Source organism: Vidua macroura, chromosome Z, assembly GCF_024509145.1.
Source record: "Vidua macroura isolate BioBank_ID:100142 chromosome Z, ASM2450914v1, whole genome shotgun sequence".
NCBI lineage: Eukaryota > Metazoa > Chordata > Aves > Passeriformes > Viduidae > Vidua > Vidua macroura.
In genome coordinates this window covers 12548558-12836915 of record NC_071611.1, presented here as the reverse complement: position 1 = coordinate 12836915, position 288358 = coordinate 12548558, and the positions used below count along the sequence as shown (strand labels likewise).

Here is a 288358-nt window from a genome sequence, read left to right as displayed (position 1 = left end):
AGGAGCATGCTCCATGCATGAAGTGCCTGGGGTAAAGCCTAGGATGGTGTCTGCTGATGGTTATGTTAGTGCTCTGCTACTTGGTTGCTTAGTGTGAATGGCAGTCAAGTGTGTCTTACATATTTTTTTTCAACATCTAGAAAATTTCACATGTATGAGTCTTTATTAAAGAGTGTTTATCTTTGGTTTCCCTTGCAGAGAACACCTAGGTAAATAAATGCACACAGACACACACAAATGTGTAGGTGTACATCCCCTTCAAACAATAGCAAAGACAACAGTCTATGCAAAGTTAAAGCACAGAAGTCAATATGTGCCTCAGTGAAGTGCACCTAGGCTTGTTCCCTTGAAAACACATACTTGAGTAGCCACAAGCAGCTGTTGAAAAACAAGTATCTCCAATAAATCAAATTATCTTCAAGCATGTTGTACTTTTATTCAAATAGATAACCTTTTCAAGGTTCTTCAGCCTCACTAGAAACTTGTCCTTGTGTTCAACTGCACAGGACACATTCCCTTCACTTCTACTGGGAGATGACTGAGATTTTAAGTGCCTGCTTGTAGGTTGTGCAAAAGAAATTGCCTGAGGTCTAAGGACTTAATATTAAGCAGTAGTTTCAAGATGAATGCTGGAAACTGGAGAAATCCCTCTTTGGTATTTATGTGGTTTAAAGACTAAGTGAACTGCATATTTCTGTTTAGTAAATCTGTGGTCAACTTGATCACTTTAATATGGCAGCTAAGGTGGTTGGAGAGGAAGTGGTGTATTGAAAAACCATCAGCCTGAATATGTATCACACCACAGAAAGTCCCCACAGACCACTTCCAAAGTCCCCACAGGCCACTTTTTCTGGCCATGGAGGTATTTTTTGGGGATTTTGTTTCTTTTTTTTTTTTTTCATAACAAGTCTAGCTTAAATGATAAATAATAAGTGATAATAACAGCCAGCTGGTTCCCATAGAAAAGAAAGTGACTGACAGAGCAGCTGCCATCCTGCTTTTCTCACTGCCCTTGTCAGAGCTTCAAAGTGCCTCTTTTATGTGGTATATTAACAGCACTGTTATGACTACAAAGCCCCAAATCCTCACAAGGAACTCTGCTGAGCAGAGATTTGAATGTGCTTTTTCAATGGAGTCATCAGCCAGTTTTCATCAGAGCCATAGAGAGTGCTCCCCTGTCAGAAATTCATTATGTGACCTGTGAGGCATGCTTTTCTGCTTCTGATATGCACTTCCCGAAGTCTTAGCTGGTCACAGCTGAGAGTGTTTTCAGACCTCCCTGCACAGCATTCCTGCATGAGGCATTGTGAGAAACCTCTGAGCAATTCAGAAAATCTGGTCCAAGTTTGCAGAAAAATTCTTCTGGAAGCTGAAGAAAACAGTACTGTGGCTTTGGTTTTTCTCGCCCCGGCCTCGGGTGGCTCGGAAGCCGGGCTAGCACTACCCTTTGGAGAGACCGGGGCTGCAGTGTGTGCAGAGCTCTAAGGCTGAACCTCTGCGTGGGTTTGCCAGTTTAGTAGCCGAGCGCTGAGAGGAGACAAAGGGATGAGGAAGGCACACCTTGTCCTGCGTGGCTGGAGAATGGTTATTTCCTGTGTGGCCGCTGCAGTGGCTGGAGTGGTATTTCCAAGCGCACATGGAAACGGGAAAGGGCCCCAGAATGAAGGAGGCACGGGGTTAAATAGGGGGCGGGCAGATAGGGGCGGGAGCCCCCATCACCCAATGGGGACAGGCAACAGGGGAGTGATGTGGACCACAGCAGCCTACAGGAACATAACAGGGGTGGGTACAGGATTCCGGGACAAATAGGAATACAAGGATGGGGTGACTGTCACAGAACTTTCAGGAATGAACAGGGGGTGGCTACAAGACTGACATGGGAGAGCTCCAGTGATAAGTGACTCGGAGCGAACCATTGTGAGGAGAAAATGGGGGTACATAGAACCAACTAACCAACATTTATTAAAACCCTAACTGAATCAACCCGGCATGCAACAGAGTACTGGTTGATGTTGCTTTTACTGACATTGCATTTGGGGATTGCTTTCTTGATAAAATGCTATCAACTTGAATGTTCAGGATTTTGGGCACAGTTTCCACTAGTTTTCCTGGAAATTCCATGCTGAAAATCCATGCATTGCAAAAAATACAGGGATTCCTAATGATTTTGTTCAGGCTGTTCCTGCATGACTGACATCAACAGAATCTTTACCACTAGCTGGGATGAGGTTCTAAAGTAAAAACTTCCATTTTCTAAGTATAAACTGTATGTTTATGTGAATTCATACCATGTTATTATAGATGTTGTTTATTTGGGTTTTCTTTCTGACTTCTCCAAGAAGTTTTCTGACTTCTCCAAGAAAATCATCATTACACTTTTGATCACAGCATCCTTTCAGGATGCTGGATTCTATGAAGGAAAGAGACCTAGGAAAAGTACAGAAGACATGCAATCCCTAAAGCTGTTTCTGCTAGCACTGAGAGTTGGTGCAAGAGGCAAGTAAGCAGTTGCAGACTATGCAAAATTTCCTTATAGATGCGCAAGGAGTGGGAGTGTGGCTTCATTTCTGAATTCACTCTGTAAATGTAACTCACAAGTGGAACTGAAGATCCGAAAGGGCTGCATTGTGGAGGATTAGGATTTCCCCTGAGACTTCCACTGAGAGGATTGCCAAGAGCCTTCCCTACTTAACAATAATAACTTACTTATACTTACCTCCTCAGAGTGTTGTGAGGCTTAATTAGTTAATGTTTGTAAAGTGCTTTGCAGATGCAAAGAGTAATATACATACTAAGTATTATTAACTGGCAGAAGACCTACATGTGTGAAGTCCCTACAGCCTATTAAGACTAAATTATTCAGCAAGTTCCCTAAAAGTATGAAACGAGGGACAAAGGGTTCTCTCTCAAAAACACTAGAAGCCCACTTCCATAGCTTTCCTATGTTCCACACCCCAGGACCATGGAATAAATATTGCCTTTGTTCCCTTGTCACTACGCCCCAAGACATGTCAGGAGGACAAGGTCCATGAGAGCCCTGGACCAAAGTGACCTGAACAGAGAGTTGCCTCTGCCCCACTGGGTTAAAGAAAAATTTTTCATTTGTGATATGGTTGCAGTTTGAATTGTAGACAAACACCTTTTGTGACTGTCTTCTCCTAAGTGAGATGCATGGGACATCTGCTTCCAAGAGGGCCTGGAGCCTGATTTTCCCAGGAAGCCCAGAGTTTGCTACCCCAGACAACTGCAATTGCCAAAATGGAGCAAAGAACTGCAATCTGAATCACATGATAATTGCTGTGCTTTAATACTAATACATAGGTGGAATACTATGCACATGACTGACAAGCTGAAAATCTTCACTCAACAAAGAAAACCAAATAAAGCAACAAAAATGTCCCAGATATGGTTCTTCAGACACAATAGAGATAAGATATCATGTGATATATCACTGTTTAGCTGTTTAATTTCCGGCACAGTGAGAATTGCTTACACAATTCTTGGCTACAATTATGTTTGTTTTTTTTTTTTTTTACTCCTGCATTATCCTGTCTTTCTTTATTCCACATGCATACAAACTTTCCTGTTGAATTTTCAAGCTGACTATGTTCTGTAGCATCTCATAATACCTCTACACTAAAACAGAAGTATATTTTCTGGCATCAGAAAAGTACAGTGATATAAAGACAGTTGAGACTATTTTTCCCATCTTGGAGTCATCACAAACAAAGTGTGTGTCATTGTGTTGCAGTTCAGCTCAGTCCTAAAGTTATAATCAGAGGTACTGAAACTTTCCTGATTGTCACTTGTGCCATAGACATTCTAGTTGGCTTCAGACTCTCTCCTTCCTCTCATCCCTTGGGAAGAGGATATACTATTTCAGTTTGTCTCAGCCAAGGGAGAAAAGGATATCCATATGTTGGCAGTCATTATCCTGTCTATCTCTAAGCATGGAAAACACCAACACAAACCTCGCCTGCTGTGGCAAGTCCTCCAACACTGAAGGTAGAAAAGTGCATGCAGCCTGTTGATGAAAAACACTGCTGAGTATTGGGCACCTAACTCAGCCAATGTGCCCACAAACTATATAGAAATAAAATAAAGGCAAGACTTTGGAGGTTCCTCCAAAACTATGTTTACTAATTAAATGTTTCTAGTATCACACACATAGAAGAAATGTACTTAACTTGTACTCCTGAAGACTTAATGTCAAAAATCTGCTTGGATTGTTTGAATAGCTGACCAATGACTGAAGAAATGATGCAATAATCATTTCTTATTATTATTATATTATTGTATTATGATGCAATAATACACTGGAACCAAAATCTGAAGGAATTTCAGCCACAAGTGTATTACAAAGTAGATACACAACGACTCAAGATTTTATTTGCCATGGCTGACAAAAAAAAAGTGAGCAACAGATTCCAAGAGCATAGTATTTTTCTCCTGTCAACAAAGACTAGGAGAGAGATGTCCCGATCTTACCACAGGATCTGCATTAGCAATACAGTCAGAGGTACTTACTAGAGACACAGAAAACAGCACGTGTAAGGTATTTATTAGGTGGATTTTCTTCCTCAAACAGCTGTACACACTTCTGTCAAAAACCTATTGTTTGAAAACCACAAGTTGAAAAGCCGCCACATTTCCCTTCAAGCACAAAGTTGTTTTTTTTGTGGTTTTCTCCATTCCATCTCACCACACATCAACAGATGAAGGTTCATCTTGTAACCAAAATAAATACAACCAACATAAACATATTTTCCATGATACACTAAGATCATCTGTTATTACCAGGCCTTGTGGTAACAAACCCTTTTATGATGCATTTATTCAAGGTTTATCTTTCCCAAACTGTGGGGAATACTTAATTTGTTTTCTAAGCTGTACTTTGTGTAACTAAATAATTAATCACATTGATATTCTATCAATACATCTTTCTTTAATGGTTAAACATATGTTAATAATTCAAATATCTATGGGTGACCTCTTTGCACTCCTGTGATTTTCAAAAACCCCAGTGCTCTTTGAAGGCACTCTATCATTATCATGTGCGGCACAAGTTAAAAGCCTTTTGCTCTTTCTTTTCTACTCTTTTTTTTTTTTTTTTTTTCCTCTTTCACTAGTCAGTATCTTGCCAGGAGGGGTCCTTTGGACCATCAACAACTTGGGGTTGGTTTTGGAGCAGGAAAGTTCAAGCATTTTGAATTGCGATTCAGGTACAATACTTGAACACAGAGTAACTATACTGAGTGGGCAGAAGGGTGTTACACAGCACAGTCCTTTTTCTACTAATCTGACAAAGATTTTAAATTGTAATTAAATTCATCAACAGAGTCTGAAAACCTCTGGATGTTTTCGTAATTCACAGGTTATGTAATTATAAGTTATTAGAGTCTAGCAGTCTAATGCTGTCAAATTCCAAAAGAACCTAAAATATAAATACAAAATATATTATATGTGTATAAATTTAGAGTATATAAATATATGCTCTAAAATATAGCCTTTCTTAAAAAACTTTAGCATGCGCTGCCTACCTACAGTGACAGCAGTGATGTTTCCAGGCAAACTAGAAATGTATTTAAGGGAGCTCAGAAACAGCAAATACAGAAGTCTTCTCTTATGTCCTGAAGGGCATTTATGGGCAAACATTTCCCTATATTCCCTATATGGGAAAAAGGTGTCTTAGTATCAAGTTTTCTACATTTTAAGGTGAAGAATAGAGCTAACTTCCCAAAAGTTACAGTGGAATCTTACAGCAGAGACCATAAACAGCAACAGATAGTCTCTTCATTCCTGTCTACTGTTTTAACACGAAAACACAGTTCCTTGTTAAAGCTAAGCAGATATACAATAAGAATTTCTTATCACCCAGTGAATCTTCATGTGTATTTTGCAGTGGTTTTCTCTCAAAAGGTCTGTAAAAATTTTTGTTGATTTAGTGTACTGATTTTGGACCAGATCAGCTGTGAGGGAGCAGAGCCTGGAGCTGTCTGGGTGTGGCTATGATGCTAATGATATTCCGTAGCATTTGACATTATTGCTAGGAGCTGGGGAAAGGGACTCTTTCACATCAGAGAACAAAGGGTGTTCATTTTCCAGTAGAGCAAGACTGACAGATGGAGTGGTAACACTGGTCCTGACCAGAGGGATCAATTTGGGTGGTGTGGCTGCTGTTGGCTTGAGCTCTCCACCATTCTTTTTTTGCCTTTATTATTAATATTGTTGCTGTAACTGTTTGTTTTCTTATCTTATTGCAATTTCCTGTAAATCGTTCTTGTCTTAGGTTGTGGTTTTTGCTTTTGTGTCTACAATTCTCCTCTCTGGCCATCTGCAGGTGGAAGTGGGGGAAGAGGAAGCCAGTGAGCAGTAAAGTGGTTTTGGAGTCTCAGCTTGGCAGGAGAAGGCACCAAATTGGGGAATAGTATTACTAAACCATGACACTCAGTGCATCTGATTCACACATTTTGGAAAATAAAGCAGTTTTCTTAGGCAAACAAAGTTTGGAGACTAATTATGGGAATTATGGGAGACCTTTCTTGGCCAGGAAAACTGTGAAGTGTTCCTACCTTTTTCTCTCTTGCAAACCTGTGTGTAAAACAAAAAGAGAGACTGGCTCAGAATGGACTCAGCATGTGGAGTGGATACTGGAATGGACTTAGTTCTCTTGTGTATGAGGAATTACAGTAAATAAATAAATACTTACAGAGGTGAGTGGGAAGTATATTTTTAAATAACGCCACTCATGATGTCAAAATCAGTCCTGCTAGACATACCATAAGAACATGGGGTTTTTTCCCCTCTGGAATCACCTCTTCTTAGAAGTATGAGGAGTGGAATAAACTACAAAGTAACATAAGAACCTTTTGTTAATTTCTTTTGTCAATTTCTTTTGTCTTCAGCTCTTTCTGGAAAAAGAAAAATGCAACTGTTTGTAAAGAGGTTTTACCAATTTACCCCATCTAGGCTACTATGTAGCATCTATGTATTGGTACATATTGTTGTACCTTCAATTTCATGACAACACTGAGAAATATAGGTAGTTCTTCCAAGTCCAAATTAAAACATTTATGTTTAAGAAAGCTATAAAACCGACATTTTACCCTTGTACTACAGGTACCTGGTCTTAAAACCAAGTACTTTCCCCCAGAATGGCTGGGCCTTAAGCCATGCTTGAACACCAAGAGTCCTGTTGCAGGTCACCCCGCAGGGGAAAAAAAAAAAACAAACTTCAGAGGCATTCCCTCTGAAGAGGTTCTGGCAAGTAGCACAATGGTTACCTGTCAGAACTTCCCCATGTAAGCCAAGAAAAGGCTTTGAAATAGCACCTCAGTATCAGGATAAGATTTGCTTGACCAAAGCAGACTCATCACAACAGCAATTCAGGACAAACAAATGCACACACACAAACACACACAAAGCCCATGTGCTTTCCTGACATTTCCTCAAAGTGGGACACACCTGCAAGTCTGTTAAATCATGACCCTGTGTTCAGGTATCAGTCAGCCCATCACTTCTTTGCAACAGAAATCATCCCAGGGATTACAGATCTTAGCTCCTCTAAGACAACTGAAGTCTGTGTCAGAGACAGAGGGAAGCCTTTTCTGAGAGCATACTGTGGGCAAGCATTTCAACAGCACACACTGTGCCATATGGTCAGATGACTTGTGGAAATCCTCCTGGTTTTCAGTCCCAAGGGAAAGTCTTATATCTCTGAATCCACACATGCTGGAATAATGTATTCCAAAACAAAGAATAATTCAAAGTTCAGTTTTGAATGTTTATTGTTTTATCTGTGCCTGCTTTTAGTATTTATACCTATCTCCATGGCAAAACAAAACCATTTTCCTTTTTTAAGGTAATTTTTTACATTGTGGGAAATGTTATACAAGGAAACAAAGCCATATGTAACATCCTTGGAGGTCAATGCAGAAACAAAACCAGACCCTTTGCATGCAGAAGTCTGGCCCAAAGGCACAAGCCATCCCAAAATGTTGTTGAAAAGATTTATGTCTATGAGGACGGCAGGGGTCTTTCTTGAGGAGTAGGGGATAGTGCTCACAAACCTTCAATGAACTTTCACATAGCAATGACCAAGAATAATAACTCTTCAGCAGCAATTTAAGTTGTTTATGGCTTTGTAAAGCCCCTCAGAATAGCTGGCCACAGATTTGGAATTATATCCCCATGGACAGAACAAATGCTACTCTTTTTGTTGCACATTACAGTCAACCCATTGATACTTAAATACCATTTAATTACCATTTAATACAGGCATCAAATAATATTTGTAATTTACCATAATCTTCAGGTATACAAATACATACCTAGATGACTATAACCAACAGCTGTCAACTTGCAACTAATTTAAAACCTTACCTCACAAAGTCACTAGGAGCTATATTTCCTAGCTAGTCAAGATCATAATCCTTTACATATCTACTACATCATTAAAATAAGCATATTTTTCTCCTTTGTGTTTACTCTTTCTCATTCTCCTCTCTGGATTAATTCTCCTCATCTCCTCCTAGATTAATTATCTACATATTTATGAACATGGTTTTATTCCTCTACTTCTATGGAGACACTGCTGTCGCTCTGACTTGCCGATGAACCATCTGAGGCACTGAAACATGAATTAACCAGCTGAAAACCACATAATGTAGTGAAAGAGCCAAAATTTTAACTAAGCATTTCCAGACCTGATGCCCTTAGTTCTTTAGACATCCCAAGCTCTTTGTGCAGGAAGAACCTGTCTGGATGAATCAACAGAGCTAAAATAAGAACAATCTGATCCTTAATTTCATATCGACATGGAGTTTTGTTTGTTTGTTTGTTTTGGGTTTCTGGGTTGTTGTGGGTTTTTTTTATTTTCTTTGTGATCCCTGACTTGCCCAGGATCAAAAGTACTATCATACCATGACAACCACATGAAAACACTTTTCTTCCCAGCCCTAAGCCAGGGTTTGTGGTAGCATCCTTTCTCCAGAGGTTGAGGTGGCTTTCTACCTTGGCTCAGAATGTTTTGGGTCCTAACAGTGTCCCTTCTCCTCCTATTGTGGCTGCAGAGCATCTCTGGTGCCTGTTCCCAGACCTGGTTGTCCCTGCACTGTCTGGCCAATGATGGTGGCTTTCCTGCCTCTCTATCCAATTTGTAGAGCACATACAAAATATCCTCTCATGGCTTGGCAACCTTTGTAGATGAATGGGAATTTTGCAAAAGAGGAAGACATGGTTGAGAAGCTCCATTCCTTGAAGTGCTGAGGAAACTCTCACTGCTTATCAAACAGCCTATAGTGATGGGTTTTGCTATAGAAAACATCAATTAGCTCTGCTTTGTCCTCTGACAATATAATAAATATTTGATACTCATAAGCTGCCTAATGACAGGCAAGTTTCTAAGGAGGAGACATGATCAAATCAGCTGTGCACACACCTCACATCTTTGCAGTGCCATGGAGTCAGGGCCAATCACCTGGTCCTGTTTGAGAAATGAATTTGGCAGCTTTGGTGTAGCTTATGGGCAACCAGCAGTTGAACTGAAAAAAATCAGTGCTGGGGTTGGCACCAATCTGAAACTTCTGTGTGATATATCCATCCCACATGCAAAAGGTCAGCCTTCCCCATTAGATTCCAGAACCTCAGAAGATTCTGGATGTTTTTCCATTTTCAATTTTCTATGCACACAACTGAAGCAAGAACTGTGATGTCTCTACTCCGTGATGAAAAAAAATTACATCATGTCGAAAAATTTCCTCTCCTGGCAACTAATAAAGAGTGAAGCCAATAGGGAGGATTTTTTAATTAACTTTGACAGTGGCTAATATTTTCCACTGAAGCAGTTTCCTAGTGATAATGGGATCACACATTTTGTATTTTGGGGTACAGTGCTGGTATTTTCTGAGGCTACTGATGTTCTGATTTTTGTGATGTAGACAAAATGTTTAAGAAAAAGATTGTGTTGAATCAACATATGGAAGTAAACCTTGTGTTTCAAATTGTTATTTCAGCATGTCAGTATGATAAAATATAAGAATGCCATTACTTCAAAGAACGACTTTTTGGTGCAATTTTCACATAGGCTTTTCAAAAACCATATATTCTGAAACTTCCTGCTCTATAAAAGAGGAGAGAAAATGGCTAAAGAAATACATTTGGACATGTTTGTATTAAAGTAACTTCTGAAATAGTACAGTCTTTGTAGAAGAAAATCCCTCCTCCAAAGAACTACAAAGCATTATATTTCATAACAAATAATAATCATCAGGGATTTCAATTCTTGCCCTGCCCATGTTCCAGGAATTTTTTTCTTCACAATGCATAGAAAAAGTAATTTGTTCCATGAAGACTCACTTTCCTGGTCAACATTCAAGTAATCTGAGTGACTTATCAAAGAAAAATCTGCTTGTTTTAGAGCTATGCATGATATAATTGGGATTGTAGTGTTGCTTTACAAGCCTGCTTTGTGCTTTACTGCTTTGCTCTGTCTGAAATATATTCATCTGAAGCACAGTTCAAAGTTAAACAGTTCTTCCAATAAATATATTTGCAAAATGTGTGGGGTGTTTGGGGGTTTTTTTGGGTTTGTTTTGTTTTGTTTTGTTTTTGTCTTTGTTTTTGTTTTTGAAATGCAAAGATGGTGGTCCTCTTAATATTTAAGAATTTGATTTGCAGACATCAGACCCTCCTACCAAAGCTGACTTCTATTAATAGTACAAAATCCATTATGCTGCCTGTTCATCTTGCGCAAGAAAATGGAATCCACTCCAGATATTGTAAGACATTTTGTGATGCTCACAAGTCTTGGCCCTCCAGAATTCTCTTCCTTGGCAGGATTACTCCAGCACTACAAAACAGAGAGACCTCCAGTAAACCATGGCCCATCACAGGGTTGGGTGGGAAAGTGGAAATTTATTGCTACTGAGGATGTTGTTCACCTTGAAAAGCTAGAGGTCTAATAGGAGAGCTTCTTAAGCACGTCTTACTTACCAGACCAGCAGTATGAATTCCAGATTACCTTTTTATTAAATTCAGATAAAAGGAATCAAGGTAGCACTGCAACAATTTTCAAAGTAGATCTAGCACAAACTTGGTCCTGTTTGGAAAGGCTCTGAAATGTTTCTGGAAATCCATCAATGACTGCTAACAAAGGTAAAGGAGTTCTTAAGGCACTGAATGCTGCCTTTTATCTTGAGTCTACCATTTTGCACTACAGCACAGATGAGAATAAAGCAAAAGCCCTGGAACAGAGAAAGCTACTTTTCTTTTGAAAACAATGTCCATCTTGCCATGACAGTTGTGCTTTTTCTTTCTGTCACTTTGTTTTGTTGCTTTTACTGTAAACCTGGGACTTGCTGAGAAACAATTCCCATGGTTTGCTTGAAGCTCAGGATTCCAACCATAACAAAAGTTATGGTCCTACCTACTAGGGGACAGTGTTTGGTTTTCTGGACAATAGAATGTAACATATCTGTCTCGCTTTTCATATCAAGAGATATTAACTGGTATACTTGCACATGGTATATCTATTTCCCATAGTAAGGTCTGATCCCTGCTCATTGTACAGAGACCTTTCTGAATAACAGCTAAGGAGTGTGTACATTTCTACCAGTAGTTTGTATATTTTCATTTATGCTGCCTTGTGCTCAGAAGGCCTTTGAGTATGAAATCCACAGCGAAAAGTCAGCATGCGAGCAAAGAAGAGTTTGGCCTGTTTATGCTTCCCATCAAAATCCTGGAAAGGGCACTTCTGTACAGCCCTCCTTTTCCCACCCAGTGAATCTTAGGCTTGCTGAGGCTTTTCTGCTATTGCACTTGTCATACAGTAATTGCTGAATACCACAGATTGAGTTTTTTGGGCTGTTTTGGAGAAAGGAACAGGTGAGAATGAGTAATACCTGGCTGGAAGTCCTTGCAAAGGAATGCTGAACCCTTCATTTGTCCTTGCTGAAATGCATATGCAGTTCATGCCAACTGAGGCCTACATAAACCATTTAAATAATGGAGATAGACTGACTTCCACCCACTGAAGATCCCAGCCTGTATCCTGTTAGTACATTTTGGCATGGCCATAGCCTCACTACATTTTTTGTGCAGATGGAGGCACTTCGTAGAAAATCTCTGAAGGATCAATTGAAAGACTGAGTTACATAAAGGATTATTCTAATTTGTATCATGCAATGATCTGACCCAAAGACGTTAACAGGAAATTCTTGTGTCATCTGTGTGAAGTTCTTGTAGAAAAATTATTCTGTCATTAGAGTCATGAGCCTTCTTCCTTTTTTTTTTCTTTTCAGTAAGTTCTCTGGAAAATTCATGTTTTGAGTGGCCAGACTTCTCAGCAGATTCAGATGGGACTTGCAGAGGACTTCCAGCTGAAAAAAAATAACACAATAGTTTGTGAATATTTAAGGTACCTCTTTGAGGGAAAAAAAAAAAAAAAAAAAAAAGATAGATGCATTCTCAAATGCATTTTTAGGCACACAAAAGCATAAAGGAACTGTTCCACTTTCATCTGCCAGGACAAAGTTCCCAGTGAAGCCCAGGTTTGAACCCTTCTCTCATCTGTGCTCTTTTGCTTCCAGCACAGCTCTGCTCACCCTTGACTGATTATTTTTCCTTTGTCATGGATAAAATCTTTCAACCAAGGAGGAACAAAACATACCAAGGATTTGTACAAAAACCCCTATACACCCTGGAAGCTGGACACTGCACATCACACTACCCTTCTAACTGAGATGTATTATTAATTCTGATGAGTATTGCTAGAGCAATACCACAACTTAAATACTTCCATGAACTCTCAAACAATAGCGTCATTTCATTAGCTCACTGAACCAGTGGAACTGAAAGAGAGCTCATGCAACTTCCTTCTTCATCTTCTGCCCACATGCCTGTTAATGCCATGATCCTGAAGAATTATCTGAGCCAAAATCATGTTGGACAGAAAGTGCACTCTGACAATTTTCTAGCATTTCAGAGATGGATACTCAACAATCAGAACATCTACGCCTTTGCTGTCCTAACCTTTAGAAAGTTTTGTCTCTGACTTTGTTCTTGTTATGGAGTGGGGTTCTTTTCTCTTTCCTGTAAACTTTCATCTTTCTAGGGACTATTATCTTTCACTTTGTATGGGACTAACAATTTTCAGTACAGCCTCTCCAGGATTCATAACTATAACATGGTAGTGTGTTGACACTGGCTAGATGCCAGGTACCCACCAAAGCCACTCTCTTACACCCCTCCAAAGCTGGACTGGGGATAAATAAAAAAACTAAGGTTTCATGGGTTGAGGTAAGGACTGGGAGAGATCATGCATCAAATGCGATCAGGGGCAAAACAGGCACAACTTAGAGATTCAAAGTGAATTTATTATTGACAAAATCAGTGCAAGACAATGAGAAGTAAAATAAGCTCTTAAAAACACCTTCCACCTCCCCCCCCGCCCCCTCCTTCCCAGCTGTATCTCCTACCCCAGCAGTGCAGGGAGACAGGGAATGGGGGTTATGACCAGTTCATCACCCAAGTCTTTTCCTGCTGCTCAGGGAGAGTCATTCTCCTGTGGTACCAAGCGGTCCCTCCCATGGGAGAAAATTCTCCATTAATTTCTTCAACATGAGTCCATCTCATGAGCAACAGCTCTCAGTGAACTGCTGCAATGAGTCTCTCCCACAGAAAATGGTCCTCACAAAACTGCTGCAGCATGGGTCACTCTTCCAGAGGGTGCAGTCCTCCAAGCATGGGAGCAAGGCGCCTCTCTCAACAGGTCTTTCACAGGCTCACAACCTTCTCTAGGCACCCACCTGCTCCAGTATGTGGGTGGATCTCTGCATACCCACAGACCTCCATGGGCTGCAGGGGCACAGCTGCCTCACCATGGGCTGCACCATGGGCTGCAGGGAAACTCAGCTCTGGCACCTGGCGCACCTCCTGTCCTTCCTTCTCCACTGACCATGGTGTCTGCAGAGTTGCTCCTCTCACATGTTCTTACCCTGCTCTTCTTTGGCCACAATTACATCTGCACAATAACTTTTTTTTCTTTCTTCTTAAATCTGTTATCACAGAGGCATTACCACCGTTTCTAATTGGTCCAGCCTTGGTCACAAAACATCTGTCTTTGGAGTTAACAGGGATTGGCTCTGCTCCATTGGAGATGGAGGAAGCTTCCAGCAGCTTCTCACAGTAGCCCTGTAGTCCCCCTGCTACCAAACCAGGCCATGCATACCCAGTTCAAACATTTTGATGGATAAGACACCGTCTTTGGAAATTTCATTTTGATATGTAGGTTACACACATACAGGATAGTTCTAGCCACATGGCTTTAGGCAATTGTGAAGAGAAAGTCTTGTTACAATATGCAGAAGTCCTGTTATGAAATATATAATACCATTTCACTTTTGTGGAAAAATTAATTTAGAAAAATCTAAATTTAATATTCAAGTATACAACACCTGTATCCCATTCCATTCTAAGCACTGCTGAAAGAGCTGGCCTGTTGTATCCTGAGATGAAAATCGTATGTCCTACTTTGGGAAACCAGATTCTATGGTCAAGCTCAAACAAAATGTTTGCACTCTTGTTTAGGACAAAAACCAGTATCCTGTAATCTCTCTGATCACTGCAGGTTTGGGACATTATTGTTCAACACCTCAATTAAAAAAACACAAGGCCCTTCTCATCATATTCAGACATATTAATATCTCTGAAAATTCTTTAGGTTTTAAAAAGTCCAGGAAAAAGTAATTTCAATTTTGAAAGCTAAAATAATTTTAGTCCTTATCTGAAAATTTCTAAAATGTTCTTCAGGAAAATACTTAACTAAACCTATTTTTCCAGAGGAAGATTCACAATGATGGGCTACATTCTTATTTTATTCTCTGTCATGGCATACTATTGTTAAATTTAGAGGAAACCCACTCTGAATGACTCCTGAAAGAGAGATTCATATATTTTAGGTAGACTTTCTATACACAAGCTTCACTGAAACACTATCTTTCTCTCCATAAAGATTTGATTTCATGATACCAAATGCTAAAGACTGTCTCACTAGGCAATCTTACACTTTGAGCTCATTTCTTAAAAAGTGTTTTGATTTCCTAGTAATGTAGCAGGCACCAGAAAATTATATGCACTGTATTTTTCCTGTGTTTATTATTTTCTCTTCCTACTGGAGCCTTCTTTTTGCCTCATTACATTTTTCCCATTGCAAGTTTTGGTCAGAGTCCAGGGGATTGCGGTCAGGTTCTGCAGGGATTTTTTTTCCTGGTTCTTTCTCTCCATGCATATTTCATGTGCCCATTACTTTAGGTGCCATAAACACAAATTAAAACCAGCATCATTTCTGTCAGAAAGGGCCATATTTCTCTACTCATTCATTATTTATATTGGTTCCTTAAGTGGTGTTCTTGCTTGTTTGTCTCTAATAGAGGATACAAATTATTTCACAGCCTTTGTTCGTTACCAAGACTAGGCTGATCAGGAGCTCCACTGAACTTTAAAAGCAATGAGGCTCATCTCTGCTGATAGATAAATCCATGAACAATACTTGCTGCTGAACAACCTGCCCCAGGCAGCCACAGAAACCACATTAGCCTCACCTTTCACTGTATGTCATGGTAGAGATGATTCCTGCGCTTTGGGCCCATTTGAGCATTGAGTATTTAACCTCTGCACTTAGAATGGTCTGTGAACTTACATGGTGTATAACCAACCTCCAAATTTGAGTAAATAAAGAGGTCTCCTGTGTCACTGTGTCTGGTCTGGTGAACTTCACCTTCTTCTCAGGGATAAGTTCATTTAAAAATCCATTTGATTTCCTTCTCCTGCTGCTTTGATAAGGATATATCCAGATTCTCTGCAATTTTTACAAAGCTTCCTATTTCATTCTGTGTGGTCAGATTTGGCTCACCTTTTCTTTTTTTAATTCCAGCGATATTACTCTCTGACTGTGTAGTTCTTTCCACCACAGTGCATTACCAACCAATGTACCTTGAGGAAACACCTGCAGAGTCTCAGATATTTCATTCTGTTATGCAAAAATGGGTCTGTAAAGCTGAAGCAGAGACCACTCCACTAATCTTGACTACTGGTCATCTAAGGCTTGCAAAAATCATGACACTAAAGTGTCTTGCATTTTCCTGGGTAAATGGAGGGAGTTTGCTTCCTACAAACTGCTTTTCACATTTTCGATCTGTTCCACACAAAGAGGAAAACCACACATTCCCTTTAAAATAACAGAAATTAGCTTCTCTGAATGTCATGTGAATGAAGACTGAAGCACTGAGAACATCTAATCCTATGAAATTCATAATAAAATTGTGAGACTTGACCACACCACATTAATTCTATGTTATTTGATCAGAGTGGTCAGTAGGTCTGTGTCATCATGTGCTGCAAGATCATCAGTGAGCCCACCCTAAAGAGGTTCTAGAGGACTCCCATCTGTTACCAGCAGAGTCAGTCAGGACCACTACATAAATTCCCATTACATAGGCACAGGGCATTGGAAGGACATTTTATTTCTCCCTCAACACCTGTGGTGCTATGGTCTTGTTGAAGGAGAGGCAATAGCTCAGGTCAGTACAATTCTCATAATTTTGTGAATCCCAGAAGGACCAGAGCTTCATTTGAGAGCAATCTCTGGTTTCTTTTGCTGTCACTGACAGCTAACCTTGCAATTAACCTGACTTTGAGCACCAATTCTGCTGTCCTCTTGGAGAGCTGAAGGACAGTAAATAAATGTGTTGGCAATGGGTGTTTGCTGTAGGCTAGTCTGTTTCCTTACTTCCAACATGTCCCAGCTACGAGTCGGGAAGGTACAGCATTTCCCTTACATCCTGCTTGGGAAGAAGGAAGGAGAAAGGAAGGGAAAGAAGAAAAAAGGAAGGAGTAAGAAAGGGGAGGAAGGACAGCAAAAAATAGGGCCAGTCCCAGGCAAAGTGAAATACCAAGTATGGCCCTAAGATCTACTTACTGCTTTCTTTCTGCCATCTGTCCTTATTCTTAAGGGACTCTTGATAACAGAGATAACTGTTCCAACAATATTTACAAGCATTTTCACCCATTTCCAGAAATTTCTTTCCTCCCTTTTTCTTTAGGGAGTCCTTTAGACAGCAACGAAAGCTCTAAAGCAGGAAAGCTCTATCAGAGTAAAGGAATAGTATTTAAAATTAATTAAGAAAACAATACTAAGCAGGTTATGAGCCCTGGGCTGTGCAGAGACATCGCCCTCTCTCCGTGTCTTCTGCAGGCAGCAGCACAGCACGGGCAGCAGGGCTGCTGACAGGGCAGGAGAGCACTGCCACCAAGTGCAAACCCAGGTCCTCCACATCCTCGTGCCAGGAAAATTGTTTTTAAAAGCCCCTGTTCACACCCTCTCTTCAGTCCCTTGCCTTAATAAAACTGTCACAAGTCCCACAGCTGGTCATATTGGGATTTTGATTTTGCAGGCTGTAATTAGTCCATCATTTCATCATTTTTACTCTGTGAACTATTATCTCAGCCTGTTCTTTCACACCTTCTTTTTAATCATCAGTTTTTTTAAGTAACTCTGTATTGACAAAAACTGTTAACATCATTGACCTTTTAAAGAGCTGGTTATATTAACTGTGTGATGGCAGGGCAGGGAGCAATCTGCGAAGTGCAGAAATAAGAAATCTCCCAGCTGCACTGAGAAGAGATGGTATAACTTGGCTTCAAGAATTAGAAGACAAGAGAGAAAACAGCTTCAAGACTTAGAAAACAAAATTAGGTCCTGACTATGTGGGGATGCTGAGGAAAGTAAGCTGAGCTAATTTAAGGTGTAGATTTAAATTGGATCAGGCAAACCACATTATATTGCAAAGAGAATTAAAAGAAACAGAATTAAGGCCTATTTTATTTTTTTTAAAGTCACCTGAGTGAGGTAATGCAATTTTACCTATACTTTTAAAATAATATTTTATTAATTTTCCTGCAAGTCCTGTCCAGGCACAGACTAGCCCCAGATCACAGTGCAAGTGTAAACAGAAGTGGCTGGAAAATTGTGATATTCCATCCTGTCATGGTCTCTGGCACTGGTTTTCTGAAATTAATTTTGTTCTGCTCGGTGTCAGAGAAAGCAGCCTGGCTCCTGTTTCCATTGTCTGAATGCTAGGCAGATATGCAATGACTCTGTCTCTGGTTCAGCCACCTGCAGAATGGGGAGGCTACTTTTCTTTAGAAAGGGTAAATGATGAAGAAAACATTTATGACTCTTGTCTATTTGGCACTAAAAATATAAGAATAAACAGAAAAAAACCCATACTCAATTGTCTAAGTAAGGACAGACAGGTCAGTTCTTTTGGTTTCCTTTCCTCATTATACAATTAATAACAATATAAACGTTTGTGATTAGCATTGAAATATTTATACTATCAATGAAATTGAGCAGAACTCCCTATAAATATAGACAATGGAAAATTTGAGCTTCAAAACTTGTTTTCAGAATCAGGCAATATTTAGGAACTTCAGCTTGATTCTGCTCAATCAGTCTTCAAAACCAGCTTGTGCCTTGTTCTGTCCTCTGGATGCCAGCAAAATTGTTCACAATTGCCATGAACAATATACTTAGCAAGGCTAATAAGCAGTTCCTTCCTGGCTCAGTTTCACATCACAGTTAAAGGTTAAGGAAATAAAATAAAGGAAATGTTAAAGGCTGTTACTAAATATTGCATTTTTTTCCCAGCTTCATAACAGTAGAGTGGACTCTACTAGTGATACCCTATCATCTCTTCCTTGATGATTGGCTTTATTAAGTCATACTACTACTTACTTTTAATAACTATATTCTCACTAGCATTCTTCATCAATTACATATCATACATCAATGAAAATAAAAGTTCTGAAAAAACTTTCTCTTCTTCTTCCTTCTATTTTTGTGCCCAACCTCGGGAAAAATTAAATGCAGGCTGGAAAAATCACTGAGAACACTGAGAGCCAGCTGACAAATCCCTTGCTCATTGAAAAACAAGTGGCCTGGACAAGTAACACACCAAAATGGGCAAGGCAGGAAGATTCTCATAGTCTTGCTCTGACATGGCCACATGTGACTCTGCCATGCTCAATCTTTGCTGAGCATCTGTGCCTCACTCAAAGCCTGTAAACCATGGCACCAGCCTGTTGTGGAGACCCTGCCAGCATTAATCATAACCAAGTTCTGTCTGGTGTGCTTCATGGGAAGAACCAAGGTCAGGCAGGGTCAGTGCTGAGGAGGCTGAGGAGGCACAGTGGAGAAAGTTGGTTTGGGTCTTTATAATGCCCTTTCCCAGAGAGAGATTGCAAAGGTAAAATATTACTATATATACATAACATATATATATATATATATATATATATATATATATATGTATATATATAAATGTTATTTTCAGAGCAAAACACGAGCACCTAAGGCACATGCTTTCAGGTCAAGTCATCCAAAGGTCTTTCAAATTCAGCCAGGATCTTCTAGCTGCAAATAAAAACAGGAAGAGATGGACAGTGACTACTGACCTTAAACCACTTTCAGAATAAACCTTGGCTGAATTTTGACACTAAACATTTTTGTGCTGTGAAGTGAAGGAACACAGCCAGGCTGACAAACTGAAGACATGGTATTCTCAAGCAGGTGGCGAAATACAACAACACAATGGGAAAGTAGGGGTAAAGGATCCCTCCCAAATCTGAGGTCAAAGGCTGGGCAGTCCTTCCAGGACAATACTTCCAGACATCAGCTTTTGGGAAGGAAAATACAGCTGAAGAACATTGTGCAGCCACAGGGAAATACCAAGCACTAGTTTTAGTACAAAATTAATGAAGTCAGGGAAAATATCCTGATTAAATCTATTTTTTAACATATTCTGAGGCTGAAAAATAATGCACTAGTAAAGCGAAGATACAGAGAAAGCCAGGTCATACAGGACATTTAGATTAGGCGGGATAAGCCCTTGCAAATGTGCAGTAGGGATTAATTGCACTATGGCAGAGATGGAATAGATGACTTACTGTAACAGTTCTGGAGGTAGCTAACAGCCAGAATAAGTCATCTTTAAAATGCAGCAAGGAAGCTTAGTGTCGCAAAGATTCACAGCAGAAATGGCACAGCTCTTCTGCATGATAATAAGGAAAAGCATAAAGGGGTGAATTAAGGACAGAGGGTTGGGTTTGCATTTTAATTTCATTACTTTTGTCAGCTTATATTGTAAGTTAAACATTCTTAAGAGGTATGGCAATTTTGTTGACTGCAAAATTTGTATCTGTTTTGCTTTTCCTTTTCTCCTAAGTAGGAGGGGGAAATATTTTATGACAGATTATTAAATCCTAAGTGGCTGATTCAGCTTGGCAATAAGCCCTTTTACAGGGATGAATGCTGGAAATAAGTCTGTTTAGTGTGCGCACTACATGGTTATATCACAATTTTTTTTCAGGTAATCACCTTCTAAACAAAACCTCAGCCTTTATATAAGAATGACTTCTTTACCCTAGAGACTCAAAAAGCTCTAAGGGAAATGTATATTTAGACATCTCCAAAAAGTGACTTATTTACCCTATTCAATACACTAAATCTGGAGATTAGATGATTCACCTGACAGACATCAGGGTCTCCCCAGGAACTGTTTCGTTCTGATAAGCAAATATGCATCTCATGCCTGCTTATCAGGGAAAAATAACTGTATTTGCACAATATCTTGTAATTACTCTAAAGAGGTGTTTAAACTTCACTAGCATTTTCAAACCCCTACACAAAAAGCAAACAAACACAAAGACAGTCAATATTGTCCCTATACAGTGTATGCTGGGGCTTTGATTAAGGGCTGGTGAGCATTTACATCTCTGAGACATCTGCTGTCTTCAGACAGGCAGTTATTTTGTCTTCAGACTGGAGCAGGCAGTGGAGAGTCTACAAAGAAAATGTGCTCCTTAGAAATGTAATTGAGTCCTCTCTCACTTAGGGTATTCTGACTGAGAGCACATGGCTGCTACTCATGTAAAGGAAAGCAACATTTCTACAAAAACCACAGTTGTTTATATAGGAAGAATGCTATTCCAGGCTGTCTTTTCAAGGTGGCTTGAAAAAATGATGTGAAGTGCAATAACTAAAAAGAAGGGAAAAATCAATGTCTTTGTTTATCATGGGAAGCTAGATTCATCCTACAGCAAAAGCTTATATTTTTCCCAGATGGTTATGTTACCCCAAAGGCAAACTCAGCATTGATTATTTTTTACAGGCCTCTAGAATTTAGGGAAAGGAAAGGGAAAGGGAAAGGGAAAGGGAAAGGGAAAGGGAAAGGGAAAGGGATAATATAAGAATTCAGACAAACGACCTAGATTCTCTTTGTTTCTCTTCTTGTGCAAAGGGACAGCATCAAGAACAGTTTCCCAGCTGATGACTGTTCATACCATTTAAATTATTAAGATCTACTCTAGCCAGCAGCAACGTGACAGCCAGTGGTTTGAGCATCTCCATAAAAAAGGTCAGGAGTTCCAGAGAATCTGAGTGGATTAATGTAGAGCCTAGTTTCAGAGATATATGAGATACTTCGGTGAGTAGCAACAGGGTGGCAATTTGCATAAGAGACTGATGATAACATTGATACTGTCACTTTCTGGAAATGGCAAACCATTTTTAGAATTCTAAGTGAAAACTATTCAATTTTTATTGAGCACATTATGAGATATTCAGTGTAGAGGCTGGAAACTCTAAAAGCTGCAGGAGAATCAGAGGAGTACAAAGAGACAGAATCAAATAAAAAAAACAAAGATGCAAAGGCTAAGTTGCTATCAAATTTTCAACTCAACAAGGCTTCTCCTTTGGGACTGCAGAAGAGAGAATTTCACACGTTGGGTCAACAGAGGCACTGGTATGGGAAAAGCCAGATTTTCAAACTGTTGAAATACAATGAAAAGAGGATAAAATACAATAGGCGCAAGCTTTTCTCTTTAAGAGGGACTCTGGATTACTCTGCTCACACAGGCTTAAATGTCCTTCCACTCCAGTGCACCTTCTCTCTTCCTTTTCTTCCTCTGCTTCAATCTCAGTGAAGACCATCAACTTGTGACAATGTGGATGTCCTCTTTCAAACTTCTCAGTGCTGAGGGTTCCACTTTTGCCACATAGTTATAATGGATGTCCAAACACAAAATGTGGAGAAGAAAAGTCCCTACATTGAATTATGTTTTTCAGTCATCCAATCATGGTATTTTGCTCTTATAAAACATAATGCTTTCATTCAAAGACCTCTGAGCTTCTAATTGATTTTTTTAGATTATTTAATTAAGTCGCAAAATGTTCCTGTGATCTAGGAAAGTATTGAAATGAGTGAGTAAACTAGTATAGATGAATAGTCATTAGTCAAGATGACTAACAGATGAGAAATGTACAAATAAAGGGTAATTGCAGTAAAAGAAAATTAGCTAGAAACAGGTTAGAAGAGTGATTTTTAGAGAATAGTTCTGAACACCTACACTCTTTCATATCCAGCAGAAGTTGTGATAGTTCAGAAGTGTCTAAAAACCAGACTAGGTCTGATTTACCTTGGTACACTGACACAGACACAAGAGACACTTTCGAAACAAAAGTGTGTATGTGGCATAGGAACACAGTGCTGAATGTACCTCTTGAACAACAGGCTGAACTGACTCCTCACTCACCTACATGGACAACCTCAGAAAATGGGTTTAGCCTAGGAGCCCCTACAGACTATACATTACTCACCACCCATCTCCAATGTTAGTTGTCATTTTAGATAACATTGGCCCAGAAGTCTGTTCTGAGTGGATCTTACTGTTGCTTGCCTCCAAAGGTTGATATGCAATCCCCTTCCTGCATAGATATCTTTCCCATAACTTCATGACCAATACAACCATAGTTCTTTTTAGTCATCCCATGTTCAGTTTCCCTGCACTCTATGGCACACCAGCACCTTCTCCAGAAGTAACAGGAGAGAGGAGCAGAGAGAGACAGTTAATTTCCCCTGTCATTTATCATTTATCATTTATTTCCCCTGTTGAGTAGTGAGGGTACCAAAGGGCTGATGGATGCGGAGTAATGCTTAGGTAAGATTGACAACTATTTCCTCCTGCTTCATACACATAACCAGCACCCACCTGTTTTCCTCCCACCCAGAGATATTTTTGAAAGCTTCTTCTAGCAAATTTCTGCACCAAAATTAAACCCATATAGCAGTCAGCCTTATTGCCGTGTTCCCACGTCAGCTGTGTGTCATGACAACAGATGATAGAAATGCTGCTATTCAGGCTTCAGGGTACGTGTTTCTTTTTTTTTTTTCCCTTTTCTTTTTCTTCTTCTTTTTTTTTTTTTTTTTTTTTTTTTTTTTTTAATTTTAATAGCTTTAAAAAGAGCTCTGAACAAAAGTTCTTGCTCCATGATGCAGCGCTGAGCTAAAGCACACAGGGCAGGTATACCTGCCCACATGCCAAAAGGCAAAAATAAGTAGAGTGGGTGAGGTTTCCTGTGGCGCTGTGGGGGCTGAGGGAAAAACACTTTGAGGAGAAAAGAAGATGACAAGATAAGGGAAAATGGAGAGGCAGAAATAGAAGTGCATCCCTTCCCTGCACCCCTCCCCTGTGGGCCTTCAGCACTGGGGCAGCTCCATGCACCACACATGGATGTCCCTGTACTGCCCCATGTCCTAAAACTAGTCAAACCTCCCTGCTTTGGGGTGCTTCTTGGCAGACTCCAGCCTAATCCACCAGAAAGGGCCCTGTTTGTCTCACCCTGGTCTGCAGTGAAGGAAGGGAGTTTTCAATTTCCAGGCAGGAAGCTCTTGCTCTGCAAACATCATCTGAATTATTCCATGGGAGTAAAGCACTAACAAATAAAAGCCTCCTCACACAAAACAGTGTTATTCCCATAAGACATAATTTCTCCTAGGTCAGACACACAGATACTCCTTTCTACCCAAGAACTAAAAATTTGTATATATGGCCTTGGTTTTGGTCGTGCGTTTTTTGTTTGGTTTTGGTTTGATCTTGGTTTTTTTTAATGTACAGCTAGATCCTAAAGGAAGAAAAAGAAATGAACCTAATAAAATCATGGTCCCAGTTACTTTAGGATCAGGCTATGCAAGGGCAGTCAGAAGCTTGGAGTCACAGAGGAGGGCTCTCCAGCTGGAACTGCTGCTGTTCACAGCTCGTACTTCAGTAATCGTCACATTTGTTTCTGTTTCACAGCATCATAAAAGACAGCAAGCAACTCCTGAGCCAAGCAAGAATTTAAATACATCTTTGAGGCCTTTCCCATTTAGAAAATCGCTTGTGTCTGTGTTTGATAGTAAGGGCTGCTCCTGAATATAAATGCTTCCCTGAATCAGGGCTACACAAGTATCAGAAGCTTAGATCAAGGAACTGATCTGTCCAAATCAGACATTAGAGGCATGATGAAATGCTGCAGATCTTCCCTTTAATGAAACTTAGTTTATGAAAACCCTTTAATAAAGCTGCAGTGAGTATATTTACATTCCCAAAAGAGAAGAGGTCTCTCTCAAAATGAAAAAAATTACCACAATTAATAATATCCTGATATTCTTCATAATGGCAGTAGATTGCAAGTTTTTGTTGAGCTGTTCATCATTTTGAATTTCCATGCATCTCTTTATTCCACAATCACATCTACACCCGCTGGGGCACTTTAGGAACTAAAATTGATTGCTGCATATTAAAAATAGCAAATGAATCTCATTATTTCTTTTGTACCTCCCCAGTTTATTCAGCATACAAAAAACAAAATCAATAGCATCCTGCCTGAGGAATAGGGTTATTTTTGTATTTTTTTTAATACTGCTGCAGATTTTTGGCTTTACTCTAGAAACTGTGATGCATTGCACCAATATATTTTCACTCTATGAGCTTTTGGATCATCTGCATTTTGCTGTGCTAATCCCGGATGTTTAATATCAAGGAAAATAGTATTTATATCCCATTCATCTCTTTCTCCAGCATCTCCTGTGTATCTGCATGTTCATTTTCCATTGCCAACAGTCTGAATACTCAGAAATATTCAGAAATTTGCTTCTCAGTGGTGCAGATCCAAGTAAACATTTACACCTAAGCTTATGTATAATTTAAGATAAATTTGGGTTTGAGGAGCTGAGGCGCATCCTTGAGCTGAGAGACATAATAGAATAAAGGAGGGAGGGGGTGTTCCTGTGGGCTCTGACTTTTGGGGAGAGCTGGGTCTTGTAGATCTGGGTAGAATTCTGGAACTGGTCTGCTTCTTGTTTTAGAAAAGAAATGTGATATTTCCTTTCTGTCCATCTTTCAGCACTTCCACAGTTGCCCACTGTTTTCAAATAGATGTAAGTGGAATAAAATTATTCAGGAAACAGTATCTTTAACACCTAAGAATGTGCGTAATCCAGGTGACCTTTATATGTGTAGATTTTTTTTTATATGTCTAGATTTTTTTTCCATCCACTTTGTATATTTTTTCAGATGAAAACAAAGTTTTCATGGTATTTCAACCATACTAAGTCCTTTTTAATATAATCTCCCTCCTGATTTATTAACAGGTGGACTTCCTACCAATAGTTGTCTTTCCCCAGCACACTAATAAAATGCTTTCTATTTGTTCTCATGTACCTGAGAGAGGCAATCCACTTTGCCCTAACTGTTCTCTTTTCTCTAAAATCATCAGCTGCATAATTACCCTATACACATGGATTCCTGTACTGCCCAAACCATTCACTGGTTCAGGGTATTTGATTTTATTATTCTTGATCCTGAAACACAAGACTCAAGACTTTCTATTTTATGACAAAATTCTTTCTATGACAAAAATTATTTTTTATATGTTTTACTATTCTCTTTAGTTTTAAAGCAGAACAGAAAACACAAAAAAATACACTTTTTCCTTCTTTCACCATTTCTTCTGGGACTTTTCCCTGAAATGTGAACAGACTTTTCCAGTAAAACAAAGCAGATGTTTTGCAACAGTTTTCACAACTGTAAGTCCCTGACAAGCTATATATTATAGATATGTCCTGTGCAGCAACCATCATATGAGTATCTTTACATATAACAAGTCATAAAAAAATTAATATTAATATATACTCCAGTAAACTAATCTTCCAGTTTGGGAAAAAATGAACTTCTCTTTGTATTTCCATATATATATTTCTCCCCTTGATAAACTGATTTCAAGGAAACCATATACATACTTACAGTGATGTGAATTTGTGATAGAATTTGCAAATATTTTAGTTTTATTTCTTTGACTTCTGCCTAATTTATACCTGACTCAGGTGTGACATGATGTGTCTAAACTCTGAGTAAATGCTTACAAATTTGGAAAAAATTTGAGGTCTGATATGAACTTATATTAAATTTGAGTGCACTTCAGACGCACTAACTGATTGCATCTCAAGCAATGTACCCAAAGAGGAGTCATCCTTGAAAGACATCTTGATATTTTTTTTTCTTCAGAAAGTACAATCATTATCAGTTTGCTTCTGTTTCCTTTTTCCTTTCACTGAGGCAATGTTTGTTCTCTCTAAAAAATTGAACCAAACAATGCTATTATGTGAGTCATCAGAAAAGAGCAGCAGCAGTCCTACTTGGTTGTTGATGGTGATCAGTTTGAATTGCTTGCTGCCCCCCTGCCAGTCTCTTGGAAACTTTGGCATTTGGAAGATACCTTGGATTTACTTGTTTGGGTAACTTGGTGCCTTGCTGCTCATAAGACCATAAGCAAAACCAGTTTTACTTGAGAACTGTGTTTGCGTTCCCAAAGCATTGCAAGTCTAGTGCTGCAGACCTTCCTTAGCTGACTGCAAAACATCAAAAACTAGTAACGAAAAGTGGAGATGGCTGCCTTATACAGGATACATCCCTAGCTAGTCCAGAATACACTTAATTTTGCTAGATGTCAAGAGATGTCATGCTGCCACATAAAAATGTTTCCTATTGTCCTTAAATTGATCATTCAATCCACTTGCCATCAAAGAGTAAAAGTAGCCTTTCTGCTTTCATCTCACTATGAAAGGAAAAAAAGAGCAGATATACATGGCAGTAATTATTACATCCCATGCCTTTTTTTTTTTTTAGGAAGAACAGCATACAATCAGAGCAGCAGTAGGCAAAGAGAACAAGAAAAGAAAATTCACTCTCTTTGAGATTTTACTATGCAGAAAATCTCTTCTTGTTTCTCTGTAACACTTCTAATACTGCCATCTGAGTTAGAACCTCACATCCTTGTGCAGTTGGACATCTGACAATAGTTGGAGTAAAAAGATTTTGAGGCACACATCATCAACATGTACATAAAAAATTACAAGGCCTAAACAATTCCAAACAATGCAAGAAAATTACTGAAATTAAAAAGGATTGAAAAATATGTTCTCCTGCTTGAATCAAATGTCAATGCGAAAGAAATTCAGCAGATCTCTGCAGGTTATACTACAGAAAAACTATTATTCACGGATGTGTTCTTCAGATTCTACTAGTCAGCAATAAAGATTTGTTTGCTCTGTATTACAACAGAGAGAAGGGGGAATCACAATACTGAAGCACCACTTTCAGGTTCCCAAACGGAAATTAAACACAGCAGTAGAGGCAAATTAACAATATTTAACGCACCTAACAAGTCGTAACAGAGCAATTGGCTGAGCCTGTTGCCCGGCCGGGCGCAGCTGGCACCGCCGCTGCGGGCAGGGGCTGGCCCGGAGCGCGACCCGCGGCAGCGAGCGGTGGCAGCCCGGCACGCCGCGCGGCCGCGCCCCGCCACAGGCGGCAGCGGAGCGCCCTCTAACGGCCAGCGACGGCGCAGCGGGGGCTGCGGCGGGGCTGCGGCATGGGCTGAGGGCCCTGCGGGCGGTGCTGCTGAGGGACACTCCCCTGCTGCTGAGCGACACTCCCCTGTTGCCGAGGGACACTCCCCTGCTGCTGAGGGACACTCCCCTGCTGCTGAGGGACACTCCCCTGCTGCTGAGCGACACTCCCCTGCTGCTGAGGGACACTCCCCTGCTGCTGAGCGACACTCCCCTGCTGCTGAGCGACACTCCCCTGCTGCTGACGGACACTCCCCTGTTGCCGAGGGACACTCCCCTGCTGCTGACGGACACTCCCCTGTTGCCGAGGGACACTCCCCTGCTGCTGACGGACACTCCCCTGTTGCCGAGGGACACTCCCCTGTTGCCGAGGGACACTCCCCTGCTGCTGAGGGACACTCCCCTGTTCCTCTTTGCCCCCGCCCCGCCGGCAGGAGACCCCTCGAGGTGTATTCCTTTCCCAGGCTTCTCTGAGCCGTGCTTGTGTTTGTTCTCTCTACAGGGAGGGAGGGTGGGAAAGTGCCACTGAACGGGAAGATTTTGCAGCATGCTGTGGTCTCCCAGGGATTTTTGGCAGGTTCTCATTTCCTCGGGGAGCCAAGAACATTTTGTCTCTGCATCTCACATTCTTCTCTCTTGCCTTCAATGCCGTGCAGTCTCGAGGGGCAGCGCTGCCTGGAGACATCTCAGAGGGGCTGGCGGCTTCTACGGAGCTCGGGTCACAACCCACAGCGAGTGTAAGGACAAAAGTCCAGGGCACGAGTGTACAGACAGCAGGGATGGATGAGGGTGACTCCAGATGTTCAAGACCTTGGCTCAGGTCAGCCTCTAGGCCTTATGAAAGGAACTTAAGAGACATACCTGGCAATTCCTGCACAACAAGTGACAAAAGTTTCAGTGCAGAATTACCAAGCATAGGGTAGGGCCTGGCCAGACGTTTTAGCAAAAATTTGTAACTGTAGGTCAAAACAATACATTCTGGATCAATAAAGAGAAACTAAGTCACACTCACCCACTGGCATAGGCCAACACACCTCATCAATGCAGGCACCTAGGCACCAAAGGTTGCCCCAGTGCCCAGGGCTCAGGAATGCCTCACACTACTTGTCAGCTTCTTTCTGCCAGCAGACATGAGCCTTTCATCCATCCTAGTGATGCAGCATTGTCATTGCTGGAAGCCTGTTGTAGCACTTCTGTCGCATCAAGCTGTATTCTCAGTCACTAACACACATCTCCTGAAGACACTGCAGTCACCAAAACCATCCTCAATGGGTTCACCACACCAAGAGGAGAGACCGAGGAGGTGAGGTGTGAGACCAGATCTATATCTCACTGTATCAGCTGGATTCAGCATGGTTATCTGCAGCGGCCAGCAAGGGGGAAGGGGAAGAGAGATTGGTGCCATGCACACCCTCCCATATTCATCCACAACCCACAGCTCCCACTCTAGGAGTGGTCACACTCCAGCGGCCACCAACGGTCTAGGAAAAGCAACTTTCACCCCATTTTGTGGGTAAAAATGGAAGAGCCTGGAGAACAAAAGCTATTATTAATTCCCATCTGTTGAAAGGAGACTGCAGCTGTTTTGAGAGGTTTTCCTGCAAGCTTTGCAGATCTGCTCAGAATTTTAATGGTTGTTTACCAACCAAAAAGTATGCCATTGAAAGAGCAAGATGTTTCCAAGCAAACATGGTGTGAACATCATTTCAGCTTAGAAATAAATCTCTTCTTTCTTGCAAACATTTTTCTAGGTGAGCAAAGATGGTTTTGTATTTGATTCTTTCACTTTTCAGCTGTTCTTTTTTAAACTCATCCTTTGCCATCTAAGAAGCATACAGGCGAAGAGATACCTTGAAATATGCAATGCAATTTTACACACGGAGAAAACCTTGTTAACCCCAAACATTCAATGTGTTCACTGTAGGTAGCCCCACAAAACACTGATGTGCAGTTAGAGTAGTATGTGCTAGGAAAACTGGTCTCTGTCCAAAGAACCAAGCCTCGAAATAAAACACTGAACACAAAAGATGAAAAAAATAAAAAGGTTTTGTTATATTTTGGTAAGTGTAAAGACATGTGTCAGCCTTTTTACCTTACATTTTCTGCTGTGGTCATATTTTCAATGGGATTGTTATTGCTGAGAAATTAACATGTCTTTAGCCAAACTCTCTAATGTGTATTATTTATATCAGAAATTAAATCCCTGCAACTATGCCTGTGGTTTATGTCTGTGTATAACTAAAAGGCCTGCCTCTGTGATATTTATACATGCAGTTTCTCTGTGACATGTATCTTGTACATAGCAGAAAGAAGCACTACAAAAATGCCTCAGATAGATACAAAAAAACCCAAAGGTTTTTCACTACAGTGCATTAAAAATCCAAGCTCTTTTTATTTATTCCAGTAGTCTTTGAACTGCTTGACTTGGAGAAGGTATTTACAGCTGAAATGATAGTCCCTGAACACAGCCTAGCATTCCTAGTATCCCTGCTGTAATTGGGGGATGGGAAAGATCCACTATCACCCACCATTTAGCCAAATAAGTTATGACCATCCTGCATTTAAAAAAGACCATACCTGAGAAACTGGAAGGACAAGAGAGTTAAGTAACATAGCAAATGGTCACCAGGAAATGACCAGGAAATTAATATAACATAGAGGCAGTGCTAAGGAGAGAGTTGGACAGCCTGCTGCTATTCCATCAGGTCATGCAGCTGAAAGTATTAGAGAGAAAATGAAACTATTTATCTTTCACTAAGACAGAAGTGAAAAGCAATCTGGGCAGTGTGACCTTCTAATCTGAGTTAAGTCAACATATAAACAATAAAAATGGACTAATATTTCAAGGAATTTTGTTTTAATGACCGTGGGGGTTCAAGTTACTGTGGGTATTTTCCTGTAATATGATAGAATCCCACTAAATGGTCATTAGTTGACTTCTGGTAATGGAGACATGAAAGCTCTCTGTGTGTCCTGTGTTTCTGTTAGAGGGGTCCAAAGGCTACTGAGATGGGTTTCACCCATATTGTTTTGAATTTATTTTCTCTTAATAAATGGTAACCTACAGTTTTGTGTAACGGCAGTGTAAAAAGTGGATTTCTGCTTTGTGATAGCTAATTCATGACAACTAGCTTCTAAAACGGTATGTGAAAGTGAACAGCTGTGAACTGATAAATATTAGGAATTATTAAATACACTTTTTTAAATATAGCATTTGCCCATTCCTTACAAATATTTTTTCTGTTTTGAAGTTCAGTCTCCAGCATAACACAAACAATGACTGAAATAAGTGCTATAAAAAAACACAAACAGATGGGAAATCAGGGAAATGATAAACACAATAAAGTCAATGGCATGACCTAAATTCGCCAGAGATATCAACTGAGTAAGCCAAGGTTAAGAAATCACCTCTCACTGCCCAGTATTTTCCTTATTGAGAGTGTTGATGCCCCCTGCCTTGGTCTGAAAGACAGATGTCATTTAAGGAAAGCAGGAGCCTCCCTTGAAATGGAAAATATGACCCACTTTCCTCCAACTTATTATAGCTTTGAAATTAAGGGCCTTTCAGGCAAAGATATGGGAAAAGAAATACCAGTTATTTGCTAGTGTGTGTCTGTGTAACCAGGCAAGCAAACAACAACAATGCTAGCACAGCAAACGAGAGCAGAAATCTCAGTGAAGTTTCTTCCGCTCTTTGAGCACTTTTGGTGCAGTTCCGGCCGCAGCCGGCAGGGGGCGCTGCTGGCTCCCGGCGGGTCGGGCGGGTGCGGTGATTCCCCCGCGCCTGCAGGGGGCGCTGTGGCGCGGGGCCGGCCCGGCTCCCTCACGCGGTAATGGCGGACGCGCTGGCAAAAACGGGCCCCAGCAGGAACCTTGGAGTGTGGCGGCTGGATCATCAGGGCGGGCTCACCTGGGACAGCAAGCAAGAGGCAGCAGAAACTCTGTAGCTGTAGCTGGAACCGTGGGATGTCCCAGCAGGCAGGGGATGTGGAGCTATGGTGTGGCAAAACCCCGGAGCTGTGGCAGAGGAACTGCGAGGTTGGGCAGTGGCAGCCCGGCTCCCGAACACTGCCGGGAGAGGGCCCCTTGGAGGGGGAAGGGGCTCAAGGTCTCGGGGCTTTCCCTGGGGCACCCGAGCAGATGGTGAAAATTCTTTTTTTAGTGAGGTAGTGTATTAATAAGGTCCCAGTGTAATGGCAGCTCTCACAAGCAGAGCTCCAGTGACGGTAGAAGAAAACAGGAGACAGAACCCCGCAGTGGTGCTGTGTTCTCCCCACAGCAAATGCAGCCTGTCTCCCCCTCCAAAGCCGACAGGGAAGAGAGCTAGGAGCTGCGCCCAACCCCTTCCCCCAGCCCAAACCTCCAGGTATCTCTGCTGCTCCAAGAGAAACCCTCAGATAAGAGAAGTGCAGCCAGGTGCCCTTCTCCTCTGTGCTTGGCAGCTTCTTTTGTCTCTCCTAAGTACCAATCGTTATGGTTTCCTAGTGACAGATGGGACAAAATTCCATGACAGAAAGAAACAAAACAGAAAAATCCTAAACCCCAAAACCCTCCCATTTTTAAAGAAATGTTAAATAGGTTTTGAGGATATAATCTGGCCACCCCCAATCTTTTTTAATGCATGCTGGCATCCATGGATATGATCTCAACAAATCTAGGTGCTTTGATTTACTATGGCATAATATCAAGAAAACACATTACCTGAAAATAACCTGATTTAATATACCCTTGATTTTACCAGTGCACTGTCTGCATATATCTATAGGCAGACAGATAAATCACAGAATCATAGAGTTGTTTGTGTTGGAATGGACCTCCAGAGACCACCAAGTCCAACACTTCTACAGTTAGCAAGGGCATTTTCAACTAGATCAGGTTGGTCAAGGGTCTGACATTATGTATTACCAGGCATGGGGTATCTCCTAGCTCTCTGCACAACCTGTGACAGTGTTTTATCATCCTCATTGTAAAAACTTACTATATCTAATTGTGAAAAATGACCACTCACATTATAAGATTTTAAACGTTTATTAAACCTTAACAAAAAATACAACAAATGGACTAAATAAGGAAAAATAACAGCGCTGGGAGCCCCACCCTTGGCTGTCAGCCACATGGCACCTCTTCAAGATGGATGCTTTGCCGTTTATACCTATAGCCTCTCCTAGAGCTTTGTCATTCAGCTCCTTCCTTGCCATCCAGTGGTGGAGGTTGCTTTCTTACATTCTGATTGGGGGCAGGTGTTACCATAGTAACAAGCTGACCTTCCTAAATGCCTGGAGTACCAAGACCATCCTGTAATAACAATACTGGGGGGAAACACATTGCAGTAAGATAACTATAAATTTATAAAACTTCTCTTAACATACATATAATGTTCACCCCTTAATTGTGAGAGCTAACCGTCCCATTACTCATCTATAGCATAATGTAAATTGACCCTCTTTCCATTTAAAACTATCACCCCTTGTCCTATCACAACAGATTCTACTAAAAGTTTCATCTCCATATTACTTGTAGGCCTCTTTCAGTTATTGACAGATAAGATCTCTCTGGAGCTGTCTCTTCTCCTGGCTGAACAACCCGAGCTCTGTCAGTCTGTTTTCACAGCATAGGTGCTCCTGTCCTCAAACCTCTTAGTAGCTCTGCTATGGACATGTTTCAACAGGTTAATGTCTTTCTTGTGCTGAGGACCCCAGAACTGGAAAAGTACTCAAGTTGGGTCTCATCACAGTGGATCAGAAAGGCAGAATAACTCAACCTGCTGGCCACTCCTCTTTTGATGCAACCCAGGATACACTTGGATTTCTGGGCTGAAGGTGCACTTTATCAGGTCATGTCCAGCTTTTCACTCACCACCATGCCCATGTCTTTTTTTGTAGGGCTGCTCTCAAGGAGTTCTTCTCCCATTTTATGTCTGGTGTCACCCCAACCCAGGTGCAGCACTTTACACTTGGCCCTGATAAATCTCAAGAGAGTCTTGTGGGCTCACTTCTTGAGGTTGGCCAAGTCCCTCTGGATGGCATCCTCTCCCCAGGAATGTCAACTGCACCACTCTGCTTGATGTCATCTGCAAATTTGCTAAGAGTGCACTTGATCCTTTTGTCTGTCATTGATGAAGACATTAAACAACACTGTTCCCAATACAAACCCCTGAGGGACCCCACTTATCACTGATGTCCATCCATTGAGCCACTGACCTCTAGGTGCAACCATCCAACCAGTTCCTCATTCACTGAATAGGCTACCCATCAAATCCATATCTCCTCAATTTAGAGAGAAGGGTATTATGAAAACCATGTCAAAGGCCATACAGAAATCCAGATGGATGATATTCATGGCTTTTCCCTTGCCCACTGATGTAGTCATTCCATAATAGGTTTGTTCTCCACAAGGAAGTTTCCCTTTCAGTTGCCCACAGCCAGTGTTCTGCAGCCCAGTGCAGAACTGTTAGATTTCTAGTGCTGTGGGAATGGGCAGATAGCAAGTGAGCCACTTATCCATGCCATCCCACTGCACAAAGTCCGCTCTTTCTTACACACAACTTGCACAGAAAATGGTAGTTTTCTAAAAAGTGTGAACCACAGGAACAGTAGAAAGTGTCCTTATTTCAACATGTGAGAGTTCATTGTCAGACTGTTGCAATGCCCTGGGAAATACTTTCTCTCATACTATTTCTGCATCTGTCTTCTCTACCTCAGAAAGCTTAGCACTCACTGAATTCTTTCATGCTTATAATATCTCAGAGCCATGCCATCTAACCTGTGCATGCCACATAAAACACAGCTCACACACCTTGTCACTGCTCCCACTTGGGACAAAACAATGCACAGTGCTAGTCACATCTGTAGGGCTTGGATGCACAGCATGGGTCATGACATGGAGAACCAGGGAGTCCCAGTAAAAGCTCTAGGAGTTTCACATGGGGAGCAAAGATATGAGCTGAGGTGTAGGAGTCTAGCATCCTTTGGGTCTAAAGAGAAATTCTCATGTGAACTCAAGGGATTTTGCACTCAAGAAGGATTATGAGTCTTCACCACTACAGCCAATACAAATAAAGGAGGACTCTCTCCACAAAATGAGCTATGCTAAGGTGTTACCAGGGGTTGGCAGCAGGGAATTCAGGGGTGGTTTCCATGAGGAGAGCTCAGGGACTGTCCCATGCCCAACATGGATTGTTCCAGTCAATACTAAAATGGCACCCTCACTGTCTAGAGGTGAGCAGTCCATCAGTCCAGCTAGCAGAGCCTTTGGAAAAATATATATAAGAAAGGGTAAAAAGCATCTCATACTAGTTTTGAGAGAGGAGAGTGAGAAATATGTGACAGCAACAGCCCTGCAGGCACCAAGGTCAGTACAGAAAAAGAGGGAGGGAGTGATCCAGATGGTGGAGCAGGGTAAAGACCATGGAGAAGCAGATGTCAACTCATCACAGCAAATATTTACTCCTTGCCTCAACCACCAGAAAAATACTGTTGGTGTTTAGATACAGGAGGTGTAAAACACCTGTTTTCTTTGTTCAGGGAAGTCCTTGGACATCTTCCAACTGTTTTTTAGAAATATCTTGCAAAAGTGGCAGCTTGGAAAGATTCTAACTTGGCTAAACCTACAATGTCCTGTACTAGCCTCTAGACTTGTTATTATACAAAGAACCATCTAGAGTAATTTCCTACTTTTTCCTGTGTAATTTCTCACCCAGATTAACTTCCTACTTCTTTTGTCACAGCAGGAATCCAGGACCATATTACATTGAAAGAGTGTGGATTTTATGTTATACAGTGATCAAAGTCAAATGCTTATTTTTCTACTCATCTGCTCAATTTCAGTTGCACTGAAATTACTACAGCAGTTGTCTCAGTAAGAGTACAACTCTACCTAATCAGCATCAGGCAATGTGACACAATTAGTTCAGACACTAGCCCTCTGTTTCCAGTATATTCTGCAAGCCCACAGTGTATTCAGTGCACATGTTGCTGTAGGAATGCAGAAGTCCTACTAATGCCAAGAATATTTACCTCATCCTGTTCTTATTTGGACACTTATTCACACTCCCAGAGACTTGTGCAGATGCTCATGGGGTAGACGTGTTGTATCATTGACATATGAGTTGTGGCTTATTAGATTCTCCCAAAGGCCCTTATGGACCAGATTGGATTTCCCATGAAGTCTGCAGTTAGACAGCAGTGGGCTGTTAGCTGAGGGAAGGACGACACTGCATCAGGAGAGCAATATTCCCTAGCAGCAGCTTGCCACAAGGGGGGATTCATCCTAATTTACTTAATAGGACCAGAAATATTTGGGGTTGTTTGAACAAAACAAAATACTTCAAAGCCAATTGGGCTGACCTTTCATGAAATATTAACAAGTCATATCTGAGACAAATGGAAAACTTAATGATGCAATGTAATTTTTTGGAAACTACACTTCATATTGTAAAACAATTTTTAAAATCCTGATTAGCTTCTTTTGCCAAGAAGAATCTGTTCTGGTTTTGCTCTTGACTATATTTTAAATGCTATAAACATCAACTTTTACTTGGAAGATAACATCACATCAAAATTCTAATTAAAACAAACAAGAGCTGAGAGTGCTTAGCGTAGGCCTTTTTATTCTAGATTAGTCAAGTCATCAATTTAAAACAGGAACAAGCCACATAAATATGACAAAGTAGAAATGAAAAATTGTCTTTCAGATACACTGTGCCATTTATTCAAAACAGACCAAACGGAACACCTGGCTTCTTAATATAGAACAGTAGTTGGGTCAGCTCCATTAAGGGAAATTGATTTCAGCAGAGATGATCTTGGGAAAAAAAAGTAATTTCCAAAAGAAAGTCATATGGAATCACTTGTCATTCCCTGCTCTTCCTTTTCAAATCTTCTTCAGGAAAAAATTTTCAGGAGCATTCAAACATAGTTTTAAACATAGCTTCCTTGTGTCTGCTTCCAACAGAATTCTTCATGCTCTACTTCTGATTAAAGGATCTATTCCCGTCAGATTTATATAAACACCCCATTTTATGGTTTCCAGATTCAAGCTCTAATTCTTCAGCTACTGTTGGTCTCCTGGTTATTCTTTACCTCCTGACAAAGAAATTACCACTTCACATGAATCACTTATTTAATGTCCAAATTCAGCTAAAACAATTGCAGCGGGATGTGGTGGTTTGTTGTTTTATAATTGTTCTTTGTTAATCAGTTCATAATGGTTTGTCCCATGTACCCAGTCTGTTCCCCTAATGGTTTAGCCCTAAGTTGTTTACTCCAATATTTTCCTGCCAAGTGCCTGTCAATCCCCATGTCAGTTTCCCTAGTACCTCTCTTGCACTGCCCCTTCCTCCTTATAAATCCCTGTCAATCCCCACTGCTGCCTACCCCTGCCTGTCAAGGTGAACACACCTTGTTTGTTCCAGAATGTTGCCTGTCTGTTGCCCCTTCCCCAGTATCTCATTGGACTGTTAAGCCTGCTCCCTCCCCTGAACTGCCCTCATTGAACTATCCCAGTTGTGTTCTCCTCCCCTAATGCTTCCCCATTGAGTGAGAGTTGTGTCCACCCCTCATACCCTCCCCTCTTTAAAAAGAGGCTGCAACTCTCAGTTCCCCACTTACTTGTCCCTGAACTCTCCTCAGTAATAAACTGCCTTGGAATTCATACAAGTGGCCCCTCTCTGTTCTTTGCCTTGGACCCTTGTCTTGTTCAGCAGCTGTGTTACCCACGCCACAGCCTGCTGCAGGGAGCTGCAACTCCCTGTGAGCACTGCCACCCTAGAGGTCTCGGAAGAGATCTGGGGGCAGCCACTCTCGTAGGGCCCTTTGGCCACTGAGGAGTGTGCTAGCCAGGAGACCTCCTCACTGTGGCCACAGCCTGGGCACTACAGGAGAAGGAATGAAAAATTAAGATCTCAAAGTTATTCGATTTTATTATTAATTAGTTATTTGGTTTTAGTCATTGAGTCTGATTCTGTGAGACAGTTAAGAGCCTTTCCCTGTTCATTAATGTTCACACTACTGCTGAATTCAGTTTCAGTTTCTGTGGCTGATAAACAGTCCAGCATCTTGTGAGGTCAAATATTTTCTTGGTCACATAGGCAGAGATGAATTTGGGTAGGAAACCAAAACTGCAAGTTGAATGGTAAAACTTCTGCTTTGACACAAAACAAAATCTCCAGCTCAGGAAACCAGAATCAGACTGACCTCTGTCATGACATTTCAAGAAATCCAAGTTCAACATCTTAGAATTGCTTGGCCATTATTCTGTAAACACAAGAGAAATGAAATTGCTTTCTTCACGTTTTTTCTGCCTTGCCTTCTTCTCTGTCTTGCTTCTGTGTATCATATGCTTCTTAGGAAGGAAAATCTAATTTCTTTTCTCAGAAAGTTTCAGAGAATCACAGAATGGTTAAGGTTGGAAGGAACCACTTGAGGTCCAACCTTGATACTCAAACAGGACTATCTATGGTAGGTTTCCAGGTCCATTTCCAGAAAGCTTCTGAAGATCTCCAAGGAAGAAGATTCTACCACCTTTCTGGGAAACCTATGCCAGTGAGAAGTCAGAGTATATCCAAATTTTAGAAATGTTTTTTAAGCTTCTTAAGTAAGCTTATAGAAAATTTATATAGAAAATTTATACATTGCCTAGCACAAAGAGCCATCTCCTTGTCTGGTGGACAAGTGATGACTACCTAAAAAAAAGAACAAGAAGAGCACTAGGGTTGGCAGTCATGGCAGTGTTTGGGATCTAGAAACAAGTAATGTGAGTATAAGATTATGCATGTAATTGTATTGTCACACAGGAGGATTTATAGTGTTTATCTGCTTAACGGTATTTTAACCACTTCAATTGCTCTTCAACAGCTGGTCAGCAGTAGGATGGAAGGTTCAGTGCATGCCTAATGAAGAAGGGCTTGAGAATCACTATTGTAACACTGTGCAAGGAAACATATACGTTACTGATATGAGATGGTGCATGCTAAATTTTACTGGTGTCAAACATACTGATTGTGTGTTGTCTCAGACATATCCATTTTAGCTTCAAATTTGGCAGAAAATCAAGGTGGTTTTTGGCTAGGCAGAGGTCAGCAGGAGTATAACTAACTATTCTGTTGGAAGTCTGGCAGCTAGGGCTTTGCTCTGAGCATCAATGAAAAAGTCACTTTTTCTTTCTAAGATTGCTTCCTTCACACAGTTGCCTGTTTGGATTGCAGGTAACATGGGGCTAGGTTTGCATCACAGTCCAGGTGGTAGCTTTTAGTAATAGTTTTGGCTGCAGTCTTTTCTTTCTAATTCAAATAGGGGTTTTGCATTAAACTATTCTCAAAGAGCAAAGCTTTTCTAAAGACTGAGACTTTTGGTTTCATAGAATTACAGAATGGGTAAGGGAAGGGACCACAGTGAGTCATCTGGTCCGACCTCCCTACTCAAGCTGGGGTTGTATGAGGTGTGGCACAAAATTGTGTCCACACAATTCTTGAATTTCTCCAGTGAAGGAGACTCCCCAAGCTCTCTGGACAATCTATTCCAGTACTCCATCACTCACACAATAAAGTTCTTCCTTGTATTCAGGTGTAACTTCCTGTGTATCAGTTTCTGCCTATTGCCTCATTCCTATTGCTCAGCACCAAAAGGAGAGCCTGTCTCCATCCTCTTGACACCCTCCCTTCAGATACTTCCAGATATTGATGAGGTCCTCTCTCAGCCATCTCTGCTCAAGGCTGAACAGGCCCAGCTCCCTCAGCCTTTCCTTACAGGAGAGTTGTTCCAGTTCCTCAATCATCTTTGTTCACAGGACTCTCTCCGGGAGCTTCATCTCTCTCTTGTCCTGAGGAGCCCAGAACTGGACACAGCACTCCCACTCACCTGGGCTGAGTAGAGGGGCAGGATCACCTCCCTCAACCTGCTGGCAATGCTCTTCCAAATGCACCCCAAAACACCACTGGCTTTTTTGGTCACCAGGACACACTTCTGGCTCATGGACAGCTTGCTGTCCACTAAGACCCAACGGTCCTTCTCCACAGAGCTGCTTTCTAACAGATCAGCCTCAGCCTGTGCTAGTGCCTGGGGTGATTCCTGCCCAGTTCAGGAGCCTGCATTTGCCTTTACCATATTTCAGAAGGTTCCTCACTGCCCATCTCTCCACCCCATCGAGGCCCTTCTGAAGGGCTGCACAGCACTCTGAGGTATTGGCCACTGCTCCAAGCTTTGTGTATCAGTGACCTGCTGAGGAAGCATTTGTCTCTTTGTCCAAATCACTGATGAACAAGTCAAACAATACAGAGCCCAGTACTCACCCTTGGGGGGCATCACTAGTGACAGGCCTCCAACCAGACTCTGTGTCATTCATTACAACCTTCTGGGATCTACTGTTCATCCTGTTCTCAATCCATTTCTTTGTTCAGTCATTTAACTCACACTTCCTGAGTTTGTCTATGAGAATGTTGTGAGAGATACCATCTAAAGCACTGCTGACATCAAGGTAAATAATATCCACTGCTCTCTTTCAACCATACTGATTGTTGTTTCATTATACAAGACAATCAGGTTGTTCTACCGTATTTTATCTTTAGTGAATCCATGCTAGCTACTCCTCATCCCCTTCTTGTGATCTTCTTGTGTTCTGTTTTGCCTCAGCAAAAACAATCAAAAGACAAATAAGCATCCTTCAATCTCTATTTTTTTTTTTTTGTGTAGTGGGAAGAAAACTTGATATAAAGATTGCATTCATTTAGGTAGTGTGGGGTTAACTTGCTGTGGACAGCCCCTCTCCAGCTGTCAATAATATCAAAGTAAGTATCTGAGTCTGTATCTTTTTCTCTCTGTATATACCACTGAACAGCTGCAAAGAACACAAGTGTCATGTTAAATGCCAATAATTGAATCACTTTATATACCCGTAGTGCCTAGAAGTAGTATGATTAGAAGCATTATTGCAGACAGTGAAAAACTTATGCTGTGCAGTGTTTTTTTGCCACTAACAAAACTCCTGAAAACTAGTGTTGAAAGAACATTTTTGTGTTGACTTTTTGGGGCCTTGATTTTTGGAGATTTTGGGTTGAGTTGCTGTTTTTTTGGGTTGGTTGGTTTTTGTTCATTTTTTTTTTTCTCTGTGTATTATCTTGATCCTAAGCTGCTGAATATGAAATAAATTCAGTAGATCACATAAAATTATACCCTATAAATACTTGGGAGTTAGGATATCTACTGCGGAAGCACATTGGTAAAAGTGAAGTTCTCAGTTCCAGAATTTTCTCCATGAATGATGCATTCTGAGCCAAAATGTGGCCTTCCGACACCATTTACTAAGAAACCCTGTAATTCTGTCCAAATTACTTCTAAGACAGCCATGCTTACCACACTGTATCAAATAAACATGCCTCAAATATACATTCTCTACTTAAGAAACTTTCACTTTTTGTTAAACCAGTATAAATCCACTGAAGAATTCAATCAGTGAAGCTACTTACTTACTAATATATCAGATTACCCATATGCTACCCCATGGCTGGTTTTAGCTGCATTGTTACAAAGGTAAAAGAAAAATTTTGGAAAATGAACCTGTCTCCTGCCACTATATGTTTTTATATACATTGCCTTTCAACTAAGTTGCCAATGTACATATGCAAAAAAACAAAACAAAACAAAACAAAACAAAACAAAAAAAACCCAAACAAACAAACAAACAAACAAACAAACAAAAAAAAAAACAAAAAAAAAACAAACAAAAAAAAAAACCCAGACTGTTTTAAGAAGGAAACTAGTCTACATTTTTATTTCAGAAAGATGTTGGCAACATACTGTATTGTGTTTTTATATTTCTGTAACCATTCTGTAATGGTTTGCCCCTTCACCCCCCATTTTCTCCCAATGGTTCCACCCCGAGCTTTTCCACCTTTCCCTCAACGCCAATCTCCCTGAAAATGCTCAGTCATTCCCCTGTCCCCTCTCTGGTACCCTGTCCATCACTCAGCTCCCCATCTCACTCTTCCAGAATCTTCCACCGTGGGCGTTGAGTGAGTGGACAAGGGCCAGGGGTCCCTCCCTTAAACATCCCCCATTGGTTTGTGTGTCTGTCTGTCCTTCTGCCTTCCACTCCCCTGAATCCCCCCATTGGTTAATGGGTGTCCCTTCCCCCTTGTTACCGCTCCAGTACTTATGTTGTTCTGAAAGGCTTGAAGGCACTTTCGGATGTCAGATACTATGGCGCTCAGGGCTCCTCGGAGCACGGATTAAACCTGAGACTTTTTCCCCGGCCTTGAGTCGATTCCCTTATTGCCTCCTCGGATGTCACCTCTCCTCCATACAAGGCAGACAGCGAAGCGCTCTGTCTTAGCCACTCCCCAACTCTCCTTGAGAAACAGGGGAGTGTCCCCCACAGCTGACTGTGCTTCTGCCGGGCAGGCAAAGCCAGGGGGCTTCAGGGTGGGCATGGTGGCACTCAGCAGAGTTCTCTGGAAATATTTAACTGTTGCCCATCTTTTTTCAGCATAAGCACCAAAAAGAAAGGTACCTTTTAATATTTTGTTTTGGCTTATTTGTTCTTTATTTGGAAAATGTCCTGACACAAAATGCATAATCATCAAAAGAGCTGATGGCAGGTATCAATCCAGATAGGTTTAAATTAAGGAGGCATAATTTGGATTGACATTTTGCAGGATGAGTGCATAGACAGGGAAAAACCACAAAGATACAGTTTTCAGAGTGTTCAGGCAATCTGTTTGTATTAGTACTAATGTGATAACTTTCTCTGTACTTCTCTAACCAGAGAAACATTTCCTATTAAATATGCTGTATCTAGCACAAGAAATACCTTCTTTAAAGTTAGATTTACTAAGTCTAAATCTACTGTACTGCTCAAACACACAGTTTTCCATACAAATTTAGGGTGTGGGGGGGTGAGGGTGGTTTCAGCCTTTTAAATCAGTGCTGAGGAAGGAGATCATCACTGGTTTAACCTATGAGAGCACCTTAGTATGCAGCAAAGCAATGCTGAATCTTAACCCAAACTGGGGGCTATATTCTATTTTAGATACAGGCATAGGTCTCCATGTGACTTTGGGAGTTCTGCTTGCATCCAAGGGCAGGTTTTGACCTTTAGACAATTTTTTGTTTCATTTTAAGTCCATATCATATAATCTGTTTTTCTGTGGTTTGAAGGGAGAGAAAATATTACATCACTTTTATGCTAAAATGAGACATTTCCTTTGTATATCATAGGTAGAGAGTGAACTCTCTGTCATTAAGTAATCAGTAATTAATAAGTAATTGAATAACCAATTGAAGATTCAAACCTTCCTGTAAACTTACAAACACATTCTTACCCTTATTCAGGTAATTGTAATATGTGACCTTGTCCTTATGTTTTGGTAAAGGTCAGGGGCAAAGTTAAAATAGCAGCAAGAGGCTTTGTGGAACCACTGGCAGAAGTTTTAGCTTTGTGTATATTTAATAAGGAGACTAATCAGCCTTCCAGACAAGAACAAAGCATATGGACTTCTGCTGGAAAGTTGGCAAATTGTGATTGAAAACATTGCTATGGTCGGAACTACTAAAATGATGGCTTTCAAATGTTCCTTTTTGCTAAATCCGAGCAATCTTTCATTGAAACTATCAGTACTGCTTGTTATATTCATTAAGTCCTTCCTTAGAATCAGAAATTCAGCCTTTGGCCTTATGTGGCTTTGGTACTACCAGATGTTCACATAAAAACCTCAGGACTCATTTGCTCATTTTTGTTTGTTTAGGGCTCTTCCTCCTTCCTCTCATCTCACATTTCAGCACAGGGTAGCTATACTTTTTTCTCCTCAACCTTTCACAATTCAACCTCAGGCAAAACCCATGCACACAGCTTTACTTAAGGCTGGTAGAAGGACAAAGCTAGGAGTGAGTCATGCCAGAAACGTGTGGATGACTGGCGAGAGAGCTCTGAATAGGGTTATAGATCAAGCTTCCCTAGTGCTTTTTCACTGTAGATCTCATAGAAGTTCACAGATGTTAAAAGCAATTATTAATGCTGAAGAACTTGACACACATTAAATGTACATTAGATCTCTTTCCCAAGACCTCATAGTAAGCTTTACAAAGAGTTGAAGTCAGGCCATATGATTTCTAGTGCCAAGCATTTTTCTCCAGTATGTCATAGCCCTTCAAAACGTTCTTGATTATTGTTTTTGAGCAGGATAACTTTTGTGTATCAAGGACTGCGACATCCAAGTCTCCTGAAGTCAGGCTCTGAAATCCATGTAATGCTATACTTAAATAAATAGCAACACTTGTGAATACTCTAGAGCAGGCAAATGTTGCCACGGACATCAGTGGAACAGTCTTCCCACTCTCTCTGCCTGGATCTGTTATGTTGCCCTTAAGAACTACATGCAGCAAAGGTCTGTGACAGCACTCTATAAAAAGTGCTCTTTGTGTATAGTAAGAGAGACGGTGAGGATGAGATAGTACAGAGCCCGTTACAGGTGTTTTTCCTATTGGCAGCTCCTTCCACACCAGCAGTTTACCCAGGCATTGCACCCTGCAGATTGTCATTTTCATGGCCTTGTTACTCTGGAAAAAGGGAAAAAAAAAAAAAAAGAAAAAAAAAAAAAGTGTCTTTTCATGTTTTCTTTCTTAGTACCAGATCCAGGCTCTCCCCTGTGTTAAAGGAAAGGTTATAATAATAAGGTCTTGCAGTGTGTTTCATCTTCATTAAAAGATACAGGGGGATGTGTCAGCTGCAGGGCAGATATGGAAGATGCAAGCACAACATGAGGCAATTTTGTGTTTATAAAGCAGGTTTTTCTGAAGGGCTTGAAAGGGCTTGAAAGTCCTTGTTATATACAAGAAAGACAATTTATTGGTTAAAACAATTAACATAAAAAAGATTCATTTCCTGTACAGCTTTTCATACTTGTCTACAGCAGATATTGCTTTCTGTAGGAACATTTTCTGAAACAAAAGTGAGAACTCACTCCTTCCTGTTTTCAACAGCATTTGTAATATTTTGTCTGCTCTGTAAGCATCATTTTTTCATGTCAGGAAAAGAAAAAGAGGAAAAGACATCTTTTTGTCAGCCACTAAGGTATCAATCACTAGGATCTGTCCTCCAAAGTGAGAGTATCACATTTGTGTATATATCACCGATAAAAATCAGACTTATATCTAGCCACATGTTTTATCTAAAGGTCTGGACACAAAGAGGAAATATGGTTAACACTATTCTACTACTCCCGTAACTTTTACAAGTGAAAAATCTGAAATGCAAAGATACCCATTTCACTCTTGCAGAAGTCAGAGGAAGTGCCTCAATATGCTGGAAGTGTCATGTTCTTCCATTCTTATGAGACTTGACAAGATCTATTTTACACCTTTCTCAGATGTTTTGATTTAGTTTTTTGTGTTCATCTTTGAGGAAAAAGACAAAGAGAAGCAGGTGAGGTAAGTGGTAATGCCTAGATTAATTAGTTCTCCAAGCAAAAATATGTCTCAGTAGTAGAAACTTCAGTCAGAGAAGGAACAGGGGGAAATGGAAGTATTAACTCAGAAATTAGAGATCTAGTGGATCTTTAGCCAATGGAAAAAAAAATTAAAATATTGTAATATAAGAGTAACTGTTCTGTGCTACACAAGTGTTGTTTTAGCTTCAGAAGTGCTGAGCAGAGGGCTCTTGTTCCCCTTGGTCAGCTGAAGACACTCATGTTATTTAGAAAGAGTGTCAGGAAACAAGTAAATGTTATTGTGAGAGGAAACCTGTTTCAACATGATTGCAGTTTAGCACAGCTGCACCCCAAGAGAACAATAGCAAGATTTATTTCTTTTATAAGTCTCAATTTTACAAAGAATAAAACAGTCCTGTTAAAGAAAGTTGTGAGCACAAGAACTGTCTGGGAGGACGCAAACTCAAAAGAGAGAGAGGAAGAGAGAGCACAAAAGAGCAGGGATGCGCATGTACTGACAAAAGGGAAAATAAACGTATCTAACTGATTTATTTTGAGTACTTAAAGAATAATACTTTCTTCTAATTATTCTAATATTCTAAGTTAAAAAAAAAATATTAGTAAAAAGTAAGGCTTGTTTTACACATGATTTATAAGCACCACTACCTGCATGCTAGGCACAAAAACTAGGCACTCAGGCAGACAGCCTACCCATGTTTGGGCATCTCACAGTCCATCTGCAAAACCAGGTCCCCAGCAGGTGATTTTCTTGTCTTCCAATGGCCTTCCTGACACTTCTGCCTGACATCTTAGTTTTTTGTTTTGCTCTTGCCATGGTACAAGCAAATCTGGATTTATAAACAACACTTAGTTGCACTGGTTGCATGCACAAGACAGGTACATGTGCCTTGGCGCCTCATCTCTCCCCAGAAGCACAGACATATGCTCAGATCTGCAGTCGAGGATGTGGAATGGGGGATAAAGACAGCTGGGATGCATTTTGTGTCTTGCCAATCACTACCTGGGAAAGGATCAGCAATTCTCTTTGTCTCTTCTGCTTTTTGTGGAAAATCTTCTGCATAAAGGCTTTCCAATTAGATGGACTTTCTGTTACTGCAGGTGTCTTCCCAAAATGGGCCTCCTTCCTGTTTGTGACTGCTGGTGCTGCGGGGCTGATTGTGAAGGCCTGTTGTTCCCCACCACTGACCCAGCACTCAGACCCCTGCCACTCATCAGCATTCTGTCTTTGCAGCTAACCCGTAGAGATTCCCATGCCTGGGGAGGAGATCAGCCAGCAGGAAATCACATTCAATGCAGTGACCATGTGAAGTCTGCAAGAAATGTCCTACTCCCAGTTTGCTGTTTTGCAGTTGAGACAAGCAAGTCTGCTTCTCAGCTGAGAAAACAGAACAGCTATTCTTGTGATTATGAAAAATAAAAGTTGAGGAAACAGACATAATAAAAGAAAAAGCCCAGCCATCAGAAAAAACACTAAGCAGACAGCACATCCTACCAAGAGAGATCATCTCTGCATTTATTTTACTAATGAATAACTAAATCTGATATATGTATACTTAAATGTGGAACACTGCTCCCATTGGTCTGTTATTTTGTGAGAAATACATAAAAAGAACTGCTCAGATGCGTTTCCAAATACTGCATTACAAACCAAAATTCATTCCAGTTACTTTCATTTGGTGAATCTTTTTTTCAGAAGGGCATGGCCTTCAACGCTGACCCTGATCTATGTATTGCAGTGTTCTCTGATGGTGATTTTGGCATGTCAATTCAGAAACATCAGCAGTGAAAAATGGGAGAAGTTATACATTTTGCTTATAACAGAGTACTTAGTCAGGAAGTATTTTGTTTTCCAATTTGCTGTGGATAGAAATCCCTCTGACAAATCCTTCAGTTCTCCTGTGTTTCTGTATACAGAGAATCAGGTATTTTTAAATTGCTATGAGAAGCAAGATGTACTTTTTTTGTGTACAAAACCACGTTTTTTTTGTTTTTTTTAAATGCTGTCACCTCTCTCTCTCTGTTATTAGAGACAATATATTGTGATCTGAAGGACATAAATATCTATATGTTATTGTTTGGATGCAAAGTCAGAAGTATTATAACCCAGTGTTATTTTTTATATGAGGCATCTGAACAGAAATTGCTATTTCAGAAGGAAGGTAGAGCATGTGAAAACATGTGGTAGCCATACCACACCTCCTAAGACTTCCTCCTATTTCTCCTTCTATTCCTATGAGTATATTGAAAATAGAATGAAGGAAAAAGAGCAAAAAGAAAAAAAAGAGCATCACATTAAAAAAAAAACTGTACACAACTAAAATCAAGAAAGCTTCACACTGATTTCAACATATTCACCTTATGGCTTTTTAAGTTTAATAATTTTAGGAGAATTGTTTTTCTTTACAAGCCAAAAGATAAAATCACAGTTAAAAACTTCTGAACCAGTTTTATCTTCTTAAGCAAAGAAGTGAATAATCATGGATTTATTACAAAAAGTAATCTTACTGTTAAAGCAATTTTGAAAAGAGAATAATCTGACTTATTTTTACCTTATTTTCGTTGTCAACTTTCCCCTTTTAGATAGGCAGGTTGTATTCCACTTTATGTCATTATTCACAGACATCCAGCAATGTGTTGATGTCCATATTTCCAAATGCAGAAAAACATATCTCATAATTTAAATTTTTTATCTCTATTTGTCTGTCACTGATTTTCAGAGAGTGAAAGGAAGAGATTGTCATAGTGTTGGTTTTGTTTCTATTAAACATCTGTTCTCAGATGCTAGGTCCTCTGATGTTTTAATGTATGCAGTAATAAGGCACTTGTCCCAAAAAACAGGAAATTGTTAAAAATCTTCAGGAAAATTATATTTCTCAGAACTTGACACTAACAATACTATCATAAAATAATACAGAATAAACTTGTATCTGTCATCATTCAAAGGGATAGCAATTTAAATTAAATTATGACGGGGTCTGGCTCCAGAATTTCAATTGGAGCTATTTGTCAGTGCTAAGAATCCTGTAGCAAACACAGTATCCAGATTTTCTTGTTTGGAGCAGATATTTTCTATTCCTTTGCATATAGGGACACCAATAAATATGAAGAAATTTTTTAGACCAACTCTAATAGCAACACTTACATGAGCTAGGTGTGCATTACTAAACTTTGCTATTAAATGTTCACATCTGTTTTAAGAGGTCATTGCGAGGATCACACACTTACCCAGTGAAAGGGGTAGGCTCTGCTATCCCCATAAGGACATGCATCTTGTTTTTCTGGAACGTGACTGTCTCTCAGACTTTAAGTGAAAGAGAAGAGGGAGACTTTTCCTTCACTCTAGTCGAGCCACATTTAGCCAAGCAGAATTCCCCTTCCATGTAGCTCTTACGAAGCAATTATCAAGGAGATGCACTATCTCTTTCTCCCAAAGAACATGTCAGAGAGAATGTCAGGAAGGATACCTCCAGCCGCTTCTCAGTCAGAAAGATGACAGCTCTAGGTGGAAAAATCTGGGATATTTTCTACAAGGGAATGTGCGGCCACAGAGTGTTAAGGCACTGGCTAGCTGTCTACCTATGTGGCCAGAGGGCACCATGAGAAGGACCGCTCCTGGGTCTCTGCTGAGACTTTCAGGTGACGGTGTATGCAGCAGCTTGGGTGGCGCTTGCACGAGAGCACTGCTAGGATCCAAGGAATGAAGGAGAGGACACTTGTATGGGGTCCAAGGAACTTTTATTCCAGAGATGGGTCAGAAACAAGTGCCAAAGAAATGGGGGTCCGGCTAGGGTATATAAAGGGAGTGGGTGTGAGGGGTGGAAACACTGCACAACCAATGGGAAGATGCCAAGGGAGGAGTACAGAGCTTAGTACATCCAATGGGGATAACATGGGGGAGGGAAGAAGCCTCACAGACAAATCCTTTCCTGAACAAGGGGTGATTGACATAGAACATTCGCAAAGAAAATGGGTGGAACTGGGTTGATGGACAGGAGAGGGGGGTAGCACAATTAGATTGACATGAACATATAAGGGTAGAAGGGGTGGAACAGGGAGATTGACAACTTGACAACTTGAGGGACAGCCAAGTGCTGGGAAAACTAAGGAGTAAACAACTTGGGACAAACCATTGTGAGAGGAAGGAATGGGGGGTACCTTAACATCAAATAACTAACTTTTATAATAAAACAACTGTAAAGCTATAAAAACACACCACCAAAGGAATTACATTCTCTCTCCTGAGAATGTCAGTTCTTTAGCTACCAGGCATTCATAGCTTTTACTAAGTGAGAAACTTCTCACCACTTATTCTGTAGGATTTGCGAAACCAAAACGAAATTCAGACTTTAAACAACCAAAAGGGTCAAAAACTTCTTTAAAACAGCAAAAAATCAGACCAGAAAGCCAGAAGTTAATACAGAATTCTCTTACCAGCAGATGTCAGGCCTCTGCTATTTCCAGAGCACCCAGAGGAACATTTTTCCCCTCATCTCCAGTCTTTCCAATCTAGATATCTTTCTAGATATCTACATATCTTCCCATCTAGAAATCACCTCCAAAAAAACAAGGAAGGAGCAGAGAAGGAAATTTCTTACACCCTACACATAGCCAGAAACCTACTTTCCCTTTCCAGTAGTTCCCAGTTTGCCTCACTTCCCTTAGTTTTTAACTACCACCATAACTTTAAATATTTTGCTGATTTACAAATTTAGAATCTGACATTGCCCTATCTTCTCCTTCTGTGATTGCTGTTACCATGTCCAAGGGCAGGATTGCTGGTAGTAACAACCACAACTTTACTGCCAGCATCCAACCTTTTGGAGGGATCAATAAATATCAGGTAGGAAGGTCTACTTCAGTTCTCTGCATTCAGAGGGAAAAACAGACCTGGTACCATATGAGTCATCATCCTCCTACCTGCTGGAAGAAATAATCTGAGCGGTTGCCAGCTATAATTTTTTTTTCAACAGAAAAGTTGCCTGATATTATAATATTTGGTGTCCTTTCTATATTAAGCATGCATAATCAGCTATTTTATTAACTAGTTATTAAAAAGTTCAGTGATAGACACCCTTTACCCACAACACAGAGTATCAAAGACATTAGGAAAAAGACACTCAGCTTGCCATGGTGTGATTTTTGGAAGTGAGGCATGCAGAGGACAGGTATCCTACTTGGAGAGAAAGGTCAAGTACTATACTGAGAAAAGCTGTAGTGGGAAAAGGAGAAAGTGAAAGATAGATGATGATACAGAGGAAGGAGGGAAGGAGTGAAATCATGATCCTTCCTAGGCAGAAAATCCCACAGGGCCAAACCAATAGAAACTAGTATTTCCCGAGGAGTAATCTGATCTGTCTGTTCAGCTGGCTTTCTGTGGGAATCAACATGGTATAAAAACCATATCCCCTAAAATGCAGGTTTTCTGCTGATCCCACACAAGGAACACTATAGTCAGGAGAAACATAGTCTGATTTCATCTGGGGGAAACCTCTTAGGAGCTATTTCCAGTCAGCTCAGCTGTGTTGCTCCACACATCACAAGTGACTCAGAGTCATAATAGCTTGAACAAATAAACAGCTAACAGTTGAGAAGAGAAATCAAAGGCACAAGGCAGTAATGAAAGTCATGTTTCCAATTGCTTTTCATACAAATCATCAGAAGCTAAATCAGTCTATAAAAAAGGGATGAAACTTTGTTCTTCATATTGATTGGATTAACTTTTGTGTGATTTGCTAATTTAGCTTCTTTTGTTTTTCTTTGTCTTTTAAGTAGTTTTCTAGAAGCAGAAAGCAAAGAAAACATCTTGATTTTGCAAGATATTGTCATATGAAGGCAAATGAATTAGTGGTATTTTGCAGTAACTTTTTAATTATCTTTTCTTTTTAGGACCTTTCTCTTTAAATCAGCACTGATGCACTGCTTTCTTTCACAAAGGTTATGTTTCTCTCTGTGGGTGGTTTTGAGATTACAATGGCCTAAGAAACCCTTTCTTCAAGGAATCATTTGGGAAGAAACATGTAAGTATATTTTTTCCATGTACTATTTTCCATGTCTTGTTGAATTTGGGGTGCAAGAAACCAAAGAAAACCTCAATTTCGCCTAAAGCAGGTTGTCCGAGATTGAGAAGCAGGATGTTTTCTATTGCCATCTGTGTAGCATTGTCTTCTGAGCAGTTTTCCTTATCTCCTGTTAATGGGCCCATCAATGTCTTGCCACATGGCTCAGAGATAACTCCCTCCAGGAGACATTTCTGTTTAACAGGTGATCAAGGACCCACCCATGACTCAGAATGACATCAGCCCATTGTGAAATGCTCTGCCCAGGGGGGAGCAGCTAAGCATTCCCACCTGGATATATTCTGGGATTTTTGGACAGAAAGGCAGCCTTCCCACAGGTTCCAAGAGGACACAGCTGGGGTTTCCACTGGACGACTGCACCATTTCTACAGGACCACTGCTCCAACAGAAACCACATCTGCTGCTCCAGGAGGACTGCAACCACTCCAATTCGGACTGCTACCAACACACTGGCCAAAGGGGTGTCAGGTTGTATTCTGACTTTATCAGTGGTCTTCCTTTTGTATTATTCTATGTATTTTGTTTCTTTTCCCTTTTCCCAATAAATTGTATTTCTGACTTGGAGTATCTCAGTGGTTTTGCTTTCAAACAAGAACACAGGTCCAGCTTGTTCATCTGGCCTTCTAGGAACATCAAGTCATGGCAAATCGACAGGTTAAAAAGCAAGCACAGCTTCCTCACATTTCTTCTTCCAACAGATACACAGGGATTTTTACTCCAGTATCACTAGCAGGACTACAAAATCAGTCATGTACTCCAGTTACTGTCATATTTCTCCTAGAAAATTAGCCACACAATTAACATAGCAAATTAAATAGGAAGTTCTAATGCATAGCACTATAGAAATATAACTTGAAGTATTAGTTTGCAAATAACAACTCTTTCAAAAAGCCTAAAAATATATGGGTTGTATTAGGGAATTTGGGTCCAATTATGCCCCATTAATCAATACAAACTACAGGATATATGGATAAGGATGTAGGATTCACTTTGATGGACAGTTTTCAGTGAAAAGTGTTTTATTGTCAGTATTTCTATTCATGGCTGGAACAACTTAAATAATCTTTTTTTGACAGAAGAAAAGAGTCAAACATTTGGAAAACTGTGGTGCATCTCATCCAGGACAAAAGCAAAAGTAATTTTATCTGCCTTCTGGGGAAAAGCACCCACAGAATCTGCTAAAAAACTTCTCACTCACCTCTATGTAAATAAAGGGTAGAATAAGTGTTGCAGCCATAGGTTCACAAGAGATACATTACAGTTAAGCAGTCCAGAAGTGTACTGCCTGTTTTATGAAGGGTAGTTCATTGAGTATACTGTTGCAAACCTCATTAAAGCTCCAATTTCTGAAATAAATAGTTTTGCCTGGCAACAAGATCCTTAAAACACATTTTTTTTGAATGTCTGCTTTAGATTCAGATCCCTGGCTTTTCCCCTAGGGCATCTGAAACCAGGCTGCAACTTGTCTTCCATACACCTAGCCCATAAACAAGAGGGATCATGCACGGGTTTCTGTGGCAGACATAAGGACCCCATTCTCCTTCTGCCATGTGAAAATAACATCCACACAGCACTCAGTGCAATGGATGATAAACAGGAGGATACACTAAGTGCTTAAGAACATGCAACTTCCAGCAGAGATGGAGATGAGAACTAATTACCTTGTTTAATTCCCAGGCATAATCCTAGGGATTCATTTGTGGCTGTTTTAAGTGAGATATGCAGACAACTGTAACATAGTATCTATGATTTCTTCTCCAAGTTGCCCAGGAATAGGATGGAGTATTATATGAGGACTGCATTGCTGCTGAACCTCCAAGGACCACAACATAGAGAATTAAGTTTATTGAACTATTTTTGTTATAAACCTTTGCTTTCAGCTATACAGGGCATTATACAGTTTTTACCTTTCAGTAATAACTTTTCCAAGCTAGCCTTTTGGATTAGTACTACATACTTAGAAAGATTGTTGGAGGACATGAATACAAAAAATCCTCCTACATGCTTTAAAACAAGAGGGAAGTAGAAAACTATGCATTTGCCTCAATGCCATGCAACAGTCATAGATTCATTTTGCACAAGTTCTGACTGAGAAGGTTAAAAAAAAAACCAAAAAAAACCAAAAAAAAAAAAAAAAAAAAAAAACCAAAAAAAAAAAAAAAAAAAAAAAAAAAAAACAAAAAAAAAAAAACAAAAAAACCAACCAAAATAGTTTAAAAGAGCAAAAGTCAACATTTAGCAGGGAGGCAGTTAAATAAATTGCGCTATGTCTGGGTGTACATTAGTTTAGTTTTATGGAAAAAACAAACCCTCAAACTTTCCCTGGAGCCCCATATTTCAGGCATGGGATGTTTCTCTGCTTCTCCTATCAATTTTTGTGAGAGCAAGGCAGAGCAGCTCCCAAAACTTTCAGCTTCCCACACCATCCAAGATGACCCCAGGGGTACTTCACCTGCCTCCCCTCAGTCTCCTGGGGGACAGCTGACACAGCACCTTCCTGGAGGACTCTTGGACTTTGCTTTCCTTTCCCACAGACAGCCCTGTTATGGCAGTGCTGCCATGCAGCAAGTGCATCTCCCAGGACAGCCTCATTAGCAGCAACTCACCAGGAAAGTGGGGCCCCCTCATTCAAGTGGTGGCCTGCTTGCAACTCTCTTAGATCCAGGTGCCAGGGTATTGCTGTTTGTCTGGTGGATTTTGTTACTGCAGCCCTTCAAACTGGCTTTTGACTTGAGACCACCAATTTGCTTCCCAGAAGGAGATTATAAACAACCCAATATGTCATATCAACTTATATATAATTCCTGGAAAGAGCCAGCTGTCCAAACCAATGAACCAATGAACCAATGAAAAAGGGGTTTAGTCCATTAACAAATCCTTGAACTACCATACAACTTCTTCTGGTTTGCTGGAGCTTGTGAAAAGGTGACAGCTCACACAACAATATGAAATTATTGATTTGTAGTGAAGGATGTTGTAATGCTTCCCTGCACAGATACAGCTCAATTGCATAGGAAAAACTGTAGCTGTTTTACAGCATTGGCAAACAAAATTTTCCTTGGCCTAAAAAGGTACTCAGTATTACAATGGAGAAGACTGAGTAGAAAATCAACATGAATTAACTAGCAATTAAGTAAAATAATTAGTAAAATAAAAGCTGGACCAAATCTTCTTTTCAAACCACACCTGAATCAAAATTCTTCTTTTAGCTGATACAGACTTACGTGGCATCCCACAAGCTGCTACTTCTCATGTGCAGATCCAGCTGTTCAGAGATGATCAGAAATTTACTGTGTTTTTCCGCCCCAAAGTTATCAGTTGTTAAAACAACAACATTTTACAGAAATATTCAGTACTGACACCAGTTCTCATGAAGAAAAGAAAGGGAAAAAATTTCCATTAACCTGTTGAACAAGTCAAGGATGGGTCATTAAGTTTCCGCCTTACTTTAAAATTTTTTTTCCAGATTGTTGGAATTTCATTTTGATTACCACAATTTTTTTTTTTCCATGAGAGTTATTTTCAACATTTGCTGTTAAATTTGTAACATTTGCTGCCAATTAGAAAGTCTGTCACCAAATCCATTTTCTGCTGTTCAACGTATCCATCTTGTGAAGGAGTGAACTGGATTTCAGTCCATGGCTAGAAACACATAGATAAAGGAATATAAATATCCTAGAAACACTGTGTTAATGTGATAACATGATTACTTTTATGTTAGATGCAAACACCTGTGATTTTTTGCTTTATTTATAAAGTTCTGCAGAGATGTTTTTTATGACTGTATCTCATCAAATCAAATCTGTATGTTAGTCTAGGCCTGTGAGCCATCCCTGTGACTTAAAATACTGCTTCTGTGAATATGCTTGAAGCACAGAATAATAGGAGCCTGCAGTGAAACTTGATATCTATAAAAACTGTGAAGTCAAAAAAATGTACTGCTTGGCATATCTTAAGATACTTCTCAGCAACATTTTAAAACAGAGTACTTGCACAGAAGGATATTTTTTGTCCATCGATTTGGTAAAACAGACTAAATAATTTCTGAAGAACATGGTGAAGAAAGTCACACAGCTGCAGTTAAAGGGATGTTAGCTTCTCTTTGCAGTTATGACTTAATTTTCTTTCTGCTTTCTCTTGTATATACAGTTGTAAGTCTTAAAACTATTTGTATTTGCTTTTCTAAGTAAATACATGCTCCACTACTTGCTTCTATTTATTTAAAATAGGCAGTGATGAATGCATGATATTAACTAAAAAGAGAAAAATGGAGGGACAGAAAAGGTTATATGACAAGAGCTCATGGTTTTGTGCTGGTGAATGTGTCAGGTAGATTGATAGCCAGCTGCACCTGGGATCTCAAACTTCCAAATTTGTATTATTGGCCAGTTGCTCTTTTTATTATCTCTCCTCCCATCTGTGCATGTCCAAACTCACCTACACAAAAATAGAGGCTGCACACATTTTCCAAGTTTTTTTGGTTGCCAAGATCAACAGTCCTGAGTCAGAGCAAGGTTAACACTGGCATTTTAACACAACAATAACCAAGACTAATGATTCTTTGGTTTCGGGAACAGTGTCAGAATCATATCCATAGCAAAAGATCAACAAGCATTCTATTCTACTGCTGTTCATTCTATGGTTTTCATAAAAGCCCAACTGAAAAAAACTCATAACAGACATTGTCTGGCCTCAGGTAGACAAGCATATGCAATAGACACATCAAGAAACTGCTTTTAGGAAAATTTAAAGGCTGCAGACTCTTGACTTGCCTTTTGCGGCGGTTACTTGCTACTACCTCAAGCAGTGGAAAAGCGCCGGCTAGCACTGCCTATGAGGCCGAGTCCGCCACGTGAGCAGGCACTCCAGGGCTATGGCATCTGCCTCCCTGATAGTGCTAATCTCTGCGGCGTGGGTAATGCAGCTTTGGTAGCTTCACACTGAGAGGAAGCGAAGGGGCAAGAGAAGGACACTTTGCTTGCGAGACTGAGAACTTTTATTCCCCCATGCATGGTCAGAGTGAATCGCCCTCAGCGCAATACAAGACAAAATGCCGCCGGACAAAGACCTTGCGACAGATTAAGTAGGGGGTGGGCAGACAGGGGTGGAAACCTGCCTTGCCCTATAGGGACAAACGACAGGGGAGTGACATGGATTATAACAACCTATGATAACCTAACAGAGGTGGGTGCAGCATTCTGAGACAAATAGCAAGTGCTAAGGTAGGATGATTGATGCAGAACTTTCATGAAGAAGCAGGGAGTGGTTACAAGATTGACACCCCGACAAGGAGTGACAACCCCTGACTGACAGAACCATGTAAGGAGAAAACTGAGAGAAGTGAGAAGATTGACAGGTCTGAGTGACAGGAGCTCTCGTGGTAAACAACTTGGAGCAAACCACTGTGAGGGAAAATAGGGGTACAAGGAACCAACCTAACTAACAATAATAAAATCCCTGACTAAACCAACCCAACTTACAACAGCCTTTGTGAACATGGGGAGAGGAAACAGCTTCTGTTGGCCTCTAAAGAGGTGGTTAATCATTGCACATATGCAAGCCATAGCACTTTTTTCCCAAGCATTTGAGAGAATATTTGCCTTTCATTTGCTGTAAAATAAACAAAATAGTTCAAGGGATATATTTTGACTCACAAACTATAGTTATCATCACACAAATTTTAACCTGCCCCTCAGTCTTGCAGTTTTTTCAGCTGGATTTGCATAGCTAAGAAGAGTGAATCATTTGGTTTAGTTAATGAGCTGATAGGGAAACATCAAAAAGGGATAGTGATTTGCCTAAATGTCAGATGGTAATCAACACTGTAATTGCACAGCCAGTTTTAGTCACAATGGATCCTTTATTGATATGTACTGCAACTATGTACTTATATCCTGCAAGTGGTTGGGTGCAAAAGCCAGTCTCTGCTTCAAAACTACTTTATGAGTCTCTTTTCTGGCATCAGATGTAGTTTGTTCTAGAATCCCCTATGCCAAGGCCATATTCAAGTAGTTGATAAATGAGGGACAGAACCTTTCCATCCACTCACATTATACCACAGACAATTGCAATGTTGTCTGCAAATGTATAAGATTTTTCTCTTTTTCATTTTTTATTGTAATGCATTACAGCTGCAATGTCTCCACCTGCATCTGTGACTTTCCTATATTTAGGCACCAGTCAGTCAGAAGGAGAAACATTATTAAAGAGACTATTAAACACATGCAACCAGAATTATAAGAAAGTTAAGACAGAGAAGTTAATTAAAAGATACATGTCCTCAGTGTTTCAAGCTATAGATGTACTGTTTATGACCGTGTGTGAAATAGAGGAAATAAGATTCCACAGACAAAGAAAAGCTGTGGGAACCTTCATAATATTTTTCAAAATAAAAATACTTTCAGCAAGTCCTGAAAAAAAAAAAAAATCTTAGTGACTCTGGTGCAAAATGAAGCAATTCTCTGTTTGCAGTGCATTGCAAATAGCTGATGCTGTTTTCCTTGCTGTATGGAGTTGTTTCATTAATTGTTACTGAGGTGGTACAATGCCTGTTAATTCATATTAAAATAAGTTTTGCTCCCATGAGAAAGCTTAATGTATAGGCTTACAGGATATTGCTATGGCCCAGGGCATCTTCCTCTATGCAATATAATCATCTGCAAACCCCTGAATTTTCTTCATATTCTCTATTATCAAACATTTGAAATAGGGCTTATTTCTCAGTTAGTAGATCTGGCAGTTTACTACATTAACCAAAATCTTGCAGCAGTGTTCTTTCTGGTCAGTTAGAGACACTGAAATTCTTATCATCTGTCTTTGTTACTGGTCACAGTATTGTTCAAGCATTAGCTGTGCACAGGTTTCGCTGTGCTTTTCACCCCATTACAATGCCAGGTCCAGCAGATGCTGGGCACCGTTGTCCAGAATCAAGTACTGAAGGAACCTTCTATTTGAAAAAAAAAAAAAAAAAAAAAGCTGAAGTAATATTTAACACACAGGTTGTTAATAAATAAGTAATATAACACACAATAATATTTAACAACAGGTTAGCTGTTACATTTCCTTGTATTTCATCTGTAATGTAGTGTGACAGAATTTATCATTGCTTCTCTTCTGCAATTGCAATAAAACTTGCAGGTAAAAAATTGGAACAGATTGTATAAACTCAGATTATAAAACTTCAAAATTAAAGACTGCAGCAATGATTAAAAATAAAACCAATAATTAATAACAATTGCTTCTTTAAGTTTTTGTGCCATAATTCATAAATTTCAAAGAAAAACACACATCTCATGTCACAGGACAGAATGGATTATACAGCCTATTTTCCAGCCAAGTCTAGGCTGAATTGTTAACTCTCACAACATGCAATCACATAGTGATACTGTTTCTTACAAAGTTGTTACAATAGGAATAATTTGTAAGAACAGTTCCAAGCAAATATTTTTCATATGCTTAATCTAATTCCAAGATAAAACTGCTCCAACTGTGTAAACAATATTATCCCGGATAGATTAAAATTCAGGATCTTACCAAAGAGTTTGAAATTATATCTGTTTTCCTGCCACAACAGACCTTGAAGCAAGCAGTTGTGCAGTCCTTTAGTTCAGCTCATGGTTTTGAAACATAAGTACAAAACTGAAATACAATATTGTTCTTTTTTGAGAACAGCGATGTCTGCTAGACTACTACAGGAAAAAATTTAGAAGTCCAGACCTTGCCCCTTCTAGGGGAAGTTTCTTGTGGCAAATCAGAATCATCAGTGGGGTTATGCTCCCAAACCACAGCATCGTTCTTGACTTCCCTCAGATGAAAATGAGTTAATTTGTTTAATGAGAATCCTCCAATCTAGAGGAAACAAAAAAAGAAACTGCGCTAAACATCATGTGAACTTTAAATCTTACCCCTCTTTCCCCATGGTAGTAAGCCAAATGGGAACGGAACAAAGAGAGAACAAAGTTTTAAAACAGTTGTTCCAGGCCTAGAATATGCCTCAGTCTGCTTCTCTCTTCTCCCCATTCTTCTCTACAATAAGGTCTCAAGAGCTCAATACTTTTGTAAAGGTGTGCATGTGTCGGGGAATATTGTCTTCTCATATTATACAAGCAAAAAGGAAAGACCCACTGATACCCCCAGACAGGTGATTTTTGTGACAGAATGCTGAAGCAGATTGCATGAGAGTGAATATGAATTCTTTCTTAGCTTGAGGAGTGTGGTATGAACTTATGAGATCCCCAGAGTGAAGCTGTTCTCATGCATTGTGGGGTCTCCAGAAAGATCCTGTGCCTTGTGAACTCTTCTCCAGTTCCTCTGTGCAGCCCCAGAGCGATGGTGCCTGGCTTGCCCTTGCAGCTTTTGCCTGCCCACAGAGACTCACCCCATTCCGCTCTCCCATCCATTCCAGCTGGCCACCTGGGGCCAACCTGTGACCACCTCTGGCCTTGGCATGGGAACCTTGCCACCTCCAAAGTTCCTATCCTGTCCCAGCCCCTAGAACATGCTTTCCCAATACTTCTCTCTCTCCACACATCCAGTTTGCTGTGCATTGGACCAGTCTGTGGGCAGACAGTATTTGCTTGCTGTGCTGTGCCCCCACACATCACAGCCCACAGCTGCCGTGTCCTCTCTCAGGAGGAATGGCATGGTACAGAGTGTGTGTTCAAGGTCTGCAGAGGAGAGCAAGGCTGTGAAAAGAAACTCATAGTGTGACTGCCATCTTTCAAACACGGCAATCTCCTTTTTTTTTTTTTTTTCCTTCTTTTTTTTTTAATAAAAGGAGAACTAAATGAAATATTTTAAAGGCAGGAACTTGATAAAGTGAACACCTACCCTCTGAAACACAAGCTGATAATTTCACAAATTCCATTATTTCAATTCTCACCTTGTATATTGGGTTGTTGGTATTATAATTGCATGGTTTGGGTCAGAAAAGGCCTTAAAGATGATGTAGTTCCAAACCCCTTGCCATGGGGAGATCAGGTTGCTCAAAGCCTCATCCAGCCTAGCCTCAAACAATTCAAAGGATGGGGAGTCCTCAGCATCCTGTTCCAGTGCCTCACCACCCTCACAGTAAAGATCTTCTTCCTATCATCTATTCTAAATCTTTCTATCTTTTAGTTTAATCCCCATATTAAAATCCATTAGGTCTTGGAAGTCAGCATAAGTAAAGCAAGAACAGGTTTTTTTGGCTTTTTTTTTTTTTTAATACCGTGACGTTCACCACTGTATTTTTAATTAACAAGGTCAAAGTAATGGACGGCTTCTGTCCTGCCGTTCCTTTGTTTAGGTTGTGACCTGTTAATGTTGACCTCACAATAATAGTGTAACACATCACTAGCACACTGATTAAATCTTAACAGTAACCATGGGTTTTCACTGGCTTGTGTCTGTACCCCTTTCCACCTAAAAATACAAGAGGATTGTGGCCACCTATAATCTCAGACAGCAAACAGAATATTTAATAGGACAGAAAAACTGTAGCACAGGACTTTCACTGAGATAAAACTGCCACAACACTTCATTTAAGTGAAGATATTAAACAATACTGAAAACAGCAACATCTGCATGCACTGAGTAAATATGGTCAATTAATGAAGGGAAACAAAACAAGCTTCTTTTGCTGCAGGTTTTTAAACAATCTGTTTCTGCTAGGGGTAATTATGTTGTGGCTAGGTTAAATGGCTCCTCATATCTCTCCTAGATCTGTCAACACTTGCTAATGGTAGAGTTACAAACTCTTTCCCTGGTTGAACAGCACAGGTCCTATACCTTTTCCAGGTGTGACAAAAGAAATATATTGACCTGGAAATTGTGTCAGTATAAAGAAATACAGCGGTGCGTCACTTTTCCCGCCCTGACCGGCTCCCAAGAACGCGGCTTGGCGCCTTGGCTCCTCGTCAGGGTCAATGCTGCCGCTACTTCCGGGCGCTTCTGCGGCTGCGCTCCGGGATGGGATAGCTGCATGTTGTCGTCGTCGCGAGGGAAGGAAACAAAGAGGCAAGGAATTGTCCAAACCCGTCCACATCACAGCTGGGCGCTTTATTGCAGGAGCCACGGTAGAGAAGCCGCGGCCACTCCCAGCCTTGCTTGGACGAATCTGGCCCCAAGGCTGGGGTGCCGCAGAGGGATATAGGGGTGGGACAGGGGAGGACGGGAGCTCTCCGCCCAATGAACACAGACGCCGTGGCTGTGATGCTGCCACAACGGCCAATGGGGACACGACGGGGGTGGACACGGGGGTTCAGGGCCAGTGGGACCACGAGAATGAGGTGACGAGCACCGAACTGCCGGGGACTGGACGGGGGAGTGGGCACAGGAGTGGCAGGGGAGAAAACCCAATGGCCAGCAGCCTGGGGCTGACTTCCGTAGGGGGGAAAACACGGGGGATGCATGAGGATACATGGAACTGGTAAGCTAACAAATACCAGAACCCCAAATCTGAACCTAAAACCCAGGATGCAACAAAGAAACACACTGGATATTTTTGCTATACCTCTGGTATCACCTGATTTATGGGTCAATTGCTAGCTATTCAATACAACAGAGTAAATTAAAACAAACCAGAGAAAGGAGGTTAAGTATTATTTATTGATTCCTGCCGGCATTTCATGGTCAGTACTTGTTGAAAGACACCTCCTTCACCACTCCATTAGACCAAGACTTGCTTCATCATTAGACACCCTTTCAAAAGGAGAGTCGCCAGGGAAACACAATATAAATATGACCTTTAGTTGCCAGTCAGTGCTACTTGAAAAATGTCTTGTCCACAAAAATGGCTTTCTCCTCCATCACTTCCACAGCACTGCGTGCAAACTTTTGCTGTTTATTTTGTTATAACGTATTTACTGGCAGCCAGGTGTATGGTGAAAATAATGAAATTTCAGATGCATAAACAAGAACTCTGTATAAAAATAAGACACAGATTCTCCTCAGAATGCTCTTGCAGCTTTGAAACATGCTACACTCCACAGATTGCCATGTGGGCTGTTTTTTCACGGTTTTATAATTCCTAAGGGGATTATTTTAATAACTGGCATCATCTGGGTATGTGAATATTTTACATTTATAATACTATCAGGCAACGCATTCTTTCTGTACTACCAGTCATCATAGCTTTTATTATAGCAATCAATATTTTGTATCCGTAAATGATGTAATATAAATGCCCATCCCATCTTACAAACCTCAATCTGGAAAGCGCATTGACCTACATTATGAAAGAAGCTTTCAAGGATGTCACTAAAAAGAAGAAAACAGAACAAGCTAGGGTTCATGCTGTACTTGAAGTGGTAAGTGGTCTTTTGCAGGAAACAGTATTGTACTGCTTCTTCTCCCTGCATACCAGGAAATTTCTTTATTCCAATCAAGACAATACCAAAATTTAATTAGCTGAAAAATTCTCTGAGTAACTGAATTTTGGAAACAGAGTTTTAGTGATCACAGAAATCATACTGAATTCGTTTTACCTGAACTGTGTAATGTCCCCATCTCCCTCTTGTTTTTATGCATTAAAAATAAGTACATATAAGCTTCTGAAATCCCTTTTCCATATCCTTACTTTGCCATATCATAACATCTTCTTTTCCTCCTTTGGAATAATTTAAATCCTTAGCACTTAGAAACATATCAAACCTTTCAGCTGGGAATGAGAAAATGTCTTTTCAAATTTCCTGAGACTTAATCAGTCTCCAGCAGACAAATTTGGCTTAAATGTCTCTTCCTGCAAACCCCAGAGCTCCATCAACATGTAAGGCTTCCCACACATGAAGCTGGGATCTCAGACACATTCTTCCCACCCTCAAATTGGAAAAAAAATTCTAAAATTTTGTTAGTGGACTCCAATTATGTTATTCCACTTGTATGAGCACCTACTAAGGGTGAACATAAATTCTTGGGATGTGAATCACTAAATTTAACAGGGGTGATTCTGTTGTAGTTGGATCCCGGTTTCAAATACCTGAAAGGAGGTTGTAGCCAGGTGGGGGTCAATGTATTTTCATAAGTAACAAGTGACAGGACAAAAAGAAATTACCTCAAGTTGCACCAGGGGAGTTTTTAGACAGGATACTAGGAAAGATTCTTTTTCACTGAGAGGATTATCAAGTATCGGAACTATCTGCCCAGGAAGGTGCTTGAATCACTATCCTTGGAGCAATTTAAGAAAGTGTTCAGATATGGTGATTAGGGACATGGTCTAGTGGTGGACTTGGCACTGTTAGGTTAATGGCTGGACTCAAAGATCTTAGATGTCTTTTACCAGTGAAACAATTCTATGATTCTGTGTTTTTACTCACTGGTTATCATGGACAAAAGGCAGTTGGGATGTTGTGATCTGCTATTCAAAGTCCAAGTCACTCCAAGAAGGCTCTGGTGGGCATTGGTTTTCATGCAATGTTCAGCCTGACAGAGAGACACCTCCCACCCACTGGCACACATTGGCACCAATGACTCAGACAGTGACTCCTGTCCAGCTGCTCCCTGGTCTTCCCTAAGATTTCTATGCTGGTGTTTTCTTTCTTGAATCCTTGATTGGTGAATGATCCCATCTCAACATCCCTGCTCACACCTCCAGCATTACCTTTCATATCACTGTGGCGATGTTCCCACAGCTGTGCCAACAGCCAGGCCCCACGTCAGCAAGCAGTGTCCCATAAGGCCTCCTGCTATGGTGGGAAGCTCATCCAAAGATTGTGGAAAGGGAGTTTCACAGGTGGCCAAGTTATTACTCAGGACCCATTTGCCTTTGCTGTTCACATCCACAAACCAAAATTATCTTATTACATTTTCTTTCATTGACAGGGGACTTCGCCCCATAGCCACCTTGCCCTGGTGGACAAGTCATGGAGGAGCAGGGATCTTCTTAAGCACTAGTCGATGTGACCCCTAACAATCAGTAGTTGTAATTTATCTTTCTGTCCCTCTCACTCTACCATAGAGCGCAGCTGAGAGGCAAAAGAAAATGTGTCCACCAATCTCTAGAATTTGTGAGGCAGACACAGTGAGGTGAACTATGTCAAGATGAAGACCTCTTCTTCTGCTGTGCCTGACAGCATTTCCTCCTCAACACAGGAAGCTGCGTGAGAAGGAATGACTTGGCTTCCTTATAGAATTAGCTGACCAGGAGGCCCCCTGTATGAGTACATCAGATTTGATCCATCTCCCTGTTAGATTGTGGGGTCAGGTGCTTAGCATGAAGGGATTTTTAGAGTTAATATCAAAAGTGAGGTCAGACTCAAAAGAAGAGGATGATGTCACTGGCTCATCACTTAAGTTAAAGGATTGACTTGACTAGGCTGGATGCTTTAGAAGAGGAAAATAACCTAGAGTAGACATGGATTAAATTGAACGGTCGTAAAAATGTGTACAAGCACAATGTACTTTTAAATTGGACTTATGTCTTTTGTGATTACACAAAAGCCAGAACAGGAGGATGACTGTTGCAGAGAATCTGAAAATTTTGCAACAATCTTCACAGGACAAAAACCCAAAGCATTTATTATTTTGGAATACTGTCTGACCCAGTTTAAGACTCCATTTGGCAGTATAAAGCACTAAATTGTGTGGGATGATGATCAACGCTAAGTATTAAGACAACCTGTTGGCTGAAGGTTTGTGCAGCACATCTCAGTTTGTCTTCATAAAATGTACAGCCGAACCATTTTAATCTGAGGGGTCAGCTGGACTATTAAAGTTTATGTAAATACAGTACCATTAAGCAAATACTATACAAAATATTAAAGATCATTTGTCTTCCTTACTCTGTGTTTCATGTCTTGTTTGTAATGAAATTTTTTCATGTCCATTTTCTTCTGGGAACAAAATGAGCATGAATGCAATGCTATCAGCTAAGAGCATTTTATGCTATCACAGTAACTTATTATCTTTATGTGTCTGGAGGGACAGTGTAAAGAAAAGTCCTATTTCAGGTCATTTAAAGTGAATATTCCCTCTCTATGCTAACAGCAGCATTTCATGTATGGAAGCACTATTGTGGAGTTTTGTTAGTCAGATTCTTTTATTAGTTAGCATTCACCCTGTGAAAATCGACAGTAATTATGCAATAATGAGGTGCTGCTAGTATATATTCTCCCAATCTACCATGAAAAAAGCTGCATGAGAAATAACCCCATGCCAGAAAGAAGGGCACACTCTAAGCACAAACATCTGGAGGTAAGAATGTTACAAAGACAAGAGGCAGAATCTGGTTGACATTTCATAACGATATAATTTGGATCAGCAAATCCTACAGTGCGTCATTTCTTTTGATGATAAAACCATATTCTGTACCAATGACTCTTAACAAACTGTTTCAAAAGCTGTACAAGAGCTCTTATAAAAGCTGTACAGAGTGTACTAACACTACTGTATTTAGGTGGGGGTTTTTTGTTTCTTTGTTTTTTGTGGTTTTTTGTTTGCTTGTTTGTTTTAAAAAAGGCAAAAAGAAATAGAGCATCTAACTTTCTCTAGTAACAAGAAATAAGCAGGTGTCTTTCATAGTTATGAAGTATTGTTTAGGGACTAGAAGAGTTCTTTATATGATACTGTTAAAAACAGCCAAGACAATGTATTCTTTACTAGGTGTCACAGCTGTTTGGCATTTTGTACTTAAAGCCCACCTTTAAAAGCAACTTAGACTACTTCAGCAAACAAGAAGTGAGCTCACATCTCAAATGTCTGGCATCCTGATGACCTTAGAACACTGATAAAAGAAAAATATCCTAAGACTAATTTGACACTGTGACTATTGCAGGTCCTTAAAATTATTTAGACAACAAAGTTTGTGAAGCTGTTCAACTTAAAGAAACATGACAGTATAGTTAAATAAACTGCAACTGTATTTACAAAAGTTACATTGATGATTTCTAGTAATCACTTGCTCTTTTGAGACAGCTGCACAAAACTAGATTATCTCATTTTATCTTGAGCTTTCCCTCAAAAAATTGCTGAAATCTTAAAATTGCTGCTACAAAAACATATATAGTAAAAATAACTCAACTGCAGTCTGAGTTGAATTGTAAAGGGATGACTTACTGAGAAATAATCTTGTGCCTTTCCTAGATCAGATTAATATCCTATTAACTCTGTGGGAGGGAAAGAGTCTCACCAGAAGCCTCTTCTGTGAGCTCTGCAAAGATCTTCATTGTGGTTCATCCAGTCTTCATAAGTATTACTAACACTGGTGAATCTCAAAAATTTTCAGATAGTTATAATTCAGTCAATTAATATGCAAATGCTACTCTAAGCCTGTAGCACACTGAGTTTAATTTCATAGAAAACAAAATATGTTTTTTTAAATGCTAAGCACAGTGCTGTCCTTACAGGTAAGAACATTGCTGCAAATGCTAGGATGAGGAATCCTTAATTATAACTAACCAAAAATAGGGAAGCAAAAGATTGTAATTAATCCTTTATTATGCATTTTTATTTGTAAGTATTGGTATTTGGGGCATGCACACTAACACTGCAACAATTATATCTATAGCATTACAACAGAAATTATCTGAAACCTTGTATTTTTGCATTTTGTGAACAGTGTTTACCGCATCTGCAGTCTTATTTGAGATTCAAACCAAACTCCCTGATAAGTCAGGCTGATAAAGATATCCACCTTGCAAAATGGCCAGGCAAGATTTTGGCACAAATTCCTTTAAGTTACATTACACAAGGGGATGTCACCAGTGAAGACACAGAAATATCAAAATATGTGATGCAACTTGAATTATTTCTGGAAAGGGAATAGAGTAATTCATCGTTCAGCAATTACTTAGAAGCAAGACATTAAGTAATACATACGTAATTATTTTTTATAGTCTTATTTGTTATTACTGGAGGAAGATCTAGGGATCTTCTTTGCCTATATAGAACCAGTCATGCTTATAGCAAACACCATCATTTAAAACCAAAGCCACACTGAAATGCCAATACATAGAATAGATAGTCAGTTGTCTGGGACAGACCATGCTCAATGACTGATTTGTGACAGTCCAAGATGCTGCCATTCTTTGCTATCATTCTGCCCATTTCTTCAGGGCAAGTGCTACAATAACAGAGTGGAATGTGTGCTCAAGTGTTAGCTGTTCCTTTTTCAGCTAAACACCAGACTTCTCACCAAAACACATTAATGGGGGCACCAGCATCTGTCTGTCAACACCACTGCAACAATGGCAACAGGTACTGGAGAGACATAAACAGTATGGAGCAGTTCTCACTGCAGCAGTTCTTCCCATGAACTGGCATCCCTATGAGCACAAATGAAGACTTTACATTTCAAAAGGCAAGAAAATGTTTGAGGTAACAACCTTTGCATTTTCAACGTGTAAGATAGGGACAAAGTTTCACCTCTTGCATTAGAATTACACTGGCAGAAGCTCAGACCAACAGCTGCCAGAGTGACATCTAACACCTAAGTGACATATAATGCATAACTGCATTACAATCTAATGTATAAACATGTTATCCTGAGACATTATATAGCTGATATCTCTATTTTTGCACAGATTAAAAGCTGTAGGAGTCATGAGAAGAACAAATATATATATGTACTCAGGAGAAAAAGACAATTTTGTATTACTAAGCCACAATTCTTTCTAAATGGATGAAGTATATTTCTAGTCTTGCCAGTAGTATAAAAATAGTGTTCCAAAATTAATACAAATTCAAATGAAACCTAAGAAGACATGCACAATACAGTTAACAAACATGTGGCATCCTGCATTCTTTGAAATTTAAGTGAAATTGTTTATGAATAATTTTATTTATGAATATTACTCCCACTGAAGTAGGAGCCCTTAGGGATAAAAATCTATTTATGCATAAGTATAGTATAAGACTGACAGGGCAATATGGGCATTCTGAACTGCTGTCATTGGGCAGAAAAATAATTCAAATTCTGTGGCAAGGTTAATTCTTCCATTTAATACATTCCCAAATTCCTCTACTTTCAATTCAGAGGGCTCCTCTTCAACAGAGCAATAAATAAATTCTCTTATTTACAGTATGTAGTTCACAGAACACAAGGAAAGATAACTTCCACTACAGAGAAAAAATAAAGGACCAAGACTCTAAATGTTTCCAACTTTTCCATGTTTTCCATCCCTACCTCTCTCCGCATGTTTATTAATATAAATTCAAGCCTTTAAATAAAAATACAGTTGCATATAATATGGGATCAAAACCCCTTCCCCAGTTTCAGAATCAGGATAGTATGGACAGGCTGAATGCAATGCTGAAACAATGCTGAATTTGAAAGAACAGATCCTGGTGCAAATCCAACTCCTGGCTGAAAAACACTGATACAATTAATTCTCATAAATTTTATTCTTTTTTAATCCTTCTGAAGACACTCTTCCCCTCTGAAATACAGTTTTATTTGGAACAACAAACATATAGAAAATCCTCATTAGTTCAAAACCTGGTATAACTTAGAAATGTTATTCTTCATGTTCTTAAAGCCCTTGCACAGGCAGAAGAAAATTAATGCCACAACTGGGTCACATCAAGTAAAAATAATTTTTGAAAAGTATTTTTCATTGCAAAACATGTCAATTCTGTAAACCACAGACTACAACTCTCTTAATTTCTCTATTAGATCTTATTTTAAGCAGAGGCAAGAGGCAATAAGAATTAGAAGACGATAGGAGAAGATGAAGAAGTGTAAATCCCATACCTGACACCTTGATTTTAAACATGAAGAATACAGAACCACAGAATAATTATTCAGCCTGGAAGAGACCTCAGAAAGTTACAGTCCAATCTCCTTATCAGAGCAGAGTTAGCACTAGGTTGCAATCAGGCAAAAAAGGTTTAAACCGAGATGCACTATCCCCCTTAAAGCAGTTGAATTGGGTATATAGTTAACGTGCCTCTGGTAAAGTGAACATTTTTTAACTACATGCATATTCAAGATGAAAAACAGAGCAGTTTGTGTAGCTGAATATACATAGAGTGTACATACCTGACTTCTTTCTGGAGACAAGTACATTAAACAAGAAAACTTCTTCAAATTAAATCATGCCTATCTTATGGGTGAGTTTTGTATTTATACAAGAGTCTACTTCTTCTAAGCACAGGCTGCATTGGTCACTGTGCAAAATTCCTGAACTCTGAACAGACATTAGTAAGAATTTTCACTTAATACTGTGGCAAAGAATTTTCACTTAATACGTAATCATAAGAAGCAAGAAACAAGTGCAAAAATTAATACATCATGTTCTCATTTTTAATTTAGTAATTATTGAATTGTTTCAGAGCAGGCACTACATTGCTTTAAACACAATCAAGTATCATTGAAATAATGTCGAAAAATAACCTCTTCACCTCAGTATACACACGCGCATATACACAGACATACACAAATTAATTTAGAAAATCTGTACATACATATTTTTCAGGATGCAACTCAAAGAACTGTACCACAAAAAATTATTTTCTGTACTCTGACACACTAAAAATTATAATCCATTTCTCTGAAGTTAGGGTTTAAGGACACAAAATGCCATGCAGTAGTATTTAGTAGAAAATGAACTGGTAAATAAATTTATCTATATAGGGCTTCAAGAATACACAGAACTCCTTAAATAAAACAAATGTAAATTTATCAGAAATATTTACTGTCCTTGAGCTGTGCAGACCCCAGTTATATGTGTTAACTGAAGCTTATCCCCTTTGTAGAAAACAGCAAGGAAGTATGTGATTGGAAATGCAGGATACTTTATTTTCTGTTACTGGCAGCAAAGCTGGTTCAAGAAAGGAGTATTGTTGTTGAATCTGGGTCTCAAAGTCCATCATCTTGATTAGTTGCCTCATAATCACCCACATTATCAGCTAATTCAACGTCTTCATCATTACTCTCTGCACTGTAATCAACTTCTTCAAGGAAGCGAGGCTCATCTTCATCCAAAACATATGTAGTGGGGCTATAACAAACAAGAAGCTCCATGAATCATGTTAAAAGTATTATTTGGATTAACACATTCACACCATGTGCCCTGTCCCTTTCCTGACATACAGTAATCCAAATATTACCTCAGGAAAGGGGCAGATTACCTGAAATGGGACTGGCTTTTTAGTTGCGTGTAAAACAACTGAGAGACAAACCCATGCTTGTAATGCCTTTAACTAATTAGTTAGTCATATACAACACATTATCCAAATTTGCCATGACAAATCCGCTACACTAATGGCCCGTAAGAACTTAATGTAAATACAGCAGTATCAGAAATGGCTGAAGATGAATCCAACTACCTCAGGACGCAGCCATTGCTGTAGGGCATCAAAAAAACCACTGTATTTTATTGAAACACACACTTTACTGAAAAGCACTGTAACCAATTACTTTACACATATCAGAGATGATAGAACAAGGGGTCATAGTTACACCTACAATTAAGTTCCCACACAAATCACTTAACTCCCATCAGATTCTCACACATTTGTGTCCTGGTAAAACTTAAAATTTGTCAAGCACTGCAACTCTGAGGCAATGCACTTAATGAACTGAAGCTCTGCCCACAGAGTGGTCTATGCCCTTATCTAATAGCATTGAAGAACAAGAGGATTGACACCTTTAGTGCTAACTGGAAAAAGGTTAAAATACAACTTTCTGATCCTCTCATCTCCCTAGAATAGAGGAAGGGATGATGGAGGAGGCAGAAAAGTGTTTTCCAGACACAGTTTTACTCAGGACATAAAAAAGCTATCTGCTTAAAAGCACTACGTACTCCTAAATATTTAGTAAGTATTTTTACATTCATTTTAAGCCTGAAAAAGGTTTTGTAATGCATTTTACCTAATAATCAAATAATACAGAGCTCATACAAAACAGTGAGAATGTCCTTATTGAGAAACATCATAAAGAACTTGTAGAAATATTTGCATATTAATTTTATTTTCTCCGTAGATACACAAAATCAAGCTTGGCTGTGGCCTTATAATTAAAAAGACTAATCATTGCTTCTTTCTAAATACCTTTTAGGAGCTCAGCTGCACCACTGGAAATCTGAAATGCTATCTCTATTCAATATAAATAAATTTCACAGTATTCTTCCTCTACCTGTAACCTCAATGACATGCCACACTGTAACATTTTTTACTGTTGACAGTTAATTCAAAAACAGGGAGAAAAAACTGTTCCCTAGCTTTGAGGAAAAAAATATTTACATTCAAAATTATCTGTATCATGGTTCACTAAACAAGCCTGTACTCTATTAGCTATGCGAAACAGAAAGCTCCGCAAAACCAAATACTTTTTAAGTTATTTAAGCTGCAATTAGGGAAATAACCCACTGCTGGTTAATGAACTTGGTGTTATAAACAAAATTATTTCCATTTAGGAGAGAGAAAGAGTGAAGAAAATAACTGGGATCTCTGCTAAGAAGTCTCTTTTGTTTCACATATGGGGAACCCAACATACAATAAGGATACATGCTTTGTATGAAGCACCTGTGGGAGAACCATCAAAGGAATACAAATTTTTTGTTCTTTCATCCTGTGATGCTTTCTGCCCTAGGAAGTCACCACCTACTAACAATTCCTTTAAGGAAAGAAGAAGTCAGGGAAATAAAAAGTTTAAGTATTTCATTTATTTAAAGAAACAAATGAAAGGGACTCCACCAGATGTATTACGTTCTGACAAGTCCACAGATTTTTTCAATTTGTGCTTCTAATCACTTAACACAGGTACTGATTAATTAATTTTTGTATGCAAGGAATCCACACTTCAGTTGAATCCACACAGAATAGACTGTGTAATTCACAGGAAATTGTGCCATTAAATCTGAATATTGACCCAATAATATGTAATATTTCTGAACACTGACAGAAAACTACAATGAACTATGTCAAGGAGAAATATTCAACCAGTGACAATGGGATGTTTAATCTATTCTAATGGTATTCAAGAGAAATACCATTAGAATAGACCAAAGATCTTACCGAACAGGTCTTACTTAGAAAGCTACATAAATCTTTAAAAAAAAAACTGTCTCTGATCTGCTGCCTAATAGTCTTTGCTTTCTACTACCATCCAGATCAACACACCACAACTTCTCAATTATGTGTTACTCAAATAATACTATAATATTTACTAAGGTTATTTTTCCCACTTTCCCTTTCCTAAGTTTTCATTCCTCATAAAACTATCCAAACTGTGTCACATACTACTATATTTGTCTTCCCATGAGATGTTGTCTTTTGATGTAGCAAATGTTAGCCTTGAAAATTTAACTTTTCAGTAATCTCTGTTCCAAAGGTTAGCATGAATCTGAGAAGTGTAATTATTATTCCACTGTTTTACTGAGGCTGGATCACAAGAAATATAGAAATCAAATACCTGAAAAAATGTCTTACTGTTTAATCAAATTCTTTATTTGCTTTCCTGCTGCTCCCCACCCTCAGCGGATCTTGTAGCGATATATTTTTAGCTGCTGTCATGCTGATTCTATGAGTTTTAATTTCCTAACTTCTCCCTTGGGCTCTTTATAATTAACTTGCTCAATAATCCTTCTTCTTCTACTCCTACACCTCCTGCTTTTTCTTTTAAAAGGAAACTATTATTTTTATAGGTTAGCAGAGGTTGTTTATCCCATACCTACAGTATTGTAATGTAAAGGATGCCACGATCTGTGTATTTTCTTTGACGTCATGGCTGACGATAAAGAGAATACTATATGAAATTCTGAAGTTCTGTGTATCTTACCTAAGCAACATTTTATGGGTAAAAAGATGAATTCCTAAATGTCTGATTAATATACTTGATATAATACTATGGTCTTCAAGTTTATGAAGAACTTTAAGAATATCTCTTTCATTCAAATGGTATTTTCTTCATTACCTGCCACTGAATACACTGAATTTAGGAATTAATACAATAGTTTTCTAAAATGCATTTTAATTATTAATTAAAATATACTTTAATTATTAAGGTCAGCCAGGCACACACAGCAGCGATAGCAGCAACAGCAGCGGCAGCCACGGCAAGTTCTGGGGGCTGAGCACTAGAACAAAGTGGGCAGGGCCTCCACAGTCAGAGAAACATGAGTAAGAGCTGAGAGACCCACCAGGAACCATCACCTCTCATGAGTGAGATTGACATGGTGTGAGTGTTGTCAGCAGATTTAAATGGCCCCGGAGAGTGCGAGTGACCAGAGTGTGGTGCCATGGTCAGGACATGGCGCAGCAGTTCTCCAGGAAGGGCACACAGAAAAGGCCACTTAATTCTACTTGGAGAGGAAGAGGAAGCAGTCTTCTTCTGTAACAAAAATGGTATCTACACATTACAGCTGTCAGACTAAAACCAAGAGAGACCACAGCCACCTTGGGTATTTATCTAGACCCAAACAGACTTGCTGAAGACTAAAGAAGCACCTGGACCCTCAGCTGCAGGAAACTCCATAATCTGAAAGTCCCCCAGGCCCTGAAGGCAGAGGTAGTTGTCATGGGTGCAAGTGTGCCCAGATAGATAACCTGCCTTTTGTTCAGGTTGCCATGTTGTGTGAGAAGCTCATCAAGGAGCATATGATCTGGGAATCCAAGCAGGAGACTGAGGTATGGGATTATGCACTGACACAGGCAAAGAGACAGTTCCTCCTTTAAGACCTTGGAAACAGAAGGTACATTAGCATCCAACCTTGAGATAGGCCTGATTGATTTGTAAGGCAAGGGAGACTGGACTCTCATCTCTGCTTGGAGCAAAAGAAAAGAGTCTCCCCCTTGCCACTGAATTGCCCCTACATAACAAATATGACACTATGAGGCTTGGAGGAGAAAACTCCACAATAAGTAGTCAAGAAAAAGAAAAGGAGAATGCTACAAAACTGGTACAATCAAACAGTCATATGAGAATGAGTGCCACCAAAAGTGCACAAAGCATGGTAATTACTGGAGAATCATCACTGAGACACATGAAAGCAGCTATTTACCCTCCAGCCTCTCTAGCAAGATTTGCTGTCTATAAGGGCCACATTCATCATGTCACAAAGATGTTACTAACACTGGTAAAACCATAGGATTATCAACAACTCCTACTCTTTCATGTAAGGTTGAATGTTCTCTCCATACCTGGAGACTAAGAGCAAATCATGCCTTACCCATCTGATGGCCTTCTATGATGGGATGACTACAACAGTCAACATGGGAAGATCAGCTTACATCATCAACCTAGACTTCTGTAAGTTTTTCAGTGTGCCACATTATATGCTTATCTCCAAATCAGAGAGACATGGATTTGATGAGTGGACTGTTTGATAGGCAAGGAATTGCCTGGATGGGTGCAGCCAGAGAGTTTTGGTCAAAGGCTCCATGTCCACATGGAGGCTGGTGACAAGTGGGGCTCCTTAGGGCTCTGTTTTGGGACCAGTGCCTTTTAAGACCTTCCTCAATGACAAAGACAGTCAAGTGCTCCTGCAGCAAGTTTGTAGATGACACAAAGGTGAGCAGTGCAGCTAACACAACAGAAGGACAGGATGCCATCCAAATGGACAAGCTTAAGAACTGGACCCAGGAGAACCTCACAAAGTCCAACAAGTTCAAGTGCAAGGTTCTGTAACTGCATCAGGGCAATCCCAGACATAAGCACAGACTGGGAAAATAAGTCACTGAGAGCAGCCCTGCAAAGCTCTGTGGATGAAAAGCTGGACATGAGTCACTAGTGTGAGTCTGCAGCCCAGAAAGCCAACCATGACCTGACCTGCATGCAAAGCAGCACCGTCAGCAAAGTGAGGGAGGGGATTCTGCCCTTCTGCTCTATTCTGGTGAGATTCTAACTGGAGTGCTGCATCCAGCCCTGAGGTCCCCACACAAGAATGATATGGACCTGTTGGAGTTGAGTTTTGAGGAGGCCACTAAGCTGCTCAGAGGGCTGGAGCATCTCTCCTATGATGATAGGCTGAGAGAGCTAGAGTTCTTCAGTCGTAAGAACAGAAGGCTTCAGTGATACCTCACTGTGGTTTTCCAGTACCTAAACAGGACTTACAAGACAGAGGAAGGATGACTTTTTACAGAGTCAGAAAGGGATATGACAAGAAGTAATGTTACTAAACTAAAAGAGAAGAGATTTAGATTAGATACCAGGAAGAAATTAAATTATTTATTGTGAGGGTGGTGACGCACTGGAACAGAGTGACCAAAGAACTTGTGGATGCCCCATCCCTGAAGTGTTCAAGGCCAGGTTGGATGGGGCTGCGAGAAACCTAATATAGTGGGTTGCATGCTTGTCCATGCCGGGGGAGGGGGGGGGGGTTGGAACTAGATGATCTTTAATGTCCCTTTCCATCCAAGCCATGCTATGACTATTATTTTTTAAAACTATAGTACCTTACTATGTGTTTTTCATTTACATTAATGCTCCAAACGTATTAAAATTTAATAAACCTTTTCACAAATACGGTATATTTTTTTCAAAATAATATTTTAATTGTCCCATAAAAGTTATACTTGGGATTTTTAATTATCCACAAGACTCAATTAAAGAAAAATTAATCCACAAGGTAGACATAACCGTTACCAATTTGAACCCCGTGGAACTCAGCAATTTTTTGACACTCTGGGGATGTGTATACATTTTACAACTTCGGAACAAAAAATTAAGAAATATTCCCTGTCAACGTATGGAGAGTTGCAGCTACCTAGGGAGTTGAGAAAGGAAGGAGAGAGAATTCTGAAATACTAATGATTTCTTTTAAAACTGCTTTGTCATGGAAGGCAAAAAAAAAAAAAATCTTAGATGAGAAAGACAGTTACAAAGTATCACAAAGGAATTGTTTCTCCATACTTTCCCTTCTAATTTCTTTTTAGTGTCTACATTCTCTTCCGGAGATTAGCAATCCTGCTGCAGGAAGCAACATCACATATGCAACTACAAGTCCTGTCCTGTTCAGCTGCTCTTAACCTATGTAGTTTTTGTAAGTAATAAGGATATTTTCTCAAGGGAATTTCCAAGGTTCAACAGGATGTATCCAACTATTTTTCAAGCCATAAGGAGCTGGACATCCAAATCCTCTTTAATTATGTTTTTTAAATTTCACATTTAAAGTTACAGAATTTTACTCCAGAGCTTAATCACAAGTAACATCAACACATTCTATGTGTTCTCACCCTGAAATACCTTTTATGAAATTCAAAACTGAATCAAATCAGCTGGGATTCATCAGTCATTTACTGTGGTCCATAGCAGTAATTGGATCATACCATCAAGAGTAGAAGAAAACTTAAAGTATGGTATGAAGAACTTATAAGCAGTTCATCACACTTTTTTGTTTGTTTGTTTGTTTGTTTGGGGCTTTTTTTCCTTGATTACTAGTTTCCTTATTTTGCCCTAGAGAAGACGAACAGTATAGTAGACTGAATAGTACAGTCTACACAGAATTAAAAGCAATCACTTTCATTGAGGCCAGAGCAGGGGCCTGGTGCATAGGCACTGCTACCAGGCCCACAAGTGGAATTCTGAATCTGATTTTTAATAGCTTTTTCTTCCAACATTCGGAATGGGACAGACTGGACAAAAGCTGCAGTATAAGATGCCTTCTTTTTAGCAAAGCTGTACTCCTAAAGTACTGGAAGAAAGGCCAAGCAAAGCTTCAACCATACAGGAGAGTAAGAAGGAAAAGACCTTTAGTTCCAGGTGATGAAGATTAGGAATATATATATGTCTGGGCAAAGTTTAAGAGTTATTAAGAGGGAGGGAAATAAAATAGGACAAAACCAGTTTCTATCTGATAGCCTAGACAGAAATCCCTTGTAAGACTTTGTACACACTCCCACTGTATATACCCCTCACTTCTTGCCTCACCAGTCTGATGTTTTTTCTCAAGTGTAAGACTAAGTGGAGGAAATGGATTTTTCATCAAGTTTTTCCTTTCCCACAGCTCCTTTTGGCTGTCTGCTTTTTCTACCATTTTCTAGACATGCTGGGTCCCAAAGCTCAGTCTGCTTCTCTGCTATAATTAAATCAAATTAACAAACACAACCACACCATGTTCTAGAACACACCAATGAGCCTCAAAAGAATCATTGAAATTAACTAGAATTTCCAAAAAGTGGTCAAGTTTTTGAGCAGAGGATAAGTCTAGTAAGTTGTAACAGTAATGAATGTGGTCATATATTTTTGTTTCATTGCATATAGACCCTATCAAACCTGTCAGCACAATAACTACAATTCTCAATACAAGACCAGTATTACATTTAGTCTAATCTTTTCCATTTGGAACTGGGGTGAAAACACTGTCAAATGGGTTGGAAATAATTAAAGAAAAAGTAAGTGTTTTATTCATCACATGAAAGGTTAAAGTTCACTGCCAGAGGAAAATAAATCTACTTATTGCTTTATTTTTCTTGTTTCTGACATGGTTCAAAATGAACTTATGCAAATTCAGCCTATGTGTACTGAAATACTGGCAATATATTCTAAAATATTAACATGTACTTGGTCATTATAATTACAACCTGGAAAACAAAAAAAAATTGAGAAACCCTCAAAATCATTTGCAAAAATAAAATCAGTGCTACTGTGTTTAAACTTGCCTGCTTAGTCTTAAAAGCATTAAAACTGTGATTTGGTAAAAAATAATACCAGTAATATCCAAAAATAAAGGAAATAACCACAATCTTAGTAATTGCTGTACTCTAACCCTACAGGAATGCTACAGTTGTGTAAAAATATTCTGGTTTATACTTCCTATTGATGAACTTTTTACCTGCTTTTCCTGTAGGTAGCTTCTCATTTGTCTCTAAGGGCAAGTAAAAAGCAGCAAGTCATATGAGAAAGAAAGTATAAGCAGTTCTTTTGTTGTAATAGAAAAGTGAGAACTGAAGTCTGGGCATATAAAACACGAAACTGTGTGACTGTATTCTGATCCATGACTATCTCTGAAGAGGAATAGAAAAAAGCTTTATAAACTTTGTATATTTCTACCACTCAAGTGAATAATAAATGCACACCTTGGCTGAAAAGATTTTTCTTAAAATATGGCCTAAGGTATACATAAAAACTCTGCTTCTGAGCCTCTGGCAACAAAAGAATGAGACCACCTTTTAACTTCACCTATGTCAATATTGATCCCTTTGGCAAAGAATAAAAGAAGATAATGTGAAAACTTAAATAAGTTTTGTTCTGTGAACAAAATTGTAGTTTCTTATTTATCATAGAATGTCTTGGGTTGGAATGGACCTTAAAAATCATCTAATTCCAATCCCCCTGCTGTGGGCAGGGACATCAGATTGCTCACAAATCCAGGTACAAATACACAACATATTTCAGTCTTAATGCCATATTTTAAATTATATTTAATTTGCATTCACACATTCAGTTTTTCTATCACATATTCTCACACAGTTATACAGTATTGCTAAGTGAACACAGAGCAAAGTACCTGTTTTCTCACTTCATGATATGTATTTTGCTGTTTTATGTTTCAGTGTTCTTAGATTTACATTTAATGACTTTAAGAAATAAAGCCATCAGGACTTAAAAATCAAACAGATGTTAACAGATTCCTCCAATAAACTTCAACATTTCAATATTCCATATAGATTAAAAATATTAAGTTTTACATGCACAGAATCTGATTTTTTTCCCGCTCTCCTAATTTCTTTAGTGCAGGAGCACTTGGCTATCACCTTTCACCATCTGTAGCTGTGTAACACCCAAAGGTCATGTTAGGGGAAACCATTTAAAAAAAAAATTCTAGGTATAAATTCACTTTTAATACACTGAATGAAGTTATTTAATCATCTCCCTCAAATTTAAAATTTCATCTTGTGGTACAATTATTTTTGTGATTTTCATGATCTAGTCTTTTGGATGGAACTGAACCTGCTGGGTTTTTTTAATCTCCAGAGTACTAGTTACTTTCTTCACAAATCAGGATTATAAATATTTCCATATAGAGTCTCAGTAACAGTAAGCTTATTATGAGCCTAATGTTACATTTTTCCTGTGCTTATATGTAGCCAACAACATTATGTTTATGCAGGACTAAGTATTTTATCAGTGCTTTCTGAAAATCCAGGTTAAAACAGTCCCCTGTGCCACTCATTTCCCAGCAATGAAATGTAAACCAAGTCAGAGGCAGTTTTCCCCTGCCCCCAGCATGGTTGTACTTCACATGCAATTAGTTTTCATAATAATTTTTTAGAGGTAGCTGGATCAATGAAGTATTTTAGCTGGTAAAGGAAGTTCAAACTATGTGCATCTATTAATATACCAGGATTTGCTGTTTTTCATAACATTAAAACAAGCTATGTGTTTCCATTTGTTCCTCTTCTCATCCAGCATTACTGAAGTTTGCTATCAAACAGAAAGCAAACATGCCATCTCACCCTTTTTTATCCCATTCTGGTACTAAGCTGTTTTTGATGTGTCTTTAGCTTCCTAGCAGATACTAAGGGGGGTGACTTGTGTATGATATGACATTCCTTAATTCAATAGATGCTATCATATGGAAAATCCACCATAAGTAACATTAACAAACAGGAGCAAAGGTAAAAACTTCAAGATGAGATAACAACAATTTACTGGAAGCAGCAATGAGAGAAGAAAGGAAGCAACAACAACATTAATAACAAAAGGTAAAATACAATGGAATAATTTATGTAGAAACTGCAACAATACCAGAGTCTTCACCTGCCACAGTTTTTCTCCCCCCAGCCTGACCACAAATGAGGGAGTCTCTTACTCCAGCCCCTGACAAGTGATGAGATGGTATCAAATAACAGTAGGGTCTGGTCAGGCCCCTTTCTCTTTATGGTAAAAAATTAAAATTGTTCTGGCCAAACCTAGGGCACCTTTCCATGTATATAATGGTTAATGCACTTTCCTCTATAGTTTGTGCTCTTAGCCTGTCAGCAGATACCACTGGAAAGAGCCTGGCTCTACCTTCTTTGCAACCTCCCTTCAGGTATTTGTATACATTGATAATGTAGGCCTTTTGAGCCTCCTCTACTCTAGACTAACAGACCCTGCTCTTCCAGCATTACCTCCTGTGGGAGGAACATCAGTCCCTTCAACATCTTAGGAGCTCCTCACTGGACTATCTCTGGTAGGTCCATGACACTCTTGCACTCCTGAACAACACAGTCTTCCAGGTGTGCAGGCCTTGCCAGTGCTAAGGAGAGGGGAAGGCTCAAATGTTGACTACTCATGAACAGCCCCTCTTCAAATAGCTGCAAATACTTTCCAGTATTAGGTATTTGATCACCTTATCAGGGATCACAGTGAGACTGACCAGCCTGTAATTCCCTGAATCCTCCTCCCTGTTCTTCCTTAAGACAGGTAGGACACCTCATTTCCTTCAAAAGCACCTGTCCCAATCACTATGATGCTTCAAAAATTATTGAGTGCCCTCACAGTGACATCAGTGAGCTTCCTTAGTACATGTGGGTGCATCTTATCAGGACCCCTGGACCTAGGTAAGACTAGCTTGCTTAAGTATTCTCCAACCCATTCCTCTCCCACCACGGGTAGGCCTTCCTTGCTCCAATCCTTCTCCAGTGTCTGGGTCCTTAGCACACCAAGAGCTGAACTTTCTAGTAAACACTAAGATGAAGAAGGCAGTCAGTACCTCAGCCTTTTACAATTCCTGTGTCACCAGTGCTCCTGCCCCATTTACCAGTGGGCCCATATTTCCTCTAAAATTTCTTTTACTACTTATACACTTACTGAGGTTTGATTACCCCAAGTCCACTTTCTGACACTATCTTTTCCAGGAATCACTAAGTCAGCTTTAACCAAGCATGAAACTTGTTGTGACAGTAAAATTTTAGTCATTACAAACATCTGACGTTCAGCTAGTGAGCAAATGATACTGGGGGGGGGGATCCAACCATCACTGGAGCCAGCATATCAACACTACTATTCATACACTTTTAACCACTTTCCTAAGACATCCTCCTATTGTTACTCCTATTGTTTTTATCACCTTTAACTTATGCTTCGCTTTTCATTATTATCTGTAAATGGTAAGCATGAACAAGCTCCAGTTTCTCTCAATACTCAACATTCTAGGAACACTGATGGGTCTGAATGAGAAAAATAAACATTATTTTCCTGTCATAGGGTGTCACAGATGCCCTCCCATAGCTCTGCTAGGTTTCCATGGTCTAAAGACAAATTGCTTATTAAACTTACATCCAATGTAAGTCTTACTGTCAAGTACTTCCTTGTTTCAGCTGTCCAAAAGCAGTAACAAATTTCATCTTTTCCCCAAATTTCCACACCATTGCCTTAGGTAAACTGGAGCTACAGACAGCATTAGTAGAAATATTATACCATGTAAATCTTACTCCTTTACAATGATTTGTTTTTTTCAAGTCTGGAACTCAGCTTTATTAGTCTGTCAACCATATTTTCAGAAAAATATGTTTGTATATTCAAAATCATTTATTTGCTGTTCATCCTTATTTACCATGTACATTTGGATACTTCAGTGATGAATTACATGAATGGAAAAATGCAAAATATGCATACATTTGCAAGCCTATCTATAACTTTAAGAACCGGCAACTTAGTAAACTGGCTACTGAGCATATAAATTTATTTTGTGACCCAAACTGTTTCATATATTTAAAATTCTTCAAGTCTTATTATATATCCCCACCAGAGGAGAAATAAGAAAAAGAAAGTTAGGAAGAAATACTTACAGTTCTTACTGCTTTACCTCACATACTTTATGTCTGTTTAAACAAATTTTTAATACCACAGATAGTAAAAAAAAAAAAAAAAAAAGGGAAAAAAATCCCACTTTGAAAGAGACTATTGAGACCTAAGACCTACTACTGGATTTTATGGCCTGTAATAATTCCCCAATGAAATTAAAATTGCTAGCATTTATCCCAGCAGCAAATGTGACATATATTCTAACTCTGTCTGTGTTGTTTTCTTTCAAACTTTGAAGCAACTGAATTAACACAATAGGTCTCCAACATATTCAGATTATTGTTACAGTAACGTCACAACACATCAGCTTTATTTTTGATCAATGGAAGAACATTTTTGAAAGAATCTTTACACCACTTGAGAAACCGCAATTTTTTTCCCCAAAAGAAAAAGTGAATATAATAAAAGTGTACTACCTTGTCACTTTACAGCTTGACTCAATGAGCTCATTTTCAATATCCAACAGACTAGAAGGCAGGTTGTATTCCAAAGGTGAGGACATTCTTTTTAAACGCAGCAAGCCAACACAGAACTTTGCTCCCATCTCCTCCAGTTCTCTTGTACCTATCTGCAATCCCTAATTTGAAAATAAGATTTACAAATACAAAATAGGTACAGGCAGATGGACCCACGCATACTGCAGAATAGCTCTTTAAGTTAATATTTTCTTACTTTATTTAATACATTCTCTTGCTTTAAAGACAGAACAAATCAGATTTGTAGAATAAACACTTAGAGTATCAGAGAAGATTCAGGAATACCTCCATGATTCCTTCAAGGCTGAACAGACACATCCACTTTTTTTGGAGCTTCCTAGCCTACACTTCTAGCACCCCAATATTAACAAATCTTTTCCCAGTAGTATTGGAAGAGAGACAGAGATAATGTCTAGGTTCATAAGTATAAATTATTTTAAAATAAGAATTTAAAATACTAGATTCCTCAATATAAATTCCATCAAATAGAATTTAAAAAGGAGAGAATTAATATCATAGCTGTGATCAAATGCATTGCTATGTTTTGACACATAGGTAAGACTACCTAAGGCAGCAGTTACTCCATGAGAGAGCTGTCTCTTCCCTGCCTATAAGTTAGAGGCTACATGTGTTAATTCTGAAAGCATTTATTCATGTATTTAGTAATTAAAACTAACAAACAAATTCTCAAAAGCTATAGCTCTTTTCTGACTTGAATTACATAGCCAGGCATTTTCCTCTGCAAAGACTATTTAGAAGGTAGAACTTATGTAATACTCTCCAAGTTCACATATCTGATAAATCCTCCCATCAGGTAATTCTACATTTTTAATTTAGCCATAAGTGCAGTATATAGGGACATAACCTCTGACCTCAACTACTTTATAAAAAGACCGTAATCTAGACTGACCCTCAACAGTTATGTAATTAGCTAGTACTAACTGTATATACACTAGTAAATTCAGAGGCACAACTTCACTCAATTTCCCCTTTGCAATTTCTGTATCTCTGGAGAATTTAAAAGGACTTTAGGTTGGATCTTCTCAACCCCTTAACATACAGATTAGTTAAAAAGAAGCTTTGGCAAAACAAACAGAGAAACAGAAGAGCCAGGAATTGGTGGTAAGCTAAGTCATCAAGTACAAAAGAAGCAAAAAAGAATGAAGCGGGAATTTTTTTACCAAAAGCTAGGGAAAAAACACACAAGCTTTGTACGTGTTGCCACACTGACACTGCATTTTAAAATGCAAGGTTTAAAAGAAAGTATGTTGCTCCAGAAATGGTACAGCCCACACCAACACATTCTCCATGTGCTATTTTGAACATGCTTAATAGAAGAAAAGTTTGTTTTTCTTCTGAGTTCTTTTTTGCCTTGGTAGTACTCATAAACAAGGTGCTTTTTAGTAACAAGTAAGATAAATCTATATCCATGATTCTGAACAGTGCCATCCTCCGGCCAAATGGTACTGAAACCTGTTAGCAGTGAACAAGAGTTGAATATTTGAGTATTATTCTTAATAGTAATACTACTTACCTCTTTTATAATGCTTTTGTGCTGTAGGTTTCAAAGCACTTATTAATAAAGGAAGAATTATCCTCACTGTACTGATGGAGAAATGGAGGCAGAGAGGGTTGAAGCGATTTGCACAGTGTCTCACAGCATGTCACTGACCCCGCTGGGAACAGAAATCAGTTCTCCTCACTCAGTGCAGTACCTTATTCACAGAGCCAATTCTTTGGCTTTGTTTTGTATTTGTTTGCACATCATTAACTTTCGAAGACCCCAATCATAGCTGGGGCTCCACTACGCTAATCACAGGAAGACACAGTCCCTGCCCCAAAGAGATTAAAATAACATTAAGGTCAAGAGGCAACAAAGTATGCAGAACAGGAAGGAGAAAGGTAACAGTAATCTCACTGTTACACAGGTTACTAATGTGCACAACTTGACGGTTCAGAAACTTTCCCAGTTATTGTCTGCATTTGTTGCTGAAGAATTTATCGTTAGTTGGCAGGTTCCTTATAGACAAGATATGCCTAACAGAGTGTCTCTAAGTTGAGAAGGGACAAGAGTACAGCATGAAGGAAAGTGCAAAGACAATTGTTATAAAGATAAACAGCATGCGCATGTTCTGTGGCTGCTATTTTTAGCACAGCAGAAAGAGGATGTAACTAAAGAGAAAACTAAATGGAGCAGATTGGAGGTGGATAACTGGGAAACACCTGAAGGATAAATTTTGAACTTACTACACTGAAGGGTCTATACAATTGTGGTAAAAGCCTCATGTCAAATCTTGATTTGCTTCTTTCATTTGTTTTAATCATAAGGGAGAATGTAATATCACACAAATGCCAAATACCAAATTTCTTAATTGATTCTTCCATCAGCCAAACCTCTTCATTGCCATGAAACAAGATCCAAAGTCTGGTTCAGGAAGTCATCATCACTATCATCAGTTGACCTTACTAAGGGACCTGAGGTCAAGTTCATTTTCACTGAAGCCTTGATTACACTCTTTATCTTCTAATGATCTTCAGGTGTTGTTCTAGTACCTTTAATTGAGGCCTATTAAAGTTACTTACAAGCTAGAGGCATTGCTTTTAAGCTCAAGCCATCTCGATGTAGTTTCTTTTTTTTAAAACGAAATTTAATTTCTTTTTCTCTACATCTTACATACCTATCTTTCTTCTAGACAGTAAAATTTGAGATGGAGAGTTGAAGTCTTCCTTACTAAGCATGTCATGAAGTTATCTTCATATCAATAGAATATCTCAGTGATTAAATTTGCCACTTGAAAGCAAAGATACAACAATAAAGGCACAGCAGAGTATGACCTCAAGTGGAAGAGAATATTCCTGTAATAAGTACTTAATAAAAGGAAAATAGCCATATAAAGATTCGCAGAAGTCAACTGGTCAGTAAAACACTATGTAGATCTTCTGATTTCTTATTCAGCAGAGGTTACAAAGACATAATCATTTCTGAGAGCTTGAATTCTAGAGACTGAAAAATCATGGTTACTGAGAAATTTGTTAACCAAATCTTTATTTCCTGAAGTCTTCTCTTTATGTGCATTTTAAGATTGCCAGGTAACAAAATCTTTTCAATTAACTTAAAAGTCAAGCAATACTTCCAAATGTGTTAATCTTCAATCAGCAAAGACATTGATTTCTGTTTCAGGTGGCATGAATCATTGAAGACATTGTTTTTTTTGTCTGGCATCTTAATTATGCTCCATAGTAGATCCTGGAGAATCCTTTCACCTGAAAGCTTGTTTTTCCATATCCCGAATCACAGATGACTGACCTATATTTACAGCACTTACTGTCAAGTAACTACAAAGATTCCATGTGACCAGCTTAAAAAAATTTGCTTCCAGAGACAACTCTGTCACCAGAGATCCTAAAAAGAGTTAAGACTAGCTAACTTCAGCTCAACAGCTTCCTGGCTGGAAATAGTCTAGATTTATCATTGTCCAAACAAAATAAATTAAAATTAAAAGAAAAATTATGTTCCACTTTGGCAAAGACTCAGTATTTCTTCCACAAAGAATCAAATTGTTAAGTCATCCTCTCCATGCTTTGAATAAAATTCAGCAAGGATGCCAAACCAGAATAAGACTAGTGAAGTGTTTCAGACCTTATGTTTCCATCGTTCAGATCTTAACTCTCATGTCCCTTAGGATGGGAAGTATGAGGGAAGGGAATTTCTATAGTTCAACTTCTCTCTGGTTTGAAATAACATATTATGACATGTGTAATCTAATTTTTAAAGTAAGTTTATTGACAGACTTACTGGCCCTACTCCTTTCACAAAATAAATCTCAAAAATAAACCAACCAAGTACAACAAAAGCCCCCACAAAAGCCCTGAGCTTAAGCCTTTTCATCTCTTTCATCTTCTCACTGGAGAAACGCAGCTCTTTGATAAGTCCAGTCACCTTGACTTTTTAGATATATTTTCTTAATAAGTCTGAGCATTATCATAGTGAAGAAAAAATTAAGAATCTTCCTGTATATTCAGAGGATGACTAAGAGCTCACAAATTGCTTTACTCGATAAAATGAATGGCAGAACAGTAATTTAGTCTCATCAGTTAGTTTATATGACGTAAAAGAATGCTCTTCCCTTAACTAAATTATTCTTCCACAAAATTCAGCCTTTTTTTTTTTCTCTCCTTACTGAAGAATAGCTTTGGAGGTTTTCAAATCTTGAAAGTTTGTCCACAAAGCATCTTCAATTCACTTTTCTTAAGTACTTCCTGTACTTCCTTTAGCAACATTGCTAAAGCCATGAGGGTCCATGTCTAAGAATATTTTCAAAATTCCAAAATAAGCAAACTGGATGATTTATCTTTTTTTAACGCTCTATAATAAGCTTTATTATCTGAGGAATATTCTGACAACAGCAGGAATGAATCTGTTGTTAATTGACAAAATGTAGTACTTACAGGCCTACTGAAATTCTCAACAAAATATCTTTCTACTCTATAGGGATATAAGCACAGCTGTTGGAGCATACATTAATATACTAAATATATCTTGTTTCAACTCTTTTTTTTTGTTTGCTTCTGTCCCACCCAGACTTCTAAACCTCTTTCTGTCAAGCACCTTATTTGAGGCTTGTAATCATTTTCTTGATTAGCATGCCTAAACTCAACTTTCAAGCAGAGAAATCCACTTCTTCCATACATGCCGTCTAATAGTGAGACACTACCAAGAGAGTCACCTTTTGTTTTCAGATATGCAGCCCTGTTAACACTTTTCAAGGAGAGAAAATGAAAACAAATTGTAAGTCAAGAAGCCACACAACTATGTGAGTTCAGACATGATGTGTAATTTGTAGTGCTGGTAAGTGGGTATGAAAATGTTTTGATTTGTAAACCTGTTTCCCCAGCTATATGGGAAAATTCTGTAAGGGACATTGCTAAATATCTGTTGAAGATCCATGATCTGCCATGGTGAAGTCTGAAATTGCCATATATATATAAAGGAAATTTTTATTATAATATTGGCATATGCTACTACACAATCCTAATAATCTTTTGGACAGAACAGTTCTGTGTTTTTTTAACTGCATGCATACACATTGGTACAAGCAATGATTAATATTAATCTTGTTAAAACAGCCCATAAGCATAACTGCTATGCAACCTACAAAGTTGAAAATTTTATCATTTCATCCTAACACTAGCCTACCCAGACCTTAAAAGGTTTCAAAAGCTTAAAGCAAGCAAGAATTGAGCAAGCAGGGTTACAGAAGAAGATACCAGTGCAAAGGGAAGAAATTAAAAAGTAAGAAATATTAACTGATATATCCTCTTACTTTATACTTGCCCTGGTCACATCCACATAATGTGCTTTCCATTGTGTAGCTCCTTTGTACTCCTATCTCTCGCCAGACAACAACTCGTGCTGTAGATTCCTTGGATTTTTCCACTACAAAGCTGCAGCTGCCCATGCAGAATGCGGGGGCAGTCTGACTCAGGATCTTGGGGAGTGCCTACAGGACAGCAATTTGAAAAAAAACAGCGATTCTTTTATTTCCCATATGGATGGAGGTGAAAAGGGACAATGTAACCACAAACCATTACCAGAAAATTTGGTGCAGTTTGCATTAAAAAAACAAGAAAGAAACAATTCTCCATCTCGAGTTTTCAAAACTCAGTGTGTTCAAGTAACAGTGTCTTCAGGCCTTTTCCTAGTTTTTAATATCCCTTTTTACAGGTTCAGTCACTAAAATTGTTAGTCATGCAAATAAGGATCAGGATACAGGAGAATTCTTCTTCAGCTGATCACCATCCCTCCTAACTCACGAAGCTAAGTTTGCTCAAATTAAGTGTATCACATACTCCACTTAAGTATTAATTCAACTGCAGACTGTTTCAGAAATCCCATTTACAGACCTAACAAAAGCAGTATTTTATTAACACATAAAATTCACTTGCATTCAGCGAAGCACTTGCGTGCATATTTCACTTCAAGCATGTGAATCAAAGTTCAGTTCTGTTTACATGACAGTTTCAGTGAAAAGGTCATGCAAATATATATATTTCACTATTGCTAAATGACTATTCTTTCCAGTTTTTATTTGTGTCAGTTAAGACAAAACACATGACTGCTTCAAATTTATTATTTCAGTAGTAATACATAACCCATTAGTGCAAGCTTGCCCAAACATTTCAGTCCATCTTTTTGAAAATGAAAGGCTTTTTCCAATAGCTCTTATTCACTACTGTCTTTTGTGCACTACAGTAGTGCATGCTGAAGTGACAAAACCCCACATAAATGTGTTAGAGCAAAAGACGTGATTGGCATCTGGCTCAACATCCGGGCAATCACGCAAGAAAATCAAGAAGCCACAGATTTTTTTTATTTTTTTTTTTTTTTTTTTTTGTGAGGGAGATTTAAATAGGAAAAAAAAATCAGAAAGCATCTGTACTCAAGAATGCATAACAAGTGTTTTAACATGCATTCACATGCTTTTGAAGTTTAACTCTGAATCTTTTCAAAAAACACGGGGCCTGCATGCCCATAGGTCACACAGGTTTGCAGTTCCCAGGAGGCAGCAATGGAGGGAGACACAGAAGAAATAGCTAACACTCCAAGAAACATGTAATTCTCTAAATTTTTTTACATTTTTGAAAGCTTATACAATGCAGAGGATGTGTTTGTGCAAGTTTATTATATATACCTAATTAGGGGCACATGTCTTAACTACACTGTATCTTTATATAAAGGAATAAATAAAAAGGAATCTTGCATATTTCCATATACAAAAATAACTATTTCTCAGAACAACTCAGTTTCTTTTTTGCCTTGTTGCTAGAATATTGTTTGCCATGCCTCAATGATTTGTTTTTTAATCTGGTAATTATAAATGCACAGAAGCGTATTTTTCATCTATTTTCTATAAAAGTAATATTAAAAACAAAAAAAGTAAATATTGATGTAAAGAAACAAAAAAAAAAATAAAGCACTCTATATATAATGTTTAAAGTTTCATGAAGTGTAGTTTGAAGTACACTCACAAACTAAAAAGAGGTGATTTTAAATAAGTCTGCTTATGCTATAGAGTCATTATTTGCATAGGACAGGATCAGGATACTATTTGAAAAGGATGTTCCAAACCCATGCCAAATAAAAGGTAAAATGTCAAACTCACCCTGTAAGCAGGGTCTTCCATCAGGTCACAAGAGGCAGCATTAACGCTTGTGTGCCACATTGTCTCTTTGATGCTGCAGCCATACATAAATACATTCTTTTTACGAGAATGACCATGATAATCACAGTAGACCTATAATAAATCATTTGGCAAAATAAACTCAAGGCATAAGGAATTAAAATTTTAAGAAAGTAATAGAAAGACTTTTTTTTTTATTTGTACTGTTGAATGTTCCAAAGAACAATCCCTTGTAGGCAACACAATCCCTTATATAATTAACTCACATTAAGACAAAAAGTGTGTGATTGATCTAAGGAAGGTTTAACCTCCTAGCCTAGCCAATGTAACAGATTTACATCTACAGGTTTGCAGAAGACCAGTTCTCCAAATCAAATTTAAGTGTGACATGGTTTACAAGACCATATCAAAATGTTTAATTTATAGACTAGCTATATAGACAAAGTTAAAAATATTCAGAATTGCTTACACACACATACTTACCAAAGGCAAACGTTTTATAGCAGCCAGATATTGCAGTAACCCTTTAGCATGGTAAATAGTGGGATGCAGATCTGGATTTGGATTTTGCCACTGTCTGTTTAAATCTTCTCCACTTAAAGAGCAACGGTGGCTATTGTGGGGGGGTGGAAAAACGCATGATGTAGTCTGTATAATCATACTTTTAAATAAGCCTCCCCCCCCACCTCAAGTTTTCCTCATCAACACTGCTTCTTTGGAAGGAGTCTGGCAAGAAACAAACTTCAATTTTCTAACATGCCAAATAATAGAAATGTTTGGGGTGTTTTAAGCTATGTTACAGAAAATCTAAAAATTAATTAGAAGTAGCCTCTTAGGTGAAGCCAACTGTAATATTACTTATTTGCTGTTGAAACTGAAGGCTTGCAATTCTATCCAAATTCTAGTTCAAAAATCAGTAATTTCATACATATGGTATCTTTAAAATTTTGGTGTCTTCTGTAATTTAGAGACTAATGTCAACTAGAAATCTAATGCTTGAAATGTGAAGTTGTTAGGAGACAAGGAGCTCTGAGAAAAACAAGGACAAAAAAACCTGAAACAACCCAGGAAACAAAAAGACTATCTCTGTATTCAGTCAGCTATCAGCAAGAACTTTTAAACTTGCAGAATTTCATGATCATGCAGTCATCTTCACTACATTTGCCTTTAGACTGTGCCTGCTGGGACAGCCTTCTTAATGGTCCCTGTACCCTGAATTATTTAATTATGTGTATTCTAGTATACACATTCTTTTACATATATAAAGACAAGGTTCTACTGAAATCTGTAATTAGTTTTACTTTTGTTATTTTGTTCACAAAACCTTTTAAAATAGTACCTATAGTAGATGAATAGAAACTGCAGCTTCACCATAGCAAAATTTCCATTTCACATGAATTCCCTGCAACCAAGTAAATGTAGAGTGCTCAATGTTTACTCATAGCAGTTTCAACAAGTTGTGAAATATCCCTTAAATTTATTAAGAAATGTGTAGCAATTGAAATAACTACTATTAATAACTTCAATCAAACCACGATATGCTATTACCCTTTCTCTTGCACACCTATAACTTTCCACCTTTTAAAAAAAATTATGTAAAAGGCTCTCTCAAATATAAGGCACTTACTTTTTTCATGTAGACCATGAACTTGTTTAGCTACTCCTAAACGCAGGTGTGGTCTCATATAACACTCTTACACAAATCCAAGACAGAGAGACAATTAAAATTTCATGTCTAATCCCATAAGGGAGGATTATCATCCATGAACAACTGGAAATATTTTTGTAAAACTTAAATTTGTGAAGGAATGTAACTGCCTTTTAAGAAGCCAAAAATCCTAGCAATATTGCAAGTGTCAATTGCTTTTTTATCACATTATGTATTGCATTTGTACTTTTGCAGGATTAGTTTAGATTCTTTATTTTTAAATATTGATGCAAAGAATTAGAGTACAGGTTAAACATTTGTGAGTAAATATATGCTTACTTTCCATTGATGACACCATCTGGATTGAGCATGGGAATAATTTTGAAAATATAAGATTCCCGTAAACACTGTGCATTTGGACTATTGCTCATAAGGTATTCCAGTGTTCCCTTCATAACCCAGCTTGCATTAGTCTCTCCAGGATGCACACGAGCAGACAGGAATATATAAGGACGATTCCCTGAAAGAGATATCCATAGAAATTGCAAAATATGATTTAAGCTAAGTAAACAGTTCATTGATTGGAAAAAGAGCCAATAGTCCACTGCATTTATAACAATGCAAAAAACATTTATGAGTTGAGTATTACTGAGTATTGGTATTATTGATACAGCTTGCCACAACATTTTTGAAAGGACTGCTAATTACAGAACTATCACAATGGAGTTTTAAATTTGATCAGACAATTACACAACTAATTTGAGCTGACAGTTATGATTCAACTTTCATGACATAGCCAAGAAAAATACTGAGGTGGACAAACAAATCAGGAAATGGCAAAAGTTCATTTCAATAACAGTAGCTAGATGTTAGCTTTATGAAAGATTTTTTGACAAGCTAATAACCTCAGCATTTTAAGAAAAAAGTTAGTCATCCAGTATTCTTTTCCAAGAAGTGCTGTCTGCAAGATGTAACGTACAAACCTAGCAGCAAAAATTTAAAACACATTAATATATACTCTCACATTTAAAGATAGAAATATCTTTGTTTCACTACCACAAATAAGTATTATTAAATACAAAACAAATCCTGAATACTGATGCCTCTCAGTGTCACAAAATTCATTTACCTTATTTTTACATTGCTATTTTTACACTGCACAGTGGTTAAGACTAAATTTTTTTCTACAAATAACTGAAAATAATGTAAAACTAGGTGATGAGAAAGAAGAGTCATACTTACTGAACTGACAGATATGTTCATAGTAATTGGACTCTGGCATGGCTGTAATAGTGACTAATGGACAGCTGTTGCCAGCCAGGGTCTCACAGAGAACATCTTGCCGAAAATATATCTGTTGAGGGTTGTGCATAGATTCCAGCTTCCTAAGATGCATCTTCATGCCAAAAATAATGAAAAAATACTTCAAATTCTTTGCAGTAACATATGACAGCGTATTTCAAATGTACTATTTAACATATCTTTCTTTTAGATGTTCTAAATAATGTTCAAATTTCCAGGATAATTTTGACTATGAAATACCATTTTCTACATCTCTGACTGATTGAATACTTCTCTTTACAGAGTCTGGTTTTCTAACTGCTTTGAGAAAGAGGGAGGAAAAGAGGGTAAATTATTGTACACAGATGGTTCTATAAGGGTATATGGAAGGTCAGAACCTCTGCTTCATTAAGGTTGTCTGATCAGGGACCTTTTCGCTGCAAAAAGAGGTAATAAGTAAAGGAAGAATCAATACATGGGAACAGAGAGCTGAGATGTAACGGAAACCATAGCAAAGACCAAAGTCAGTCGCTCTTTGAACAGGCCATTAAAAACCTACAGACAAAGACTTGGAGAGAGTCACCTGATAAACAAGGAGAAACCTGAGAATCACCTGATAAACAAACAGAACCGGATAATTTGGGACATATGCATCTTCCCTGCAGTGGTGTATGTGGGGGCACACATGAAACTTACTAGTAAACTTTGTGGTAAGCTACCCAGACAGCATGGGCCCCAGGTCAAGGGAGGGGTATCAAGCAGGCTGACAGACCACGCTGGCATCTGGGCAAAGCCACAAGTGCAGAGTGCCTCTGAGATAAGTGTGCAAGTGCACACATCTCTTTGCTAGTGAGCATCAGGCTGGACTAGACTGCAAACTGGAGGCCTGCACAGCAGGTAAGAGAGACCTGGGATTGAGACAGGGCTATGGCATGGATGGGCCATGCCAGTGTTCCACAAACACACTTCTGATTTTAGAGAGTAGGCTGGCTTGTACTTTTACTAGTGGAACAGCAATCCACACCAACTGCAGAGGAGGATGGGGTGTCTGTACCTGTTATGCAAGTATTGTTACACAGGGGTGTGCCTTGTCTGTGCCAGTCCATGTAGCCAACCCTGCCAGGCAGGAGTGGGCATGCATAAGTATGTGCACATAAGCCTCTTTCTCTCTCTGGGATACGTAGTCAGACTTGCTAGTGAATATATAAGCAAACAGGAAAGCAGGAGCCATGTCCATCAGCCTGGGACAGAGACCCCCAGGTACCTTGGTTGGCCTCCAGCAGCTGGGCAGGAGGAACCTCCAGGACCAGGAGCTGCTGGAAGCAGCAGTTGCTTATAACATCCCTTCACAGGTACTTCTTTCAAAAGCTGGCATAGTTTAGTGAAAAGCTGCATTTAAAGCTGCTCTACACTGGCCACTGAATTGTCTGCTTTGCTTTCATTGCTGTGACAGAGGCAAACAAGAGACATTCTAGCCAAATGAATTTTGCTTAGTATTAAAAGCTTCAGAAGACTTCCTTAGACAATTCATAAACCTAAAAAGATCTCTAATTATCTTAGTTACAGCAGCTTTACTTATCAAAAAGTATATGTAGAACAGGATACAAGTAATTTAATTCCAACAGAAACACTCCATTGAATTAGCACTGCTTCCAGTCAATTATTACAGAATCACAGAATGCATAAAGCTGAAAGGGACAAGAGTGGGCCATCTCGTCCAACACCCCATAAGAAGCAGGGCCATCTTATTGCACATTGAACAGGATTCTGTCCAGACAATGTTTGAACTCCCTAGGGATGAAGATTCCCCAAACTCTCCTTGCAATCTGTTCCAGGGCTTGGTCCCTTGCACGGTAAAGAAGTTCCTTCTCATGTTCAGGTGGAACTTCCTGTGCATCAGTTTGTGCCAGTTCCCTCTTGTCCCAGTTCTCAGCACCACCAAGCAGAGCCTGGCTCCATCCTCTCGACACACCTCCCTTTAGATACTTCCAGACATTTATGAGGTCCCCTCTCAGTCATGTCTGCTTGAGGTCTTTCCTCATAAGAGAGATGCTCCAGTCACATAATCATCTTTGTGATACCCAAGAAATCCATTAAGCCTGTAACCATCAATTTTTTTTTCCTGGGACTGTTCATTAGAACAACCTAGACATTTTGTCAATCTAAATACTAATATTATGAAAAATCTCCCTTGAAAGGAGCATTTTGAACTTCATAAAAAAATTAATTCAGTCACAAATGTGATATATTATACTAATATTATAAATAGCCATTTATATAATAGATACAGCTTCTCACCTTTAAAGTTGAGTATGTATATGGATAATGGTAAGCAAAGTAGCATACATCATCTTTATGATGGAAAGTCACTGTGAATGTAATTGTGTAATAGGATTTTCCTTTCTGGCCCCCAGCAGCAATTGAACTTCTTGAAAAGTGATTCCTAAATCAAAAAATGAAGGCAATACACACATTAGAATAATATTTTTTCATACTATTGATTATTTCTGAACATCCATTCTAAGGGTCAGAAGGATTTTTAGAGACTGTATTTCTCTTCTATGTACATACAGGTTAAATATAGGTTCCCACCAGCTTTAAAGATACTTTATTATAACAGTGATACACACATTCATTTTCATTGATAAAAGGTGAGCAAAGAAAAACAACCAACAAAATAAAACAAACAAAAACAAACCGAAAAAGTAAGCAAAGAGCCACCAACCAAGAAGGATTACATGTTGATATGCTGCACCATCTGATTGTGTGTTTTAGAACTCCTCTACAATAATTCCATTAACTCCAATAATTCCACCACAGATTACAGAAGGCTTATCACAAGGACCATGAGACCAGTATTACTGGAAGTTACTAACAGGATTTCAAGTAAGCATGCATGTATATGTTCCCTTAAAAGCTTCCCAGAAACAGTGTCCAATTTCTAAGAAAAGTATAAACTATTAACAGCTTAAATAGTAGTAGTATGCTTACAAAATGAGAGTCTGTATATTTCTATCATATATATTACTCTCTGTAGTAACTCAGAAAAAAAACCCTTTTCACAACAGAGTAACATAGAACTATCAAATGCAGAAAAAAGAACTTCTGCCCAAAGACTGTACCTCACGTTAACCTTCAATGTAAGATTTGCTGTACGTTTGGTTTGTGTGGGTACTTACTTGTAGTAACAAATATCTGTCCCAACACGAGTCCAATATGGTCGAGAACGTAGTGCTTCCTGAACAGAATACATGAGGGGCTGCATACCTGAAAGAAGAAATGCATCTCACTTTAATGCTTACCATTAAACAGAAACATATTAGCAGTAATGGACCACATCAACACTTACAACTCTACAAATTACCTCTACTTATTCACTCACTATCAGAGTGCATTTTCATGAATGTCTGGGTATTGTACTGTGTTCTTTTTAAACCAGATGATGAAAGGTTACTGATTTTCAGAAAATAACAACCAAAGAAAAGACTTATGGAAGACCAAAATGGAATGTTTAAATGAAAGCTGAGGTTTGCATGAATGGTAGAGTACAAGCAGTCTTCAGTTCCACTCCATCCAACTCACACTATGAAAAGGCTTCACAGAATACGCAAAAATTTGATACTATCATCCATTCAGGTAAATAACTGAAAAAAACCTGATGTTTCAGCACAATTTTTTTAACAAGTAGCTCTTTAAAGTCTGGGGTTTTTTGATAATATATTCACATTGAATACTTAATATGAAGTTAGAGGAGAAAAAAATACATAGTAATTGAATATAATTTATTATTAGATTATTAGCCAATCACACTGACTGACTCAATCAGTAAAATAAAAAAATCAAAAGAAATTATTAAGTATGCACAACATTAAAAAAAAAATCTGAACTGACTGATGAAGATTAGTAAGTAACTTAAAAGCATCTTATTACTGGTCAAACTACCTGGTATTCTGTGACTTGATCGATGTGGATGAAAGTGTATAACAAAGGAAAACACAATATTACTCAGTAACAAAAGTTTGAAGCTCAAGGTGGGAGGAGGAATTTCTTCCTTCTTAAAGGACAAATTTCAGAATATAGCAGGAAAAAAACAAACAGTTTTAAGCTGAGTGACCTACACACTACATACACACTCCCATACAAAAGGAAGAAAGGTATTTTCAGCCATTTGTAAATGTTTGAATGAGGCATACACTGCAAACACTACTTACTACAGACAGCGATGTTCACTTATGAACCCCAGTATTTCAAAGTAGACTTATTTTTCTTTACCATCAGTAAGACAAAACTGTTTTGGAATGTCTCCACTTACATTCACATCTACCCCTATGTAGAAATAAATTAATTAAGACAACTGTCATTCTTGTTGATCTGAGTGAATCAACAGGTTTTGTTGTTGTTCTCCTCTGCCCAATGGTCCTAAGACAATTGTAGTTGCAGTTACCAGTAAATTTCTTCTGCTTTGGCCTCACTTACAACAAAACTTCATTTTAAAAACTGACAGCCCTTGGTTTAAGATGCATTTCTTCTTTTTAACTACAGCTATCAAAATATTTTCTAGCAATATTATTAAAATAAAGAATTTAAACTGACAACATGAATACTGCTAATCCTGTGGAGGAGGGAAGGAAACAGCTGAGTTGACTATCACAGGTATTTTTTACATATTTCTTCTCAAAGAAACATATCTTACCATAGTTGAACTGACTGTTTGACTTTTCACAGTTGATGATGTTAAACCGGTAACCAATGCCAGTTTTCATTCCACTGACTTCAAAGTAGAACCATTGATGATAATGATTGCTATTTATATCTGAGTTCAGAATTAGATCGTACTCATTTCTGAAAATTAACAAAAACATATCAATGATCGTAAGAAGCAGAAATAAAAGGCCTAAACCATGAAAAGTAGCATTCAAATATCTTACTTTCTGATCTGAATAACTTTCCGTAGGTTTCCAGATTCAAATTTGGAATTAAACTTCAAAACATCTGCTTCCTCTGGTATAGAACAACTATGAGTAGAAAAGGGGACCAAAATTAATAAAACAAACTTAGCTAAACCAAATAGCTTTATTTTAGTCCTCACTTATCAATTCAGAAACTATTTTGGTCCTTCCTCCAAATACAGCCTAGATAGCAAAAGCACTGTTATGTCAGATCAAACTTAGTATGAAATCTGCTGTAAATATTATGAGTCATATCACAAAGAAGGTAGAACTGGCTTAAGTATTACTTGAATATTGTTTACAGAAAGGTAAAAACTTACCTCAAATTATCAAGGTCATACACAACTCTATCTATAATGTCATTTTGATAAATCAGCCTTTCAATATCTTGACAGATTTTTGTCCTAAAAAAGAAAAGCAGAGTTCTCACTTAAATTGTCACTTACTGTTTCCAATCACAAAAGAGGAATTGCCTCATACACGGAAACTAATGAAGTTGACATGAAGACAGTGGTACAGTTCAGACACTCCTCAGCTTCACCCCCATTTATGTGCACAAAGTCAAGGTGTATTTAAGTTTAAACACCTGCATTCACAGCTGCCTGAATCCAATATTTGTATGTGAGGGAACTGAGTTTTCATGCACACAACTCACTGGGTTTTATCTGAAGGAAAAAAATGCAGTTTCATACTTTATAATAGAAGCAGAAATTACTCAACCATTACTTATGTTAATACTTTAATACATGACAACACTTGATAACATTAGTAACTTAAATGAATCCTACCATAACCAAAATTAAAGAGTTTTAGGGAGTAGGTCATACAGTGAGTGTGTTAGTGAACTAGCTTTTCACCTCTGGAGATCTAGGTTCATTTATCGACTATGTAACAAATAAGAAAGAATTTGGTGACGTCAGCCAAATGTCAGGTGTGTGCTTATCCAGAACATAAAACCATTGCACAACTGGCAGTATCTAGGTCCTGGCTTGGAAAAGTAAGAATGTGTTGCAGTTCAAGTATGAAATATAGTGGCAGAGCTGTGTGGAAAAGCTTGCACAGCACCTGCAATAAGAAGAAAAGGAGGTAGATTAACAATGAAGAATACAGAAACAGAATGGTAAAGTATATTTACTGGAAATTCTCAATTGAATTAAAATAAATACTCTTAACAAATGAAAAAAAAAAAGAAGGTAAGTGCACAACTCTAGCACATTGTATTAAACTGAAATTAACTGAAAAAGAAAAGAAGTCACAAGTTTAAATTCAACTGACAATATTGTGACAAGGCTGACTCACCAGAATCCATCTCAATAGGTTCAGCTCAGGACAGAATCACAGATTTTTGACCTTACACTTGATCTTAGAAAACTCATTCAATCTTGGCATGCCTCTAAAATGCCATAACACTCCCTAATATCACAGGAGTTTTGCCAAGACAAAATCCATCAATGAAAATCCATAATAAGTATTTTATAAATAATAACATAATTTAAATACCACTATATTAACCAGTGTAGATGAAAGCCAAGAAGAAATAGTATTCAAGATGCTCATGAGAAGGAGAAGTAGTAGCAGACATTTTCACGTTCCAAAAAATGAAGACAAACTATTTAAAGAAAATTAAAGGAAAAAGAAATCTAGGACCAACACTGTTGATATGAGCCCTGTGCTTAGAGATTACTCCTTTGTGGATCCTGATGATTAGAAAACACTAAAGTGTACAGAAAAAAAAACCCCAAACCAACTAAATTTTTAAGGAATAGAAATATCTAAATTTATAGGGTGTTTTACTATATAATTTTCTTCCTAAAAAGAGTAGTATCAAACACTTCAGCTATAATCAATTTCATTTATCCTAACAATAATACATTGGTGAAATATTTTGTGATAATTAATTACATGCTACTAAATTTAAAAGAGAAAGAAAAAGCACTCCAAAGCACAAATTCAAAAACATTCAATCTCCTGGCACATTGAAAGACTAAAAAAAACCCCAAATCCTACATTGTCCTAATAAAAATAAGAAGAAAATCCATTAAGTCACACTTAGACCCCACACAATATTTTCTCAAATTACATGCATGGATTAAAGCAACTATTTATTTTCTAAGTAAGACTTTCCCAATGAGCAGTAACCAAGTGCTTACATGACAGAGAACGTAGATCACACTGAATGTCAAGAGTTAGGAGACAGCTTTGTAAAAGACTTTAAAGCTTTTCCATGTCCCCTACCAAACAATTTTTACAATCCACTATAAACTATGAAATCATGAAAAGATTATGCCGTTTTTAAACAATTTCTGAGAAGATTTTTATATTGCAGTATCAAGACTGAGTCGTTTGTAGAAAATGGAATTCTTAAAACAGTGTTCCTTTAAAATGTGATGCTGGATTTTTGATTCAGGTTTAGCCATATTACCTGGTATTTCATTCTTGTTCCCCACAAGACCTCAAGAAGTTACTTTCAACATAAAAAATACAACAAAAATAGAACATTACAAGTTAAAATATACCCTAAAATTATCTTCATGGTGTAGAAATCAGCCTTATGTATAATCGTACAAGGTTTACTTTTCCAGTGCTTTATATCTAACAATGAGCACTAGAAAGACAAATTGTATCTGACTTCGCTCAATGTTTTTATTCAGGGAAATTCAGAATTATTAATTACTACAAAAACATACATAAGGATTTGCAAGATTTGCTTAAATGCAGTTCTTAGGTGATTCCTGACTCAAGACTACCTCCCTTCTAAATCAACTGAATATATCTAATAAATAACTTGCTAGGGAAGATTCTCCTCCTTCAACACTGAATAATATGTTCATTATGTCATTAGTGTTCCAGCACTTGTCATTTCACTACAAAGATCACTTTTTCATTACTTGTGTCAAACAGCTGAAGGATTTTCATTCAACCACCTAAAGACACTTAATCTCTTAATCATTTTAATATCTAAATATAAATAAAGAGAAACTCATTAATTTGGTTATAGTCATCAGTATAAAGGTGAAGGTATTCGGTCTCATAATTAGGCAATTAGCTATGAGGTCTCATAGCTCTACATGTTCTGCTACTGTACTCACATATTGTTTTTACAGTAACTCACTATGTAATATTAGCCAGCTCTTCATACCACTTCCACAAATTATTCTGAAGAATCTCATCACTCTTCACCATCTTCTATTATTGCTCAGTGAAAACATAAAAGGGTGTGTTCATATGGTTTTTGTTATATGTCATTCTGCAGGACCTAACACAAAGTGCATGCTCTGCATTTGTTAACTCTAAATTCTCTTATACTGTGAACACTAAAGCCAAATGCTTTCGTGTATTAATTTATTAACTTTCTCCACCATGTTCCCCTGAAAGACAGATTTTCAGTTCAGCAGAGAAAAGAGGTGAAGAATCTTTTAATTATTAACTGTCCTATCTTTGCTAAGACCTGAAAGGAGCATTCAGGTGAGGATTTTTAAGTTTAGTTGGTGGTGGGTTTTGTAGGTTGGTTTGTTATTTTGCAAACTACAGGATTTACATGGGAAATGATGAGGAGGGAGAAAGGGAGAATACACAATTGAATTTCATATTTAGAAATTGAATTCCAGAATTAGCAATTACAGAATCAGACTGTGTTCCTCTTTATGGCTCTGTACTGATCAATGCATACTCACCTACCTTCAAACTGCTTTTCACTGGCAACTGTTTTAAATGCCCAAGTAAGCAGCAATTGTGATTAACAGTCGTTTGTTAATCACAGCCATAGTTAGGGTTGTGTGGGACCTCTGGAGATCATCAGGTTAATCTCATCCTAAACACTGTTTCTCAAAGGAATGAAAACAACAAGGAAAAACGGAGTACGGTAACTCACCTCTGCACCCCATATCGCCTTTCCAGAATAGGTTCCTTAAATGGGGGTGGAATATGGCCAAAATAATCTGGATAGGCCACTTCTGAGTATTCCGGAATAGACTTTGTGTTCTTCACCATTTCAAGATAAAGATCACAGTCATGAACTGGTGATACATCAGAAACTTGAAGCATGGTATGCTCTCCTGATGAACTAGATCTAGAATCGTCCTCCTCCTCTGAATCCACTCCAGTGCAGCAGAGTTTTCCCAGCTGGACAGATGATCCTTCAAAGAGACTACTTCCACAGGGTGAAACATGCTCACAGGGTTTACTACAAGCAAGTGTAGTAATGTTAGCTTTGCTTTCCTTCTTTACGACACATCCTGTACCATAATATTGATCATTTTTTGCACTATTCTGGAGACTGATTCTGTCCAAGCCTTTCACAATTTCTTGGCTTAGACATTGGCATGAAGGAAGCATGTTTCTTTGATCATTTTGGTGATGTAAACTACTGCCTTTCATGCTCTCTTTCTTTGGTAGTTCCAGAAACACTGGCCTTCTATTGCATTCCTCTGTCAATAAAGGATTGCACTCCTTTAAAGCAACTCCTTTTGTTGATGTGTTTGTTTCAGTAGAGTGCTCCTCACTGGCTGTAGGAACAACAATAGGTCCACTCAAATTTGCATCAGGTACAAAAGGCTTTGGTTCCTTGGGAACTAAGTCCCATTCCTTAAAAAACAAAGGTGAAAAAATAATTTAAAAGATTATTAACAAAAAATATACTGTTCCCAAGTTTCAAGTACATTAGAAACATTTGTCTTTCATTGTTTTAAATGAAATTTAAAAGGTGACAGCTGTTACAAGGCATCAGAGCAATGAAGTTTGTCTTTTACATCAGAGTTTGTCTTTTGCATCAGAGCAATGAGTTTGGCTTTTACAAAAAGGCCTTAAAGCAATAACAAGCAGTTCATTAAAAACAAAGTATAAAGTCAATGCAATTACCTAGACATTTTAACTACCTATTTTAAGCAGGTGCACAGCATTTAAGGAGATGCCGAATACAATTAAGCGTTCTCAGAAATCTCATGTCCTTCTTCACTATTTTACTTTCTGCTGTATACAATAATCAGACATCAGAAAACAGTTTTCCTTTATATCTACCAAGTGTACCCCTTTCTCAGTAAGACTGAAGCAACCATAACACCTAACTAAATAATTTATGATAAAGTACTCCCATATGTAGGTCCAGAACTGCAGACCCCTGATTCTTGGCTAGAGGAACTGTCCACCCAAAAAAGAACATCAAAGTATATTCCAGAGTCAACCTGACATGGCCAGAAATGTCCTGGGAACAATATACTTTACCTGAAAGTTTTCTGAAAGTTCTGGGAAAAATTGCTCATACATTTTCAGTTCTTCTATGGGTCTTCCCAATTCCTGTCTAGGTTTCAGTTTATTAATATCAGTCTCAATATCATCATTCTGAAAGATCACCAGAACAAATTAATCTTGCATCCAAAATTAATGAACTTCTACACATTAATCTGAAACATTCACCTTTACACCTGATACAGCCATGCTTTAAAAGATAAAATACCACTATTTAAAAAATAGCTGAACTGCTGCCTTCACCATGATGATCTAGACTGCTCAGTATTATTAGTATGCCTACACCTCCATTTCAACAGCAGTATTACAAACATCTCAATTTACTTGCTTTCATCCAATCTTTGTATACACAGATACCAGATTTTACATGAAATCTGTGCATATTCCCAGCACAGAACTTGGAATGTGAAGACTTCACCTGATTGCAGTGACAAAGCAATACTGCTTCTATGGAAGATACTCCCTCCATCCGGGCTCATGAGATCCTTGAATATATTATGTTTTTCCAGTTCATGGATAGACAATTCTATTAACTCCTGAATACACATAACACAAAAATATAGAATAAGGCAGTTCTGACTAAATACCCATCCATGTCCCAACTGGCAGCTAGAGAACAGGAGAATACCGTCCCTAAGTGGTACAACAGTTAGAGGTACGATGTCTACCTCTACAGCTGGCTGAAATTCAGCTATCTTGCTGAAACACTGATCTAGCCAATACCAATCCAGAATGCTGGAAAAGGTTAGAGCAGCTCCTCCTTATGGACCAGTTTACATGAGAAAAGCAGGCTGAGAGAAGTACAAGATGGGAAAGGAACACTGCTAAAGGAGTGGTTCTGTTCTGTGGTTCTGTTCCACTGCACTCCAGATACATCACATGTGAAGCAAACAAATTTTGACAAAAATCCTGAAGCAATCTGAACAAGAATGGTTGATATTTTCAAGCAGCACACACCTTGTTTAAGTTATGAAGCTTTTTTAAATTTAGAAATTGCCCTGACAACCTCCTCAAACTACGTCTAATACTTAAAATGCGCTTATATACCAGATTCAAACAATTTAAATTAAAAAATGTTATATCTGACTTTGCCTATTAATTTTGTCTCTACCAACCTTAAAATGTTGGTCCTTGTCATCATCAATTTCAGTTTCAATTTCTGATTCTGTTTCAGCATCATCGTTATCATCACTTTCATCTACTACATCATCCACTACAATACAAAAAGGTTTTGTAAGGCAGATTATACATTTAATCCAATTATACATGCTCAAAGAAGATTTTCGATGCTCCATGTTTATTTTCTTTTTCACGTACTCCTTGAAAAAAATGTGAAAACCAATTAGTAAACTAGTGCTGGGAAGGTTTTGTTAAGTTTTCTCATAGTGTTTTCCATGCAGAAAATTTGCTGATTGTCATTAAAAGGCTCATTTAGAAGTTTGCAAATTATGCTGATTTTCTACTGTACTCAGAATGACTATATGTACTGCTTTTACAATACTAACTATACAAGATTATATTTTTAATAAACCCAGACCTCTACCCACCCTGCAACATTCCACATGTCTTTTAATATAAACTTCTTCCTTTTAAAGCACTATGTATCCTATTTCCTTTAGGTTTTTCACTTCTTTTCATAACAGGTAACAACCTATTAAAAAATCATTAGTTCACTTTAGTAAACAAAGATATTTCTAAATAGGTACAATACAGTACCAATCTACTGTATTAAGCAGAGATTTAATTCCTGTGGGTTTTGAAATACATTTCTAAATCTATTTCTACTTTGAAGACAAAACATAAACAATCTTTGAACTACTGGAGTCTGACCCACATGAACCACAATAGGATAGCTTACTTTCAGGAGATTTTGTTTCAGGAGATATCATGGATAAAAGATATTAATAAGCTGACTTTGACCCTTCATTTCAGATTAATTTTCTGACAGCAACTTCATTAGTTGCTTACCAGGTCTGAAGCTGTTTCACCTTATTGGAATATGTATTAATCACCTGAAAATAATGAAAGGTGTTCACAATGGGATGAATAGATTTTCTACAAAGAACCATATAAATGCTTTGCAGTACAGTGTTTTCTAAGAGACTGCAACAGTTCAAGAAAGCAGTTCTACTTTCTCATTATGCAAATGAAGGAATAACCACAATAACATATAAAGGCCAGTGCTTCAAATAGCAAACATTAATCTAAACGCATCACATCCTAATTTATCAAAGTAACAAAAAGAAAGGAAGGGATATAAGCTCCTGTAAGACAGGATGTACACTACAACACGTTCCACATAAGAAAATATATATGCTACATGAGTTGAAAGGAGAGACCACTTAAGTTTGAATACAGCCTGCTCTTTACACTTCAGAATTTGGTGAATGTCACCTTTTAGTCCTTATTCCTCTTTTATTTTATAACTACATGTGTCTGGACAAAATTTCTATCACTTTAAACTTAACATTAGAAATTGGTGCTCCACACCCACAGTCACAGACCCTTTGCTTGTTGAGAAGTGTCTCAGAGTCCTTTTAGCAGAAAACACAAATAAGTGCACTTATTTGATTCCACTTTCCGCAAAGCGAAATTAGACATACTCAAAGACAAAGTACTACAAAATCACCATACCATCAGGAGGCAAATTGTACAGCTGAGCCACAGGACCACTGGCAGGAATAACTGGGAGTTGGAAATGGAAAGCACTTTTAATAGTTGGTAAAGGAAGACGATTTTTGGGAAAACATTTTCTCATTATTAGGCTGGATGTATTGACAAGAGGATCAAGAGTTCTTACTGCAAGGCACTCCTGTTAACAGAAAAATAAAGAAAAGTATTTCTCAAATTGAAAGTCAAACTACATTTTTATACTATTTACAAAAAAATTGGTTCATGTCTTCTTTGAAGGGCAGAAAAACTTCTAGCAACTCAAATTCATCTAATTTAAAAATCCAAACTTCACCATAGAAAGACATTTTCACCCCCTCTTTTTTAAAACTAAGTTCAACTATCCCTCCCAGAGATAGCCACAGCAAAACAACGGCAAATACAAATTTAATTCTATACTCTTTCAATGTTTCAGTGGGGTACAGAATATAATCCTTATTCCCATAATCAGGAATGACCATGAATCTCATAAAAGAAATATGACAAACCTGAGGTCATAGCCAAAAAGGCAAAAATAACAACATAAAAAAACCCTATCAGGATAAACTTACCTGTGAAGTGTTGTAAAGAATTTTCATCCCATTAGCATCAATAAATGCTTTTCTTCCCAGTTTGATGTTTGTAACACTTTTAATGCACTGTAACACTCCTTTACGTATCAGCATGTATCTGTGTCGACTATCATGACGGTGCCAATCAACATAAATCGTTATAAGCACCTGCACATATCCTCTGTCTACTGCTCTCCTGGCATTTGTTTCTTTGCAAAAAAAGTTAGGAAAGAAAATTAAAATTGCCCAGTGACTTCAATATTATTTTCAAATTTTACTTTCAATGTTTAAATTATTATTTTTATCCAAGTAACAGAATTGTTTCAGTTTGAGTAGTATTTTAGCCACCCTTAGCAGTGTTTTACATCAACCTAAACAGAAATGACTGGAAAACTAAGACCAGTAGCCTAAACCTCCATCTTGGAACATTTCACGTAATTTTCATGGTTTATTAGAAGAATAGCATGCATTACACTTAAAAGGCAATTTTAAGATGCTGTCACACAATAAATTAAAAACCAAAAATATTTCTACAAAGCATATCTATCACTATCTACACACACTGTCCAGATACAAGATTTGAAACAAACTTCACTTCCAATCCATATAGTTTTACAACTATCACTCAAATTTCATAAGCTGAAAATACTTCTACCCCTAATACTGGGTAATCAGTATGACAGCTGGAATATACATATATAGTAGACTAATGTTGTTATGAAAATATTTAATTATATAAAGTATATGAAGTTACAAGTTAAAACCACTAAGGAGAAGACATCCCTAAATAAATGAACAAGACCTCCTGTTTTAAAGACACAAATGAGAACACCTCATTTTCCTCCCCAATGTTAAACTGCCAATTTATAGAATGGAATACTGACAACAATTTGGAAATATTTCTTTCCCTAAACTTCCCAGGGAGAAATTGAAAAATTCATAAATACACAAACCTGTAAGACCATGGTATTACACTGAATAAACATTAATAAACTCAGGACCCTGTAGTCAGTACAGAAATTTGTCACCATTTGTTTGAAATGGTTTTCTGCAAATCTCATCACATCTCAATTCTTATTCAACTCTACTAAAACTACTATGAGTGTTGTCGCTTTAACACAACTCTTTGGAGAAAATGATTTTTTAATTCCTTGCTAGTTACAATGCTGGTTCAAAATCTGCAAAGATGACATTGTGAAGATCAATTGCTGCTGGCTGAGACAGTCCATATCTGGAACCACTCCACTGGTTTTGTTACCTTTAATTCCACTTCATGAGCATCACTGACAGATTTGTTATTCGGACCCAAGTCCTAATTATTCAGGAAGGTACTGAAGAATGCCTATATTTTCCCTTGGCATCCAACAGATATTTTCAGATGTATGTGTAAAAAAGAGGCACAGGAGTTAAGCTATAGACATCTATTACTGAATGGCTGAGGTGAGTGAATGTAAAAAGATATTTGTCCACCTTGGACCTAGATCAGTTCTGCAGAAGTAGTGCAGCCTTTCTGCTGCACAACTAGAGAAACACTAACCAAATAGTAAACATTCATGTATATACAACATAAAAAAGCATCAGAAACTGCAGATGAAAGTTATTTCTAGGTTCCCTAGCCTTATTTTTGTTTTGGCCACCGATTTTAATGTTTAGTTTTACTGTGTCCATATATACACACACATCCATTATAGCTCAAGTAGACATTTTCTTGTAGTCAAACACTTACTTGATTTTAGCAATGCAGCAAGTGTGTCTAAAGCAACCCTGTCAACATAACAAGAAAAGTCAAAACAGCAACCAACCAGTAAGCTTAATCTACAACACTGTAAAACTATGCAAATTATTTACTGCTTACAGACTTATATAGAGTCTAACTTCATGTTTTCCTGGTTGCACTGTAGCACAGACTTCACTTTTATATTACTACAAGATCATATATTTGAAGTCTGATAACAAAACTTAAAAATATCAATGCAACATCTATACAAACTTCCAGCTTTTCACTGTGGCAACATAATGTTTATGACCGACACTCACTGGTTGTGATATTGTGAAATTCATGTCTTTGTTAGCAGTAGAACAAGTACTTCCACAAAGTAAAGGACATTATTTTAGAAAACTGTAGGTCAGTACCAGCAGGCAGTATATGAATATATTAAGAAGCAGTGCCCATCAATCTGTACTATAACACAAGATGGTCAGCATGAGATTTGTCTTGTACCCAAAGATCTTCCCTCAAGTCAACTGTGCAACTACAAAACATATATACTTATTTTTCATAAGAGAAAAATAAGTGAAGATAGATCTGATGCATCTGATCTTAGACCATAAACAAGGATATCATGACTAGTCACATCACAGAACAGTATGTTTATATGTGGAATTTTAGCTGAGCCTTAAAGGAACAGGACACATTTTTGAACCCTACTCCTGTGATACACAAACACCAGATTTTGATCACATAATGCTGTTTCTTTTTTAACAAAGTTAGAATATGAGATTAATACTTTGCAAATCAGATGAAAAATTTAGTTTTCCACTGCTATATATTTCAAAAAGGTGGAGTATATAAAGAAAGGATTATTCAGTTACATCCACTTGGCTACTTTTTAACCGTACATTCACCCAAAAAACCCAATCCAAATAAAAAAAACCCAACCAAACAAAAAAGCCCCAAATCTACAACCACCATCAGAGTGGGAATCTAAAGTCACCACCTTCACCTACACAGTGAATTTTAATTTTTTTAACATAATAGCCTACAAGACAGTAATTGCTAAGGCTTCCTATTCTATGTTTTATGTTCTTCCTCCGGATGTCTATTTGCTTTGCAGAAAAATGGAAAAAAATTCTATTATCAAACAAAAGGGACAGTGTCACATTAAAAGCACAAAGCAGATAATTGAATAGGCTGAACTGGAAGAGGTACACAAGGATCATCAAGTCCAACTCCTAGCCTTGCACAGCATCACTCCCAAGAATCACATCCTGTGCCTGAGAGCATTATCTAAATGCTCTTGAACTCTGTCAGGCTTGGTGTTGTAGAAATAAACTGAAAACTGATGGGATTGTCTTATCTGCTTGTTATGATTTGGGGTTAACCACTGTACAGTTTCCATGCAGGAATATTAGAGATAAAGAATAATGTATATTATTTTACCAGTACTGCAAATAGACATTCAAGTATTTTGTGTTACTCTACTGGGAAAAAAATAAAATCTCTCATATTTGTGAGATTCTCATCACCTTTCACTTTAATCTTCAAATATTAATTGCATGTGATTTCTCCAATACGGTTTTTCATTTACAAGTAAGTTTTGAAAAAACTTACAAGGTTTTACCATATAATATATTAATGAAATCTTACTTACTTCATAAGGCTAGTGTTCCTTTTACTAAAAGGGCCAATAATCTTAAACATCAGTTCTACTACTCCGTTCTTTCCCAGAGATACTGCATTTACAGCTGGAAGTTAAAGGCAATCCATTTTAACACAATGTAGTAAGAAAGGCAAAAGAAAAAGATCCATATACTCAAAACTAAAATTGACACAAGTTAATTTTGAAGTACAAAAAATGCTAGATATTTTAGTCCTTTAAGACATGCAGTGACAAGCAGATGCTACTCTACACATAATTAACATGACGACCTAATCCTGATAAAACTTGGAGAAGAAGAAAATTATTATTTACAAATAAAACCACATATTACTTCCAATGCAGGCTTCTGCTATCTTTGGTACTAAGATACAACACAAAGCAATTTTCTTTATAGAAATTCACAGCTTATTGAAACAGCAGGTTTTCTAAAATTTCAGGTTCTATGACTTGCTGTCTGACTGCATGACTGTGACCCTTCAGTATTTGGACAAACAGGTATATTCACCAGGATTTGAAATCCAAGAGTCTGCTATTCAATTTAAAACTGCCAATTGGTACAGTTTTCCTGAACTGCATGTTCTGAATATACATTCTCAGGAAAAAAAAATTATAAAAGTAATCTATTTGAATGGGAGCAAATGAAAGGAAAATATGCTAAGACCTATTTTCGAGAAATATGTGCTTAAAGTATATGTTTGAAGTTCAATAGCCAACTGAAAATACAAACTGCTGACATAGACAAAGAAATTCCATTCCTGACTGAGTTTAGCAATATGTTCTCCTAACAAACTAGGAAGAGAGCAGCTAAGAATTTACTTCAGTATAATAAATTCTGTTAGCACTGTAGAATTTAGTACCTGAATCCAAGTGGCAATTTCATCATCATTAGCAGCAACATCATACCAGAATCTAAGCCAAGTTAGGACTTAGTCTAATTGTAACTGTATACAAACTTGAAGAACTACTACTCATCAGAAAATTATAAACTACTACTTTTTCTTTTTATAAAGAGTGAGAAATACAGAACTGATCTAAGAAGTCAAATTAGAGACTCAGTCCCATTTTCAGGATGAAGCAAGTTTTCAGATAAGTGATGTAACTAATGTAGCTATCTGCATTAGACTTTTCATTTTAGGAGTGTTTCACCTCATTGTCAGACAGCTCAACAGAAATAAAGCTTCCACGCTTTGAAATTATTAGGGCTTTATGAATTATTGCTGCTCATGTGAATGACCCTGAAAACAATCTTACTGATTATCAAATCAGTTCTCTGAGGAGGAACATGGCCATGTTTTAAATTTCTTGCACATAAATAAGAAGATTAACAACCATTTCAAGCTCAAATGAAAAAAATTAAGAGCATCTAAATGACAGTTGAGATACAGAAAGAACCTCCCTATTTTCATCAACTTCCTACTGCCTGCTCAAACAACTAGGCTCTTGTGGAAGAATACTAATCCAATAGTGGAGAGTGGAGCACTTGAATAAAAGGAGTAAGGAAAAGGTTTAATTAAGAAATAATTGAAATATTTTCAGGGTTAACCAAGTTTTAAATTGGTAATAAAAAAATGAATATAACGTCAGAAATAAAAAAACATGAGAATGAATAATAAAGATAATAATTATTTATCTCTAAGTGCTTCTGCAAGCAAAATGTTAGCCTTTCTAGTTTAGAGCTTTAAACATTAGCATTTATGCAAATTAGATGGCTCAAAATTCCACACACCCAGTAGCACTGATCAAAAAAAATTTTTTTCTAGAATTTAAGCATTTTGAGGATATAAGGAGAAAATTCTCAGAAAAAAATAGTTTAAATAACTAATATTAAACATGCACTCAGAGTTGATACTTTAACCTTATCTAGATAAAAAGCTTTATTCACATAGGAAAGAAAAGAATTTTCTGCAATACTTACAGTTGGTTGAATAAACTCTTAATACTTGAAGACATGGCAATACTAGCCTGTGGTTCTGCAAATTATGCTTCACTAAATTCAATGATATGTTTAGGACACCATTTATTCTTGCTTTCATGCCAATCTTCTTGTCTGACATCAAAGAAATACAAGATAAATCACACTGATTTTGAAATTGTTAAAAAAATAGAAGTTAAATTACTGAACTCTTTCTACTGATGTCAACTCTGCTTATCTACTTTCCACCAATCTTTCCTCCCCTCTAATTACTTCACTTTATTTTTTTTTCTACTCTATGAATTCTGAGTATGTGGATGCTTACACCGTTACAGAAAATAACTATTAAGTTTTAATTATAAAACTGTAATTATTAAGTCATAGTATCACCTTTTGGACCAATTTTTGCAAGAAGAGTATGAAGAAGCACCATTAGTTCTTCATTTGGTGGAGAGTCTTTGCTGGCAGTCAAAAGCAGTTGTAACAAGATCTGTGTCCCTCCTTTGGTGACTAAGACACTTGCTCTCCGACCACCACCTAGAAATTAAAACTGAACTGATACATCTAAAGCCAAAGAACAATTAAATATCTAAGATACAGTTATAATGAAGTTAAGTCTTTAGAACAGCAGTATTTTCATTATATATGCAAGAAATGCTAGACTTAAAGCAACAAACTATTGTGTAGGATTATTAGAAAGGTAACTTCAGTCTTTACATTCTTTTAATTCTGCATATGCTTCAGCAATTAACAACAAAAACCAAAATAAAGATACTTTACAAAAAACCCAACAACAATAAAAATTAACTAGAGGAAACAAAAAACATCTGAAAAAGCAAGCATAAATATAATCATATATTGCTCCTTAATGAAAACTTACCAACTGAGACTATCTCAATGAGAATATTCAATATATTTAAAATAGTTTGAGGATCTCTTGTATTCTGCAATAAGAAAAGAGATCTGTGTTTAACATAGCAGTCTAATAATGGTTTGGAAAGATAGGAGGAATTGCCACCAAAAAATTAAATAGAACTTTGGATGTACCCACGTAGCAACCACCCCACTAACCAGTCCAAATTAACCACAAAACCAATTAAAACAGACTTTGTAGTATGGTACATCAATTAGAACTGATAAGTGACAAGCAATTTCTTAAAATATCTAAATATCAGGGAGAGAAATTCACAAGTAGGTTACTTAAAGACAGTATCTATTCATAACAGACCAACACAAGTTTTGAAGACTCCATAGGATAACAACATATTTCATAATACAAATATAATAGGAAATACATACATTTCATAATGATAAAATGCAAAACTGCTATGAACCCATAAAAAAATTTTAAAGATTTTACCTCTAGGGTTGACAGGATAATTTCTATTCCTGTGGAGCTCTTAGAAGTCATCTCCTTCCTGGTTTTTTCTGTCAGAGAAAAAGACCAGTAATGGCTTGCAGTAAAAAAATATGGGTTTTTACTGCAAGCCAGTACATCTACAAATTGACAAGAAAATTTACACGGCAAATAATAAAACTTACTAAAAAAAATGCATATATGTGAATATTAAGATCTAAGTTAAAGACTTAAGCAATTTTAAAACTAATTTTTGTTTTCAATTGTTCAGCAATCTTGGGATGGCCTAGAAAAAAAAGTGAATAAAAATATCAGTAAGAAAGTTGCCTTCCAGATACTTCTACTTTTCATATATATATAACACACAGACACATATATGTATGAAGCTAATTATTGCTCAAATTACAGCTATTTGACAACACAAAGTGTACTCAGCACTACCAATATTATACTAGATACATTAAATATGGTCTTAAACAGACGGTTTCAACAATCAGTGACAAAAACATATGGATAATCAAGTTCACTAAATCAAAACTTAAGTCCAACAAGGGAGATACAAGAAGCAAGGGTCAAAAGGGAAACAACCAAAACCACAAAGCCTAGATAATTACCTTGACTCTGGACCAGATGAAGGATCTTTGAGGTAACATATCTGGCACTGTCTGATTCTCCTAATACAGAGTCCAAATTGATCTTCTCCAGCTGTGACAGCAGGTATATAGTCCGAGAATTGCCAGAAACACTACAAAAAAGATACAATTTTTCCATCTGAATCAGAGAAAAAGCTCCTAACAACAGAAACTTGATGCTACAGTAATGAGTGTGGCTAATTCACTTCCATATTTTATCTGAATTGGAAAACAGCCTTAATTCTTGCGAATTTACAGATTTTGCAAAGCCTGCACTGCAACAGACTAATTGTATGTAACAGCATCTCCAAGAGCAACTGTGAACAGGGAACAGCAAGTAAAATGCAGATTAATAACAAATGTTCTTAATCTATGCCATCTAGAGTGACTTATATTTATTAATTTATGTTAAGTGACAAGATACCCTATCAAACCTGCCATTCAAGGGAAAAATGGCTACAAACAGACCGAAAGACTGCTTGTCTCACAGGACGGCATCTCAGAAAAGGAAAAAAATAATGTCATTCGTGAAGTGAGCAAACTAGCGCACACCAGCTGAAGAACACCATTTTGAAGAAAAGAACTTAGGAAGGTTTCTAGAATTATCATCCAAGTTTGGATTCATTGTGACTACAAGGGCATTTTGGCCTGCTGTTGTGGGTTTATGCTGGCCGCAGGCCAGGCACCCAGCAAAGCCACTCACTCACTCCCCTCTGCAGCTGGACAGAGGAGAGAAAATTTAAATGAAGGTTCGTGGGTTGAGATAAGGACTGGGAGAGATCCCTCACCAAATATCATCATGGGCAAAACAGGCTCAACTTAGAGATATGAAGTGAATTTATTACTGACAAAATCAGAGCAGGATAATGAGAAGTAAAATAACCCCTTAAAAACAGCTTCCTGCCACCCCTCCTTCCTTCCTCATACCCCAGCAGTGCAGGGAGACAGGGAATGGGGGTTATGGCAGTTCATCACCCAAGGCTTCTCCTGCTGCTCAGGGAGGGGAGCTGTTTCCCTGCTGCACCCTGGGGTCCCACCCATGTGGGACAGTTCTCCATGAACTTCTCCAGCATGAGTCCATCTCATGAGCAGCAGCTCTCAGTGAACTGCTGCAATGTGAGCCCATCCTATGGGCAACAGTCCTCCCAAAACTGCTGCAGTGTGGGTCACTCTTTTACAGGGTACAACTGCCTTGCCATGGTTTGCACCATGGGCTGCAGGAGAACCTCAGCTCTGGTAACTCAAGCACCTCTTCCTCCTCCTCCTTCTCCACTGACCTTGGTGTCTGCAGAGTTGTTCCTCTCACTTGTTCTCACCCTACTCTTCTCTGGCCACAATTACATCTGCATAATATCTTTTTTTCCTTTCATATTAAATCTCTTATCACAGCAGTGTTACCACCATTTCTGACTGGCCCAGCCTTGGCCAGCAGCATGTCCGTATTGGAGCTACCAGGGATTATCTCTGCTGGACATGGAGGAAGCTTCCAGCAGCTTCTCACAGAAAGTGCCCCCGCAGCCTCTACCCTGCTATCAAAACCAGCAAACGCAATAGTCCTGCCAACAAAAATTTGCCTTGAAAATGTATTTTAGTGACACCACTTCAGTCCAGGCATTTATACAGATAAGTAGAAAGAAAGAATTGTGTTTATTCTAAACAGGGTCAGTATAGAAACCATTTTATTTGTTCTATACTTTTAGATCATAAAAATTATTCAGAATAGTTTTGAGATTCACATTCCTACGTGACAGTAATTTTTAAACAGATGTTTAACATTTTAATTGTAGTCATGCAATTAACTACAGGGAACTATGATTTCCATGCATTAACTACCTTGGCTTTTCATTCGTAACATTAGAGTCCTACAATAATCAATAATAATTCATTTTACACACACACTGCTTTATCTACAATAAAAGTAAAGTCTACGATACTAGCTTTATGAATAGCCAGTCAGTTTTGTTTGTAACAACGAGGAATTATTACTCCATGATTTATATCTTACATCTGTGTAAAGATTTCGCACTTACAGTTAATTCTACTAAAATGTTAAAATTATGGGGAAAAGTTAGTTGAGGGCAAAAGTTATGCTGCCAAAAAGGCAAACTGATGTGAGAGCTGCACAGAAAACTGCTTCTACCGCTCTCACTGTTCTACACAGACATCTAAATGAGAAGCATTGCAAAAAATAAATTTCAGATTACAGATGATACTTAACAAGCTGGTAAGAACAAGAATAAGAAATGGTTATATTAATCATAGCTCTTAAATAGGAGTAATTTTATGTTGTGATGTAAGCCTATCATCTTCTCAGTTATTTGCAAGACTTTAATTTAAATTTTTTAAAAATATTTAATCATTACAGTTTTTAATTATTAAAATTTAATTATTTTTTTAATCTAAATTAAATCTATCTTGGGTGCTGAAACATATTTCCTCGTGTAAGTAAACATAATCACTCCAATCCTTTCTCATCATCTAACACCACACCGAATAGTATAAAGCCATTATTATTTGTATAAGCTTTGTTTTGGTTATCTCTGCTTCTCCATTTATCCATTGAACTTGAAATGCTCCAATATTGACACAAGATTGTAATGAAATCCACAAGCTCTGTTGATCCAATACACAAACTGACCAAATTATGTAGGACATTATCTTCACCAGCTCCATAAGCAAAAGAAGTAGGAGTCCAGCCAATCCACATGTAAGCCGATGTGTAAGAGAACTGCTGCTTCAACTCATGTGTGTGTGCATATCACTTCCATTGTGGTACACCATTGGTCCCACAATGAAATTAATGTAGTTTGAAAGATGAAAACAATCCAAGAAAGCAAAGCTGATGCTCAGGAATAATGAAACATAAATAAATAAATAAATAAATAAATAAATAAATAAATAAATACAATAATAATAATAGTAGTAACAATAACAATAATAATAACAGCAACCATTTTTTAAAAAAAGTTTTTGCAAAGATAAAATTCACTTATAGGCATTAAAATGTCAGAGCAAACCTGGTTTTTGACTGCTGCAGCATAGAAAACTCAAGCAACATTGACACATGGAAGCAGTTTACCATGTACAAGAAGCTGGCACTTACACAATTCTTCCATAGTTAATAAAAGCTTTAAAAGGTTTAGGTAGGGTAAATAATTCTCAGTACTGGGCAGTATAACAACTTAAGTTCTAAGATTTAGAGTTATAATCTCCTCCTGGGGACAGAGTTGCTATCAACAGCAATAACTGCTTATTACAGCAGAGATACCTTTAAAATGGTTTTAGCTTATTCATCTTGTATAAAGTCTTCCAACATAAATAGAGCTATCTACATTTCATGTCTTCAGCATGCACAATAAAGCATCCCTAAAAATTAACATCAGCCAACACTGAAATGCAAATAAAGTCTTGATTTCCTCTTAGTGATGGCTAAGTTTTCTTCCTAAAACAAGAATTATACTCTTATTTACCAATATTCTACACTAATCTACATAGTGGTTATAAAACTATTTGACAGTTTTCAATGCCTGCACAGTACATCAAAAAGGACAGGAATTACAGCAGCCAGGCAGACATATAGCAGCAGAGTTGGTAATATTGCTGTGACCACCCATCTGACCTCAGAACAAAATGAAAGCACAAGTTGTAATGAGACTGTCTCATATTTGTAATGTAAACATATATGTTTTGACCAATTTTGAACCATTCAGGATCCAAATCTAAAAGACAGTTCTCCAAAATGGAGAGGCACCATGGAATTCAGTATTTTCAATGCCACAATAAGAAACTGTCAGAATGAACTCTGTCCTGTCTGAGCTATGTTTTCTCTCAAGCTCCCAACATTGCAGAACCTTAAATACCCTGAACACTGTGGCCAGAGTTTTGTGGTGACCAGACACAGAGACATAGCAGCAGCCAAAGACTCAGGAGGAAGAGCTGAGACTTTCCTGTGTTTGGACTGTGAAGGCATAAAAGCCCAGGGGTTCCTTTGTTGGTGGTCACTCCTGAGAGGCACCAGCTGTGTTACTGAACTGTGAGTAAATTGATTTGTAGAATGAGACATTGGAGACTTTGCTAAGGGAAACCTGGGGTCAAACTGGTACAAACACAATGCAGACCAGTCTCAAGAATTCTGACTGGAGCATTCAACATGAGTTTGAATCATCACCCATCAAACTAGAAGAAGACTAACTACGGTTCCTACTCAGTCAAAAGTCATTGTTAGAAAAAATGGGATGACTCAGACTGACCTGACACACCAACATGCAGCTCTCCAGGTTTCAAGCTGCAGTGAGTACTTGAGCTCGTCACTGATGCTGGACAGCTGTAGAAACAATATGAGACTACTTTTCCCACAAGGTGAAGAACCCTTCTTGTTATTAGGAGTGGCATTTTTCACCCCATCCATTCTAAAGCCTTGTCATAAGTGCACTCTGTCACTAAGGGTTACATAGAGTCTCTATCATTAGTTCCTAAAAAACATGACTAAAGAGCACCAGAAGAAACTTCATAACACCATAAAAACTATTCTCTTCAGATCTGGATAAACACCAGAGCTGCTCTTCATGACACATATATGCCAAGCCAGTCCCTGATGACCTGCAAAAATGATTCAATTACCAAAGGCAATCTCATTCTTTGTATCCCTTCATTTGAAAGGCTTTCTCCCTGAAGTTTAATATTGTCATTTCAGGCACTTCTTACTATAAATGCAACAATCCTTTATCTGTTCCAGCGACATACCTCTCTAAGCACAGTATCTTGCACATATTTCCATCAAATATTCTTAACCATTTTCTGCATTTTACAAGAGTATTTTGAAATAATTTGGTCCTCCAGTAGTTTTGCAGATCTTTCAAGTTTCAAGTTGTCCATAATTTTAACAACTTCCCTCTCTTACAGATTATTAGTAAAAAAACAGAATATTTCCCACCACTAGCTGTAACCAAAAAGAGAGTAAGAGAGCACATCCAGAAGTAAATTGTGCACCATTTCCTTCTGACAGTCATCAACTACCACTGATCTTGTATCCAGTCAGTGATCTACTCTGTCCAAAGACAACCAACAATTATTCTCTGATAGATTTACACTTTCTTTAAGCATCTTGAGGTGAAGTTTACCAGGCTTAGTTGATCCGGTACAGTTCGTGTCTCCACAGGCAGGAAACTCTTTCTTCAACCCACATTCAAATGCTACAGCTCAAAATGCCCCTCATACCCACACTTTGTCTGTGCAAAGGAAGCACCCCTGTCCTTATGTCAAGTGTTACCAAAACTTAGAACGTGACTCTAGCTAACCAGGGAGCTTTGTGGATTTCCTCTTTCTCTGGTCAGGAAAGCCACAAGTAGATAATATGGAAGCATGCCCAGAAAGTGAAGAACAGAGGACTTCAGGGCTTCACACTTGAAAGAGAACTACCTCAACAAAGGGTTCACATTTGAAAGAGAACTTCCTCAACAAGAAAACATCTTCTCAAAGAGAGATTCCTCATTACAGGGACACTCCTTTTACTCCCAAAAGATTTAAGCATTTGAACTCTAATAATGAAGAAGTGCTAGATTCATAATCCTCCATTACTCACTGTATGCCACTTTCTCTATGCAAATGCTAAAACACATCATTGCAGCTTTCTACATGTCTACCTACAATAAGAAAGAGAACTCTAAGCCACGCCTGCTCATAAAAATTCAATTATCTTAGAATGATTTTTGGCTATTGACCTTGCAAGAAGCCTTACAAAATATAATAGTCAAATGAGAGATGTCATCAGTTTCTCAATTATACCTACTTCCCCTGAAACTGCTGTTTGCAATTAGCCAGCACACAGATGTATAAGGGAGTTCCTCCTCCACAGTAAACAGATCTGCATTTTGGCATGTTACTGTGAGCCTTTAAAACAGGCAGGTTTCTCATGAGTTTGTTCGGATTTTATTCCAACACAAATAATTTCAAACTATGGTTTTGGTTTTTTCTCTCAACCACTTCCACAGTTAACAAGTAATTGTTAGAGAGCTGATACTTCTGATTGGTTCACAGCTATCTCTGTACACAGAGTCACCAGAACTTATTCACAACTTAGGGAGCAACTGTTTTGAATTGCAGGGATGGAAACTTTCATTTTGTCTCTAAGTAAAGAAGGATAAATGGCAATTAAGTAGCAACTGTGCAAACATCTAATATTCTTTGTGATAGTATATTTTATGCATTATAGTTTTCAAGAATACTTATTGCTGACAGACAGCTTGCTTTGCTTATTATAATGCCTAAGGGGCTAGTGTACCACAAGAACAAAACAAAGCGTTTTTTAACCATTTCTTTTGATCTACCTGTCACAAAACCAGGAAAAACTGGCCTGATATAAGCCCTAACCCTGTTCATCCAAAGTCAGCAAAAGTAAGGATGATTCTACATACAAGAATTTAAAGTCAAATTTTAAATAGATCCCAACATACAAACATAATTCACAGTAGAGCATGTTCTTCATGAAAATTCACCTCCTCACACAGAAAGCAACTGGTACTTCAGAAAATTAAGACTGAAGCCAGAATTCCCAATTTTGCTGACTTTACTTTTTTTTTAAATCTGATTAGATGGTTTAACAAGGTGGTATAATCTGTGCTACCTTAAGAAAAAAGTAAGATTGAAAGCATTTAAATAGTTTCCTGATGCTAAACAGCCTTCCAGAGAATCTCACAAATTTCTCAAATTCTAGCTAAGACAAGTTCACATGAAAATATCAAACACAGCTGTTCAACCTGACATCATCTGTATCCCACTCTGGTTTGTCCTACCTATGTGTTGGATTGCAAGATTTTTGCAGGATGACATACATCTTACGACAAATTCATGGCTTCTTATACAGTATTATAAATTTCTTTAATTCCTTCAGTGGAAATAACTTCTTGTTTTGCCAATATGTGCATATAATTATGAAATTAATTACATTTTCAATTAAATTTAATATGTATTTTCTATTTGAACATTTCTATAATTAACTGAAGATTTAGATTTAAAAGGTTATTTATTGAAGATACTTTGTTAATCAATACTGACTCCCTCAGTGTTTCAGGACAACTTGCACATCCCTACTAGAGACTCACAATGTATATTATACTTATCTTTGTACTAAGATGATAAAGATATTCTTACTAAGATAAAAACTGGTTTTTTTTTCGCAAATCTCAAATAGCTTGATGTTAAGAGGGGACTGTAGTTTTAAATTTACCTTTTTTCAGATGATGCTTTTGCGTTGTTCATATCGGAAATATGATTCTTCAAATCACCATCTCTGACAACCTGTAAGATATTAAACAACTACATATTATTTACATCTTTTGTTATTTAGAGAAGAAATGCCGACACCATACTGAATGTCCCTTCACTAGAAAAGCAAAATTAATTCAGTGATTGCATTTCTCCACACTGTCACAAGGTCTTCTCCCTTCACACTATTTGATCCAGCTTTTAAAATAAACTATTGCTTTTTAAGTATGGAGTATGGTTCTGCATTATAATTCAGGCCTACCAAAGTTCAGAAAGTCTGATTACAATAAAACAGAGACTTGTATCAATCATTTACTAGACATTATTTTCCTGTCAATGACAGAATTTTATCAAGTAAAGTTTTTGCTGTAAATGCAGTAAATACATTTATTAAACATACTTGACAATAGTATGATATGCCACAACATACTGATTTCTGACTCTGATTTTATGTATCTATAGAATAACTAAGGCTAGAGGCACAGAGGCACAGTGAGAAACATGGAGTATTTGGTGTTCTTATTTAAGCAAGACCTCAATACATTCCTTGGACAGAAACCATATCGTGCCAAGGACTCAATTTTCCTATCCATCTAAGGACATAGTGTCCTCAGGCACACCGCTTCCTCAAATGGTGCCTCCAAGCAATTAAGGTTGCAGTCTACAGGACCATTAACTGAGCACCAGTACTTCCATCTGAGATGTACTATGAATGACAGACAAATACTCCCACTGTGAAAAAAAAAATGTCCTCCAAGAGCTCAGTGGTTAATTTGAACATAGAAGACAGAAAAGGGGAAAATGGATGTTCAAAGATATGGGTGCTGCGAATGAGTAAGATAAAGCACTCTTCTCTTGGGAAATGCAAGCAAGAAATTCAGCCAACTGTACACATACAGCTGCCCACTCCCTTCCCCAATCCCCTTCTCCCCAAAGAAATTCGTAAAACCTCTCAAAAATCCTTACTGTTCAGCACATAAAAATAATCAGGTTTGTTATTACTGGTAAATTCCACTCCACTGCTAAAAGCCTAAAGCAGATGAAGTATGAAACAGGCTTATTTCCAAATTTACCTGAAAGCAGGATCTTTTCCCAGCATCCAGGAAGAAAATGCTTAACTTTTCAGAAGAATTGCAGCTTGACTCAAGTTAACAGGTGTCTTAGCTTTGTCCAAGCACCCTTCAGGTGTACACTATCTTGAAATCCTTTAAACAAAAAAAAAAAAGTTACAAGAGAAGAGCTTTGTCCACCACATTACTGACAATTTCATGAATTACAAAGTCTGGATTATTCCAACCAGGCTGCAGGTCTTACTGGGTGGAAATCAGACCCTTGGATTCAAGTAACCAAGAGCTGCTTTGCTTCCAGCAAAAGTAGGACCCGCTGTCATGCAGATGATGAACAGTCTGCCATTGCCAATAGTGCCTATATATTGTTGTGTACTGAACTGCTGTACAAGTGGAGCCAGCTATTGAGCTGAACCATCTTGAACTGCAAGGTCTTTGTCTAAATTCACCACAAAGTATGTCAGTAAGCATTAAAGTACTTACTGATGCTCCAGGTCAAGGGGAGAAGTCAAGTAAAAAAGAAAAAGCAAAAGAACAAAGCAAAAAACCCCAAGAAAACTAACAACAGAGGAGAAGGAGCAAGGAAAAAATGGAAAGAGAAATGCACACAGCAGCAATCCAGACAGATGTGGTGGGACATCTATGCATACTAAAGAAAAAATAAATTCTCTTTAACATTTGACTAGCTAATGCAAAAAAAAACTTCCAAATTAATTTAAAGCTTTTAATATTATCCTTATTTTGAATAAACATTTAATAGAAAACTAAAGGCAGAAGGTGAATGAATTTACATATATTTTAAACAATGCCACTTGCCTTTCAGTGGTAGCAGAGCAGACGAAAAATTAGCATTAGTTCTGCTTGCAAAGGACTAAGAACAACTGAATGAAAGCACTTCAATAAGTAGAATCAGAGGAGAGCAAGAAGTGCTGACTAAGTAGAACTCCAAACCGATAAATGCTGGACTGTCTGCAATCTCCCTTTGCCTTTCCACCTTGCCTGTGAAACGTTATCTCATTCATCCTCCCATCTAGACAGGGAAACAGGCAGTCTTCACAAGATCAGAAAGCAGCACTGTAATAATTGCTGTAATAATGCTATCAACAGTACAATAAATTAAATGGCCTGCATGAAGTTACACATCATTTTCACATTTTCTTTTCTCCTCAGAAAAGCACATATTTGCCTCACTCCTAGGTGAATTCTTTGTCATTGAGTCCCCTTCTCTGGTGATCCAGATTTTTAATACCCTAAAAATTTGACACTCACTGACAAAGTTCATGCAAAAGCAAAGAGGATATCCCCTCCAGTATTTACCTTCCATGTGAAATTCTGGCATTTGCCAAAATCTAAAATTAAGAATAACATGGAATCCATGGAACTCCTGGTTCTTAGATAAATATTTTAACCACAAAACTACTCTACCAAATGGCAAGGACCATCACAAAGCAATTTTCTTTTGCTCAGAACAATGGCTAAAGAAATGAACTTGCACTGGTTCATTCAGATTTCATGTTCAGATGTGTCTATTAGGTATTACTGGGAGTGTCTACAGAGGACTTGTACAAATTCCATCCTCCTGAATATTAAGTTTATATATATATATATATATATATATATATATATATATATATGCATATATGTGTATATATATGTATATATATATATATATATATATATATATATATATATATGTACTAGAAGAACAGCAAGATGCTTAGCCACTCCAAGGCAGCAATAATTCTGGTCAGAAGTCATAACAGGATTCACAGGAGATTTTACTGACACAAGTTCTGGGGGTCCCAGTGTAGCAAGGATGTGGACTTGCTGAATCAAGTCCAGAAGGGGACAATAAAAATGACTGGAGTGACAGAACAATTCTCCTATACAAAGAAGGGCTGAAAGAGTTGGGACTCTTCACCCTGGAGATGAGAAGGCTCTGGGGAGACCTCAGAGCAGCCTTCCAGCATCTAGAGAGAGCCTAACAGAAAGCTGGATAGGGACTTTTTACAAGGGGGGGCAATGATAGGACAAGAGGCAACACGATTGATTCAAACTGAAAGGAGGAAGGTTTAGGTTAGACACTAGGAAGAAAAAACACATAGTCACAATTGCAACAGTTTAGTGCTGAGCATTTCTGTTGTCATTTTAATAATATCATACTAGAAAGAAATTCTTATAAATTAAACATACAATAATGTCACATCTGAGGCTCAAAATTTTTATTTTAACCAATAGACCTCTACTTTCACATTAGGTTTTTCTTTCTCACTGAAACTGACAGAAATCCTATATCTCAAAACCACAGAGAGTTTTCATGCTAAAATCCTGCTATTAAAACTTTCTCTTACAGAAAACAGGGATAATCTCTCTGTTGTTGAAACTCAAGGACATTCTTAGTTTACATAAACAGAATTTGTACGTTCCATTGACCAAAATACTTTAACACAGAACATGCCTGCCTTGGAAGGATAGATGTAATTTTAATAAAATTTAAAGTACCTTTGTATTTTCTTTACTTAAAAACTTCTTGTCCCTCAAGAAACCAGCAAGACCAAACTACCACACACAAGAAAACCATGCAAATAATTTTAAAAAACCCAAAAAAATCCCAACAACAACAACAAAAAAACCCCACAACCAGAAAATAGACCACTTCAAAGAGCCAGAGATGTCTGAAATTTTTTATGGCTAATACTAGGATCTTCCTGCAAAGTGCTTTGTAATTACATTCCAAAAAACACAGTTCTTTCCAAGGGAAACCAGACAAATCAAAACCCAGTATGGAAACACAAAGTTTATCAACTCTACTCAATCTGTTCTACTTGTGCTATATACTATTAAGTTTTTATTTTCCAGAAATGTATGTTTTTAATAAATATTATATAGAAAGTTATATTTTTGAGTCATATTAAAACACGGTATCTTATTATCAAAACCAGAGGAGTTGTTAAAATCATATATCAAATTATACATATCAAGAGAAAAACAAAAATTTAAGTTTTTTTATGTCTATCTACCACAATAGCTCTGCAAAACCTGTAAGATTGTTCATCTACTATTTCCATGTTTTGCTTTGTATCCAAAGCTTGGTGCAACCCAAAATATTTTCAAAGCCAAAGATCAGATTTCACTTTTGATTATCACAGAGCTATTGATTTGAAAGGTGAAAAAAAATTAACAAGACTGCAGCAACAAAGTCATTACTTTGATGTGTACTTACTTATCAGATAGTGCAAGCAAGTAGCTGAACAAAATCTTTGGTAAATGCTACAGTACAAAAAAAAAAGGCAAACTAGTACACCAAAAAAGGAAGGACTACAAAATCTCAGGTGACAGAATAGTGTCAAATGCAACACATTAAAAATTAAATCGAAAAACTATAAGTATGAACTGAGAAAACACGTAATTATTTAAAAGGTCACAAATGCTCGGCAGAAGAAAACCTATATTGAAACCCTGAAGCTGGTTACATTCTGGGCTTCCAAAAGCACTTCTACCTCTCACAGAAGTACATGTGAGTTCTCCCAGTTCAATGCAGATTAAATCACAAGCAAATGCACTTTTCATATTATCTCATTTCATGCAACCCAAAGTCTCAGAAGCTGTTCATGGGTCAAAATATTCTTTTTCAAAGTACTTATAAGTCTGTTTAAACAAAACCATATAAAAAGACTTCTGCATTCTTTGTGCTCTAGGCAATCTTAATTCCAAAATACCATTTGTGGTTTACATTTTTAAACACTGAAGTAAATTGCTTGCAAGAACAGACTATTTACCTAAGTGAATTCACATTTGTAGGAATATACTCTGTGTTAAAAATTTAGGATAACCAGCAACACATGGCAGCAAGAGTCATGGTCTCTGTAGCAACAGCAACCTACTCAAAAATCTTGTAGAGAGCAGGTAAACACCATGATAACCAGCATTCTAAATATAGCAAAACCATACAAATAAAACACCATGCAGAAATGAGCAGTATGTTACCTAACATTACACAAAATAATTATTCACCAGGACAGAATACTCTTCCTTTGACAGCAGTAAGAAATGGCCACTGCTATTAACACAGTGGTGCTGTCTCCCTGAACTCATCTTTCTGCACCATAAGGACTGCCCATTTGCACAAGTCCCAGCAATTGTACCTTAAGTAGCTCCTTCGTCTATTTAATCCTTTACTCTTTCATACTTAGCATATTGTTTTCAAGTTCTCAAATGACAACTTACACAACTTTCTTTTTGAAAAAAATGGTTGGTTGTAGGTTGCTTTTTGGGTTTTTTTTCAAGAATGCAGTTCTATTTTAATGCCATACAAAGTAGCAAAGTTACTTCATGTGAACAACTTCCTTAATAAAAATGTGATACTTAATGTTAGGTAAAAAATCTAACACAGCTATTTGGAGATGCCAGATTTACTTGTACAAACTGCTTTATATCCTAAAATCTCGATCCACAGAACAATCCATAAAAGCTTTGGTTACCTATAAACCATACTAAAAATCTGGGGAAATCCTTCAAGCTTCACAATTAAGTTTCAAGTTGGCAAACACTACATTGTACTCAATCACAATCCAGTAAACAGAACCATATACATAAAGAATGTGGTATTGACAATCTGTTTCCTGAAGCTGACTATTCCTAGCCCAGTTCCTAAACCTTTAGAAGCACTGGAAAACAAAAACAAACTTCCCCCCCATGCCCAACCTTACGCTGTATTTCATAGCAATTAAAGTCCTAATCAATAGCCCAGAGAGAGTCAATTATCAGGACTAGCTGTTTTTTTAACTGAATTGTAAAATAGGATGGAATGGCACTGAGTACACACTGAACAGCTATCTCTTCCTATTAATATATAGCAGTACAAAAAGTTTTAGTGCCACCAAAGTATTATAATATACCTAGAAGTACCTTAGATGTGTTTTTTCCATGAGAAAAGGTTTGTTCAAGATAGTAGAAAAACTATTTCTTCCAGATGTAATTTTAAGACTTTATGTGGAAAGGGCAGAAAATAATCCCTTACCTAATGACTACTCAAGACCTCTAAGCAGAAAAAAAATAAGTTTTTGGTGGAAGACAGCCTAATTCATAAATCTAAAACAAAATGAAAAGGCTGACAACCTTCACTAGTCAAAGAAAAAATACTTCTGAAAATCAGTAAACTGCCTTTCCCTTATGCCATTTGCTGTATTTATAAAAAGTCAGCTGATTAGCTTACCCATTGCTGCATTATAGCAAAGCACTGACTTTTTGACATGACTAGATAAACTGCAGCACATAATCAGACATTCAAAATGACATACATAAAACTTCACAGACAACTGAAGCACCAAATTCCTTTACAGCAGGCTGCCAACTATGCCATGCAGCCATTAGCACTAGTCCACTTGACTGTAAAAACAAAGTCTGACAAAAGTAGCCAAAAAAAGGTAAGCAAGCAAGCAAGAAAAGCATTTGCTGGGAAAGAAGCAGACTAAAACACCAACCAGTACTTTGTTTTTTGCCTGGAAAGAAGCTCTTAGAAAGTTACTAGCATTGCAGGCATCAGGTTACTTCAAGATATGACAAACTTGCTGTCATCAAGGTCACATAGTATCACATTCAAAGCTTATGTGATTTAAGCTGACAGAAATACTGCAAAAGTCAGCTACTTCTTGCCCAGCCGGCATAACCCTTTTATCAGGTAGGAGGTGAATGCCACAGGGAGGGAGGAGGAAGCAATAAAAATAGCCAGAAGAAAAAGGACAACCACAGCAGAAACTAAGTATTTCCCTACACCATGAACTGAACAAGAACTGGAAACCTAGGAACTTTTGCCAGCTCTTGGAAAAACTTAATACAGTGGTAAATGTCAGAGGTGCTTTCTAGCGCCTGACCCAGTGATTGCTCCTTTGGGTTACACTGTCTTGATGGTTAAGATCAGTCTGTAAAAAAAATCAACTCAAAGATCTAAACTTCCTAGTTCACAAGCTTCAAAAAGTAAACCTGCAATCCTGGTTTTAATCTAAATTAAAACAAAAAAAAAAAGGAAAAAATCCATGGCTCCATGTTGCAGATTTATCTACCTAAATATACCTCAAACCCTTCAAACCTCATTGATGTGCAGAAACACAATCATAACAACCCATAATACTCCCAGCGACTGTTATCCCTTTCAAAATCTTGATTTGTACCATTTAGCTTATGAATTAACCTTGGAACAATTAAAACAGTATTACCTATCTCAAGTATGCAACCCTTGGGCACCCTGTTTCTCAGTAATTTTAAGTTTTATAAAGGATATAGTGGAAGTTTTTATGTGCCTTGTAATATACTAAATGTTTTAGGGTGACATTTTCAGGACTGCTGCCTCTGCAGCTGCTGCAAAAGAAAGGAAGGATGTTTGGGTGCTCCCTCCCTTCTTACTAGTTCCAGTCTTTCTATGGTTACTGCATTTCCAAATGGAAACCATGCTCAATCATCCATGTATCCAGGACACACACTGGATAGTTAATAATCTTCTTGATGCTTAGCACAGGATATTGGACAGTTAAGCTGTGGATAGTGGCAGGGCCTGAAAACGTACCCAGCGATACACTGCTATTATAAATCTCTCCTAAGCACTCACACAAGCAGCTGCCTTGTTCAGCACTCTCACACTCACTCCAAGAAACCTGACATCCCCTCTAAGTTCTTTAAGGAGTTTCAACACTTCAATTACTGCAGTTATACTCCAGAGCCAGGGTGACTTGATTAGCACTCAGCGCTTTTGAACATTAGCAATTCGTACCACGGGAGCAATCTCCTAAGAGCAAGCAGCTCACAGATACTGGAATTCAAGGAGACGTTTCAAATAACATACTGAGAGCCAAAAAACAGGTGATCCCTAACTGTGCCTAGCAGAGTATCACCCTGAATTTTAAAGACTGCAAAGTTTCTAATCATGTGACACACTGCTGACAAGCTGTTGAGCGAGAAGCTGAATATCTTTCCTAAACTAAAACCTAAACACAAGGTGAAATAGCAAACTCCTCCTGTAAACTTAAAGGACTTCACAGAGCCTCTCACCTTTTTCTCTTTACATGTAGCTTCTTACACGTAATTTCAGGGAAGTTGCTCCTAGCAGCAGTAAGATAACTAATACAAATCTTCTGCCAAGGCAACTGAATATTCTTCAAGCTCAAAAGTTTAAATTTGGAAAATCTGTGAAGTTCTTGAACATGAAAACTAAAATATGAGTACTGCCACTCCCAACACCTGAACTGAAAGTTAAGCCTGAGATCAGGTATTACTTTACACAAACATATATCGGGTGTCACTTCACATACCAAGACTACTCCTTGGTTTAAGATAATTTCCACCCTTTTTGAAAAAAAAAATAAAGAATCCTTTTTTTTAAATGAAAGTTTAAAAAAAAGGTATTTTGCTTAATTTATACTAGCATAAAAAAATCACAATAGTGAACTGAAACATCAGAAACTATGTGTCAAAATTATCTTGACATTAAAAAAAAGTCTTCAGGAAGGGAGATTATCTTGTCACTCCCCAGTCGAAGACATTGAAAGATATTCCAACACAGACTTGCACTCACAACACAGCATGAGGTATAATTTCCAGAAAAACTCTTTGGTCATAACTATAATTTCAATGAAGGATTAACCAAAAGGTGGGGCTATCCCATCAGCAACATCCAGTCACTCAGGGTTACACAAACTACACACTGAAAGCTACCTGCAAAACAGAGAAGCCTTTTAATGAAATATAACCCAAAAAGGTAGTGCAGACACATTTCTTTAAAGTAACATCATTCATGGGAATACACTTATTGGAGAGCTAATTTCCTAATGCTGGAAAAATTAATACACAAAAATCAACATTCACACCACAAGGTTATACAGAAGCTTCATGGTGTTTTTACACCATACAGATAAAAAGGAATTTACTTTCTGCCTATACATACTATTGAAAGATTATTGCTCTAAGTAACTGTAACAGTTCGTCCAGGTGAGGATTTCTAAACATCTCACACAAAGCTCGGTGCCTGAAAGCAGTTTACACTGAAGAAAAACACCACCCCGCCCTGATGTGCAACCTATTTCTCAAACCTCTGTCGAGCATTTGAACCGGTATCTACAAATAAACATTTGCTGTGCTAGATTTCCACTCCGAAAAAAAAAAAAAAAAAAAAAAAAAGAGGCAGGAAAAGGAAAAAGGAAAAAATGTTGACAAACTCCTACCCACAGAGCGTTAAGTCAAACAGACGTTGGGCAGGGCAAGTCGCACGGCACATGAGGCAAATGTTATCCCAACCGCCGTCTTTTCCACCCAATGCCTATGATGGGCTACCCCTCCGGCGGGGCAGCGGGGGCAGAGCCGCAGTGCTCGGGGGCCGGCAGGGCCAGGGCTCACCGCAGCCCTGGCTGCTGCAGGGCCGCCCGGCAGAGCAGGAAGCGCGCACGGGCCGGCTATGCACCGCACGGAGCGCGGGGACAAGATCGTCCCGCGCCCGGCGCGGGGCTCCGTGCCACCGGCGGCTCCACCCCGTGCCGCGGGCAGACCCAACCGCGGCCAGGCCCGGAAACCAGGACCGCTCCTACCGTAGGGCCTGCGGCGAGAGCGCGCAGGGCGCGGCTCCTGCAGAGACCCGCCGTGCCCGAGCGGCCCCGCACGCATCCACCGGTGTCCGCAAGAACGCGCCCGGCAGCCCCGGAGAGCCTGGCACAGAGGAGCCGAGCCCCGCCCCGCCTCTCCCCGATCCCGATCCCGGCCCCGGCCACGGCCCGGCCTCCGCTGCGGCCGGCTCCGCCCTGCCCAAGGCGATGTCCGCTCGCGGGGCTTCACTTTCGCGGCAGGCGGGGAGCCCCCCACTCACCCCGCGGCGCTCAGGCGGGGGCGCCGGGCGGCGGTGGCGGCTCCGCGCTGCGCCCCCGCCGTGCTCATGCAGCGGCGGCGGCGGCAGGACCTGCCCGCACCGCAGCGCGTCACCGGCCCCGCTGCGCCCCGCCCGCGCGCAAGCGCCGCCGAGAGGAGCGCGGTGCCCGGCCCGTCCGGACAGCGCGGATGGAGCAGCGCCGCTTGAGTCGTGTCAATCTCCCTGGCTGGCCGCCTCCCGCACCAGCCACTCATGCCTGAGCAGTCCATACTTCTGTGAGATACACAGGTATCTAATGGGGGACCGGGGGGGGAGCAAGAGCATGGAAGCAGGCTTTTCTCGGTGGTTCGGGAGCAGTACGAAAAGAGGCTACGGGCACAAAGTGATGCACAGGAAGTTCCACCTGAACACGAGGAAGAACTGTGCGGATGACCAAGCACTGACACAGATTGTCCAGAGAGGTTGTGGAGTCTCCCTCACTGGAGATACTTAAAAACCCTCTGGACGCCATCCTGTGCGGTGTGCTCTAGGATGACCCTGCTCGAGCAGGGATGTTGGACCAGATAACCCACTGTCGTCCCTTCTAACCTGACCAATTCTGTGATTCTGCAATACCTTCGTGGGGCACTTCCCCTCAGCCCAACCTTTACACACAGTTTGTTGTAGCAGGTGAGTACCTGAACCCAAAGAATCCTACTGCCCAGGGCACTGAGGTACCACAGAAGCAAGCAAGAAAATTCATAGTGATTCATTAGTCAAAGATTTTGTGTACCTCCTCAGACACCCTCCCACCCCTTTCCCCTGAGAATCTTTGCAAAAGAAAAGTAATACCTCATACGCTTCACAAAACATTTTATGGCAAATTAACCTCCATGTGCCTAGCACCTGGAGGTGCTATGAACCATGCATTAGTGTCGCTGATGACTTCTAGAAATGGGTAATTTAATCTCCCTGACACTTGTCAAACTGGAACAACTAGGTATTTCCTTTCTCATTAAGTTCCTCAAATGAAGAAACTGCTAAGAATCTGTGGCCAAATCTTTATACTGGGTTTACAAATCTGACATGGGCAAAGAAATCCTTTAGTAAAAGGCCGGCAAACTGAAATCAAGTTCAAATCCCACTTACACCCATTATAAAGGCACAATCCCTACTAGAACGATGCAAAGTTAATTTCCCAATAATAATGTGTATCCATGGAGTTACCCATTCTAATTCTTGTTCAGTAAAAGCAGATTTCAGATCCTTTAAATTTATACTTTTATTCATCTTCCAATTCAAAGTACAGATACCTGGATACAGCACTTGCAACTCCTGTCCTATACACATCATTCAATCTACTCACAAAGGCAAGAGTGAAGATAGCCAAGTCTTTTCTACTGTCTAGGAGGTAGCTGTGCATTTTGTGTGACAGTTTGCAACTCTTCCATAGGGCTGATTCAGCTGAAGGGTGGTTTATAGTTACTGTTTGTTAGTCCTTTAACTTGAGTTACAATATTAGAAAGGTGAATTCTGCTTATCATGCATGCAATGGTACACAGCTGATCTGCACAGCATGCATATACATCCATACCTTATGGACACAGAACAAAACTGCTTTACTGGCAAGTTAGCAGAAACCAACACAAGTGAGGAGCAGTGAACTAATTTTGTCGAGGTATGATAGATGGGAGATCCTGGTCCTCCTACCTCCTATTTATGCATAACTGCTTATATACATTTTAAGTCCTCATCCCGCCATATTAACAAAAATGGATAGTCAGATGTCCATTTATTCAGTTATTCACATGGTCTTTCTCCAGCAAATAATTCAACATTAATTATGCTTCCTAGAACTTGTAAACCCATGGGCCATAATCACAAAACATGTGTGTATTGGGAAGGACCTTCCTCCCTCTCTTACAAGTTTCTCCAGGTATCTAGCATGAATGAAAAGAGCACATTATCAGAACTTTGCCAGTGCATTGGCAACAGGAACAGTCTCACTTGTTCTGTAACACTGGTCACATCGGGAAATGGGTAAGAGAATACTTAAAACAGAATTCAGTACAGATACAAGTTGTCTGTGAATTCTATTAATGGAATTATTTTAAATGCATAGCTCTGTCTAAAGCAAAGCAGAAGACATGGAAGTACTCAAGTATGACTCAGGCAAATACAAAAATAGTATCGGGCAGGCAAGTAAAGGACAAATAAAGGGGGTGTAGATAAAACTCAAATATTTTGAAGTTGAAGTCAGAGTCAGTTTATTTAAGTTAGTTATGAAAATAATGTTTTAAAACAGCTCTGTATGTGTCCTGGCACATAACAAAAATAAATCAGTTAAAAATATGAGAATTTTCTACTGAAAAAAAGAGGACCCAGCAGTAGCTCCATTACTTTAAGGCTGGCAAACAGTGTGATTTCATTTAAGGAAAAAATGAATTATAGTAATGGGCCTAATTAAAATACTATTATCAGTTACTGAAATATATTAACTTTTTTCACTCAATGTAAACAAAAAATTCAGAATATAATTGAATATAAGTGCTTCATTTACCTTGATTATTTCACCCAAAAGACCATTCTATGCAGAACTCCTATTTTTACTAGCTAAACATTTGTTTATGGAAGTTAAAGGTCACTGAACAATTGAACCTAGACTTGGTTTTTTTGGCAGGTAAACTGGTTCCAAGTTTAGGATTTATTTCTAAGGAGAACAACTTTACCTTTAAAAAACCTGACTCTGTTTTCAGAGTGTAAAAATGGTGTAGCAGGCCATTGCTGATCTTATTTTCATAACAATTCTCACCAATTCAGATGCATTTTACTTATATGAGACAGCAGGAATATGTCCTAGCTTTATTTGTTTTCAGACACAATACTGTGTGCAAAAGTGAATTGTTTATCCATTGAATTTTTTATAAAAAGTTAATATTATTCTTTGGTTTCACAAAATTTTTAACACTTCAAGCAGAATCTTTAACAAGCATACAAAACTATTCAAAACGATTTACATTTAATTTAACCAGAGCAAATAATACATTTGAAAATAAGGTGATGGCAAATTATAGAGCCATTAAGTAAAAGCTTGATGGGGAGCCAGGAATGCATCTCTGAAAATTGCAGCAGCAGTAATACTAGATTGTGGAGCAGAATGGGTTCCACCAAAATTAAATCTCTAGGTTTGACTAAGTGACCCACCTAGCAGATGAGAGAAAGGCTGTGGACGTTGTCTACCTGAACTTCAGTAAAGCCTTTGATACTCTTTCCCCCACAGCTTCTTCCTGGAGAAATTGGCTGCTCATGACTTAGACAGGTGCAGTTTACTGGTTAAAAACTGGATGGATGGCTGGGCTGAGGTATCTGGCTGACAGTCAGTCACTTCTGAAGTTTGCTAGGGCTCACTGCTGGGGCTGGTCCTGTTTAATGTCTTTTATCAATTATTTGGAGTACCACCTCAATTTGCAGACAATACTAAAGTTGGGTGGGAGTGTTGATCTGCTGGAGGGCAGGAAGGCTCTGCAGAGGGATCTGGACAGGCTGGATGGATGAGCTGAGGCCAGTGGTATGAGATTCAATGTGGTCAGGTACTGAGTCCCAAACTTGGGTCACAACAACCCCATTCACTGCTACAGGCTTGGGGCAGAAAGACTGGACAGCTGCTCAGCCAAAAAAGACCTAGGGGTCAACAGCAGATCCTGACCTGGGACATTGAGGAGTGTGGACTGTCCAGAGAAGGGCAATGGAGCTGATGAAAGGTCTGGAGCACAAGTCTTATGAGGAGCAGCTGAGGAAGCTGGAGGTGTTTAGCCTGAAGAAAAAGTAGAAAAGGACATTCAGGAGTGACCTTATCCCTCTCTTAAAACTACCTGAGAGTGTAGCAGGCAAGGGTTGGCCTCTTCTCCCAGGCAATTAGCAACTGGAGAACAACACATAGCCTCAAGATGGGCTAGGGCAGGTTCAGGTTGGACATGAGAAAGAATTTTGTCATTGAGAGTGATTAAGTATTGAAACAAGCTAACCAGGGAGGTGGTGGTGTCACCATCCCAGGAAGTGTTCAATAAATTATTAGACATGCAACTTAGAGCTATGGTTTAATTGACATGGTGGTTATTAGTCAAAGGTTGGACTTAGAGGTCTTTTCCAACTTTAATAACTTTATGATTTGTAGGAAATTCAGTCTTAGGAATATACCTTCTAATGGGACAATCCATGGACTTAGAGAAGGTAACAAATATATACCAATCTACACATTGTGTGGAAAGGCAAGGACATCAGAGGTGTCATAAGCTAAAAAAAGAAGTTTATAAATTTACATAAACTGTATTCCTTTAGTATTTTGGCAAGGCAATACAAACAACAAATTGAGCCACAGATAATTGACATTCATGCAGAGACACAGGTTTTCAGACAAAGATAAGCTCCTCAGTCCTGCATTTTTACAGGCTACTAAAAAAGTATTTACTACTAAGTAAGCTGTACAGCATGACTTCCAGGATCAGACCTTACAACTAAAATAATCACAAAACATTTTAAATTATAATGGTTAGCCCCTCTGGAAGCAGGAAAGGGCTGTAAAGCATTAAAACAGACTGCCCAAGAAAGTGATGGGGTCACCCCCTCTGGAAGTGTTCAGAAAAGTGTGTGGATATGGCACTTGAGGAGGTGGTATAATGGTGAACATGGTGGTGGTGCTGAGTTGATGGCTGGACTTGAAGGACTTTTCCGACTGTAAAAGTTCTATGATTAAGAGCAAGGAGAATAAGAAAAAGCTCTTCAAAATAACTTAGTGGGTAGCAACATAAAAGCATCTTAGATCCTATCCTCTTCTCTGTAATTATCAACTAGATAATCATTGTTTCCTACTAAAACTTAACCTCTACTAGTTAAATCTGCCTTGCCTGTTGCTATATGCCTATTACTGAACAGATCCAGTCAGTTCCAGATAATGAAGCTAACAACTCTCCATCACTCTTAAAAACAATCACTCCTTCATTTGGAAGCCAACAGTTGCATACATGCACATTGGAGAATTTGTTTTTGACCCTTTATCTCTAACGTATCTTATCGGTTAGGACACTTTTTTTTTTTTTGAGATGATCTTTTGTGCTCTGTTGTGCATGTATTTTAGTGCATAAAAAAGCATTTTAGTTCAACTTCATATCTGTCCTTCATTCAGCTACTTTAGCCTTTGTAATACTACAAATGCAATAACACATCAATATTCTTCACAGAGAATTCAGAATGTATAGATCTGGTGGATATTTTCATCTAAGTTTCTAGGGACTGGGGGTGGGAAGGAGTGGGCATTGTTTTTCAGAGCAGGAAAAGGACAAGATTCTAAAGTGATGCACTGTTTCACAGGTTCATACCAAGTCAGTCACTTTTTTCCATATGCCTACTGACAATCACATTTAATTTATACATGCAGAATATTAACATAATGCCCCCTCCATGACCCAACCAAAACAAAAAATGAATCTCATCTGTTTCAGTCTATCAAGAACCTCCATACTCACAATGTAAAAAAAAAAATTTAAATGTGTATCATTTTCAGTTTACCTGAAGGTCACCTTCTTTCTATTTATGACAGTATTTGCATACTTTGAGATCTCTGACTTTCCCTTTTCTCCCTGCACCAAAAGAAGGACATCTAAAGCAATGGTAAGTTCCTGAAAAATCAGCAGTACTTTAAGCAAGGTAAAAGGTAAAGAATAATCTTCAGAAACAAGTATGAAATACCTCCTTCTTGGGGCAAGGCTAGGAAGATATCCTGCAGCAGCTGACCATTTCCACAATGGACTTACAACACCTCTTGAGGGAGAGGACAGATTTCTGCTATTTAGAAAATGATAAACAATTGCAATTTTGTACAAAGAGGTCAATAAGTAATTCTACACACTTCAAATTCTTTAGAGCAAACAAAACAGACTTACCTCTTAAATCTGATTTTCATTTCACACAGTACTTGAAAGACTGGAAATGCCTTTTTGCTTATGCCAGTCAACATTTCTTTTACAGGATATTTTTTTAAAGCCAAATAGTAAAGGATAAGTTTGCTCACTTCTCCTCTTAAGTATCCCTAAAAAATTCATTATGCTTTAGTATGAGTTTCCGCAGTGTAAAAATAGACACCCTGTGTTACAAACTCATACAAAATACATCAGTACTTTCAAAATTAATGTAACATCATTTTGGAAAGACAAAAATAGCAGTCAGTCAAATGACTGCACCCTAAACTGTCACATGGTTAGCTGAAGTTTTCTTAAACAAAGCAGCCTATTTAAGTCAAGTATATAATGACGTGTACTAACTGTATTATAGGAACAAAGGTACTCCATAATTAATACTGAAGCAAGCTCCTCATAATCCTTGATCTACTGCCCACTTCACCAAGACAGTGACAGAAGCACAAAACATGTGTTGGACATAACGAGCAAGTATTATATGAAGGTTGCTCTTTTCTTCTGTCTTGCTTAATATTGTGGACTACTTTGTGGTGTAGATTAAGGAAAAAAAGGGATACTTTTGTAATAAATGCAAGGCATTTTAAATACTAGTAATTTTGGTAAACTATCCCCAGAAAAAACGATAATTGTGTGCATAATCTAAAAATAAATAAAAACTGATTTTATTTCTCTGGATTTTCCCATGTGCATATCACATGTACCAGTAGTTAGATCAGCCCTTCAAAGCATTTTTGTCAAGGCACTTAATTGTATCATTTCAGGTTGAGGTGCTTTGATGTTCTCAAAGCAAAGCATCTCACCTTAGTGGTTATTGCAGTGAACATGTATTACCTTTTTTAACTGCTATGGTCATTTCACACACACATAATCAACCTGGTGTTCATTTTTGATGCTTGGTATTTTTGTCAAGGGAAGTGATAATTGCTTACATTTATTTAGGATTAATCCATTGCCATGATTACTTCACAAAAGTCAGCTTATAATTTCTACCATAAAGTCTGCACAGAACCACAAATAGGTGGTTTGATGGATTACTCTCTCATTAACTTCAAACCTTTTCAGAAAGTAATTTTTGTTAAATATTGTGGTTTTTAAAAAGATAATTTCATAATGAAATTATTATTATATGGACTATAGCCGTTCTATCCTGAAACTAAAAATAGAATTCTCCTGAAAATCAACTACAGAAAAGAGTGGTGGTCAAGCTATCACTATCTTCTGTTTTAAAGACAGGTAGGTTTCATGTACAGATGTTTTAACCAACATCAGGTTCAATAATAACGATCTGTTCTTTCTACCATAACATTGGGATTATTACAAGATGTCTGCTATATTGTTGCATATCATCCCTGGAACTCCATATAAGTACAGTGCAGCTGTGAGCCATCAGACATTTCAACAGCCATTAAACTAAAGATAACTTATTCTTTCAGATAAAGTAGGTTGTTGTCATTGTTTAAAATGAGCTCTGACTGAAATTTCTCCTCTTGCTTCCCACCAAGCACAAATGCTCTGTACTTTGAATGCTGAATAGAAAGGACGATGGATAAAGTTAGTTCTTTTATTTTAATCTCTTTTTTCTCCAAAACCTTGGACATAAAATCTACTTAAGATAGCCTCTACCAAGTCAGTAAAGCGCATTAGCCACTGTCTTTTATGTTGGTGATCTTAGCCTGAAACTGCAAGCATTCAGTCATACTAAAACCGTAGCTCCCTAAGACATCGTCTCACGTCAGCTGGCTTCCCTCTCAACGGAGATAATTAGCACATCTCCGTAGACCCTGCACAGAACAGAGAGTTACGTACTCTCTACCACATGACGTTCATTAAAACGGAGTGCGAAAGGAAAGGGAACGTCTGACAGAGGACAAAATAAACCTGCTTCGAGTCTGCTTTTCAGTTCAGCCGCCGCCCGCTCAACCCACGGCGCCAGCGCCGCACCTGCACCGCGTCCCGGGCGGGCAGCGGCAGCACCGGCATGCGGGCTTGGCTGGGAGCCCAGGGGCCGCGCCGGGACCCTGCTGGCAGCGATTCAGAGAGTCACAGAATGGGTCAGGCTAGGAGACACGAGGTCTCCATTTGGTCCAACCTGTCTGCTCAACCAGATTCAAGCCTGCACGTAGTCCACAAGCCTGCAGGCTTGTGTCTATACTGTTCTTGAGTATCTCCTACGAGGTACACAATCTCTCTGGGAAATTTGTTCCAGTGCTCGGTCACCTGCACGGTAAAGAAGTTCTTCTTCGTGGAAGTTCTTCAGGTGGCACTTCCTGTGCATAGGTTTGTGCACATTGCCTTTTGTCCTATTGCTCGGCGCCACTGAGAAAAACCTGGCTCCGTCCTGTCGACACACGCCTTTTAGATATTTATACAGCGTTCACAACAGAGCTGGAGATAGCCTCTGCTCCTGCTGTGCAGCAGCGCCCCGCCGCCCGCACCTCCCGCACTGTCCCGCAGCTCCTTCACAGTCCTTTCCGCACCCACGCACGCACGCACGCACGGGAGCCTCATGGCGCCCGAGCCTCCACCGCGCTGGGCGGAGCCGCCGCGGCCCCGCCTTGCTCGCGGGCGCAGCGGGTGCCGAGCGCTGCCCCCGGCCGCTCTCGCCCCGCCTCACCGCTCACGGTGAGCGGCGGCCGCGCAGGGGTGGGGCGGCAGAGCTCCTGTGTGCGGCTGCGCCGGGGCGCTCAGGCCGAGACCGCGGGCCGGTGGCGGCGGCAGCAGCAGTAGCAGTGGGTCTGCGCGTGTGCGGCGGCGGCCCAGCCAGGAGCGGCGGGCGGGCGGCGGCGTGGGACTTAGCGGGTGAGGCCCGGGGAGGGTGCGGGGCGAGGGGCGCAGGCAGAGCCCGCAGGGGCACCGAGGGAGGGACGGAGGAAGGGGGAGCCCGCGGCAGCGGCGCTGCTGCTCCGCAGCGGGGCGGGCGGCGCGCTGGCCCCTCCTCTGCGGCGGGGCGGAGGAGCCGTGCGGGCCGGCGGCGGTGCCCGGCGTCCCCGGGAGGCTGCCTGGGGCCCGCTGAGTTCACGGTGGCCGCGGCTCTGGCAGCGTCGGAGTTGGGGTGACCTGTGGGAAGAGGAGAGCCGGAGGGCCTGATTGTCCTGGAATACAAGGGGGAATTTAATTTATTTCAACTGATTTCCCACGTATTTCCTCACCACAGCCCACTGAGCCTGGCAGTCCCTGCGGTCTCTTGAGAACTGGTGACAACCTGACGGCCCTCCGATGGGGAGTGAGCCTGGCTGGGCCGAGAGGACCCCTGGGCTGCAGTTCAAAAGCCCTTTTATCGTCCCTTTTGTTTTTATTAATTCCCGATGCCCTGGAGGTCTTCTGCCACTGGGGCCTTTGTTTGAAGCTTCCGTGGCGGCTGTGGTTAAGCTGCTCAGAGTTTGCCGAGCTCGCAGCTGTCTCTTAACGGGAGCTCCATCAGCAGAGGGGAGTTCAGCATTGCTGACACCTCACGGGCAGGCTGACCGGGAAAGCTGGACGTCCTCAGGGGTGCCCACGTGTCGGGAGGTTGCGAAAGAACAAAACCAGTTCGAAATATCTGGTCGGTGGAGTTTAAAACTTATATTCCAGTCTGAACTTGCTTAACTTCAGTGGTGCAATCTTTTCTGCTGAAGAAATCGTAGGAAATGTCTTTTTTTACTTTTACAGTACCCTCTTTTTAATTCCTGTTGCGGAGCAGTAGGAGGATGTATGGTCTAACAGTATAAAAGAACAAGTAGAGAATTGTGATGTCTGCATCTGTTATTATGCTTCCGATTTTATTTTTAATTTGACAGCAGACACTTTAGTATGGTCTGTACAGTTGATGTCCTGGTGTCCCTAGTTTTTGAGGTTTCACAGCCTACAAGCTACTTGTAAAGAAATTGTGCATAAGAAAAGCTTTTTCTGAAAGAGATTTTATTAATAAGGGTTTTTCTGTTGGTCTTGTCTAACAGTAAATGTTTAAATAAAATGTTAGTTCATTTCATATTCTCACCTGATTATTGAAAAAAAAAAAAATTATTCCCACAAAGCACCTTCTCTAATTTGTGCAAATATATGGTGTCTCTGATAGGAATTTAAAGGTGCAGCATCATGGTTATGAAAGCTACACTAGAAGATGATGATTCAGGATGGGAACTCGGTATGCCTGACAAGATGGAAAAGAGTAATACCAGCTGGATAGATATAACCCAAGATTTTGAAGAAGCTTGTAAAGGTGAGTTGTAGTCCTTTCATTCTGAGAAAATCTGGAGTCCTTCGGAGGCCTAAGCATAGTTCTTTGAGCTCTTTTGAGCAATAGTTTGACCCAGGTTCAAGCTTTAGATGAATGAGCTACATTGATTCTGTGTTAACTCTGAGGGTAGAATTATCATGAACCACCTCATTTTGTTTCCTCTTCCAGATTACATAAATACATCTTTAATTAAAAATTTTTCATCTTATGCATTTTCACATCTGCTTTTTTTCTTTTGCAAAGATTTCTTACTGTCTCTTCTGCCCAAGTGGAAATGTCATTCCTGCATGCAGAATCAACACACTGTTTCTTTCTTGCATATTTTGTATCTCCAGGGTCCAGTAATTAATTTAATTCATCAGTGCATCATTTTTCATCTTTGAAACAAGTCTGAGCTTTTGAACTTTTGAACTGATGCAGTGCATCTCAGTAATGGGGAAGCAGTTGCTTCCATTAAAACAGTGCCTTTATTACTGTTACGTGCTACTGCTAGTTTACAGTTTTTCCAACTGATTTTAGGGAAAAATAAATATAAAAACTGCATCTTACCACACAGAATATGACACAATTTCTGTATATTATTTCTCTATATTACTCTAAATTACTTATAAATAATTATTTCTCTGTATTACTTATATCTGTGTACCCATCAAATATATCTAAAGACTCCTTTAAAAATTATGAGGAAAAGCAAGCCTTTCAGTAGTCTCCCCTGGAAAAGACTAGGGCACCTGAATAGAGGAGCAGAGGAAACAGCTGTATTCCAGGCTATTCAGATGCTACTATTTCACAGAATAGTCATCACAGAATGATTTGTGTTGGAAGGGACCTTAAAGACCATCTCATTCCAACTCCCCTACCATGGACAGGGACACCTTTCACCAGACTGTGTTGCTCAAAGCCCCATCCAGCCTGACCTTGAACAGTGCCAGGGATGGGGGATTCACAACTTCTCTGGGCAACCTGTTCCAGTGACTCACCACCCTCCCAGCAAAGAATTTCTCCCAGTATCTAATCTAAATCTCTCTTAGTTTAACAGCAGTTCCCCTTGTCCTGTCAGTACATGCCCTTGTAAAAAGTCCCTCTCCACTCTTTTCTAGCCTTCCTTTATGAAGGATGCTAGATGAATCCATAGACCCTTTTCTTCTCCAGGCTGAACAGCCCCAACTCTTTCAGCCTGACTTCCTAGGAAAAGTGCTTTACCCTTCCATTCATTTTTATTAGCCTCTTCTGAACTTGCACCAACAGATCCATGTCCTTCCTGTGCTGGAACCCCAGACCTGGATGCAGTGTTCCAGGTGGGGTCTCACCAGAGCAGAGAGGCAGAATCCCCTCCCTTGACCCGCAGCCCAGGATATCAGCTTTTTGCTCTGTGAGTGCACTGTGTGCTTAGTAATTCTAAAACTTCTTTAATTCCTAGAATAACAGAGGGATGAGAGCACACTGTTAACCACTGGGTTTTTTTTCAGTCTTTCAGTCTTGAAAGTGCTTTGTAAGTAAAAGCAGTAGTGTCATGGGTTGACCTGGGCCAGATGCCAGGCACCCAGCAAAGCCACTCACTCACTCCCCTCTGCAGCTGGACAGAGGAGAGAAAATTTAAATGAAGGTTCGTGGGTTGAGATAAGGACTGGGAGAGATCCCTCACCAAATATCATCATGGGCAAAACAGGCTCAACTTAGAGATATGAAGTGAATTTATTACTGACAAAATCAGAGCAGGATAATGAGAAGTAAAATAACCCCTTAAAAACAGCTTCCTGCCACCCCTCCTTCCTTCCTCATACCCCAGCAGTGCAGGGAGACAGGGAATGGGGGTTATGGCAGTTCATCACCCAAGGCTTCTCCTGCTGCTCAGGGAGGGGAGCTGTTTCCCTGCTGCACCCTGGGGTCCCACCCATGTGGGACAGTTCTCCATGAACTTCTCCAGCATGAGTCCATCTCATGAGCAGCAGCTCTCAGTGAACTGCTGCAATGTGAGCCCATCCTATGGGCAACAGTCCTCCCAAAACTGCTGCAGTGTGGGTCACTTTTCCACATGGTGCAGTCCTCCAAGGACAGGCTTCTCCACCATGGGAGCAGGGCCCCTCTCTCTACAGATCTCCCATAGGTTCAAAACCCTTCCTCAGGCATCCACCTGCTCTGGTGTGGGTCTTCTCCATGGGCTGCAGGTGGATCTCTGCATCCCCATGGACCTCCATGGGCTGCAGGGGCACAGCTGCTTCACCACGGCCTGCACCACGGGCTGCGGGGGAATCTCAGGTCTGGCATCTGGAGCACCTCCTCCCCCTCCTTCTTCACTGACCTTGATGTCTCCAGTGCTCTTCTTCTCCCATGTTCTCACTTGGCTGTTCTCCATTTGCAGTTGAAACTGTGCAATTTGTTTTTTTGTCTTTCTTCTTAAATCTGTTGCCACAAGGTATTATTGTTTCTAATTGGCCCAGAGGCTCTCTGGAGCCACCAGGGATTGTCTCTACTGGACATGGAAGAAGTTTCTAGCAGCTTCTCACAAAAGCCATCCCTGTAGTCATCTCCCCCACAAGCTACCAAACCCAGGCCATGCAAACCCAATGCGAGTAGAAATTCCTGATCTGCTTCCTGCAGCTTGTTCTCTCTTGGCATAAGGCAGTTTCGTATGTGACAAGACTACCCTGGAAAAGCTGTGCTAGTAGGATGATTGTAATTGTTTTTGTCCTGTTCCTTTGTAGAACTGAAGTTAGGAGAACTGCTTCATGACAAGCTGTAAGTATGTGTGTGGAATGGTTCTGGCTTTTAGATAAGATTACTGCAAACATGTTGATGTTACCTAATAACTAAGTTTTTTTAGACTTTTATGTTAAATAAAGTATTTGAAGTATAGAGAATATTATACATTCTTAGCAGTGTGTATATGCTGCACCTGTATGAATGCTGAACATACCTGATGCTCTAAGTATAACATAACATTTTTCAATGGGATTGAAATTGTATTTCAGAAGTTCATAGCACATCTTATGATCTGTGGTGATTATATTACTGCACTATCTTATGGGACATGCTCTTATGAAAAAAGGCCAGAAAGACTTTAAACCATTTGGTTGACCCAAATGTCGCTGTCAAGTATTTGGTAAACAATCTGTATGCTTTAGTGCAACGTAAAGCGCTTCATGCTAAAGCAGAAAGTAAGAACTCTACACATTGAAAGTATATTTCAAAGAAAAGAATGTGGTAAAGACTTGCTGAATTTATTAAAGAATGATGAATTTAAATAATTTAAATATTTTAAAGATTAAATTCTTCTTAGTGAAGGTGTTCACTTGAGTAAAGAAAAAAGTTATTTTTGAAACTAATAGCTCAGAAAACAGAAGCATGCTATTAAATGAAAACCTGCTTAAAACTGTGTGCAAGGATGTCACCAGCTAGTTACTAAGTTGAATCAAAGCACATTTTCAGGTCTACTTTTATACGTAGGAGCATTTCAGAGCAATACAGCAAATACACTTCTCAGAATTTAAATGTGCCACATGCAATAAACTTTTTCTATATTAAAGCCTGTTGCAGGAGTTCTGACAAATGTTATGATACAGTGAAGCACTGTATCTCTACTTATGTAGTCTTTTGGTGTGGCTCTTCTGCAAGCTTTTTTCTTCTGCCCTGACTAGAAGTGATAAGCTGTCACATGCTGAGGATTTTTTTGTTTTGCATCAGTTTTCTTAACACGCCCGTTTTAAACAAAACTGGTATATTCAATATATATTAGTCTATGTTATGTATATTGTCATTAGTGTATAGGGGACATACCTTACTTGTTTTTTTGGATGTGGTGTACTAAGGAACAGTTTGTTCAGTTAATATCAGTTTATGATTTTACATGATGTTTAAGATGCTATGAAGTTTATAGAAACAAGTGTGCAAAAATGTATAAGTGGGATATTTCACTCAGGAGTGTTCTTCATCCTTAGAGAAAGGCTTATAATTTGCTTTTACTTTTAGCCATCTCTTTTCCTATGAATTTGTTGAGAGATGCTTAACTTCCTGAAAACCATGATCTCTGAAGATCGGTACTAATGTTCACATACCTTATTGTCTGTGGTCAGAATATAGTGTACTTGGTTTGTCAACCTATGTTCTTTTTCGTTAGTTTGCAAAGACTATTTTGTATAAAACAATTATGTTCAGCACATTTATTTTATTTGTGTTCTTAGTTTTGGTCTTTTTGAAGCCATGTCTGCCATTGAAATGATGGATCCCAAGATGGATGCTGGTATGATTGGAAACCAAGTTAACAGAAAGGTTCTTAACTTTGAGCAAGCTATTAAGGTTTGTGTGAATTTCCTGGGTTTGCCTACACACTATCTGTAGAAATACACATTTTTGTCAGATTACTGCTAAGCACAATACAGCATAATTAATGTTTTCAATCTCCTCTTGAAATCTATGATTTTTTGTTTTGGATAATTAAGTAAAAAATAGCTTGTGATGTTTACCTTTCTTGTTACCTGCATTATCACAATGATGCTAACCCTTCCAGTGAAAAGTAATATGAAATTATTGGGTATTGATACCTCAAGTAAATATATTTCCAACATTCTTTTGCGAGTCACTCTATGCTTCCCCAAAACGTGTCTTTTGTATGAAGATATATTGGTTAGCTTCTATTTAACCTGAATGGAAACCAACTTCCTTAGAAAAACTGGAAATTAACACTTTATTATTCTTTGAGTTTATCAGCATTGAACAGAAGCTGGATAATTCGCCAACATTGACAGTAATGATTAACTTTTGATTTATGATCAAGGTAAATTGGAGGTCAGAGGTCGAAAGACTTGCTCTTATTTCAGAAAAAGTAATGCACTCAGAGGGAAAAGTATATTTTTATGGTGAACATTGGAATGGAGTCAGAGAACTCCATAAAGCACTAGCTAAGTCATGTAGAATGTATGCAGGATTGCATACGTTGGGCAAATTAAATGATCAAAGTTGCAGCTGTTTTGGTGTTCACCTTTAAGGTGGTAAAACACTACAAGTATTTCCAGTTTAAGCAGCAGTCTTCAAAGAATTGGTCCTGCATATTACTCTTTGTTCAATCTTTATTATGATTATACAGTTTTGTGATTTTAGTGTTAGCAGTTAACTGGTTTTAAACTGTTCTTGGCTAGTAATAAATAAGAATTGTTACTATAACATTCTCTTCGGGTAGTTTTATGTTCCGTCAGTGTTAACTGATGGGAATGAAAAGTTTTTAAGAATTTGAGACATGTTAAAAAACTAGAGGTATGCAATTACTCTGAAGTCTTAAACAAATTTTAATTCCTTTTTTGTCTTTGGTACAAATAAGCTGTATTTTGCCTGTATAATTCCATAGTATTTAGGGTTTTGGTTATGTTTTTTTGTTTGTTTTCTAAGGATGGTACCATTAAAATAAAGGATCTCACTTCACCTGAGCTGGTAGGAATAATGGATACGTGTTTTTGTTGTTTGGTAAGCAGTTTTCTGTTCTTTAGGCTAGATGGTTTTGCTTTCAAAATACAATCCTTTAATCCATCTTAAAAAAAAGAAAAAAAAAGAAAAAAAGCCAGCAGAACTCAAAAAAAAAGATTGACCAAGCAGAAAATACATACATATATTTTTTAGTTGTTTGCATTATTTATTATGGCTTAATTTTGATTTTTAATTTTTTTTACTATAAGAGATATGGAAGATAGCTGGTAGCACCTTAAAAATGTTAAAAGCTTTTATCTTTTCTGGTTTTATAAATGTATGTTACCTGATTGCCTGCTGTGTATTGATGTTTGACTGTGTTGGAAGCTGAGTGTACAGTAGCTGGTAGCACTCTGTTGCTTCTTTCTGCACAGCCAGAATTAACTGAGCCAGAAGCATTTTGAACAAAGAAAATAAAATCTATTTAGAAAAAATAGGTTGAATATAATTTACTTATTAATTGCAAATTTTTTTTCTGTGTATGTGCTCTAATTTCCTCAGTGAATGATACTCATTATTTTCAGTTACTCTTTAAAATTAGATAAATAATATTTTTAAAAATATTTCCAATCAGTTTAGTCAGAATGACATGTAAAGATCATAATATATTTGATACAGTGTAACATAATTTGTTTTCTACTTCTTGTCCACAAAAGGCACAGTAGTGATATTAAAAATATTGTTCTACTTAATTTTTTGCTATTTCAAAATAGAAATTTAAGTTACTGAATCTTTCCCTGTAGCTTAAAAAAACATGGAAGTGGTAGAGAGAGGGGTTTGTGACAAGAGGCTTTTATGATGTAAAAAGAGAGAGAACATGAGGAACATTAGTGACTTGTCTCATAGTCATTTGGATTTTCCATTCACTATTTATGCAGAGGAAGTTTAGAAGTGTGAAGTTCTCTTAACATAATGTCATGTCTAAATCACAGGGGTTAGACCTGAACTTTGTAGAAGAGTTTTATCCAATACCAGAATTCTAGGCTTGAAACACCTTCACTTGCCCTTTTTTGGTACTTGGAAGGTTGCCTTGATAAGGCAACCTTAATTTTAAGGCTTAGTTGTTTAATGAGTTTTTGAAGCACAGTAAAATGGAAAAAGAATCGATCTATAAAAATGAGGACTTGGCTGTCATGAGTTAAATATTTAATTTCCTTTTCTCTAGATAACGTGGTTAGAAGGACATTCCTTGGCACAGACAGTATTCACTTGCCTTTATATTCATAATCCAGACTTCATAGAAGATCCTGCTATGAAGGCTTTTGCTCTTGGAATCCTGAAAATCTGTGATATTGCCAGAGAAAAGGTTAACAAAGCAGCTGTTTTTGAGGAGGTATGTGTTTCTCATCTCCTGTGGGGTTAAATATGCAATATTATACCATAATGCAAGTGAAAGAATGTATTAGTGACATTTGTTAGTGTTTGATTCAAGTATACTGTAGGAATAGCAGTTCATCATCCTAAAAGTATTAGACTGGATACCTTTAAAATGCAGTTTTCCCCAATGAAGTTGTTTCATGCTCTTCTGTATTTTCCTTGAATACTGGGGCCACATAAATATTTTAATCAAGAAGCAGTGCAAATCTTGTGGTTAACCATTTGAAATAAGTTTCAGTTGTGGTTTTCTTCCAGTTTAAGTTTTTTATTTTTCTGTGTTAGGTAGTCATGATTGCGTTTTGTCTAAAATGCCTATCCAGCAATGAGATCAGAGTCCTGTTTTCTATGCTTAGAACAATCTCTGTTTCCTCTGAGTTTGGACAAATCACTTTTGCTGACTATATCTAAAATGGATCAAATACTATTTTGCAGCTATAGTTCTTGTAACACATTGGTAGGGTGTCACTTGATGAAAATATGAAGGGCATATTGGTATTAAGGATTTATGCAGAAAATAATTATCTCAAGCTGGATTTGGATGGGCAAGTCATTCAGTGTATTCATTCTGAGTGTATTCAGCTGTGTAGAATAAATCTGGACTTCTGTACTTGATGAAATTAAACAAAAGCACACCCCTAACCATTTGTCCAAAAGAGAAAAAATACCAAAAGACACAAAACCTAATAAGAAAACCACTCCCAAAAAACCCAAACAAAAAAAACCACTCAAACCCCAACATGAAAATGTAACTACAGCTTTTATATTTCACTACATATTGCTTCCTTGATCTTTCTTTTTTAGGAAGATTTTCAGTCAATGACTTACGGATTTAAAATGGCCAACAGTGTGACAGATCTTAGAGTTACAGGTACAGTTTTATGCTTTCTTTGTATCTGTCCAGCAGCCTCTTTCTCTTTTGAGTATGTGATTGCTTTCAGACACATCCGATTAATTGTTAGGAGTCTCAGCTGTTAAGTTTTTTATTTGTCTTGTGGAAATTGCTGACTTGGTAAAAAAGAGATCAAATTATTTTTCCTTGGAAAAAAGGTTCAGTTGTCTTCTTAAGTCCCTGAGAAACAGAAGAAGTGCTTTTAGATGTGCCAATGAAGTGGCTAGGCATGAGCTCATCATGGTAAAGATACACACCACTGGAAAGTGTGTTGTTTGAATTCTGCTTTTTTGCCTCATAATTTGTTGTCCTCTAAACAGGTTGCTTTACAAAAAAGAGCAATCTAGTAGTTCTACAGCTATGAATACATATGTTATTAGGTACATCCATAAGTATGTATGTTAATCTTTTGATGCACGATTTTTTTATATATGTATTTGAGCTTTCCATTGATTTATTTTTGAAAAGTTTGTGCACTCTTTAGCTTTGCGTCAGTTGGTCTATATTCTGATTTTTGGTTGTTCCAAAACATCCCCACCATTCCTCACAAGATTACTTCTTGTCTAGTCTTTGGCTAATGGATATAAAGCACTTCTGAGTTTGACTTTCCCCATAAAACTTCTTTTCCCCTGAGTGGTGAAAGTGTTCTTAGGAATGCTTCTCAGCTTTTAATCGTGCTGTGATTTTTTTCCAGGTATGCTGAAAGATGTAGAAGATGACATGCAAAGACGAGTGAAGGTATTGTTTTCATGTTTGTCCTGTCAATTATATTTCAGGTGTACTTAACATAGGTTTGGGGTAAGGAGTTGGATTATGAGGAATGAAGGAGGTTTGTGTCATTATGGTGGGGTTTTTGAAGAACTGCCATAATGGTTTCTGTAACATGCTTTTAGTTTGCCTTCTAGGTAAATCTTCAGACTTTATTTGTAAACTCCTTAGTAGTTGCTTCACTAGTAGTAGCAGCTGGAATCATGATGTAGAAGATGACACTGGGCTAGGACACAGAAAGTAGGTGTTTAACTTTCAGGTTTTAGGCAGATATACTATGTGATGTTAAAGAAATTACTTAATTTTCCTTTAGCACAGCGTATAATGTAAAGCGTTCGTGCACTTTCCTTGCTTATTTGCAGAATTTACTGAAATAGATCTTATTACTACAGAAGAGTCATTCAAGTATCTAGATTATATATTAAGAAATTTTGAATTTGAAAACTGATTTTTCATGTTTTTTAACAGGTGGATGTTTTAGAGAAGGCAAAGGGATTTTATCAGTAGCTTCCCTTTGCAATTTTTAGTAAATTATTTGACATTGTTTTACCTTGCAGAGCACCCGAAGTCGACAAGGAGAAGAGAGAGATCCAGAAGTTGAACTTGAAGTAATTAATTGTTTGCTTTTTTCCTGGATTTCATGGATGTAAATGGGACATTTAAATATGGCGTATAAGAAGCAGCCAGGAAGTGTGACCGCCCAGGAGCATGGGGAAGAGCTGTCAAACAGCAGGGCATGCTGGGGCTTTCTGTGTGGCAGTTTGTGCAGGGAGGGCAGGAGTCCTGTGGGAGTCCTGCACACCACAATACAAGAAAGCCGTTAAGTATTAGAGAGTGTCCAAAAAAGGGCCATGAAGATGATGAATGGCCTTGACAGGGAGCCATATGATGAGCAGCTGAGATCACTTGCTCTGTTCAGCCTGGGGATGAGGAGACTGAGGGGAGACCTCATTGCAGTTACAACTTCCTTGTGAGGAGAAGAGGAGGGGCAGGCACTGATATCTTCTTTGGTGGTGACTAGTGACAGGACTTGAGGGAAAGGCCTGAAGTTGTGTCAGGTGAGATTTAGGCTGGATATTAGAAACAGAGTTTTCAGCCAGAGAGTGGTTGGGCACTCCCCAGGGAGGTGGTCACAGCACCAAAACTCTGAGTCCAGGAAAATTTGGACCACACTCAAGCACATGGTGTGGCACTTGGGGTGGGCCAGGAGTTGGGCTGGATGATCCTTCTGGGTCCCTTCCAACAAAGGATATTCTATGATCTAATACCTACTGCTTGGTAATTAGCAGTATTATTTTATTACAGCATCAACAATGTTTAGCTGTCTTCAGCAGAGTCAAGTTTACCCGCGTCTTACTCACCGTCTTAATAGCTTTTACGAAAAAAGAGGTATGTTCATTTGGCATTTCTGTGTTTGAATTTGGATCCTATGAAGTATCCATTTTTCGTTCTTTAAGATCAGGCAATTACTGTGTAGATCCTGGAGATTTGAGTGATGTGGATAGAGGTAAAGCTTTGAATGAAGCCTTACAATGGCAAATATTCAGTTTTTGTTCAAAGTGGGAAACACAGGGAAGGCTAGTAGCTGGCATTATTATAGCCTTGCAGAAAGACAGAATATGAATTACAAAACATTTAAAAATATTTATAGATTTCTAATTACTCTTTTCACACATGAGCAAAACTTCTTGTTTGAGTTCAGTTCCCTCCTGTGGAGTTACCTGATGCTGTGCAGTATTATGTCCATATCAGAAGAACTGTATGCTTTTCCTTCCATGTGATATAGAATTCATATCTAGATATCTTTGGTCTGAGAAGAGGAATTTAATAGCATTCCATACAATTTGTCTGTTTTTTGAATATAAGATTTCCTAATTGCTGAAACTGGAAGGAACTTCATGTTTTAAGGCAAAGGGCTAGAACTACATGCCCCCATAAACAGATTCTCATGCATTGTGTACAAGACTTTCAGTTGTAACTATTGTAAAGTCTTACACAGCAAAATATACAGCATTGAATTTATATACAGGTAAATAAAATACAAAGAACACTACCACACAAAAATGTTGGGTTGTTTGGGTTTTTTTCAGAACTAGTTATGTAAGAATATCAATCTTAATGCCCTTCCTTTTTTTTTTTTTTATGCTAACATTAATTAGATAGTCAAAATGTATTGGTTTGTAATGATAATAATTGTTTCTTCCCTTTCAGACGAGTGCAGTTGCAGAAGCTCAGAAACTAATGACTCAGGCAGCTGACTTGCTCTCTGCCATACACAATTCACTGCATCATGGTATGCAGGCACAGAATGATACCACTAAAGGAGGTATATATCAAATTACACCATTTTTTCCTTTCCTGGATATGATTCCTTCATAAACATAAATACCTTTGTGTATTTAAAAAAAAAAGTTGAAATCACTATTTACTCTGAAATAAAAAACGTATTATGCAAGTTGTTACAGATTTGCATTGTTTGATTTAAATTTTATTTTAACAGGTGGTTGTTCTCCTGGAAGCAACACTGCTATTTCAAAGCCAGAGTTAATGTGAACTTTTGATTAAGTGCACTGCACTTAGAATCAGTGTGTATGCCATTTTGAAATAGAGAACAGTACTTCACTGTTTGTACAGGAGGACTCGGGTTTTATAAAGAGTAATCATTGTATTATGTTGGGTTGTTGGAGTCTCAGGAAGTTAACTGTCACTTTAAAGAATTCATTTTGGCTAATTAAATAATTTGTATTATTGAAGGGGGTTCTGAAAACACAACTTACATGCAGCTTTTCTGTTTCTCTCCTCTCCTCCTCCTTTAGATCATCCTATTATGATGGGGTTTGAGCCACTTGTTAATCAGAGATTGCTGCCACCAACTTTCCCTCGATATGCAAAAATTATTAAAAGGGAAGAAATGGTCAATTATTTTTCCAAACTAATAGACAGAATAAAAACTGTATGTGAAGTAGTCAACTTAAGTAACTTGCACTGTATACTGGTAAGCATGAATATTTCTTATTTATTGCCAAAAAGAAGATCCAAAAATGTAATTTGCAAAAAAATCACTCCGTATATGCATGCTCTTGCTCACTGGAGAGAAAACTGAGCACTATGTATGTATTTGGTGTTTTTAACTGTTAGGCTCAGTTTCAAAGTTTGCTATCCTTCTTGATAGTTACTACTTTTCTTCTTTTGACAAACACCTTTTCTCCTCTCAAACATCTTATTTTTCCCATAGTTCGTTAAATAACTATGTGTCTTACTGGCAAAGCCCAAGCAAGTTTCTTTGGTTGAAGACCTGTGTTTACGGCAACAGAACATAATTCTTTGCTGTATGCCTGATTTTTTTCAAATTCATTAAGCAGTATTCTGCACATGTGTCTGTAACACAAGAGAGCACTAAATAGGTGTTTAAGCATGCAGTTCCCTAAACAGGCATAAAGTTAAGCACCTACTTATGTTCTTTCCTGAATAACTAATGTTACTCTTAGTTACTGCCTACATTTATTAGAAGACACTTAAATGCTTAAAATATTTTTTGGTTTCAATGCATTCACTGACTCATAAAAGAGATAGTTACAGCAAACCTCTTGTCTTCCTATTTCCTGTTAATTAATGAAAGGAACATTTGCATGAAGTGTCTAGTACCAATTAAACCTTACCTGGGTTTCAATCAATTTTTTAAAATCAATTCTCAGTTTTGTTCAATGCCTGGTGTAGTTACATCATGATCTTAACAATCTCAGTATTTTTTTCTGTACTGTCATCTTTCTAATTGTTGCATTTGAAAATTCAGAAACCTTTTTGTTAGGTAACAAGTAATTGCAGAAAATCTTCATAATATATTTTGTTCTGTTCAAGCTATTCATGGTCTGTTTCTTACAAGCTGTGTAAGCTATGCTGTTTGTGTATGCTTTCAAGCAAAATATAGGTGTATTTACACAGGTGTATATATTTCTTTAGGAAAGATGCATGTATGTGTGTAAAAATGATTTGGTGTATATTTATACATATATAAATGGGCATATTAACCTGATTTGTCTTTTTTTCTTTTCCTACATATACATTAGGACTTTTTCTGTGAGTTTAGTGAGCAATCACCATGTGTTCTTTCAAGATCCCTGTTACAGGCAAGTCTTAATTATGTCTCTTAATAAAATACTAATAAAATAAAATAGTATTCATTATAAATTCCTGTTACTAAGTATTTCAGTAATTTGCATGTAAATTAATAATAGTTAAGTGGTAAAAAATGTTCTGGTGATATTTAAGGAAGAAATGCTTTTCTGTGTGGATGATGAGGCATTGGAACAGGCTGCCCAGAGAAGTTGTGGATGCTCCACCAAGTGTTCAAGGCCAGGAAGGTGTCCCTGCCCATGACTGGGGGTTTGGAACTAGATCTGATGGTGGATCTGATGATCCACCACAAACCATTCTGTGATTCTATTTTTTTAAATAATTTTTAAACACTGTTGCTTTGGTCATTTTAGTACATGCTAATTAAAACAGAAAGCATTAATTTTTTTTTTTCTCCACCATAAAGCTGTGCCTGTACACACATTTTTATGCTGCTCTCCATGTACTTTCCTGTTTTGGGGCTGGTATTTGTATTCATCTCACTTTTTGGACAGAACTTAATGTACAGACTGCTTCTATTGCTACAACAGTAAAACTGATGATTGGTGCAGAATAATAGGGTGCCTCTAAGATGCCAGAACTTCTTTACATTTGATCTCTATTAAACCATGTGTAGAGCCAATGGACTATAACTATGGGCAAGTAAAATGTGTTCCTAGTGTGTGTTCTCACCTTCCACTACATGTATTTCTGTAATCCCTGTGGGTGCCTGACAGCACAGTTTTTTTCTTCAGCTGCTGAAGGACCATGTAAGAAAGGGACACAGAACTCATGGAGGGAAGTTATATGAGTATCAGACATGACTGATGTAAGTAGTAGCATCCAGAGGGATTGAAAAACATCAGCAGTAGTCTGGACATATATCCTTATCTGTGTCCAGAGAAGGCACATACTTTGTGCTAATCTTCAGAAATATCTGATTTATCATCCAAGAAATCAAACAATTTTGGATGCACTCTATTACACAAGTAATAGAGCTGTATTTGGTGTCCTGGGAATACTACAGAAGCGTCAGATCTCAGTATTTCTGAGTCTTTAACCTTGAATCTAGTTGAACCATTTTAGTTCTTAAAGTAACCATACAATTTTATTATGTATAAAAGGTATTGCCAGAGCTTTCTATTAGTAATTCTAGAGCATTACTTTTAACTTAAAACATGTTTCTAAAAACACATCTTTACTTTTAGACAACTTTTCTAGTGGATAACAAGAAGGTGTTTGGCACTCATCTCATGCAAGACATGGTAAAAGATGCCTTAAGATCTTTCGTCAGTCCTCCAGTACTTTCTCCAAAGTAAGTGCATCTTGAGTGTACTTGTATGTGTTTACATGTCTGATGAAAATATATTTCTGCTTTCAAGAGCAATGACAAATGTACAAAAAACATACGTTTTGTACATAGTGCTTATGTATGGAGTCAGTTGCTGTTGCTGCACTCATGTTTCTTTTTTGTTTTGTGCTACATAGACTGGTGGCATTTATAAAAAATATGTATGTACATGGATATTTCTTTTTTAGGTGTTGTCTTTATAATAACCACCAGGCAAAAGACTATATTGATTCCTTTGTCACACATTGTGTTCGGGTAAGTGTTCTTTCCAATTACAACATGTATGTGTGTGTGAGCACTTGGCAGATTTGCATACATTTGAAAATGAGTCAAATTATTTTACACACCTGACATGAAGGCAAAATTGAAGAAGCTAGCCATCTTAAATTGGTAATCACTTTTAAAAATCCAGTGTAATTATTGCTGGTTTTCTTCTGCTTCCAGATTTTTATTTAGCATTTCACTTTATAAGAAATCTGCATCTACTACCTCTTTACAGAGTAGTTTCATGTCACAAATGCATATCACTAATAAAAACAAAATTATTTTTACATTTGTCCAGTTTCAGTTTTTTAAGATTCTGTTGTTGAACTGGCATGACAAAAATCTTAACAAAATCAGAATTACTTAGGTTGGAAAAGATCTCCAAGCTCATTGAGTCCAAACCAGCACTGCCCAGTCCATCACTAAACCATGCTGTGACTACACATCTTTTAAATACTTCCAGAGATGGTGACTGAACCACTTTCCTGAGAAGCTGGTTCCATGCTTGACAAACTTCTTTGTGAAGAATTTTTTCTTAATATCCAGTATAAACCTCCCCTGGCACAACTTGAGGCCATTTCCTCTTGTCCTGTCACTTGACAGAAGAGATGAGCTCCACCTGGCTGCACCCTCCTTCCAAGTGGTTGTAGAGGGTGATAAGGCCTTCCCTGAGCCTCCTTTTCTGCAGGGTAAAATGAAAACACCCTCACCCTCACCACCTGGGCACATGGATTTAGGCATAAGAAATACCTCTTTAGCCCCTGGTGACCTTCCTAAAGGATGCTGACTCAATCTCACATTGACTTTTGTACAGAGAAATTGGCTCTTGAATCACTCCACAGAGTTTACTTCCCTGCTAACTTGCACCTTGTAGGGAGTGGTAAGGAACCCACCTCCTAATATAGATGTATGAATCAGGTGCCTAAATAGACATCATACTACTTCTCTTGTAGTTTCAAAGTTGTATTGGTAGTTTAAAATTACACTTTGCTTCTTTCAGCCGTTCTGTAGTCTGATTCAAATCCATGGACACAACAGAGCTCGTCAGAGAGATAAACTAGGTCACATCCTTGAGGAATTTGCCACACTACAAGATGAGGTAATGTCCTAGGCAGCAGGCCAGGTATATTACTGCCAGAGTGAAGCATGGTACTAAATTCTAAATGAATGATGGAAAATCCTTAAGACAAGGACTCCTGAAATTTAGCACAATAAATTGTTAGGATGTATCCAAAAACTTCATGCTAGATGTGTTGAACAAAAACATACTACATTTTTTAAGATTAACTTTGTCTAGTAAGTAGACTTCAGGAAGACTTTTTGTGATTTAATTTAATGGTAATTACACAGCTTTTAGTCTCTATCCTCCTTGTGATTATCAGTCTGCAGGACGTAACCAGGGGAAGGTAGACAAGGTGTGCTTACAAAACACCTTTGAAAATTCAGCCTTATACCTATGTAAGATGTAAACTGCAAAATTTTATAATTACTAAAAAGAATGTAAAAAAACACTTTAAAATATGAGCTCTGACTAATTTTGGACATCCCTTAAGAATGGGGAGAGATGAGAAAAAAAAAATATTCTCTCTTGCTGGAAATAAGTTTCCTCAGCAGTGAGAGCCATATAATAATAAAATAGTTCCCAAAATGTATGTGGCAAGGAGAAAAATTGAAGAACTTGGAGTAGGAGGGTGATTTTGCGTGCTCCATCTTTCTTCAAGATGGTTTAAAGTATTTTGTTGAAGTATTGTAGCTGAGACACTATTTTTTTAATTTTGTAGCAGGTTATATGGATGGTTCTGTTTAGGCTTACTGATGATATTCCAGCTGTGAGAGACTTTGTCTTCCTGCTTCTTAAGACAAAATTGGTCTTGGCAATATTCTAGTTACTCTGGTGGAACACAGTGTGTTTCTTGCATATAAAGCTTATAAATTTACTTTTCAATGCAGCTAGGTTTTTTCTTTAAAAGAGAAATAATTATTGCCAATATAGAACAACTAACAACAGCATGTAATGGGTTCTGAGTTTGTGCTCATGTGACTGCTAATGATCTATATACAAATGCATTTTAAAATTACATATTTTACCTATCTAATATTCTTACAATATTTGGTAATTCTTTCAGGTAATTCAGGTAATTCTTGCTATATTACTGTGAAAAATATTTTTGTTCTGTGCAGCAGAATTTACTTAGGTGAGTATCTTCCCAGTTTTCTGACAGTTCTAGACTTATTTTCATCTTTTAATCTGGACCATAAATTTACTGACCCAATTTGTTAAGATTTTATTTCTGGCTTAGGATGCTGTTTCAGTCAAATATTTTTCCTCCTCTGTCTATTACTTTGAGGGTTTTTTTTTTTTCTTTTTTCCAACAGGCAGAGAAAGTAGATGCAGCACTTCATAGCATGCTACTGAAGCAGGAACCACAAAGGCAACATTTGGCTTGCTTGGGCACCTGGGTCCTATACCATAACCTTCGTATTATGATACAGTATCTTCTCAGTGGCTTTGAGTTAGAACTTTACAGTATGCATGAATATTACTACATCTATTGGTAAGAAGATGCTTTATTGACGGCTCTTTGAGGAGGGATGCTCCCAGAGAGCTATAATTACACATATTTGAAGGAGGGACTTCAAATACGATTTTATGATCTCAAGCTTGATCAGCACTGTGTTTGGTTTACCTATTTATAATATTACAAGTGGAGAAAAGAATCTGTTGGTCTCTAGGTTTTTAAACTTACTAAATATAGTGTACCTTTTTTTTCCTGAAATAGTAATTCTCACTCTGTTTTGTTCTTTGGCAGAGGGTCTTTTATTGACGATGAATGAAATGTGTGCTGATTTTGGTAGACAAGAGCATGCAGGAGAAAAGCAATTTCCTTTATTCTTTTCTGCCCTTATAGTATCAGGATCACTAGTCTTATTGATCTCTAGTATTCTGGAAAAGTTCTGCAAAGTTTTAAATCATAACTATAATCTGAAAGTTGACTAGCTAAAATTCTTATCTGGGGTATATTTGAAGAGACATCCTCCACCTTTAGTGAAAATAATCACATTATCTAGAAATAGAATACTTTTATTTTTCCACTTCCATTCACATTAATTGTTTTTCATAGTTAATGGCTTGTGCCAAAAGATAATTTTTAATTTTTTTAAACTACCAAGAGATTCCTATGTCAGCCATAAGCCTTCTTACTGAAAGATTAAAACAGTGCAAATGACACAAACTTCAATGCATTGCATTTCTATGATGTTTCAACAGTGGATTAAGTGAAAATATTAATATTTCATAAGTTACCAGAAGATGGCAGTCTTTTTTTACTCAATCAGTAATACCACTTTTGTATAAGACAGTATTTTTTTTACCTGCCCATATTTCCCTCTACCATTTTAATAAAACCACTCTTAGTTGGAATTGTCAAGTTAACTGCTTTCTTACTCAAGAAAAAAATAAGGAGAAGCAGTTTCTGAGAGGTAATGTGCAAATGAAACTCAAATTTCTCAGTAATTTTTCTTCTGATTACAACTTTTTTATAACTATTACTACATTTTTATTGTACTCCAAATCTGTATTTTTTTTCTGTTCTTTTTTCCCCTATTCCTTTTAATTTGAAGTCAAGTAAGATATTTATTGGACTCACTTTCATTTTCTAAAAAATGTTCTTAAAGTTGTCTCTGTAACTCTGAAAGAACTGCATATGTATGTTATGTGTCTGTGGGCTTGGCCCCTTTATGTAACAATTCACAGCTTTTTAATGCTTGAAAAAGTCAGTAGTTATCTTGTTTCTCAGAATAACAAGTCATAACAAACAAAAGTAGAAAAGGTGTTAACATAGTATCTTTAAAAAACCCACTTGATCTCGTGGGGGAAGAGTTCTAGAAAAATTTGGTCTTAGAGGAGTTTTGAAATAAGAAGCTTAGACTTCACTTAGTAAATGTGTAAGAAGCTTGCACACCTTGAGCTGTTTGTGGTTGAATCTGAACCAGAACATGAACGTAGACTGATGTCTGTGTGATTCCAGCCATACAAAACAAAGAGTTTTCATGGCCCATAAGCATTGTCCTTTGCAGGACACATCCTTTACCTCTTGGAGCAAGTGCCTTGGTGCTGGGCAGGACGAGCGCAGGACGAGTGCACAGTGCACCGCAGCCTGTAACAGCTCCATATGGCTTCTGTGCAGGTACCTCTCAGAGTTTCTCTATGCTTGGCTGATGTCAACGCTGAGCCGCGCCGACAGCTCTCAAATGGCAGAGGAGAGGATAATGGAGGAACAACAGAAAGGCCGTAGTAGTAAGAAAACGAAGAAAAAGAAGAAAGGTACCTAGATGTAGAGTGTTAACACGTCTTTCTTTTCCCTTTCTTGCAGCCATGTAGAATTAAAATTCAAAATTTAAACAGGCAACACTGATATGGGTAGGAAAAATATCCTAGTATTTATGGAGGCTGAATGTAAAACTTTTTAAGAGTTTCCTATTTATTTAGTTAGTTTTTTACTTTCAGATAGATCTTTCGGAAAAACACAAACTCATTTATATGCATCGTACATAGTTTCATCAGTTGTGTTATGTGTTGGACCTCCTCAGAGTTTATAATTCCTGCAGAATTACGCTTTTAGTGACTGTAACTAGGTTCAAACACTAGACTCTCAGCATATTTCTGTAATTTCTATTTGGCTTTAGAGGTTCTTAAAGAAGGTTTCTTAATTATACAATGGTGAGTTTCCCTTTCTTTTCCTTGCAACCTTTTCACAGGGAACAAACAATTGGATATGAATAGCTCAGGATCATAGACTTGTCTCCGGAAGTTCAGAAAATTACTAATGTACTTGAGATGCCAAGTGTTGGGCAGTTTGGCACTAATTAAACACTGGAAACTAAAGGGAAACTTAAAAGAATGCTGTCAGGATTATTAGGATAAAAAGTGCTTTAACTTCTTTGCCCTAGAAGTCAAAAAGATCCAGCCTCTGGTGTACAGAGTAAGTGTTTGAGGCTGTTGTTCAGTGGTTTATAATGTCATGGGAATACCACTGACTGATTTATTCCATTGAGAGTAGAATTGTGTTCATGTGACTGGTAGGTGAGTCCTGAGGTATTTTATGTAACCAGGAGTCAGGTGAGCAGAAATGCATGTCTAGGCTTTGTATACTTCAGTTATTTTAAAATATAATTAAGAGTTATGTGACTTTGTGGAAATTTGGAAGAACTCCTCTGATCTGAAATTAATGCATGTACTTACACTGAAGTAAGAAAATGTATTTTTATGTAAAATTTGCAGTTCGCCCTCTCAGCAGAGAGATCACCATGAGTCAAGCATATCAGAATATGTGTGCTGGGATGTACAAGGTAACTCATTTATGTTCTTTTTGTTTCAAATTCTTTTGTAATAGGGATCCTGCATACATTGCATACCTTCTTTTTTTGTAGTGGTGCTGGAAATTAAGTTCAAATTTATAATTTTCTATGGTAAATTCTCCACAGTTTTTCTATCCTTCCAGTAATACCTACACCATAATTTTGATCTTCCTCACAGCAAAATATGACATATAATTATTATATAATATATACTTATATATAATTATTATATAAATCATATTATATTATATATAATACATATACAATTATTATATATTATATGTAATAGTATAAATATTATATAATACTTTATAATTTCCTTTTAGACAATGATTGCCTTTGACATGGATGGCAAAGTAAGAAAACCTAAGTTTGAACTGGATAGTGAACAAGTTCGATATGAGCACAGATTTGCTCCATTTAACAGTGTTATAACACCACCTCCAGTGCACTACCTGCAATTTAAAGTGAGTAATCTTCAAACGTGATGCTGCTCATGCTTTTACAGAAGTCATTTATTCACCTGCTTTAAATATCACTGTCATAGTGAAAAGAACCTCAAAGTTCACATTGAAGCTACATCACAATGGCAAGGACTTCTAGCTTTAGTTCTGTGCAAGGCATGTTGGACCTGAAGTCTTTATAAACTTAGATGTTTAGCAATTGGTCTGATACGGCAGTTTAAGATGCTTCTGTTGATTTGCATGAAAATAAAATCTCTTGGAAGTCTATTAACAGACTTCTTGGCTGTGGTTAATTATAGCAGCATGTTTTTATTAGTGCAGCAAGCAAATGAAAAAACCAAAAAAGTTAATCTTGAGTAATGTTTAGAAGGGACCACTGGAGGCTTGTCTTGTCCAGCCTCCTCCTTGAAGTAGCACTATAAAATCACATTACAATATACACATTACACTATAAAATCACATAAAATCTTTGTCTAGCCAAATCTGAAAAAAGTCAAGGTTGGAGATTTTCCAACATCTTTGGTTAAACCTGATTCAGTTACTTTTTTCTGGTCCTTTAAGTCATAGGATAACTGATTGAGGGCTGTATTATTTTTTTTCCTAATGTCCAGTCTGAATTACCAAGCCACAACCTGTGGCCTCTCATTGTTTGCAGTAATGAACAAGGTCTCTTTATCTTCTGTCAGCTTTGTAACTGTCTTTCAAGTAGGTGTAGGCTGCTATTAAAATTACCCATTAGCATCCTTCCTATAAAACTGAAAGAGTCCAGCTCCACTGACCTCTCCTTGTGGCTTATATACTCACTAGACCCCCAACCGTCTCCACATCTCAACATCTTTCTAGAACTGAGTGGATCCAGCCCTGTATGCAGTATTTTAGATAACACAAATACTGAGTTCAGGATGATAACCTTGATATGCTGACCATACTCCTGCTTGTATAATCCCGTATGAGGCTTGTCTGATTTGTAGTAAGAGCATGTTCATATTCAGCTAGGTGTTTGCTGTACCCCTGGCTGCTCACCCAACCATTAAGTCTTGCTTCTGGGGTTAGTCTGAACTGAAACAGTACTATTTTCTATTTCAGTTACTCTCCCCAATTTAATGTTATGAACTGTTTAATGTTATTTCCACTGTAGTGGAAATTAAGAAATTATCACGGTCTTGTCATTAACAGTTTTTTTTAATCTATAATCAAGAACAAAAAAATGAAGAATCAAAATTATATAAAATGAAGTTTTGTACAGTTTCAGCATCTGACTTGCTGTAGCTTTGAGTAAACAATATACTTTTTTAATCTATCTTTTTCCTGTAATTTCATACCCTGTTGCATACCACTGTTAAAGCAAATGAATGGCAACTTGTTCAAGAGAGAGACTGTTTTATAAAAATTATGAGAATTTCATTATGTTTCGTGACACTGTAATAGTTGAGCACTGTTGCTTGGGTTTTGCCATTTTAAGTAAATATTTTCAACTTCAGTTTTGATTTTCAAAGTAGTATTTAGCTGACATAACTCTTCTTTTGAATACAGTAATGTGATAAAAACAATCTCCTGACAGTTTTTAATATCAATTTTATATATTTTAATATGTATTTATGCATTTCTGTAACACACTAGGAAATGTCCGATTTAAATAAGTATAGCCCACCTCCTCAGTCATCAGATCTCTACATGGCAGCTAGCAAGCACTACCAGCAAGCTAAAATGATTCTTGAGAATATTCCAAATCCAGACAATGAGGTAAGACTGAAACACTAAAAAAACGAGTATTTGCTCAAAATAGAGTAACTGGTTTTTTTTCAGCTGGATCTCCTTGAGATCCAAAATGTACTTCCATCAAAATGCTGAGCAAATTTGAGAGCTTTGATTAAGGAGTAGACAGTGGATAGTGGTGGCATCTTGCATAATGGTCTGTTTCAGTACATCAGCTAGCATAAAGTAGCGCTCACTGTTAAAAAAAAAGCTCTCTCTGCTGAGGACCCAAGGTGCTGGACAGCAGCTTATTTCCTTGCACGTTGCGTTCTAGCCCCTTTCTAAAAGAACGGCACTTTTAACCGGACAGTGATAATATGCCTGTCACACTTAGTTGGCATTTAGTAATTTGGGTGGACTCCTGAGAGGAGCAGAAAATACGTTTGATCATCATTAGAATGAAGAGGATCGAGGTTTGGCACTTGGTCCCTGGAGCAGTTCTCTCAGCACTGAGCTGAAAACATGGGTAGGAATTTCTCCCTCTTTGTCCATAGCCTAAATCCTTAAGTGTCTGTGATTGTATTTTGGAGCAAGGAGGATGCTTTTTCTGTCACATCTGAGTAGATTAAGAATAGTTACAGGATTAGGTCCTCCTGAGAATTTAGGACTCACTCTCTCCTCTCTGGATCATGGTGGTACTCACATATGAGCTATCTATTTGAGGCCAAGATAGTTAAGAGGTAGTTTTGAGCACATCCAGAACACTTGCATACAAAAAGCCACCAGTTTCATACATGAGTTCCTCTTACCATTGTGATGCAATGTTGAAGATTAGATGTCTAGAGTTTATCTATACCCTTATTTGTGTGAGTGCCACAGAACTTGACATAGTTCCCATGTTTTTATTCAAGAATTATTGAAGCTGTGGTTTCTGTGGCCTGTTCACTTTTTAAAAAGTAACTACTGAAATAAATGCACCCTTCATTAAATTTAATCAATTCAGCTGTTGTATTTAAAACCAAATCCAAAACAGTCTGATCTCTGTTAAACTGATCCTGTAAGAGAACTGCTGTATTGCTAATAGTATATCAACATTACAGTATTATCTTTTAAACAACTGTGAGGTCAAATGCTTTGACTTGAAGACTTCTTTCTGTTTTATGTTTAGGTCAATCGAATTCTAAAAGTTGCAAAACCCAATATTGTGGTCATGAAGCTGATGGCAGGAGGCCACAAGAAAGACTCTAAGGTAAGGAAATGCCAGCTCAGTTGAACATAAAATGCAGTAATACATACATTAAGGCTGGATTCAATGATCTGGAGATTTCCCAACATGAATGGTTCATCTTATTCTATGTAAAGCCACCACAGATCTCTTAAGAGCCAAATGAGCACATTCAAGCTGTAGTTACTCTAAGAACAGGGCAAGTAACTTAATTTATTTTTCCCCTGGAAATAGTTTGTTGTAGTTAACTAAATATAGAAAATTCTAACCTATAAATGTTTTGAGAAAAAAAAAATGAGAAATGCATGTTGGACAACATAGACTATAAGGGTATTCTTCAATAGCGGGAACAAGCACATGTAACAGCAGCTTGTGTGAACAAAGTCATGAGAGTGCTGGCTGCCACAAGGACTATGTTTTTTCAGCCTCTTGCTGTTTAATTTTTTTTCTGTCTGCAGGTTGTTTTCATAATGAGTATTAAATGCAGTAGTACTGCTGTCTAATGTCTAATCTTAAATCTTTTCTTCATAGGTTCCTCCAGAATTTGACTTCTCTCCTCACAAATACTTCCCAGTTGTGAAGCTTGTTTGAAGTACAAGAGATTCTTTTAGGATACCTGAAGAATATCTGTGAAGCAGATAACAGTTCTAGGAGAGGGAATAACTAGTGCTGCAATCTGACTATGACAGACGTCCAGGATAAAAGTACTGTCATATGGAGTATGTGTAGTCTGCTGCCTTTATGTGATTTGAATGACAACTGCTGTTTTAAAGTGGTTTGTATAAAGTTTATTGGGAAGCTGATTTCAATCAATTCTATTATTAAAGAACGTTGTATCTTAGTTGATATTATTACAGATTTTGATCCTAAATAATTTTTATTACTGCATTCTGACTAAGTGGTGCGTTAGGAACTGAATAAAAATCATGCAATGGAGCCTCATGTCTGATGTGCACAGCTAAGCTGCTACAATTCTGCATTTAACAAAGTCACTTGGAGAAATTTTGAGTTTCTATATTTTTGTTTACTTGTATCAGAATTGCTCACTTTCCAAGTAGAGAAATGTTGGGTTTTTTTCCTCACCACATCCTCCAAGCTAAAATGATCTTTATAGAGATCAAGAGCAGATGAAAATTAGTCATTGAGCTGTTGAGTGAGTGATAACTAGTTGGAATTTGTTCCTTTGTCTTTGTTCTCCTAGTGCTGGAGAATCTGCACAGCAGACACTCCAGTAGTCACTAGCAATAGCATCAGACACTGAGGACTCTATTTTACCAACTCTGCAACTTTGTTACAATCCTAGTGTTTGCTCATGCAAACAAGGGATTGCTACATTTGCATGATCTTTATTCTCCATTTTTGACTGCAGTGGGGCTGCTGCATCCTATTGTCTTCTGTAGTAATTTTCCAGGTAGATTACCAAAACAGGAGAAGCTCCAAACCTATCCCTGCCTTCCTGGAATGGTTATGCCTTCCAAGCTTTCAGATGTGAACTAATAGAGGTAAGCTGTTGTGTTGTAGCAAAAGAGCACGCAAGGAAAAAAAGTTCAAAAAGCAGACCTGGCTCTGACCAAGTCATACCTAGGCCATACAAGCAAATTCTTTGTTGGACATGACAATTCTTCATTTTGGTGTACATTGACTTCCACTGTAGGGATGAGCTTGTAACTCCATATTGACCCTACAAGACATTTTTTGGTGTTAATCCTATCACCTGATTTTACTGTGGATTAGTATTGCTTCAGCTTCATCCCCTGAGCAGCAGCACTGAAGCTAGAGCTTGAAAACAATGAGTAACCTCTGAAGAAGAACACTCACTTGTCTTCCAGCAATTTGCAGCTTCCTGAAATAAGCAGAAGTACTGTCCTGAAGACACATTTTTTCCAAATTCTCTGCTAAAGAGACAGCATATCACATTACATGTTTGCTTATCATCATGATCCATATACTTGAATGCTTCCACATAGCTGCCAAAGAAATAAAAAGCCTGGAATATGTAGAGGTAAAATGGCACAAAGCATTCATCTGGCTTCTTGTAAAGAGTCACAAAATCTTTCCATTTTAAAAATCCTGAACTACATGACAGTAGCTCAAGGACAGCCTTTGTTATTTTTCCAAAGCAAGCAGCAAGTAAAAGAGAAAGCAAATTACATGTGATTTGCAGAACCAAGAAAATAGTAATATTTCCCATTTTCATTACAATTAGAACTGGATGAGTTCTACAAAATAAAATCAGTACACTAGAGATTCTTTTAAATGCTTTTACTATTAAATGCTTACCTAAAATGGATCAAGTTTAGTTGTAAAGAAAACCAAACCAAAGTGCTAATTAACACCAAGATGATTAGAGAAAAGAAGTAATGCCTCACACAACTAAAAACTTTAGTGAGAGACAACACTATGTACGCCACAGTTCCAGATTAATCTCGTGTTCAACTAAAGGTCTTTTAATTCTAAAATTCTGTACACTAGACATACAGGCCTCTTGTATGCTAGAAATCTACCACACGAGTTAGACTGAAGCACTTGAAGTTATTGTGAATAAAACTGTAGTCCTTCATTTTGAACATTGTTCTTATGCATGTTTTCAGACCCTTTGCCCTCAGAGCTTTACAAGTGTGCTTTGTACAGAGGTGGTCATATTTACGGAGGACAACATTCAGTTGGCAAGAAGAAGCCCAAAAATGTACAGAAGCGTAGCCAAAACTATTAAAATAATCCTCTAGCAATATTTAAATACCCTTAAGTGTTTGATTCTTTGGAATTTTTAACTTGATATTGGTAAAGCTATTCATTCAACCTGAATATAGTGTTTCACTGTCTATTTTTTACTGTTAGAATATATGCTTTTTAACAATCAATATTAAATTCCCGATCAACTTAAATCTCAGCTGCATATTTGTTTACTGATTAAGTCCTAGGAAAATGCTCAAAAGATGGGTAAATATTTTTATCGAAATTATGGGTAAATACTTTGATGTTGAAACATGTCATTATTAGCAAAAAAAATCCCTATTACCTGAGTTTCCCAATACTTGTCAGAACAGATGCTCATTCCTCTTCCCTCCTCTTTAAAAGCATGTTTTTCCTGCTGTCTTGACTGTAGTAGCCCAGACCAGTTAGATCTTACTTAAATGGTGAAAAACTCTTAGTGAACTGTTTCTGTGTTTAGGCTTAATGGGCATCTTTTGACTTAAACTCTGACCGTCAGTTGATGACAACTAACACTCTTCTCATACACAGAAGAGCCAGCCTTATCTTATGGTACAGGAGCTATAAAGTAGTACACTGAAGAATGACACACCAAGGAAGGAGTTACAAAGTGAAGTGCTTTAACAGAAAGCAAAGACAAATTTGTGTTTTCTTAAGTGGAATGCTGGTTGGCAAGTTAGTCACAGCTGTCTGGCTGCTGTGCAGTCTTGAAGAGGGGTTGGCTCTTACTCTCAATGCTCCCTCCAAACACGGGTGTTGGTCTTGGGAGCAGACACAAATATAAAATTTCTTCAAACCAGCTGGCTATACATGGTGGTTGGACTGCAGTTAAGGGTGCCTTTGTGGTAAGTAGAAGGTATTTCTACCTCACATTAAGTAAAATAGTTTTTAGTTTACATTTAACAAGTTACAGAAAAGACTGCAGAATATTAACAAGATGATACATTGTGATTAACATACACTTCACAACAACTACGGCTTCACCTGTGGAAGACACTGCCTTGTCTTCTAAATGCATAGTCTGGTTACCTCTGTCAGAAGTCTGTCAGAGAAGATTAGTCACGTTGAACAGCTGAGATTGCTGTTGTACAAGGCAAACATTTGCATTCATCTGTTTTCGCAAAAGACAGTGGCTGGGTGGCATAAAGGGTAGTTGTAGTACACCATTTCAGAGGTCTGCTGTCATGAAAAGTTTATGAGTTTGAATTTTTACACTAAACTTGTGCCAGGTAGTACTGACCTTGTGGAATCCAACAAAACTTCCAGAAAAATCTTCCTGGCTAATCTCTTAGCAAGAAGCTTCTGTTGTCAGAAGTTGTTTTTTTTTAACTTTGAAATGAAGAACATATCTCGACAGTGTAATCTAGGAATTTAATTTAGAGGCCTAAGTACATATATCATTCTGCACAGTATCTGAGGACTACAGTTGTGCTTTCTCAGTCTGTGTTGCAGTAAAAAAGTGCCAGAACAGACACTAGATTGCAGCATGAACTGGTTTTCATCCTTCCTTTGTTTTGTAACAGTAACACAGCCCCTTCTTAAATTCCTAAAATTGAGCTGGGGATTTCTCTACTATGCATTGCTCAGCAGAGATCCATGCTTGGCAGAGGCCTGCCACTAATCCACCTATACGCTTACTGCAGTATGACTATACAAGGTAGCTAACTTTATTGCTACCTGATCGCAATTTTATAATTGATGGGAAGGAAGAAGTCATTGCAGAGGCCAAACTGCTTTGAAACAAGCCTCCAGAGATTTACCCTTTTCCTCACTGCAACAGTACTAAAAAGTTCACAAGAAAATACTACTTCATTTGGCCTCTTAGTCAAACCTTTAGAAGATAATCAAAATCTTCTAAGATCACTTTGCTTGGATTATTGTTGCATTTGGAAGAACAGGTGACTCAGTTGTATCATGAACTTCCTTTGTTCAAAACTTCTGTCGTCCTTCACCATTTTCAGGTAAGTGGTTTTTCGTATCTTCGTGGTTTTGAACTAATGAGGGGAAAAAAAGGAAATGGTACAGAAATCTCTTTTAAGAGGGAGAAGTTCTTCATATAAAGTTCTATCTAGAAAACAACAAGAAATTTTGTAAGGATTCTTAAATGCTATGTAGTACAAGTTATAGATACCACACTCCCCCCGGTGTGGAGTAGGTTCAGTGGTGCTAAACAAAAAATAGGTCACACTATAAACATGACGAAACATGAGGGAAAGTTCAAAAAACAAACAGAAATCAGCTAGGTATAGCTTACTGCAGGATACCATGCAAAATATGGTCTTAACATTTTAAGCATGTAATATTTAGGTTAAAACTGGGGGTTTTTTTCTTTTTTACCATTTTCAATCCCAGCAAGTGCTGCTTGCTTGTCAGTTTCCGATTCAGCTTCATTCACATCTAAATTGTAATCAACATCCTTGTCCTGGTTAACTGCTTCACGTTCCTGTTTGTCTGGAAGATTAAAATTAAGTCATTTTATGATATACCATCTGCACACAAGAAGAGTGAGTGTAAACATCTTCCACAGAATTATGTTGCTGCTGAATGAATCACTTTTCCGAGTAGGTTTTTTTATTATTTTTCCTTTGAAGTGTTACATTTCAGAGCAACTTTGGCTGTAAATCCTGTCAAAAGAACTAGATAAAAGACAATCTTTTGGGATTTGGAAAGCATAGCAAAATCAGCTAGCACTCTGATGAACATAAAGAAAGAGCATTACACAATTTCAGAATACATTAAAGGACAGCCTAAGGATGGGCAAAACTTTAAGTAATTGCTGAAAACCCCTTCTTGTTTTAGCTTGTCCAGCAAATGGAATGTATACCTGTAGCATAAAGTGCTTTATGACATGCCAAGTTGTCACAAAAGTACTTCTCTCCTAGAAGATTTTCTTCACCCAGTTATTAACTCCTCTCAAGCAACATTTATTCACTATCAGCTTTCTTTAGATAGAGGACTCAGACATAAATGGAAACATTTCTGATTGCCAAACTACTATCCTCATTTTTCAAATAATCAACCCGAAAAAAAGGTAACAGCAGAGAGGTGTAAGCAAACCTCACTTAAGATGGATCGCAGCCTCTGTTCTAAATGTTCTTAATACAAGCCTTCCAGTTAGTAAGTGGCTAAGAAAGAGCCTTGAAAATTTTAAGCCTTACATCATTCATGTTCAGGCCACCACATGCAATAGATTTTTATAGTTATGGGCCTAAAGGTCTAAAAATTTCAGAAGCAGTTCTTCTTGAAAGAGAATGCCCATAGACTACTGAAGAAGTCTGTCTACCTTAAGCTCCTTTGGCTACAAGGAACCTGTGCAGTAAGGTTGAACAATAAAGCCTGAAGAACATCCTCCTAGCCTTTTTAGCTCACAGAAATCCAGACCTTTGAAATTGAGTCATAAGCTGCATGGCAAGAGATCTTTCCTTGCACTAATTGTTGGATGATTTCTTTGAATCTCATCTTTCTGCTATTTACTTCCATGAAATTAAAAACAGTTCAGATAACTTGTAATTACATCTCCTTGGAGTATAGCCTGCTCTGGCCAGCATCTTTCTGGACCAGTTGGAAAAATATTGCTTTAGCAATGCAGATGACATTATTTATCCTTGTCAAGTTAGCAACAATATTAACACTGAAACTTAAAATTCTAAGGATGTGTTTACTAAAAAGCATAAACAGCATTTTTTGTGGGCATCATTTCCTGCTCTGACTGCCATAAGGCTTCCTTTTGATTACTTTGGGTACTGAGACCAAATCCCTCAAGACAGAGGAAGTCTAGACATTGGTCAGGTTTAGACACAGCATCAATACTCTGGTGCTTCATGCTGTTGAGATGTGTTGCTCAGGGTCACTTCATAGATGCCAGAAACTGGCACCTGTCCATGTTTTCCATCTAAACATCTGATCCATGTTTTTGAAGACTCACAACAGTAAACTTCAGATACCTGAAGTCTGAGTTACCAGTTTTACTCATGGTAGCTTATTTTGAAATAGGAATAGCTAGAATTCACACACTGACATTGTAAAAAGACTAACTGCAAAACGTCCATGCGCAAGTGCTCTACTCGTCAGCGCTTTGGATGGTGAACATCTCATTCTTTTCAAATGCATCATATTCTTTCAAAGCCCCAATACCAAAATGTTTTGGGGTGAATTTCCCTAAACACTTTGGAGCCAATGGAGAGACAGTAGGGCTGTTAATGGTGATGTAGAGGAACACAGCCTTGCAGCTTCATGTTGCACAATCAGAAGCCTCCATCTTTTAACTCATGGATTTTACATGACTGCTCGGGACTGACACCTTCCACATCACACTGACCTTATGAAAACTTGTACTAAGTCTGGCCAGCTTCCACCACTGTTCTAGAAGTCACGCTCTTTACTTTTCATTCTGTTACTATTTTTAACAATACATGACATGCTACAAACCAGCCTTTCCAGGGGGCAAGTCATCCTGCTTATCATCGTAATTTAGGAACTGTTCTCTCTCAACTTCCTCACTGGCAGCCTGCTCTGCTGCTGGCTCTGACGTATCTTGCCCAGCTACATGTTTCTCATCCTCAGGTGGATTTGGCTCCTTCTCTGACACAGGCAGCATCTCCTTGTGACCTGCAGCAGTCTTGAGTGACTCTTGAGGTTTTTCCAACTGACTAGAAAGCTGCTCCTCTTCTGCCTTAGGCTCCTGTTTTCTGATGTCAGTTAGGCTGTCTGTTCTTTCTGAAAACAACAAAAATGATTCTGAGTTTAAAAAAGAATGCCTTCCAGTGTGGCACAAGTTAAAAAACTTTAATAAAGAATGCTTTATATTTCTCACTAAATTATTGGTTTTCCACTGAAAGAATATCTTCAAATCACACCAGTACCAGAGATAAGAGGAAGACAGCTTGTCTTTTTCCTACTGGGAACAGCTAAAGAAGGGAATTTTATTTACTGTCAACAGATTCATGCTTCTACATCCTTAAAATTTTGGTATGCGTGGTTTATAAATTGGGCAAGTGAAACCGAGCAGTTTAAATAAAAATTGTGGTATCCTATATAAACATCAGGTTTCCATGTATTACATCTTTTTACGAACAATAAAATTGATTTAGTATTCAAAAGTAGCTCAGGACAAAGCATCACATAGGCAGATTTGCAAGCATCCAAACCTGTTCTTGTTTAAGAACACAAGTGCTATAATATTTAGTTGATATTAACATATATCTGTCCTCACATATCTTCATTTTTAATTTAAAAAACCCATTAAATTTCTCAATTAAACTATATGTAGATACGGTCTTCAATTGCTAGCTCTCTAAAATGAGTTGCATGTTCACAAGATTGTAATTTAAGATAGCATGTAAGAGTAATTAAATTTAAGAACTGAATTTCTACCACACACCCTACTGTGCAAAACAAACACACAAGGATACATCCATTCAAATTAATAGTTTCTGAAGTTTAGTGCCAAAATGAACCATTAGGCTAACTAACCTAAACCCACGTGTATCATTTCTCTCACTTGCATTTTGCTCAATGACAACACATGGGAAGTTTAGATGTGTGTTTGTTCTAAGCCTAACTTCCAGCTATTCCACACAGAGGAGGGGTTACAGGCTGAATATGTCAAACTTACTAAGAAAGCAAATTTTAAATATGCTTGAAAATTATTCCTTCCAAAAGTTGGGTATTTTCCTCATATTAAATGAGGAAGATGACTCCAGAATCGTAAATATTTCTATTTTCTGTTATGTGCAACATACCTACTACAACAAAACTGAACAAATAAATCCGAGCAAGTTTCCCTTCAGCTGGAAACCTGATTGATGTTCAGACTGTTGGTGTCACCTTTTCATCCTTATATGGTGTACTAAAATGTTTCTGAATGTTCAGTTGAAAAACAACCGTTCTTAACCAGTTGTTAGTGAGACAAGAATTTCCATCTCACCTTTATCCTGCATCAGGTCTGTCTTTCTTACTGTAGGTACTGCTTTAGGAACATCTTCATTGGTTTTCTGCTGTTCCAAGTCAGCCTGCTGGAACCTTGTTTGCTTCAAGGCTGGCAGTTGAGTATCAACCTATAAAGTGAATGTAGTAGGTAAGCATTGGTCTATATAACTGCACCTGGATTTGGAAAGGGAAGTAGAATTTAGGCAAGAATTCTACACGGGAAAAAAATCCCAACATACTCGGAAATATCTGGACAGAAATTTTTATTGGTGATAGATGGTACTGTACAATTCTGAATATGCAGTAATGTTTCTGTATAACAGAATAGCACATCAGGAGATTTTTAACATACCTTATTTAATTGCAGCTAATGATGAGATTACCTCCTTGGTTATTCTCAGAGTGTTACAGAACACACATGTAACACCACACATGTATCCACTGTTGTTCCGCTACTGTGTCAGGATGAGCAGAGCAAATAAACACATGCCATTTACTATAAATAGTCTACAGGGCAAGAAAACTGAATTTGGTCATCATTAGACTTCAGCTGAGTAAGGCTTGTATAGAACTGGTCTGTAACTTTATTAAATGCAGGCTTAAGAAAAGTGTAAATTAACCTACTAGAAAATAATACCTGTTTAACATGAGAGAGCTTACTTAAGAATATACTAAATTCTGGTGCTAGACTGCAAAAAGCATCTGACCCACTAAGATATTAAGCCTAAGATGTACACCGTCATGAAGATCTTCCAATTCGGCAATTAAAATTCCATGTATGACTTCTACTTACATTGGCATTGGCTCCCTCACATGGCCATGGTCTCCCTGTATATCAGAGTTGGCATGTTGCCTACCTGAGGCCCCCGTCCATCTCCTCCCCATCTCGGTATCTACTGGCTGGCAGTCCTGTGCTTGGTGCTGTCCCTGTCAGTGAATCCCCTCATCTATACCATGGGGAACAGGGAGCTCAGGAATGCTGTGTCACCACCTCTCCATAAATTACTCCCAGACTATATTAATTGAGAATTTGGATGTGCAGGTTTGTACTATACCTCTTGAGAGACACAGGACTCAACTTATGATTCACCATTAATTCCAGATGAAAATTAAAGATGGTCAGTGAACTGAGGGGTGTACCCAGGGGCTTTCACTCAGGTGAAATTAAGAACACCCATTCTCTAGGAGGGGAATCTGGAGCTGCCTGTAGAGAATGGTGATTCTCCAACTACAGCATGTTTCTGGAGTTGAGTGGAGGTAGAAGAGGTTTGAAAAGATGGGGTGGCCATGCTTCCCCTATGGTTCATATGGTACCCCTTATAGCACTCAGGCTCTTCTCTTCACGGTCATTGCTCAAGCAGTCAAGACCCTGCTTGCCCTGATATATGGAGTTATTCTTTCCCCCCTGTCATCTTAGAAAACACTAAATGAGGGTGCAAAGCTAGGGCCAGTGGAGAAAGAGCAGAGCTGAGCTGTTTGTGGATGAATTTATGAGAACAATCAAAGAGAAAGACTTGAGAGGAAAAAGAAGAAAAAAACCAAAAAGATAAGCTCAGATATGGGATTACCTGCTTGGCGGCCCTGCATCAGGGACTTCAATGGGACAAGGAAGCTACAGTTGATGGCTCCAAATATATGTCTGCTTACTTCCATGGTCATTGGAAACCAGAATGCTCTCCCACTCATCATCGACTCACTGCATTACCATCACTGCTCTCCAGAACCACCCCAAAGGAGGTAGTTGTATCGAGGTGGGGGTCAGCTTCTCCCAGGTAACAAGAGATGGGACAATGGGAAATAGCCCCAAGTTCACCAGAAGAGTGCAACAGTAGATTGGATATCTGTTACCAGTTGTCATTGGTACTGTCAAGATTCTAGCTTCCCATTTATCTAAGAAGGGCAGTAAAACACTATGTTGTCAAATGTTCATTCAGTCATTTGGAAAAATGACCGCAGAAAGAAGTAGCTAAGTCATCAAGAAGCCAGAGTTGCAGAATGACTACTTGGTTGTTTTAAAAAGCATTTAATTTCCATCAAAGCCAGGCAGAACAAGATCTTTTTGTATCAATACCATGAAGCCCAGTATCAGCAATTAATCTAGCATTAATTCTTACTAACGCTTGATAAGCAAATGTTACTGCAGAATATTTGGTTATTGCAGTAAAGATATTCAGAAGAACTCCATCTTCCTTCAATCAGTAAAACAAAAATGCTGTATGTAAACATGGTCCTGTTCTATAAATAATTCAGCTCCTTGAGATCACTCTCTACAGTAGAAGAAACTGAACATAAGACCATTTTTCACTTTTTGTTGGGCATGAATTCTTCTGCAAAAATACTGAGCGTGGACTTAAAAGCAAGAAGTTACCTCTTAATTACACATGCAAAAGCCTTTACTTACCTTAAATTTCTAGCTAAGTAGTTCTTAATGTCAAATAGATTTAGAGGGTATATGCTTATTTAAAAAAAAATTTAAGTAGTTGGATAAAAAGATAGTAATTGAACATGGTGTATTTTCTTCAGCCAAGAAGTATACAGCACTCTCCAAATTACAGAGCCCTAAGTAAAGTTGTTTAGTTATTTACCAACCAACACTCCATTTTCTTTCAGTTTTAAGGCAGACTTTTCTATTACATAAGCACATAGGTCTTAAAAACAGGAATTACTCCAGCTTAAAACATTGGACAAAACTACATAGGATTTGTCAGGATCATCTTGCACTAACTATAACTAAGTATGCTTTTATGAAAGCAAAATGCTGAAATTCTTGGGCAAGCAAACAACTGAGAAAGTTACAGCTTGGCCAAAGAAACACTGACACAGATACTAGGGAACACAAACAGACAAATTATTTAGGCAGTAGCTGTATTATCTGTTAGCTCATCTGAGACCATCCCACAAAAAGGATAAGAGATAACCTGCCCTGCCTTACAGATAATCTGCTTTGAGTGAAGATTGCCTCCAACTATGCACTTTTGTGCAGGAGACTGAAATTGTCCTGCAGAGGGATTTCAGTCAAACTCTCAAGTTCCTTCTCAGGTAATTTACCTTCCAAACTGGAAATGGTAAAAAAACCCCAAAAATGCAACAAACAATCACATACATACAAATAAACAAAGAAAAGGAATCTAGTGCAAGTAATTGTAATTAAAACCTGTTGCAAAGCCACACTAAAAATTAAGTTGACCACTTCTTTATTAGGGTCTTCCCTAGGTCAACTTTCTTAAACAAGATATATTTGACAAAGTAACGTATCATCTCCAAATAATGCATTCTATTTATTTACAACGATGTATTTATTATTTACTTTTTATCTACTTATTTGATACTGTTGATAAAAACTATTGACAAGAGCTGTAACTTTTACTTTAAGGCATAACTGGATAGCACCTCCTGTTTCTAATGCTTCATTCATGTTGCAGCTCTCACATAGTGCAGGTTCCCAGGATAAAGGGTCACTTCAGTACTACACTGTAGTAGTTCTGTCTCCCCCATTTTACATAAAGGACTGGACAGACTGAAAACATTACCTACGGGAATCTCTGGACAGGCTGTTTTCTCACATGCTTTTTCACCTCTTTGTAAAACCAAGATTCATTCCTCACTGCCTTACCCTTTCCACTTCTGAAGCCATCAAATTTAGCCTTTTCTAAGCCAAAGAGAAAAGGGTATATTCCACTAAACCTCCACTGCCTTTGTAAAAGGGTATATTCTACTAAACCTCCCCTGCAACTCAGGTAGAGGGAAAGGCCCCACTGCAATCACATGTAAAAAGTCTAACTTCTGAAACTTGTTTCTTCAGTAATCCTGAAAGGACTACTTTGGTACAGAAATAAACTGTGTGCCTTCTCACCCAAGAGCCTGATTGCATCTTTCCAGGGCCATCCATATCAAGCTTAAACAATCAAATCCTATTCCTGACCAAATCCCACATCAATGAAGAAGGATCAATAAATTACATGCCAGGACAACAGGATCTTCTGCTACCCTCTGCACCCCAGGAGAAAAAGCCAGCTGACACGCAGCCAACATATTTGCTGAGCCTGCCATACCCTAGTGAGCCTTCAATAGGTTCAGCAATGAATTTGTAATTCTTTGGCTCAGAATATCTGACATCAAACAGCTAAGACATTTGACTATCCCTTCATTCCTACAGTAAAATGCAGACACAAAGGACTTCTGTGAAAATTAATGGCTGATGAACCTTGGACTACAATATTCAGGGTTTGCTGCTTCTCTGAAGTGATTCACAACTTATCCTTAACACACAAAGCAACTAAGTACTTTAACAAAGTCAAAAGGTATTATTAACTAAAGTTCAGTCATGTAAATATTCCTTAATGGATCCCACACCACTTTTGGCATCACCTCTCAAATTTGGCGCATCTCAGAGACACAGTGATTTGGAATCTCCTGCAGGGTATCTCCTTGTTCTGTCCTTGAAATCACCCCATTTCCCACAGATCAGAAACATTCAACAAATGCTGAAGTAGTGAAAAACTTAATGAGATAGGGTAATGCTAATAGGAGATAGCAGAAATGTGAAGAAACACTTAAGAATTACAAAAAAGTATTTTCAATAAATTATCCAAACCATACCTGGCTATCTTCTGTGAAGTCTTTGTTTTCTTTGATTGGTGGTACATCACTACTCTTTTTTCTAAGCTCATCTATCCTTTCTTCACATTGTTCTTTTAATTCTTTCATCTGGTTAATGCACTGTGACCTGAAAACATGAACAAGACAATTAAGTCTCATCTAGATTCTTCTATTATGTACTTTTGTAAAATTATCTAATTTTTTTCCTTCATTATATCTATTTTTTTCTTTACATGTTATTATTGCCTTAATTCTACTACCTGGTTTTACATTTGATAAGTCACTAGGAAAAAATGAGGAATTGACCCAAGTCCTAAGGACAAATTCATAGTGCAGGCAAGTTCTATTGGAAGAAATTAATTTAAACTACTTTTGTCTGACTAGCTCAATAAGCTACATGATTTTTCCATTGTGTCTTTGTGTCATTGTGTCAAGTCCAGATAAGTTAAAATCAATTTTGATCCTTGAAGCATTTCTAGTTTGATTACAGAAATTTATATTTTGATTTTAGCCAGAAAACAGAAAAGTATCAGTTGAAATAGAAAAGAGATGTAATCTACCGTTAGCAAACTGAATGCACTTCCTCAATATTTCAGCAAAGTGCAATGCTGCAAGATGTAATAAAACATATGTTACAGAAACAGAATTCACTAGTAGCTACTGTAAGTTCCAGAAGGAATATGTCCTAAAGATGCATGCACTGTATATCTTTTACATACTTTTAATAGTTACACAGCACCAATAGGATCTCAGCCTTTGTGACAGCAGAGTTCTATCTGCATCCGTGCAGCCTGCCTTTTCCTCACAACTCCCTAACTCCTATGTAAGGTCTGCTGTTCGCAGCAGTGTTTTTCCTAAAGCTGCCAGGGCAGTGTTCTCTCCTTCTGTGGATGTGCTGGGGATCCTGTGCGAAGCCCAGGAGTTTTGTCAATCTGTTTCTCAAGGCAAGTGGCTGCAGTCAGGGCAAGATCATCCTTTCTCCCCCATTCTCTTCGTAAGTCATTTTACAGCTTTCAGTTTATATCAGAGGAAGAACAAGACCTAGTGAATAACACACCAAGATAAGCATTACCCCATAATACACACACAGAAGTCTTAGAAACTAGTCATCATATGACCCCAAGTATGCTCTGACCACACTATGAAGAATAGCAGTTTGTTTGGGTGGATCCCAATGACAGGTGTGTCACACTAGGGGAAAATATGGTGAAAAAATCACCATCACTGTCAGTACCCACTGCCCTGGAGAGCCTGCACAAGGAAGAGCAGGCTCCTGGTTTCTCTCTCTCCTTTGTTTTTCCATTCAAAGGTAACTTCCAGTTTTTACATATACAATCGGCTCCAGACTTTGCAAACGCATCTTTCTGCATTCAAAATCTTTTCCAGCAACCTTTGTACAACAGCATGGTCAACATACTGCAAGTTTCTCATACCCATCACTAAGAGGGGGGGTGAATTTCTCCTTATTCTGGCTCTGACCAGTGTTATTCTGAGTGTCAATACCCTTCATGCAACAGCAGCTGTTTCAGACAGGCATGCTGCAGTTTCTCAAGCTGAAAATAAACTACTACATAATCCAAACGAGTTTCCATGCTACATGCACTCTACCACAGCAAGTGACTCATTTTTATTGCACTTTCACCCTTCTCCAGCCCTGCCTTTCAAAAGTAAAATATCTCTTCTGTAGTTCACACCTAAAAAGGAAGAACAGTAGCAGACAGATATGCTAACTGACTTATTACCTTTATTATGTTTTCTTGTAGACCAGATATGATTCTAAAGTCTGATTTGACAATGCTACTACATGGAAGAGTAACCAAAATAAGCTGTGCTTCAAACAGGTGAACATCAGAGAAAGTAAAATAGCATAGGCTTGAGTTATACTCACATTCACTATTTTCTAAGAAATAAAAGGACATATTAATTGTGTAACAGTTTACAAGTTTGAAAAAGATGCAGTACACAGCCAACCTGAAGTCAGAGACAGAGCATTTGAGAAAGCTTGGACTTTGATCCCACAATGCACATGAAAATAAAGCTCATTTAACACAGAGGACAGACCCTCCCCATTTTAAGCTTATTATCTGTAATAGAATTCCCTTCTTTTCAAGGAGATTTGAATACTCTACTCATGTTTACAACAACTTCTAGAGTACAGGGACAGCCTTAGTTTCTCCACCTTGTCCCATCACCAAGACATTTCAAATGTGCAAAACTAATGTTCTTAAATTCAGTCTCTGTGGTACGTTTTCTCCTTCACTACATAGTTAATTCCATGACACAGAGCTCACCTGTGCACACACGAAGGAGTGCAAATAACACTCTCCCCAGCTGCTCCCAGGCTCATCAAGGGAGCCACCAGCCCATCCAAGGATCATCTCCAAGAGCCTTAGAGGCACAAAGAGCTCCAAGAGGCACAAAGGTGGAGAAGAGCCCAAACTACGAAGGCATAAGGAAGGACAGCCCATCTAGTCCAACCCCAGAGCATGTTTTGGAGTATCAGACACTCTCAGGAGATTATTGTGTGTGCTCATGCTTCACGTGTTCTGCATACTTGGCCATGTACAGATATGCTCTGCATGCACAGGAACAGATGCGCAGCCTCTCCCCCTCTAGGCTGCTAGATTTGCGTATGCCCACCATGACAGAGTACCTTTGCTCTCCAGGAGCATCTACCATCTCCTCGTTTCAACCCTACCAAAAGAGGGTTGCACTCACACTCTTGCACTCACACTCTTGCACTTGTCAGATCTGCAAATATCACACTAATTATCACACTTTTTACACACAGTGAGATTTCTAAGTAACAAACAAAGCTCTTAGGAACAAAAATGCATTTGAATATTGGAATGTATTCAGTAACGATTTCAAAAGATGAGTCCAGAGGCTTCTGTTTCACTCTGGGTCCTGCAGAAGAGAAGGGTCGGTATGCCACTGAGCCTTTGCTGAAGAAGCTCTAACCATGATCAGACAGCACTGGGCACAGTGTACACCAAGGGTACATTGTGAAGTCAACTGCTGAGGAATGCACGCTCCTTTTGCACACAACACCAGTAAGGCCAGATAGCTCCTGCTGGCTTCTGCATGGAAAACGCTTAGCTTGTTCCAAAAAATGCTAAGATAAAACTTCAAGGCTCAGGTACAAGAAGAAATAATGATATTTTTTTTCCTCCAAGATTACAAATTTTGTTCTTATGCATTCCATATGCACAGCTGCTTTTACCACTGTCTTCTACAGAATAGTAACTGAATATTTAAAAAAAGTGATTTACAATGTGCCGTTTGAAAAAGACATTTGACTTCTGTAATCTTTTTATAACATTTTCATTATTTTTATACAAATAATATGGTCTATTTTTGAACTGGACATAGTATACTTGCTGCCTAAGGTGCAAAACCTTCATCCATGCAAATCCAGGTAAAACGAAGAAGCACATAATCAGGTCTAATGCCCCTTCCTGGCAAGGCAGATGAACAGAGAGGCAACACAGTAGTTTATTCCTAACTGGGAAGGGAGGAAGGAAGGCAGATTAAAAATAACATTTGGAGGCTTTCTAACAATTCTTATTTTTCCAAGCCCACAATCACATTGGGAAAAGGCTATTTGTAAGCATTTAAATTGACAGTATTAAGTGAGCATATAGCAAAGAGTGTGGTATTGTGTTTTTATATTTCTGTAACCGTTCTGTAATGGTTTGCCCCTTCACCCCCCATTTTCTCCCAACGGTTCCACCCTGAGCTTTCCCGCCTTTCCCTCAACGCCAATCTCCCTGAAAATGCTCTCCCTGGCACCCTGTCCATCACTCTGCTCCCCATCCCACTCTTCCAGAATCTTCCACCTCGGGCATCAAGTGATTGGACAAGGGCGAGGGTCCCTCCCTTAAACATCACCCATTGGTTTATGTGTCTGTCTGTCCTTCTGCCTTCCACTCCCCCAGATCCCCCCATTGGTTAATGGGCGTCCCTTCCCCCTTGTTACTGCTCCCGTATTTGAGATGTTGCAAGAGCCTCGAGGCTACTCTCAGCTGTTGGATACTCTGGAGCTTGGAGCTCCTTGGAGCGTGGATTAAACCTGAGACTTTTTCCCCAGCCTTGAGTCAGCTCCCTTATTGCCTCCTTGGATGTCACCTCTCCTCCATACAAGGCAGACAGCGAAGCGCTCTGTCTTAGCCACTCCCCGACTCTCCTCGAGACACAGGGGAGTGTCCCGCACAGCTGACCGTGCTTCTGCCGGGCAGGCAAAGCCAGGGAGCTTCAGGGTGGGCATGGCGGCAAAACAAGAACATATGTAGCCAAGCACAATCAAATATCCATTTCTGCAATTACCTAAACACAATGTAAAGTTAGTTGTGTATGTTAGTTTAGCAGAGAAATACTAACATTCCAACATCCTCCCTAAAGGTACACAACAAGCAATGTTTTAAAAATACATGTTCCTGCTAGGACTGTGTGAACACTGCAAAGTACTGAAGCAATAAATTATTTTACGAAAATTTAAGTCCAAAGTTTGTTTTTCCTTACTTGTACTCTCACAAAAACAGTCTAGAAATAGAAAATGAACCTTTAAGTATTTTGCAGCAAAGCTAGTGAAGACAGCATTGCTCCTTGGCTGAGATAACTACTTTTACATATTCCCATGGAGGCTCTGCAGGAAATGATGCACCTGCCTCATGGTTCAACCAGAAGCAGATCAGCTGAGTCCCTGTTCAACTACCACATGGCTGATTTACCACACCTATCTCTACACTTACCCTCATAAAAGGAAGCCCAACTTTACCACTGTGTCATGCTTAGCTCTTAACCTTGAGCCAGCCAGACCTTGGAGCTATGCTGTCTGAATACAACCTTGCTCTGTTAAACAAAGAGGGATTCTTTATGGTACACTACCACAAGCAGGGGTGCTCTGTCAGGGATTTCCTCAACAGAACCATGCTTATAAACACTTCACCAGACACGGGTGATAAACCTCCAGGTTTTCCTAAGCCAGACTAAATACATTTGCCATGTATCACTTCCCTGTATGTATACATCAATCCAGTGCTTAACAGGTGTACCTCTCATGTGGAGCATTACTATCCAGCAGATAGATATATTTGTGCAGATCTATTTGTTCCTGCTGATCTCAGACGTAGAAGAAGACACTGGAAAACAGATTCACTGACTAGCGCAGAACTATCAACAGAGGTACATGGGTCTCAGGTCTGTCATTTAACTGAACAGCCAACAGACTGTCCTTAACAACCATGGTACACTACAAACACAGAGGGGGAAAAGGCCACTTAACACCCACATACGCAACACAGTTTATTGAAAGGCAGGTACAAACTAAAGTTTCCAACTTCTATCTACTTTTTTGTTATAAATCTTAAATTCTCCACTAATATAATCCATCTAGGTCATCTTTATTACATGAATAATAACCCAAAAAAAGCTCACAACCAACTGGTAATCAGTAGTATCACTAACATTAATCTTTAATTCTAAAATGAAAAAAAAAAAAAAACTTACTTCAAGTGTAGCCTGCAGAATTCAAGTTCTTTGAGTGTCATGTTCCACTTTCAGTTATAATTCCTAAAAAACCTGGCTAAACAATGGCTGCTGAAAAAATACCTATGACAATTACATTCTTGATGGAACATAATTATGAGAACATGCAAGCAGCAAATTCTATTGCTTTTTTATATCTATGCACAAGGGGAAGATGTTGCATCCCGGGTTTGGGTTCAGATTAGGGGTTCTGATCTATGTTAGCTAGCCGAGTCCTGTGTACCCTGTGCATCCATGTTTCCGCCCCCCACGGTGGCTTGCTCCAGGCTGCCTGCCATTGGAGCTTCCCCCCGCCACTCTTGTAACCACTCCCCTGTCCAGTCCTGAGAATTCTGTGTCCGTCACCCCATTCCCGCGACCCCACTCGCCCCAAGGCCCCGTGTCCGCCCCTGCCACGTTCCCGTTGGTCGCCGTGGTCTATGTCATCACCACGGCGCCTGCCCCCCATTGGGTGGGAGGGCCCTCACCCTCCCTGTCCCACTCCTATATCATCCCGGGGCTCGCCAGTCTCGGGGCCATTTTCATCCACGCGGAGTTGGGAGCAGTCTGCGGCTTCTCCATTGCAGCTCCCACGGCCATTAAAGCCTCCAGCCTCCACGCAGACAGATTTGGACAATTTCCTTGCCTCTTTTTTTTCTCCCTCGCGCTGACGGCAAAGCGGGGCCAGGAACAGAAGTGCCCAGGAATCGTGACAAGCGCCAGCCCCGACGAGAAGCCGAGGCGCCCAAAGCCGGGTGTTCGGGAGCCAACCAGGGCCAAGAAAAATAATGCATTGTCACTGGAAGATACTACAGATTGTGAAGGCAGGTAGAAGAAACAAGAATATTACTGAGCAGAAAGAACTGAGGAGAAATTCATAGAAATACCAGAAATGTGTATTTAGTGTAAGGATACTGAAAGTACTGTAAGTACTTTCATTCAGTTATCCATGCTTTAAAATTCAGTGGGAAATCTCAAGAAAAAGCCATGACTAGGTATGTCACGTAAAGCAGAACACATGAGTCTGATCGTCCAAGAAGCTCCCAAGACCTCTTCAGCTCTGTAACGTACAGCTTCTCATCAGGTATTCTCCTATCTTAATTCAAAATTCTTCACAGATTAACCTCTTCATGTTTCAGTTTTCCCCACACAATTCTTAAGTGATAATATTGCTACACTTATCCTCTTGCAATAGAAGGAACATCAAGAAGTGTCTGGGCACAGAGATGAAAAACACTGGAAAGTTAATGCTCCTCTCCAAGATCAACTGTGAGCAGTTTTAGGTGAGTCAGATGTTATCTTCACTTCAAAAATGTGTATTTACTAACAGAGCTATAGCTAACACAAGAGTACTCTGGGTTGTAACCAAGTCACCTCTAATTTGGGAAGTCATCTTTCCTAAAGAACATACTTACAGATCATATGAGAACTTCCTCTGAAGGTTAGTCTGGTTCTTCTGAAACGAGTAAACATCCAGCTGTAGCTTTCCATATTCCATCTGTAACTCTTTCAAGTGTTCTGGTCAAAGCAGGATTAAAATACACATATATGTACAGATTCTAAACTAGAAACATCAAGAAACAAATCTATAACAACAATGCTAAATTAATTCATCTGTCATGCAAACTGCATTTCATACACAAATGCATGTATAATTGTTCAATTTATTCAACAAGGATGCACAGGATGTGGTAAGAATAACCTCTCAGTATAATATATTGGCAAAACAGTGTAATACATATTTTTACCTACTTTTCCTCTTAAGGAATACAAAGATCTGATTTGCAAACCCTGCTAAGTTGCAGTCTGGAAAATCTTTACATCTGTGAAATCATAATCAGAACACAATATGAAATAGCATTCACATTTATCAGTCATATAGACAAGCTTGCAATGCTTCCCTGAATAATATGCAATTTATACCCATGTTCCTTAGCAACAGAGGCATCTATGATTTAATTTTCTTCCTGATAGAAGCCTCTGTGAGAGGGCACCAGAAGACAATACCACGACATACTTACTTCTTTATAGGATTAATTCCCAAGTACCTCTAGAATACATTGCTAACAATTTTGAAGCACTACCATGAATAGAAATTAATTAGACTGACTTTTTTTATTTAATATAGATTTGTGAATTCCTCTGGTGCTAAAATGCATGACCCCACACCTCAGGGAAAAATGCAAGAATATGTTGCCAGGTAAAATGAAGGAAAAATATATTAAATTAGTTCTATTCATATTATATCATAAGAGTCAAGAGTACTACATCAAGCACAACATGGACAAATCCTCCTACTATTGACGCAGATTAGTCTGACACTTAACTGGAGCTATGCAGATGAAGTATCTAAGTCATGGCAGCTCCTGTACCAGCTGACTTGAAGAAAGGCAGCATTCTCAAAAGGCCACAGAGTAATTCAAGTCTTAAAAACAGGGGGCCTAAAAATCAATATCAGAGAGAGTCACAGAGCTACCACAACATACCTCGTAAACTCTGAATCAATCGATCATTTACTGTGATGTTACTCATCAGCACTGCCTGAAAGAAACAGAACAAAAAACAGTGTTTTAATTGCAAAGGACCTGTATTACCATTATAAACAACACCTATCAAAGCACTTGTAACAAGATCTACTTTTTGTGTGCCACAGTTGTGACAGTGTCACAGTTCAACAAAACCTTTTAGCTGCTTTAGAAATCTCCTATTGCAAACAACAAATATTCATTTTCACCCAGATTTTCCAGTATAGGGGAGTGGGGGAAGATATCACTGCAAAAATGAAAATAGGAAGAACTTAAAGGAATTTATAGATACTAAAATTGCTTGTCACTTTATTCTAACTGTATCTCACAACTGGAGTCACAGTCAGACTTACTGTATTTATCTCTTGAAGGAAGAATACAACATCACAGCTCACTATCAATTACCCTCACTGAGGAATCAATACACCTGCATTCAGGCATGCAAAGATGAGCTATGAAAGCATTAATCATTCAGTATAAAGCAACTCCATGAAAGCCTTGCATTGTATCCCTTTTCTACCTATCTTATTGATTGCTTTCATGTTGGAGTGGCCTTCTTCCACTCCTTCACTTTGTTCTACCGTACAAACAAAGAATAAGAACACAACACATTTTGTCTATTCTTTAATCAATCTCGATCTACCATTTCATATACACACATTCCCCAAAACACCTGAAAACTACGTCAAGTCACAGCTAAGTAAAATTATTCTTTTGAGCCAGATGTCAGGATAACTCAAGATTCATATTCAACATTTAGCAAGTCTGATGCAGAAACATTCTTAAGAATACAAAAAAGACATCCACTGACTCTTCAGAAACCATCCAGTCCCGTCTTAGGAAGGTATTTCTCAGGCTTCATTGTCCCTTATTATCCTTGTCCTGGGAAACTTCAAGGTTCTTCAAGGGTCCCAGAAAAATCAACTCCCCTCTTTCCCAAAGTTTCTGCTCTAGTACTGAGGTGTGTGTATGTCCACACCCAAAAAGAAGGAACAGCATCCACTCTGTCTGCCCAAGTCACCCTGAAACACTGACAGCATTGTTGGTGTCTTTCTTCCCAAGGCTACAGTAATAAGAGCCAGCTGATTACATGAGTGCAGCATTCAATAAATCTGAGTAGAACAGCACCCAGCAGAGTAGTAACTTGACAGAGGTGGTCATTCAGCTGTTGCTAAGTCTTTCTACACCATTCTATATGTACAGCTGTTTTGTGAACACCACTGTGAAACCCTGAGGAAAAAAAAATCATGCTCAAGTAAAAAGAAACTCAAAAAACAGTAACAACTTATATGTAGGATTGTTTAACATCTCTCCCTCTCCTTTCTCATAGGATAGGTAAATAATAAATTAATTTGTTTTCACTGGTTTGTGGAAAGGAAATTAATGTTTCACTGGAAACTCCAAGTTTTGCTAATGTGTGGACAATGTAGTCAGGTTGTTCCAGGATTATCACCTTCAGGAAAACACAGCATTGGCCATTACCAGAAACTGTCAGTGGACTAGAAAAATCAGTTTGATAGAGCAATTTATAAATTTATTACAGTTTTTTTGTGGGGCTTTGCTGGTTTTGGTTCTATTTATTGGGGGGAAGGGGGGAAGAGTGGGAGTGAATGGGGATGGGGATGTCCTTAAACACCTAAATGCCAGGTGTCACTTATGTGACAGTAAAATATACAAGTGTTATATGTTTTGTACATTAGGACAATAATAACTGTGATCAGCTCAAGTAAAAAAATTACTTCCCACATTAAAAAAGTCTCTTTGAATCACAACAGGGAAAAAAAGAAATTGCTCCTTGGCTGAGATAAGGCTTTGCCTTGGTCTTTACAGATTGCATATAAAGCTTTCTTTTGGCAATGCCACACCTATCTCCTTGAATGTGTGGGCAACAGTCCAGGTAAAAACCTGTTAAATCCTAGTTAGCTGTTTAACTTGAGCAGGAAATACTGTTTAATAATTTACAGCACAGTACTGCAACTGCCAGCTTCCAATCTACTAAGTCAATAATATTAGGTCTTCCATTCCTCCTCCTATAATTCAAGTGTTAACTAATTTTCACCTTGTGGCTGTAAATTAAGCAAACATTATTTACTTTTGGGGTTTTATGCAGATCAAGAATGAAAACTGCTGGGAAGTACTCAAAAGATACATGCCAATATTCAGTTCTAGAAAGAAACTCACATTTTAAACTTCATTTAGCCCACTAAACAATAGCTTTAATCCCCAGGAGCAAAAAATCCAGCTTTTAAAATCACCCTGTCACCGTATCAAAATCTGATATTCTGTTATACAGTAAATCTGTGATACAGAACCAGCTTATTCTATTTGTAAACATGTTTGCACAGAAGTCCTTATGACTACCAAAAGAGGAAAAAAAACAAGTCTTTTGACTGGAGACAATGCTGTGGACAGACAATGCTTCAGACATCAAAACTCAGAAGTCACACTTCCACCAGTAGTGTGGGAAACAAATTGCTCCAGCTGTACAGCAAATTTTTTAATGATAGCAGCCAAAGACTTGTTTATTATTCACCATAGAACATGTCTACATAAGTATTATTCCACTTAAGAAACACAAAGTTACTGTTTAAAAATAATAAAACATAATGGAGAAATATGCATGAGGAAGCTTTGAGATAAATTATTTGAAGTATTCGTTTTGAGCACATACTTTGGACTATGTAAATGCATATGATCTGAATAATGCCAAACAGTATTCTCCATACACATATTCCTTGGACGAATTACTACAGTAACTCCTCCAGCATTTGCTACTATCAAGAACCAAGCTAACCCAAGCACACTGAACTGACATACGTCCTTTCTAACACTGACTGTACGTGGTGTATGTAAAAGCATAATGAGCATGTATATAAAAGCATAATTTCAACAGAAAAAAGAAAGCAAATAGTTTGATAAGCATAAACACTAAAACTTAAGAAAAAAAGGGCTTTGCTTACACAAATATAGCACAAAGGAGACAAAGATAATCCACAGGATCAGTAACTCATCTGATAAGAACAAAACCAACTGTGAATAAAGCAAGATGGGAAGGTAAGATTTACACATGCAGAAACGGACATTTATAATTAATCAGGGGAAAGCAGGGCACTCATTTAATGATTAATTCAAACTGATTTAAGTCCTTCCAGCAAAGAGAAAGAGTGTTTCTGTCTTGCATGCTCCCACGACTCCCCACCACTACTCTGGCATTAATATGAGAATAATGCTGGCAACACACTGATGTTTTAGTTACTGCTCAGTAGTGCTTACGCTAAGGCAAGGATTTGCCCGTTTCCCATGCCCTGCCAGCCAGCAGGTGTACAAGAAACCAGAAGGAAGCTCTGTCAGGCATCCCAAACTGGCCAAAGGGACATTCCTTACCACAGAACATTGGGACATAAACTGGGGGAGCTGGCCAGGAGGCATCGATAGCTGCCAGGGGACCGTAGGAATCCTCTTCTCTTTGGGACTCAAATCCTGTTTATTATAAGGAGCCACCTCGGATCCAGGTGACGCCTCAGTGGGTAACAGGCTGAGGCGTCTGGTGGCATCCAGAAGAAAAAGAGACCAAAGGTGTCGTCCAGGGGGGTTTTGAGCTCAGGGAAAAGGGGTGGGGCAGAACTGGGAAGCCACATCCAATGGGACACAGGTGAGGAGAAAGGGAAGAGGGAGCAGGTCAGGGAGAGACCACCATACCTGAAGCTTAGCGGGGAGGGGAAAGATGTGTGGAATAGACCAATGTGACATAAACTCCATGGTGCAATACAAAAACTACTCAGTGCAAATTCCCAATCACCCAGTGCAAAACAACTACTAAATAAGCTATTCAGTGCATCACAACAGTTGGGCATCAGACAGCAGGTGCTGAGCAATTGGATTGTGTATGTCTTATTTCTCTTGGGTTTTATTCCTCTCAGTTATCAAAGTGTTCTTATCTCAACACAGAGTTTTCTTCAAAAATCTAGCAGATGTGGGGAGACTAAGAGTCTGCATGATATTTAGACGCCAGCTGGTGTTAAAACATAAGAACTTGCCAGAAAAAGGCTTTTTGGTTCCAGGCCAAGAGACTAACAGCTAAAACACATAATAGTGTGTGAGGAAAAAGTTCATAAATAAGGTTTTTAAGGAAATATTTCTCTTTAAGGTTGATCATTGTGTTGCACACTCATGTATACTTCAGTGGAGGCGCATCAATTAAGTAAGCCTTACAACAAATTTCAAGCTCAAAATTGAGGAGATATTGTTCATTGAAATCTATTTCTCAATAAATGGAATTCCATTCAGAAACTGCAATTTTCCTCAATAAACATAAAAAACCCTACCCAATCAACAAAAGAACCCCAAACAAAAACCACCCAACCAAAGAAATGAACAACCCATGCACCCAACAAAATCCAAATCCTAAAAAACCACCTCTGTTTCTACAGAGTGGTTCTGCCAAAGATCTGAGACTCAATCTTGCTTCACAGCCTGTACTAAAAGCAATCTAGATTCTGTTTTGTCGCAGAGGACACAAGGACATGCACACCATCACATGGTGCAGTTCTGCCTTCAAAACCACCAAAATTGCCAAGTTAGTTTCTTAAAGATTAAGCACAAGAGGGTGGTATTTGATACACATGAATACAAAATTACTGTTACAGGTACTAGGCAACAGCAAGTCGATTGGAGAAGAAAAGCCCTGTGAAATGACAGGACTTGCACTTCACTTTACTCACTTCCTGTCACTTTACATTTAACTAAAACCCAAATAGTAACCCAATGTAAGCAAAGCAAAATCATATGATATTAGAATATTAATATAAAACTTCCACAGGTATATCTAATGCACCATCTGACTTCTGGTCCATTCATTTAGCTGTGAAGAGGTAGTTAACTTCAAACTACATATACTCTACATTCCTTCTCTCTAGTTCAGCTAGCCTCAGACCATCCTTTTTTTTTCCTTCCTACCATGTGAAAATATATTTTGAACAGAGGTGATCTTCTAGACTTCTGCTGTACCAGTTATGAGGAATATGAGGAAGCACACTGATTTCCCTTGCTCATTTAGTAATATTGTGCTACAGCAAATATGGGACATGAGGCAGTGCTTCCTTACCTCAAAGCTTTTCCAAAACTAGAAGATGTAACACTGTTTGGGTTGAAAAAAAAATACAAAAACCAAAATACATATAAGCCTTCAGTGAAAAGAAAAAGGTACCTTTCTACTCTCTCCTACAGACTACTGTAACTCCTTCTGAGTGGAGTTGACTCCCTGCATACCAACAGGTACTTCGTATCAAAAGACTGTGCTGGGAATTGAAATTTTCCCAGAGGAAGGGGACCAGAGAGCAGCTGTGACCAGTGTTAAAAGATACTGAACAAAAGGACAGTGACATGCTTCACATAGAATGAACAAATCTTGGCCCTTCTCAGTAAAACAAGATTTGGGATGGAGAAGATTTATGTAAATCCAAAGAACAATACCAACTGCAAAATCATACTCATGGAGTTCAGAAATATTAAAAATATTGTTGTCCTGTTATGTTCTTCAAAGAGACTTCTGTGGCTCTGTACATCCCAGAAGCTACAAGTACTGAATAACAACCACATAGAATATACAGATTAGAAACAGCCTTTTTGCACTCCTGAACTGTTGTTGTCAAATGTTCATGTAAGACTACTTGATCTCATCATTCTACTTCTGTATGGACTTCCAGAAGCTATTTCCTAAATCTTACACTGATATTTAAAAATTCAAGCATGTTTTTTAAAAGTAGACCAGTGACAGTAGTGTTTTATACATATTCAGACCTAACAAAATAATTACAACAGTAATTTTCTAGAATTACACTGCGTCAGTGAATGGTGAGCCCACATAGTATAACAGGCTTAGACTAACGATGTTCTGTGCCCTCATCCTTCAAGTAGCATAGAGAGAGTTCTACCACTTTGAGATTTAACTCAAAGTGATTACTGCACTGCTAGTGACAATGATTTTAACGGGGCAAATACCTTATCGGTGTTTTGTTTTGGTATGAAAGTAAATCAGTACTGTAATTATTCCATATTTTATCAGCAGAGTAATAAGACACAGTGAGCAGAGATTAACTGCAATTATGATGGGTCTCAAATGTTACTTGCGACTTGCTCTTGGTTAGAAGTCCAGATTGTGTAAGTATGCCTCATATGTAAGTTTCTTCTACAGCCAAAAGAACCATAATTTCTTCCTCAAAAAGTGGGAGGTTTGAGAGGGACCAATCATTCCTACTCAACTGCCGAAAGCATTTTAATTTTTCTTTAAGAACAGCAAGAACTAAGAAAAATCTTATTTACGACTCAAAGATCTCTAGTTAGTTATAGAGTTTGTAAAATGCTTGTAAAGCGAGTTGAGAGTCTCAGGATTTGGATTTACATTAATTCCTCCTAAGTAGGTAAATACTAGCCACTAATCCTCACAAAATAAATAAAGTTCAGTTCAAGGAGCAAGCTTCCCACCATCAGAAAGAGTGAATTCATTACTTGTCTTCCTCCCAGGACTGCACTGCACTGCAATCCATGGAGCCAAAAAACATGGATATATGTATATGTCCTGTATATACCTTCATACCATGTATACACAAGATATGAACATACAAAACACATTTATACATGGATATAGATACACACAAACAAAAATGCACTCAGAAGCTGTCTTTTCTTATATTCCATATCCGTCTGTAGAATAACCTCTGATCCCAGACAGCTTCTTCCAATAAAGGTTATTAGTGAGGAGAATTAAGCTTTCCCTCTCTTCCCTGCCACCACATCAGAGGCATTCCTGTATTACAGTGGATGAAACGATACCAACTTGGCTGATGTCTTCTTTTTGACAAATGCACGGCTTTCCAGCAAAACAGTTCTCCCTACTCTTAAACTAGAGATGGAAAACAAACAGCATCTCTGCAGGGTATTTGTCTATGTGTCACAAGAAAAGCAAATTTTGAATTTTATGCAAAATGGTGCACAGGCACATACATGCTCACCCTACCACTTCAGGCTCCTGAGTGAGACACATGCTCTTCTTCAGCCATAGAATGCAGAATTCAGGAAATCAGTCCCATGCACCACTTCCCTAGGGTATCACTTCCCAGGGTTTCAAAGCAAGCTTTGAAACAAGTTGAACAACTGTATTTTAGGGTAACAGAGGGAAAAGCACTAAGGAGGCAGGAATTTCAACTTTATTGGCCCCAAAATCCACCTTTCCCAGCATCCCACCTCTAACACTGAAATGCCAAATGAATTCCAAGGCAGCCATAAAGCACAGTATTTTCTAAGCAGCAGCTTCTTCTGTCTGAGGAACACTTTGAAACAGAACAAACACCTTGGCAGTGGGTTAGGTGTTTGCCCAAGGTCATCCAGTTGCTCCTTAACCTACACAGACCCACTGTAAATAAGTATTATGGATGCCATGCACTTGAAGCTTCACCACCTACTGCCTGAAGAGCACTACATTCTGCTCAGTCTGAACTACAATTTGATGATGTCATTTGAAGCACATCAGTGAATGCCGGACAACCCTGCCTTCCCTCTCCCAGCCACAAACATTTTCTGTACCATTTGGAATCCTGGAGATGACTTTGATGGCTCTCCTCTGCTGACTCTTGTCCAGCCTGTAAACCACATTCTGGATTCCTGTAGAGAAACTACTGCACAGATTTGGTGACCTTTGCTCTCCTCTCTGTGCCTTTCACAGCACTTCAGAACTCCACCAGTGATCCTCCCACAGTACAACAATTAACCCAGTGTATTTCTAAGCTGCTTTGTAGCATTCACCCTTGCAGTACCACCACTGTCTTACCACATGGCTGTATAATATCTCTACAAGCCGCTTCAACTCCAGGTGTGAATGTGTTCACTTGTCTCCCTCGCCTTTATCACCAACTCTTTCAGGAGAAAACTCCAAGATACTTCAGAAGAAAGACTTTCTTTTCCAGAAGAAAAGAAAGACACCAGACACCACACTCCACCCCATGTCCAACAGCAGTTCTAGTTCTGTTAAATACTTACCACTGCTTCTCTGGGTATGGATGCCACATTTTATCAACAGTTCCTAGACTGAGAAACACCACAAGGAAAGTAGATTGTGTGCTGCCACCTACCACTCATCTAATGCCAGAAATTTGAAGCAAGAAGATGGCACATCAGACTTGGCAGAAGAAATATTTCATTCACTAAACTTCCTTAAAATTCCTGGATGAGGTCCTGTCACCATCTCTCAACATCTGCCCCTCTTGCTAGCCTGTGCTGAAAACTCTCTGGCCAGCCATTTCAGTGTCTTTTAGTAACTCTGGCAATATCTATTTATGGAAAGGAAGCATAATACTCCATTACATTTGCCTTTTTCTTTCCTTTGAATTTTATTTTTTCTGCTCATGCATGTCTTTTCACTCCCTGTAGGACTGAAGCAGAAAGCAAAATAATGCAACAGCATTCAGTAGCAACACAAAATAACAGGGCAGAAGTGACAAGACTGATTACTCGCTTGAATCTCGTCTGAATATTCAGAGATATCTTTTTAAAAAATGCACACATTAAAAAAACAAATGGACAAACTATACCTCATCTTTTTTAAAGTATATGCAAGACTGAACACAAAGAAAAGAGAGAAGTTATCAAGGATACATGTTTGTCTCAAAAGAGGTAAAAAGCATTGGTTTACTATTTCCCTGAAGATCTGGGGTAAAGATTATTTCAAAATAGACTAATGATATATGACATTGATGCACACATTCTACCTTCCATTTTTACTCAATTTTTGTTCCTCTAAGTTCTTCAAAGATTAATCTGGTGATATTTTTCTCAGGCAACACAATTTGAGGAGCAAACCATTCCCGCACAGTGAACCTGCTACCTGAAGAATACGTATTACCATCACAAGATGTGACTGTTCAGCCTGCTGAATATAATAGTCCTGGAAAGCTGATTTACTAACTTCAGTAAAGAAACTGTATGGGAGAAGCATTTGAATAGTCTCTACTAAATACGTCTGCTAATAGGGAGAAAAGTGATATTACTAACAACTGCAATCACAGCAGTATCAGCAACACAAGGAAAATACACAGCAAACCAATTTGCAAAATATTACACAGCAGGAATCATACACACTGCTATTTAAGTAGCTTTGTTCACATTCTTCACAAAGGAATACCATCCCCCTGGTGAAGCTGAACTGTCAGGAGCACTGCCATGAAAGTCTCACATTCTCATATCTTCCCAATACCACTGAGTTTTGGAGGCAGAAAGCCAAGATGCCATAAAATTTGTAATGCATTTAGAAATAAACGTCAACCATTTATGCTTACAAATATACTTAAGAATATATCTCTTGGTGTATCTTCCTCTTTTTCTTAAGTTTTAAAACATTAGTATACAGGAAAAAAAGTGAAGGTACAACCCAAGTATGGTAATGATTTATAGAGAGGATAAGAGTTTTATTCAGAACTGCTGAGTAAACTTGCAACTTGCAGCTTCTAGTATTTCAAAATTATACAACACATGCTAAAATGTCCATTCAAGGTCCATTTTCTCAATATCATACAATGTAAAGTGTTTTGCCACACCAACATTGACTGTAAGCTGCAACATGTGAGCACCACTTCCCGTTGCAGAGTGTGTCTTGGTAAACCACAGTCTCACAGAAAACTGTGGCTAGGAAAAGCCCTACCTTCTCTTCCTGATGTACTCTGTTGGCATTTTCCATCTGAAAGCTGTGCAAGGACTGGATTTTGTCAATCTGCTGTCGCTGCTTCTCTAGCTCCCCTTGGAATTCATTCTTTTTTTGCTCCACAGCACCCCTCTCCGCTGCCGCCCTGCGGACTTTGACTTCCAGATCCATGACTCGACCCTGAGAAAGAGCAGATTAGCCAAAGCAAGCAGAGATGTTTCCCCCTTGCCAGAATCTTGTCCAGTATATTCAAGGAATAGCAAATTTTACAGTGCTAACAATGCGGATATCATGAAAGTCCTGTGTCAGCCAGGCATACTAGTCATACACACAGACACACACCTCTCTAGTTTTACGTAAATTAACAGGAGTGTGTATTTTGTAGAGACTGTAGAATTTCTGTTAAAGATGAGAAAAACAGAAAGCTCAGTACTTGAGCTTAAAAAAAAACCCCAAAACATACACATAAAGAAGATTAGAGACTACTATCTTTCTGAAGTACAAGGACAAACAATTTTTTAAATTTAGCCCATACCATTCTGACGGCTCTACACTTCTCAGTGTTGACCCCAAACTAATTCAGTGTGAAAACTCATCTCTCTAATCAATCTGATTTCCTGGAAGAAGTGTGAAAACTCAGCTCTCAAATCAATCTGATTTCCTGGAAGAGCTAGAAAAGATAGAGGGAGGACAACACTGCCCAACTTTTACATGAACAATTTACATATGGCTATTACACAAAGACATATATGAGAAAAATTCGTTCATAAACAAAATCATCATTCCTCTTGACTGCTCAAAGAGCAGCTACAGTCAGAAGAAAACTCAACACCATCACATCCTGTACATACATAGACAGAGATATAAGCTAAGGAATCAAGCCTGATGCTTCCACATTCTTTCCTCCTCCACTTCTTTTTTGTAAGTGCCAATTTAGTTTTGCAGGACATTGTTTCTAAACATTTTGGATTAAAAATTGTTCTTCAGCAGCAACTAGGAATATAAAAACATGCAGGGGGCTGGAGATATCAACAGAATCTACCCATATAAAAAAAGACCTGGTGATTCCAGGTGGACTAAAAATTAGATATAATAAAAACTGTGCATTTTCCAAGACTCCAAGAAAATGTACCAAATCTTCTTACATCACAGTAGGTAGCATGTCATGTCCCACCTACCCTGCCTCTCTGCCACAGAAAGAAAGAAAAGGGAGAGGAGCCAGAGGAAAAAAAAAAAGGAAAATTACTTGCAGTTTAGCTGGAATAGCAAGGAAAAACACTCCTTCCATTTCAGTCATAACAGCTGCAAAGTCTTGCCAACAAACACATGGGTTTATAGAGTGCTTTAGAAGCTCCATCCATGTTCAGCTATGCTTTTATTCCATTCAGAGTGTATGAATGCCAAAGTGAAGTAATTTTCAGGCCAACTTAAGGAGAAATGTATAAGATGGTATAGTACATCAGTAATATCACAGGACCTTGTGTCTCTAGGTTATTGAGACCAAGAAAAACTAGGATGGTGGCACATTTTTCTCGCTATCAGCTGCTTCATGGCTGTGCAGCAACACTTCAGCAGTACTGACACAGTTACTACACACTGGTAGCCACCATCCTAAGGCAAATGACTGAAGGGAAAGCAAGGGATGACCAGGGTCTCAGAAGTCATAAGACATACCCTTAACTGCATGGCCAGACAAAAGTGCCCTGTTTGAACAGTGCCTGTTCTGGGCTGAAACAGGAGTTGCACTCCTTCAGCTGTCCACTCGGTACTAAAATTTGCCTCAGTTACGAAGAGCACGCAAATTTACTGGATAAACTGGGAAAGAGCTCTCATGGGCCACGTTTAATCAACATGTTGTTAGTTTTTAGGTCAGCTTGTTAAAAAACAGTAACAAAAGAAAATTTTAAAAAAAGAAAAAAAAAGAGGGAAAAAAAAGAACTGTCCTGCAGAGATTGTTACAAACCAGAAACTTCATTCACATACCCTATATTAGAACAAATGATATAGAAAGGATTAAAACCCAAGTTCAACAGCCACAAAAAATATAGTTATCAGTTCTCATCAGGCAAGGTAATTATTACATGTGACTTGAATGTCCTTCTTCAGAAAGGTCACTAAAAAACACAAATTCAGATTTTGTTTCTGAACAACCCAGATTTCTTTGTACAGTATACATACAATGTTATAGGTCATGTACAAAGATAAATCTAGGAATATCACTCTGCTAGTTTTGACTGGGGTAGAAATAATTTTCTTCACAGTGACTGGTATGAGGCTCTGTTTTGGATTTGTGATGAACACAGGGTTGATAACAAAGATGTTTTTGTTATTGCTGAGTAGGGCTTGCAAAAGCCAAGGCCTTTTCTGCTTTGAGTACTGCCACGATGGTGAGGAAATTGGAGGTATTTGGGAGGTTGGGAGGGGCCAAAAAACAGAGGATGGCATTTGTCACATCTTTAATGTGAAACAGCACGAGACACCTGAATGTTTTGTGAGAGCAGAAGTAACAAGTATCACACATGCAGGTGTGTTCAAATTTTGGGTTCCTCTCATGTACAAATAGGCATTCATCCTATTCCCCCACTATTGATAAGCAACGACTGTAAAATTTGTGGAAGCTCCTACAACAAGCTGAAGTTACTGACTTGCCACATGAAAGAGAATCATCCTTCTTGTGAACTATGTTTACTACTTGCACAAGTACAAAGTGACATGCAGAGCAAAAGGAACATTACCTGCAAATCCATGCTGCGAGAACTTGCAACCCAGTAATTGAAACCCAAAACAATTATGCATGCCATGAGCACAGCCATGAGGAGTGGTGAAGATTTCATCCCGCGACAGCTGTTTCCTAGTCCTACCATTTCAAGAAAAGAACAAATCCGAAGAACCACAACAAGTATGGAAACCTGCAAATTAAAAAGAACACATTATACTGCATCCCCAACTATTTTATACACACGATAAAACTTCCTTTGCAGTAATGCAACAGCTGTGAGCTGACAGGTTTACACCCAGCAAGGAAGGTAAAAGTATTCGTGTTGACCTGTCTAGATATTTCCATCTGAAAGACAAAGAAAGGTCATTGCACCCTATCAGCTTGTACATAAAGCTTCACATAAAGCTCTTGAGGCGGATGTCTTGAATTCTCCTTACAATATAATGAACATCTGCAATAAACAGAACCAGCCATGCTTTTATCATACATCTACCCAAAAATCTACACAGACAACACTGGGCTAGAGAATAGATTGCTTTTTACCTAATTTACTAAGAAAATTAATTTAGTCTTGCTGTTTGAGGACTAATTCACACTTTGCTTTCTAAAATTGGACAGTTTCAACTGATTCCATCTGACACTACTATTCTAACTTTTTATTCCCAAGCTTGTAAATAAATACATAAATAAGACTGAACCAAATTATTTAAAGGAGAATCTAAAAATAACAATTAATATAAACATGAGCAGACACTCCATTGATTTCAATGCTACATTGCCTTAGGTGTTCTCCATTTTGATCCTCAGCTGCTTTCTCTGCTCCTACAAAAATAAATAATGAATTAGCAGTACCAGGGACACTACTGGTTGTTATTGAGATTTGTGCTATATCTGTGAAACAGACCATCTTAAAAAATAGGCAGAGGCAAAGGGTAGCTGCAATTCTCTTTGAAATAGGCTACACTGATTTTATGACAATGTGAAATCTGGTCTTAATAAACCTAATGGCACCTAGCTTCATGAATCCTTAAACTCCAGGGAATCTTGGCTGCTGTTTGTAGAAGATTGCTTCCTTGTAAACTGAGATTAACTTTTTTTCTTTGTGCACCCCTGCAGACAAAAGACAGCAAAAATAAGCACAGAAGGCCAGGCAGACAGCAAATATATACGCATCACAAGACACTAGTTAAATCTAAAATGGGTACATTTGCAAGTAATGTATTTTACAAGCTTTCAAGGAGCTTTTAAGCAAAGCAACCTCTTCCCTACTGTTGCAATGCACAGGAGGCAATGTTTTAAAAATTAATAAATGGTAGCAACTCTCAAAGGATTTACATGTGAACATACACTGTAAACACAGGGGAAGAATGTGATGCCAACACTTCGCAGGTACCAGAAATACAAATTCTACTGTATACTCAGCACTTAAGTCCTTCAACAGCTCACCTATACCTCAAGTGTCCACATGCATTCTCTGCAAAATTCCCTCTCTGCAGTCAAGATATAATCTATCTTCTCATTTCTCAGTATACAGTGCACAATACTGCCAGATTCACAAAGGCTTCAAATCCATGTGCTCATTTGAAAAGTTTCCTAATTTGTATTTGAGGGTGGAACATACAGAGGATATAAGAGTAAAATGTAGCTTCCTGAAAATGTTGCTTCTTCATAAACACACTCCACAAAACAATCCAAAGAAGTCGAATATCTGAGACTTGAGTTTCTTGCCTAAAGGAAACCTCAGCTAAGGCACAAAGGGACACATGCAGAACAGCTCCAGTGGACACCCACAGGGCCACATACAGATAAGTAAGGCCAACACGAAGAAGCAAAGGCAAGTAAAGGAATCATGTTTTTTTTTTTTTTTTTTCCTTGTAATGCAAAAAATTAACAGGCAGTAGATTAAAACACACAAACACAGACATGTACAGATTTCCAGTAGAAAGCTATGAATTGCAGAAACACATACATCTTGCACAGACTATTTTCCTATTGTGTCATCCTAAAAGAAGCACCTGAGAAGTACAGAGCCACCATGTCTTACACATGATCCCTGAAAAACAAGAACCCCAGATCTCTAGAACAGCAAAAATAAGAGCACAAAGGGCACAATTAGCACTGCCATCTCAGCAAAGAACAAGAGAATCTATTTACTTCTGCATACCAGAATACAATACTGTATTTCAAAAAAGGTCTGTCAGAACCTGTTATGAAGTCATCTGTATCTTGTTCCTTGCTGTAAGAGCATTAGCAGGTACGCCTGACACATGGAAAAACTACAAACATAGCACTGCAAGATGCAGTGATCCATTGTAAGTGTGACTTGAATAAAATAACTGGTATTTTCCTCATAGCTGTCAGAAATAGAGAAAACAGTTCACATTATCAGCAGTAACAGCTTGCACTGTAATCTACTAGATGAATATATGGGACTAGCAGTTTAGCTCAAAAATTTTCAGAGGTAAAGCAACTATATCGTTCAAAGAAAGAATAATTAGTTCACCATGCAGCTTAAAGCACAGGTATGTGCTTTAAACTATGCTAAAAATGCCAATACACCTAGATAGTAGACAAATCTGGCAGCATCAGCACCTTTTCTGCTGTTTTCAGCTGTTAAAAAACAAACAGGCAAATAAGTGTTGATTTCACTAAAGCATGTTTGACTTCAGTACATTGCTCTTTCTAGAAAAGATCAGTGCTGTTTACCCTTAAATAATTTATATTAATTAGCAATATATTTTTATATTGAACAGAAAGAAAAGCAAAAGGAAGAGGAAAGGCATGAAAGACACAGAAGGATCTTCTGTTCGTGTACCGGAGACCCAAAACTTTACCTCAGGTGCAATATAGATACTACCTCTCTCATTAGTTTAAAAAATAAAAACTGTTTAACTTTCTGCCATGGATATGCATACTCATGTATTTTGGAGGAGAGATAAGCAAATCAGCTCAATAAACACATTTACATGAAAATCTGTTTGCATGTGCTGTTTTCTAGGAAACATCTGGTCTGGCACAGTTATTTGAGTTGGATTTAAAGTAAGTTTCTGATTTTATGGGTAAGAAAGTAATTTTACTGAAAATGAAATTCAACCATGTCCATGGCAGATGTAAAAATAAGCATATTCATAAAATTCCTGACTTCTGAACGGAAGATTTCATCCTTCTGTTTTTCCAACCTAGTGGTGCTTCATTGAGAAGATGTTTTAGACTCTGAGATATTCAAGCAAATTAACATACAGCATACTTTTACTTCCCACAGTAAGCAATTCTTTCTTTTTCCTGTACTCAGGTGAAATAGGATACCTGGTATCCAGCAATCTTCCGCTACACATAATCAACAACGTTGCCAACCAAGCCTCAAGACCAATAAGCTAGTTATAAAGACAAAACAAAATGGTGCATTTCAGACTCCCAGAAAGAAAGCCAAATCTCTCTGCTCATAGGATTCAGCTCTGTGTACTTCCGTAAGACCTGCTGAGCAGAAATAGATAGAAAAAAAGTGAAAAATTCAATAGACACACAGCACAGAATGTAAGAAAAATGTTCCCTTATCCCTCAGCAGCATATCTGCCTACCAACCACCTCCTCCACCACCCAGCCACTGCATGGTACAAAGCCAGAGCAGCATCTAGAGACAGACCACAGCTGAAGCAGCTACTGAAAAGTGAAGGCACAGCTTCTTGGAGGTCTGAGTACTTGCAATTCTGAGTAAGGACAAAGCCTTACTAAAACCCCTGCATAAACCAGAGACAAGAAACAAAAAAAGAAAAAATAAAAAGCCCCAACAAGGACCTAAGGGCTAACACACAGCACAGAGGTCACACAATCCCATCCCAACCAGACTGGACAAGAATGGGGAAACCTCCTCCATCAAGGGAGTCCCTTAGACAGTGGTGCTTTCCCTACCTATTGCAGATTCTTCTCCAACCTCCCAGTGAGCTTCTGGAAGAAATCACTGGGTTTTTTTTCAGATATTGTCATTAAATTCCTATGTCTGACTGCTTGAATTGAAGCATACTGTATTAACCAAGCAAGTTAATCAAAACTTCTTCCACTGACAAGTTAGTTAGGTATACCCAGATAAAACTAAATCAGAATAAAAGGTACTAGAACTTGGGTGTTATTTTAAAAAACAATTAAATGAAACTGAAAAATAATTAATTCTTAAAATAGTGAATCAGAGAGCAAACATTTGTTTGCAAAATAAAGGATTTTGGGTGGGTGGAAATGGAGTGCAGAAAAAAAGGAGTCAAAACCTTTCAGTTTTCATTTCATAAATGAAAACACAGTAGTGATTATCTTTGAAAGATAAATCCAGTTGGTTCTTACAGCAGGATCTTACTTACAAGTACCACTATTCACAGCCCCATGGTGAGAACCAGCTATAGCCAGTAGCAACCTTTATGCTTTCTGCTTGCACAGACTATACACAGGGTTCAAGGAACTGTACACTGTCACAAAACAGAGCATACAGATTTCTTATCATCCTCTGCAGCAAAACTGTCTGAGGGTGTTTTTTCCTTTCAAATTTGCAAGTCAAAAAAGGTCAAACAAACATTTTTCCATTGGAGATCTAAAGTTTGTGCACTGAACTCAAGCCTGCGGACCACAAACTTCCTATATGCCTTTCACAGGGATTTACAAACTGCAGGGAAAAAAAAGGAAAAGAAAAAACACTCTGAAACATTCAGCAACAGCCACTACTCAAACTTCTATACTTCGGATGAATGTCACAGAGTCACTATTTACCAAAATTATCAAACTACACTTTTTACAGAAAGGGAAGGGCATTTTCACCACAACATATTCAGCAACTCCACTCTCATCCCGCTCAGGAATAACCATTTGACAGTCAATTCAGGTGTCAGGTCTTCCTTTTCTAACACATTTTAAAATAAAAGTAACAGATCAGAAAATTATGAAAATCCTAAAAATGCACTATCTATCCAAGAATAGGGTCACTGTTACCACTTGTTCACTAATCATATTTCAACTCAAGAAGTCTCTCGTCTTTCAAATGACTACTTTACAAGAAGCTAATAGCGAAACATCCTCAATGCCCTTTATCTGATTAAAGAGAATTCCGAAACAGGTATGGGGCAAAACAGAAGCTAGAGGTTTAAAGTAGGTATCTATCCCAACAGAGTCCTGACAGAAGCTGGCTAACTAAAAATAACTTGACAAAATGTTCTAGAATACCTGGACATGTTGCCTAGGTGTACTTTCAGGTAATAGTATTACCACTGAAAATAATGTGTATGAAAACGAAATTGAACAAGCAAACTTATACACCTGATCTACCTCAAGAGTTAGTCAGACTACTCACTTATTTTTATGCATATATTTTGTTGCTGGTGTTTTTCCCATACAACATGAACTAGCTTGTTAAGTTCACAATTAATACGACACCCACTTATCTTAAATGAAGATTATGAAGCAGAGTACAGTAAGTTTAGATATGTGATGAAAAACTCAGTAAATTGCTACCATTTTCCCACCACTACTAAACTACACATATGGTTTGACTGCAAAACATGCAGACCTTCCACCAGGAGTGAAAAAAATTTCAACTATATAAATAGTTCTCTAAAATCAAGTGCTGTTAAGATGTAAGATGAAAGGCCATTCAAAAAAAGTCAATTCAAGAGGAAGACTTTCTAAAAACCTGATCAAGTCTTTCTATCTTCATGCTGACAGGGGAATCCAATGAAGTAAATAAAATAAGGCAAACTTCCCCCGTGCAGCCGATAAACACAATGCCCACTGTGTACCCAACATCCGAACCAAAATTTCTGAAGAGGTGGGGGTAACACTTTTCCAAGCACCGCGGGAAGGCCTCTGGAGGCACGAACTTTTCAGAAGTCATCAGTCCCCTGAGCAGAGGTAAGGCCTCCGCAGCCCTGCCCTGGGAGAGAAAGCAGGGAGCAGGCTGCCGCAGGGCTAGCTCATGAGGAGGAGGATGGTCAACAACCTCAGGTAGCCACCCTGGCTGCGACAGACCACGGAAGGCCACCTAGTCCGACCCTTCCCGGGAAAGGTAGCCGGGAGGAGGCATCTCACACCTGCACTGATTTCTAATATTATTTCTACCTCCACTGCGAATATTCAAAGATGTTTCCGGCTCAAGACCCTTAAGAGGGAAGGCTAGCTGAAGAAACAAGAAAACGCTATCAGCGTCCGGTAAGCACGCCACTTAAGCCCCGGTACCTCTGCGAGTACCGCCGGCAGCGAGCGGGAAGCGCCCGCGGGACGGAGCCCGCGCGGGGCCGCCCCTCACCGCCCCCACAGTCGGCTGCCGCCCGCACGCCCGGGCCGGGGCTGCCGCTCGTCCCCCACCGCCGCCGGCTGAGCCGAGCCCGGCGGGGCACAGCTGGCACAGCCGCGGCCTGGCGACCCCCGCGCCTCACCCGGCGGCCTCACCTCAGCGTGCCGCCGGCTGCGGGCCCCCGGGCAGAAGGGCGACGGACGCTGCTTCGCCCTCCTCTGCCCCCGTCGCCCGCGGCAAGAAGAGTGGCGGCAGCAGGCGGGCAGGGCGGGGCGCAAGGAAGATCCCGCCTACCCAGCCCCTCGCCGCCCAGCCCCTCGCCGTCCCGCTGGCGCCTCCGGCCGAGAAGCGCCCTGGGCTGAGCAGAGCAGTGCGTGTACCGCCCTGTGCCACCTTGCGGCACCCCGCACCCCCACCCTCCGCCCGAGCGGCTCCGGCAGAGTCCTTCCTTCACCAGCGCTTCTGCTGTGTTACAGATTTCCTATCTTGACCACAGACGCTTCAGTCTCTGGAAAGCGGCACGCAGGCAAAGCTGAGTGTCCAAAATCAGAGATGGAGCCACAGAAAATTCAGGAAGGCTGTTTCAATACCTATTTTTGACAGCCAAATGGCTGATGCCAGTATTTTCTTCATTTTAAAAGAAGTTAGCCAATGTGTTTATTCCAGGCTTGTCATTAACTCAGCTGAAGTTTCCACAATCTAGATAGAATCATAGAATTGTTTTGTTTGGAAGGAGCCTTAAAGACAATCTAGTTGTAGGCCATGGGCCTAGAACATCTTTCATTAGGCCAGGTTGCGTGAAGCCACGTTCCAAACCAGCCTTGAAACTGACAGGGGTGGGGCATCCACAACTTCTTTGGGCAGCCTGTTCCAGCGCCTCACCACTCTCACAGTAAAGAATTTCTTTCATAATTTTATGATTTGTAAGGATTTCCTTTCTAAATTTCTCCTCTTTCAGTCTGAAGCCATTCCTCTTTGTCACATCGATGCAGTTTCTAATGAAGAGACCCTCTCCAGCTTCCCTGTAGGCCTCCTTCAGATACTGGAAGGCTACTATTGTAATAAATGGGCCAGGAGACCAGCTCCCTTTTAATGCCTTTTTTAAGTGATCAACTCTAGGTGGGGGCCCGAGGAGCCACGAACTCTGCTGCTGCTCCCTTTGGCGACGCAGAGGAGGAAGTTATCAGTTTTGCTTCACAGCAGAACCGGGGCTTCCGTTCTCATGGGTGTGCCTAGGAAAACATCTTCTGGCTCATTGGCTAGGGTCCTCATTCCAGTCCAGTTCTACTGAGGTGATGGTGACCTCTAAAACTCTGTTGGTGGAGTAGAGGGACTTCCCCCCAGTAGGTCTAGTCACTTAGTTCTTAAAATTTTGAGTTGGCTTGTCGTTTCTGGGGTCTTTTGTTGGATTTTCTTGAGCTTTTCTTAAGTTGCATATTCCCAGGAATGTTTCCAGCTGCCATTTTGGGGAGCAGCAGACGCAATACCTGAGGGATTCAATAAGGGTACAGGTAAGAGGGGGGTACAACCAGGGTGTATGTAAGGGAGTTAACAGTGGGGGGTACAAGGGGGGGTACATAAGGGAGTTAACAGTGGGGGTACAACAAGGGTTTAACAGTTATCAACATAATTAGCTTATTACAACTGTAAGTGCATTAACAGCTCTAACCATATTGGACTTGTTCATAACACTATGACATCTACACAGTCTTCTCTTTTGCAGGCTGAACAGCCTCAACTTTTTCAGCTCAACCTGCATGTTGTTTCTGCATTTTAGCTTTTGCAAGTGGAAGTTTAAAAAACAGAATCAAAGCAGTAGAGAAAAACTAGTGAAGTAGCAATTGTAGGTGCTGAAAAAAGCAAAATAATTTCTTTACATATACATATATATATATGTAAATTTCTACATGAACAAAGACCATAAACTTAACAAAAGCAACCTTCTACATGTCAAAACATAATGCCAAATATGAGGTTTTCTTCCTGTCTTTGATGACTGTTTAAAATTTGATCAGTGTAACACCTGCACTTCAAGCTTTTCATGGGAGAGAACATATATTTGTTATTACATATTTATTTTTTAAAACAACTCATACAATAGATTTGTCTAGACCAGAACCAGAAAATTTTCTTACAAATACACAATGGATCACATCCCACTAGTTAGGGAATTAACTAATTTCCAAGTGGGATCTGCAATATTAATAAAAAAGGTATCATTCTATCTTAAAAAAATAAATAGCCGTGTATTTTAACAAAGAACTAACAAAAACACAAGGGCACATGTACATATGTTGCCCTGCAGAAAAATTAAGGATCTTAGCATGATCTCTTGGTATCAGTACTAGAAGCAATGTACTACTGTGCCTGAAAAGTCTAGAAGTAAAGCAATTTGCAGAAATCTTCTGGAGGTGTATCTCCTGAGTAATTTATATATGAAAGAGAAGAGGCAACTCTCAAAAGTTTGTGGAAAAAATAGATTACCTTGAAATATATTTTATTTGATTACATGCTGCTTTTTTTATTTTTCCCTAAATGGTAAGCTAAACAAATCAATTTCTTGTTATTCTTTCACTGAAAAACATATCTAATATAGAAAATCCAGTACTTCTTTTTTTTCCCTCAAAACTACTGACAGCTTTCTGGTAGAATATATTTGTCAAAACAGTTCACAGAATCACAGAATTGTGAGAGCTCTGGATATCATCCAATTCAACCCAAACTCTGCACAAGACAGGATCACCTAGAGCAGGTTACAAAGGAGCTCATCCAAGTGTGTTTTGTGTGTCTCCAGAGAGGGAGAATCCATGACATGCCTGGGAAGCCTGTTCCAGTGCTCTGCCACACTCCATGTAAAAGAAGTTGCTCCTCATGTTGAGGTGGAACTTCTTGTGTTTTAGTTTATGGCCATTACTTCTCCTCCCATCTCTGGGCACCACTGAAAAGAGTCTGGCACAATCCTCTTGACATTCACCTTTAAGATATTAAGTAAGACTACTCCCAATGACCTTACTGTTCTCTACATGCCTGGGCATGATCTCCAGAATGGGCTGTTCCATTCCCTTTTCAGGTATGGAGGTGAGGCTGACAGGATGTATCTTCCCAGGTCCTCCTTCTTGTCCTTTTTGGAGATGGCAGTAATGTTGACTTCCTCCAGCCATCGGGCACCTCTCCTGTTCTCCATGCTTTTTCACAGATAATGGAAGTTGGCTTATCAACGTCTGCCAGCTCCCTGGGCACTCATGGGTGCATCCCACCAGAGCCCATGGATTTACAGGTGTTAAGTTTCTCTAGCTCATCTCTAACCCAGCCCTCTGTGACCAGGGCGAAGTCTTCCTTTCTTCAGCCTTCCTCTCCTGCCTCTGAGGCCTGGGACTCCTCAGGGCTGGCCTCACCAGTAAAGACTGAGACAATTAAGGCATTCAGTAGTTCTGCCTTCTCTGTGTCTTCCATCACCAGGATACCAATCTGATTCAGTAGTGCCCCCACATTTTCCCAATCTTCATTTTACTGCTGATAATACTTGTGTCATCCATTTTAGCCTGTCTCTTAAAACTTATCCTTAAGCTCTCAAATAGTTTTTATGTCCCTGAGTCGAGCTCAATACATTCCAGATTCTCTCTCTCACAAAGACAACTCCACTACCTCATCTCACTGACCTCTCCTTTCTAAAAAGTACACAGGCATCCAAACAACATTCCAGTCCATGAGCTATCCCACCATATCTCTGTAAATGCAATGATATAATGGCCTTACATTGGCACATGCCCTTATTCCCCATGCTCTCTGCATTTGTGTACAGACACATCAGGAAGGTAATCTAGCATCCAGGTTCCTTAGAAGAGGATTCCCCACAGCAATACACACCCTTGATGTGGATAGCCCTATGATTCTCGAGAGGAGGTCAAGGTAGCACTGGTTGGCATGGCTTACTCTCCAGGAAGAAGCAAAGGCAGGAGCATTGCCACTTTGGATCCCACAAGCCATTCAGTGTAAAGCTCATCTCACCAAATTGGCCAGTCTGCTGCCGAAGATTTTCTCTCCCTTTTTAGACAAGTGGATTCCATCTCTCCCTAACAGGCTACAGTCATTGAAGTGCAATCCATTGCTAAAAACCCCAAAGCCTTCTTGATGGCAACAGACATGAAGCCAGATACTGATCTGCACTATGCCTCTGCTTCTCCCTTCTTCAGTTCTGAGATTGCCCTCTGGATACCCATGTAAAAATTAATTTTAGAAAATCATTTTCAGATAGCAGAGGAACAAAAATTCAAATTATGCAAGAAAGACATTAGTCATGTGTTGGTGAGACTATACTATTACTTCTAAAGATTCCAAGAAAGAGGAGTCTAACCCCACAGTGCAAAATGAAGTTCAGTGTTTAACACAATCTCTTTTTTCTACATACCATTAACTTATATTGCCAGACATCTTTGTGTACTGTTGACCTGCTTTATCCATGCGATCTCATGCATTGTAGAGTTTGAGGATCTTGCCTTTGAATTATCATGAAAAAATGACAGTGGAGATTTTTTGTTTTGTTTTGTTATGTTTTGTTTTTGAATTTCACTAAGTCAGAGCTAAATGACCAAAAAGAGGTCTGAGATGCTGAACCAAAGAGGGCTGAGATGCTGAAGACAACAGCTGAAAGATGGATGATGTCCTCTGCATCCTGTCTTCTACTTTCAAAGGTGGACATCTGAAATCCATGTTACATTCTTCAGAGGTACTGAGCATATTACAAGATCTAAAAGATCATGTCTGCAACAACTTTCTCAATAGCAGACAAAAAATAATATGTGGGATTTTTCTTCTTCTGCACAACATGTGTGCATACATATTTTTAGTAAGTGTGTGGTGACTTCTGTGCACATTCAGGGTCTGACCTACCATCAAAAAAACCTTGTAGGCCACCCATCTATTAAATTATGCCTACATTTTTCAGGATGTACACCTTAGTGATGTCATTTGGCCTTGAAAATATATAGCCAAAAAATCTTGAAGTAAAATGAGGGCAGGCTGAAACACTGAATAAAAAGCTGTCAAATGGAATCTTATTGCAGTTGTGCATTACTGAAGCACAGACAATGATAAGAGGTTTTCTTTTTCTGTCACAGATTCTGTGTGCTTTCTCTGAGCAATCCTGAATGGTGCCCCTGGGCTTAACTTGTGCAAATGACAACATTTTTCTGGCTCCTTCAGGTCTGCAGAAGTTGCCTCAAAGTGTCAGTTCTCTTGCTTAATTGCACTGACTCATTCAGAGAAAATGCCCAATGTGCTCTGATATGCGAAGAAAGAGCTTAATGGAAAATTCAGACCAGCTGTAGGAATTAGAGTTAGGCAGGCTGGTCTTGCTAGGACAAAATCAACATCTACTGTAACAGCAGTAAAACACCACCTTAGAAAATAACATGTTGACTTGGAGAGCTGGATCTTTACCAGATGACCTGTCAGCTTCACTGATTGACTTCTTTTTCTTCTTTTTCTTCTCTGTGTCTTTGGTATTTTGGCAGCTAACTTGTCCTCTTCTGGAAAATAGGCCTTTCCTTCATGAGATGCCTCTAAATGTTGCTTTAGGAGGTTTATTGACTGATTTTAATCTTCTGTATTGGTTGATGCCATTTTCTTGGGAAAAGTATTACCTGCAGGCAATGGCTGCATTCACTCTTGTTGGTTCACCTTGGATGCCTAAGGAGTCAGAATTAAGTAATCCTTTTCTCTTCAAAAATGATAAATAAAAGAGTAAGATCCTTATCTTCAACCTCTTTTGGCTTCCATATGCGTAAGCCAGTAAGAGGAATGGAGCACATTATTTTCTCTGGTTTTTATATTGATGGACAGCTTTCTGTATATATCAGTTGCGTATGTAATGGAGGATGCCAGATTTGCAAGCATTTGCTACAACCTTGTGTATATGTGTACAGTCCTATGCACAGGTTATAGGCTAAACCTGGTTTTCCCAGAATATGGGCTGATATTTGTAAAACTTAGGACTATTTGACTGGAATTCATAAGGTGAAGGATATAGCCTGAGCTCTGCGACACAATTACAGAGCAAATCAGTCTTCTCTGTTCTTCAGTGAGTCAGAACAACAATGCTGTTTTTACCTAATGAGGGCACTGAGAGGCCTAACTTCTTAGGGAAAGCACATGGCTAGTCCAATACATAAAACAGGGTTTAAAAGCCTGAAAAAAATCTCTCTGGGTCTTGAATGTCTACCCAGGAAACAGTGGTATTTTCTATAAAAACTGTCAGTGATACGAAACTGCAATTCTGCAGCAAAGGGGGGTGTTAACTGAATGCAGTTTTGGCTAACTTGCCTTACTTAGCTTATAGGAAGATAAAACATATACAGATCATTTTTTTTTTAATTCTTAGTGCCAGAGTTCACATTACATAAGAGGATATGGTAATGTAATGATAGACTATGTGAAATTACATGAGAGCCACAGTATTCCAACTCCAGTGGCTCAGCTTGGTACAGGGCTCTGGTGTTGTTACTGACAAATGTTTGAGATCACTTAAAAAATCATTGGCAAGGGTATAAATCAAAAGCCAGATTTAATATTAAGTGACATCACTTAATGTGATGTGAGATTCACTCTACTACTTACAGGACAACTAAGGTACAGCAAGGAAAAACAAGCAACAACAAAACCATACAAAATCCAAAATCAAAAGAGAAATGAATGGAGAACTGTGGTAGTGTGTTTTTCAGCTGTAATTGTTTAAGTTGTTAATGTGTTTTATTCCAAAGGTTTGTAATGGTTTATTCCTATGTACCCGTACCTTCTGTTAAAGTGGTCTAGCCTTATGTTAAGCCCTTCCCCTGCACCCTTCCATCAATCCTTGTACCTGCCCCCTTTTCCAGTCTCTTCCATGTCAGTCTATGTAGTCCTGCCCCTGCCATCCATCAATCATTGTAACCCCTGCCTTTTATCTAGAATCTTCCCTATCATTTATGTAATCCCTAACCTTCCATTGGTTGTGGATGTTTGCTCTCCTGCCCCCATGTACCTTATTAGTTGTATGTTAATGCAGTCCCACCTCATGCTCCTCCCTTAAGCTAGCTGGTTGGTTGTTAGGCTGTCCCCCTGCTACTTCAGAGACCGCCCCCCCTTTATAAGTTGCTGCACTGCCTTGTTCTGTGCTCTTTGTCTTTGCTTTCCTTCATGTGTGATAGTTTCCTCTTTGTCTTTGCTTTTCCTTTGTGTGTTACATCTGCTCGCTCCCTCTCAGGGGAGGAATAAAAGCCACTTGGAACAGCAAGCAGGAGTCCTTCCTTTACCTCAATCCCTCCTTCCTTTACCTCAATCCAGTTGGCGTGGACCCTGTTCTTATAGGCCACTCCTGGCGATAAGGAGTCCCAGCTTGTGGCTGAACCGCTACCCTTCCGTCTGCTGGTGGCGTGAGGCAGGGAGCGGCCACTTATGACAGATGCCTGAGGAAGGGAGTTGAGCTAGCTGGAAGATCACCCCTTCTCTGGAGGGCATGGTGTCAGAGAACTGTCTAAGGGTGTGTATGTTGGCAAGGGGGTGTGGGTGTGTTTAGATCTGTGTGACAAAGGACAGCGAGGGCAAGGATAAAAACAAACACAGCCAAAAACAGTACTCATACTTAACAGTAATTTAACTTAACTTACACCCTAAACTTAATAATTTAATAAAGGAACAACACTTAACTTATACCTAACTTAAATGATAACTTAATTTATAACGTAACCTTAACAATTTAACAGAGGAATAGGTCTTAGCAGCATTTGCCCTAATTTATAACTTCAAAGTTTACATAGCAACTTAGCAAAAGAATAACACTTAGCAGCATTTAAGTAAGGTTAAGTCTTAAGTCAGAAGCTTACTTACAGGGCCTCCCACCCCTCCACGCTGCCATTCTGGGACTAACATGCAAATAAAAACCCCTTAGGATCATGGGAGTATTTTTAGGAGATAAAAATGAATACAATAGAGGAGTCTAGACAAATGCCCTAGCTGAGGAAGAGGGAAACACATCCCCTGACTGGCTTTTAACTGTCGCCATCACCTAAGAAAGAACAGACTATATTAGGCTCTGAGAAGCAGGGAGATAGAGACAGAGAGCTCTGGTGCTGCCACCACGGAAGGAGCGGGGACAGCTGTTGTTCTGGACTTCAGCAACAGACTGCACACCACGCCTCCTCATCCTCGGGCCACCGGTGTGCCACAAGGAAAGAAAAAAGGACAGCTGCTGCTCAGGACTCCAGTGACAGACTCTGCATGCCTCCTTCCTTTTGGCTGCCTGGGAAAGCTACGACCGCGGGGGTGAGCTCTGCGTCGAGCCCCCTGCCCAGCTGATCTTTTTAATAAAGAGCTGAGCATTAATAAAGGCATTAGCCCTGTTCATTTCACTTAGACAACAGTTCCTGGGTGCAGTCCATGTTTCTGATAAGCTCAGGAAGAGCTGAGGCCACGTGCTGTTTCCAAGGCTGAAGCCTAATGAGCATTTCTTAGATCACAGTGCAGCCCGGAATGGGGGAGGGGGGAATGCACCACTACAGGTGTGTCTATAAAGCACAGGCTTTATAGACCTCTTTACCTGATCTCTTTACCTGAATTCTGCACTACTTTGTACACAACACATGTACTACATATGCAGGTACAGGGCAGAAAGGAAAACAATTATAAAGGTTATAAATAATTGTAAAGGTTATGTGGGAATTGCTAGAAGTACTTTGGAAATGCAGGTGGGAAACTGAGAAATATCCAGCGAGGCAGTCTACCTATTGTTGCATCCCGGAGTTTGGGTTTAGATTAGGGTTTTTAATTTATGTTAAAATAAGTCAAGTTCTGTAATCCCGCGTTTCCCCCGTGTTGTTCCCCCCCCGTGGTTTCTGGCCCCATGTTGCCTGCTGCCGGATCTTCCCCCTGTGCCGCTCCTGTAACCACCCTGCCGTCCGGCCCCGGGAAACCCCGTGCTGGCCACACGATCCGGCTCAGCCCGCGGCTCGGTGCCCGCCCCTGCGGGGTTCTCTGGTTGGTCGCTGTTGCTGGCGTCACCGCCACGGCAGCTGCCCCTATTGGCCGGCCGGCCGTGGATCCTCTCGCCCCGCCCCTCCATAAAACCCTATCCCGCCGGCACCCAGGCGCCATTTTCTCCCATGCGAGTGCCGGGAGCGTCTTTCCATCGAACTGCGCCATACGTGACCAATAAACCGTTCCTGCCAAGCACGGAGTAAATGGACAAATTCCTTACCTCTTTGCCGGGTCCCTAGCGCACGGTAACAGAGGCTGGCCAATCCACGCGCCCAAGACACGGTGCCGTGTCTGGGAACCCGCGGCAGCAAACCCCGGCAGCACGTGGAAGCTACGCCACAGCCGGGCTCCCAAGAGCCACGTGCAGCCGGGGAGAGCGAAAACCCACGCCGCAATTGGCGCCCCAACATGGTGCTGAGGCCAGCGCTGAGCTGATCACGTGGACGGAGGTTCACCGTGGAGCTCCAGGAACAGCGCCGGGAGCCGCCGCCACCGGCCAGGGGCCGCGCCGCCGCCAAGGGGTTAGCGCCGCCGCCAAGCCAGAGCGGGCAGCGATCCCCGCCAGACCACAGCTCCGTGCCGGACGGAAACCGAGAGCAGGGGCTCTCCAAAGTACGTCAGTGAAGTCTCCGTCGCCCACGGGGGACCAGACAGTGTGTCCTGCATGGGACAGGAAGTGCAAACTTTCGCAGCCAGGAAGGCAGAAAAAAGGACACTTCCCGGGACTCCCGGACCGTGGTGGCAGCTTGTCTTTGCAGAGACTTCAGTCTGGTAAGTATTAGTCGTGGAAACGTGTCCAGCTAATACAGGGAGGGCTGGCCGTGTTCCCGAGGTTGGGACGTGCGGCACGCAGCACGAACGGCAGCCGCTGGAGTCGCCTGCGTTTTTTTGCTTTTTTTTTCTTTTTTACTGCCCCAGGGGTGAGGTGGTTTGGGTGGAAGAAGCATGGGGACCGTGCTATCTGCCCAACAAAAGGAATTTTATTCCCAAGTTAAGGAAATCCTTTTGGTGAAGGGCCGATATCCAGAAAATTTAGTTAAGAAATTTGTTCGGTGGTTGTTCTTTGCTTTCCCCCGTCTGTCTACCGAGGACGTGCGCAAAACAGAATTTTGGGAGCAAGTGGGAAAAAGGCTAGCAGAGGGGATCGGTAGGGATCCCTCCATAGATGACTGCTTCCCTAAATTCCATTTGTTGATCACAGATGTAGTAAAATCAGACCCCGCACGAAACTCGGTTGGGGAAAGGAAAGAACCATCCAGAAAATCTGTTACTCCCCCTGAATCTGTTTCCCCATCCCCTTCTCCTACCCCTTCTTCCCCTAACCCGGGTGAGTGAAGGGGGGCACCCCGTCAGTCTGAGACGCAGGGCAGCTCCACAAACGTGGACCGTGCGCCTGGCTCCCCCAAGCCACCCCGGCGTCCCCGCCTTAGCGAGATCGGTCGATTCGCTGAGGCCACGACCGTAAACCCTCCTTCCAATCCCTTTTTCCCAGCTGAAAATCCCAGTTTCGGCGCTACCCCGCGCAGTTCTGTTTCTTTAAACCCCTTTCTTTGTCCCCCTGAGGAGGCCGAGGCCACGTGGTCGATCTCTTTGTCTTCCCAAGATGGAGGGTGGCCACATGGCAAGGCTTCCCCTTCCCACAATCCCTTTCTTCCCTTTGTTCCCTATGACCCCACCCCCTCCTGCTTCCCGGTGGGCGCGGGAACCTCTCACTCAAGGCATCGGGTTACCACCCCTCCCCCTGTCCCTCCTCGGGTACGCGTAGGCGTTCCCTCCTTGCATGTTCTACCTGCCGCGTCAGCAGCCCCGCCCTCTCCCACCCAGGAGGGCTCAGTAGCCTCCTTCCCACCTTCCGAAGAGGAGGATTCTCCCCGCCCTGTCCGTCCTCTCCCTCGCGCTCCACCCCCGCGTCCTCCCGCTCCTCGGAGACCTGGGGTGGGGGGAGGAGGGGGGGTGCAACGGAGCCCGGTCCATGAAGTCGAGCAGTCGATCCACACTCCAGTCCCTTACACAAGGGGAGGGGAAAACCCTGCATGGACACCCCTCTCCTACGATTCCCTCAAAGAGGTCTGCAAGACATTGCAAAAATTTGGCAGAAAGAGTCCTTTTTTTAAAGGGATTCTAAAAGCCACTTTAACATCTAAAACTGTAGTGCTGGCTGACCTTAAGCGTCTATTCAACTGCCTGCTTCTCCCTTCTGAATACGACCTGTGGGAGAGGAGGTGGAAAAGGCTAGCGGCAGACCTGCTTCCCGAAATCCACGAGGGGCCTTATGTCCTGGATTTCGCGGAAGAGCAAATCACCCTAGACCATCTTGTGGGCGAGAGAGAATGGAGTGAGGGGCAACTGCAAGCTCGGGGAATTCCCACAGCAGTGTTGGACATATCCAGGAATGCAGCAGAGTGTGCGTTCCTGGGCATGCCCGCCAGGGATCCGGGGATACCCTACACGGCAGTCAAGCAAGCCGTGGGGGAGCCTACGTTAGATTTTGTAGATCAGGTCCGGGCAGCCGTGGAGAGACGCATAGAAGTACCTGAACGCCGGGAAGGAATGATCCTGGAAGTGGTGCACATGAATGCCAACGCCATATGCAAAAGAGTCATCATGTCAATACCGGCCTCACCACCGCCAACCCTCAGCCAGATCATCGAGGAATGCACACTGAAGGCGCACCTGATGGAAGAGGAGGAGGCCCCAAAGAAAAAGGACAAGCAAGTTGCCTCGGCTGCTGCTCCTTCAAGGAACCCAGCACTGAAGCGACTTCCATCCACACGCCGGTGTTACCATTGCCATCAGGAGGGACACTTCCAGGCTCAATGCCCACTTCTAGGGACCGCACCGCCCAGGGTTGTGGGAGGGGAAATGGGAACCCCGTGGTCCAAAAAAACTGACCCATGAACACGCACTTGCCGCGCGTTCAGACAAAAATGAGGCAAGTCGCAGTGCTGCAAGAGGAGCCGCAATGCACCATCTAGTACCATCAGTAAGCGGCTGCCTCTCAACTAGTGACAACCGGGAGCCTTATCAACTCTGACTCACTAACTCTGTTCATTTCCGTTCCCAGGACTGGCAGTTTTTCATAGCAGATGCAGAGCTTCTATCGCATATCTGCCACTGTGAGACCAGGAAAAAAGAAGATCTCTTAAATTGCAGGTACCTCGTTGTTGGGGACACAAAGAGCACTCCACTGGAGATAGAAGTCCCTCCAGTAATCTCCACCCTCAATCTGAGGCTCTTCTATCTCGCAGCACGCTGTGTCCACCCCCCCACTTCCTGCCTAAGGGCCAGGTAATTGCACAAGCAATTCCTATTCCTCGTGCTCTGTGCAATGACCTGGAGCTCTCTGTGTTTTATGCTGGGAAGTTGGGAGAGGAAAGACAAACTCAAATGCGAGGGGCGATCTGTACACCTACAGGGGATGTTGGACACAGGGGCAGACGTGACAGTCATCTCACCACACAAGTGGCCATCACACTGGGAGCTGCAAAGCGTGGCCACACCAGTCTTAGGACTAGGTGGGCCACAGCCGGCAAGACAATCCAAAAACATTGTCCAAATTCAGGGTCCGAATGGGCTGCTGGCCTCAGTGCGTCCGTTCGTGATCGACTGCAAATTTACATTATGGGGGAGGGATGCCATGTCGCAGTGGGGAGCCAAATTGGAATTTCCGGTCCCCCAGCATTTTTTGGTGCGGCCACTGAAGAGCGCCCCACACAGAAAGTAACATGGCTCACAGATAAGCCCATCTGGGTGGAGCAGTGGCCGCTGAGTAAGCAAAAGCTGCAGGCGCTCACCAAATTAGTTAACGAAGAGTTAGAAAAAGGACACCTTGTAGAAACAAACAGCCCCTGGAACTCTCCTGTGTTTGTAATAAAAAAAACGGGGAGAGACAAGTGGCAACTCCTCCACGATTTGAGAAAAATTAATGAGGCAGTGCAAGATATGGGCTCCCTCCAACCGGGTATGCCATCTCCATCTATGCTACCCCAGAATTACAATTTGGCTGTAATTGACATTAAAGATTGTTTCTTCCAAATCCCACTCCATCCGGATGATGCTCCCCGTTTCGCATTCTCTGTGCCTTCCATCAACAGAGAAGCCCCAATGAAGCGCTACCACTGGACGGTACTACCACTGGGTTTCAAATGTTCCCCTACTATATGCCAGTGGTATGTCGCTAGGGTTCTATCCCCCGTGCGTGCCAAGTGGACATCCAAGTGGACATGTATTTTCTATCATTCCATGGATGATGTGCTGATTTGTGCCCCTGACAGCGAGATCCTGCAAGTAGCACTGGAGGACACTGTTAGGGCCTTGTCGATGGCCGGATTTGAGTTACAGAAAGAAAAGGTACAGTTGCTGCCACCCTGGAAGTATCTGGGCTTGGAAATTAACAACCGGACGATCAGACCCCAACAGATACAGATAAATGATAACCCCAAGACACTGAATGATCTCCAGCGCCTGTGCGGATCATTAAATTGGATCAAGCCATGGCTAGGACTCACTACGGGGGAATTATCCCCCCTCTTCGATTTGTTAGCAGAAAGGGAGGGGGATGAGGGTTTAGGTTCCCCGAGAGTCCTGACCCGAGAGGCCAGAGCAGCGCTCGAGAAGGTCCAGAAAGCCATCATGAGCAGGCAGGCCCACCGCTGCCAACCAGGGCTGCCTTTCCGATTCATCGTCTTGGGTGAGTTGCCCCATTTGTATGGTGTGATATTTCAGTGGGACAAGGGTCAACGGGACCCCCTCTTAATAATAGAGTGGGTGTTCCTTGGCCACAGGCAGTCCAAGAGTATCACCAGGCCACAGGAGCTGATGGCGCAGCTCATAATACGGGCCAGGGCTCATCTGCAAGTACTAGCTGGCTGTGACTTTACATGTATCCATCTCCCCATCAAAACATCCACGGGGAAGATGACCAAAGAGGCTTTTGAACACCTGCTAAGGCAGAATGAGAACTTACAGTTCGCTCTAGACAGCTTCTCAGGCCAAATTAAGATCGGACATCCTGGCCATTATTTGTTCAATACTGAATTCAAATTGTTACCCAAAGAATTACAGAGCAAAAAAACCCTCCGAGCACTAACAGTATTCACGGACGGGTCAGGGAAGTCCCACAAGTCAGTGGTGACTTGGAGGGACCCAGAGACTCAGGTGTGGGAATCAGATATTAAGGTAGTAGAAGGTTCCCCACAGGTGGCTGAGTTAGATGCTGTGGTGAGAGCTTTTGAGAGGTCTGAACAACCGTTTAATTTGGTAACAGATTCGGCATACGTAGCTGGAGCAGTGTCTAGAGCTGAACATGCAGTTGTAAAAGAGGTGCCAAATCAGGTCATCTCCGGGTTGCTCTCAAAATTAGTACACCTGGTTTCTAACCGTGAGCATCCCTTTTATGTGGTACATGTGAGATCACACACAGATCTCCCAGGCTTTATTGCCGAGGGAAACTGCAGAGCAGATGCCTTGGCAGCCCCTGTACACCTAGGAGGCCAGCCGAGCATAGTCGAGCAGGCCAAACTGAGCCATCAGCAGTTCCATCAGAATGCCCCGGGGCTGGTACGCCAGTTTAATCTGCGGCGTGACCAAGCCAGAGAAATTGTGGCCTCATGCCCCAACTGTCAGGAGGCAGCTTTACCAACACTGGGAGCAGGTGTGAATCCCAGAGGTCTCCGCAGTTGTGAGGTATGGCAAATGGATGTCACCAAAGTCCCTGAGTTTGGTAAGCTCAAGAATGTCCATGTAACTGTGGACACCTTCTCGGGGGCAGTTTTTGCTTCAGCACACATAGGGGAAAGGGCCACAGACGTCAGGAAACATCTTGTCCAGGCCTTTGCCACCTTAGGGGTCCCAACCACGATTAAAACAGACAATGGTCCAGCCTATACTTCCAAGGTGTTCCGCAACTTCCTGCAAGATTGGGGGGTTCAGCATAAGACCGGGATTCCCCACTCCCCCACCGGCCAGGCCATAATAGAGAGAACCCACCAGACTCTAAAGCAAGTCCTCAAAAAGCAGCGAAAGGATGTGCGAGTGCTGTCACCGCACGAGAGGCTCTGTAAAGCATTGTTTACCATCAATTTCCTGAACTGTTCCTTTGACAGACCAGAACCGCCAGCCCTGAGACATTTCAAACAACATCAGGAGCTCCAGCCAGAGGAGCAGCCTCCAGTGTTAGTGAGGGATCCAGACTCTAAAGAAATCCAGGGTCCATTTCCACTTTTGACTTGGGGACGGGGATACGCCTGCGTGTCTACGCCCTCAGGAGTCAAGTGGATCCCCAGGAGGCATGTTAAACCCTACACAGCAGAGCAGTCAGTGAGTCGGAGTGATACGGTGCCAGTGGATGCAACCTGTGATCCCACCAACCTAGGGGGTGCATCCAATCGCAGACACCGCAAGGAAGGAAAAGATTCTGCCTCTCTCTAACCAACGCTTCCCTTACAGCTACCTCAGCCCAGTTATATCCCCAGTTCCTGTGTTTGTAATAAAGTTGTCCCAGTTTCCCTATCCCTAAACACCCTGAGAAGAACCAGCCCCAGCACCATCTCCAGGCCCTCTCCACCTGCATAGCAGTCACCGCAGTTGCAGCACCAGAAGAAGCTGGGAGAAGAGGCCACCGCTTGAGAGACTGAATCAACACCACTGCTTTCTTTTTATATTTTATTAAGCGGGGAGATGTTGCATCCCGGAGTTTGGGTTTAGATTAGGGTTTTTAATTTATGTTAAAATAAGTCAAGTTCTGTAATCCCGCGTTTCCCCCGCGTTGTTCCCCCCCGCGGTTTCTGCCCCCATGTTGCCTGCTGCCGGATCTTCCCCCTGTGCTGCTCCTGTAACCACCCTGCCGTCCGGCCCCGGGAAACCCCGTGCTGGCCACACGGTCCCGCTCAGCCCACTCTGGCTCGGCGCCCGCCCCTGCGGGGTTCTCTGGTTGGTCGCTGTTGCTGGCGTCACCGCCACAGCAGCCGCCCCTATTGGCCGGCCGGCCGTGGATCCTCTCGCCCCGCCCCTCCATAAAGCTCTGTCCCGCCGGCAGTCAGACGCCATTTTCTCCCATGCGAGTGCCGGGAGCGGTCGCGTCTTTCCATCGAACTGTGCCATACGTGACCAATAAACCGTTCCTGCCAAGCACGGAGTGAATGGGCAAATTCCTTCCTCTTTGCCGGGTCCCTAGCGCACGGTAACAGCGGCTGGCCAGCCCACGCGCCCGAGACACGGAGCCGTGTCCGGGAACCCGCGGCAGCAAACCCCGGCAGCACGTGGAAGCTACGCCACAGCCGGGCTCCCAAGAGCCGCGTGCAGCCGGGGAGAGCAAAAACCCACGCCGCACCTATTAATTCAGTAGTAGTAAGATAAAGGGAGAAGTATACTCTGTTTAATTTACGGAGGCTCAAAGCATAAGTTTCATACAGTGATATCTGTTTATCTGAAGGTAGTGCTGTGTTTTCTGGGACTAGTGCCTGAGAGGCACAAGTGTCTGTGTGTGAAACAGATTTGTCATCTTACGGGTCACAACAGGGAGGTACTACAGAGTGACAGCCTTACCAGTGATTTAGCACCAAGACAAAGCAAAATATTTCCACTAGGGCTGCTAGCTAGTTGTTTGCTCTTGGGCTGAGACTGCTGCCAACATTAACTCCCTGGCTACCTGTGTCAAATCTCCTTTTGTCAGCAGTTCTAAGATGGTATGTACAGGATGCCACTGAAATTGAACAAATGGTGTTTCTACACTTCCAACCTAGTGACATGAATAAGAATGCATCACCTTTGAAATACATCACCTTTGAAATACATCACATCAACAGCATTTGCACCTTTTGAACCCCAAAAATATGGGTACCACAGCAAATCCTGAAGTTTCAGATGAGACACAGCCTCTGTGACAGTTTTTTCCTTCTGCAAACCTGCAAGTATTATTGTACAACAGGCACACTAAAAATAAATTTTGCACCACTGCTACCTGAAGAGACCAAAATAATTAGCAAATAAAAATACAGTGTGTGGAGATAGCCACCAGATGGTAGCAAACACGTAGTGTAGATGTCTGTCAGATTTTCTCAATTATACTGGATTTCTTGAAAGAGAAAACACTCACGTACGTTTTTAAATATGTGAGCTCAACAAGCAGATCTATAAAAATACTAGCAAAATTTTGAGCAACTGCTCAAAATTTTAATTATATTTAGTTATATCCTTCATGGTTACTTTGATACTGTTAGCAGAACGCATCCTTAGTGTTCCTTCTGACAAACAAGTGAGACAAAAGATGAGTGCAAAATTCAGCACAATGATTGACAGTAGTCTTTAGACAACTGGTTGTTGAATTGTCAGATTTTGTCCTCAGTCTAAAATCAAGAAGACTCCAGTGCTTACTAAACTGCATAACAGCTTCTGCATAAAGATTGTAGAAGTGAATAATGTACAGTGAAAAAAAACTTTTCAGGATCTTCAAACACGACTCTATGCTAATACCATCTGTTCACCAAAGCAGCAGTGAGACTGCTCTCGACTGTTCTAGACAAATATAAAATTTCACCCTTTCTCATAGAAAAATAATCGCTGACCTCCTATTCAAAACCAGTAGTTCATTACATTTCTGCTGACCCTGACTGACACAGTGACAAGGACTGCATGATACATCTGTACAGCCACCAGGCAAGTGTCAACGGGGTGGCCACCTTCCCGAGAGTGGTCTCTTCAGCAAGGGCAGATAGCTCCCACAAACCACCAGACTCTCTGAGGGCTAGGTGTAGCAATACTGGCCAACCAGTGAATGTGAGAGAGGTGTGCTGCTTGAGAATCCAGCTGTGTTTATTGGAGGGTCCAGGAGAAGCGAGGTAAAGGGATCAGGAAGCAGGGTAGCAGGTAGCAGGATGGCAGGTTGAAGGGGCTCAGAGGCAGCAAGCCCCAAATGAGGGAAGGCCAGGGTACATAACCAGGACAGGGTAGGCAGGGTAGGTGTGGAGAGGAACCAGTCAGAGAAGGGGCAAGGGGAGGAGCAGGGATGGGGTGATCGGAAAACAACCAGTGAGGAGATAGGGGATGAGTGACAAGTGACCGGAACCAATGAGGGAACACAGAACACTGAACTTTCTGGAACGGGGGATTGAACTAAAACTCGATTGATACAACAATATTTGCATTTGAACAAAGGATCATGGGAAAAGGTTCAGTCTCTCACTCTGATTTAAACAGTTCTATCCTCCCAAGGCATTTCTGTCTCATCATTCCCCATCTGATGTCCTACACATCTGTGGTCACAATCTCCCTAGACATCAAAACAGCACAACATATAGGAAACAATTCTTTCCAAAGCTGAGTGTATGTATAAAGGAGACTGCATCAGGCCTTCTGGGAGCTTCCTTTGCCTTTTGTTTCTGGGTGAAGTGCCAAAGCTTACATCTGCAGGAGTTATCACCATCAAATGTGAACAAACACACAAGCAAACCAAAAAATCCAAACCAGCAAACAAAAACCAAAACAAATAAGAAAACCTAAACTCAACCCAAAAGCCAGCACTCCATTCTATGCCATCACCACCACAAAATTACTGCTATTTTGTTTGTAGAACTCTCTGATTCAAGAATTGAGGTATTGACAGGAAAGAGGATAATAGCTTTTGGAGAGCTCACAATATCATTGCCACCTCTGCTCAACATCCTTAAAAGGATGTTAATGCTACTTTGTTTTCCAGGTGTCTCAGGCCTCTAAAAAACTTTGTATCAGAACCATGGGATATGATTTTGGATCCTTTGCTTTTAAAACATGTAAAAACAACAGTTTAGGATTCTATATATATGGATAAATTGTTGCAAAATTACTGTCTCAAAGTTCTTTTTGGTCTTTATGCTTTTTTGGATCTCTTTCTTGTACCTCTTCCCTTGATACTCTAGAGGCAGCCAGCAGAGCTGTTGGGCAAGCATGCATCCAGCATGACAAGATCTCATCAAAGCCTCTGCATTAAATAATGTTCTGTCTGGATTGCTTTGTTGTTTTCTGACAGCTGGAAAGATGTAACTTTTTAAATAGATAATCCCTTGCTCCTGCTTCTACCACCTTCCTTGTGATGGCAGAACTGAACACATATCTGCACCTGTCCTCATCACCTGTGGCTGCAGTTTTCCTTGAGAAGAGGTACTGTTTAGTATTATGTTCCATCATGTCTCTAGAAGATTAAATTATTTAATGGGGACTAATTATGGAGACAGTAGCAGTAGTGGAAAGTGTAATGCTAGCGGTGCTAATCCCATTATTGAATTTGTATAGGAAACAGCAAAAGACTATTTGGAGCAGCAGTGATAAATTTATCACCTATGGCACAGTGATGCAATACTGCTGCTGTATCTTGGAAGAGTAATTCGTGCAACTTTTGAAACATAACTATGTGTACAGGATCTGTAACCTTTTGCCTGTTTATGGCATGCCAGGGATAATTCCTGAAGTAAATTCAGAGTCCTCTGCACAGCCATGGACTGCCTTAGGTCCAGCAATAAACAAGCACCTTTCATGAGCTAGCAGCTCTGCAGCACAGAAAAGCACAGCTGGCCCAAAATAGACTAGAGCTGCATCAGATCTGCACCCACTGTGCTACCCTGAATAGCTCTTTGTGGATACCATTTTTAGAAGTGCAGTCACACTTGGCTGTGAGACAACATCCATAGGTCTTTATAGACTTGAAGGGTCTAAAAATAGTGTGTTTGGAATTATATACTTCAACTAAGACTGTGACAACCCACTGGAGCATAGCTCAGTACAGACCGTTTCTTTAGCTGCCTGAGGAACAGTAAGCAGGAACTAGTTGCCTTGATTGTTTCTCTTCCTTAATTGTGTGAATTTGGTTTTTAAGACCCTGGTATCAGCTGCATGTAAAAGCAATTACAGACTTGAGAACCATTTCCCAAGCTGTTGCTGCCAACAGAATTTTGCCTGTTCCAGTATACTCCAGTAGACAAAGGGAGAGCACAAACAGGTTCTCAGTTTTCCTCCCCTCCTCCCACAATGGCTGCTCAGCAGTACTCCAAGCCTTCAGTCTTACTGCTGAGCATAATCTGTGTGCTACTCATGCTGCTAATATTACACTGCCATCACAGAAAGAAGGAAATTTTCACAATCTTCTCTTATAACAAAAACATCTTGTCAAGAAAATAATCTCCCAAACTTTAGAGAAAATAGGGATTTCCTAGACAGACCTGTAACATTTTTCTGTGTCTGCTTTCTGAGTGTGAGAAATGGCTACTTGCTTTTTATAATTTTAGAAAGGTTTATTAAACCATACCAAAAATACAACAGAAGACTGAATAGAGAAAATGTTATGGTGCCGGGAGCAGTGGATTTTCCCCACCATGTGCTTGCCCACACAATGGAGGTTTTCCCTTTTAACCCTTTAATCCCTCTTAAGGTTCTGCCCATCAACCCCTTCTTTGCTGTCCAGTGGTGGAGATCACTTCCTCAAATCCCGATTGGAGGTCACATGTTGCCATAGTGACAAGCTGACCCTTCTAGATATCCCAACCCCGGCTGTCTCTTGATAACAACGTGAAGGGGTGAAACATAACTCTAAATCTATAAAACTTTTCTTAACCTATATACACGATAATTGTGAGAGTCAATGATTGCATTACTCATCTATCAAAATAGAAATTGCCATTTGACATGGGAAGGAATATCCAGACTGTCTTGAGGTGTCTTGATTCAAAACTTGTCAATCCCCTCTAGATAAACCCCATGAAGCAATTTTAAGCACTTGCCTAGCATTTGTGTGACGTGGGCAGCTGCGTGGAGCAGTTTCTAGCTTGCCCAGTCCCCTGGCCTGTGCCAAGGGAGGCCAGCCCCTGTCTGCCCATTTGGCTGTTCTGGGTGGTGGTGCGAGCAGGGCTGGTTAGCTCTCAGCAGCAGCAGGCTGCTCTGCGCAGCTGTTGGGTGTCACTCCAAGCTGAAGGATCCAGAATAAAGGAGACAAAAGGGTCCACTTGTATGGGTTCTCAAAAGGCTTTAATCTCCAAGACGATCCAGAAACAAGCAACAAGCACACAGCGTTACGACTTTAAGTATAGGGGAATGGTACTAGGGGAGGAGACAAAGCTCAACCAATAACAGGATAACAGGGGAGGAGCACAAGGCGGGGATTGCGTCTAGACAACCAATGGGGAATTATATGGGAGGAAATCAGACTAGGTGTACCAACGGACCTTCGAATGGAGGGAGATGGACATAGAAGGTTCTGGGGAAAAAGCTGGGGATAATATTTGATGGGCCAGGGAGAGGGGCAGTACTTTCAGGATTAGCAGGGAAGGATCTGGAAACAAGGGAGGTACAAGGGAGATTGGCATGTGGATTGACATAGGGACTGCCAGGAAAATGGAAGTAAACAACTTCAGGGCAAGACCATAGGGGAAGCTGCGTGGGGCACATGGAACAAACTACTTTAAATTTGCAATAACAAACACATTATATTTACAACAGAAAGACACACTACCACAGTTCTGCTTTGTCACATCTCAGTGTATCTGCTGTGGTTTATGCCACTTCTCCAACTCTTGACTTTCTCTTCATGCTTTTTTCAACAGGCTGCACCCTCTCAGTCTGTTCTCTGTGGTGCCTTGGGAAACCACAGTCAAGGTCTTGCACCTGCATTTCATAGAATTTACAACTGTGAAATCTGACAGTCATTTACATATAGTTCTGCTCATGCTACTTTGGCAATGCACAGAATCAAGAATGCAAGAGAAGGAAAATTTGTTTCCTTTGGAACTATGCATGATTTATTTACAAAGCACAAATAAAGAGACTTAAAGCTAATAGGTCTCGAATATTATTTCCAGCTCTGTTACTTCATCTATGTGAGTTCGGGATAGCAGTGTCTATATTTGAGCTTCCATGCATATATTTGTTCTTTACGATGGCTCTAATTCTTTTAAACTGGTAATTGCCCAGTGTGTGTATGTGCACCGAACATATAACACAATAGAAGCATCAAACTACATCATAGAAGAAAACCCAAATTTGCAGGCTTACAGGAACAGGACAGGAATATTGACTTGCATGGTGGGAAAATAAAAACAACAACAAAACCAATAACAACAACAACAAAACAATATTACCTTGTAATAGTTTTTGAAACTTTCTCTTACTCTGCCTTTTTCATGATCACAGTTTGAGTCACCAAGTGTCTGTTTTCAAGAGCTTGGGGACAGCTGGTGAACCACCCACTCAGATTTCAAAATCCATGCATGAATGTACAGGAACACTGTCAAGCACTGCCTCAGCCAAGCCTTACGTTAGAACCAGTCACACAAACTAACAAACAGTAGAGATTTGTTATATGTTAGGATAATTAGTTGAATACTGTAACTTGATAGACATTGTAACAAATCTGTACTAGGCAAGTAATTATTCTTCTGCATAAAAAGTCACAGAATTGCAGAATCTTTTAAGTTGGAAAAGGCCTCTGAGATCATCACACCTAACCTTTGATAAGTACCTTGTCAACCAGACCATGGCACTAAGTGCAATGTCCACTCATTTCTTGTACATCTCCAGGGACGGTGACTCCTGAGCAGCCCATTCCAATGCTTAACAATCTCATTTATGAAGAAATTCCTCCTGATATTCAGCCTTAACCTCTCCTGGTCCAGCTTGAGGCTATTTCCTCACATCCTGTCACTTGCTGCTTGAAAGAAGAGGCCAATCCCCACTTGGCTACCCCCTCCTTATAGGTGGTTGTAAAAAGTCATAAAGCCATCCCTGAGCCTTCTTTTTTCCAGGCTAAACAACCACAGTTCCCTCACCTGCTCCTCATCAGACTTGTGCTCCAGACACTTCTCTGGCTCCATTGCTCTACTCTGTGCAGAGTGAAACTCCAGCTGCATCACATACTGCTACACCTTACTCTTAAAACATAATGATAAAGAAAGACATCAGTGAGGATTATAAACTTCTGGTGGGGATGGAGCACTTCTTTCCAATGTAAGAAATGCCCCTGGTTCTTCATGGTTTATAAATAATTCACAAAAGAGCCTGATCTGTTCACTCCATGGTAATTGCACAGTAAAGCTGTGCTTCAGATGAGAGAAAAAACAACCCACTGAAACCCAGCCATTTCTAGTAACTCAAGCCATAGTTACTGTAGAACACACCTACTCTTTGGACCACATCTGACCCTGGGATATCTCAGGCAGCAGTTAACTGAGCTAGTCTCTCTAGACTAGGAATTACATTGAACAGAAAAAGGAATACTATGTTTTATTTATACTATATTCCAGCAGAGACAAAGAAATATAAGCATATTGTTTTTCTGAAGGCTTATATTTCCCTCCAGCTGCTCCACATTGAGGAACACTAAAACACTTGGGAGAGTCATATTATTCTGCTGTGTTTGTACAGCATGAGAAGGTCATGCTTCCCACTCAATATCCAGCTACTACTACAGTCTGAAGAATAATTAAAAATAATGGTAACTTTATAGATTGCCTACAGCACTTCAGCTTTATTTGCTTTCTCTGCTGAACTGCAGTATTTTCCATTTAAATTCATGATGCAGAACAGTATATGAAGGATAAATTGCAAAAATTATTGAATCTTCTCAGACTGTGGAAGATCACATAGGTATTTCTGACATTGGCAAAAAATATGTATTATTTTAACACATACATATAATACAACATTTTCCCTAGAATAAATGGGAGTACATTGTAACAAGGCAGAACACTGACCTCTGTATGTTGTAATTTAAACCATTGCTCAGGACTCAACGCTTTCAGTGAGATATCTACACTTGATAAATGCCTACATTGTTTGTTGTTGTTATTTCTTAGAAAGAAAAAAAACAAAGGAAAAAAACAAAGCAGAAAAAAAGAAAAAGCAGTCCTACTTCTGCTTTCACTGGGGTGAATAAAATGATTTTTACTGATTATAAAGTCATGAGATAAAATAATTCATACATGATCACTGCTTAGCACTCATCTTGCCAGTCTCAGTCATGAGGCCAATGGCTAGATGTCAGCACTTGACAACTGCACACTTTTACAAGAGTGTGTTGCTGGCAGGTCCAAGAAGACAGGTTTGAACTGACACTGCCTATGTTGTATCTGCTATTTGAAGCAAAAAACCCAGATCTTATTTCAGCTTGTTTCAGTCTGTACCCATGTTAAAGCCTTCTTTGTCATCTAGGTATTGATTTTGTTGCTGCTGGCAATCTTGTTGCTGAAGAACATCTAGGCAGAGATAGTGTGAGAACCAACTGAAACCAGCTTCATGAACAGTTGTCAGCTCCTTGGGAGATGTAAGGAAGAGGATGCTATGGCAGTCTTCAGGTGATGACTAACCTACCCAAACATAATGCAACAGTGGAAAATATACAGCCTCCACCAAATCATTCCTTGAAGATTCAATGCTATATCTGAGAAGCCAAGAGCTAAAACATTTGGTTTAGTTTTTCTCAAGCTATGCAGGAAGGCCACTCAAGAGCCATGGTGTTTTGCTTAGATGTGCATGCACACATGCATACACACATGAAGAGAGGGTAATAAATGAAAAATTCATATGTAACCCTGAAGTTACATACAATTACATACAATACTACAATTGTAGTAATGAAGGTGGAGAGGAGGGAAGATATATGGAAAGTATTGCTTTGGCTCAGATTCTCCGTTTGTTGTTCAAATGGAACTAAAGATGCACTGGTATGGTAACCTCTTTGCACAAAATGGTCACAGTATATGCAAGCCATTAGCTATAGCAGATTCATAAAAAACAGCCTGTTAATACATTTCAAACTAGGTGTACTGTGCCATGATTTTAAAAGGAGAAAATTGTGTAGGTTAATCCAGATCCCACCAAAATCCAAGACAAGTTTCCCACTGAATTCAACATCAGGAACAACTAACAAGCTTGTAACAAGCTTTTTTTTGTAGGAATCAACTACCTCTATGCACATGGATCTGAAAGTGCTCCTAAATGCCTGTAGGGCTTGTATTTGTTTTTAATATTTGTCATGATTTTGTGGAAAAAAATCTTATTTTGTGTAAATAAATGTAGCAGATTGCCTACTTCTGCTTTGACAAATATCTTTTTTCATATCCCAGATATTCATGCTTCTATTACTTACAAATTGTTTCAGAGTCTAATGTCTGAATTCCTATATCCACAAGCTGGGTCTTGGTATTCAGACTTTTCCTTCTTTTAATTTTCATTCTGTGGTTCCTGAATAGTTTGATTTGTAGTACTCTGAAATATCCATAAATAATTACCAGTACAGACTGCTCACCATAAGTATTGTGTAATGTAGAAATGGGTGAAGTTTTGAATGTTGACTGGAGCCTTTTCTCTTTCCTAAAGTGTTTTATTTTGCACAACATTTCTTTCCCCTCTCCCCCTGAAATACTTGTCTTGGATCAAAGAAACTGGCAATAACACATAAGGAAGTAAAAGTTTTTGCAATGGCTCACAAACCAATCTCTCTCTGTCCTCCAGCAACAGGCACTTTTCACTTTGATTTAGAGAACTGATTGACATCTTCAGATATGGAACTGTGTGGGATTTTTATTCCTGTTCTTATTGATTCAGCATTTTGCTCTTCAGCATCTATTTGTGAGAAGTTGCTAATAATAACCTCATTGGAAAGCAAGCTGTGTTTGTTACTTGCTGTAGCATTGCAATTGTTAGATTCTACTGCTAACTGCATAGCATGGAAGAGACGTGTGCTTGCTCCAGAAAACATGGGCAACTTGCTGCTGATTTTTAATATTTGAGAGGGATGACAAAAATTCTTGAAAAGCATATTGGAAAATCTTTACATTGATGGTGCAGGACTGTAAAAATATATTACTTGGATGACTCTGAATTTTTCTGTGGTTGCTTAAATTTTTTGAAGGCTAGAAGTTTTGATAAAAGTTGCAGTTCGGTAGCAATTGGTCATCATACAACACAAACAAATAATCTTTGGAAAAAAACACATAAAATCTAAATGGAGTATTAAAAAATAATCACAGGCTGAGTCTGAAAATAAGCCACAGACGAGACAGAGAACTATGTTCCCAAACAGTCCACAATAATGATGAGTACCTTTCCTCTGAACTCATATGTAATATGCATATCTTAAAATATTTGTAATAGACTGCAGATGTCAACTGCTCCATGAAAAAAATTCTCTAATTTTCTGCATTATGTCTTGGTTAATAAAATTGCCCAAAAGTAGTTTAAAAATGTAGTTTGTCTGGAACACTGTGTTATGGTACATGTACAAACCAGATCACTAAAAAGAAGAAAGTGAGCTTTAGGAAGCTGTAACAGTGTATATATCTCTGCTGAGTTTATGTCCAGAACCCAAACTCAGCCAAATGCCAACCTATCTCTTAGTAGGAAGATGGGAAAATGAGGATGAATGGTGAAAAAACCCAATGCTTCAAAAGCTAAAGCTTGTCAGAAAGCTCCTCTGCTTTCTTTCCATCTTGGAAATGGTTTGGCAATTTGGATTTCTGTGATCATTTGCCAGGTGTCAGAACAGATATAAAGCACAGAACAGAGTGCAAGAAAGACAAACAGCAGAGCTGAGCAATGCTTTCCACCTGTGTAGGCAGAAGTACTCTGGTATTTGGGAAATCCAATAGGAAGCTTGGAACACAGACATGAGGAAAGAGGCGATTTGCCTTTTGAAATGTGCAGACTGGAAACTTGCTGCCACCCAGTGTCAGTAAATATCTGTTCCCATGAACTAGCCCTTGGAATTCCACCCTGTCCCTAGACAAGACAGAGTCTGGGACCCCTGGCTTCTCGTGTGAGAAGCTTGGGGTGCACAGCTGCTGGCTAAGGCACGGAGAGGCTGAGGCGTAGCCCACTGAAAGGGACCATAAAAGGTGAGGGTAAAGACTCTGCTAAAATTGAGTGGTTAACCTTCCCTTGCTGTACCTCTCTTTAAGAAAAATGCCAGACATTGCATACAAATTTTGCTCTTCAAATGCTGTTCAAGCCCAAATGCGTGTGGAATTGCACTAAGTACACACATTTTCCTCACCATGTTGAAGCAGGACATCTCTTAGGTGTTAAAAGTGGCAGTAACGTACACAGCAGCCCAAACTGCTCCCTTTCTGGCAGATTACCTTCACAGACAAAAAGCCATATGGGTCATGAGAAAAAGTAATTTCAAAGTATGCTTTTATTTTAAAATTTAAGCACTCTTTTGAGGGTTATTTTGGGTTGAAAACAGAGGTGCACAGTCTGACACATCAGACAACTATGTAATTCTTCTGTAAGAAGAAACTGCAAAATTCTGGCATCATAAAAATTTATGTCATGAACAGCCAGGCAGCCAGTGTTAAGCACAATAGAGGTATAGGTGAAGATTTTTTCCACCAGTGAAGGTGCTGATTTAAAGAAACAGGGCTAATAATAATTACAATTACAAAAAACAACAAAAAAAACCTCAACAAAAAATCCTCAACAAAACCAATAGACGCAACATACAGCATATAGGAATTAAGTTTAAAAAAAAGGTAAGTTTCTTTTGCATGAAAAAGTCAGTCTCTCAATCTTTTTTGTTTTGTAGCTCCTATTCATTCTGTTCCATCATCTCATGTCCAGTTGACTTGCATATTGAGCTAGTCAGTTTTTTCCTAAACAAATTCTTCTTCCTGAGCCATCCAAAAAGAGATATAAAACTTGGTTGAACAGGGATACCAACCTGGTTGAGCAAGCAGGTTGTTTTTTACAAGTTCTGTAAGAACTCTCTCTCTAGAATCATGAATATGCAATTGTATCAACGACCTGTCACATTTTTCCGGAATTCGTTACTTCACCTTCTATTGTTCAGAATCTTTACCTAACAGCAAAAGGAACCTTTAGAGATGCAAAGACTATATATCTAAGAGGACACCCTAAATGTGTCATGGACATAACACACTATAGAACACGAGTGCCATGATACAGCACTGAAGTGGGACGGTGAAGAATTCCCTTTGACTTTCATCCTGGAAACAGCTAGCCAGTTTCAAAAACCTTTAATGTCAGCAGTTACTTTGATCAAAATCATTATCGTGCATTGAAGCATACCATAATGATTTTTGGTATGTGAAAGCCTTCAAAATATATTCATCTTGTCTGCTAGAATTTTTACCCTGAGAATAGTGTGTAATGAATTTTAATAGAAGGCTATACATTAACAGGACACTCTCCCAGATGCATAAATAATTTATGTACATAGTTAACTATTTTTTCTGCCATATGTTTCTATCAGCATTCATTTCAATGCTGTTAATATCTGGAAATGTTTAATATTTTGGGGAAATACTAAGTCAGGTAACAGTAGCATTGTGTCTACTTTGTAACCTTAGCACACAAACCTGTTCTCTCCCCAGTGCTTTTTTTATTCAAAAAAATCATTCAAGACAGGAATATTTCATGGTTATCAACAGGCTATATTTATTATAATTGAGGACTCTACATACATTGTTGCACAAAATTATAATGGACCAATCAACAAAACTATACAGTTTGTATGCAACTGTAAGTAGCACTTTAGCAGAAGTTTAACACACTGTGCATTAGTTGTCTTAGTAAGGTGACAACTTAAGATGATTACGTCATGGGAGTACAAAAGTGCAAACTTTCATTCAAGGTATACACAAACACATAAAAAGGATTACTGCACAAGCCAGGTAGGTCTAAAATAAACCTCAAACCAATCCTCTCCACCCCAAAACAAGTTAAATGAGTAAGTACCAGCACTCTTAGCAACCACCAGTGTTACCACATTCAAAGTCTTATCTCTAGCAAGAAGCAGAGAAATGCAATCTGAAGAAATGCCCTTAGCTTGGAGTTTTAGATATAATGCAACAATGTCACATGAACTCCATATTTTTGTTTGGCAAGAGTGAAAGAGTTATATCACTACAGAAGCACTTTACCAGTGTATTAACACCAATTCCTGAATCACTATATAAATTAACTGTGTGCAACAGTTGACTGTTGAAGGAAATAGTGTTGTTACATCAAAAGGTGATATATAACCAAAATTCAAGTATTTACTGTTAGACTGTAAGTAATTCTGACCTTCTGTTCCTGTGTACTACATAAAGCAGATGAAGTGTTAGTTTATATTTTTTCATTTTTATTCTTCCCTTTGCCCTGGGAAAAGGTGCAGAGGGAAGAACCAAAATGCAGGTGCAATCCTACGTCTACAGCAGTTGGTGACAGGCATGTGGGATACAACTGTCCACATCAAGATGACCTCTGGATTTTCAACATGCAGCCTAAATGCTCTCAGATCACTCCCATCTCAACACCTACAAGACTCCTTCTATCCCCCTACTTTTTGTTTGCACCATTTTCACCAGCTGTTCAGATCTGTTGCTCAAGCAGACATGTTACCTTCTATTCTGCACAAATGAGCACCTGAGCTGCACAATGTCATCTCTGGACAATGAGGAGCTAAAAGGGTGGAACAGTTCCTCTCTCATACCAGGTTTTGGGAAGGTCTGGAGAGACATTTACACTTCCGTATCAGCTCCAGTGAAGAACTGCTGAAGACTGCATAAGCTTGAAAGACACTTGTTTACAAAACCAAGATTCTGATTAAGTAAATTCCAAAGAAAAAATGGCTTCTTACAGTATTTTAATTACTGCCTAGATTAATTTAGAAGAAATATTAAATACTAAGGGTTTTTTTCTAATTAAAAATTACTTTTCTCATGTTATCAAGTTAAATCCAAGACAGGAGTTAAACAGAGGGGACAACAAACTTTGGTGAAAAAATTCTACTACTTACTGAAAAAGAGTACAAACTATAACAAAATTAGTAGCATGCATGATTACAGAAAAAAAAAAAAAAGAGAAATCTGAGATTTGTCTCTCAATAAGTTTTCATAGATTTTTGTGTAAACACAGTACATTCTGTGAACATGGGGAACAAGAATGTGGAAGCAGTTTTATCACCTTTGCAAATAAATTGAGGCAAGATAAAAAAATGAAACGTGAAAAACAAGGCCTGTGTATCACTTTTTAGCCCTCCAGTACCCAGATACTTCAAGCTTTGAAAATGACCAAGTACAACAGGGACTATGCCTTCAACAAAGAAAAGAAAATAATTAAGATTAGGCTAGCCCTCTTCCAAGCATTTCTACAACAGGCACCATCATAGCCTACCACAATCTTAATACATGAACCACATTTTTATTTCCCTGAATTTAAGGGAAAATAAAACACCAGAAAATGCATCTGTTAAAAGATGAAAGCATTGGAAAACTACAAACTAAGCAAGGACTGTGTGCTTGTATATATAAATCTTTATAAATCCTCACACAGAAATGATTACGATTTTTTGTTCATTGGTTTGTTTTCCCCAAATCAAAGCAGAACACTATGTATTCTTTCAAATGGGTTTTGAATGGGGAAGTATGAGTAGGATTGACAAAGAAAATGACAGAGGAAAAGAACAGTGAAATTTTATTTCATGGGCAAGTGGAAGTAGAGAGATGTTACTGCAGCACTTACTGTTCTTACCTTTTAGATCCCAACTCATCACAAATTACAGCATAACTACATCAGTGGTGGAATTTAACACACAGCTTATATTTTCAAATATGTAACTTTATTTTTCTTAATAGTATCCCCACTTTACGCAGCCTACAAACCTGAAGAAAATGTATTTGCTTCTGAAAGTCATAACAGTAAGTTATTTTGGGCTGCTCAAAGTCAAAGAAGTAATCCTGAGATTTCAGATGTTAAAGCTTTCTCCACAGCCACACGTTCCTTTGATGTTTGGATTATTGAAGACAAATTCACTGGACAGTTTGTCTTCTACATAGTCCATTTCAGTTCCTAGAAGTGTCAGCTGTGCCTTCTTTTCAATAAACACTCTAACCCCTTGAAAAGAACAGAAAACAAGAAATTACATAGAGTAAAACCATCATTCACTTTGAAATTCTCTTTTGACCAGTAATAAAAGAAGAGGAAGGTAAGTATAAAGACTACCCGTACAACTTTGTTTCCCTGGCCTAATGTGGGTCACTTCAATCACTGTTTCATTCTACCAACAGAAGTCTGTCAGAAGTGTGGAACTGTTACTTATGTGTGCACATGAATTGTAGCAGTCAGAGGCCCTGCAAGGCCTCCATGGCAGTCACTAGCCTAAGATAAGAAATGCAGAGTCATGATGAGTGGAACAGAGCTGCCCCTCTTCTGCACACCAGACCCCTATTATCTCTCTGTAAGGCTATAGGTCGTATTCTCCTCGACCTCAGCCACAGGACAAATCCTGATCCCTCAACAGCCTATATAAACCCATACCATTGCCCAGTTCAGAGGGAAGAGCTGTCACTGGAACCCTTTGCAGAAGCTGCCAATAAAGACATCTCCGCATAACTCCACACAGCCTTCACCTCTCTCCTTCCCTGCGTCTGCTGAGGCACTTTGCGAGCACAGAGCTGAAATAACTAAGAGCTGAAATCAGTAAGAGCTGAAATCACTCCACAAGTGCTCGCTAAAGATGCCAGCGGCTGGGAGCTAGCCCGAGGGCCCAGACAGGCTGCGCCTCATCAGCACAGTGCTATCTGGGACACCCACTGCAGTAGCTGCTGCCCTGGGGGCCAGATGGACCCCTGGGGACCACCAAGATGTAATAATGAATGTCTGTTTTTTTGACACGGAACAAAAAAATGATGCTGATGGAAATAAGTGGTAGAACATGGCAACAAATCTCAGCTTGAGTACACAATTCCCATGCACAGCAGACAGTAACCCATTTCATACCCTTCTTAAAGTCTGTGAATCCAACAAGATACACAAAACTTTCACAATATAGATTTCTTCTCTCAAAATGACGAGGTTTCATCCCCCCCACCACAGAAGCTTGTGCTGCTGCACCAGAAACTCACCATCTTGAACTACTTCTTCATCAGAGTCTCCTTTAGATTTTGTATATTCTAATGTGTAAGAAAGTCCATTGCATCCCCTTGTACGAACACCTACTTTCACACCTACCTAAAGAAAAAGAAGCAACAAAAAACACCACCACAAGCACAACTTCCTTTTAAAAACCTATTCAGAACATCAAGTTAAAAAGTATGCAGAACAATGAAGTGCTGACATTTATTTTTCTCCACTGCCTAAATGTAAAAGTGAATTACTGTAACATATAAGAGGTAACTTTTTCTTTTTGCTTTTATAATTTGACTGCTAAGGTAAAAAAAAACATCTGATCCTTGCTGGAGCGGATCATGCCCTACAGGATGTTAAATTTTTGAAGTAATGAACCACAGGCACTCCTATAGGAACCAGGTCTCAAAAAGACAGTCAAATTTCAAAGACAGGTATTTTGTGACTTCAAATTACAGTTTACTTAGATGCTAATTCAGCTAGTATGACAGTAACATAATTATGAAGATGTGAGGCCAAAATAAGGGCAGTTACTAGATTATCACAGAACTCTTGTAATGACACTGTCAGAAAACTTACTTTAAACCAAAGTTCTGAAAAACATGCTTTGATTTTTCATTACCTCTATTGCCAAGAAACAAACCCCTCCCTAAATCAAGTGTATGTATATGTGTACTGTTTTAACTGGCTTTAAAAGCCAACTTAGTCAATGCTTGTAATATTCACAGCATTCAGCAAGTCTGACAAGAAGAGCATCCGTGTAAGGGAACATAGAGAAGTTTTAACAAAGTAGAAAACTATTTGTGTGTAAGAATCTTTAAGAAGTATCTGTATCACCTTCTACACACCAGTTCTTCATAACTGAAGAGCCAAATTTTATTGTCCATGTCCATATGTTGTTATAAAATTGTATCAAAATGTAACACTTCTCATCAAATGGGCTCAAGACAAACTGCATCTGATCCTTTCAGACTAAATACCTTTCTCTACAGGAACTGCTACAAATAATGGGCTGGAAAATGCACACAGCATTTAAAGCCAGGAAACGACTGACCATATAAATTGTAGGCCCAAAGCTTCCTTAGGATGGTTTAAAACATTAGAACAAATAAGTCTAGTTAGTTGCAGACATGCAGGAACAAAAAATGGCCTTGGTTAATAAAAGAAATATTCTTCTCAGAGCAATACTTACTGTAAAAGAAAAAAGCTAATGCTTGTTTGCACAATGATTATAAAAGAAGCCTCTGTGTGTCTTTCCCTCAAGAAGAAAAGATGACAAACTCATTATTTGGTGAAACACTGGTTACTTAAAAAAACACATTGTCTGGCACTTCTCCTAAGAATTAGATGTTCTCCAATGCATATGAATATAACTTCATTATTGCATACTTCACAATGAGAATTCCTACAAGAACTTAAATAGTAACAGCTGAAGAGCTGTCTCCCTATCAGAAGTCATTACTATGCCATACTAAAGGGTTTCATTAAAATGTAGCTCAAAAATATCTCAAGCTCAAAATTTTTCCAACTTTATTAATCTTAACAGTAACTGTACAGTGAATTGTCATTACAGTCAGTTGTTTCCTGCATTTCATTTTATAATAAAACAAAGCTGGATATACAGATAAGCTTATGCATTCCCCACCAAAAAATAGGTCAGTATCTCCAACAAACACCTCAGTGTTCAGTTCAAACTTCTAAGTTAGCCAGAAATGCTTTACAATCATGAGCTGTGCTAATACCTTAGCATACCCTACAGACTGACCCTGTCTACACTTACATGGTCAGGTTTATCTTTTAGAAGCTCTTTTATCTTCTGGACAGCAGAAGGGGTCTGAAAGACAAAAGAATACATATAAATTTGATTTTTTTGTATATTTGCAATGCCTGTATTAAAGTTGATGCCTGTAAGATACACAATGCTGTAAAACAGATGTCTCCTCAACCTAATTGACACAGAGCACACCACTTCTTCACTCCTCTCCTCACCTGCACTGCCAGCAAACAGATACCTCAAAAATTCAATCCTTAATCCTTAACAGTGGGGGTTTTGGCTGTTAGAATATCAGAATGGCTTGGGATGGAAGAGAACCTTAATCTAGTTCTAACACCCCTGCCATAGCAGGGACAGTAGACCAGGTTGATCAAGGCCTTGGACACAGGCCAGGTTGGTTCAAGCCCAAACTGGGCTTGAACACATCCAGAACTTCCCTGGGCAACCCATTCCAGTGTCACACGTCCCTCTAACGTCCCACATAACTAATTTCTTCCTAATACCTAATTTAAATCTCCCTGTTGTCTTATCACTACAGTTCCTGATGAAGAGTCCCTCTCCAGCTTCCCTGTAGGCCTCCTGTGGATACTGGAAGGTTGTCATGAGGTCTCCCAACAACCTTCTCTTCTTCAAGTTGGACAGCCCCAACCTTCTCAACCTGTCTTCATAAGGGAGGTGGCTGCAGTCCTCTTACCAACTTTGTGGCCTCCTGTGGACTTCATGTCCTTCTTATGTCGGAGGCTCCAGAGCTGGATGCAGGGTTCTGGGTGGGGTCTCACCAGAGCAGAGCAGCAGAATCCCCTCCCTGGCCCTGCTGCCCACGCTGCTTTGGATGCAGCCCAGGACACATTTGGCTTTCCGGACTACAACTGCTCTTGCTCGGTCACATCCAGCTTCTCATCAACCATCATACGCAAGTCCTTCTTTATACGGCACTCTCAATCCATTCTCCACCTAACCTGTTGGTGTGCCTGGGATTGCCCCGACCCAGGTGCACGACCTTGGATTTCATTTTGCTGAACTTTATGAAACCCACCTCTCAAGCCTGTCAAGATCCATGTTGTTTCTTTGCAACTTTTTCCTCTAAAATCACTACCATAATTCAAACAAGTAGCTCTGTTCTTGTAAAAATTTTGTCACATACCCAATACAGATAAAAATCTGTTAGATATAGAGGGCTTATAGCCTACTTCTCTCTCCCCATTAACCTTAAGGGAACCTGTGACTTAACAGCAGATAAAATTCAGCATTCATGCAGATCTAGTTGACACAGAAATGCAGTAACAAAATGCAAATGTCAAAATTTCCACTAAATTCCCACAAGTTTCTAAGACACTGAGAAAAGCATTAGCAATGTGAAATTCTTACCATGAGCCGAACTAAACACACAAAGTAAACGTCAAGTAAGACTTGCAGTAGAAGATCCTTTCTAATTACCTCTACCACTCTTGTTGTGGGGTTGTGTGTCTCTAGACCCACTGCTGAGCAGGAATTACCTGCTCTGACAAATGACTGAGCTGTGTGCACTCGATCTGCCCCTGCTCCTGCGGGAACTGACTGAACTTTTCTCTGAAGTGCTCTCAGATCAGAGGCTGGAAAAGACCTCTGAGATCACGAAGTCCAACCTACGACCAAACACCATGTTTTCAAATTTGGCCTCTCTCAGCACGGCCGCTAGAATGCACGCACTTTATTATTAACAACAGGATGTAAAGCCTTCCTGGAAAGAACCTACACGTCAGCCTCGGTAGGTTACGCATTACCGTCTTCCAAAAAATTTTAATCAAACACTGTTTTTTGGGGTGTCTATGCGACAAGGCCCCGCGCTCCCAGGGGCCGCACCGGTGCTGCCTCGGCGGTTCCGCAGACGGAGCGGCGGAGCGCGGGGCCTCCCCTCAGCGGGACTGGCGAGGAGTAGGAGCTACCGCCTTTCAACTCGGCAGGGGGAAGAAGAGCCCCTTGCAGCCCGCCCGCCGCAGCCGCCTCGCTGGGGTTACCGACGCTGGCCGGCCGAGCGGCCACAGCCCGGCGGGGCGGCCCGTCCCCGTCCTTGTGCCCGCCCCGCTGTCGCCAGGGGCCGCCTCACCGCCCGTGGCGCAGCTCCCGCACCCGCGAGGTGCCGCGGTCCCCGGGTCCCGCCCGCTGCCCGCCCGCGGCACTGACCAGCGTGAGGGCGGCGCGGGTCGCCTGGATCCTGCGCTTGCTGACGGCGCGCACCGTGGCGCGCACCACGGACGAGGCCATAGCCCAGCGCCCTCGGCCACGGGCAGCGCCGCCCGCACGCTGTGACGCCACCGCGCACGGGCCGCGGGCGGGGACGGGCGGCGGCGGCGGCTCCACCCGCCGGAGCGGCGCCCAGTCCCGCTCCGGCTCCGGGAGGGCGGGGCACGGCAGGCAGCGGGGCTGCGCGCCGAGATAAGCGGTAAGGACAGCAGGACGCCCTGTCCTTCAGCCGCCCTGGCGGAGGCCGCGGCAAAACAGCCGCCCAGGTGTCACGTGGAAAGGGGAGGTTTTTGCTGAAACCATTTAATGATTGATTAGTCTGTCAGCGCCGTTCAAGTTAACAGGTTACGAAATACCAATCTTTGTTAATTTAGAATGTTAGGGGGTTAGAATGGAGCTTAAAGATCATCTAGTCCCAACCCTTTTGCCGTGGGCAGGTACACCTCTCACTAGACTAGGCTGGTCAAGGCCTTATCCAGAACTTCCCTAGGCAACCCATTGCAGTCCCTCACCTGCCTCACAGTAACGAATTTCTTCCTAATACCTCATTTAAAGCTCCCCCTTGTCTTATCATACAGTTCCCGATGAAGAGTCTCCAGCTTCCATGTAGGCCCCCTGCAGATACGGGAAGGTTGGCATGAGGTCTCCAGATAACTTTCTCGTCTTCAAGCTGGACAGTCCCGACCTTCTGATCCTGTCTTCATAAGGGAGGTGGCTGCAGTCCTTTTATCAGCTTAATGCAGGGGAGGCCACACACTCGGACAGTTTCATAACATTCTTAAGTTGGAAGCCCCAGAGCTGGATGCAGTGTTCCAGCTGGTGTCTCACAAGAGGCAAGCAGGAGGGGCAGAATCCTGTCCCTGGTCCTGCTGCTTTGGATGCAGCCTATTCTGACACGTTAAGGTTCAAGGATTGCTGGTGATAGTAGCTGACTGCAAAAACATATTCAAAGAAATATATTAATTCAAAATGTACTAAAAAGATCTAATCCCTAACAAAAGTGAAATTGAGACAATAATTTACGATTCACAGAACACTGTTCTCACCCCGTAGCTGTCCCCCACAGGAGCAAAGACAGGTTGAGCCTATCAACTGATTCCAGAAGTTAGAATGGAGTCTTTCCTAACTTCTCCCCTTTCTGAATTCACTTTTGTACTATTTACTTATGTTTAGATGCAGCTTGAGTGGCTGTAGTCATATAGCTTACCCTGTGAGGGTATCCACCCTGGGGGTGGATATTTCAGAATGAATAATGTGTCAGCCTGAGGAGAGTGATTCCACCACAGCTGCTGATTCAACAACAGGACATCTTCATCTCCCTTGGTTTTCAGCTGCTGTGCAGCTTATCAGCCAGAAAGGACAATTAAGTTCAAGCCTCTGCAAGAGCCTGGCTGCAGTATACTCTACTTCACCCACCTTTAGCATGTATAGTGAGTGGGAAGTCAGGTATGCTGGCCACATTCCATTCAGGGAGTAGCAATCCTATTTTCCTTTACAATTTCCATACTGTTATCTTTTTACCTCCTAAAGTTTTCCCACACCAGGGAACAATGGAGGCCCATGAATACATAGTTTCCCACCTACAAAATACAGGCACAGAATGTGAGTATTTATTGACCGTCACACTGGCAAGCATTTTAAAATAACAATGCATATGGCTATTCAAAAGGAAGTTTTGGCTCAGCAGGCAAAACCCATGTGTAGAGCAATCCAGTTTGGACAAATCCCTGAGCGGAGTGCAGAGGACCTGGAACCAGTGACTGCTATGATCCATCACAAACAATACATTGTGTCTGCCCTCCTGCTGATCAGGATCCCTTTCCTCCCAGCTCATGCCAGTCTGGGGCCAAGTGAGAGGATGGCCATGCAGTGGTCAGGGCCCAGCTGCCCTTCTTGATCCCTGCCTGGTGTAGAGGCATGGTAGGAGGACAGCATGAAAGCTGCTGGATGAACTGAGCTGCCATTCCCCAACTCCAGGTGGCTGCAGCGATGTGACTTGCAAGAAACCCCAATACCCTTGGTACAGGGAGACTCATGCCATTACTTTAAGTTGAATGATGGCTATGCCAGAAGGTAAACAAGTACTCATTTTTCATTTCCACATTCCAGCATCCTTAAATATGCTAGATAATACTTTAAATCCCTGTTTATGAAGTCCAAGCACAAGAAACACATTTGGGCCTCATCACCTCACTTCCCTGATTCTGAGCTTAGTAGTTCTGAAGAGCTTGGTAGCACGTAAGATATGTTACGTGTTTTTTACATACATAATTATGCTCTTTACTGAGGCACAGTACTACTACCTCAAATATAAAGATAGCAGGTGTATAAAAAAAGTTGTATTTTCTTTAGCTACAAACAGTGTGTCTTTTCACATGTAATTCATGCACCTTGAACATGCATCTCAACTAAACTACTCCTACTTAGGGGCGGAGGGGGTTTAATGCACTACTGGGCTGAAAGCTGAAGTCAGTACACTTGAAGGAGGGAAGCTCGTGTATGACTGCAGCTAATACCTCCTTCATCATTCACACTCGAACATGCAGGCAAAACTTTCCTCAGGATGCTTCCAATCATCAATCCTTAGTCTCCTGCCTGCTGAATCAATCTCCATATGGGACACTGAGCATGGGCTAGAAAAATAGCCTTCTCTCAGAGAAGATAAATTCAAAAATCAGTTTTAAAATCTAACTAGTTCAAGTGAGTAGTAAGAAATATTGATAAGTTATCAGTATGGAAGAAAAAGCCAACAACTTTCTATGCTAGAAAACTCCCATTCTAAGCAGCTATTTCAAGCCCTGGAAGCTTTAAGTAAAATTTTAACAGATGGAGAAACAGTTTGAAATATAGCTAGGAAACAAACCTCACCAGAACAATTACATTAGGGAAAATGGATATGTGTGATCTAGTAGTTAAATAGCTACATGACATTGACTTACCCGTTTAAGACAGTTAACTGTGTTGCAAACCTGAAAAAAAATTAGTATTTCTCCATTTCTCAGCACTGATTACCTAATAGTCACAGCATAAAACATATTCCAGCTTTGGAAACTCAGAGATCAAAAGCATTTGAAATTCCTGTGAAATATGGTGACAGCACTTTTTTACAATAAAAAAGACAGCATAAATAAACAACTACATGTCCCTCCATATCATTAAGAAGGACAGAGTATGCACCTGGTTTGGAAGAGATTTATACACTTCAATCCCACCAGCAAAATTGGAAGCAACTCTGAACAGAAAGCTAAATAAAGCACAAAGGTAATATGCTTGAAAATGTCTTAAGGAAAGAATGCAGAAGAAATTATTTGTGAAAGCAACACATCTGGAAGTTCACAGACAGCTGGCTTCAGATGGGTGAAGACCAAAACAAGACTTAGGATGCTAATTCCCTAAGACCCCTTTGGCAATTCTAGCTTTCAACTTCCATAAAAATAGATTGATAGGGGAAAAAAAAATTGAACATGATGGTTATAAATCCAGATAATTATAGTAACTTAGCATTAATTCTACATTTATGTCAGGAATATTGAAAACCACAACCTCAGAAAAAAACAGAGAAACTTAAGTCTGATTTTCACTTTTTTTTTTAAAATTTATTTCAGATTCATAAATTAACAGTGGTTTCAATTTTAACACATAACTAATTATTTTCTGAATAAGATAAGATGGTACATTACCACCTCTGGAAGGACTTCAAGTAAAACTCAAGTTCGTACTACTAATGAATGTAAATTCTTGACTGGTACAAGGATCCTCTTCATATTCTATGAAAACGGACATGTATTTTTCCCTAGTTGCCAAATATAATACCTCTATTTCTTAAAGCATTTTTGTCTGTATCCCCAAGGCCTTGAAAAAGATTCTTAGCAGCAACAAAACAGGATTGACCTGTTACCTAGTCTTTCTTGAACACGAGCACAGCAGCAAATAAAATCCCATAAAATCACAGAACAGAACCCCACAAAAATCTCAGTGGCACTGCTTGTCCAGAGATTGTTTTACATATGATGACTAGTGTCTATGCTTTTAGTTCTCTGGAGAGATAAAAAAGAATATAGCAGTCTACAAACATCTCAAACACTTACACAAGGATTCAGTAAACAATCAACACTAATAAATATCATATGCTCCTTCAAAAGATTCATTTTTGAAGAAAATATAATTTATTTGGCTAGCACATAGTTTTAGTGCAGTTTAAAATGGTCAGGTGGAAAAACGAAACCCTGAAAACAGTTCATTTTTAGTGCCTGCCCTTTTCTAAATACATTACCTAGTAAACAAATATAAAACATCATGGCTTTCTATTAAAATGCTCAAACAATCTATTATAAAGAGCAGGGGTTTGTATTATAATCCACAGTTGCTTGTACTAGCAATCTAAAAGAAAACACCCATATTTTCATTGAACTTAAGCTGAAGGTTGTCTATGCTGCTGTCCTGTGAATTCAGATGCTTTAGCCAAAGACATTTCTTTTAAGTGAATGATGGGCCTGTGTTGCAATTTATCAGTGCTTAATATCGCTCATGATTCTTGCTGGGTCCTCTTCTGTGAGGCTCTTCCCTGAGTCATGTATTTATTGGAAAGGCTGCCTAAATTGGAAGGAAAAAAGCATAATTATTTAAAGGTATTATTTGTTGGTTTAAAAAAAAAAAAAAATCAAACAAAACTAAAACCAAAGGGAATAAAAAACCCCACAAAAACCCCAAAAATATTTAAACCAACTGAAACAAAAAGACAGGAGAAAATTACTGTCAAGTCAAACTACAATGAAAGGACCCACAGATCAACTGAAGATCATTATCTGCCAAAGGACAGTAGGAAATAATTAGATACAAAATTGAGAACTAGCATTTTCTTGAACTGAACACCTAATGACAAACCATTTTGTGTTACAAAATCCCCAAACTTAGATCTGAAAAAGCCTTCCAGTGAAGACAAAAAAATCCAATCCCAACAAATTGGATAATTTCATTTGAGATACTTAATTGCAGTCAAGTCTTCACAAACTTCAGAAAACTAATTAGGTCCCCCTCCAACTGCAGAGAGATTAGTGTATTATATACCCCATGCTGCTGAAAGGTTTGCAGAGTTGTACTAGAAATTGTAATTAAAACAAAAGCAGCTGTTCTTAAAATCTTCATTGTACTTTAAATAAATTGCTGTAAGGAAGCTACATTGTCAATCACACATTTAAATCAAAACATAAGATTCAGAAAGAGTACATAAAGGCCATTATAACACAATCTCACTGCTACTTCTAAATGCAATTTTAGCTTGTTTGCATTTTGGCAGTTCAGACCAAGGATGTGGTTTCATAATCTCTAAGTTAGTTTATCATGTGTAATTCTAGACAATTACTGCAAGAAACCCTCACAGGAAAGCATTCCATGTTTTATCCCTGAAGAATCAGAGAACCCCATGTAAGTTGAAACAGGAGATTGATACAACTCCACCATACCCTGCTGCAAAATGAATCTACCAGAGCCAAGGATAGGGCACAGAATCCTTATGCCCAAGTTTTGCTTCCAATACAAAACTCAGAATCTGTACACTTCTCCAGATTAAAAAAAATAGGCTTCAACCTGTTCAAGCTGCCACTGTGTTCAGCAATTTAGCTAGAGTTTCTGCAAGGAATGATGAAGAATCATACAATTATAGAATGATTTGGGTTAAAGGTCATTTAATCCAATCCTCCTGCTGTGGGCAGGGACATCTTCAACCAGATCAAGTTGCTCAGAGCCCCATCCAACCTGATCTTGGATGTTTTCAGGGGTGAAGCATCTCTGGGCAATCTGTGCCAGTGTTTCACCATCCTTGTTATAAAAAACTTCTTTCTTTAATCTAATGTAAATTGACCCTCTTTCTGTTTTAAACCATTACCCCTTACTACCGCAACAGTGCCTGCTGAAAAGTTTGTTCCCACCTTTCTTAAAGGCCCCTTTTTACAACTGAAAGGCCACAATAGTCTTCCTTGAAGCCTTCTTTTCTCTAGGCTGAACAACCCCAACCCTCTCAGCCTCTTCATAAGAGAAGTGCTCCATCCCTCTGATCATCTTGGTGACCCTCTTCTGGACTTGCTCCAACAGTTCCATGTCCTTCCTGTGCTGGGACCCCAGAGCTGGCTGCAGGGTTCCAGGTGGGGTCTTAGCAGAGCATCCCCTCCCTCACCCTGCTGGCCAGGCTTTTACACATAGTTTCTGAATTGAACTGAAGATACACAAACCTGACTGGGGACTCAAAAATACTTTTCCTTTTTGTTTCTTTTTTTCTTCATGCATAAGCACTCCCTATAAAAAACATACACATATTAATAAACCAACAAAACTGAAGTATTTCATTTTACAACATAAAAGGTTTTCCTTGAAAGCTTAGCTAAATATTTTCTTAATTACTTTATATGCACTTTAAAACATATAAAAAGTAAAAGATGCAACCAAAGTGGCACTTGGTGTTTACCTGATTTAATCTACCAGCATGTTTGACACCAGTGGGTAAAGAAGGGGACCTGCACAAAACTTCTGGCTTTGAGCCATCTGAAAAAATCATAAAAAGGAGTTGCTAATTGGAAACTAGTTTCCATTTCAGTTATCATAAAACATAAAAACACCAAAATATTTTCTGTCTAGATTCAGAAACTGTAGAATATTGTTATTTTCCTCAATTTTATGACATGGAAAACGTGAGTAATGTGGTGACATACATTTAAACTAGGAACCTACAATAAATTAATCTTTGAATCCTCCTCCAGAATCAGCAGGAAACAGGGAACTTAGAATGAATGAAGGTAAGGTGGTAAGTGAAGTGTCCGTAGTCTCACAAAATGCAACAATGCAAAGAGTGAAATCTAAACTCTTGTTCGCAGTACTTTATTCAACTAGAGAGAACACTTCAGGCACTAAGCAAACAATAGAAGACAAAGCCCAACCTACAGCAATTCTTTCAAATTGAAACATGTTAATTCCCAAAATACAGATAATACATAAAAACACCTAGTGCAGAACTTATTATTTTAGACATATATAGTGTACAGCCTAAGTATAGTTCTCATGTGATGAATGCTAAATATGATTGACTATGAAACAGTCAGGCATATTCCCCTTCACCTTATCAGACTCAGTATCACAGCAAATGGAATGGCTGGAAGAGAAGTTTAGTGAGAAAAGGTCAAAGATGAACAAACTCAAAAGTTAAATTTAGACTTGACATACACCTTCAAAAGGTCAGAAGCTGAATGAAGCATGGTTTCAATTTTTAAATCAACTTTTCTTTCTCTCCAGTACTTCTAGTAGTCTATCAAGGTAAGAATACTTCTAAATATATTCACAATTTTGAATATACCTGCACCATTTTCCTCCCTCTTCCAGTATTTTCACAGTCTGATGCTCTCTTTCACTAAATGCATCTGACTATGAAGAGTTTCTTGATCTAAGGCAGACAGGATATTTTTGCAAGTAGAGAAAAGTTGGTTTGAAAAATGTTTATATAAAAGACTCCAATCTATTCCTTTATGAGGTCAAGTCATGACTAATTTGCAAAACAAATTTTTTCCAGCCTGAACTTAAGTGCACCCAGGTTTACCTACAGGGAAACAGTGATACTTTGTTCCTTTGGAAGCTAATTACAAGTACCACCTACTGTCTTAAGGAATATCTTAGAAAGATATTCCTTCACCACACAAATGATGAGCAATCCATCATATTTGAAAGATGACTTAGATGATTATATACTTTTGCTTAGAAGTATTTCATTCAGGTCTGTCAGTCAGGATCTACAAGATGAACTTCTGTATCCCTTCAACTGCTGAGTTGTCAAAAACATTATTTTATTTTATTCACAAAACTCAATCTGAGCAAATCTGTACACTTTTCATAGTGACTTCAGGGTTGTATAGAATCATTCTGGTTTAGGTAATGTGAAGAGCTGTAACACTAGCTTTTTTTGCAATTATGATGAACTGGAAGAGAAGCTTCTAGTAATTTGAATTTTGTTGGCAAACTCACATACTGTGACGACAATGGAAGCAATTTCAACGTATTTGATACTCATACCCTTTTTATTACCAGTATCTTATCTGCTAAGAGAAACCATGCCAAATCTCCCAGGATACAGCACATTTCTGAAAGGAAAGTGAGGATGAAGGGAAACTGGGTGAAAGTGACTACATTAAAAAAACCTCCACATTTATGTGATGCAAAAACCTTATCTGTTAGTCAATCATGTTAAAAATACAAAAAAAAACCCCATAAGTGCTATTTAAACTACTCAGCTTGATCAGTTTCATACCTGCAACTCCTTTATATTGTGGGCATTCCTTTTTAATATGACCTTCTCTTCCACAGATAAAACAACGTTTTTCTCTTATGTCTCTGTCTTCTAGGCGCTTCCATTTTTCTGCTGATTGCCTGGGAGTCTTCTCTCTTCCAGTTTCCACTATTACCCTTGCTAGTTTCCTCTTCTGAGGAGTACACAGGTGCAACTTTCCCTCCTTGATTAAGTTCTCCTTTTCTGATGGTTTATTCTGCATTTCTTTGTCCTCTTTGCTTTTTTTCTCCTTGATTTCTCCATACCTTTGTGTACCTTCATAATCACGACGCCGTCTTAGTCTGCAGGAGCAGAAAAGTGCTACAGAATTCAGAGGCCTTACATTCACACACCAGACAGAAACCAGACAGAAAACACCTGTGCTGTCCTTAGAGAAAATAATTCTTCAGTGGGATAAATAAAGTGAATTGCCATATGTTTCCTTTGACTCTTCCACCAAACAGTGCTCCACTTCATTATTCATGATGTTATATGTATTCAATAATTTAACTTTACAATTAGATGATAATACATATCGTAACAGGGGTCCCCGCTGGCTAATAATTATCATTGACTCCATGATTCCAGATGTCTGATCAATTGCTTTATTGTACTATACTATACTATACTATTAAGAAACCCTCATTGCTCTTGCCGACAGTCCAATACAGATTGGTCAATCAATCCAAACACCATCATCAGTGACCAATTAAGAAATCACCCTTTGGTTAAACAAATCTCCATAACACATTCCACATGTGCCCAACAACAGGTGCAGCAAGTGAAGATAAGAACTGTACCTCATTCTTTTCTTTGAGCTTTCTCACAGCTTCTCACAGGTTCCCAGGAAAATCCTGGGAGCAATAGGTCTCTCTCTGTCCAGAGGATATGTGATTACCACAAATACAGTCCTAAATCCTAATAATGGTAACTCAAAAAATACAAGAACAACTGAAAATCTGGCTGCTCAAGTTGCATAAATGGAAGAAAAGAAACACCAAGCAAAATGTTAAAGTACAAAAAATTGGGCTATAGTTCTGGGTTTTTTCTATTTGTATGACTCAACCAGAACTGAGCTCTTTCCTTCTGAAACTGCATATTCACTCTAAAAGTCTCTTCTGTTGAGAGAAGCTTCTAACATTCTATGTGACTTAAAGGTCTAGTAGTGAAGAAACACTATCACTGTCAGATTTGTTTCATCTAACAACTTCATACATGACTAGAGAAGGAGACAGGAGTGAAACCTCCAAATCTGAAGATAATACCAGGCTCCTTTGGCAAGTTGGATGTATTGCTAATGGCTAGAAACTTGGAAAATACTTCACAAAACTGAATGAAAGGTAAAAGAATGGCATGAGCTTCAAGGTGAGCTTCTTTTTTTTAAAAAAAGGCAAAAAAGGAATACCTGGGGAACTATAGGCTGGTCAGTCTCACGTCTGCCTGGTAAGACTATGGAGCAGATCCTCCTGAAAACTAAGCTAAGGCACATGGAAAATAGAGAGAAGAGAGGCAACTGGTGACAACCAACATGTCTTTGCAAACCATGCCTCACAAATCTGGTAGCCTTCTATATATAAGGGTTACAGAAATGGGTAAGGAAAGTGACTGAAATCATGTACCTGGACTCCTGCAAAGCATTTGACACTGTATTACACAACATCCTCGACTACAAAATGGAATGACCTGGATTTGATAGGTGGACCACTCAGTCGATATGGAATTGGCTGGATAGTTTCACTTCAAGCATTGTAGTCTATGTCTTGATGTCTGTGTGAACACCAATGATGAGTGGTGTTCTTCAGGGGTCTGTACTGGGACCAATATTATTTAACATCTTTGTTAGGGACATAGGCAAATGGATTTATGTGCACACTCAGCAAATTATTGGATGACTAAGATTAGCTTTAAACAGATACAGGAAAGCACTATTTTACATATCAGTCAGAACACTTATGGAACTGGTTGCCATAGAAGACTGCTAAGGACGCCAAAAGAATCAGGTTCAGGAAAAAAAACCCAAAACCAAAACTAAAAGGACAAAATCATGAACAAGTCCAGTCCACAAATGAGCATTAGCAGAGCAAGGCAGGTATGTGCTCTAATATCTCTCATACAGCAACTGCAGATGCTGAGGGAATGCATGAGAAGAGACTACAGAAAACAACTAGTTTTCCCTACATAGCACTCCCTTTTGCAATAAATGGCTGAACAGAGGATTCAAATCTATCAGTGGTTTTACTCCACAGAGCATTTCTGTTCTTAGATGTATAATCCCATTTACTTTTCCTCTAATGTTGTACAGAACGTGGCTGAGTATGTGCAATGGACTGGTGTTTCACTTCAGAATGCAAGATTAAAAATCCATTGATCTAAGACAGCAGTTTGGATGTTGAGGAGGCTTTCACATCACCTTCAGCATTCTTTAATTTTAAACTATCATCAGCTACTGTGCTTGTGATTGCTAAAGCTGAGTAAATTTCCAAATTAACAGAATCAAGAATGTAAGTTCACAGATCTCTAAAATATAACAGGAAAGTGCAAATGATTTTTAATGACAGCTTTTAACATAAATAGATTCTAAACAATGGTTAGATTTTTCCATCCACCTTACAAGTGAGCATAAAGGTTTTTAAGATTTCACTGTTTTTTAGACATGAAGTCTTTAAAGAGCTTTGGCTTAATTAAAATCAAAATTTAAGGATGAGTTTTAAGTTTAGACATTTCATAAGATGAAGAGTGGCAAAAAACATCTAGCCATTAATCTGTTGCCAGAAGAGAGTCATTGAATACTGGACATGGCTACTCAGGGACAAGAAACATTCTCTTGGATATAAAACAGGACGGTGTTCTCATACATGCGTGCTTATGAAAAGTAATGCTGTGACATTCTTGCCTTGCTTTTGATAGAAATTGCATGATTCTGTAGACTTGACAAAATCATGTCTTGCTAGGAGCAGCAAAATTCTGATAGTAGAAGCTATTAAATAAATAAAAATATAGACTGTATCCATGAGTACTTTTCACAGCACACGGTTATTCAGCTCTGCTGAATATTTAGGTTCTCTTTGACTACTCCTTTCCTGTGTAACAAAATGGAGAGTAAGCATTGATACTTTAACAGTTCTGCAGCAACACTATCCACCATTGCCAAAAGAGGTACTGATACATTTTAAGTTTAATTCAGGTTACTAAATAATCTGCAGCTAAATAATCAACACATTTTGATTTAGCATTACTATCCTAATCTTTCCTAAACAAACCTAAGGAAAAAAGTTACACACAGATGCCAATACTATACTCACTTTCGTCTCATGGGACAATCCTTCATGAAATGGCCAATTTTACCACAAGTTCTGCAGCATCTATCATTTGGTGCCAATTCTCCTTCCGTTAGAACCTCAGGATCAAAAAAGTACTCCTGTAGAAGAAATAATATACTTAAAATGAAAATCCAAACACCTGGAAACCAAGATAGACACAAAAGTATTAAAACAGCAGTAAGAGTTACAAAAAAGAATAAACTTGGGGTCTGTAGCTGAACCCTGAAAGACCTGATGAATTATCTGGCCACTGACCTCTTCTTTGACAGGCAGACTTCTCAGCACCAGGTCTGCACACTGTTATAAAACTGCAGTTTTAGGAAATGCTAAGGTAGTTTTGATTTGGATTAAAAGATATAAATCTGTACAATGAAACTCTGACTAGTATTCTGCATACCAAAATATTTTACATGCAAGTAACATCAAAAGGGTACTCAGCGGTAACTCCCACAATTTTTAGAGTATTGTGGAAATTTAAGAGTTTACAGTGAGTGTAGCCATAGTCCTGCAAAGGCTAAGTTATATGCTAAAGAGCTCACACATTCTCCTCTTAGAAGGAACTTACCATTTTTGATGGGTATTCTTTAGGAAATATTTTTATAGGGGTACCAAATACCCTTCTGCCATTGATAAAAGCCTTCATTATAAAATTTGTCACTGTGGAAGAAAAAAAAAACCCAAACTGAAATAATCATTTAAATATCGAAGTAGAATGTAAAAGAATATCCAAGACAAGATCTTCACTTTGTAACTGAAATTGTTAACAGAAGACTTACTTTTTCTTGACAATCCAGCTCCAAGATTGTGGTTCAAATCAAAGGGATCTGTAGAAAATAACATGACAGGCATTCCTCAGTGTGCAGACCAAAAGAGTAGAAAGTCTTTCCATGAAAATTAAATCGGTCAGAAAACAGGTTACAGATTATTTCTAAAATATGTCACTGCATTTTCTCTGTCAGAGATTACAGTAATAATAAACAGTGATAGTAAACAGTAATAATATAGAGTTAAATCATTTAAGTAACACAGGCTCAGATAAACCTACTATTTTTGAGAACATTTCAATTGCATTATACCTAATTTTTTTGCCAAAGGATTTTCTTAAAACTATTTTTCTGCCATTTACTTCCTAATGAAAAGTGTGAAGTTTGCTTTGCAACTTCTTTTCAGCAGCCAAAAAACCCCTGAAGAATAATGTTTCAGTAGTGCTAAACTCAATGGCAATTTTGAGATGCTTTCAAAACAGGAGCATGTAACAATTTATAATCTAGTAAGAGAAAAATAAATTAGCCTTGTGAAAAAAGCAAAATTTTCATGTTAAAGAAGTTCCGTATATTCTGGTATTTTATTTGGTTTTACCTTCAATTACAATATATTTGGAGGTCCACTGCTTCTTGAAAGTTGTAAGCAGATTTTTTCTCCTGATGCAGATGACATGCTCTTTAAAATCAAATTCTTCTGTGTAGAATCTGAGAAGTCCCAGCCACAGCTGCCCAGCAGATTCAGTGTTTTTCCCGTAGTCTGGCCAAACAACTGACTAAAATGACAAAAATAGTTACATTCGGTACTTACATTAAGCATTTTCATAATTTTCATGATTTCCATAATATATTTTCACCATTTATTTTATACAGAAAAACAATGGAGTTACACTAAAATACTTCCTTTCATAATTTATATTGATAATCCAATATGGGTTTTAAACAGTATATTTTTTAATCTATTAACAACAAAAGTGGACAATTAATAGAACTTCTAGCACTAGGTTTTGCCTCTTAAGAAAAGAATTTATCAATTTACTTTATGAGTCTGTATAAAACAAAATTATTCAAGGGAATTGACCAGATATGACCAGATATACAGGTGGTAGCAGTTATTCTCATCCAGAGAGACAAAGAACAATTAATCATCCTTAACAGCTTAAAATAATTTTGTGATCTATTTTGTCAGATTTTGGAGTGTATTTTTTCACAGATGAATTACAACTAACCATATCCTAAAAGCTTTACAACACAGGAATGGGATTTTCGTAACAGGAGCTACTCCACTTCAGTTCCTGTATTTGTTCTGGATAGAATTAATTTTGTTCTCAGTAGCTGGTATAGTCTGTGTTGTGTATTTAGCATAAGAGTAATGTTGATAACATTGATAACCCACAGATATTTCAGTTGCTGCTGACTAGCACTTACACTAAAATCAAGGACTTTCCAGTTTCCCATGCTCTGCCAGCCAGCTGGTGCACAAAAAGCCAGGAGGAAGCACTACCAGGACAGTTGACCTGAACTGGCCAAAGGGATATTCCATACCATGTACATGAACTCAGGGGAAGTGGACAGGAGGTACTTACTGCTGCTGAGGGATTGACTGGGCATCAGCCAGCAGCTGCTGAGCAGTTGTATTGGGCATCTCTTGTTTCTCTTGGGTTTTAGTCCTCTCTCTCTCTCTCTCTTTTAATTACTACCATTACTACTACTACTGCAACTACTATTATTATTAACATCATTGTAACAATTACAAGTATGAGGATTATTATTTTATTTTATTTCAATTAATAAAGTGTTTTTATTCCAACCCACAAATTTTACTTTTTTTTTATTAGCCTTCCCACCAGGGAGGGGGCTGGGAGAATCAGAGAGTGGCTGTGTGGTGCTTAATTGCCAGCTGGGGTTAAACCAAAATATTCAACCTCCATATTTGGGAACAATGTCTTTAAAAGGAATTTCTATTCATTTGCCAAGCTACAGGTAACATTTCCAATTAGTCTGATTTACTCACCAACTCCTCTATCTTATCAAAGAAATATACATTCCAGCCATCAACCAAAATTTCAGGCTTTTTGGGCTCTTTGTAGATCTGAAAGAGTAATACTAAAACTCATTAGAAAAGCCTTTCATATTCAGCACTGACATTCTTCTGATCAATACCATGTACAGTTACTCATTTATTTCCGATATACCGTACCTCTTGAAGAACAGGGATGACTGGTGGATTTCTTTGTTGAAGGAAATAAAGCACCATAAGAGTATATGCGTAAGATGACAGGCTACCTCGAGACGCATCTCCAATGTCACATATCTAGAAAAAGAAACATGATTTTTATCTTTCATGGTGTTCGCCCCTTGCTGCAGGAACTAATGCTTCTAAAATGCCTGAAACATACTTACCTTTGTAAAGACTTTCATTGTGTAACACAGATATTTCACTCTAGGATCAATAGCTGCATATGATAACAGAAGTCTGGTGTTATGCAAGGCCTACAAAAATAAGAAAGTCATGTAGAAAATAAAGAAACTCTGAAGTCATGAAGGAAATAAGCTGAAAAGATGAAAAAGAAAAACTCTAAGTTGTGTCCTAGAGAAATGCATATGTGAAGATCTGCATAGTAGGAATATATATTGAGAAAGGAAGCACTCAACAATGAGGTTATCACCTGCTCTTTTAAAAGCCAATCAACTTCCTTAATCTGTATGGAAGTGGTACAAAGCAGCATTCACAGAACAATATTTCAAAACAAGAAGCACTAATCTCCTACTACAGTTTTAAAATATTTAGTAGAAGGTAACTACTTGAACCCAGAGATTTCAGTCCAGATCTGTAAGAGCTACCAACAGACACATATGGATGCACAACTTCAAGGAGAACATTTTCACACTTAGTGGTTGAGGTATCCTCCTCAACTCCTCAAGACTCCCTTTGAGCTCATAAAAAAACCTTCAGAAAGCTTAAAAATTGTCTCTATGACTTAACTTTCCTTTGCTGTTTCAAGGAACAGGGTTTTGAAAATTAGAGAATTAGAGACATTGAAATAAACTAAATCTCTTTTTAAAATGTTTGGCCAAGAATATGGATTGGTTTTTTTCTTTCTTTTTTTTTTTTTTTTGTGTGGTTTTGTTTTTTTTTTTTTTTTTTTTTTTTGGTTTGGTTTTGTTTTGTTGTTTTTTACATTCTAATTTGTTACAGTTCAGGCAAGCTGGGTTCAAAATTACTATTTCAGGTCTAAAGGTTAGGCAAGAGCCATGATGCTAAGAGGAGTTTAAAAAATCTGAAGTTACTTCGTTTTGTCTCTCATTTAAGAAAGACTTAAAATACTTAAGCCACTGTTTCTTACTATTACTGAAGAACTAATAGATTTTCTTATGAAAGTGACAACTCTGAAGTCACAACTGTGCAGCTGACTCACTCATAGTCAAACAAACAAAATCAAAAAGGTTTTTTTGAAATATAAAACTGCAACAGGTAATTGGAAACAGTTGCTTTTTAAACCTCATCCAAACAATCACTTCAGTCTCAAGAAACAGATCCTCAGTTTTTTTATTTCACAACATAAAATAAAAAAGGAGATAACCTTACCAGAGTATTATATAAACTGATGTCTACTTCAAGACCACTTCTGACATGGAAAAATTTGACAATTGGGACTTTAGCAGTTGTTATAGGCAAGACATTTCTTAAACCTAGGATGAAATGTTTTATTACTGAATGGCTACAATACAGTCTTACACAGTATCACTTAACTTCCAACTGTAGCCAAAAGGCTACAAAATAAAACCTTGGTTGACACCAAATTTGTATTTCAGTTACGTTTTAACAATGATTTTAGAAATTTGTCAAACATAATCAATCTGATAAACATAGTTTATAAAAAAATGTATATTTAGCCCCCTCAAAAAATAAAGAGCAGTCTAAATAAGAGTATAGAATTTCTTCATAGAGAAATAAGCTTAAGACATCAATGATTCATTACAACTCATTGGAGATACACCAAAATGAGCACTATAAAATTCATGACTTCTTGAAGAAAAGACCAGGATTCTCATTGCAGACTTGTATCAGAATATCTTTTACTATCAACTTCCAATGCACTGAACATACAAGTACGTAATTATTAAACTGAAGCCTCAAGTCTTAAATCATTGTTCTTATGCATGTAAGTTATAAACATACTATCTGTCCAGATCAGATGTGGTCCAATAACATTATAAACTTGAATACCTATATATACAAACAAAAATAAATCCAAACGTTCACCATACTCAACCCTTCTCTTACTAACATAAAAGAGCTTATGTTAGTTGTATCTTAATGATTTTCACATGCAGTTACTGCAGAACTGTCACTACAGCAAAGTAACAAAACCAGAATCACTTATCTTAATTTTCCAGAAAATTACCTGACTGTTTCTTGAGAACTTTTGCTAAATCTTCAATGATTCTGATGCAATCAAGTCCCTACGACATTAAGAAAAAAAGCTGAAAGATGTATCTGCTCCAAGTATTTTAGCCAAACCTTTTATTATGCTTAAAGCTGTATAATCAAATGTTTCATGTTATACAGAATTATGTGAACACAAGAAATTGTTCCAAAATAGCATATGTAAAATCAACAGCTGATAATATAATAAAGAAAACTTTTTTTAAAAGCTAATATTAGGCATAAAAGGAGACTGATGTGCTCTTCTACTGTTTCCCATTCCCAGTTTATGCAATGAAGCATGTTACTTATCTGCACAAATAAAGCTAGAAATGCAGAATTTGGGAGAAAACTGGCTATTTTATTCTTATACTCATTCCTGCTCAACAGTAAACACCCCCAAAATAATCTGCCATAATGGTAACTTAGTATTTCCTTCTAATATTAAAAGCTTTTATTAAAAAATGAATTTGTTACGCTAGAACAATTGCTAGAATATTGCTACACAATATAAGAAAATTCTGCATTTATTTACCAAAAACCAAAATCTTCTGGACCTACCTCAGCAGTTTCCAGACCATCTATTGTCATACAGATATCAAGATCACTTTGTTTGAAGCCAAAGCCATTTTTTGAGGAGCCAAACAAATCCAGCTTGGTTCCTGTAAGGCATGGGTTGTATTTCAGCCATATATCAACAAAAAATATCAAATTATATATAACAAAGAATCTCAAATTGTATGTAGCTGCAAACCACTGCATGTCTCCTAATACAGGCAGGAAAACATTACTGTATTTCTGTAGTACATGAAAACTTTCTGATCAACTTTGCTTATGAGAAAAGAATCTCTACTATTATTGATTCAAATAAGCAGTCTGACAAATCCAGAAGCAAGTTAGGTTTTCCAGTACTTAAATCATCAGCATGTAGGCTCAAGCTGACATCTGACTGAAAAATGCTTCGTACAGAGATTCTCAGGGTAAGGGATATACCTGGCTCCAGCCAAAAAAATCTTTTTCTGATTTTAAAAGACCATGAACTGAAGTCCAGGTGTTACAGGTAAGAATTCCAGAAACAAAGGAAAAAAAATCAAATGCCTAGGTTCTGTGAATAGGTCAGATATTGTGCCTATATTTTAAAATATTCCAAGACTAGTAAGTTTCCATAGAAAGTACTAAAAAACCCTTGTTATTTGTAAGAGCAGTTACAAAAATAAGTCTGATTAATAAATAAAGTTAAAATAACAAATGTAAAACTATTCCACTTCTGCTTTGATTGTTCCTACTAATGTGTGATATAAATAAAAAATTCAAATAAATAAATAAAGAATAAAAATAAGCAAATAAATAAAAAAATTAAGCATATGAATAAATAAATAATTTATTATATAAATTAATAAACAAGTATTTTCAAATTTAAAAAAGCCTTACAAGACTTAGAACAAAAATTAATGTAATGAAGTATTCCAATGCTGAGCAACAATATGAGTTAAATATTCAAATCTAGAATGTTTATTATACTGAAATTACATTTTCTTGGAAAACACTCAAGTATGAACAATCAAAAATATAAACAGAAGTTAGAATGGCCTAATTACCTGGGAAATCCTGTCTAATGAAGATTTCCAAGCTTTGTCTTATATGTTCTCGAGCATTATCTTCTACTATATTTGGAGCAAAATCATCTTTAAAAAAAGAAGAAAAAAAGACAACAATTTAAGCAACTGTTCTTCAGGAAGAGCAGTGAAGAGCAGATTCAAGTGAAAATAGAGAGGTTTTTACAGTGGGGCATAGGAAGGGAAAGAGAAAGAGAAAATTCACATGTGAAGGAAAGAAAACAAGGATGAAGTAGAAGAGAAATACCTGTTCAAAGAAAAACATTAATTAGACAAATAATGCATTTTGTCTGGTCAGAAATGGCGAGAGAGAAAGGAGGAAAGTTGGGTCACTCTGAAAAGAACAAAAGTGGAGAAATGTTACAAAACAATATTTTGACATGATTTTTCTAGAATATTGAAGTCTTTTTTTATGAAAACTACAAGTTAAGGAACAGTTAACATAATTCAAATCAGACAAATACAAAAGCATCAGTCAAAAACTCCACCCAAAATTAGATTCTCAGAATATGTATTTTCCAGTATGAGTAATCAACCAGCCAGCTGGAAGAAAAATCTAAACACTTTCTAATTCTTTAGATAAAAACTACTGAGCAGTTCCATAAGAGCCATTAGCATTAAGCCAAATTGTAGAATAGTATCTAAGAGTTGGAGGCAATGTAGCAAATAAACTGTCACCTTGTAACACCATTAATCTGTGGGTATTCAGGTTTTTTTTCAGATTTTTTTCTATGGCGCAATATTCAAAGGAAAAAACTTACGGTAACACTGGACACAAACTTGATCTAGAATAACTGAAAACTTGGGTGGCAGTGGTGGTAGTGGGTCAAGCTCAATTTTCTTGAAGTCTTCTGGACAATCATTCTGTAAATGACCTTCTCGTTTGCACAAGCTACATACTACTGTAGGAGACTGCATGAACAAAAAGCAAGATTAGTTTTAAAAAGTATAGTACTTTAATAAATTGGAGCAACACTTTCATATAACTTCTAACCGAACACAAGCAATACGTTTATGTTCTGATACAACTTGCTTACCTTGCCCTTTGTAAATGCTTGTTTACTGAATTCATAAAAAAGTTCAGATTCTAAGCACTGTTCTACTGCTGTGGTCTCTTCAGAATGGCTTCCCTTCTCAGTAAGATATTCTTGGCTCAAATTGTTCCTCAGAGGTCCATCTACACTTTCTTTGAATTGTTTGTTTTCATATTTACTGGGGATGGAAAAATCATCTTCCTCTGACAGTGCATCATCATCTCCAGATCCAGTATATATGTTATCTCCAGCTTTAATGGTAGCACTGCATTCTCTCTGATTTAGAAGACTTGGTGCTTCCTCTTCTTCCTCTTCATCATCTGAGTTAATCATTTGGGATACCTGACTCTGTGCTGAACATAGGAATTTTTGTGGGGATTCATCCAGTTCATCAGTACCTTCAGTGCTACTATACTCATCAATGTCAATCTTGTCATCTGTTATACCACTGCACTCCAAGCCAAATTCATCACTCTCTGTAAGCGCAGTTTGTTGAAAACCTTCTAAGTCTGAAATGCCACATGTCTCTACTTCATGCTCATTCATCATAACAGGGAGTTCTCCACTGTCACTGTCTTCATCAATTGTCTGCTCAGCAGGCAAAATAGTATCCCATTGTCTTTTTCGTTTTTCATGCTCTTCTTCCTCCTCTTCTTCATCTTCATTTTCACTCTCTGTCTCTTCACAACTAGGTTTAAAATCCTCATTATCTCCAGAAATTACTTCCTCAATTATACAGTCTGAGTCTTCATGGGTAATTCCCAGATGACTTATATCATCAGCCAAGTCTTCTTCTGTGAAACTTTCTGAGCCATCACATAGTTTTGAAGGACCAATTTTATGTTCCTTGGGAATATGTGTACGCTCCGTTATGCTATCTTCTACTATGGCCATTTTTGTTCTACCATCCAAGTTTTGTAAGTCAGAATCTTCATGCTTTATAGCACCTTTTCCATGGTCTAGCATTTGGGATTTCTCCTCACTTGCATTTGAAGAGGGTATTTTGCTCCATTTTGCACTTTTTTTTTGAGGCAAGGCAAAATACTTATAAGTTGCTCTCAGACAGTGAAGAATATACACATACACTAGCTGGCTGTTCAGAGTTCTTGCCACATTCCTTTTGATTGAATATGGGTCTAGTAGAAAGAAGAAGTGAGCCAGCAGTGAAAGAGTTAATTTCTTAAAGAAAAGAATACACTTACATCCTTACAGAGTCTGAATTGCTAGTAACTCTTAAACATTGTGCAGGGACATAAGATCTACAAATTGTACTGAAAACAATTTTTTAGTTCACTTATTTTTTCTGATAATATCTAAAATAATACTAATTGATTTTTTTTTTTTTTTAAATATTCTACTATAACCAGTCCAATATTAAAAAAAATTCTAGGTTGTAACACACAATATTAACAGCAAAGTCAGCACCATATAAAAATTAAAGTTACAGTTATTTGAAGTTTGTTGAGAGATATTTATATACCTTCCACAGCAATGCGCTTTTTAGGCCAGTCCTTTAGTTCACGAGACACTGGTTCCTTGAGTCGTATGCTAATAACCAAATCAGCCATATTGAACTCCAAAGCATAGAAACGAAGCAGTTCAAGCCAGAGCTGACCAACAGGTGCTGAACACTGCTGACCTACATCAAATACTAAGGGAACCTGTCAATTACAGAAGAAAACCTTAAATAATATTTAGTACACAGACATTTAACTGCTACGCTTCCTTTATATCATCTGTAATCTAGTGTGGCAGAATTTATCATTGGTTCTCAACTCCTGCAATTGCAATAAAAACCGCAATTAAAAAGTTGGAAGATATAGTATAAAGCTCCAAAATTAAAGAATGCAGCAATAGTAAAAAGTAGCATCAGTGATTAATAACAATTGTTTCTTTAAGTGTTTATGCCACAATTAATAAATTTCAAAGAAAAACTCACATCTCATGTCACAGGACAGAATGGATTATACAGCCTATTTTCCAGCCAAGTCTAGGCTGAATTGTTAACTCTCACAACATGCAATCACATAGTGATACTGTTTCTTACAAAGTTGTTACAATAGGAATAATTTGTAAGAACAGTTCCAAGCAAATATTTTTCATATGCTTAGTCTAATTCCAAGATAAAACTGCTCCAACTGTGTAAACAATATTATCCCGGATAGATTAAAATTCAGGATCTTACCAAAGAGTTTGAAATTATATCTGTTTTCCTGCCAGCTCCTTAGCACCAAAAGCTAAACACAACAGACCTTGAAGCAAGCAGTTGTGCAGTCCTTTAGTTCAGCTCATGGTTTTGAAACATAAGCACAAAACTGAAATACAATATTGTTCTTTTTTGAGAACAGCGATGTCTGCTAGACTACTACAGGAAAAAATTTAGAAGTTCAGACCTTGCCCCTTTTAGGGGAAGTTTCTTGTGGCAAATCAGAATCATCAGTGGGGTTATGCTCCCAAACCACAGCATCGTTCTTGACTTCCCTCAGATGAAAATGAGTTAATTTGTTTAATGAGAATCCTCCAATCTAGAGGAAACAAAAAAAAAAAAGAAACATAGAGCTAAACATCATGTGAACTTTAAATTTTAGTCCCCACGCTGCAGGAGACCGAAGTTTAAAAAAAGCTGTCCCACTACTAGAATATGCCCCAACCTTTTTCTCTCTTCTCCCGATACTTCTCTACAAAAAACTCCCAAGAGCTCAGTGCTCTTAGAAGCGTGTGCTGGTGTCCGCACTCAAGAAATACAGACAGTGAGGTGGACTGAAAACTGGATGAATGGATGAATGGCAGATCCCAGAGATGAATGGCAGATCCCAGAGGGCTGTAATCAGCGGCACGGAGTCTAAACATGGGCTTGTCATTACGGGTGTCCCACAAGGGTCAGTACTGGGCCCAGTGTTGTTTAATTTGTTCAGCAGTGACTGAGACAAAGAGACAGAGGCCTCCTCAGCAGGTCATGATGACACAAGGCTGGGAGCAGTGGCCAATACCCCAGAGTGCAGCCTTGACACGATGGAGAAATGGGCAGAGAAGGACTGTCTGAAATACAGCAAAGGCAAAAGCAGGGTTCTGCATTCCACTGGGGAGGAATAACTCCAGGCACCAGCACAGGCTGGAGGTCAATCTGCAGGAAAGCAGCTCTGTGGAGAAGGACCTGGGGGTCCTGGTGGACAACAAGCTGTCCATGAGCCAGCAGTGTGTCCTGGTGGCCAAGAATGTTGTCCCAGGGTGCATTAGGTCAAGAGCATTGTCAGTGGGGTGAAGGGGGTGATCCTGTCCCTCTAATCAACCCTGGTGAGGCACATCTGAAGTGCTGTGTCCAATTCTGAGCTCCTCAGGACAAGAAAGACATGGAGCTCCTGAAGTGGGTCCAGCAAAGGTAACAAAGATAATTAAATGACTGGAGCACCTCAGTTATGAGGAAAGGCTGAGGAAGCTGGGCTTGTTCAGCCTTGAGAAGAGGCAACTGAGGCAACTCATCAATGTCTTAGTATCTGAAGGGAGGGTGTCAAGAGGATGGATCCAGGTGGTGCTGAGCAATAGGACAAGAAGCAATGGCAGAAACTGATGCAGGAAGTTCCACCTGATTATGAGGAAGAATTTGTATGGGTGTACTGTGTGAGTGACCAAACATTGGAACTGTTTGCCCAGAAAATTCTGTAATTTTGTGTCATGCAACCTTTTCTTTGCACATTAGACAAGCATAAATACGTATCTTATAATTATATGGCCATATACAACAGGACATTTTTTTCATCCAGCTTAGAAAGTGCATGTGCTTTTGAATGAGTCAGGAACGTAGTAGAGAAAATTGCTAACTGCAAGGTTCTTGTAATTAATTATAGGAATTCGAACACGTGTGCTAAACATAACAAGAGACTGTAAGTGCAATGAATATAACTGAATTGGAATTCAGTTACTGGAATTGAATTATTGGAGTTGTATTATGGATGCCAGTCCAGAACTGGATTCTGCATTGGCATCCATAATACAGCTCCTGACATCAAGATGCATTTTGGTTTCTAAACCAAAGAAATACATGCTGTAAACTCCTAATGTGATCCCTTCTGATAGTATCACTGCACCAGTGTGCTCCTCAACCACGGTCTATTTTTTGGAGAATTAGATGGCAAATTCTAAGATGCTTTGGGATGTAGCTATGTGGATTGAGTTCTCAACAGTCTGGAGGAAAGACTGAAGAAAATGAGGAAGTAAATTGCTGCAAAATGCATTATTCAATGCCCACCTCCCCTTATTCACAGAAGGGGCAACAGAGCGCTTATTTCAGTGACTAGGATTGTGAAAAGCAACCTTACAGCTAGGCATACTAAACTTAAGTGTAGTCATTGCATGATGATTAATTCACACATGAGTTCTAATTGTTAATTCCTGCAGAAAGGGCTCACTTATGGCTTGCTCAGAGTAGCATAAAGCTGACAGACTATATACCACCGCAAGTAACTGGTCCTCTCATTTATACTATTCAGTGTATTAATACACATACCCATGATCCCAAATAGACAGGCAGAAAGGGCTCTTTCCTCTGTTGTAGAAAGAAAATAACCATTAAAGCGAACACATAAGGTGACAAGCCTCCTTCTTCAGGACGATCAACACAGCATAACTGTAAAAACAAATTGTGCAGCCATTAAAGTTTCAAGTGATACTATGAAAAATATTCTTTTAATTACTGTTCAGAAGTCAGTCACAATGAATACTACAGAAACTCAGATATCTTTGAACTCTTACCAGATGCAATTTGTTCTTAAGGCCTGCATATTTACTGCAGTTACTACCATACTACCATAACATTTTCAGTGTAAGAGCCATAGGACACAGACTGGCAAAACAGAGAGCATAGACAACATTTGTAAAAAAATGATAACTCCTTTTGCATAGATACAGTATAAGTCAGAAGTTTTTCAATTTTTAATTAACATTTTAATTGCAGACACACAAATTTTACAAGTTATGTTAATTCCTAAGATTGTTTTCATCTACAATAGAGACAAACAGTTTTTTCATTTTTTTCATGATGGATTAAGTTTACGAGAAACTAGCAACTCCATCTCATATGCATTCCTCTGACTAGTTTGGTAACCTAGAAAGATGCTTACAGTCTGCACTCTGCTGAATGAAGCTTAAAATTCCATTTTTGAAATTTAGTGGAATGTTATCACACACAAATGATAATTATATAATTCTAAAAATTTACAATTTATAACAACATATGTCCTCATTGCAACTCTTTTTCCCAGGGCTGTTTCAACAACCATTTTCTAAAGCATAACTACAGGCATAATATCAAAGTTAATTCAATATTTATTCACAGATAAGGAATACAAATGACTCTCACCTTTGCCCAGTACCTGAAGGCAATCACTAAAGGTATGATAGTGGGTTCCAGTTTTCCAAGAGTAGCCAAATGGTTTGTTGTTAGACAAGCATTCTCATTCCCTGCACTCACTTTACAAATAAGGCCACTAAAATCCAAAAAGAAATGAAATATCTTGAAGGTTTTGTAACATCCAGAGGTCAGATAACACCTCACAGAACTGTGTAGCAGAAGGCTGTAAGGAAAGACTTGACAGCCTCTCAAAGACAGTGTCTCTGCATGAAAAGCAGAATGCAATATTAATTTGATTTATAGTTAGGTTGAGAATATATGCATTATAATTTTCTGTACACGTGTTTTAAGATATAATCCAAATTTAAGTATTTTTTCTAAAATTAATTTACTGAATTGAAAAAGTTATAGTATTAATTTCCTTCATGAAACAAAAATGTCTTCCCACACCACACCCACCATCAAACAGTTTCTATGCTGTTTTCACACAACATAAAATATTTTTAAACACTGAAAAATCAAGGTAGTACCAAATAACTGGTAATATTTTTGTCAGTAGCTGTTTATAGAATGTTTCATGAATCTCAATTGATATTCATCAAATGGGCAAAATATAATATCTTTCACTTGTTCTCAAAATACAAGCGAAGCTAAGCAAACTGTTCTTATCCTTACAGAAATCTGTAATTTAATATGGTATGTACACTACCTCTAAGAAAGGAAAGTTTCTGCTTAAGCAATAATCCCAAATGGAAGGGTAAGGGTACATGCTGGAAGCCATAATGGTTGAAGGGGTTGGAAAATACACAGCTGAGGACAGAACAACCCTTACCCTCTTATTCTAGGCTAGGAATGACTTGCCCATGAGTGTTAGTTTGTGTTTCAAGATCCATGGAACTGTAATAATTTAGTACAGAAACGTCATTTATCAGGTGGTAATATAGTTTACATTGCTATATACTATTAGAACACACAAATTGACAACCGAGACCTTTGCTTTTCTCTGCACACCACCACTGGTACTCTAGCATGGAAATCTGCATCAACTTCCGTAAAAGATTCTAAGTGGGAAAAAGAAAAAGAAGAAGCCACATTAAGCGTGATGTTGATACAAAACACGTTGAACTGGATGCAACTAGAAGAGTACAGGTAGAATTTCAGTTTCTAATATAATGACTAATATTGAGAAAAATAAAGTACATGTGATTTATGTATTTCACATGTGATAGGAAGACTATGGTCTATACAATAAGGACTGTTAGGAAAATACTGAGAAAAAACAGAACTTTTCAAAATTCATATATACACAGTAGGTAAAATTAAGGAGGTATATTTTGGTTAAGAGCTGGCTTTAGCAATTGAGGTATGCAGAGAGACCTACAACACCTATGGAACAATATTAGTGCGAAAAACAAAAACACCAGAGTGTTACATCACTACTATACAGAAATAAATTCTTTTCCCTGGTTATCTGACAATTTTTTATGTAAATATAGAACAGGCTTGCCTACATGATGTCCCTTTCCTATGCTTTTTCTGTTTTTTTCTTCTTATTCTTGATATCATTTTCCAAATATAATTCAGCTGTCAGCCACCCTAGTTCCTTCTCTTAGTGGTGCTGATTGATCCAAACTAGACTTATTTTTTGATACCTTTTGAAACCTATGGTTTCACTGGGCCAGGAGGGGAGGAAACTATCAAACAATTTTAGATACTTTACTCAAAGATTCTGAAATAACAAGATTTTTGTGATGATACTTAGCCAACTGGACACCTAATTTCACTGAAAATTATCTTGCTTTTGCCACTAAGGTATCTCAAACACCTAATGCACTATCCCTCTATCTTTTCACTTACAGAGAAGACTCTGCACAACACGTTAATGCAAATATTACTTGCTTTTCTGATACAATAGTGATCCTAACTTCTTAAGAGAGCTGGGTCTTCTTCCTCTAATCTAACTTAAAAATAACCCCATTCTCAAAGACCATAATGGTCCAAACAATAAAATGCACATACAATGATGGTGAGGGTGCCACTAAGAAAATCTAGGTCAGTAAACATACATGTTTTGAACAATATGTGTGGTTCCTGAACTGTGGGCATAAAGCAAGGCAAGAAAGCAGTGAAGCTACTTTTTGCAATCTGCATTTAAAAAGAATAGAGTTTCCATGCCCCCCCCTTTTTTTTTTCTTGCCTGCATATGCTTGGTTTGAGTAAGCATAGTTTTCAAAAGGATCTTAAACTTTACTTCCTTATATAAATGCGGAGACTTATGTTCATTATATGAAAAAACCCCCGTGTGCCTCTATGCAGTCATCTGTACGTGGCCAGCACCTGCACTGACAGACATGCGCAGGTAATGACCACAATGTAAAGTACATTACTGGGTTTCTGTTACATTTTTAAGAACTTAGGCTGCTTTCTGTACTATGCATGGCTAATAGAGCAGGCTGGGGAGGACAGCAGAGTCTACCTCACGTGTAATGACATCTTCACTTATAATGTAGAAGAAAGCCTCCCACTAGGAATTTCTCAAATCAAAAATAAGAGACCTTCAGCCCTCATAACACTGAATGTGAAACCAAAAGTAGTTTTCCTAATGTATTCTTTTCTGCAGTATTATTCAGTCTCATATCTTTCTAAAAAAAGAATAGCATGTGATGTACCTGTTCAGCAGAGGTGAAATTCAGCAATACTAAGCAGTAATAGTTTAATGAAATTGAGAAGGCAGCAATTTTTTCTTACCACTGTTCTGGAGACTTTCTTGCACAAGTAAGAGAACATCTGGTTGAGTCATCTGTCAATAAAAGGAATAAAACTGTTTTTGTATCAACTACCTGTCAAGAAAGTGATTTTCTACAACTCAAATTTAAAACCACCTCTACGTGTACTTCTCTATTATTAAGTTGCATCAAAAGGAACAGGAGCTCTGCTTGCTTTGAAGAAAAAAAATATAATCCTGGAGTAATTGTTCCTAAAGTTATTTTTACCTCTATCAAAGACTTGGTTATGGTAAGAAAACCCCCACTAGCAGAATTATTGTTTCAGTGTGCTTAAAAATGACTGCATTCTGACAGAGTGGACTTACATCATGTTAAAGACTGGAATTATGGCTTTTTAGAATTCTCTGCACGTTATGAACTTAGATAATTCTTGGTTTCCTAAAGGAAATGTTAAATTCTAATAATAGGACTGCCAAATCAACTACAGCAGCAGTAAGTTTAAGTACAGAATCATGTCCTTAATTACTTTTCAATGTTCAAGCACAAAGATGCATAAAAACAATTAACATGACGAATAAAGACCTTAAATTACTCCACATATAAATAACCATAAGGTTTCATGGCTCAAATATAACCTAGTAGTCAAAATGTGCGTATGTGAATATATCAATACAAAACCAGGATCAGTACTGAAACAAGAACACAGAAGTGTCATTTATTCCAGCTGTTAGAGAATATGAATAATCATCTGTCTCAGAGGATTGCTAGAGTACAGATGTTTTAAGTGTTTTCATAAGAAGTTTCAACAAAACACAAAGATGTATTACACTGCCTGATGACTACAGTTTTGTGAAGAATGTTATTTTAAGACCAGACAGGCTCTGTTTTACCCAATGGGCTTTTATAAAAAGTGTTACTACCACACTATAAAATACATTTACAATATAATCTACATGAAGATGCAAACATTCAAAACCACTAACACGTACTTAATAAAATGGCCTTACTTACATTGGCAGGAAACTGGGTATCTATGTTTAAGTCTGAAGTTTTGAAACCAAATCTGCTATAGGAGGAGCCATACAATCTTAATGAACACTCTGCAACAAAAAGAATTATATTTCATTTACACTATGCCTAACTCTAAGTCTGTAGCTACCTACAGCATTGTTAATAGATCTTAAACCTACACCTGGTTTTGGTAAGCACAAGAAAAGAAGAAAGGTCTTCAACAGCCCAGAACTGTTACTAAATCCTGCCTTCTGTGCTGTTGTTGGTAAAGGCTTATCATGAAGGTCAAATCCTTCCCACATCCTTTTCATCTTCACTTTTTATTACAGGCCTGTTTGGGTCATGAACACCATTGTAATTTAAGTCTGGAACAGGTTTATATTGCTAAATCAAGTTGTTCAACAGACTAGTAACTAAACATGCTGTTTTAGAATTTAGAGAGATAAGGTTTTAAATTCAGTTTTCATTTCATAAGCTGTTGGGGATTTTTTTTTGTTTGGTTGATTTATTTTTTTGTTTGTTCAGTTTTTGTTGTTATTTTGTTTTTAATAAATTGGCATATCTAGCACTTAAATTGCAAAAAATACCTGGCAATTTTTGACGCAGCAAGTTTTCCATCATTGTTTTAATGTTAAGCCTTTCTTCTAGGTCTTCATTATTTAAGCCAAACTCCTGCACAACATTTTCAATAGCAACACCGATAGCTTGTATCTGGGAAGGCGTTGGAGGAGGAAGAGCAGTCAGCAGTTTTTCTTCTTGCTTTTCCTTTCAAGATAACAAGACCAATGTTTTAATGAACTTCTTGAGTTCCTTTACATGCTAAAATGAAGGCCATAAACTCATCCTAAGTAATACCACCATCACCACAAATTTTCCAGCTAATGTAGATAATTGGAAACAATAAAGAATCTGATACTCCACGAGGCTTCAGTAATGTTCAGATATATATATATATACACACACACACACATGTATTTGGCATGTAAAAAAAAAAAATCATCAATTCTTTTATCACCTGTGAAGTATCAAAGGTAGGAGCTGAAGATGAAGAAATAGAAAATCTGCATAAGACATATTTGGTCCACTTCAAGCAGAGAAAGAAGAAGATGTTTAAAAAAAAAAGTAAAATTGATTTTATGCTGGAACTTATTTTGTTGCTTATGCTCAAAACAAATCTATTTCATTTACATATAAACAAATCTGTAATATTCCACAGGTGCTTAATTTTTGCAGTATTTCTGAACTGAAATATTCATTCTGATATACAGGTTATAACTTCTAATTCTGCCATACCAACTACTCCTCATTGCAAAGGCCAGGTCCCAAACTTATTGTTTTCATTAGTATCACTATGTAACAGTTTTTAAAAATATTGAAACATGGTAAAAACGAAATGTGGAATGGTTTCAAAAGCAGTGGCATTTCGTCATTTTTAGTGGGGTAAGGAAGGTTTCATTAAAATTAGTTTATACTTTTTCTTGGGCTAAACTCACCTTTAAGATTTTCTTGTGTCTTTTTTCTTTAATATGCTTATGAGCAAAAGCTACCGACTCAATGAGAACATCACACAACTTGCAGGTATATTTTGCTGATGGGTAGCTTCGAGGTTGCTAAAATAAAAATAGCAAAAAAAACCCTTGAAATATATAAAGGTATTATTTTCACTTCATTCAGTACCCTAGCTAAGTTCAGTGGACTAACCCTGAAAGCTACACCCACTCACTTTAGCTTCCTTCACTTCTTATTTGCCATCAAAAAGTTTGCACATCAAATATAATGTCAGAAGAATGATACCATGTCAATCACACCCAACATCTTATCTTTTACACGAGGAAATACCCAATGCCCATGGAAGAATATATTAATTGAAGAAACAACTATTCCAGCATTTTAATTAAGATCTGACGTCATTCCATGAACTAAAGGAGCAGCCAATTCTTTGAACTTGAACTGTTATCAATGTTGTAGCAAAAGCCCCAAAAGATAAACCCTCTTCTTTTTACAATTCATTAATAGCAATATCTGTAACTAAACTTTCTAGCTACAGTCAGAGATGTTGCTCAAAGTGTACCATGTACAATATATTTATATGCACAAAAATTAGGAGAGGTCTATCTGTATGAGTAAATACAGCAGCACCTTCTTCAGTCTATAAATGTAGTCTCGCTTCAATCTTTCTTCAGCTTGCTGCAGCCCCAGAAGTTCTTTTGCTGACAGCACAGATTCATCTATAACCGGACCTTCCACTTCATCATGATCACACTCATCTTTTATAATTCTTCTCAGTCTTCTTGGTTTTCTAAGGTTCTTCATTTCTTATAAAGAATTATGAGAGTAAACACATCAAATAACTGCAGAGCACCAGACAGCATTTAAAAAATTGTTTTCCTTAATTAACATTCTACTTACAAAAGAATCAAAGAAAGCACAATCAATTCACCTACTTGGTTTGGTTTCACAATTTGTCCTGTGCAAGTCAGATAATAATAAGTGTATATTAGTATCACCACCTATAGTGCCTTTGTCCCAAACTACAAATAAATCTAATTAATTTGTTCCACTGAAGAAAATTACCTTACTTAGATACCTTTGTTAAAACTGGCAAAAAAAATAGAACTAAATGCAATAGATATGCCTGTGTGTCATTACAGCAAAAATACAGAATATGTCCAAAGATTTTCGGATGCCTGGCTAGGCTTTGGTAGACAAATAAGATAGACTACGAGTATGACAGAATTAAAAAGATCAGGCCAATCTGAATGATTTATAAGACCTAGCAGCACTCTGATATGGCACTGTTGTGGTTTAACTCATGTATGACAATTTATTAACAAAGGATTATTACTGGTGATAATGTAATTTGCCTTTCAGCTAAAACAGTATATGGATCATACTATCTTCACAATATTAAATAAACAAGTGGAAAAAAGTAAGCACCACTGCTGGCTACAGAGACTAAAGAATGGACTTGCCAAGTATGTGCACATTGCTTTAATAAAGCTGTAAAACTGTCATAATAATAATGCTTAAAAAGCTTGTTGTGTTTACAGCAAAAGCTCTGGAACAAATCAATCTAAATACCACTTCTACTTCAAAGTGAATTTTATCATCATTTTGAAGCAGAAGCTGCTATTGGCCCAAACCCAATACCTGTAAAAATCATCTCAGGAATAAATATATATGTCAGGTTTCCACACCTTGCCTTTCACTTGTACAGCTATACAGGATGTCCCAATGCCTGTAATGTCTAAAGTTCCCTTCTTCTAAGAAAGTTCATGCAACTTCCTTAGACTCCCAAACTTTTATCATAGCACGAGGCTTTAATTTAAAAAAGGCATGTAGTAATTAAAAAAGGCAAAATAAAAAATCCAGATAAACTCCTCTTCCAAGTAAGTTTACAAAATTTCTTTCCCATGACCACAATTTTTGTCTCTAATAATTGGCAAATGGTAACAACAGAGTTGTGTATTTGTGACCAGTTATTGATTCAATACAGCATGCATGTATTAGTGGTGTAAACAGTACCAGGGCAAAGATAACAATATAATTTCTTTCTTTCAGCAGCAGCACAAGTTTAAGCTGCAATAAAGAGAATTTAGGCCTAAGAGGTTGTAGAAGCTGTACTCCAAAGGAATCTCCAGGGAGCAGAAACAGCAGTCTGAGCTTCTGAACCTTCCCCATGTCCTCCATTTCTGCATCAACGCTTCTGCTCAAATTCCTAAGATGTGCCACATCTGTTTCACCATATTTTTTAACTAATTAGTGTGGATAGAACCTGGAGGTATATTAATGTTTTCACAGAAAAGCCTGTGACAACTACCTACTTCTCAATCTTCTCAATTATTTCTGTAGCCAACAAGTAGCTTAAAAAAATTTACAAACTAAATAAATACTTCTAATATTTGGTAGGTACAATAGTGGCAATCTAATTTTAGGTTAATGATTGAATCAAGTACTAAAGAACAGTGTCTCAGAGATAAACTTCCTTATGAGCTACAATAAAGATATGAAGGCAATAAGAAGGACAACTGCACAAAATATTTCAAGTAAATGCTAGAAGAAACATTTTTAGTAATTTTACTACTTGACACAAAATTTCTGAAAAAGACTTCAAGAGGTGAGCTATGCCATGCCTGTGCTTCACAGCAGAATGAAACAAACTCTGTCAAATATGAACAATGCTCAGCTAACCTGTTCTTAAAGGCCTTCAAGTACCTTTTCCATGAGCTGCCCATGAACTTCTCCAGAACCTCCATAGCTTTACCTTTGGAAACTTGCCCTTTATTCCTCATCTGAACCTTTCTTGCTCAATTTTAGGCCCATTGTTTTGTGTCCTATCTACTGGAAAGAAACAATATAGTTTACTACATCAGTGGTAGCTTTTTACAGTACTAAGTAGGAGCTTTTAAAGTAGGAGCTTTTTATAGCTTCCTACACAGAAGATTGTTACTATGCTTCCCTACCCTCTTCATTTTGCAGAAATATTGGGCAGTGTTCACAGTTTGAACAGCTTCTGTTTCCTACATGTCTTGACAACCTTCTTGCTTTTCTTTGCACAGTTTCCATTTTCATACAAGTGGAATGCCAAAACTGGATGGAGGACAACTCAGGAAAAGGGGTACTTCAGAGTGTGAGTCTTTTTTCATGCCTCACAACCCCATGATAATGACTACTCATTATCATCTTCTGATTCACTATCATTTCAGACCCTTCTCCGAAAAAATATTGCTTTATAGTAACTTTTCCTCCTTTATCTGAACAGCTGATATTCCTCCTTAAACAATGGCATTTACATATCCTTTGTACTTCATCCTATATGTAGGTCATTTCTCCAACTGTGCAAAGTTATTTTAATTGACCTTCCTGCTTTTCTGCATTCCATTCCTACCAGCTCCACAGCATATTCAATTTTCAGAGCACAAAATTAATAAGTCTGTTGTCTTCATTCATCATTACAATAGTATAACAAACATTGAACATTGAATAGAATACTCACTCACTAGATGTTCAGTCACTATTTTAACTGACAAAATCTTTAGTAGTTTCTGAGTATAGTTACCTAATTAGTTCTGCAAGCCTCTTACATTAATTTAATCCAGACAATTTTCCACTAGTTTACTTACAGAACTGTCACATAAGAGTATCCAAAGTAGTACAGTACTAGTACAAGCAATACCTACTAACTGCCTTTCCCATGTCCACAGGGACTGATGACAATTTTAAATAAATAAATTAGGGCTTGGCATACCTTCTCCTTAATAAATGCATACTTACTACTTATCTTTGTTACCTTTCAAATACTTACAGTATATTATTTGTTGCAAAACTGACCCCTGAGATTTAAGCTGCATACTATTTTAATTCTTCTTTTAAGAGACACTTGTCCATTCCTGTAATCAGTAACTCACTTCCCTTAAGTTCTCAAGTATGATTGCCAATGGTTCCAAAAATCTATTTCAGTGAGTTCCTGAAGTTTCACAGGAAAAAGTTCATTACATCCAGTAAAAGAAGAAACTAAAGAAAATTTTAACTGAATAAAAAGCTTGTGAAAACACTCTACTTTCTCCTCATGTGAGGTTGAGCTGTGTGCAGCTTATTTCTAACAATGAGAGACACTGGGCACCTGTTCGCAGTTTATCTTTTTAGTGACAGCTAGTATCAAGGGAAAGGACATTTAACTGCTGGACTTCCTAGCATCAACCAGGAATAGCTCTTCTTCTCAGCAGAGGGTCTGAGCACTACTGTCTTTGGCTCCCACTCTTAAATAAAATAAGACAGATTTCTTGTCAACTGGCATTCCCTGTTAGCAGCATCACACACAAGTTATACTCTCTATATTTTAAACTTCCTTTTTCTGCTTTACTTGCATTCCATGAAAATACTATTGTATTCATCACTTCACCCTCCGTTAGGCTGTTGTTCCTGACATTTCAATGCTTTGGGTTTGTACTCTGATTATTAGTACCAACTGCCCACAGGGAAGTTAAACGTATGAAGAACTAGACTTGTGTTATTGCTGTACTGAGTTCTCACAATACTGACACAGCATCGCTTTCAATACTCATTAAGACACATTGTTAAAGACCTCATTGGTAGCTCCAAAAATCTTACCCTGTTGTCAGCTTAATTGAAAGATTTCTTATCAGCCGTGACAGATTCCATCAAATTGTACAGGGAAAACAACAAACAGGGACACTACAGAGATGCTGTAATCTATTTACTTCTATCACTCACAGGCTAAACTGCAAAGACAACATAATCTAAAAAACAAGTTCTGTATTATTTGCTGTAGCAATTTGTCTGAAGTGCTATAAGTACAGAGCAGTCAATAACTTGTAATACATGAGAGAAAAAAAACACTTTTTTACTTAAATAGTGAACCCTGAAATTTTACTTTTCAGTACCACATGTAGGAAGCTACTTTACTGGACAGCTATGCAAAAACAAAGAAATATGTGATTACCAGAACTTCCTTTCTGCATGTCTGGCACATCTTTGCTCATTAAATCTTCCTGAAGTTGTCGTCTTACATTTCTGTTTCCAGCACCTTCCACCTTGTGAAAAGAGTCCTTTCTTGTCCTGCCATGCCCAGGAATCCAGGGAGCAGAACGGTACTCTCTCCAGGTGTCAGAAGTACCATGATGGTCATCAGATACCCACTTCTTCATTTGGTCTCTTTGGATATCATTTAACTTTGACCCTTGACTGTAAGCTGTGTTTTTAAGTGAATTTGGGCTACTCAAAACACTTTGTGGCCCTCGCCTGGGACTGCTTCCGTAATGACCTGGAGTTCCCTTTTTCCTTTGCAGGCTGGTATCTATTTTATTGCTACAGCCACTTCCATATTCATCCATGACTTGGTAGTCTATCTGTAAAGGACTTTCTTTTAATTCTTCTGGATGCAAAATTTCCTGCTCATTATTTTGTTTGGCAAAGCAAGGTTTTGCAGCATCTCCCATGGTTATTGCTATTCCCACCTAGAAATCAAAAAGTTAAAAGCTGTATTTTAAAATCAATCAAGGAATGAACACTGGATATTAACTGCTATGGAAATCTCAACAATCAAATTCCTGGCTTAAACCAAGGCAAGAAAAGGCAGTCCAAAACTTAGCTAGGTCTCTTCTCTTAGTATGTCTTAACACCTATGAGTGGTTTATAAAATACAGAGATGGCCTATGGCTTTTGCAGGCCCTAAGGTCTTTAGGACAGATAGAAAATTTTAAGAGTCTACGCCAGTCTCAGCTCAGTACAGGAAAGCTTTGAAAGAATGGCTGAAGGAGGCAAAAAAGGAGGCAAGGATGGCCCCAAGGCCATTCTACATATCAGAATATTCCTCTTTGCCCACAGTAGGCACTCTTCACCTTGTTAAGAATGAAAATCATGATCATCAGAGGACAGAGAGCTGCAGAAGCTAAGTTGCAATCTAGCTATCAGGCAAGTAGCATATAATGACTTAGAAACAATGTACTCTCTGCACATTTTAGGCAGTCCACCACTGTGAGGTCTCACATTACTCAATATTAACCACTCCTATTTCATATTATTATAGTGTTGCCTAAAACATCTGGACCACTGAATTGCTTGCACCCCCCCCCCCTTTCTTTGGTTACCTCTATGTTCTTACTGCAAAACATTGCCACAGAGCTCTAACTTCAATGCTGCCAATAAACCATGTGGACTGTGAAAGGGGAATTAAAGGAAGAGACTGTGTAGAACATGTTAAGTGGCAGTGGTTGCCTCAACACTGAGTATTTTATGATTTAAATATAGACAGATACAACTAAACAAAAAATATTTTCTCTTTCAAAATACATGTAGATACTTAAGGATGCAGATAAAGAGACTTAAAGAGCATTTTCAAGCACCTAAACATCACAAAATGTCCTTCTATTGCCATTAATATGGGAGTAGGGTACCTGATTTCTCACTTTTTTTCTTTTTTTTTTATATTCTGCAGGCCATAAAGACACTCTTAAGAGTCTCAGTGCCTGCATTTTACAGGCCTGAGGTTTTTAGTGTTTATGCCCCCCTTAAGATAGTTTTTTGGTCCCACACAAGCAAAAAAACAAACAGGATTCCTGTCCTAAAGAACAGTATTCTTACCCAGTTATGTACATCTCTGGAAATGCAGCTGCTATAGCTAAGAGCGGAAAGAAAAGTTTCAAATACACGAAGTGCACTTGCTTCCTATTTTAGGCAAGAAACGCTGTCAAACCCGAATTTCAGAGTGACCTAAACCCAGCCTGTTTTAGAGTCATCCCCAGAAGCAACGCCCACACCCTGCCGCCAGGCTAGATGACGACACCTCCCTGCACGGGAAGGAAACAGAAAAGTCAAAGTTTACGTTCGCCTCCGGCTCCCAGCCAGGACTGGAGGCGCGAGCCTGGTGTGGGCAGGGGGCTGCCCTGGGGGTCAGCGGCGTCGCAGATAGGCAGGACACGGTTGCCTGCGGAGCCAGCACCGTCAGGCAGCGCCAGCCAAGTTGCCAGCGGGACCCAGGCGCAGGTGTTAAGATGCCGGCGCAGGAAACACACTACGTGGGTCAGGGCTCCCTTGCCGCCACACCGCAGCTCCCGGCTCGCTCCTCCTCGGCCTCCCACAGGCTAACGAAGGTCCCCAGCCCCCTCCTGTCGAGCTCCGACTCCGGTGGAGGGACTGTGGCGCAGCATAACCCAAACTGCCGCCTCAGCCGGACACAGCCCGCGAGCAGAGGGGCCGCGGCAGGGCTCGGCACGAGGGGACCGAGAGACGCAGGGAGGAAGAGAGGGAGGCAAAAGAGCGGGCGACGGGCACAGGCCGCCGGTGGACACCGCCCGCCGCCGGGAAAGGCCTCGCCTTGCCGCCAAGAGAAGGGCACTCACCGCCCGCTACCGCCGGCCCGCCTGCCGCCCAGGGCTCGCCATTGTGGTGCGACGGAAGCGGCGCTGCTCCCTCAGCGCGACCGATCCGCCCTGGTCTTCCGGCAGCGCGGGCCCGCCCTCCGCGCCCGGCGGGGCGGGGCGGGCCGGGACGGGCCGGGACAGGAGCGGACGCGGAAGTGGAGCCGGTCCGGTTCGCAGTGGGTCCGGAAAGCGTGTGTGGCCGAGTTGCGTCTGGTCTTTCCTTCCTGTCATGGTGACTCCACCACCTTCCTGGGCAGGCCGTTGCCCCGTCTAATCACCGTTTCTGTGAAGAAATTACTCCTGATGTACAACCTGAGCCTCCCCTACCTCAGCTTGAGGCTTTGCACTCTTGTCCTGTCTCCTGGTGCCTGTGAAAAGAGGCCGACCCCCACCTGGCTTCGCTCTCTTTTCAGGCAGATGTAGACTACAAAGAGGTCTCCCCTGAGCCTGCTCCAAGCTAAACACCCCCAGCTCCCTCAGCTGCTCCTCACAGGACTTGTGCTCCAGACCCTTGCCCAGCTCCGTTGCCCTTCTCTGGACATGCTCCATCCAGCACCTCAATGTCCTTGCAGTGAGGAGCCCAAATATGAACACAAGATTTGAGGTGCTGGGTACAGGGGGATAACCACTTCCCTGGTCCTGCTGGCCACACTATTGCTGATACAGGCCAGGAAGCCATTGGCCTTCTTGGTCACTGAAGAGGTGAATAATGTACATTGCAGTTATCTCCCAGAAAACAAGTACCTAATTTACTGGCTTGTTGAGAAGGGTCTCTTTTTACCATGCTTTTGCATTCATATTTATGGAAAAGAGGGACTTTTAATAAGCCTCATGAGGTGGCCCTCATAAGAATTCACCTTCCCATTCCAGTTCAAATTTCCTTAGCAAATGTGTACAAGTATATAGGTTTTGAAGATAGGTAAACTGCAGAAACTTCCCAGAATAATTTATGGTACCTTTCCAAGACAGGAACTTGCAGGCCAGTGCTTTGCATTAACAGTCAAAAGTTACTTTTGACTTTCCCTCTATTACCCTTTCCTGCTAGGATGCTTTCTGGTAAGGGCCTGGCATGGAAGGATAGCATATCTTACCAAAACAATTGCTGTAAGCAGGTGTGGCTGGGGTACCAAACATGAAAGTGTTTCTGAACCCTGTCTTGCCTTCTTCTTCCATAAAATTGTTGAGTGGCTGCAGGCTCAGCATGTTTTGTGTCATAGTGGCTGTGGTGGGTCAAACAATCTTTGGTCTGATGAAAGTTTCTCACTAATGCAGCCATGCAAGACTGTCTAAAGTTTCTGTCATTTTTATGAAACTAAAATTCCTCTGGTTTTATAAAAATCAGTGATTTGTGTTTAAATTTCAACTAGATGGATTATTGTATACTCAAATACAAGCATTTTCTATGGTCAGACAAAAATAAGAGGAAATGGGCTAAAAGTGTCGTATGTCTTAAAGACACATGCTCTTGCTTGGAAAGCCTAAATTTTGATCCACTGAGATTTTTTCCTAAATAGGTAGCATGAAGATGCAATTAGTCAGTTTTTTTTTAAAGAAAAAGTAAACTTAGCATGCAGAATACAAATCTACTGAAATGAGAAAGACAACTAGCAGCTCTTTCTAAATTTATCAGTGATAAAATAAGAGAGAGAAATTGAGAAATAGTAAAAGAGTACAACTCACTAAATCAAGTAAGATCAGCCAGATGCACATAAATTATAGCTTAAAGAACAAACACAGAATTGGGCATCACAAAATTATTATTTTTTTTTTTAGAAATGTAGTCTCTGGAATTTTTTGAGTATGATCTTGAGTCTGCTGCAGACATTTTGTTCTACATTTTGAACAAGTAAGTATTTTATATATCCTTTAAATAGGTTTTGTTTTATTTTGCTGTTGTAGAAAAGATACTGTTTTCCTTTATGAAAGCTTGTTCACCAAGGAATAAAGGATTGCATTGTGAGATAAACTGGGCCAGTTTGGGATTATACTTTTGTCATACTTGTGCTAATGGGGGTGGGATTGCCCAGGCACAGAAGTGGTAGGAAGCTGAGGTAGACTCCTGTTTTGACTGTGACTCAGACAGCTCTTGGAGCCTCGCCCTATACCTGCTTCATCACCTCAGCATTTTACTGTTGGAACATCCTCCATCTTGAAAAGCTACTAAGCTACTAGAAGCACTGACAATGTTGCTCTTTGTCTTCATCATTGATAGACTGTGTCACTTGCAGATAAATCAGAATACCTGTCTGCTAGATATTTTATGGTGAGATTTTCTGGAAGACAGTGGATATGGCCATTTACACCCAAAAAGAACTTGGCCAAATACAGTGTCTTTTTCCTTGTGCATCTCCAGACTACTTGCTGGTGAGATATTATGAGGAGCAGAAAAGGCCTTGATGCTAAGTGTTACTCAGCAGTAACTAAAAGATCGCTGTGTTACCAAAACTTTTTCTAGCATTCATCCAAAACATTGTCCCCATACCAGCTACCATGAAGAAATCTAGCTCTACTCCTGCCCAAACTAGAACATTTTCCACTAGTTATTCTGTATCATTTATGTCATATTAAGATCCCACCTTATCAAACACCTGCTTCCCCTTAAAATGTTTGTGAAAAGTCCATAATTATCCGCAAAATGCTCACTGTGTTTATTTGTTGTTTGACTTTGTGCTCCATCTTTTATGGTGGTCACTCAGGATTGAAAAAGTAGTATGTTGCATGGAGTCATTTGGCACCAAAGGCAGCACACTACGAAAGTGTCTGCAAAGGAGACAGAGGAGTCCTACAACTTTATTTTATAAAGGGAAAGAGTCCATTGGGGCATACCCCCATCCAGTTTCTCTCTAGAGGTTTTAGAGGATGAAGCCTCCTTTTATCCTAAATTCTCAGCTGCATGTTGCTGTCTTCCTATCCCCATTGGCTGAGGAGCTACAAAGGCACAGGTTCCCTCCCTTGAACCTGTCATTTTCCTCCAAAATTCAGAATTTCAGGTTTTCTGGGTTCTGCAGTACACTTGGTCTGGACCCATTTCTCTATTACTGTAAAATTCAAGAGTCAGTCTGTCTGGGTTATGTAACAAACCTGCTGCTTGAAGTTGGTAGAGGCATTGAGACCCATTTCAAAGACATTAACACCCATATCCTCAGCCATCAAATTGTTTGTAAAGACATTACCACACATCTTTCCCTGTCAACTGCTTCTTATGATATTCATCCTTCATTGTATTCATTCCTTCATCATCCTTCAAGTAGTTTCTGCTGTGGGGTTTTCTGTAACACACAGCTCAAATCATGTTTTACAACAATTTAAAAGTACATCCATTAAATTTTCCAGCCCTAATCCCTTTGGACTAGGCTGTAAATTTTAATATGACATTGAATTCCTGCTCTTGTCTCTAGCTTTACTAGCAGCAAGAAGTTTGTGCTATAATACTTTCAATAGGTTGCAGCCATAGCAGTGGTGATATCCAGTATTGAGTAACACTGCCATCTTACAACTCAAATAGTGAATTATTTTCACTCAGGATTAAATCACCTTGAGGTGCACATTGCACTTGCCCATCTTACTGCATTTACCAAGTCCAACCAAGTCCCTGAGCAAAAGCTCAGGGTTTATGAATAGGTTTACCCTTTCCTGAAGAAGGAATAACTGTTTCTTTTAGTCAGTTTCTCTTATGTACTGTTTGGATCTTTTCTTCTTCCACAGTGCACAGAGACCTTGATTCAACAGGGCCAGGTCAAGTGGCAGATGCTCTAATATTAACTAGCCAAGTGGCTTCTGTTAAATATATTTCACAATGCTTGAATGTATGTCCTGGTTACTGGAGAAGAATTCCAGTTCAGCTCTATGTGGGTGTTATCAAATTGAGTATTCTACTGCCCTCTACACCATTTCTGACAAACTGTTAGTGATTGGTCATTTTCAGTAGATGCCCATTAGATGCCCAGCTGACACATCAGGCCACAAGCTGGGTGTTAAATGAGATAAGGGAGAAGAGCCAAACCCTGTGAGAAGGGGAGTGTTTCTTTTTTTTCACAAATGACTGTGCAGTGCTAACTCCTTCTGGGGAAACACCAGCACAGTCCCACCGATCCTGAAGGCGTCATCTCTGCCGATGGGCCATAGTGGACTCAATGGCACCACCACAATAACGGATAACTGTATGTTCTGGTTTGAAAGCAAAACCAGTGAGAGACTCAAAGAAATACAATTTATTGGGAAAAGGGGAAAAAAAATACAAAAATACATGCAATGATACAAAAGGAAGACCACTGACAAAGTCAGAATACAACCTGACTCCCTTTGGCCAATGTGCTGGTAGCAGTCCAAATTGGAGTGGCTGCAGTCTTCCTGGAGTGGCAGATGTGGTTGCTGTGTCTTCTTGGAAAGCTGTGGAAAGGCTGCCTCTCTGTCTAGAAATCCCTGGATTTATCCAGTGGGAATGCCTAGCTCCTTCACCTGGGCGGAGCATCTCACAATGGGCTGATGTTATTCTGAGTCACAAGGTGTGTTCTTAATCACCTGTTAAACAGAACTGGCTCCTGGAGAGTGTTATCTCTGAGTCATGTGGCAAGACATTGATGGGCCTACTAACAGGAGATAAGGAAAACTGTCCAGATGCAACTGCTACTCGGATGGTAATAGGAAACATCTTGGTGCTCAGTCTTGGACACTGTACCAACTTAGACCAAAGGATTAGGGACCTTAGGATTCCCAAAAATATCCTATGACTCACAGGATGACATCATTCCCACTGTGCAACTGTCTGCCCTAGAGGATGTGCTGAATACTCTCCCTTGAACCTGACCATATATAACTGGGGACTTTGAACCCCCATCACACCTGGACAGATCCAGATGAGGCCCAGAACTTCCACAGGACCACCAGTTTTGACTGCAACCGTCACTTCAACAGGACTGCAATCACCACTTGATAGGACTGCAACCACCACCTTGGCCAACAGGATGCCAGGTTGTAGTCTGACTTTATGGGTCTAAGCCAGTTTTAATGTGGATTATTGCATTATTGTAATCTTTCTATTAAATTGTAACTCTGATCTGCAATCTCTCTTAAGGTAATTGGGTGGTCTTCATTTCTTCCACTGGTTTACTTTCATACCAGCCCAATGTCCCAGCACCTATTACTCTCAGTGTAGTTTTTAACAGCCATTCAGCTTTCCTGGGTGCGGGGACTGCTGGACTCCAGGACGGTTTGGGTGGGTGGTAATGCAGGATCTCTGAGGCCCGGTCTTTAGAGCATATGGTTTATTGTAAAGGATGAAGGGCCCTGCATAGAGTTGCCAGCCGCAACTCGTGGCAGGCCCAGGGAGAGCGGGGGGAGAGAGAGGGAGAGAGGGAGATGGTGCCAGGTGGGTGTCCCAGCAGGAGGGTCCAAGAGAGAGCGTCCGGTCCCTCGGCCACACCTTATCAGGGGGCTTCAAGGTGGGCTGGGACAGGACTTGGGCCAATGGGGTTACAGACATCGGATACTTCAGGGGAGGGTTACAGGTATGGGATGAACCATACATTGGGGGGTGAGACAGGACATTCCATTTGACCTTAGGATCTATCAGAAAGGGGGGATTACATTATTGTTTTCGGGATGCTCAGTAATGAAGGTTTGGTATTTCAAACCTTGTTTTCATCTCAATATCTGTATTCTCTGATTCTTTTGCCAGGCCCTCATATTTATAGGGCCTTGCTATTTCATCTTCCCCAACACTGTGGGCTGGTGCATGTGATCACCTGGTTGATGTCATGCCCCTTGACCAGGCTACAAATTTGCTTCTGGAATGAGTCCTGTTGTGTGATTTAATTATTTCAGTTACCACCAAAGTTGCTCTTTAAGGCCCAAAACAATAATCCAGGCAGTGGCATGGATCACAGGGTATGTTTCTAACCATTCAATAGTCACTTCCATCACTGTAAGCAGATTACTCTTTCCATGGCAAGTTCATGGTAGTCTGATAGTCTTCCCTGTATTGATAGTTCAGCCATCATCTTCAATATCAAAAAGGTTTTAGCTCCTGGCCTGTTTAATTATCTCACACTCTTTGCATTCATGGATAACCTGTGCAGTGGCATCAGTGATCAAGTCCATGCCTTGATCATGGGCCCATTTGTATGTTTCTTCTCTTTGTACATGTTTTGATATATCATATCAGACATATGTGATCGTTCACCCTTATATTCCCAGTCCAGATACATCTGAGTCACTTCCATTTTAGCAGCTTGGTCCTCCTGCTCATTGTTTTGATGTTCTTAAGTGGCAGACTCTTTGCTACATAAACTCTTACATAATGTACTTTTACAACCAGGTTCACTACATGAGCAGCAATAACTCACTGCAATTCAACAGCCCAGAAGGGTTTAATTCTGCTCTGCCACCTGCTATGCTTTCATTGCTATAGCCACCCCTGGAGCATTTGCCATAATTCATGATCAGCACAGAGATAAAGTACTGGTCATTTTTCTTTTTCAGCAGTGTCTAAAGCCAGCTGGAGTGCTTTCTCTTCTGCAGACTGACTCAGTTTACCTTGTCCATCTGCAGTTTCTGCAACTTAATATATATCACAGCAGCTTTCCACCTTTAATATTTTCCTATAACATGACAGGATCTGTCTGTAAACAAGGCTTATTGGTTCATTTTCTGATAACTTATTTTACAGTGGGGTCTCTTAAGCATGAGTCACCTCCTCTAGTGACACTCCAAAATTTTGGCCCTCTGTGCACTCCATGATCACTTCCAGGTTTCCTGGGTGGTTAAGGCTTCCCATGTAAGCTCATTGGATCATCAGTGTGACCCACTTAGTCATGTCACATCAGTTGCGTGATGTGTAGAGGAAAGTCTCCTTTTGAACATTCAGAAGAGCATGGGCAATCAAAATTGCACCAGAAGGTACTGTGCTTCATTACCAACTGGTGGCTCAAATTGCTTTATAGACTACTAGTATTTCTTTTTCAGCTGGAGTGCAATGGCCTTGACATCCTCATCCCTGGCTTCAAAACCCTAGGGGTCAACTGTGAGTCTCTCTGAGAGCTTTCTGCCAGAGCCTCCATGTATGGCCATTAACCATGGCTGAGGTATGAGCACATTTTTAACATCTTGTCCTCTTCAGACTGGCCCCAGTGCTAATGCATGAACTGTCTCCTACTGGATTTGTTCAAAGGCTTAAAAGGCTTACTGCTGCTCAAGACCCCATTCAAAGTTGTTTTTCTTTTGGACCACGTGATAGAGAGGGCTTGTAATCAGACTGTAACCCAGAATATGCATTCTCCAGAAACCCCCAACACCCAAGAGCTTGTATTTCTTTTTTATTAGTTTGTGAAAACATAGCTGCTATTTTATTGATCCATCTATTGAGACATGATGATGCCCATCTTGCCATTTTATTCCTGCAAACTGGATTTCCTGTGCAAGTACTTTGACCTTACCTTGTTTCATAGCAAAACCCACTTTCAAGAGAATTGGCATCAATGTTCTCCCCTTCTCATACTTTTCCTTGTCTGTGTTGCCCCACACAAGAAAGTCACTAATATATTGCATGTCTTCAGGAGCCTCACTTTGAGTCCAGGCTGGATCTATCTGTACCAGCTGGTAGGCCTGTGTTTCTATCCTGGGAGCAGTTGATTCCAAATGTATTGGATACCCCTCCACGTAAAAACAAACTGTGGCTTGCACTCTGCTGTCAAAAGGATCAAGAAAATGGATTAGTGGTGTCAGTGATTGCATATCATTTGGCTGCCTTTGGCCCCAGTTCCTGCTGGAGTTCTAGTATGTCTGATAGGGCACCACACAGTAGCAGTGTGGCATCATTCAAGACATGGCAGTCCACTGTTAGCCTCTACTTTCTGTTACATTTTTGCTCTGACCTAGAGGGACTTATTAAAAAGTGAATGAGTCTTACTGATGACTCCTTGACACTCCAGTCACTGGATCGGGTTATGCATGGGAACCACAGAGTCTTTATTGGTTCATTACTATAGCTGATGCATTGTCCTAACACCTGCTGTTCTCTAACCTGCAGCAACCTCACAATGGAAGGATCCTCTGAATGACCAGGCAAAGTAGACGGCTATTTAATCTTCTCTGTACTCAAGGCAGCTATACCAAAAGCTCACTGGTACCCTTTTGGGTCCTTTTTCTCTCCTGAGGTATTCTATGGCAAGGACAAATTGGTTGTCTGAGCTGGTCAGAATTGTTGCTTGTAAGATAGGGTTGCCTCAGCCTCCAACATAGGCAGTTCTCAGGATCCTTGCATCACTCCAGAATTAGAGACAGATTGTGCCTCTTTGTAACTGGTGGTTTTGCTGTATACTGTACACCAGTGTCCAGTAGAGCTTTAGACTCCTGTGGGGCTGATGTTACAGGCCATCAAATGCATACAGTCCAGTAAAACCAGTTGTCCTCTGCCTGGCTGAAGGCAAAGCCTCTTTGTTCCTGGTTGGGGTCTTTATTGCTTGATTTTTTGGAACTGCAAAATGGAAGTCCCTTAATCAGGGTCAAAAGTACAATCAACCCTTCTACTTGGCTCAACAGACACAGGTACAGTAATTGTTCTGGGTGAATGCTTTTTGGCTGTTGCTTTTCCTTACAGTACCCCTAGTCTCCAAGTAGGTTTAGTGTCCCACTTCCACATGTCCTGTCTCTTTATCATGCAGGAAGAACTACAGGGTTGCATGCTTTGTGTGGTGGTGTGAGTACCTTCTCCCTTGAACAAGAAAAGAATTTTAGAATCCATAGAATCCTTGTATTTGGAAAAGACCTTTCAGATCATCAAGTCTAATTGTTAATCCATACCACTGTGCTCACCACTAAATCATGTTACATCTACATGTATTTTAGATACTTCTGGGGGTGGTCACTCCACCACTTCCCTGGGCAGCCCATTCCAGGGCTGCTACCCTTTCAGTGAAGCAATTTTTCCTGCTATCCAATCTAAACCTCTCCTGGTGCAACTTGAGGCCGTTTCCTCCTGTTGTTACCTGGGAGAGTAAACCAACCTTCATCTGGGTACACCCACTCTCCTTTCAGGCAACTGTAGAGAGTCATAGGGTCTAACCTGACCCTCCTTTTCTCCAGGCTAAAGACCCCCAGCTCCCTCAGCTGCTCAAGTCCTCACAGAACTTGTGCTCTGGACCCTTCATCAGCTCCTTTTCCCTTTCTGGACAAGCTCTAGCACCTCAATGTCTTTCTTGCAGTGAGGGGCCCAAAACTGAATACAGTACTTGAGGTGTGGCATCACCAGTGCCAGTACACAGGGACGATCACTGCCTTGGTCTTGCTAGCCACACTATTTCTGATGCAAGCCATGGTGCCATTGGTCTTCTTGGCCACCTGGGCATGGGCTCGCTCATGTTTAGCTAGCTATTGACCAGGAGCCCCAGATTCTTTTCCACCAGGCAGCTTTCCAGCCTTTCTGCCCCAAGCCTGTAGCAGTGAATATGGTTGTTGTGACCCAAGGGCAGGACCCGGCACTTTGCTTTATTGAACCTTATACAGTTTACCTCAGCCCATGATCCAGCCTGTCCAGATCCTTCTGTAGAGCCTTCCAGCCCTTCAGCAGGTCAGCTGTCTCACCCATCTTGGTGTCAACTGACTGAGGGTGCACCTAATCTCTTCATCCAAATAATTGACAAAGACATTAAATAGGACTGACCCTGACACTGAGCCGTGGGGAGCCCAATAGTGACAGGATGCCAGCTGGATATGACTCACAAACACCCTGTGGGCCCAGCCAGTTTTTAATGCAGTGTACAGTGTACCTATCTAAGACATCAGCCAAGAATGCCTTGGGAAATGGTGTTAAAGTCTTTATTAAAGTCCATAGATAGCCACAGCTCTTCCCTCATCTGAAGTGCATCACCTCTTCATGGAAAGAGATCAGGTTGGTCAAGCTACACCTTAATATGGAGGGAGAGAGAACAAAATCCTGCATGTCCTAGAAGTTAAAACCACTGCTGTCTGCAAAACCCATGCATTTCAAATGGATATCTGCTCACTAGATGGCAGCAGATTCAAAAAATTGCTGAAAAATTACAGCTCAAACCACCCATGAATATGTGATGTAAAGACATGCTTTTGCAGTGAAATGAAAGTGCAGTAATAAAGCATGGTTAAAAACTTAGCTGGTCTGGATAAGGACAATGCATGGTCAGGGGGAAATGGGAGCACAGGCTTCAGACTAGTCTAGTAAGTAGAGTCTTTTGCCACAATTTCTGTACAATCTCTGCTTTGCCTGCCCTCCCAGGCTGCCATTCGTCTGGATCACAAGATTACAGCTAGCATGTGCCGCATCCAAGAGCTCTGAGTCAGTAGAATCTAAGAGAATACATTAGAACAGTTTACCATTCTGAGAAAGACTTTCTTATTCTAATGGTGTTTCTTTACTCTGAAGTACAGAGACTGTATGAGAGGCAGGTGAAACATATTTAGCTAACTATCATGACCTTAAAAAGCTCTAGAAGACCTCTGTATCTGATTTTTTCCTCAGAAGTGAGTCACTTACCTCAGACAGAAGACATGCCTATATCTGTTATAAAATTAAGAATTTGAGAAATAAAAGTCGTGATGAAAAATCTCTTAAATTGAAGGGGTAACACCTTCAGTTCATGTAGGTAGAGTTAGAAGACATATCTGTCCAGTGACATGGATCTATAAACTTCAGTGTAGTTCCAAAGGTTTGTCGATACTACTGTCACAGAATTGCAGAAGGGCTGATTTTGGAGGGGACATCTTGAGATTCCCCAGTCTATAAATCTCTGTCAAGCAGAGTAACTTGGAGCAAGTTACAGAGGAACACATCCAGTTGGATTTTGAGTATCTCAAAGTATTGAGATGCTGTGGCCCCTCTGGGCAATCTGTGTCAGACTTTAACTGCCTTCACAGTAAAAAAATACTTTCAGATGGAAATTAGTATTTTAATTTGTGCTCATGATTACTTGTCCTCTTGGTGGGCATCACTGAATAGAGCCTGGCTCTGTCATCTCTGCACTCTCACATTGTGTACTTATGTACACTGATGAAATACCCTTGATTCTTCCACAGATGAAGAGGCCAGCTCTCTCACCCTCTACCTGTATGAAAGATGCTGCAGTCCCTTCATCATCTTTATGTCCCTCTGTAGGACTGGCTTCAATCTGATCATGCTTCTTTTCGTTTTGAGGAGCCCAGAACTGGGTGGAGCCTCGATATATCTCACCAAGCCTGAGTAGAGGGAAAGGATCACATCAGCCTGCATGTAATGTAATTTCCAGAAGCTGCTGACATGTTTTGCTTCAAATTGTTGATTTGTAGCCAATTTGGTGTGCATAAGACCACCAGTCCCTTCTCTGCAGAGCTGGTTTTCAGCCAGTTCAGAACCCAGCATGTACCTTCGCCAGAAGTTTCTCCCCAGGGTTAAGACTTTGCACTTTTTTAGTTGAACTTCATGAGGTTCCTGTGACCCAGTTGCTCCAGGCTGTCCAGGACCTTCTGGCATATCAGCCTCTCCTCACAGTTTTGTACTGTTTGCAGACTTGGTAAGGGCACACTGTGTACCAGTGTCCCAGTCATTT

The 288358-nt window shown here is 39.2% G+C and overlaps 5 protein-coding genes and 2 long non-coding RNA genes across 14 annotated transcripts; 3 read left to right on the top strand and 4 right to left on the bottom strand.

Annotated features, from left to right (window-relative positions):
* Positions 1 to 69494: 69494 nt before the first annotated feature.
* Positions 69495 to 129994, bottom strand: AGTPBP1 (ATP/GTP binding carboxypeptidase 1). 4 transcript variants are annotated; one of them, XM_054003621.1, is made up of 28 exons: positions 129770 to 129993; positions 121563 to 121694; positions 120452 to 120522; positions 113209 to 113339; positions 112598 to 112665; positions 112118 to 112181; positions 111628 to 111774; positions 111241 to 111372; positions 109317 to 109410; positions 107672 to 107709; positions 105946 to 106154; positions 105359 to 105536; positions 103840 to 103937; positions 102701 to 102817; positions 101352 to 102064; positions 97801 to 97884; positions 97460 to 97546; positions 97225 to 97373; positions 95711 to 95798; positions 94830 to 94974; positions 92493 to 92646; positions 91590 to 91770; positions 90086 to 90215; positions 89585 to 89716; positions 87746 to 87922; positions 82362 to 82522; positions 80268 to 80395; positions 70126 to 70213 (listed from the first exon to the last, which is right to left on the bottom strand). In XM_054003621.1, the coding sequence occupies exons 3-27, from the start codon at positions 120481 to 120483 to the stop codon at positions 80302 to 80304; spliced, it is 3603 nt and encodes a 1200-aa protein (XP_053859596.1). In that variant the 5' UTR covers positions 120484 to 120522; positions 121563 to 121694; positions 129770 to 129993; the 3' UTR covers positions 70126 to 70213; positions 80268 to 80301. The 4 variants fall into 4 exon arrangements, with proteins under 4 accessions (XP_053859595.1, XP_053859597.1, XP_053859596.1 ...); XM_054003620.1 differs by lacking the exon at positions 80268 to 80395 and having other exon boundaries at positions 69495 to 70213; positions 129770 to 129989; XM_054003622.1 differs by lacking the exons at positions 80268 to 80395; positions 82362 to 82522 and having other exon boundaries at positions 69988 to 70213; positions 129770 to 129994.
* A 668-nt stretch (positions 129995 to 130662) lies between these two features.
* NAA35 (N-alpha-acetyltransferase 35, NatC auxiliary subunit) lies at positions 130663 to 166417 on the top strand. Of its 2 annotated transcripts, none has more exons than XM_054002629.1 (23): positions 130663 to 130692; positions 140410 to 140553; positions 143277 to 143310; positions 144753 to 144867; positions 145954 to 146028; positions 147194 to 147361; positions 148207 to 148273; positions 148989 to 149032; positions 149620 to 149670; positions 150368 to 150451; positions 151274 to 151388; positions 151879 to 152057; positions 153130 to 153189; positions 154384 to 154490; positions 154715 to 154781; positions 155791 to 155889; positions 157167 to 157345; positions 158978 to 159114; positions 160072 to 160139; positions 160475 to 160615; positions 162233 to 162355; positions 163476 to 163556; positions 164064 to 166417. In XM_054002629.1, exons 2-23 carry the CDS (start codon positions 140430 to 140432, stop codon positions 164121 to 164123), a joined length of 2178 nt encoding a protein of 725 aa, XP_053858604.1. In that variant the 5' UTR covers positions 130663 to 130692; positions 140410 to 140429; the 3' UTR covers positions 164124 to 166417. The 2 variants fall into 2 exon arrangements, with proteins under 2 accessions (XP_053858604.1, XP_053858603.1); XM_054002628.1 differs by lacking the exon at positions 130663 to 130692 and adding an exon at positions 139001 to 139154.
* GOLM1 (golgi membrane protein 1) lies at positions 165780 to 204353 on the bottom strand. Of its 2 annotated transcripts, XM_054002630.1 has the most exons (10): positions 203656 to 204353; positions 197249 to 197422; positions 194514 to 194693; positions 184784 to 184838; positions 183713 to 183815; positions 176772 to 176898; positions 172171 to 172300; positions 170673 to 170960; positions 168582 to 168695; positions 165780 to 168238 (listed from the first exon to the last, which is right to left on the bottom strand). In XM_054002630.1, exons 2-10 carry the CDS (start codon positions 197375 to 197377, stop codon positions 168174 to 168176), a joined length of 1191 nt encoding a protein of 396 aa, XP_053858605.1. In that variant the 5' UTR covers positions 197378 to 197422; positions 203656 to 204353; the 3' UTR covers positions 165780 to 168173. The 2 variants fall into 2 exon arrangements, with proteins under 2 accessions (XP_053858605.1, XP_053858606.1); XM_054002631.1 differs by lacking the exons at positions 197249 to 197422; positions 203656 to 204353 and adding an exon at positions 195049 to 195115.
* Positions 203342 to 210759, top strand: LOC128821507 (uncharacterized). Its single transcript, XR_008441140.1, has 3 exons — positions 203342 to 203415; positions 204945 to 205011; positions 210118 to 210759. It is a non-coding gene; the product is annotated as an uncharacterized LOC128821507 (long non-coding RNA).
* A 21138-nt stretch (positions 210760 to 231897) lies between these two features.
* ISCA1 (iron-sulfur cluster assembly 1) lies at positions 231898 to 239443 on the bottom strand. The gene is made up of 4 exons (XM_054003505.1): positions 239313 to 239443; positions 237156 to 237209; positions 235375 to 235480; positions 231898 to 234364 (listed from the first exon to the last, which is right to left on the bottom strand). The coding sequence occupies exons 1-4, from the start codon at positions 239391 to 239393 to the stop codon at positions 234216 to 234218; spliced, it is 390 nt and encodes a 129-aa protein (XP_053859480.1). The 5' UTR covers positions 239394 to 239443; the 3' UTR covers positions 231898 to 234215.
* A 4072-nt stretch (positions 239444 to 243515) lies between these two features.
* Positions 243516 to 276874, bottom strand: TUT7 (terminal uridylyl transferase 7). 3 transcript variants are annotated; one of them, XM_054002946.1, is made up of 29 exons: positions 276783 to 276874; positions 274385 to 274898; positions 270061 to 270236; positions 269415 to 269531; positions 268509 to 268686; positions 267922 to 268010; positions 266933 to 266984; positions 265176 to 265245; positions 264194 to 264320; positions 263342 to 263461; positions 261231 to 261362; positions 260318 to 260498; positions 258841 to 259973; positions 258565 to 258715; positions 257786 to 257872; positions 256749 to 256849; positions 256168 to 256225; positions 255348 to 255451; positions 254162 to 254251; positions 253959 to 254072; positions 253773 to 253850; positions 252357 to 252534; positions 251774 to 251821; positions 251563 to 251654; positions 250980 to 251095; positions 247660 to 247979; positions 245833 to 245909; positions 245600 to 245663; positions 243516 to 243965 (listed from the first exon to the last, which is right to left on the bottom strand). In XM_054002946.1, the coding sequence occupies exons 2-29, from the start codon at positions 274878 to 274880 to the stop codon at positions 243898 to 243900; spliced, it is 4617 nt and encodes a 1538-aa protein (XP_053858921.1). In that variant the 5' UTR covers positions 274881 to 274898; positions 276783 to 276874; the 3' UTR covers positions 243516 to 243897. The 3 variants fall into 3 exon arrangements, with proteins under 3 accessions (XP_053858921.1, XP_053858922.1, XP_053858923.1); XM_054002947.1 differs by lacking the exon at positions 276783 to 276874 and adding an exon at positions 276025 to 276551; XM_054002948.1 differs by lacking the exons at positions 255348 to 255451; positions 256168 to 256225.
* Positions 276875 to 277413: 539 nt separating this feature from the next.
* On the top strand, positions 277414 to 288081 carry LOC128821875 (uncharacterized). The gene is made up of 3 exons (XR_008441259.1): positions 277414 to 277505; positions 278577 to 278649; positions 287850 to 288081. It is a non-coding gene; the product is annotated as an uncharacterized LOC128821875 (long non-coding RNA).
* The last annotated feature ends 277 nt before the right edge of the window (positions 288082 to 288358 follow it).

Coding starts and splice junctions, on each gene's coding strand:
- NAA35 (XM_054002629.1), top strand. CDS start 140,430: ATGGTTATGAAAGCTACACTAGAAGATGATGATTCAGGATGGGAACTC. Junction 150,452..151,273: donor TAGCTTTTACGAAAAAAGAG/GTATGTTCATTT, acceptor CTTCCCTTTCAG/ACGAGTGCAGTTGCAGAAGC. Junction 162,356..163,475: donor TTCCAAATCCAGACAATGAG/GTAAGACTGAAA, acceptor TTTTATGTTTAG/GTCAATCGAATTCTAAAAGT.
- AGTPBP1 (XM_054003620.1), bottom strand. CDS start 120,483: ATGAACAACGCAAAAGCATCATCTGAAAAAAG. Junction 102,065..102,700: donor AACTTTCAGAAAACTTTCAG/GTAAAGTATATT, acceptor TTGTTTTTTAAG/GAATGGGACTTAGTTCCCAA. Junction 70,214..82,361: donor TCAAGCTGTAAAGTGACAAG/GTAGTACACTTT, acceptor TGTTTGTTATAG/CCCCACTACATATGTTTTGG.
- TUT7 (XM_054002946.1), bottom strand. CDS start 274,880: ATGGGAGATGCTGCAAAACCTTGCTTTGCCAAACAAAATAATGAGCAG. Junction 255,452..256,167: donor AGTTCTCAAGAAACAGTCAG/GTAATTTTCTGG, acceptor ATTTCATCCTAG/GTTTAAGAAATGTCTTGCCT. Junction 254,073..254,161: donor CAATGAAAGTCTTTACAAAG/GTAAGTATGTTT, acceptor TTCTTTTTCTAG/ATATGTGACATTGGAGATGC.
- ISCA1 (XM_054003505.1), bottom strand. CDS start 239,393: ATGGCCTCGTCCGTGGTGCGCGCCACGGTGCGCGCCGTCAGCAAGCGC. Junction 237,210..239,312: donor CCCGCGCCGCCCTCACGCTG/GTCAGTGCCGCG, acceptor TTTGTCTTTCAG/ACCCCTTCTGCTGTCCAGAA. Junction 234,365..235,374: donor TGAAGAAGTAGTTCAAGATG/GTGAGTTTCTGG, acceptor GTTCTTTTCAAG/GGGTTAGAGTGTTTATTGAA.
- GOLM1 (XM_054002630.1), bottom strand. CDS start 197,377: ATGGTAGGACTAGGAAACAGCTGTCGCGGGATGAAATCTTCACCACTC. Junction 194,694..197,248: donor CTCGCAGCATGGATTTGCAG/GTAATGTTCCTT, acceptor GCTCTTTCTCAG/GGTCGAGTCATGGATCTGGA. Junction 168,239..168,581: donor ACTTGCTGGGATTGAAAATG/GTAAAAAAGAAA, acceptor TCCCCTCATTAG/TTCAAAACCACGAAGATACG.